Source organism: Drosophila biarmipes, chromosome 3L (assembly GCF_025231255.1).
Source record: "Drosophila biarmipes strain raj3 chromosome 3L, RU_DBia_V1.1, whole genome shotgun sequence".
NCBI classification, from domain to species: Eukaryota; Metazoa; Arthropoda; class Insecta; order Diptera; family Drosophilidae; genus Drosophila; species Drosophila biarmipes.
Window position 1 is genome coordinate 24,318,421 of NC_066613.1, and position 221,380 is coordinate 24,539,800.

The 221,380-nt window shown below is 41.8% G+C and overlaps 17 protein-coding genes and 1 long non-coding RNA gene across 41 annotated transcripts; 7 read left to right on the top strand and 11 right to left on the bottom strand.

Moving 5' to 3' along the window:
- Window positions 1-21,565: 21,565 nt before the first annotated feature.
- Window positions 21,566-47,571, top strand: LOC108035597 (G-protein coupled receptor dmsr-1). Its single transcript, XM_017111273.3, has 5 exons — window positions 21,566-21,788; window positions 22,277-22,567; window positions 40,038-40,263; window positions 44,427-45,532; window positions 45,845-47,571. The coding sequence occupies exons 3-5, from the start codon at window positions 40,196-40,198 to the stop codon at window positions 46,108-46,110; spliced, it is 1,440 nt and encodes a 479-aa protein (XP_016966762.1). The 5' UTR covers window positions 21,566-21,788; window positions 22,277-22,567; window positions 40,038-40,195; the 3' UTR covers window positions 46,111-47,571.
- An 18,252-nt stretch (window positions 47,572-65,823) lies between these two features.
- On the top strand, window positions 65,824-67,922 carry LOC108034639 (P protein). Its single transcript, XM_017109577.2, has one exon. The coding sequence runs from the start codon at window positions 65,824-65,826 to the stop codon at window positions 67,873-67,875; it is 2,052 nt and encodes a 683-aa protein (XP_016965066.1). The 3' UTR covers window positions 67,876-67,922.
- Window positions 67,923-74,526: 6,604 nt separating this feature from the next.
- Window positions 74,527-78,838, bottom strand: LOC108035343 (E3 ubiquitin-protein ligase MARCHF6). Its single transcript, XM_017110928.3, has 3 exons — window positions 76,935-78,838; window positions 75,452-76,876; window positions 74,527-75,143 (listed from the first exon to the last, which is right to left on the bottom strand). Exons 1-2 carry the CDS (start codon window positions 78,534-78,536, stop codon window positions 75,461-75,463), a joined length of 3,018 nt encoding a protein of 1,005 aa, XP_016966417.1. The 5' UTR covers window positions 78,537-78,838; the 3' UTR covers window positions 74,527-75,143; window positions 75,452-75,460.
- Window positions 78,839-79,219: 381 nt separating this feature from the next.
- On the top strand, window positions 79,220-79,913 carry LOC108034522 (thioredoxin, mitochondrial). Its single transcript, XM_017109446.3, has 2 exons — window positions 79,220-79,502; window positions 79,565-79,913. Exons 1-2 carry the CDS (start codon window positions 79,321-79,323, stop codon window positions 79,809-79,811), a joined length of 429 nt encoding a protein of 142 aa, XP_016964935.1. The 5' UTR covers window positions 79,220-79,320; the 3' UTR covers window positions 79,812-79,913.
- Window positions 79,856-80,542, bottom strand: LOC108034521 (39S ribosomal protein L23, mitochondrial). The gene is made up of 2 exons (XM_017109445.3): window positions 80,159-80,542; window positions 79,856-80,096 (listed from the first exon to the last, which is right to left on the bottom strand). Exons 1-2 carry the CDS (start codon window positions 80,450-80,452, stop codon window positions 79,938-79,940), a joined length of 453 nt encoding a protein of 150 aa, XP_016964934.1. The 5' UTR covers window positions 80,453-80,542; the 3' UTR covers window positions 79,856-79,937.
- Window positions 80,543-80,773: 231 nt separating this feature from the next.
- Window positions 80,774-83,531, top strand: LOC108035455 (nucleolar MIF4G domain-containing protein 1 homolog). The gene is made up of 2 exons (XM_017111094.3): window positions 80,774-81,716; window positions 81,780-83,531. Exons 1-2 carry the CDS (start codon window positions 80,846-80,848, stop codon window positions 83,462-83,464), a joined length of 2,556 nt encoding a protein of 851 aa, XP_016966583.1. The 5' UTR covers window positions 80,774-80,845; the 3' UTR covers window positions 83,465-83,531.
- Window positions 83,532-83,632: 101 nt separating this feature from the next.
- On the bottom strand, window positions 83,633-84,708 carry LOC108035456 (uncharacterized protein C7orf50 homolog). The gene is made up of 2 exons (XM_017111095.2): window positions 84,421-84,708; window positions 83,633-84,365 (listed from the first exon to the last, which is right to left on the bottom strand). Exons 1-2 carry the CDS (start codon window positions 84,575-84,577, stop codon window positions 83,695-83,697), a joined length of 828 nt encoding a protein of 275 aa, XP_016966584.1. The 5' UTR covers window positions 84,578-84,708; the 3' UTR covers window positions 83,633-83,694.
- Window positions 84,709-86,037: 1,329 nt separating this feature from the next.
- Window positions 86,038-87,683, bottom strand: LOC108034470 (uncharacterized). Its single transcript, XM_050885773.1, has 4 exons — window positions 86,823-87,683; window positions 86,612-86,757; window positions 86,135-86,549; window positions 86,038-86,052 (listed from the first exon to the last, which is right to left on the bottom strand). Exons 1-4 carry the CDS (start codon window positions 87,681-87,683, stop codon window positions 86,038-86,040), a joined length of 1,437 nt encoding a protein of 478 aa, XP_050741730.1.
- Window positions 87,684-88,312: 629 nt separating this feature from the next.
- Window positions 88,313-90,863, bottom strand: LOC108034471 (cytokine receptor-like). Its single transcript, XM_017109355.1, has 2 exons — window positions 89,788-90,863; window positions 88,313-89,228 (listed from the first exon to the last, which is right to left on the bottom strand). Exons 1-2 carry the CDS (start codon window positions 90,861-90,863, stop codon window positions 88,313-88,315), a joined length of 1,992 nt encoding a protein of 663 aa, XP_016964844.1.
- Window positions 90,864-91,738: 875 nt separating this feature from the next.
- On the top strand, window positions 91,739-214,699 carry LOC108034501 (supervillin). Of its 18 annotated transcripts, none has more exons than XM_044095258.2 (19): window positions 91,739-92,346; window positions 117,082-121,168; window positions 153,595-155,272; window positions 158,715-159,070; window positions 161,775-162,275; window positions 162,766-163,217; window positions 163,274-163,373; window positions 163,788-165,399; window positions 170,428-171,035; window positions 172,234-172,347; window positions 176,185-176,650; window positions 198,314-198,587; window positions 199,193-199,348; window positions 210,291-210,432; window positions 210,492-211,005; window positions 211,287-211,444; window positions 211,505-213,523; window positions 213,586-213,833; window positions 213,895-214,699. In XM_044095258.2, exons 2-19 carry the CDS (start codon window positions 117,253-117,255, stop codon window positions 214,132-214,134), a joined length of 13,554 nt encoding a protein of 4,517 aa, XP_043951193.1. In that variant the 5' UTR covers window positions 91,739-92,346; window positions 117,082-117,252; the 3' UTR covers window positions 214,135-214,699. The 18 variants fall into 18 exon arrangements, with proteins under 18 accessions (XP_043951193.1, XP_016964900.1, XP_016964895.1 ...); XM_044095257.2 differs by lacking the exon at window positions 91,739-92,346 and adding an exon at window positions 101,503-102,335; XM_044095259.2 differs by lacking the exon at window positions 91,739-92,346 and adding an exon at window positions 114,993-115,069.
- Window positions 103,000-103,439, top strand: LOC108034508 (uncharacterized). The gene has a single exon (XM_017109429.3). It carries the CDS (start codon window positions 103,113-103,115, stop codon window positions 103,380-103,382), a length of 270 nt encoding a protein of 89 aa, XP_016964918.1. The 5' UTR covers window positions 103,000-103,112; the 3' UTR covers window positions 103,383-103,439.
- On the bottom strand, window positions 103,374-103,996 carry LOC108034382 (uncharacterized). Its single transcript, XM_017109266.3, has 2 exons — window positions 103,660-103,996; window positions 103,374-103,603 (listed from the first exon to the last, which is right to left on the bottom strand). Exons 1-2 carry the CDS (start codon window positions 103,936-103,938, stop codon window positions 103,496-103,498), a joined length of 387 nt encoding a protein of 128 aa, XP_016964755.1. The 5' UTR covers window positions 103,939-103,996; the 3' UTR covers window positions 103,374-103,495.
- Window positions 103,778-104,718, bottom strand: LOC108034507 (uncharacterized). The gene is made up of 3 exons (XM_017109427.3): window positions 104,214-104,718; window positions 104,011-104,162; window positions 103,778-103,926 (listed from the first exon to the last, which is right to left on the bottom strand). The coding sequence occupies exons 1-2, from the start codon at window positions 104,634-104,636 to the stop codon at window positions 104,016-104,018; spliced, it is 570 nt and encodes a 189-aa protein (XP_016964916.1). The 5' UTR covers window positions 104,637-104,718; the 3' UTR covers window positions 103,778-103,926; window positions 104,011-104,015.
- On the bottom strand, window positions 131,067-132,002 carry LOC127010835 (uncharacterized). Its single transcript, XR_007763653.1, has 2 exons — window positions 131,785-132,002; window positions 131,067-131,667 (listed from the first exon to the last, which is right to left on the bottom strand). It is a non-coding gene; the product is annotated as an uncharacterized LOC127010835 (long non-coding RNA).
- Window positions 186,978-188,294, bottom strand: LOC108034506 (uncharacterized). Its single transcript, XM_017109426.3, has 2 exons — window positions 187,807-188,294; window positions 186,978-187,599 (listed from the first exon to the last, which is right to left on the bottom strand). Exons 1-2 carry the CDS (start codon window positions 188,236-188,238, stop codon window positions 187,255-187,257), a joined length of 777 nt encoding a protein of 258 aa, XP_016964915.1. The 5' UTR covers window positions 188,239-188,294; the 3' UTR covers window positions 186,978-187,254.
- Window positions 188,946-191,644, bottom strand: LOC108034504 (probable cytochrome P450 4d20). The gene is made up of 5 exons (XM_017109421.3): window positions 191,172-191,644; window positions 190,522-190,908; window positions 190,129-190,198; window positions 189,871-190,067; window positions 188,946-189,807 (listed from the first exon to the last, which is right to left on the bottom strand). The coding sequence occupies exons 1-5, from the start codon at window positions 191,332-191,334 to the stop codon at window positions 189,098-189,100; spliced, it is 1,527 nt and encodes a 508-aa protein (XP_016964910.1). The 5' UTR covers window positions 191,335-191,644; the 3' UTR covers window positions 188,946-189,097.
- LOC108034505 (uncharacterized) lies at window positions 203,282-207,532 on the top strand. 2 transcript variants are annotated; one of them, XM_017109424.3, is made up of 2 exons: window positions 203,282-203,496; window positions 205,834-207,532. In XM_017109424.3, the coding sequence occupies exon 2, from the start codon at window positions 205,973-205,975 to the stop codon at window positions 206,921-206,923; it is 951 nt and encodes a 316-aa protein (XP_016964913.1). In that variant the 5' UTR covers window positions 203,282-203,496; window positions 205,834-205,972; the 3' UTR covers window positions 206,924-207,532. The 2 variants fall into 2 exon arrangements, with proteins under 2 accessions (XP_016964913.1, XP_016964911.1); XM_017109422.3 differs by lacking the exon at window positions 203,282-203,496 and adding an exon at window positions 204,593-205,237.
- Window positions 214,700-216,567: 1,868 nt separating the features above from the next.
- LOC108035398 (purine nucleoside phosphorylase) lies at window positions 216,568-220,695 on the bottom strand. Of its 6 annotated transcripts, XM_017111017.3 has the most exons (5): window positions 220,276-220,695; window positions 219,745-219,873; window positions 218,254-218,325; window positions 216,885-217,656; window positions 216,568-216,818 (listed from the first exon to the last, which is right to left on the bottom strand). In XM_017111017.3, the coding sequence occupies exons 1-5, from the start codon at window positions 220,386-220,388 to the stop codon at window positions 216,732-216,734; spliced, it is 1,173 nt and encodes a 390-aa protein (XP_016966506.1). In that variant the 5' UTR covers window positions 220,389-220,695; the 3' UTR covers window positions 216,568-216,731. The 6 variants fall into 6 exon arrangements, with proteins under 6 accessions (XP_016966506.1, XP_016966507.1, XP_016966502.1 ...); XM_017111018.3 differs by lacking the exon at window positions 218,254-218,325; XM_017111013.3 differs by lacking the exon at window positions 219,745-219,873 and having other exon boundaries at window positions 220,276-220,694.
- Between the last annotated feature and the right edge of the window lie 685 nt (window positions 220,696-221,380).

Genomic DNA, 221,380 nt, shown 5'->3' on the forward strand with positions numbered 1-221,380 from the left:
AGCAGTCTAAATTATTCAGCGAAAGTCGGATAAGCCGGCAGCTACAGACTACAGCAGCGGCAACAGCACAGCAACAGCAACACTGATTTATGCTGATGTTTTCGTATGGTTAGGCATTTGCATTTTTGGCCTATGGAAATGGCGAAATACTCGTATTTATTTGCCAAATCAGAGCCAGCGGAGCCAGACGAGTGCACGTGCCATTGGTAATTGATTGATTGTAAGCAAACACAAGGCAACAGCTGACAAGATAAGCAAACAGCAGTCAGCTCACATAATCCGAGAATTGTAACATTTTCAAATTTATCTCTCGCCCACTTTTTCTACGCCATTTAAGTTCAACGCCTAGGCGCTTTAAAGGTTCAACAATTGCTTTAGGCCATGTCAAGCTTGAAGAAACCCTGGCAAATTGGTTTACAATTTTCTAAATATCTGGCAAGCATACAGAATTAATAGCATAATTTCTTGGAAATACTGTCTCGAAAACTTTCGCTAGACTTTAAGGAGCTATTGACCCCAAAAACAAAAGAAGGACATAGTTTCGCCCCAAAATTGATCCGACTTAATTGCTTTTCAATAACAAAAATACAAAGGAGTGTGCCGACGATCCGTTAAAAGCACGCAATGTCGAGCCAAGGCGTCGTAAAAAATGGAAACAACTGCGCGGGCCCAAATCTCATTAAACACACAACCAACCGGCGAACGGAAGCAAGGATAACGTACGGTACACTGCAACAAATGGATTGTTGCGTGTTATTTGTCATTTTGGATTGCGAACGGATGCCGCTGGCCCAGTTAAGGGGGCGGCCCGGGGGCGTGACCACCGACCGTTCGACAACAATTGTTCCGGAGTATGCGAAAATGGGAAAAACTTTCCTTGTTTATGGTTGAATACATTTTCGGCCTGTTTTTTCCCTTTTTGGCTTTTGTTGTTGTCCCACCAATTGGCTGAAGGTGTCTACAGGTAAGAAAAGCGATAAAGGAAGCTGGGAAAACTTGTAGGGGGAAACTGGGAAAGTACCTGTCGACGGGGGGCTTTTCAGGATATTTAAAGGTGTGCTGGAACTTTGGGCTGCCAATAGAGCAGTATTTATTGAGGAAATATACAAAAAGAAAATACATCCCTTAATTATTTACAATTTACCATGCCATATTTTTTCATTCAGATTTTAACATAAATTTAAATTTAAATTTAATTCTAAACAAGAGATTTGTTATCATATATTAAATGTCTGGTAAGTATGCAGCACTATGGTAAAGTATATATTTCTTAGCCTGAGGCACAGTCCACGTTTAATTATATTTAACATATATTTAAGATACTTATTGTATTATCCAGGATATAAAATTCTCTGCACATTTTCCCCCTGTGTTTCCTCTTTGTTTTGCAATTTGCCAAACTCATTAAAATATCGTTGCACTGAATGTTGTCACTCATACGTCCCGTGTGCTCTGAAAATATTTCCCCAGCCGTGTCGTCTGCGCCCGTGTGGGTGTGTATCTGTGTGTGGTTCTAGAACGTGTGTGTCTGTGTGCGAGGGTATCTGTGGGTGGGTGCACCGTTAACTGAGTTGTTGCTCCATTTCGTACGACATTTTTGCGGTGACGACGGCGGCGTTGCAATTGTTTGCCTCCTTGAACCAGTTTGCCATCGGAACAACAGAAAATAAAAGCTGAGGAGCGACCCAGTTGTGTCAAACATTTTGTGATGCGCCTCCGCCCAGCGCACACAGCACGCAATTTAAAGTCATGTGGGAAAGCCCCAGGAAAAGCCCCCGAAAATTACTGCCTGCCTGGCCTAAAGTTTATTTTCTGCAACGGCGAAGGAGGGCGTGGAGAATAACTTGTCCACGTGCCGCTCTGGAAAACATCTACGCCAAATAACAGATACTTTGCTTGCCAAATAAATTTACATCTTTAAACTATTTTGTATAATTTAGGCAAGGAACATTTTGTGTCCGCCCCCGCAATGTTTGAATTTCGAGTGGCGAACAGTTCGAGAAACACTTTTACTAAACGGACAAGGCTCCCCTTGCCCAGCGGCCATCCCTCAGAACCTCCTGTTCTTACACTGAAAGAATTATAATGGGCATATTTAACACAATAATAAAAAAATGCACACTTCAAAAGTTTTATCAGTTGCTTTTTAATTTATGATAAAAATGGTTGAATATATTTAAATTCAATATACACCTAAAATATGCTTTACTCTCTTAAGAATTTTTATAGTAAATAATTAAGAATATGGCCAATTCAAATGTAAAGCATAGGCAATAAGAAGGGGCATTCATTTTATATATATTTTAATTGATATATTTCCTTGCCTAATTTTTCCCTGTGTTCTTTTGCCGTATATTTACATGCAAATGGAGACGACAGTAGGCCAAAGAAAAGCAGCTGGCAACGAGATCCTCTGCTGGCTGTCGTCGACTGACATTTTAATAGAATTAACTGTTCGGTGAACGAGAGCCGGAGCGCCTTATTGTTTTAGATGACTGTCATTAGATTTGATGGCTCAACTGAATGCTGTACAAAACTGGAGCATGACACGTCCAGGATTTTTGTGGCTTAAAGGCTTGCCGCCAGACCAGGAGATACAGCTGCAAGGAAAAAAGAGCCACAGCGTGGTCGGCTGCCATAATATTTCACCAGTGAAATTCAGCAAACTGACATTCTATTTATGCCGGGCATTTAATTTTATTTATGTGACGCCAGCCCCGAACTGCAGCCGGACATTTGGGGGCGTGGCAGCCGGGTGTCCAGGAACAAAGGTAAGGATATCTGTTATGACATCCCAGCGCAGTTGACACGCTGACAGCTAACACATTAGAGGGCGCAAACTTTTTGAACGCACTGTAATGGACTGCTGACAGCTGGGATACGAAGGTCTGTTTAAAATATGACTGTGAAGATATTAATTCGTGTTTCACACCTCATTTTTATGGAAATTTTACAAGCAATATATCTTTAATCAAATACTGCTTGGAAGAATATTAGCAACATGCCAGAGCAAATAAATTATTCCAAGATCCCAGGCAAGCAATTCAAATGGAGCACATGTTTATATTATGCGCATACTGAGAATTACATGCATTGCGCTTAATCGGAATTAGAGGGCGAAACAAGCAATTGAAAAGGTGCGCTATTTCTTTACGAATTTTAGGTACTCTAAATCTTTATTTATCATATAATAATGTTAAAATAATTATTTTAAAAAATCTTATCTTTAGAAAATATACAAGTTTATACTTCTTAAAGCCACACAGATTTACCTATTTAAACAAAATATTTTTAATTGAGAAAAATGTTAAAATGTTCTATTGTTACTTGTAAAAATATAGCCCAAAAACACATGAAATTGGCTTGCAATCCGCGCAATGTCCTTAAAGTACGCCCCAGTTTCTTGGCAAAATCCAAGAGCCTCAATATTTAATAATGTTAATATAGAATCGCGCAATGTTGCATAAACAGCTCATAACCGCAGCGCCAACACCAAAAACACTTGGGAAATATGCGCGCTCCCATGTCGTAAGCAGGCGAAAGGCCTTGCCGCAAACCGCCGACCCACTGGAAACCACCCACCACTCATATCCATACCCACATCCTCATCGGCCGACCAAGTCATATGAGCTACAAAATGCGAGTGTTTATATGCGCCTCGTGCTTCGGTTTACCCCTCCAGATTTCCTCTTTGCGAAGCGGAAAAATCGACGCAAACCCTCCGAAATAAGGGAAACGTAAAATACGAGTGTGTAAATATTATTTTTTAAATTGATAGCAATTGAATGAGCAATAACGTAATAGGGAGTAAATGGTGATAAGGGCGAGGTTTGCTCATTGATAAGGGCTTTGTTTTTCAATCGGATGCCGAAAAACATTAGGAAAATGAAGGGAACCTTCGCTGAATTTAAATAATGAAAATACCCCTTAAGCCTTTCGAATTATAATTTTAATTAAGCAATTCAAATTGTCCGGACAACAACTCTTTCTCGTGAACTGTCGCAAGGGTTCACTAACCTAATTGTCAGATGACAAAGCTAAAGCCGGATATCTAAGATGACTTTCTTTCGCTTTCTTTGTGCCCAATCGCGTACTTGATGGCCCTGAAATTGATGCGAATTAGTTCTGTTGGCCCTTGAAAATGCGAATTTATATATACATTATTTCTTTCTCGGTTTTTTCTCCGCTCGCCCTTGACACTTGTGCCGCAGTTTTAATGGTCCGTTGCCTTTGTGACAAATGGTGCGAAAGTTTCGTTTTGGCTTTGCCCAGGCCCTTTTCATTTGACTCGGGATTTAATTAAATTAAAAACTCAATCCGTCTGGGGCGTGGGCAGTTGTCAGGTTATTAGTTGCCATGCTCAATGGTCTTGAGTGCCAAATGGAGGGTTGGCGTTCAACTGTCATGAAGAAATCATTGAACCCCCGGACCAAAGATCCCTGGGACACCCTTTTGGACCCCGGACTTAAGCTTTGATTACAGCAATTGATTGGGCAATTAGCTGAAATCAAATTGGTCCGTGAATCATATGCGGTAATCCCTTCTACCTGCTGAATCTTTAAGCGGCTTAAGTCTTAAGTCGGTTTCTGGTTGAGTGTAGGCTCTCCTGCTTAAGTGCAGATTAATCAGAGTTAATGGCCTTCAGTCGGGCAAATATTTAATACGAAGCACAAACAACAGCAGTTAATAGGAAACAATGCGCGGGGAGAAGGAAAACCCACGGAATTTCCCTGCCGAGCAGACGGCATTGCGTAATGAATGCGAGCGAACACAAAAGGCAACTTTTATTCATACGGCATTAATATTCATGCCTGCGTATATACCATATACAATGTATATTGCATGTATGTACGAATGAACCCATGTATACATACCCATATTCAGCCATGGTATGTAGACATTCAAGCAGAAAATTACAATTTTTATCTGGTAACTTTTCTCTTATTGTTTTCCCAAAAGAAAAGAAAGAACTTTGGGTTGAATTCAAGTAAAAGCAATTAGACGTACAGATGAGTATCTATAGTAAAAGAAAACATTAATAGAACAATTAACAGAATATCATGATTAATACTACTTAATCAGTTAAGTAAATCAATCTATTCAAATTTAAGCAAATATTTTGTTAATTCAATATCGCCAGTTATCTCTTTTTTTTCATACATATAAATTCATTTCGCTGTTTTCAGTTCATTTACCATTGTGGGCGGAAGTTCCTTTCTCTTCACTGACCTTTCCGCATTGCAAACCGGGAACTTAATCGCAAATTAATTTCAATTAATTGAGCCTTGGCATATGGAAATATTTGCAAGTCCTCCACCTCATTTCGCCACATCATAATCCGCTCAACTACGCGGCTTATGCAAATGTGTGGCCTGTCAGCCATTCCCAGCCATTCAGCCCATATAAAAATAGGTTACCCAACTTTAATTACGGAGTGTCGGCTACAAATTGATTCGAACGTTGCACTCGCAACCTTTATCCCCATTCGAGGCTAACAATTCAAAAAGGATTTACGCGAGATGTTTGCATTTTAAATTGCCGGCCATTGCATAGCAATCACGAAGTTCCCAGTTCCATCTGCTTTTCTTCGTAATTCCCACGGTGCAGGTACTGGCGGAAAAAAATGTATAGTATATGGGTGGGATACCGAAAAACTTTTTTATTTTCCGAGGCCGGGTACACATATGTGACCTGGGCACGCCACACCATCGCAGAGATCTATGGCGAGAGTTGCGAATGCCCAGTAGTTCCTCGTGTGCGGGTGGGTGGAGATTTCTAATGTAATGCACGGATACACGCACACACTCATCAGCAGGGATTGCATGGTGGAAATAGTTGCGAAATCGTCGTCGCACCACCGCACCACAGCACCACCAAGCCACCCACAACCACAGACAGACACATGCCAGAGGGGCGGACCACAAATGTAGGTGCACCGAAAGAAACACTATGCTGACTCTTGGTGTTAAAAACTTATAATAAAAAAAATTAAAATAATATTTTAATTTTCTTATATAAATATTTGATATCTTTTTTTCTTATTTAAGCTTTGACAAATATAATACCAACTAGCGATAGATATTTTAAAATTTCTTTTGGTATACTAGACAGAAGATTAGTGAAATAAATCAAGCAGTCTTTCATGTTTGAGGTATTAAGTTAAGCACTAAAGTAAAGGAAAATAAAATATTTTTATTATTATGGGTTTTAATGATAGAACATTTTAAAAAACTAAAGATTTTAGTTGTAAAATTTTTTTACAATATAAAAAAGTAATCTTTAATGTCTAAGAAAAATAAAAATGTCCTTTTCTTTTAATAATTTTTACATTTTAGAGATAAAACTAGGGCGTAAAAGTAATTTCTTTTTATATATACATTTTATATTAGAAATATAAATAAGTGACTACTATTTTATTTTATATAAGAATGTGTTTTAAAAAACCCTTTTCACTGGTACTGTTATTAGATTTCATTTAACTTATAGTAGGTATTAGTTAAGTAATATTTTTTATTAGTGCACACACACCCATGCCTGAGCGCCTCCGGCGGAAATGAAAGTTTTCGCCGCTGCGGTCAGGTGCGACAAATACGGAGAAAAGGTCAGCGGGGCCGCAAACTTCTGGGCGAACACATCGACGCAATCGGAAACCAAGGCCCGGCAGGTCACGAATGGGCCGCAATCGAATCTGAATGGCTGCGTGACCCTGGGGCTACGCACCCCAAGGCTAGAGTTGAAGTCCTGACGGAGGTTCAGGGGTCCCAAAAAAAAGGGTGTAAAAAAGGAAGCGGCAATATGAACATGATGAATTGGGGCAGATAAGCAGATTTTTAGGCCATTTTCTTAAAGCTCACTTGTTGAAGCATTCCAATTTTACGCCGGCCTCAAAGTATGCAGGGCAATTTGCATTTTCGCCAACGATCTTGTTATACACAAGTACTTTAGGGATATGGCCCTAAAAGAAGATACTCCCTCGGCCGCAACCTGTAAACAAAACGATTATAAAAAGCCAAGGCCAAAAAAGGAAACACAAAACAATTTTCGAGACACACGCATTATGCACGTGATATAAAATTCAGTATATTTACGCTGGAATCCGGGGATCGAATAAAATCTTAATGAGCTTGTAGCAACGTAAGCAATCAGCGGGCGTAGGGCTGGGAAAATATTTACATGAGCACATTTTTCAATCAGCTTGCGAAAAGGTGCTTCGAAACTCGAACATCCTTGTCAGCAAAAGTGCCCTTTGTTCGTTAATGGATTTCCTGGTTCGGCACTTAACTACGTATTTTGTGGACCGCTCAAGGTCTTATAGTATCTTTCCTAAACGAAACTACGCAGAAGGCTAAACTTTATTGTTTATTATGTGCGTTTTATGGCAGGCTTTGTTTGTTTGGTTTTCCATTGCGCATTAGGAAGTTTATTAATCATAACTTTCGGTACGGCGACTTTATGACCATAAATTCTCGAAATTTGGAATTCGGTTGAACCGAAAACAATACAACTTTTGGTGAAGTGAGGGTACGGTAGAAGTTTGGACAATCTTGCAAAGTGCTGGGGGCTGACAGAAACGGCGTTTCAAGTGGGTAATTCTAGCTTTAGAAGAACTTTAATACAATCTAAAAAATAAACCTAAGCTTTCAGCTTTATTAAGAATCTCAAAGAAGCGAGACGTGTTTTTATACGAATTTTGCATCCACCCTCGCAATTCTCCGGTAAATATTTTAAAAACAAGTCTGTGACTTCGGGCTAAGACTTTAATTTATACGTTTAATTAACCATCGAGTGATTTAGGTGGGGATTTCCCCATCAACTTGATATGCTCTTCATTTGTCAGTTTTTGGAAGCCTCACTTACGCATTTTTTTTGCCATTAAAATCCCATTAAGTTTGAACCTCTGACAGCGGTTTGACCGGTCAGGGGTCATTCAACACAATGCAACATACAGTAATTTTATTGAAAAAAATATTTTATTTTATTGAAAACAAATATTGGTTTTTATAATGTTAAATATGGTATATACTACTACTTTAAAATTATTACTATGGTATATAAACTACAAATTATTGCAAATAGTTTTTTTTTTAAATATGTGCAACATCTTTATAATTTGAAACCTTTATTTTTCCATGACTAACTAAGCTTATATTTTTATTATCATTATCAAAATATAAAACCCCATTTTTGTAATATCTTGTAACACGGTGTTATCGCAACCAGTTGAGCGTAAATTGTTTTACATTACGCATACGTGACGTGTGACGTCTGTGGACGAAGAGGCGACAGCTAAGGCCCCCACACAAGGGCACTAATTGGCCAAATATCCTGGGCAACCGACGGATTGCAAACCACTCCAGTTTGCCTGGGGTGTTTTACAATTTGTAGAGATGTAAGCTGGAAAATTGAGGGCATTAAACAAAATGTACCAGACATAATTGGACTTGAGCTTGGCTTGATGTCTGTACCCAAGAGCTAGCATCATTATGCAAATTGCAGTCAATGAATGCAACTAATATGGGTTGAAGCGCACAGAATCCCAGCCTGATTAGATATAATGTTATTTATAGTAAATTGCATGGAATGTTGTTCCATTGCAGCCCCCTCTGTTCGGTAAAATAGTTAACGAGGTAAATTTCTAGTGATGAACGCACACGCCAGTTCTGATATCAACTGTTGTGACGATAATGTATTATTCAGTTTTTCAAATAAATACACTTTCCGAAGTTTTCATTATTGAATCACAGAATCATTAAATTATTGAATCGAACAGAATCAAATAGAATCGAATCGTTTGGGACAAACAAAATATGTCCTTAACTCTTAAAAGTTCCTCAAAATCTATTTTTCGGTATTACTTGTATAGGGGCCATCGGATTTAAAAAAACTATATGTGCTTCGTCGGTTCTTTTCAATAAAAACATTTTTCTTTGTGTTTAGTAGTAGTTGCGTTCGCACACACGGTGCACTTCGTCACTACTTGGACTGCCGTCCAGTTATTCTGGCCGTGCTGAAAATGTCAGGAATTAGCATAATTAGCACAGCTGGGCAGGCAATATCTCGCATTGGGGTTCCTCTTTGGCCAGTTGGTGTGTTTGTCTAGGCCAGGAAATAGTAATTAGTCAAATTTCTGTGGACCCTGGCCACACGCATAATGGGTTAAAATATTTTCAGTGAAAATATTTCTTGCTTTGATAGTGCCAAATCATTTACGTTCGTCCAAACGGCCCTGTAAAATTCCTGAAATAAAACTAGCCTTTGTTTTTATAATCTCCTTAAAAGCAACTTAAATGTGTATCTCAATTCATGGGATTCATTGAATGCCAGGAAGGTTGCCGCTTTGATGATTTTCGTTATTTTTGTAGGCCACCCAAAGCCTAAGCCTGGCTGCCTAAAGATAAAGAATGTGCGTGGCCACAAAAGAATTTGGTCCACCCATGACGGACAGATTCATAAAGTTGACAGTTGGATGCTCATTAATTTTGTCCTCTGTGATTACCTTTTCGCTTTTAATGAGCCCTCGCAAAGCTGCATATCATCTCGCCGCTTTGTCAAATATAACGATTTATATTAAGGCCGCACACAAAAAAATATAAAATGATATTTTAATGCAAATACAGTTGGTCAGGGGGCTTAGCGGAGGGATTTAAATCGGGCCAAAGCAGTAAGCCCTGTGCACAAGTTACAAGGACATTCGCCATGCTATTCAATGGCGCGCTTGATTGTCCTTTTGCCAGGGTCCTTCTTGCATTACCATTACCACGGATGACACGAGGATAACCTGGAGTTCTGGGCTCTCGAACCTGGAATCCGACAGCATTTGCATATATTTGCCCTGCTTTGTTGGCCAAGTCTTTGAACTCTTCTAGAGAGTAGTTTGTTAAGCCCGCTTGTTTTTTCCACCACCCTTTCGTTTTTCTGAGTTCGATTTGATTGCATTTCAATTTAAATGCGAATCCGGAGAGCTTTCCGTATGCAGGCAAAAGGCGGGGGCAGTGCCAACCTTCCAGCATCCATCAGAGTATCTGCATCCAAATCTCCGGCGGTGGGTAAGGCCCGGTTTCCTGCTCTAACAGCTCTGCGGTGGGTCCTTTGAAGGCGTCAAGGAATGTAAGGTGGGTGCTATTTTGGCACTGGAAGAAAATAGCACCAGGTTTGTGGCACTCGCAACAACATATGCAAAGATAAATTAAGAAAATTGAACCTTCAGTACTGCAGACATTCGTTTATGTAGACGTGTCGCATCTTACCAAGCACTTTACTCGTTCTGGGAATCTAGCTGACACATGTATAAATGTTTATCGTCAGATTTCTATTATATTTAGACTATGGATTTCTCTATGTGCACGCATCTTTCAACCTTATGGTGTGTTGGTTTTTGCGTTGCGGTAGATCGAGCATAACTTGCTAATGCCTCGAGGAGTGTAGGTCTGAATTGACCCTTGATGCTTCGATGCTTTTAGGATTGATGCTGATTTCTGGTGTCAGCTGTCATCTTTCCCCTGGAAATCACAGAGGGAAATGTTAAATTCGATCAATTTCCTATGGCTGTGCAAAATTCTTGTGATAACATCCACGCGCAATTAAGGTAAAATGAGATAGCTGCAAGATGTTTTTCGCTTGGCCCTCGGGCGAAACTGCTTTGGAAACTTTTAAATCACTTAATGGTCGGGCCAAACTTTGCCCACGCACAGGAGTCCACCGTTTGTGGCCACAGGCGTATTTAGCCTTTGATTTTATTAGGGTTCGCCCAGCGAAAAGTTTCCCCTTTTTGTCAATGTTATTGTGAGCAGCCCATTGTTGGGCTTCTGTAATTAGTTTGAAGTCCTCTTTATGAGGCTTTAATTCCCGATGGCCCATTGAATGCACATTAAAGCTGTTTTCCTTGTACATGGGCGGGGGATGTTTTCCCCCTGCTGCATGACCATGAATAAATTGCCACTCCGATTCCATCTAAGCCAGGCAAAGTGCAGAGCTCGATGGAATCCGGCTCCTCTGCCTGTTCCCACAAATATGACACGTCTAAGGCATTTGTCAAGATGCGATTTAGCTCCCCCGATTCACAAGAAATCTAAAACAACTGAGCTGGGAAAATGGCTGGGCAACACTGCGTATGATTACTTTTAATTATGGAAATGTCACGGGACGGTGTTATGAGCAAGATGAAAGCTGCTCATAAAGGTTTATCAATTATTGGAAGTGCTTTTGATCAAAGCAGGTGAGATTCACATAACGTGTTATTTTATATAAAATCAATGGGAATTAGGGGTAGTTTTTGGTAAGTCTCTCGTCAAAAGTTATTAGCCTAAGTTTTAGTATTCTTTAAGGAACAATGTTTTAGCATACATTTTCTACAGATAGCACTAGTCCCAAGCTACATGTCCATAAATAATTTATACTTGCTTGAAGAGATATAAATGAATCTTAAATCCAATGTTACCAAAGAAAACTAAACTGACTTAAAATTGAATTTCAGGAAGGAAAACATAAAAGCAAGTTCCTCCTAAACCTCCATCAGCAAATCGTTGACCTTTCGCTAAGCTTTCCTGGAACTTCAAAGGATGTGCTCTGTGATTGGCTTGACAAACTTGTTGGGAAGCAGAGCAAAACCAACTTCCAACTAGCTATTGATTTTTTCCGCCACGGTCAAAAGGATAGGAGGCATAAATATAATCCAACGAAAATACATAAAGCTCATCGAAGGGCTTTGCGCATCCGCTTCCGCATATATTAAAGGGCATTAAATATTTAGAGATGAAATGGAGTGGGAAAGCCATATGGCCGACACTAAACGCGGCCAGAGGGATCCACTCGGAGTTCGTCTGGCCAGTGACAAATGTTATGAGTCCCCAATTACCTTCCACATTAATAAGTTAACGCGTTAACGCATTCCGTTGCGCAATGGAATCTGCCCAGTCGGCAGAAATTGTATATGAAACGTGAGAGTAAGGGGCCTTAATGCCAAATTAAAATGTTTACGTGACTTCATTACATATTTGCTGTTTTTGCTCCAGGCCCCCGAGCACAGCCCCAAAAGTAGCTCCATTCCCCCATTCTTCGTATTCCACCGACATTTGCTGAGGGATTCAGTTTTCGTGGGCCTGTGTGTTTATTTGCTCGGCATTTGCCACTCGACTTGACTTGTTGAGTTAATTACTTCGCTGGAATGGCTTGCAGCTGCCATCGGAATGAATGAGTGGCAATAAAAGATGAATAAATTAGTCATCAATCGGTTGTCTGGCATTAAATTTGGTTATTGATTTCTGCATTTGGAGTGCCCAACCACAAACCATAACCGAAACCAAGCCGAACGTAGCCACATCAGTTGCACAGCTTAATCGAGTTAATGGACCAACTGCACATGGAATTTCACAAACTCCCATTAAGCCTGATATTTGCATGTTCGATTGAGCGCATTTTGCGTACTTCGGTGTTTGCCCATAATTACATACGTATATGCAGCTGCCTAAGCCGCAGAAAATCGTTTGACTTAGTTAATTAAAATCTCGAGCCGTGTTGCGTGTGTCTTTGGCAAACATTAATCATACGCCGTGTGTGTCGCTGACAGGGAATAACAAAAGGCAGGTAAGTAATTTCAGTTCTGCCGAACTTAAGGTTGAGGAAAGCTCCCACCGTGTTTAGGGATACATCAAACAACTCGTGTATAATCGGTACGCTTTCTCGGGAGGACATGGAATCAAAGCCAGATTTACTCATTAATAAACATTAGTCGAAGATGTTTTTGCTGGAGCATTCCCCAGGCGCGTTAAGCTCATTAATTTTGAGGCTAACAAAACCCCCGCAAAAAAGACTCGGAAATTCTGTCAACATAAGCCTTTCCTTTTTCCGCAGCAAACAACGTGCCTTTCCTAGGGCTTTCGATCCTATAAAATATTTAAAGTCAGCCACGGGGAAAAATAAAGTAGAAAAAATACTAATATAATATGTTTTAGGGGGCTGGTGCCTCAAAATGATGTTGAAATGTTGCGCACGCCATAAAAAGGGATCAGCACTGGAGTCGTTCATGGCTCTCTGGGCAGTCGGCCAAGTCAATTGGCTTATGATTTATGCCGCCCATTAAGCCAAAAGCGGCTCATTGGGCCCGCTTCTGCGGTTCTGGCCCACTTCTCGACCCACTACTCGACCCGTGACTGACGAGGGACCAAAGTATGGGTCCCACCCAAACTTTTGACTTCAAAATGGGTCCAGGGGAATCTTTGTTCCGCTGCCAAAATGAACGCTTAGGGCCCAGGCTCAGGCTCGTGGCCGTTGGCTCTTAATACCCACTTTATGACATAATCAGCAAAATGTAATATCGAATGCAAATAAATTAAGGTCACATCTGCTCAGCACACTTCCATTTTATTATTGTGTTCTGGTATATTTTTATCTACATAGTAGAGTGTGAAGGATATGACAAATTTTATATTTCTATTTAAATAAATTATAGGAATTTTTTATTTTTTTCTACTACTACTACTACACACTTCTAGTGTGTAGTTTTATTTATGGTTTTATTTTATGGTCTGGCGCAATTGGCCAAATAATTGATATAAAGCAAAAATACTCATGCTTTCCCCTGGGCTGTGGATTTTTCCTTTGTTCACTTTCCATTTCTAGGGAACTTCAGAAAAATTTCTTTCCCATTGCCCTCATAAAATTACTTTCTTCTCATACATATTGAATTACCGGAAGTTGAACTTTTCATTTGTTCACTTTACTTTCGCTGAATTTGTTGTTTGCATTGTATTATTATTTTAATGGCAAAGGAAACGAAGCAATAATAAAAAGCTCATCCTGCAAAGAATGCCCCTTGGCCAGGCGAATTAGGAAAATAAACCGAAAAACTTTTTTGGGTTATACCCAAAAATGTGCAATAAAAGGCGGTGAAAGTTTTCCTAAAAAATCCCGGAAGTGTGCTTTAGTTTTGGTGGCCCATGACTCCAAGACAGCAGCAGGCCAATTAACCTTCCCTCGAGTTCTGCGGCTAAGAGAATAATTAACGTTTTGCAGCCACCGCAGACAGCCGAAGGAGGAGCCCAGGACTCAGGTGTGGATTCCCACGCCAGAAGACTCTCCCGGTGACATGGCGAAAATGATAATGGTAATTAAGCACAGGTGGTAAGGCCAAGAAAACGCCCAGGACAAAGGACCCAGCCAGTTGAGAACGATGTGACTTTAAGGGCCCAAGATCGATAAGAAGACTGGAAATTAATTTCCATTTATGGCGTTTTATGTGTGCCGGATGCTGCTAGACAACTTCTCCCCCTCTAGATTTCCCGAGCTCTTCACACTTGGCACAACTTCCGAGATCCCCGGGCGCTTTCATCAAAAGATATTGCCTGTCCCAGTTGGAAGATTGCTCATTGTTTACAGCTTGCCAAGATGTTGAGAGCATTTTCGAAAATTTAATTTCGATTGTTGACCCAAGGGGGCGGCCACCAGAATGCCAAGCAGGATGCTGTATTCTGGATTCTGTACTAAACTAAATTCGAGTTCTGCTACAAATTAAATGCCCCAAATTTCTATGCCCACTCACATCCAAGGCACGTGCCAGCCTTTTGTGTCGTGACTATCAAGCAAACTTTTCATAACCAACACAAGGACGAAAAGTTTAAACACTTTTGAAATTTAAGAGAGCATTGTTATTCAGTTAAGTTGAACATAATAGTAGTCTCCGTTTTTGGCTTTCGTCGAAAGAGACTAAATGCTAGGCAAATATTGTTTAACAGAGTTTATTTTGTATATTATATCCTTTCAAATATTGAACAGGCAAAATGTATATTATTGAAAGATTATGCCATAATTTTAGTTTTTGTCTTAGAAATAAACAATATATTTATGTTTAAACAAGTTTTAATCACCACCCCTGATGGCAGAATCTTATTATTTATATCTAACTTATTTATACAACCTTTTACTTAAAGCTCCTAAGCAATGTATTATTTATTAAGCAATTTCCCATTGTTTCCCCCACGACACCTTCCCAGAGCGCATTTTAAATGGCAAGTATATCTGCCCACTCTTGTAGATACTAATTCGATTTATGTTTAGAATTTTTATGAGTGTCGCAGTTAGCTGAAATTGAAATGAATGTTGTTCTTTGTTTTTTTAGCCTGGCATTTGCATGTGGCTCTGGTGGGTGCTACATTCTGCTGACTTCAGGGCTTATTTATACAGTTTATTTATAATTCAGTGCACAGAACGGATTCCGTGCTGTTGTCACACGAGTCGCAAAACTCGTGGCTTTTTTAAAATGCAAGTAAGCCATGAATCAGCTGCCTCAAGTGTCAGAAATTACATTAATTCCGATTAGAGAATATGAGCGACAAGTTCTGCAAATAAAGCGGATTTACATATTTTTCCAAATGCATATATATTTTTCTTCTAATTGAGTTATGAGCTTAAAACTCTTGCCTTAATAATTTACAAGCAGTTAGCAAACTAATGAATCTAGAAGGTCCTCCTTCTCTGCGGAAAACTTTCGCCGAAACGAATTCAGCTGGCAGTGTAATTAATTTTGCATGAGCAAGCAGCTAACTTGCATTTGGGACTAATTTGTAACTTTTATCCAACACTTTTATCATTTGATTTAGCAAATGAATTACTGAATTACTCATACGCGTACAACCAGCTGCAGGGCTGAAGGGCCCTGATTAAATTATAAGAGGGCGGGCTCTTTAATTATGCAGCTGTTGCTTTTAATTAATACGCGCCTAGACGTCAAGACTAGGGCTAAGAAAAATTACCGGACACGCAGAGGGTGGAAAATTGAACGAAAACACTTGGCCCGGCCAGAACTTAGAGCTCTTGAAAAATGGGAACTGGCTTTTCCGTCGCGTCGCCATTACGCAGATTTCTCCAAGGTACCAGGCACAAGCACCTGCATCAAAAAAGGCCAGGGAAATGAAACGAAAACTGACCGCAGCCAAATTTCTGCGGGTGTTCGCTAAAGTGCACTGAAAAGCTATACTGTTTGATACTGAAAAGTCTAAAAGTGTGCTGTAAAAGATAAATATTATTTTTTTACAAAGCTTCTGGTATGAAAATTATTTCTGCATACTTTTATACACCCTTATAAGTGATGGAAAAGAACAAATTTGTAAGTACGTCTAAAAGTATGCAACAAAAATGTATTTAATTTTCGTCTGGTGAAACGATATGGTACTGCATACTTTTCTACATATTTCTGAATAATTTGGTAGCCAAACCTTTGCATATCCCTTTTTTAAGAGTATTGAGACTTATAAAGTAAAATTTTTAAAGAAATATTTAAACAGCCCCTTACATTTTTTCTCAAGGTGCCGCCGCACCTGACCGGTTTGCCAATTATCTGAGGAGTGTATGTTCCCTGCAGTTGCTGTTAACATTTATCACCAGCAAACCCCTTTCAGAAGCTGTAAAACTAGGAATTTATACACTCTCAACCTGCTGACATTTTCAAATGTATGTTGTTTACTTGACGCCTACGTGACGCCTTTCGATTTCAATGAACGCATGCCATCCAGATTGATTTCCACAGACGACGACCCACAGTCATTGACACGCACAATGGCCGAGTTGAAGGAACTCCCTCCGAACTGACCGCAAATTCGGCCCGGCTCCCGTTTGAATTAATCAACCGAACAATTCGGGTTTATTGTTATTACGTCCGTGACCCGATTTACGCATCCGCCACAAGTCGTGCAGGGGCGTTTCTTTTCTCTAAAATGAACTCGAGTCGAGAGGAAAAAACTAACTTACTCAACTTGCAAATGACACAACATTTCACTTAGGAGCGGAACATGACAAACGAAGCAGCTGCCGGAAAACGAAAATGAGGATGAGGTCCTTTAATGAGCTTTTGTTCGAGGGCAGTGCGGAGCAGGAAAAGCCCCCGAGCTGGTTACACCAAATGAACAGCAGCCTCGGGCGCTGCATTTGGGGTTTTTTAAGCCAAGAGATACACTCAAGGCGGAAAATTTGTTCAAGGACGTCAGAACCTATTTCACGGTCAGTGCTGGCAAAGATTACGTGCGAAAAGTAGCTAAAAAGAAAAAAAGTTTCTACGCATATACTAAATTTGTCTTAATTTTTTACTTCCTAATGTATTAAATTCCACAGAATACTATAAATTCATAAAAAAATAAAAATAAATGCACTTCAAGGCTTAACTTCATAAACAATGTTTTATAACTATTCTTAATACAAAAAATTAATCATAAAAGAAGCAATTATAAAATTTTTAAATAATTTTTAAAGTATTGAATAAATAATGCTTTATTTTAATAGTGGAGTAGGTCGACTGTAAAATGGGAAAATGATGTTGTATTTATAAATTACATTTTTTTTTCTCCATAATATGTTTATTTCTTTTCTTGAGTGATGTTTTTTTCATTATTCGCTATTTTATTTTGGCTGCCAAATAGCCAGTTGGATAGCCCTGCTAAGTGTATTAACTGAGACTCATTTCGTTCAGTTTCTTCTCCTCTTAAAGTTTCTGCCTTAGTGGCCACGGACTTCGCACAATTTGTTGACACAACCCGGCCACTAAAACGGAGTACTCCCGCCCAGCTGCGCGGCCACGCCCCTGGCCACCGCCCCTCCAGTAGGCGCCACTTCCGTTTCCGCTGCCATCAAGTTGCGGTCTCGCGCATAAATTAGTTCCCTGCGCTCATCTAATAAATTTAAATCCTCAGCCGTATTAAAGCAAATTCGGCAACGTGGGTCAGCACGTTGCTACCATCAACTGGGGTATTTACTGGTGGATTTTGTTTCCTTATTCTTTATGTTGTTTATACAATTTTCGCTTTTTGTGCCCGCCGAGTTTATATTTGCCTTTTATGTTTGCCTTTTCAGCATTTTTAATTCCGAAAAACGTGGTAACTCATTCCTGTGGCTTGCCTGCCTGTGACAACTTGTACATTGGAGATTTTCCATAACTTTATGTGCCAACACGCCTCTGTTTTCCCGGCTTTTCCGGGTACTTTTCCTATATTTGAATTAGCAAGTAAAAAGTATCCTTGTGGCCGTAAACGCCAACGCATCGAATGAAATGCAAATCGAAATCGCCACGACTTACTGCTGCCTGTTATTGTAAATTATTTTGGCTTCGCCTGTCGGATATGGATATTGTCAGGGGGTGGCAATTCTGTTTTATACGCTTTATATCGCTTTTTGTTTACAGCTGGGAATTCTGTCCTTTTTTTGTAGTTACAGGAGAGTTTGAAAAATCGGGGGGTCCAGGGAATAAGCTGAATAAACCAGTGAAATGATAATATTGCAAAGTGAAAAGTTATTCGCCCTTTCCATCGGTAGAATCGCCACGCTGCCCTCCTGGGATGTATTGACTTTCATTGCCAATTCCTGTTTGAAATCGGGGCAAAACATTGGCTGACACATTTCGAAACGTCGATTTTTTTTGCTGAAGGGAAAATGTTTAGTATTCAGCTGACGGTTTGTTTGTAAACAACAGTGCACTTTTCCCCCTTTCGTGGCAAAATGACAACTTGTTTAAAGCAAACATTATATAAATGGACTGATAAATCCGCAACGTCATTTCGAATTTAGATATTTATTCCAAGATTAAATAAATAGTTTAAAGGGGTTGTCACGATTTTATTACACATCTATTATTGTAATTAAATAGGTAAAAAATAAATAAAGGATGAAAAAATGTTCGTAATATTTATTGATTATTTATATTCTACTAATTCCCTGCGTACTTTAATGTTAAGCACAATAATAAATGCACAAAAAGCTTCTGTTTTAGGCCAAGTTGATTGGCATACACATATGTGCGTACAAAATAAATTGTGGCAAAATACACACCCGTTTAGAGCCACCGAAACGAAACAGCTAAATAAATATGAGTCGGAAAAATGAAATAGAACAACACGGCAAATCAATGCACTCTCAAATAAAACTGATCTGAATAAATAAACAAAGCAAATACAATAAAATGTACGGCTTTAAAAATATAACAAATATTTTTTCCACAATATCACTGTTTGAATCTGTGTATCGTTACTTGATAATCATACCCAAAATTAAATTACTACGAAAAATCCCTTCCATTTTTGTTTGTTTAAATCTAGTCTTTTTGCACTCCCCTTTTTAGTTCGCTGACTTTCTATACTCTTGCATACGATTTCGCTTCGCTAGCCAAAAACACTTGTTTTTTACATCGCGGTATTTGTTCCATTATTTATGGCTGCAGATATTCGCGAAATATGCGGCGATAAATTGTTTTATTTAATTGAAAAACATGCCAGGCGATGGAAGTTTTATTCGCGTTTCGAAGAACCCAATAAATAGAAGAACTATTTTATGGAAATTCGGGTAGCTTTTAATTGGTTGAATTGATATAGTTATAGTTTTGATACTACATAGAATTTTCAATTCAAAAAACCACATTTCGCACGGCTCGCCTATTCAATATAATTAAAGCAAAAGTCGACAAATCTAATCGGAATATTAATATTTCACAGTAATTCATTGCTTCCTCAGCAGCTGCATCTTTCCGTGGAAAATCATCTTTTTCTTCACGATTTGCATTTGACCCAGCTTGCTCACTAATTATGCAGTTTTCTGCCGTTTCCACCCACTTCCTGCAGCTGGGAAAACTTTTTGCCTTTATTGGGTATCTAGAGCGGCACCCGAAAATAAGACGAAAAACGTTGGCACATTGTGATATATATTTTCTGGAGGCATTCCCTCCGATGCGGAAACACTAACGAGGAAAGTCTGCCAGCACAATTTAGCCCAAAACGACTGGATTTCTACAGCTGTGTTCATAAAAATGTAATGAACGAGTTCTGAGGAAATATAAAAGAATGAAAAGGAATTATTTTGGTAAAAAGAATTCCAGCGAAGTAATTTCAAATGGTTATATGGTACCTACTATTATTTTAAAGGCTGCTGAATATGTGTTTTTCCGGCGAACCTTTGTGCCTGCATCGCATTTCGGAGCTCCTAATTGTCGGAGGCGTATAGAGGCGTACCCTCCGCCAGCATTATAAATTCAATTTGGCCAAAATCAACAGCAGTGCAAGGCCAAGAAGGACAAAAAAGGGACTGCCTGTGGGGCGACAGACAACGTCTTAAAGGATTAAACAAGTAAAAGCAAAAGTGATTGTCATGCGCCTGGAACATGGCAGGCGACACTTTCTGCTCTCTCTCCCCCGCCCCCTTGGGCACTTTCTTTTGCCCCATTTGCATAAAGGGAACCGGCCATAAATTCAACACACAGACGGTTGGAAAGCGTCTGAGCCGCCACTAAAATCTACGGGTGTTTGCCTGACAAATGGCCAGCTATTTGGGGCTAGGTAAAAGGCTACAATCCTAGCCCACAGATTGGCAGCTGTTCTTGGGTTTAGTTTAACCAGAAGAGACTTTATTTGTGCCACTCTTAATTTAGGCAACACTAATTTCGGGACTTAGAATACTTGTCATGGCAATGGGCAGCATCTAATAGTATAAAACCCAATCTAGGCGACCATACAACAAAATGTTACGTTTTCTTGTAGTTGATAAAAAAGTAATATCATGATGAAACAAAAAAACTCTCTGATCAGTTCTCTACCACTACACAATACACAAAAGGATTAAGGGTAATTTCCATCTATATATAGGAATACTTTTAATAAAATTCATATTTAGAATGATCAATGAAAGTTTTTCTAATCTCTAAACTAGTTTATCATCTTTGACTTAGACCATAATTTAAATGTAAATGCCAGACACATATATAATGAACTTCTTAGGCTTATAAATTACCCTGGGTCAGAGATTATCACATGCTTCTCATGTCTTATATTTTGCATTGCCCAAGCTTCAGAAAATAATTTACTGTGGGTATGATTTATTAGTCAAAACTATAGGACGACACTTATGCCATTATGCCTTAATGCATAAATTAGTATATCCCTTTCAGCCTAGATAATGCTAGACACCCAGCCGCAACTCTTCCAGTCGCTGTTCATAAATAAAAGTTTGTCCAACCTACGAACTACTCGCACCTTTAACTCAAACGATGATTTACAACTCCCTAGTACTCGACAGTATTACGCATACGCCACGTAAACACGGGGCATAAATTAGCCGAAGCCATTACCATTACTACCAGTGCTCCTGGGCCCCGTGTCCTTCTGCTACTTTTTCGAATCCTTCAGGGCTGCCAAAAGCGCCATCTGTTGTCACAATTTGGCCTGACCTTAACCTCGCCTTAGGGAGCAGAAGAAAAGGAGAGCCGAAAAGGAAACTCCGAAGTGGAAGTCAAAAGGAAATGGCACCAAAACATAAACAACAGCTGACGGGCTGCACGGAACAGCTGTTTCCGGTGGGCGCAGGCGCAGCAGAGAAGTGTCTAAGAGAACCACTTCCGGTCTAAGAGAGTCCCTTTGCAGAATTCGTTTGCGTTTGCTTGGCCACTTTGACTTTGCCCCCTGTCTTTGCGAGTGGACTGCGAGGACACAGTCCACAGGAAGCGGTTGGCAACGCAGCAGTAACTGCCAGTTAACCGACCCGAAACTGCGGATTCTGGCGCGCCATTCGCGCACAGTCTTCATCGCCTCTCGGTGGCGTTCGCATCGTCGTCGCCTCGGTCCCTCCATAGGAAGAACATATCCCCAGCCGAACCGAAACCAAACTGTCTGAAACCAAACTGAACTCAACTGAACCGTTCTGCTGACTTCCCGTGCACTCGTGTCAGTTGCGTTTTGCGTTCCGTGCGGTGCGGCTGCGTTACTAGCTGATTTCTAGTGATTTATCTGAGTTACAACAGTTCAAATTATTTTAAAACCAATTAAAAAGTAATACAGTATTTAATTGAAGTCACTCATAGTGTCTATAAAAACATTTTCTAAATATACCTTACTAAAGTGAATACTTCCTAAAAGAAATTAAGCTGACTCTGTTGAATAAACGCGTTTGAAAATATTTTTAAAACTGAAAAATTGTTGTGGTTAACATATTTTTAAAAATACCTTTCGAACATTTTTTAATGTTTTCATTAATGGAAAGAAAAACAAATGAAATGTATTTATTATAAACGTAATGTTATAAAGTAAAACATAATAAATATTTTTTAAAAAATAAATATTGAAATAGTTTCATAAGCAATTAAGAGTTTTAAAATATTTATTTTACCTATTTTAACAGAAATACATTAACGAACATGTTGTTAAACGGATTAGATTAATTGCTTATTGCTCTAGTCAATAAATGTAGACTTTAAAAATTGAATGATGATGATGTGATAAAATGATTAATAAATATTATTTTACTCTTTAATCGATAGCAAACTCGTTCAGAATTGCATTACCTATGAACTCGCAAATTCCCTTAAACAAATAATTAAGAATAAAGCTTTAAAAATAAACCACAGTAATGTGTGAGACAGTTAAAATAAGCAACACCAATAATACCACAAAATCCATCAAAATGTAAATGAAACCAGCGTCGTGTATCACAACACTGAAGAGATTTGGCCGATAATAATGCATTAAGTAAAAGCAAATATTTGCCGAACAGCTGTTGAATAATTTGCATAAATCAACGTTGGAACAACACTTTGGGCTCTAGTTCTGCAGTAAGTGTCAACCCGTTGAATTATTTGTGCGACAATAAATTACCCAACCTACGTGCGCAGTGCTATAAATATCACAATCTACTGGGGACTCTCGAGTGCTTTTTATTTGTAAATAATTAAATGGGAAACTGGGATTGGGACTGCTTGTTCCCAGAAACAAAATCTGATCGAGTGGGGCTCTCATACATTTTTTGGAAAACTTAAAGCTACTCCTGGGAGGTTTCTACTCGACTCAAGGGCTCTTTGACATGAGAGTAATTGAACTCTTATCTTACAATTGCAGTAAAGTTGAAGCGTAAATTTCAGATATTTTCAGCGAATTTATCCGGCTTAATGCCAGTCTAGTCAATTGGGCAACGAGATTATTTCCTTCTGTGCTCTTTTTCTCCACTTTTCAGTGGAAAAATTAATGGAGTGTTGAGGCATTTCTCTGCTCAACACTTGCTCTTCAAGTGGAAGTTCTGATTTCCGACAAGAGGAGGCTGCCAAAAGTTGAAGTCCTTCAGCTCCCACACAGCCCTCATAGGGAACCCTCAAGGATTTTCTTTGGCCATCCCTTTGGCAGTCCATTGTGCCCTTCGCTGGCTGGCGGTACAAGTCCAAGTGAGTTCTCTATCGACGAAAGATAAAGAAAGCCAACAGAGGCGCACAAAAAGTGACTTTGTCCTGGTCCTGAAACAATGCAAACAATCACAGAATGGCACTAGGCAAATACAAGAGCTGACCGCTTGCACGTGACATCGGAAAACATAAAAGAAAATTTGAAAACGAAGGCAAAAAAGTGGCAATAATAGAAAAACAAAGCCTTCGGCAAACAAACTTCAATAAGCAAAAAACATGTTTGCTTTTGTTAAGTACAAGTGCTTTTGTTATTTTAGCTCTGAAATAGAATCTTCCATTGTTTTCCAATGCCAATTAAAATGGTGACCTCATTACTTAGTTATTTCCGTTAGCGTTAAAAACTTGTTTCCTAGATCCAACGCAAAAATCCCAGATTAAAATAGTAGTTGGATATTTTCATGGCATTAAGTAGATCAACAAAAATATTCCCGTAACTCATACAAAACATTTTTTATTTGCCTTACAAAAAAAAAACGAGCTTTCCCCTGCCATTTTATTTTTTCTGTAAATCTGTGGGCATTTTCGAATGCCAAAAAAAGCTTTTCCGCAAAGTAAACACAATACGATTTTCCTGGAATAGATTTGCCTAGCTAAAAATGTAGAGTGCTTATTTTTTTATCAGAAGCACGAGATTTTCAGAGCCCCCAAAACCCACAGAAAAACTAATCAAAAACGACAAACAAAGTCAGCTGTCAATTTGCTGAAACAACAAATAAATAAAATTTAATTAAAGGTTCTCCATGACTCTCAATATGTTAGACTTTGCTGATGACTTTGACGAGGAATTTCAGCAAAGTTTCGCCCTGGGCTTACATTCACTTCCTGCCGCCGCAATGGTATCAGATTTTAATCAAAAATCAGTTAAAACTTTGACAACTTGGTGGAAACTGCCTCGTCAAACTTGATAAGACACTTTGCTACTTTTTTCGGCCGTAATTTCCTCTATAAATTATAAATTATATCCGGCTCACCAGTGCTGTTTCACCCCAGAGAGACGGAAAATTGTCTGATTTGCATAACGCGGCGTATGCGTAATAATGATCCAAATCAAGTCTGACGATTTGCCTTATTGACTGTATATTACTTTATTTGCGCAGTCAAATTTTGTACAGATTTTCCTCGGCTTTTCCTATTGAATTTCATCTATTTTCGTGTGTGTAGGTGCTGTTGTTTTCGCCTTTGTTTTACGCACGCACAAATATTTCCTTTTCGGCTTTCATTTTTTTTGCGTGTTTGAGTTCGTAATTTGAGTTGATTTGTGATAAGGGGGCTGCTGATTTCGATTGTTTTCCCACCTCCCACATTTATATATGTATATTTTTTTCGTTGGGGCTTTTCTCCCTTTTTTTCCGAAAGTTGACCTGCCTTGACATCATTGTGGGCGCCTAGTTGTAGGCTATGCTTATTTTTTATGCTCGTTCGCTGTGATTGGATGGGGTGGGGGTGGTACTCCCGTAATGGGTGGTTATGGGTTGTGCCTGGCATCAGATTTGTATGAAAATGATATGCCAAAAATACCAAAACAAATCCCCCTCACGTAATGCCAATTACATTAAAATTACTTTCAGTCCTGCCAACGGGCCAAAAACGTTTAAGATGGCTGAGGCAATTGAAACATTAAATTCAGTGCATGTTTCCATTAAAAGCAAATATATTCAGACTTCCTAAAGGGATATTACATTTTGGATTTTCCATATAAAATGGTGGCCAACTTTAGGGGCTAAAATGGATTCATTGTTGAACTGTTACGCTCATACAATTTGTATACTTTCATTACAAATATTTACAAAAACATACTAAAATCATTTCAAAAACTTTTTTTTAAGTATATGAATGACAGAGAAAGTCCCGAAAAAGTAACACATTTAGTTGTGAAGCGTCTACTTGGAAAACAGAGCCATGGCAACAGTAGAAAGCATTAAGAAAACTTCAACTGCAAGGGGTACTTTTCCACCCACGCAATTGCCTCGAGCCACGTTCATTTTATATCCATAAAAAGAAAACACAGTCATAGAAAAGTTGACTACTGTTTCGGACTTTTCAACCGACAATTTATTAACAACACACAAAAAGAGTAGAAAGTTTTTGGCCAGACAACAAAAATTGTGACAAAAATTTTGGTGGCGAACACTTGAGGCGCTTTACAACATCACCAACTCGACGGAACACAAACAGAAAGCGAAATATTCGCGATTAAAGTTGGCATCATAAATTCAAAAAGCCAACAAAAAATAACGAAAGGACGACTCTTGCATAATTTATGAGTGCTCAAGCAAAGCGAAGCTGCAAAAATCACGGCAAAATGCAAACAAATTCGCGCAGAAAGCAAAAAATGGCCTAAAAAGATGAGAAAAGTGTGATTATGATTTGCAACATTTTGCTAAAGCTCCGCTTTTCGTTGGCACAAGCTGCCCCTAATTGTTAAATGTTGTAAATGCTGAGCCAAAATGTTTTCGATGTGACAGTCTTAAATAAGTGTTTAAAGTGCGGATATGTCAGGGTATTCGAGATTGTTATTTTACAAACTTATTGAAAAAATTAAAAAACTTAAAAAATTAAAAAGTTAAACAGAAATTAATGGTATAAAAAGAGTTTTTGTGGTATCTAAAAGTATGCATTAAATAAATATGAAAATATTGCATACTGGTAAACACCCTTATATGGGTTAAATTAAAATGTTGTACGTACATCTAACTTCAAACTAAAAACTAAACCATATCCAGATAACCTCCTAAACTTTATTCATAGCTGTCTTAATGAATGCAAGAGAAATAAATGAAATAATGTAATCTCTGGCCATGCTCAGTCCTGAAAATGAAGAAAAAGGACACCTTAATGAAGCTGCGCCACCAGGATCCGCAACATTTGGCAACAGCAAGAGCCATTAAAGGACGGGAATGTGTCCAATGAATTTAACAGTATGCCGAAATCATTTCGACCTGGTTCTCATCACAGTTTCATGAGAGTCCGGCCAGAAGGTCCCGGCCGAGGGGCTCTAAGTGCTGCCATTAGTTGCCGTTGCTGCTGATTATAGGATATTCCCCGACATCCAGAACGACATCAAGAGGCGCCGTAATAGTCGCCTTTATGACAGAATAAACCGCTGCCTGGCAGTCGGCCAAAACGCCAAAGGGTTTCCTCTCCTCGATTTCCACGAATCCGCAGCCGGAGGCGCAAATAACAGCTTTTGGATAGCAATAGCATAAATGTCACCACCGCCGCAGTGACCCAACACGTAAAACGAGGCTACGGAATCCATTTAAATTACGTTTCCATGTGCAGGGGCATTCTAACTACCTTCTTGCCAGGCACAGGCCCAGGCACGTAATAGACAGCATTCTGAACCTGCAAACGCCTCTCTCATTTATTTATTGCCAAGCAATTGCAGCAATCAAATCGAAAGCAATAAGACTATGCTATGCAGAGAACGAAAAATCAGATATAGGAATTCTTGGGCTTGGAATGTTTCGCGATGGAAGAAATACCCCTTAAATGTTACTAAGAAACAATTTCCAAAGTGGGCTTTAAAAATATGTTTGTTTTAATTAGTAGTAAAATTGCTTAAAAATAATACACAGTTCACTGAAATTATAAGGGGGATTTAGCAAACATTTTTAAAGCCCTTCATTTAAAATCGTCCAAAAGTATGCAGTGAAAAATAACGTGAAATATTTTTTGCATACTTTTGCACACCCTTACAAAGGTTATTGTTTTAATTAAGAAATAAATACATTGGGAACTAGTTGGTACTGTTTTATACCATATAGTACCATATAAACGCGTTTAAAGAAAAATCACTCTTAAATCACTTACCATTGTGTTATTCCTGCACACTTGTTTTCCCAGTATACCTGGCAAAGTTTTCCGGACAGAAGGGGCTGGCTGGCTTCATCGGTTGTGTGCGTGTGCCATTTGGCTTCTGGCTTCTGGCTTCGTGTCAGCCAAGTCAAGCAAACAAATCATGGTTACAGCCCCGATCTGGGGCCTCTGAAGTGGCGGCGGTCTTACAATTGCGCGAAAACGCATCGCCAACTGCCAGACACTTTGGCATAATTGGGTCATAAACTAGTCCAAGGATCCCGATCCGATCCATCGATGACGGCTGATGACCTTTTCGAGTGCGTGCTTCATTCCGATAAAGTGCAATCGGTTCGGTTGCCGGCGCATAATTAAGGCAATGTGCACGATATTCGCATGTCAAAGGAATCCCAAGCACGCTTATCGCAAAGGATAAATTAGTAAACAGGCAATTGAACATGGGCCTAGCGTAGTTCCTCTAATTGAACTCAATGTATTCAAGAAAATGTTGTACAAAAATAAAATAGAATACATAAACAATTTATCAAATCACACAAAACCAATTAATGAATTTTTCAACCCATTTATTAAGCTAAAATTAGCAAATATAAAGTACACAAATTCAAATAAAAACCTAATTTTTTTTAAGGACAGATTTACCTAACCCAAATGCATACTTATAAAACTAACTTACTCCTAATCAAGAATCGCTTTGACCTCGTCTTCATTACACTTTCCCAATCACATTAATCTGCTTTAATGATTGTTTTACCATTTTCTGCAAAACAAACTTGGACTTGGCTCAAAGTTAATTGGCTTATCCACTCCTTCGATACACGTTTTAATGGGCTATCGTTCGCTATAATTAGCAAACGAAATGAATCAATTTATGCGAGCTCTCACTTTTGTGTAGCTACAACTTGGCTTTGGTAAATATTTACTCGTTTTTCTTTTGCCAAGAATTATGAAAGTTTGTCACGTTTATCGGCAGCAGTAAAATTGCGATTAGTATAAATACGAAGTAAGGCAATATTTACTTTGTCGATTGAATGATAGGCCAGCGGGGGCAGCCATACATATAAAGGGTGGCAAATAGTAGGGAACCCAAATAAAGTACACAATTTAAGCCCCTCCAGCTGAATGACATTTTCTTCGACCAATTTCCATAAACTACATTAAAACTTACAAGCGAATTTCTCAGCTTTGTCAACAAATCTCCTAAGTGCGAAAACATGTTTGTCTTTAAGCCTTTCGAACTTGCAGTCCCTGGCAATTTGTACAAGTTAATGGACACCCTGTGCCACTCACATCACTCACATAATTCAATTAGTCCTCTTCGTCCTTAATTACAACTGCAAGAGCCGGGGGCAAAGGGCAAGGAATCCTGGCCAGCGTGTGGCCACCGTCACCGCCACCGCCACGCCCATTTCGAGTTCATTGTAATTTTCTGTGGTAAAATGCGTAAAATAATTAAAACAACATAAATAATGTTATTATCAACAAACGCTGGGGAAGATAGATGTTGGTTGGGGGGTTGAGGGCAAGGTTCCCAGAAAGAGCGGGAAATTCGACCACCCATTGTCCTTGCCTGCGTGCTAAGTAGATTTCAAATTATTCCATTAGTGTTGATGACATTTGGCGCAAGTCCTGCCGGTCCTGCGAGTCCTGCGAGCCCTGATGATGATATGTGAAGAGAAGTGCTAATGCCTTGCCGTCCGTCTGTCTGGCGAAATTAGATGGGCAACTTAATTAGGCAAAAGTCCAGTTCGCAAGTTCCACGTTTTCACGATTCCTCCCCTCGCCGTCCTTGGAATCCTTGAGTCCCTGAATACCCGGGAAATACCATTCAATTTGTCACCCACTTTATCGCCCGGCGACGACATTCGATCCGATTTCCAGCTGAGTCAGACAAATAATCGCCCGAAACTAGATTTCATCGGGGGCTCAACTAAAAATTAAATGCAAATTGCATGCACGAACGCACCAGACTATGTGATTTATGCGTCCATATAATGCCAACGAAAACAGCTCTGCAAATGGATACCCATCAATCAGAAACAAGGACTTAGGCTTAGGTGCCAGAGGATGCGATGAGATGGGGCCAATTTTCACGTGGAATGGGAGATTAATGACACAGGATTCTGCCACTGACAGTGTCATCATGGCGGGTATTTATGTACTATAGTCCATGGCTTAATAAAACAGCATTTGTAACACAAATCTCTTTTATTTCTGTGCGGCCAGACCGGGGGCCAGGGTAATATTTTTGCCTTCACTCTCGCCTTGACTTTCCCTCCCTTTATGGTTACATTTTGTCATAATTTGCTTTTTCGCCTGACAGCACAGATAAAAAGCTTTTGCCAGCAATTGATTAAAGCTGCCAAAAAAAAAAGCCGTAATGTTTTAAAGTGGGTGGATAAATAAAGGTCCCTGCCATGGATAATAAATTAACTATGGCCGACACGTAGGCGCATAAACTTCGAACTGCTTTTCACATTTCCACGCCCGCCTAGAGAGGGCCCCAAATTTTGTCAAGTGGTCAGCAGAAAAGCCCCAAACCCTCTGGAGGGTTCATGCAAAATTAACATTCTAAAACCCCCACGAAGAGGTACACTGAGATAAACCAATGTGGCTAAATATGTGTAGAAAAGTACGAACTATAAATACACATTTGAGGTATCTGAAAGTAGGCAACAATACATTCTAAAACAATAAAGGACCATGTCCAGTTCTCGCTGCATACTTTTAGACATCTTTGTTGGATTTGTATTTATAGTTTACAAATTTCCATACATTCTTATAAAATTCTGCATTATTATATATTTTTTATTTCTTTTAAGCCTCTTTCTATTTGCTTTTAAATATGGCAAATTCTTCAGCCAACAATGTTGTTGGTCTTATAAATATATAAATTTATTTTTCCCTGTACCAAAAGAAAGTAGACCCACTCACGCACTTGACCTTGCTGGCATTCATTCAGCGAATGACGAGGACCAAGGAGCAGGAGCAGGAGCAGGAGCAGGCGGCTCAGCTATTTACAGCTGACTTGGCAGTATTTCTTTTTATTCCTGTGCAGCCGCAGGCAGCTGCAGGCTTTTAATTTTTTACAGCTGCTATTTAAAAAAAAAACCGGTGGGAAAATATGAGCCGAAAAAGGGCAACCAATCCAAAGTCCTCGTCTGGCTGCGCCATTATTCATATTTTGACAGCCAGCCCTTGGACGGGGCCCACGCGGCGTATGCGTTTTATTTGCTTTCATGATGAACTTTCTGCATATTTTACGTAGGCCAAATATTTTCCCGGTGCCTACTTTCGTCCCCTTACCGCGGAATAGCCTCTGAAAACGAGCAGCTAATGCGCGTGAAAATACTTGGCAGCCGGTCCCTGAGTTGTTAGCTTGATCTTTTTGTTTGGCGTAAAGAGTGAAACGTGGATTGTGGGTTTGTTGATTCAGGCCAGAAGGGAATCGCAAATAATACAAGTAGGCGACCCTGCATTTCGGTCATATTTTATGGGTTACGGATAGCCAAGAAGGCAAGGCAACATTCCTCAATATTGACACCCCTTTATTTCCTGGATCAAGTAAGACCTTTAGTGAGCTTCTGTGATGGCTTAAGTTTTAATTCACATTCTTAGCTTTCCTATGCAAATGGGAAATTAATTCATATAAAATAATGTTTTGAGTTATAATATACTTTTCTGTTTATAAGTTTGACACTTTCCCTAACTAAAGACTGGAATATTTTAAACATCACACCATTAAACTTAAAAACGTCAGGCGCCTACAATTAAAACTTTTGAGCACTCGTTCTTTTATTAAATTTGTCAAAAAGTTGAAACTTTCACTGGCGTATTATAAAATCTGTCAAGATTGGGCCGAGGCAAGGCAAATATAAATCTTGACTCGGCTTTTAAATACTTTATTTCGTACTCAACTTTGTTGGCTTACCTTCTCAAACGTCGTTTCCCAGGCCATGAAAACCTTGAGTGATTTCAATTGAAACGTCGAAAACTCATAGAAAAGAATTTTCTTATTTAGATTTGTTTTTTGACCCTTGGCCTGAACTCTCTGTCTACTCGCAACCACTCAACTGTCAAGCCAGCCCCCAGGCAGCTGACACACAAGAGTTGCCCCATAGAAAGCGGTTCAATCTTAAAGTTTAACCGAAAAAGTGTAGTTGAGACAAACAACCGCAAACATCTGCGTGGGTGGAAACATTTGCATACCGAAAATGAGGACATGTGTTTGTGCCTGGAATTGATAAGGCCTGCGGCCGAACAAGGACCCACAACTTTTGTTGTCCTGCCAAAGGACTTGCTGTTGCATAATTTAGGGTGCCATCGTCGGCATGAACAATGGCGCGGAAGCGAACTCAACTAACATTGATTTAAGCAGAACTGTCATAAATTTGAATATAAATAAATACAATGGTGTCGGGTCCCATAAATAAGGATGACAAACACCTCGGACGTCTCAGGTGTGTTTAAGTCAGTCGAAATGCAATCGTAGGCCGCAAAATGTTTATTAAATGAGTCGTTTAGGGTTAATTTACCACAATTTATGTGCGATGTAGGTTCAAAAATGGGGCACATAAATAAGGTTTTTTGGGTTACCTTTTTTACTTAACCATTCACTGATAACCCGTTTTCATTTACATATTTGGAGGCACCAGTTATGTTAAATGAATTAACCTCAATGCCTTTACTTATTCCCATTTAAGTTCGGCCCTCGAGTTAAGTTGTCCCCGGGCTTTTCCTTCCTTTTATTACCTTTGGTCATGAAACATTGGCCAGATCCGACTATGAGTTATGATTATAGATAGGAAGAGACCCTTGGCTAATGCCACTTTAAGTGTGGCCTTCATCTTGTATCGGCCTCGGACTTGGCCCTAATTTTATTTGCTTTGGTCATGGCAATTACATTGCTGGACATATTCCATTTCGTGTTGTCTATTTTTGTGTGTTGGCCAAATGAAATTAACACAGCATCAACTGGGACCGAGAAAATCGAGGCAGAACGAGCGCTAGTCGGGGAAAACACACATGAAAATGAGATGCCATTAGGGGGGGCGGGAAAAGTGGGCGAGGCACGGGCGCGGGCGCGGGCGCAGCAGGCGGTGAAATATCAATGGCAGAACAGCGGGAGATGCTGGTAGAAGCCCGTTTTCCATGCCTGCTACTTATGCGTGCAGCCCACACGCACACAGCGCCCCTGGGGTACACGCACAGATACAGGGCAGAAAATGCGTACACTTTGAAAATTAGGAGCTAAGATATGAATCAGACATTGAGTAAAATAAAAGTGGCTGTAATTTTAAAATTTATATTTAAAAGTGCCTTAAAGTATGCAATGATTTGTTGAACATTCTGAGTTCAATGGATTTATTACTGCCTCCTTTTAGACACTTAAGGCTTAAGAGTTTCAGAGTAGCTTATGCATTTAACTGAGTCGTTCCAAGCATTACATTGAAATATTTTTTGCCTAATATTATTTCGATATAATTTATAGTCAGTGCAATCTTTAAGTACGTTGGAAAATTTGTTTAAAGCCTTCTCCCAGTGCTACCATCTACATACACAGACCATATATATGCGGACTCCTTCGTTCGCTGGGCCGTCAGAGCTTCGCGCTGCTCATTCATATCCATTGTGGGGGAGAAAATGCAATCAAATTACTTTGATGTTTCCATTAATGTCGTTTACTTTAACGCTGAGCAACAGTAGTAGAGCGGCGGTAGAACCACAACTGAGCTGGAATGATAATGTCGGAATCATCTGTTTTGCAGTTTGCTCCTTGGAATGCCTCATTTGATGTCTCTGTTTGCTCGCCGCCGCTCCCAGAATCCCAGTTTCTCAGTTTCCCAGTTACCCAGCTTGCCAGTTGTTGTTGCAAATCTGAGCACAATGTCCTGCCTGGCATTTTTATTGAGCCCGATGAACGTCCCAAAGGACCCAGAGGCCCCAAGGCTCTCGACAAGCAATTCATTTGAGTTATTATCTCGGTATCAATGGCTGCTGCTCAGCAGGTTCCTTTCAGCAGGAGGTTGGAGGCGTCCTTTAAGTAGATTTTTAATGTTCAGTATGTGTGCTCAGATCCCTTGAATTTGCTTGGAAAAATATCCCTGCTGCAGTGCTGTGCAAAGTGTCATTTCCGCTTCGGCTTTCTGACACTTCCCGTCGCCATTATCTGCACTTCGCGCCCAGGCAAAACCATTTTTATTTTACAATCTGCAGTGTTTGCCGAGCAAGAGAAAACGCATTTCCTGTTTCCAAAAGCTTTGTCACAAAATGCAAACCATTTCGGTCAGAGGAAGTGCAAGATGTTGGCTAAATGGGCTAAGAACTTCCCCCAGTTAAGTGATTTTTTGATAACCAAATCCAGGGTAAATGAAAGCAAACAGCAACTAGGTAGGATTTTTTTTCAATTATTCTGTCAACTCGCCATTTGCCTGAACAAATTTACACTTCTCGAGATCAAATTTTTAATTACTCTTTGCCATTCGCTATTTACATAATTTCATTTCACGTTCACACCTTCGCCCTGACCTTGTCTCGGTCTTTCAATGGGTGGTTAAGGGTGGTGGATGGGTGGTTCCCCGTGCACTGACAGACCGACCTTGCCAAGGTTCCGTTGCGCCCCAATGCCTCGCTTTAATGATAGACGACGACCTCTCCAGAACTGTGGCTCTTCAGGCTACCCAGTCAAGCAATGCCATTCAACAAAATGGCTAAGCAAATAGGGCGGGCGGGCCGAAAGGGGGCGCGGCCAGAGACCAACCAGCCTTGCACTTGACAAGCTGGCCAATTGTTATTGTTCGAGCAACAGCTGCTTATTATGGTACAGGGAAGGTCAAATTAATGGTACTTTGAAAAATTCCTCGCAGATACCTCTCTCCTTGGTCTATGTTCTTATCTATTTAGAGCTAAAAAATGCGTTTAAGAGAAGCCTCATAAAATTATCAGCTAGGAAAATACTAAATTATGGTTTTTAAATAAAAAATTTATAATTTCGCATATTTAAAAATTAATAAATCTCTTTCATCTTACAATATTATGTGTGAACGCCCTTGAATATTTACCTTTTTACTTAAGCGATTGGAAGGCATTAGATAATGGTTTCCTTACAACCAAATCCTAATTTCGCAGATTTTATAAATGTTTTAAAATATTTTAAAAAATATTTTAATAAAATATTTTAAAATACCTTAACTATTTAAAACAAGCATTTCTTAAAAAAGGAAGTAGTTACACCTAAAAATAAATACAAAATAAAATAATAGAAAGGAGCCTCCCAAGTATTACGTAACTGAAATAATAAAAAGCCCTAATAAACAAATAAAATAAATATAACATTGTTACTGCTATAATTTACCCCGCAATTGTGTCTCACATTATCAGCGAATAAAACCAAGTTCAAGGCAGGTAATTCTTACCGCGTGGAACACGTGGTTCACGCTTGATTTGAGTTTATTGAAATGTGTGTATACTTTGTTAATAACTTGGCTGGAAGAACTCTGAAATAGATAGGCAATTACCAAACCCAATAGGTGCCCAAATTGCTGACAATCAAAGTCCATTCTCTTAGTTCACTCTCGGCTTCTTGCCACTCAATTAAGGGGAGCATTGTTTCAAGTTGCCAAAGTGAAACTACTTGCACTACCTACCATACACACCCCGAAACTATTTGCACATGTGCAAAAGTTTGTGGCAACCAATTGCTGGTCTGCCAGCCAACACGTTTCAGTTTGGCCCCAAAAATATGCATCAGATTCAGTTTTATCTCTTTGGGGTTCGTTTGCTCAAAATGTTGGCCAACAGACTGAAAGCCAAGCCGTAAGCTCGGCCGAACATTAGAGGGTGAGTGCGATATGAACTCATGTGTAATTGCATTGATAAGCTTACTTTTGTTTGTTAGTTTGCTGGCCGGAATGTTTGGATGGCCAAAACAATGGAATTAATTACACGTACCTGGCTTAAAACCCATACTCGGCTAAATCCAAGCTAAGCAGCTTAGCCCTCTAGTCGGCTTATCATTTAATGTACCAAATATGACGAGTATTGTCTATTTATGCAGCTTCAACCACAGCTACATGGGCTGCCTACTCGGGCTTATGTCGCATTTATAGAACAATTGATTCGCCGTAGACAGAATTCAATTTCGTCTGCGAATTTCCCTGCTTTGCATACTTAAAACTCTTTGAGACCGAAATTAGCCCGGAGCTTACCCATGCCCCAAATCAGAATCTCCCATTTTTACCGCACACACCCATCGCCTCTTGTCGTTTCTGGGGAATTACTCACTCAGACATGGGGCTACATGACGTATGCTTGATACACAACAAATTCCAGTCAACAGGCGACAGAGCTGAAATAAAGCAAAAATACAGTCGAATTTTTGCTGTGTGGCAGCAGAAGCAGCAGCAGCAGCACTTCCATGGAATTTTGCTTTTCGCAAAAGGCGGAGGCGTCGGCGGAGGCGAGCAATTTGGCAAACGAACAATGACAACTGGATGACATTTGAATTATGCCTGCGCAGCGTGTGTGTATTACAAGGTCGCGGTTTCTGCGGCCACCTGTGCGTATGGGCAACGTGCCGAAATTATGGCAACGAGAGTTTCGCATGTCGTCTAATTACATCGACAAAAACTGATTTTCTCTCATTTTAGCGAACAACTTTCTCGAGAACAAGTGGTAAAAGTAAAACAAGGGAGGGCAACAAGAGATAGAAGGCCAGGAGATACAAAACTTTGACAGGATATTTGTAGGGAAGTCAGACTGACTGACATCCTGACACAAATATTTACAGATTGTAACTGTATTTATGTTGGTGGAGAGCCGTGGGGAACCACCACCACCACCATCACCATTCCACTCCCTGGGCTAGACATTCTGTTTTTTCTGCCGGCTGTCATGACTGGCAACTTGTGTCCATGTGAGCCCCGAAGTGGCATCACCATCAAGTCATCGTCGTGACAAACGGCTCAGCAGCCCTCCAGCGGTTGGCTTACGAAGTTGGCCGGGGAATCCCCCATCCAGAGACCCCGTGTGCCCCCGAAACATCCGGCAAAAGTGCAAATTGAAAGAGTCTCAAGCGGGGAGGCGGCGCTCTCATAATGCTTAGCCCTGCAGCTGCAAAAAATAAAACGCAGTATTTAGCAATTTAAAAAAAAAAAAAAGTGGAAAGATACGCAAAACGTTGTAACTTGCAATAAATTTTCCATTTCAAAATAATTTGTTGCATACTTTTAGACACTTGTTTTGAAAAATACCGTTTTCAAATTAAATTAAAATAGTAAAAGAAAAAATGTTGGTACTTTGCAATGATTACATCGCATGTTCCACTTTAACTTACTTTGTTGCATACTTGTAGACACTTTTAAAAGTGAGAAATTAGTGTGTGAATAAGTAAAGTGAGTTATAAAAGCCATTAATATTCTTTAAATGTGGAAGAAAAAGGTATGAACACAAAATTATTGTATTTTGTAATGATTACTTTAATTAATCCATTTCACTATACTTTGTTGCATACTTTTAGACATTCTTAAAAGTGTTTTTAAAAGTTCAGTGCTTTTTGATACACGCTCATGCATAAAATAATTAATGGGATAGCTTTTGTCCCACTGTTTACTATCTCATGGTAAAATATGCCTAGCATTTCCACACTTTCTCACCGCGCGACCTTGGCTATTATCCTTTCCGCGACGCACTCGAGATCCTGTTGATGCCACACACACTGCATACGCTCAAAAGCTGCGAGCACTAATGGCATACTATAATTCTAATCTTTTTGTTTTCCTCTTGCATCTCTCAAGTTTGCTCGAGAGTTATCCCTCATTAAATTCCCGGTCAGCAGCTTTAAGGTTTACTTTGCCAAATTGTTGGAGGGTAAGCATTCCTTCCACTTGGCTGCCGAAAGCACTTATCTTAAATTTGATCAACTCAAGAAACAACTCCAGCTGTCCATCTTCACATGGCCGGCGGGGCAGGGGGCAAGGGGCAAGGGAATTGACTTCTGGTTATTTCCCCCCTCGATATTTTGCACTTCCTGTTTTCTCTTTTTGGCTAACCATTTAGAAAACAATTTAAAATAATGCCACTGCAGAAACGCAAAGCAAACAAGCGGCGAATAACAAGTTTGCTTACGTGAAGAAAAAGAAAATGCAAATAGAAGAGCGTAGAACAAACAGCAGGCGATGGAAAAGTAAACAGGGTAGCAAAACAAGCAATCAATAATCAATATGGAGTAAATATTATTTTGAAGAGCGGTAAATAGCGAAACTCGATGCTGGCTTCAATCGAAGAGAAGATTTTCCCCAGCTTGAATTTCATTTCGCTGCTGATTGTTGGCCATTTTCCGGATCCCCTGCCATTTTCAGCACGGGTATCTGTGTATGTTGACTTCTCCGGGTATTCCCGATATATATCTGCTGTCCGCCGCTGCGATTTCTATGGCGGCACGAGTCCGTGCAACATGGGCGTGACATAACTGGTTCATCAGTCGAGGGGCTGCCCCATGCCCACGGGTCCATGGACCAAGGACCATCGAACATCCACATGCTCACACACAATCCCCTTGGCATGCGGAAATCAGTTTTGATTTCAATTTCTCTTTCACTTTCACCTTTTACATTTGCCCACATGACGGCCTTATTTACGCTCTCATTGTTGTTGGCCTGTTGCTTAGTGGACCATGGCCAAAATGAAAATGTTATTCAGGCCTGCCATTAGATTGCTTTTGATGAGCGAAATAAATAGTTATTTATTTACACGCGAAAAAAATCTTTGTAAATAAGTAATGGCAGTAAAATACTAGTTAGTAATCATTCTTATTCTAAAAAATGATATTCTCAGGTTTAATCTAAGAAATATAGACTGTCTTTGAAAAATATATCCGAAATGTAACTTAAAAAAATTAAATTATAAATCATAAATTTGTATACGATTCTTATTAGCTTGTAAAATGAATTGCTCGACTTAAGGGCCGTTTTTCTCTCTGGTAAAGAGCCCTTAAGGACTCCTGACCATCTCTCCGATTCCATTTCTTTCCCGCTCCATGCAATCAGTTAAGCTGTCAGACTTTGTCTGTGCCAACCGCAAATGGCAATGGCATATTTTTCTTGGCTATTGTTTGCAAAAATTATAGCATACATCTGCGGGCGCCCGGCAGCTGTCATTCATTAATCATTTCATTTGTCACCTCACCAGGACACACAGAACCACATGCACATCGACCTCCGCTCGTGATGAACGGAGCAATCATCCGGATTCCGGTCGCATATAGCCACTATATATTTGCAATTAATACAAAATTATTTCCGCTGGGCGAGAACAGCAGCAGCAGTTTGTATCGAATAAACCAAGGGGATTGCGTGGCATATTCTTGCACAACGGCGTTCATCAAGCGGCAATTAATTTATATAATCGAATTATGGACCGGCACGATTTTAATTAATATTTCTTGGCCATTTGTATTGTGTCATAATAATGGGGAGCAACAATTACATCAGTCAAATGGAGCGAATCATCAATCAATTAATTCCAGCGCCATTTGATGTGGCCAAAGTATTATTTAAGAAGCGCGTCTTAATAAATTCAATTTTTGCCACTTGAGCACTTAATTTGCCAGGCCAAGTTAGCACTTGGTTCATTTACAAGCAGCCGAAAAAAGTGTGCAGGAATATAATAGAAGGAGCTGGGAAATTTGCAAATCAAATTACTAAGCTTCCTACACATTAGCTGCTCGTTCTCCGTAAATTTCCACCGCTTTGCCACCGCATTTCACCGAGTATCTGGCGTCTATGCATGTTTAAGCACTGTGCTAGCTTTGCGGTTTCTGTGCCTCATGGTACGTGTTAATTGCAGCCAGACTCCCCAGGCCCACCCCCTGACCCAACGCTTTTCCAGCGCTTTCCCAATGCTTTTCCGCTGCCAACTGCAGCTGCCTAACAAATGCAATTAAAATCTTGGCGCAAAGAAATTGTTGCAGCAAGCACGCAGAGATACCATTTGGGGAGGCAGCTTCTGGGGGGAAAGGAGAAAGCGGGGGGCGACAGATAACATATTGCCCACGTCCGAGAGAAATGTGTGTGGACAAAGCGAACTACAAAAAAATAGAGGAGGATCCCTCAAAAAAGAGTAAATGGCATTTATCTCTGGCCACGCTCCAGCCATACAAATCTAATTTAGACCGCACGATGGCTCCAGATATTTTATATTCCCCACTCAGATGCGGCCTGCCTTGATCTCGTCCAGCTGCCTTGATGAGCCTGGCCCTTGGCTGAATTCATTTATTTATGGCCTGCTTCGGGTCAGATGGTCTGGGCCTCTGTGGACCCAAATTAAGTCATAAAACTATAGAAAGTTTTTATTGTGCAGTCGAAATTAGATAAAATAAACAAAACAAAAAATGAAAATGCATTTATTTATGTCAAATAAGGTAACGAAAAGCAAGAGCTCATAAATTTTATATTTATACATTTTTATTTTAAGTCTGTTGTTTAATAGAAATTCCAGATTAAAAAAAAACATTAAAATATAATTCTAATTTATAACTAAAATTATTTGTAATATGCCTAAGTACAATATATATTATTATATATGGTGATTCCAACCTATTTAACCATTATATTTTTGATTATGGTATTGTATTTTTATTTCTTCGTAGTTCGATAAGAATTTTATATTTTTTAGGGAAACAAACTAGTCCAAAGCCCATCCTCCTAAACAATCCCTGCCCCAAGTGCACTTTCTCCCGCTGCTAATTAAGTTGCAAGGCAGCTTTCTCAGCAGGCGTTGCACGAAGTGGATGGGATGAAAATCCCCCGATTTGCCGACACTATGCGGAGTGAATATATATATTTTGCCGGCTACTCGCTAATCGGCTTAGGGAAGGCACTCGGGGACCAGTGCAGTGCATCATGCAATATTTAATCACATTAGTTGATGGGGTAACGGGCCGTGTACGCAACAATTTACAACTAGCATTAATTATACGTCATGTTGGACAATAGACCCGCTAACTTTTCCTCCAACTCTCCCCCCATATTCGCAGGAGCTGCCCGATGATAATTAATTATTAATGCAGGCAAGGATGTGTACGGCTGTCCTTGGCAGCGAAAGCAAATCCAGCAAATGCAACAGCAGTGAGTGACAGGCGGCAATCACAAAAGACCTGCAGCAGCAGCAACAGCAGTTGCAACAACATACGCCATGGCCAGTGGCAACAATGAAACTGCGCCGCTCTACTGCGGCAGCGGCATGGATAATTTCCACACAAGGTAAGCGATTTTCCCGACTTTCCCCAATGTCACGGGCAAGGCCAAAGGGGCTTTTCCGTCCAGACATGGGGCGACAACAAATATCGAGACCAAGGGGGCAAAAACATCGCCATTAGCCTCGGGTGCCAGGGAATCGTTCAGAAATCGATTATCGCCCCCATTTTTCGGCGGAGGGGTAGCTTCAATTTTGATTTGCCATACAATTTTCTCGGGCGATTAAACGAAGCGGCAGAGGCTCAGGCAGAGGCAAAAAAATAACAGAAAAACAGATTTGTCAACAGCAAGGTCAACAATTGATGGCTGAAATCAATTTAATTGACCATTTCCAATAGGCCATCCCAGTGCCCATCTGCTGCACCCATAAAAAAGAGAATCCAAACTGCGGGTGTTTATACATTCGTTGCATGCCAAAAGGTCGTAAAACCTCAAGATGATGATTAAAAGCGGTCCTAAAAAATTGATGGCGGCGCAGGAAATTCAATTCCTGTCCTTTTAGCCGAGTCACCATCGTTCAAGTTTCATAAATGCAAGCGATAATAAATAGTTAAGCCAATTGGCCAATAAATCTATTAATATCGTGTATTTACCCCGATTGGGCTTCGATTAAGGTGACGTTGCGGAATTTTGTAGAGGAAAACCATTGAGAAGTGTAAGCTTTTTTTCTAGAGGTTCCTAAGAAAAATAAAGTACATTTTAGGCCAGAATTATTATTTTGTTTCAATATTAATTATTATATATATATATTATATTAATTATTATTATTTAATTACTATTTTTAATCTCAGTAAGCTCAAATTTTGCTAATTGATGGGCCATAAATATATTTCCTAGCTTATTATTCATAAATTAAGAATATTACCCAATTGCCACATAAATCATTGGTGATCATTTATTTGCCGTGTGATTAAGCTGCGCTCTGTGTGAACTGCGAATTATTCATGCTACGGTTGCAAAACCATGCCACCAGTGGGCCGCCATCTAGACCAGGGCTTTTAGTTTTAATTAGAGCCAGTCTGGGCAGTGTTAATGGCCACAAAGTGGCTGGCCACAGCATCCCGGCGATGGCGCATTCGCTTTAATTAAAGGTGGAAGAAGCTGGAGTTTGAAAGATGACTGTATGGCAATTAGATGTGTAGCCAGAACACTTGGCCATTTACTTTTGTGTCAAAGACGTGCCAAATTGCCGGCGAAGGCGACACTTGACGCTGTCACGCCCCAGACAGACAGAAACCGCCCCAGAGCCACCTAAGAACCACCCACTCAGTCGTCTCCAGGCGCCACTCAAGCGGCAATGGAACACCAAAAGACCAGAGAAGCAAAAAAAAACCAAAAACGCACAATTCAAACGCCAATGTGTCACACACTGCCTCAACCCTTCCCCGGGCGGCAACGTGACGTATACGCAATATAAATGGCAAAGCGAAAAAGGCCCAGCAAAATACAAAAAAGAAACGCTATGGAAAAACCGCAACAAAACACGCACAAAACAAGCAATTAACATAAATAATAAAGAACGCACAAAGGCGGCTCTTGGTTGCCGAAGAGAAAAGCCAGTCCCTAAAAATGAAAAACCCTATAAACCGAAGACCCAAAAAATGTGTAAAATTGCTTTTCGTAAAATATTTAATTTTCCAAATGCGTTGTCGCTTTTTGCGGCCGTGTATTCCCCAAACAAATAAAGCAAATAAGCACATACATCGTCTGACGTTTCATGTTTAAAGGCATCTCATTCTGATGGACAGGATATACAGAAAGTATAAACGCGCAGGTGAGGTGTGTCTACGTGCCCCGAAAACAGCGAAATTGAAACGCTTTCCGAGTGCCGGCGACACTTCTTGCAGCACACAACCCTCGTCTTTGTGGGCCAACTCCTGGGGAATTTACAACTCCATTCATCAAACTCACAAAAACTTTTGGCTGCAACACATTCTTGGGTCCGATGTCGCAGGATTTTACCTTGGTCCAAAATCCAGACTCCCAAACCTTCGCTGAGTCTAATTTATGGCCTTTGATAATCCATGTTGATGAATGGCGGCAGCGACAACGACGTCGACGACATGAATGAAGTCCTGGAATTGTTTTCGGGCCAGGACACCATCGGCAGGAGCGGGGAACTGGCTCAAAGTTATTGGCCCAGAAATCGAGCATAGTCAGCTGTCGAAATGAACCCCAAAAAGCAAGCAAACTAGGCAATAAAAACTGTTGTACACCGGAAAAATGCATGTCATTATGAGATCCTTGCTAAGCAGGCAAGCTACTAATTTATTGTGTGTTATTAAACAGAGAAAAAAAAACCAACTAAAAACATTTATAAATTAATTTTATTAATGAAACTTATAGATCGAATTAAAATTTATTTCGAAGCAGCCACACAAATTACGAGGGTCCTAAAATCACCTCTCATCAGTTTGTGTGCTTAAAAGTATGCAGTAAAAAAGCACATTTATCTATAGCCCAATTAATGTTTTATGTATTTATTGTTGCCTACTTTTAATCACTTTTATAATTACAAGGTAAATGTATACCTCCCATTTCTTTTAATTAGTCATTTAAAGTATCTCGATTTTCTTCCTCTGTAAGACAGTTCAAATATAATTAATTTTTCTTTAACTTTTCTGGGTCTCATTTCCATACTATACCCCTGCATACCTTCAAATACTTAAGATATTGGCTTAACCTTATCATTAATCAAAATCAGTGAATTATTCGCCTCTGTAAGCCGGTTCAGCATAAGCTTGTCAATGAAATCCCTACGAAGGACGTAACTACAGAATTGAAGGTTTACGCCAAGTTGGGCATAGTTTTTCTTCTCTAGTTACCAAAAAGAAAAGAGACATTTTCCAACTCCCCTCTGCAGTTGATTGCATGGCCGGTGCAAAAAGTTTTTCCTGCTGGTTTGGGATAGAAATTTCGTTGGCAAACAAATTAATATGAACTGGCAAGCAAGCAAGCATTTTCCGGCAGAAAAGCTCTCATCTGTGTGGAGATTGGAATGGAAATTTCGCTCTGGATTGCATAAGACCACCTGCAGTTTAAGGTAACACGACTAAAAAGTTGCCCACAAATTTGGCTTAGATTCTTCAATAAAACTGTCATTCGTTTGGCTGTGGCAATCTCCCCCTTTGTTTCGAGTGAATGGGGAATTTCGCACGAAAGCAATAAACAATTTAACTAAAGTCCTGACACCGACAGGCGAAGCCCAGGACACACACGTGTCACTCCAGTTTGGAGAGAGCTGGGAGTTTATTAAACATTTTTTCCTGCCAGTCAGCCGCAGGGTGTGCATTTGCATCCTGCAGGCGTTAAAGTGTCATGTTTGTGGGCCTCTCCTCGCATTTCCCCCGTATACATTTTATGCTAAGTCTAATTTGTTGGCTGCAACTTGCATAAATATGGGTGTGGAGAGAAAAGTCAGGGTAAAAATGCCTAAAGGCAAAGAGCTGTGCCAAATTCCCTAAAACTTTGGCTAGAAATTTGAATCCTTCCCCTGGGTTTCCCTTTTCCCACGTTCTTTTTCCGTTGGTTTTTGGCCTCAAAGCGCTCGACGAAAACTAAACAAAAGCTGGTAAAATGTTTATCCCACAAGGGGCGGCGTGGGCGTGGCTGGCTTAAGCCCGAGGACCTAGTGAGTTTATTGCCTTGACTGCTGCAAATGCCTCGGCCTGCCTAGTCAACGGAAATGGCTTTTGGATGGGTTTATTGCCTGCCTGGCCAAGAGAGAGCAAAGTAACAAATTGGTTAAGGCTAACTAGAGCATAATAACCGAAACATAATTTGGCAAACGCCTTCCACTCACTCACTGTTTCTCGATTTGTGTCTTTACTTAAGCTTGGGATACAAGTAGCTTTGCTTATTTGTAACTTACATTTCTTCCACAAATGTTGGGAAATTGTTTGGAAAAGCAATAAATCCTTTGCTGATTTTCTAATTTTCAAAAATTAAAATCTACAATAGGAATCGAATTTTAAAAATGTTTAAAAAGTGCTTAAAAGCATGCTATAAAAATATCATAGACTTAAATCCACAAGCTGTAGCATACTTTTAGGCAATTTTATTCTTGAATTAAAAACCATACCGATTTCTCGGGCACCCTCGAGTATTGTTTCACTAATTTGTGGTTTTTTTTACTTTACTAATCCAATTTCCACCTCTATTTTTCTTAGCTACAAAAACATGCACGGCTATGTTTCGCTGGTGGTCTGTATCCTGGGCACCATAGCAAATACCCTGAATATTATTGTGCTAACGCGACGCGAGATGCGTTCCCCCACGAATGCCATTCTCACGGGTCTGGCCGTGGCCGATCTGGCAGTTATGCTGGAATATATACCCTACACCATACACGACTACATCCTAACGGACAGTTTGCCGCGGGAGGAGAAGCTCAGCTACAGTTGGGCCTGCTTCATCAAGTTCCATTCGATTTTTGCCCAGGTCCTGCACACCATATCTATATGGCTAACCGTAACCCTGGCCGTTTGGCGTTATATAGCTGTGGGTTATCCGCAGAAGAATCGCGTTTGGTGCGGCATGAGAACCACTATAATTACCATAACCACAGCCTATGTGGTGTGTGTTTTGGTGATATCCCCTTCACTTTATTTGATCACGGCCATTACGGAGTACGTTGATCAGTTGGACATGAATGGCAAGGTGATAAACTCGATTCCCATGACCCAGTATGTAATTGACTACCGCATTGAAATAATGAGTTCTAAGGCGGCTGCCCTGAATGCCACGCCCCCTAGCAGTGCACCGCCGAACGAAACTGTGTGGTTGAATGTGAGTTCCTTGATAACATCGACAACCACTTCGGCACCACCCACTCCATCGCCAGTGGTGCGAAATGTGACGGTTTATCGCTTGTATCACAGTGATTTGGCGTTGCACAATGCCTCGCTGCAAAATGCTACTTTTCTTATTTACGGTGTGGTGATTAAACTGATCCCGTGCATAGCACTGACCATACTATCGATTCGGCTGATCCTGGCACTATTGGAGGCCAAGCGGCGGAGAAAGAAGCTGACCAGCAAGCCCGTAGCCCCGGCTGCCAGTAATGGTGCCAAATCGGTGATCAATGGTAAAGCCGCCGATAGACCGAGAAAAAATAGTAAAACCCTGGAGAAGGAAAAGCAGACGGATCGCACTACTCGCATGTTGCTGGCGGTGCTGCTGCTCTTCCTGATCACCGAATTTCCACAGGGGATCATGGGCCTGCTGAATGCCGTACTCGGAGATGTCTTCTACCTGCAGTGCTACCTGAGGCTGAGTAAGTTCGGAATATAAAAAAAATCTGATAGATATTTTAAAATATTTTTTTCTAAAAAAGGCATTTTACCTTATAGTACCTTGTAAAAATACTTGAAAAATTTAATTTAGTGCCTAAAAGAATGCAGTAATTTTGTTTCTATGTAATCTATAATGTAACTATATTGTTGCATACTTTTTGACACCTAAACAATATTTTAATAGGTCTTCAAAATGCGAACGGTTTGTGTTTTGCGTTTTTGTTTAATCACCTTTAACATGACCCTTTTCTGACTAATTCAAACCTTTTGTCCAAATTCTGCCCTCTTGTCAGGTGACCTAATGGACATTCTGGCCCTGATCAACTCCAGCATCAACTTCATTCTGTACTGCTCGATGAGCAAACAATTTCGGACTACGTTCACGCTGCTATTTCGTCCCAAATTCCTGGACAAATGGATGCCGGTGGCGCAGGACGAGATGGCAGCAGCTCGGGCCGAGCGCTCGGCGGTGGCACCTGTCCTGGAAAAAGGACGACAGCAGAGCCAGGTGGTGACGGCCGCCACGTCCACCAATATCACGCAGGTGACGAATCTGTAGCACAGGCGGAGGAGTCGTGGTCGCCGCACTCAGCTCAGCCGCCTGCTGAGTGTCCTGAAACGCAGCAGAGGGGAGTCATCCGGCGGAAGGGGCGGAGGGCCTGTGGCCGGAAACGGGGCAGTGGAGCCCGAGGCGGATCCCTTGGCCCTGCAGTTCCAGGCCATTGTTGTGGTCGTGGACAAAGTGAGCGGGGCCACGGATCACCAGCTGTACCCAGCTGAACCATCTCGAATTGTGACGTAGTGTTACCCACATGATATATACCATACGCTTAGTTATCCTTGTAAAAAGTAAACTAGTTGTGTAAGAGCCCCAGCTAAGCTCGAGTTATTTGCATACTTTGGTGAGAAATCGTAAAAGCCGCATAGTAATAGCAATAAAACGCTAGCTCATCGCTCATACGCACCATTGGATTCGGCTATATTCCCTCTTCACACTCAAGTGGAAGCTGTAAAAACACCGTCATGAATTCGCAAATAAAACTTACAGCTGGGATCAAAATATTAGAATTTTCACCCTGATTTACCAGCTAGTTACATTTATTTACAAACATAAATATAAATGATAACTTTCACAGTTTCCAAAAATGTAACTTAAAATGTTTAATTCTGCGATGAGAACATTTTTTTATTTATGCACAACTATCTCTATTTGTAGTATTTTGAACACAGCTGTACAGCTTTTCTACATAAATCAAATCAAAAATGCTAAGCTCTTGCATCTTTTTCATTTTGATCCCATGCGTTTTCATGTTGATTTCATTCGCATAAAGTATGCAATAAACGTGCTCACTCAAAACTACGAATTTTTGGCATCGATTTAAGGAGTATATATTTGCAAGATGTTGTAAATACATAAAATATAGGCACACATTTATGTCCGTTTGTTTATTAATGGCAAATTAGACTTAATTGTACGCAAGAATGTCTTAGAAATATTTTTATAGACTTAGTTGAAACGATTTTGATGCAACCATTGGACAAATAAGAGGCAGTTGCAGTGAGGTGCGTTAGGTAAATGAAATATTTTGTAAATTCTTTGATACGAAATCGGATTTTGGGCTGTGAATGAAATTATGATTTTCCTTAAACTCATTTGGGAATACGCTCACGCTTCATGGGTTTTTTTCTGAATTTATTGGAAATAATTTAAAGGCAGTCACTGCATCTGACCGAATAATCCAATGAAACAATGCATAAATATTTGCAAACTTTTTCCTCTCTTGGGAAAATTGAAATTGAAATCGCTTAAGCCCCTCGACAAATGACAAATGGCCAGCGAACGCATAAATTATGATGATTGAAGTATTTGCAATTGAGCCCCGACAAATATTTTCAATCTCGTTAATAATGAACACATAAATCAACCACACACACCTTAAATATAAGTACATGTGAATACACAAAAATAAATGTAATTATTTGTTGCTTTTACAACGATTAAATTAAATTAGCTACTAAATCGAAACCAAGTACTCTAAATACTATATGTTTAATAATAAAGTTGCCACTTTGCTTACTGAAAGTAAGCGGAAAATATAGATTAATTGTTGTTGGTTATACCCATTTAAATTGACGGATAAGTGTGATTTAAACTACTCAATTAACAATTGAGAGCCACAAAAAAGGTTTATTAAAGCGTAATAAGGTTTTTATATAGCTAAAGAAAAAAGGTTTAAATCGAATTAAAAAGCTCACTGATTGGTATTTAAATTTAAGCAGAAGGCTAAAAACACATAATAAAATTGAATTAAATCCACCAAACTTGTTTCATTACAGCCGAAACATCATTTTCGAACAATTTATGCAAGTTTTTCAATTATTTTTAATATAGGCCAATAAAATGACCGAATAAACTTCTCTTTGAAACATATTTTAGCCAAGTTTAATTTGCATTAGCCAGAAAATACGGCGGACCGCAGGGAAAAGTTCACACAAATATATAAAAGGAAAAGGGAATCCAAAACAATAAGCATGAGAAATGGGCCACAAAACTTTATGGCCCAAACGAGCAAGGGAAAAAAGTGGCTGGAGTTGAGCAAAAGATGAGAAATGTTGGCTGCCAACTTTTTCCCTAGTTCCGAGTAGTTGTGAAAAATAAAAGATTACTTCAGATTGCACTGGCGCTGATAAGCCATTGAAATGGTTGTCTAAAGGACAAGTTAGTTGCGGTCAAGACTCGAGACTTGTAATATTTTATTTGGCTTAAAGTTGGCGGACAGAGTTTCCAGCGTTGGAAAATTCCCTGTAACTTTTTTCTACAAAATTAAGAGGCAGCAAGTTGAATGGATTTTGGCCGAGGATAATCATCTTTTCACGCCCCTCATTATCTGTAAGTATCGCAACCCTGGCTGATTTCCGACCTTTTGCTTATTGAATTATTAAACCATTTAAAGGTGGTTCTCCCCTCTTTTAATCTGCTAATTAACTCAATTGACGCCTACCTGGGCTTAGCTTTGCCAATTATAGGCCTACCCCTTTGGGTTTTCCTTTTTGGGTCGGCCAATAAGTTTACAATTTTGTAATTAATGCCCCATTCTGACAGCTTCAATTGGCTACGCTTTTATTACATCCACTGCTTATTTGGCCGTGCTCAATTAAATATGAATTCGCCAACTCGGTCCTTTGAATACCAGGCCATAAAATGCAGCAGTGCGGGACCAGCTTGCGGCACTCATAAACACATTTTATCGAAGGCAGTTAGCCGAAAAAGAGGAAAAAAATGGTCCAAACTTTGGCCATTATTGGAACGTGCTGCGACTCGGAAAAGAACGGCCTACGATTGCAGGCATAGAACCATGCAACATACACAGAAAGAAAAAATAAAAAAAATAAAAAAATAGCTTAATTGTTTGTATTATATATATATATATAGTTTGTATATATATATTTATTTTTTGAATATTTCCAATTATTATTGCTTGATTCTAAATATTGAAAATATTTTCAAACCTTTGTTTCAAAACATGTTGAGTATTTTTTTTCCTTTTCCCTCAGCTTACAAACCTCTTTTGGGGAAAAGGCCTTTAACAAAAGTCCCAGCTGCCAACACAATGGCTTTAATAGCCCCTAAATTTTGACTTACCTCCCCATATAGACAAATTACATATTAATTTAATAATGGTTGTTTCCATACATGTCAACCTGTTGAGTTGACAACTTGTGGACCTGATGCTGGTGCTTCAAACTTTCCATATGAAACATTGATTGAAAAACTTTGTTCAGAGCGAACGGCTCCTCAAAGGGATGCAGACCTTGAAGTCCCAGCCAGCTTTGCTGCACTTGGGTGTTGGGTGTTGAAAGGAATTCCAGCTAGTTGCCCAACGGGCAATACACAATGCCATGGCAGCGAACGGAGAGCTCTGCTCCTTTTTTGGGAAAGTGGCATATGCAATCTTCAGTTTCCACTCGCCATTCTCCACTTAAATGTTGGCCAAAAGGGAGCAGGCCTGCTCCGCCCCCCCGGGCAAAACAACCCGACCCAGACTCCTCATCCCGGGTCCATTTGCATAATGGATTTGACTACAATTAGCTGGCAGCTGGCAGCCACTCCTGCCGCTGACATGACTTCAAGCTGGCCCAGCATCGGGTCCCACACCGGTCTCATTCGCAGCTGAGTTGGCTGAATAGCAATTAAAGCTAAAAATCAGAATGTTTTAGTTAAAATTTTAAAAATCAATTAGGCAAAAAATTTTAACTTACAACACAAAAACGAGAAAGAATTGTTCTTTTCGTTTAATTTTTATTAATATAATCATTCAACAATTATTCTTTGATACTTAAACCCATTCATAAGGATGTCCCACATTAGTATGCTATAGAAAATAACGTTAAATTTGTTGACTACTTTTAGACACAAGTCAATATAAGTAATACACTATTCACACTGCATAGATTAATATTTCCTTGAAACCAATTAAATGCGTTAAGTTGTCGTTAATGGAAATTTATTATCATAAAATATAAATTGTGATTCAATCCGCATTCTTAAATTAATTACGAGCAATATCGGGCTTATGTAACCGATGGCTGGCAGCACTGAGCCACGCAGCCATGAACTTGATCATCCGAGCCCAAGGGGCTGACAGCAGCAGTCGTCCTGCAACATTGCATCACTGCAACATCCCGGCAGCCGGATTCAGTTCACTCGAAATCCAAAATGGGAGATGGGTAGTGTGCAATGCGAAATGCGAGTGAAACCAAACCAAAGCAACCAACCAACCAACCAGACTTAACCGCGTCTTCTGTGCAAGTCTCTCCAAGGCCTTTAACCCTTTCGAGGGGCTCCGGCTGGTACTCCGCATTAATACCTGGCATCGTTGCCCCTAATTGCAGGCCCTTTAAGATACTTTTCGCAGCCAGGGGAGCGTGCCACTTAGCCGACGATGGGGAATGTGGATTGTGTACTTTCAGCAGTCACTGTTGCCAGTTTCGACGGCTTTTTTATTTTTTTTTCCTGCCCCTTTTGCAGCTGCAGCTACTGCGCATCTAATGAGGCTCATTAACGTAATTACGTGATGTTGGCAATAACTGGCAAAAATCCTACCCTCTTGATTACAACGATGACGAGGGATTCTGTGTGCTCACACACTCCATTGCCTGCCACATGTACGTTTAATCTCTCTGAAGCCGAAAGCAGTTTGTTTATTAATATCTGCCGAGCGAAATTGAAATGCGAAGTTATCCAAACGAATGGCCACAGATTAGCAACTAATTAATGATCTTGCTTCTGGGAATCATTGGTTATACTCACAAGTATGCGTGGGGAGAAATATTGGCCTTATTAGAGCTTACATTTTTATTTAAAAATTTAAACGAGAACTTTAACTTTTATTTGTACTTTAATTTTTACTGGATTTTTCTGAACAATCAGTAGACTTTAAGGCAAAGACTATCTTATTTAGGTAATCATTCATTCTTTCAGAATAAAGTAAAAGTAAACATCTAATTAATCAATACAACAAATAAAATATTATTTTTTTTATTATTCGTTTTATTAAGTGCGAATTTATAGAACTTTAATTATAAAGGCTCATATATTTTAGCTATGGAAAATCACTGCCAATATTTTTAGGGCCCTGCCAACTTTTAACTACCACGCAATCACTCAACCGAAAGTGATTTGTCAAATGCACTTTGCAGTGAGTCCCCAGCCCAAACTCTAAGGTACTTATCAGACTCACCTATGATTTGCAGACCCGTGCTGAGCCGATTTAATGGGGGAATCGGAGCCACAGCAATTAATCTAATGGCAGACGTAGACCTGAGCCTAATGCATGCCTAAATAATTCAGGTGGAAATCACCTTAATGTTCTAGTCTGCCGGCCATTTCGCAGAAAATTGAAAATAACATACTTGGGGATATTCAATCTTTGTCAAATTATTGCAACGGGACAGCAGCTGTCCTAAAACCCTGTCTGGCCGAAACTCAGCTTACATATAATTGCTTTTTCCGACCAGCCAACAATTTTTCACAGAAAATGAAAATGACATGACTAGCTGAGTTTTTCTTGTAACTGTCAATTGTCAGAAACAGTAGTTGGTGGGATTTCCTTTCGGTCAGCGGATTTGTGTCTTGAGATTTAACGCCACGCTCAAGCGCCTTAAAATCCCCCTTGATGCATTCGTTTTAAAATATTCCTTTGAAGTACATTCGATACTTGGAAATTCACTGAAACTGACTTCTAAATAACTACCTAGTAAATTCTTTATATAAAATGAAAAAAGCAAAACACTTCCGGGTGGAAACATAACAGATACAATAGTATATGATGATCATTTGTTAAGATACACTTTTGTTTAATAATACCGAAATGACGAAAGATATACAAAATTGTTTTTACAGGTGATGAAGAAACATAAGATAGGAGCTCTTCATCAGTACTGTCACTTTTTGTAAAAACCAGAATTGAAGTAGAACTAGCCTCATTCTAGACGATGTTTACAGCTTAAACTTGGTTTGGCGGGATAACAACTATATATAATTTTATATAAGCTTTACATACGAATTTTTAGACACAAAACATTTTTTTCAAGAAAATTTCACCTTTCAATTATTTCTCCCTCCTCTTTTTCAATTAATTTACCCCAACTAATTCGCATAGAAACTCAAGTGTGCCACTCAGCTTACCTAAATGCCATTTCATTACCTGTGTTTATCCACCGAGAACAAAATGAAACATGAGCGTGGAAAAAATGCCTGGCTGGCCGTTTGAAATTTATGGCGGCCTCTAGGAAACGGCTTCCCGAAGTGGCCAAAAAATGTTTGATGTAAATAATTAACAAGCCCTGAGAGAGTTGGAGGGCGAGGGAATTTCTGCCCCATAGAGTTCCCTAGCGAAATGGCCTAATGTTCCCCAGCCTTATGGACCATGGAGCTCCAAGAAGTGGGCAAAAAAACAGGCTAGGAATTAACGCTGGTAATTGAGCGAAATTGCCACAAATAAAATGGCCAAGAATTCCCCAGCCTTTTTGTTGGCTTAAACTAACGTCGGAAGTGCGCACACATAAATTAGTCAGAACGTTGCCGGGTTGCCAAACAAAAAATTGAAAGAGCCCTGCAGAATGCTTGACTTTTTTCTGGCAATAAAGGTTCAAGTTCTGGTGGATTTTGAATAATATATAAATTATAACAAGCACTTGAAAGTTTATTAATATTTAACTAATGAAATTCGCCAACAATTAGCTGACGCCCTGCGTAACTCAATGAATAATTGATCAACTGATTTACGCCTTGGAAATGTTAATATTTAAGGCCTCTTTCAAATTCTGCAGAACATCGAAGAGCTGAATTTCTTGGCAACCAATTGCCGGAACCACTTCAGCAGTTTTAACTCGGCAACAATCCCCAGGTTGCCATACCAATAACCAACTTTTGGCACATCAAAGCAATTGCCGTAAACCACATTTAAAATAATTGCTCTTCTACTCTTTGAACCGATCACAAATGTACTGTCTATTGACTTATTTAGTTTAATTTGGCATGATATTTGATATATACGAAGAAGCATGACCCCGTAACCATAGCTAAAAATATTCAAAGTCGTAACGAGGAATGAAAATATGTGGGTGTGCGTGTGTCTGGAAAAAAGGGGAAAATGCAAAATTGTCAAAGAAATAAATTCGTATAAAGAGAGAGTGGAGAACATCTGGGATTTCAAATTTGATATGATTGGATTATTTGCTCTCTTACCAGCTTATTGTTTCCTTCCAGACATTTTATAGTTTTTGTCTGACTATTTTTGAATGCCAATGCAATTCTCTGAAAGACGATAAAGCTTTGCAATGCACTTGCACAATGTATGGCAAAAGGAAATCCGTAATTCCGTTTCACCATTTTCCCGTTTGACATCCAGCCATCTATGCATCTTCCGCGTGGAGCCAATCGACAAAGCGGCAAAATCAGCTTGCCACTACTCAAGAGCACTTGTGTTGCTGTCACAATTTGCATAAATCGAGCAACAAGCTGCACCTGGGAAATTCAACAAACAGGCAACAGCTAAAAGCCAACAACAAAGCCATCCAGCCAGCGTCATTTTTAACACCTGTCAAGAAGCCGAACAACTCATTCAGGCCAACACACATGATGGTAAATGCTTGCAGAGCAAGAAAAATAGATATAACTATATTAGTAATATCATAATGTTTAATTATTGCGTTTAAATGCATTAAAAAGTCCTTAAAACTGGGATATTATGTATTTGAAACCCATAAGTCTGATGAAGATAATGAGTTTTTGTTATTGCATACTTTTAAACACTTTAATAGGTGCGTAAAAGTATGCAACACTTTTTAAAGGGTCTGATAGAAAACATTGTTATATTTGTATTGCATTCTTTTAAACACCTTTGTAAATACAAATCCATCCCAAGAAAACATCTTTTATAAAGTTAAACTAAAATAGCCTTGCTATTCTAATATTTATTTCCTCAGTGCACACTCGTTATAGTTATATAGAGATGGGTATGTTGGTGGTGTGAAAATTTGTTCTACATTTTGCGACTCAACCATCTGACGGCTTCTCAACTTTAAGTGCTCGAACATAGAAAACATATTCAAGCTGAAAAAAAGGAGCAACAACTATGGCGTCTGCTAGCAAAGTTTGTTCTGCAGCAGAATATTCTTCAAACTTTTTGCTTACTCCCGCCGCTGGCAAAAAAAAGGCATCAAATACGAAAATAACCTTAATTAATCTGTTCGGGTCGTAGACAAAATAAAAGTTAAGAAAACAATGGACCAGTATTCCTTTTTGGCTTCTGCCATTGACTGGCGAGTTGAGGAAAAACTTTCAATTTTCTCTGGACTTCGACGAATTTTTAAAATTAATTGTGCAAGGTGCAGCGGGGCGTATGTGTAACAATTAACTGACTTAATTAAAGCGATGCTGTCATGACAACAGCCAGTCATTATGGAAAAAAAAGTGGAAGCTTCAAAGTTTTCACTTAACTCCTAAGTTCTATTAGAGAGATTTTCCAGCCAAGGACACTTGGTAGCGTGCGCTGCATATTAAGCATACGCCGCGTACGACGCGGGCAATTTGCCAAAATATGCATACGTATAAAAAAAAAAGAGCACACATAAAGGGAGGTAAGTGTAACGCGACACATTGATTATTATTGTTGGAGGAAACCTATTTTTGTTACTCTTTCTTTAAACATTTTAAAAAAATGTAATTATAATTTTTATAACGGGTAATATCAAACAAAATAAAGCAGTGTTTTATTTTTTTTTCAAAAACTAGGCATTCTTATTAAACATCTGCAATAACTTATTAACTGATTAATGGTTTTGCTTTATTTGTTCAATTGGTTACATTCACTCCCGCAAAAATTGCAGTGTGACCATGCTGAATGAAGAAAAGGCAAAATTAGGTGCTTATACGAAAAAAAATCCATTCTTAAATTTTAACAGGGCATTTGATGCTTTGCTTTCTTTTAAGCATATTTTTTTCATATTTTCGGCTTGCCGCAATGACATTGGTATCCTTCGGATAATAGTAGCCCAAAATATATTCCGAAATGCTGAAATGAAATCTGTGCTGTGGTCTAGTAGAGCACGAGAGGCTATAGCCTACGCCATATGCCCACCCACCACATATACTCCACCACAATTTGTCCCCGCTCGTTGACATTTCAATCGCCTTAAGTTGTCATGGATTTCGCTACCCGCTTTCCCTTTTATCTGCTTGTTTTAAGCGGCTGCAGCGGGGGCTTAAACGGTATGCATAGATTTAAAGTGGCCAGCAGAGAGTTGGCGGCTTTTGGCCTTTTATTGCATAAGCCGCGTAGCATGTTGGCATGACCTCGATCATGTCAGACTTGATGGGATATGGGCTCTGGTGACCGATAAGGGATTTTCGCAGAAAAACCCAAATTTGCATAACAACTTCCGCCATTTTTGTGTTCGTTTATTTGCTGCCCGCCCAATTTTGTCATTAGTTGGTTTCTGTGTTTGTACACCTGTTAAGCTCGTTGATTGCCGTGTTATAAATGGGTTTTCCTGTGGATGTTTTGTTGCCACAAAAACACATCATCATAGATTTAATAGTTGCAAACACTCACGCACGTAATTTGTTAGCTTTTATCTAAGTTGCTTAATTTGTTTTCATATTTCAGTGAAAATATTTTAGATTTAATTCAAAGGTCAGCATGTCTCTATTTGTAATCTGGCCAATGTTAGCTGAGCACCAAAGTAAAAGCCCTTTTGACTCGAATTGCACAACTTTTTTCTGTCAGATGAATTAAGTAGCTCTCTATTTGTATTTTCAGAAAGGTGAGTTAATTTATTTTTATCAAGCATTCCCATAATAAAACACACCGAAATGTCCTAACAGCAGTGCACAGAAATATCCCAAAAAGCTTTAAACAAATCATCGTAGATAATGAATTCCATAATTCTGAATAAATTGTTCGATTCCTATTTTCTTTCGTCGTCCGCCGGGGCAATTCGGCGAAATAAGACTTTGGGGCGCCATAAATAATGATTGCATTGGACTCGGACTGCAAACAGGTATAAACAAACCACAACAAGCCAGCGAACCTATTAGCATAAACCACTTGCCAGATAATCGCACCTTAAGCTGACTCACAACGAAATGCAATAACATAAAAAAGGACAGAAGGAGCAAATGAAAACAATTCCGAGTCCTTGAACTTGGTCGCCGTGTTGGGAATTTCGTTTACTGCCAATTGCTTGACAGTGATGAAAGGAGTACTTTCTTATTTATAGGTACAAGATACTTGAAAAAAAAAAGAAACAATCTGATTGCTATTTAATGAATTGGGTCTAGGATATTTAAAGGTATGTGAAAGTATGCAATATTGTATTTTTATTCTATAAAACGCGGGATTCTATTCTATTCCATTTTTAATTTTAAAACATTTTTAAAGATTTTTTTTAAACTTAAAATAGTGTCTAAAAGTATGCAATAAATCATTTTTGTAGACATATTTCTGGGTTGAAAACTCCTCTTTTTAGGTTTTCTAAAGCACAAGAACCATAGACCATGGATTTCTTTATTAAAAATCTAAAACAATGAATTCCAAATATAGGTACCCTTGTCCCTTAACTTAGATACTTCCCATCACTGCTGTTTTGCCTGCAGATGGTGCACGGTGGATGTGGCAATAAAAGTTGCCCACCGCTTGGTCGTGAGATTTACTGCTGACTAAAGGACACGCAAAGCCAGTGTTTGCATGTCCACTCCAGCGATTTGCTGCAGTTTGTTCGAATACCTTCCGCTTTTCCACCTGCCGTTTTCCGCGATTTTCCTGCTGGACCAGCAGGAAAGAAAAAAATAACGAACTAGAAGTGCAACTTTGGCCGAAAGTTGAGACAAGAAAAGGAAAATTAAAAACGTTCCGTTTGCAGGGACGTCCTTCGGACCAAGCCAATGTGTCAGATGTCATCGGGGTGGTCTTAATTAAACTCGATTCCAGGGCTCACCTGCTGGCCAAAAATCTCTAACGTTGGCAATTAGTTGGGCCAAACTAACCCTAAAGATTTCGGAGAAATTGCAGCGCCCACGCTGCGTATACTTAATATAAATTAACTGTCAGTGAAAGCGACTGCATCAGCTGCAGAGCAAAGTGATTATAATTAAAACTTCGAGTACGGGCCAGCTAATTAGTAGAAACTTGGCCGAAAAACATGCATTCTATTAACTGCAGCCCGGGAAAAGCAGAAGCAAGGGAGACTGCAAAAATTGAAAACCGAAAACTTTTCATCCCCAGACGGGACAAAGTATCTGAAAAGTTGGCTGCCGCCAGCGTGTGCCTAAAATCAATTGAGAATTAATTAAGCGGCAGACATAAAACTTTGATGCTGGCGGCATTTTTCAACAATTATGGCAAAAGGTGAACGGAGATGAAAGTCCCTCAACTTTCCCTCAGTGCATGTAGGCGAGTAGGTATTTCTGTAATTCGATTATTCCGAACGAACACGAATTCAAGTGTCGCCTTACATGGTACTCACAAATTAATTATCTCAATATTGTATTACACTTAATACTGGGCAAATCCCTGTCGAAGTCATTGCCTGGAGCTCCATTGGTTTTGTTCGTTTATATGCCAGGGCTGCTACGGCTGCTTGTGTTTAAAGGACCATTAATTTGCATAAAATTCCCATAAAATGCACTCGATGAATAAGAAACTGTTGAGCAGAGACTCAGTCGCAGGATTACGGGGATAGCGCAAAAGTCCCTCAATTGAATCATCATTAAGCATTCGGTCTCTTGCACGAAAATCCCAGAAATTTACATTCCCATTCTGCCAAATGGCTGACAACTATGCACAAAATTATTCTCGTCCGTTTGGTCAACCAAATAAATTCAAAAGTCTGCTGGCTTGTGCCTCTTCTGGTTTTCTGGCAATTTACTATGCACCAAGTGTGTAAATATCTTTAAAATTTTCAATTAAATTTCGTTTGCTCAAAACACGTTTTCCTGTGATAATTGGATAAACTGCATGACACGTCGAGAACAAAGAAATGTGAATATAAAACTGAGAGAAGGTAAAAAGTAAATAACATTATATTAGAGATGGCCAAACCTTTTCCAAAATAATTAGGTTTGGTATTAAAACGTATAAGTTTTATTAACCTTAATTAAGGAAAGATTCTATATTAACTAACACTAAAAGGTTTAAGTGTCTAAAAGTAAGCAACAAAATATTTTAAGGTTCTATAAATTCTTTCATTAAACCAATGTTCTTTACATACTTTTTCAAAAGCTGTGTAGCTGTATTTTTATCCACCTACGATTTTATAAAAATATCTTTTGCAATCAATGATGCCATCGTTGTATTGGCCAACTCTATCCGACATTCCCTTGGCTTTCTGACTTCAAAAATATCCCATACTTTTCCCTCGACCATTTTTACCCCGATTTCTCTACCAGCTGATTTATGATACCTTTGCCTGGCGAATGGCAATTAACTTTTTACCCACTACATCCGATAATCCCCGGCCAGTTAATTGCCAGCACGAGACCTTTTGCCCCTGACTCTCAGTTCGAGGCCCCGCCCTTATCATTATTCACCGGGGTGCATTGAAAGTTGAACGCTCTGATAAGAAATAATAAAAACACACGCTGTTTACCAATTAATTGTAAAATATGCTAATTGGCACTGCCGGCCAACTTCATGTTGATTTTTCGCGTTAAGACTCAAGACCCGCAGCGGCTTATCAGTATTTGCACAGGATCTGCTCAAGGAGTTGGCCATTAAAATCCAAATGAAATACTTTGATTCGCCTCGGTCAGTGGTCATAAATTTAATGACTTGCCCTTCGGACTGAGATTGCCTTATTTATGGCCCGCAATCTCAATCTGGGGCTGCTTAATTAGATTATTTGCGTCGCCCCCAAAAGGTTTTTTGGGCCGAGTTTATCTGGGCCAGCGTTTTATGACACATCTAATGAACACAACACAGCCGCCCCCACAAATCCAATTGATCGATGTTGGCCATCGACCAAAAACCGCAATCATTGCGCTTAAAACGAATCAATTAGAGTCCTCTGACCCGCCATCATTGATTCGGGTGGGTTATGAAGCCATCCAACCTTACAGCCATCACCACCCACCACAATATGCTGATGGGTGACGACGAGAGTTATGGCCTGCGGAAATCATTTCATTGGGCAGGGGTTACACAAAATTCGGCACTAAGCTCGTAATCTCAATTTCTATGGCGTGCTTCTGGGGTCCTTACAGCTGATTAAATGTGTATATTCACAAGAAGCAGTCCTGTGTATGTACATTATGTATAGAAGTGTGAAATCACTAAAATCATCAGAATAAAGTACCCTCTTCCAAATTAATTTAATGTTGACAGATTATAACATTTTTTAAATTTATTTTATTATAAAATATTTTATTCGAACATGACTAAAAGTATGCAACAATATATTTTACTATATGAGAGCCTGCTATGCTTTTTAAATGCATACTTTTAAGCACCTTTATAATTAAAAAGAAAACAAAAATTTGTTTTGGTGGTCAACCTATACAATTTGCTTTATAGTAACAAAAACCGCAAGGCAGTTACTTTCATTTTATCCTAGAAACATAATATCTTTACACACCGCCATAAAATGTGACATCATAAGTGGCCGTTAACCAATATTTATATTTATCCTGCCCCTTTGTGCCCATTTTGATGTAGATATTTTTCTAGGCCAAACATTTCATCAGCATTTTTGTTTCACTTGTTTGACATGACAACAGTTTAATGTCATCGATCAATTTAAGTGGGTTTCGGCAGCAAAAGACAGGAAAATTTGCCATTAATTAGCCAAAGTTTGGAAGACATCCCTTTCGACGAGCCCGAAAAAACTCTAGAAATAACAAACGGCACAAAAAACGAAACAAAAACAAATGAGACAGGCGGCTAGACAAGAAACGTGGGTTGTCTCTAATGATGATGATGGGCCTAAAAAACAAACTAAGCCAGGCAAAGGGCAAAAAAACTGTCGCCAATTTATATTTGCCACTGAAAGGACTCGGGAAAAGGGTCACTTAAAACCCCTTAAGTGGGAAATTAAATTTGTAGAACAATAAACAGAAGTATTTTTCCAGAGCAGTATAAAATTCATCAGCAGTTAAATATTAAATTATATTTGCAAATCCAGTTTGTTATGCTTGCATGTAATTAAAGAACACCCAATTTGCGTATTATCAACTATAAAAATCAATAAGCTAATTATGTAATTATGTAATTACATCGTTTTATTGTACGACTATTATTATTGCATAATCTATTTAGCCGTGTAATTTTTCCCTTGAATTTCTAGTACGCAGAATATTTAATAATTCGATTTTTATGCGAGATAAGTTCACTAAATAACAAAAATTCATTTGTTAATCAGCAGTGCAAGATCAGCTTTTCAACTAACAAATTTGGTTTGATTATTATTAATCAATAGAAACATTTTGAATTTATATTTTTAGTTGCAGGACACCAATTAGGAAAGTAAATATAAACAACAAAGTCAAGAACAAATCCAGCAAAAGCTGCCCTTAATGTGAATCATGCTGTAATATGTAGTACGTGGTTAAATATTTGTATCATTTCTTTTTTACCGCCGAGTTAATCAGGCAACGTGCTTTTAACGAGCCCTTTGTTGTGCTGATCGCATGACGTAGGGCATTAAATTTAAATATTTTAATAAACAAATAAAGGCGAATCGAATTATGGTTGGCAGGATAAATGGCATCGGCGGAAAAGTGTGCAAAATCAACTGCCACTGTATTTTATGTGCATTTCAAGGGCAGTTACATCCATCAAACTCACAAATACCCTTCTTATATATTAACTTTACTATTTTTTTAACAATATAATAAGGTTAAATTGGGTGCAACCGGTTGGGAAATCCATTTTATTATGAACCATTTTATGGCCCAAAAATAAATAGTTCTAAAAATAAAAATTAATACTCATGAAAGGATAATTGGAAGCGTAAGCTTAATGAACATTTTGGAAAACGAAGCCCCTTAAATTCCGTATAAAATGTAAGTACAACATTCAAAGCGTTACCAAAGTAATATTACCTCTTGTGGGTAGGTTAAACGCCAGTTTGATGGCCATTTCTGGACAAGACGGCTCACGATAACCGTTTAATTGCGTATTAAAAGGGCCCAAATTGAGCCCGTGTCTATATGTAACTGGCAAATGCAATTACTCCAGAATGCCCGGCGGTTGTTGCAAAATTTAATTACAAACGTAAATGTTGAAATATGTGTGCTTCCAGCTAGCAGCGACATCATTAACTTTTCACAGGACCAGCAGACGGGGCGCCTTCCTTCACCGTCCGCACCCAGTGCGAATGGAAATTTCACCGCAGGCGTAGATATATACATACATGTATTCGAGTGCAGAATGCCATGTGTCCACACGTAGGTGGCCTACGGAAAAGGCTCAAGCAGATCAACGGATGAGGAGCGGGAAAATGGCAAGTGTACACCGGAATCGCCCCCCTTTTCATCCTCAGCCAGCACTGAATGCGACGTATTATTTTTCAATTAAAGGACAGCCAAAGTTTCTTGGTCTATTCCGGCTCTCTTGTCTGCATTTTAAATATCAATTATGCAAATGGCCGGCCTCATTTTCATAATCCACAATAAAGGAGCAAAAAATATCATTACATATATAGAAAAGTATATAATGGCCGCAACTACATAATAACAATTTGCATTTATGAGCACTTGTTGAAGAGTTCGTTCGGTCTGCTTTTGTTTTACCATTGTTCTGGCCGGGCTGACGTCAGGATAACACCGAGTTGGTATAATCTGCCTGCCGGAGGACTTGTCCCTGGGATTAACATCTTTATAATGCAGGCAGAAAAGTTACGCCGCCCAACTTTTGCTCACACAGAATCGTTTTGCATGCGCTCATAAATCAGTCAGCGAGTTGAAGAGTTTTACACATTTTCAGCTAGGGCCATATGTTATGGCCCTGAGTACGCCAATTTTGTATTGAATTTTTAACAATTTATTGCAGCGATATATCAATCTGAACTTTGCCAATATTCGGTGTTCAAATCATCTAGGGAATATAGGTAGATTTTTCTACACTTTTTGGAAATCAAATGACTTCACAGGCCAACGAGTTCAGCTTCTTTATCTTGTTTTTCGCCTGAATTGGCAAACTTTTCATTAGCTAATGCCAACGGTTGGCAATTAGTCGAGGGAGTCGGCACTGAATAATAATCCCCACCAATTTCACCCACTAATTCCAGACAATTTGAGCCGCGTGCCACGCCCCTGGAACTGGCGCGAAACGAGAAAGTGAAATCAAGTAAATTATTGTTTTTGATCCGAGTCGGCGGCACCCACGTCGAAGCTCTGGGCGCCGGCAATTCCCACAATAAATTCAAATAAGCCCACTTACGCCACCGAAACCATAACCATTCGTTCATCCACATCTGCACCTTGGATCCCTGGATCCCTGGATCATTGGGAACTTGGGAGCTTGGGAACTTGGGACCTTGGGTCTTTGGGTCCTCGGGTCCTGGCATTCCTTTGGCCCACTGAGCCGTCGACTTCAAAGGCGTTTAACAGCAGCTGCTACTGCTGCCGCTGCATCGGAGGTATTTAGTAATGAGCTCCTGGAAGGGAGCCTAAGCCATTCTTAGGACCCTACCCACCGCAGTTGAGTTGATACTTTGGCCACCTTTGGCGGCGAAGCCGCCCACGGAATCACATAATGGGTGGCTCAAGGAAATTTCCGTCGGTAAAAGCCGGAATACCCTAAGAAAGCTGAAGGTCATAGCGAGATCTTTAATTACACTATACCAAGTTTGGTATCTTGAGAAAATAGATAACTAAGGAAAACTATGAAAATTAAATTAGAATATCTGCCTTATAATTGATATAATTTACTGAATAGCTATTTTATGGTTTCTATAAAACTTTTTAAGCATAACAAATATAAGTTATTTGCAAACCCTGAATTTTAATATTTTTAGTTAGTAGTTTAGTCCATATAAATTGATCTCTCCTCTCAAAGCTAAGTATCAACTCATAGATATATCTCTTTGGACTAGACTTTAAAAATATATAACATGTATAACCTATATATCCATGAATCAAGGCTGAACAAAATCCCTGAGGACTAATACACATTACGTTTTCAAACACAAACCTCAGTTTTAAATAGCCAATAACAGATTTTAATAAATTTTAAAGCATTGGGCAAATAAAATACCATCTGTTAGGGCATTTGGTGCGTTTTGCCCTACATGCTTATACACATTATATTCGCAATGTGTACTACATGCACAGACATAATGTGGGCGTGACCCGTGCGAAATTCGAACGACAGGGCAACTGTCAAAGTGTCGACCCGACTGTCGTCCTGTTTTTTGTGTTTTGGGTTTTGGGTGGTTTTCGGCTCTTCAGTTCTCGTATTCATTTCGGGTCTGCTTTGCCAGCTGTCGACATTTGCCTGAAACTCTGGGGTGACAACATTTGTGCGATGCTTAGGGTCAGAATATTTGGCAACCGGCCTGACACTCTGCACCCACACCACCCCGTAGTTGACTAATTAGGCAACGACATCGGATGGTGCAGGAAAAACATAAACCTTAGACATCAATTTCCAACAACTAGGCTAGTAATTGCCCAAACCCATAAAGTGCTGACATAAAGTTGAGTTAGTGCACAGGGAATAAAAGCAAGGCCCGAAAACTCTTAAATTGGGAGAAAGAAATTACTGAAACATCAGTTAAAATAGAAAGTCACTGGCTAAAAGTATGCCACAATATTGCCTAGGCTGGAATATCTATGGTTTTTTTTTTTTTTTTTTTTTTAATTAACATCTTTATTTAATATAATCCAGGAACAGATCTAATTAAAGCCTTTAACCTAAATGTTTTCTTAAGTAAATAATCTCTTAATTATAAATTATAATTAGTTTTCAACTTGGTATATAGGAGTAGATCAAATTACGACTAGTTTCAAGTAAATAATATATTCATATTAGTCTCTTAGGAGCAGCCCAAAATGTCTTCTTTTGAGCCTGCGAATTGGGATAGCCCCCTGTAATCTCCGGGCTAGACGATTACGGTGGGTATATCTATGGTACTATTACGAATACAACACATTAAAGCATACTATTAGGCCCATTTTATTTTTCTTGCATACTTTTAGACACATAGTGATTTGGGTGCACTGCAAAAAGTTGTATATATTTTTTACCTAAAGTATAAATTTATTTCTTAAAAGTAATTTTCGTGACAGTTTTAGATGATCAGTTATTTTGCCAGTGCTTGAAGTACTCACTCTGACTCCCCTCAAACTTCCAGACCCAATTCAGTCATATAAATTAATGTGCTGTGTTACGGTATGTGAAAATCCTATTTAATTACCTAGGCAACCAACACCTGCATGGGTCGGTGACCATTTTCATTACGCTGCCTGCCATTCGAAGCGGATCTCAGACAGTCTGTATTGCACTTCATTTCCAATTAACCACGCTGCCATTTAAAGTTGATGTCACCCCACTTGTAGGAATTAAAAAAATGAAAATAACGAATGAATGGAATGGGGAAATTGTTGCAGATAGCTGGGGGAATCTGGTATCTGGTATAGTATGAGATGGGGAATGGATAATTTCACACATCTGTGGCACGTGCAGTGGCCAGACTGAAAGAGCTGATTTAGATTTATGTGGATGGCGACAAATTGCGGGGAAAACTGAAGTGGATTATAAGAGCCGCCGGCGAGCATGAGGGGAAAAATCGGAGGATTACCCAGCTTGAAAGAAAGAAAAGTTTAAGCTGAAATTGCTACGAATATTCAAGATTTTATTTCGCCCACCTTCTGAGAATATTCTACACATTTTCAGAACTTTCTCTCGCTTGACTAAGCCCCTTGAATGACAGCCATTGTTTGGCCAGCAAAGTTGCTCTCTAAACAGCAACAGCAGCGGCAGGAATAACAACTATTTTTTCTAAATTTGTCATGCATCAAATATTGTTTTGTCCATTTCCATAGAGAAATCCCCTGCTTCGGTTCTATGTCGGATTTTCCATTCCCCTTCGCCATTTTGTGGCGTTATTAAAAAGTTTGCAATGCAGCGTTTTCTGCTTTTCACCGCACACCCTCCACATATCATGGCTACATTTTTGATGGTCAGCAGGGAAATGGCTTTCACCTACTTTGGCCTACTTACACTGAACTCAAGTTGATTTTCCTTTTTTTTTTTTGTAAATTTTCCAACTTTATCTGCAGTACCCACATGCCGTCTGGATGGGAATGTAGCAAAAAAAGGTTTGAGTTCTCTTATTAAGTTAGCCAGACCACATATCATAAGCAAGTTGAGCGGTCAACAGATGTTGCCACAATTTTGCCCTGGCAAAAGCAAAAATGTGCAGAAAATGGTAATGGAAAAACCCAGAAAAATCTCTACTTCTTTGGCTCGGCTCGGATCTAATGAAATTAAGCCATTTTAAAAAGGTATTTCAGTAGGTTAATTTTCTGTGGTCTCCAGCAATGGAACTAGCCACTTGTAGTTGGGTTTTTAATGGAAAATGTATACCTTTGGCAGCCAGAAAAAAGTAAGTAAGTAAGGCCTTGGTATTATAGAAATTAATGAATATTTTCTCTGACCTTTTTAGGAATAACTTAAAGATAAAACTAATGTTTGACTTAACCTTCAAGTGATGGACTTACTGTGATTTTCACACCGAATTCGATTAGGATTCGAATTTTTAATAGATGATGAATCCGTTGGCTTACTCTCGCAAGAGGTACAGAAGATCAGAGCCCAAGACCAAAGCGGGTTACGTCTTTTTAATCGTCAAAATATCCGTCCTGGTGGCGCTCTGGAGCGGCTTCACATTCGTGCTGCTGAAGTACAAGTCGGAGGAGGACACCAATTTGATGGTGACCGTGATGCCCAATAAGACGGTCTACAAGGATGTGAACATACATCATGAATCCGTTGAGGTAACGCTGCGGGGCGCCATAAACCCATACCTCACGAATCATGTTGGCAACTGGTCCAACTGCTCGAGCGTTGCAGTGCGTCTGGAGTGGCGTGATCTGGAGAGGAACCAAAGCTATATGCGCTCATCCAAGTGGATAGTGTACATGTCGAACCATAGCAGGAAGATCCACCAGGTGGACAAGCTCTTTCGGCTTTCCCTTGCGGGATGGTATACGCAAGATAGGCTGGCCGAGGATAATGGAAGTTTGTCGTACGAATGGGCCTATGCCAAGACGGTTATTTCCGTGGAGAGCATAAGCCAGAAGCCAGTGGGTCTGCACATGGTGGTGAACACTTCCCCCCTGAAGACGCACTTCAGCATTCTGTATGCCGCCATCCTGATTATCGCACTGTACATAATGTTCATCTGGGAATTGGGGGACCGGACCTTGTGCACCCTGGTGATAACCTGTGCTGCTCTGGCCACGCTAACAATGGTGGCCAACAAACCCTCCCTGGAGTTTATCATCTCTGCGGTGGATTTCGAGTCACTAATGCTTCTTCTGGGCAATATGATCATGACGTCCCTTATGTCGGAGACTGGATTCTTTGACTACCTGGCCTTGGTGGCCTATCGGATCTCCAAGGGTCATCCCTGGCTGTTGATTGCCCTCTTGGTCATGGTGGTAGCCGTGTGCTCCGCCTTCATAGACAACTCCACGGTTGTGCTGCTCTTCAGCCCCTCTGTGGTTCGATTGTGCGAAGCCATGGCGCTGAGTACCACTATGGTTCTGATCATCGTGGCCATGTATGCGAATATCGGAGGATCCGTAACCCCAGTGGGTGGACCTCCCAATGTTATCATATCCACCAATAATGAGGTGGAGGCCTCTGGCCTAACCTTTGTTCGGTTTTCGTTACGCATGCTACCGCCTGCCTTGATTTGCATGGTGGTGACCTTTGTCCTGATCTACTCTACCATGGGCAAAAAAATCTTCATCCTGGACCAGCGTCAGCTCGACTTGGCCCAGAAGAGGCGGGAGGAGATGAGACCCACCTTTGATGTCCAACTAAGGATTGCCGAGCTGAGGAGGAGACAACCCAGGAGAGTTTGGCTCTACCCGGCTGCCAACTACTTCGAGACCCTGGCCACTTTGGAGGCGAGTAATAGGATACGCAAGAAGATGCTACTGGTGCAATCGCTGCTGGCCCTGGGCTTTGCCGCCTCGTGCTTCATCCTGAAATCCGTGCCCTGGGCCATTCCCGGCGCCTCCCTCGGCTGGATATCCATGCTGGCCGCCTTCCTGCTGCTCATTCTGGCCGACAAGAAGGATCTGGGCGAGATTCTGGCCCGAGTGAAGTGGGGCGTCATGCTATTCCTGGCCTCACTCTTCGTCCTCACCGACGTGCTGCACAAACTGGGCCTTATCCACTGGGTGGGCCAGCGAACCATGAAGGTGATAAGAAGAGTGGACGAATCCCACCAGACGTTGGTGGCCATGCTCCTGATCCTCTGGCTATCGGCCCTGCTCTCCGCCGTCATCGACAATGCCGCGGTGGCCACCATAATTGTGAGGCTCTGCATCGACTTGACCTACGATCATCACATGGATGTGCAGCTGCTCCCCATCGCCTGGGCCACCATTTTGGGCACCAGCTACGGGGCCAACGGCACCCTCTTGGGGTCGTGCTCCAACGAGTTCGCCACGGCGGTCGCCAGGGACCATGGCTACGAGATCAGCTTCCGAAAGTTCTTCGTAGTGGGATTCCCCATCATGCTCGTCACCATTGTCATCTGCTCGGTTTACCTGGTGACTGCTCACTTCGTATTTAACTGGCACTAGAGGCCTTACACAAGCTAAAAACAAAAATTGGGAGAGGGAACTATAAGAACTAGTTTTGTTACTTAGCAGATACTGTGTTGTAAATTTTATTAAATTTTTATTTAAATGCTATAAAAATATGCTCTTTGTTATGAATTTTTGATGATTTTTAAGGTTTTTGATTTTTGTAGACATAGTAAAACTTTATTTAAATTTAATTAAGAACCATTTCAGAATACCACAGAATCGCTTTTACTAAAACCAACTATTAAATTTCAGCAATATGTTTGCGGTTTGTTCATATTCTCTACCGAGAGTTTATGGTTTATTGGCAAATTTGTGGGCTTCAAACAGTTGACTGGGCAAATATTTGCTGAAACCATTGAAATGGCCGCTTAGTATACAACGCCAATTTCTGTCATGGCTGGCAAATGCAAATGAGTTTTATTGTTGCCTAGTCAGAGGTCCCAACCAAGTTTTTGGCACCGACAAAACGAGTGCATATGGAAAGCACATATCTGAACTGGGAAAAATATAATACTAAACATTTTAAATATTTTAAAATTTTTTTTAAAAGACTTTTTAAATTGCTTAATATTTTTGTTATTAAAAAATGTGTTACAGTATAGATTTTGAATCTTTATTTATTGTTGTTTGTTTTGAGAACTTTTTTATAATTAATAAAATTTGTTTATTAGAGAAATTTTTCCGAAACTTATAAATTAAGGAAAGATACTAATCCTAATATTTTTTCTATATATATTTAAATTGGTTTTAAATGATATTAATACAGTTAATATTATCCTACTAATTTCATTATTCGTTTTATATTAGTTTGAATTGGTTTTCAAGGCAAAATAATAAAAGTGTAGAATTCTTTATATCGATAAGTGAAAAATTGACTTTTCTAATATATTTTTCTCAGTGTATAAGCGCGTACCGATGCACTTGCACGCACATATGGGCGTATGTATATTAAAACGCATTTTCGCCGGCGTCTTTTGTTTACCAAATTGAATTTTTCATTACCGCCTGACCAAGTGTTGTTGTTGGGCTGTTGGCGCTGCCCTGTGCTGCACTTGGCGGGGCTGGTCTTTTGGCCGCCCTCCACCAAGGACCCCTCCGGCCCATCCTAACACTGGGAGAGCACACACGCTTTCGGTTTATAATTGGATTTTGATTCGTTTTGCATAAAAAGTATGCTTACACCCAGACGCCAGACTATTCGGTGAAAACGCGCTATATGTGTTCGAATTTTATGGCTTCCACAGAGGCGTCGCTTTGTCCAGGGCTAAAAGCGAGAAGAGAAAAAGTGCGTGACCCAGTCGCCACAATATCGAAAAAAAAAACATCTGGAGCCCCCTTGGAGCCCAGTCTGCTCGTTTTCCCTTTTTTCCCGATTGGCAAATAATTCGACTGCATTTTTACTGGCCGCATATAGTATGGCTTTAGTATTTATTGCATGTCCACACAAAAAATCCGTACGTGTATGGTATTTGTCAATTTACATATTGAATTTACAGGCGATGCTTATGCAGCTTCATTTGATTGGCACAAATAAGTCAAGTTGCGAAAGTCGAGAAAATGGGCATATGAAACATCAGTTTCTGGCCATGCCAAGCAGCTGTTGTTCGGTTGACTTAGTTTACTTTATTGGGTCATCAATTGGGATTTATCGGGATCAGCAGTTTAATATTTGAGTCAGGGGAAAGCAGAGAGGCTGGCAAAATGTGTGATTTGTTGTTGATGCAGATATCAGGATAGGCAGCTTAAATAAATTCATTTAAATGGATATTTCTATTTATTTTAATTTTATTACTTATATAATACTAGGCTTAGTTGGGGTTAAACCCCAATAAGATAAAGTGTTTATTTTTAATGCAGGAAGAATGTCCTTCCCAAAGGGACGAGAGATGCTTTACCCTTCGCTGTTAAACCAGCTAAATTATGGTCAACTAAAAAAATGAGTTTACAAGGTTCCGGAACAAGTGGCTCGTAAGCCGGGTTAATCTCTCCATCGTGTTGCCACTTACCACTTACCCAGGCCTGACCAGTCCATAAATCTACCCCATCCCCTGAGGTGGTCACCGTCCAGGGCGCACACCTTCCCAAAGTTCCATTGTAGGCGAAACCCCAGCCGGGGCATATTTAATCTTTTTTAGACCAAGTCGAGATCGGGCCCCGACATGCGTGCTTTATTGGCCATAATCCCGAGGAGGAGCAGCAGTCGGACCACGCGGCACTTAGCACTCCTTAAGTTTTACAACTTCACGCTCAATCAGACGCTGCCAACGGCTGCAGGCCATAAAAAGTAACGCCCGAACTTGAAACATTAACCCCAGACAAAGTCAAGTGCGGAAGGATTTTTTTATGTATCTTAAAGGTAGCGTAAAAATTTGGGTTGGGTTCTCTCGTGTTTTTTTTTTTGGTCTATTGTTGTGGTTGTGGTTCTACAGCCAGAAAGTAAATAAATACTCCCGGGCATTGGGCTGGCCCAGATCCCCTTTGTTTATCTCTGAAGCAGCCGAACACCTTTCCTCTTGAAAATTTAGGCATATTAACGATGGCAGAAGTTATGCTATAATTTAGGAAATTATTTTGTGTGCATAAAAAGCTCCCCAACTCCAAAGGCAATAAAATTAATGTATTTAAGTCAGATTCAGGAAAATACATTCCATTTATTATGACTTTGTTTATTGCTCTAAAGTTCTTCCGTTTTTTTTTTAACTCTTTTCCTTGTGGTATAAAGTTTAATTGATTTTTTATTGCCTAAAAAATTTCCTTATCAGTTCAGATTAAAGAACTTCAACACATCCATATAAAACTAAACATTATAATGGAAAATTGTATTATGAAACTATTAACATAATACAAACTTAGCAGTTAATATATACTTAAAAAGAAAAAGTTGACCTGTCAGGGAATTCAGCGAGTGACCTATCAAACTTTCTATTTTTCTGTTTTTGTTTTCGTCCTTCGGTGGTTAACTATTTTCGGTTTTTTAGGACTGACCCCTCTCGTGTTTCCCAGGGCAATGCTTTCACACAAATTATTTTATTTTGCGTCGGCAGATATAATAAATTATGGCAACGGAAATCAAAAGGCCACTTCAGTGACCGAGTGTGGCAACCAGAACAGACATATTTTGCTACCCATTCTATTATCCAATACCCGGATATATAGTTGCCATGGCCGGGGCAGAGGTTTTCCACAGGGGGGTTACGTTACCGGGATGATGGCCATAATAAAGCATAACGAGCTTCGAGGGGGTGGTTGGGTTGTCTCGAGATTGTTGCAACCGTAACAAAAACAGCAGCAACTTGGCCCGGTTGTTTGCTTTGTTTTATGGCTAATTTTAGACAATTTATGAAGTGTTGGTTATGCTTGATAAGAGCCTCAAGCGGAAGCAACAGCAGCAGCAACAACAGCCAAAACAATAACAATAACAAACTGCGGAACAATTCATGCAAATGAGCTCCGCTTAAAGTCCTCGCCTGGGCACATTACGCATACGCCCCGTAATGCGCGACAAATGATAAAGCCGCGTAAGCCGCTCGCAGAGTTTCTATATATATACACGGCTGTATCTTCCTGCCCTTCAAGGGGTATAAAGTTATCACGGCAGACATATGAAGTTGTTAATTTTCAGCAGCAACAAAGCACAGCACACAGAGTTCAAGATGAAAAAGCGGGGAACATAAAGAATGTCTTTTCACAAGAGTTGTTGACAAGAGTGGCTGACATCTTCATCTGAATGTATTTACGTGGGGTTTCCCTAATGATCCCAGGCGGGAAGCAGGAAAATAAACTTGATAACTTGAGAGGGGTAATTAAAAATTATACGCGGAAATCCGGGTGCATATTGGGGTAAATCATAATGTCTTTTAAGGTGTCTAAAAGTATGCTATAATATATACACAAAATCATAAGAAATAAATAATGACATAAAAAATTCACTGAAACATAAGATTGTAACCACAGATATAATTAAGGTTTTGAATCACTTTTTAAGGTGCCTTAAAGTATGCAACAATTTATATACATCGACTAATTTAATTCGTTGCATTCTTTTGAGTGTCGAACAAAAAGAGGTTTTGAAAACTACCAAAATACATTGAGTTTTAAAACCTCTTTGAAAGTCTTCTTAAGGTATGCAGCATTTTATAAAAATATAAATTAATGCGATTTCAAAAAGATTATAGTTTGCCCTTTGACCTTCACAATTAAAAAATCAAAAGCTATGTAAGCCACATTTTTCATTGATTTGTAATTAAATAAATCCAAAACACAATATAAGTGGTAATTAAAAGGCTACTGCGGAAATCCAATTCTGGGAAAAGCGAGCAAATGAATGAAAATGAAAATCAGTAATGCAATTTCCAGCACAACCACATTTCAAATTAGCCACAGCTCGACATTTACTGTTTACATTATTAAAAGTAATCAAATATTATGCCCCCTTCGCAAAATGCTCCAAAATAGAGATGGACGTTGGCCGAAAGCGAGACGCTTTAATTATTCAAATGAAATTCTAAATTGATAGGCAGCAGTTGGCAAGTGTTGTGTGTTCTCGCCACTGGAGTGGCGAGAGTTTTGTTTGCCCAACCATTGGGCATTTTCAAAACTTTATTTGTCTGGCTGCTGGCATTTTGTGGCATTTGCTGTGGTCCTTTAGGAATTTGTGCCCCCAGAAATACCTCAAAAAAGCGACAAGCATTAATGTGGCAACAGCTTTAAGCTGGAAATCCGCTTACGTCGAAGGGTCTGGACCGAAGTCAACGAATGCCATCAACTTGTTATATATTTTTTATGGTCCTTTAATAGAGTCATAAAAGTGCATTGTTTTGATCGCCCTCAGACTGGAGAATGTTGTGAATTATGCGGTATTTTATTAATGGCCCACTGACACGATAAGCTGGAGATGGCTATTGATTTATGGAGGTAGGTCGACTATGTAAGCTGCATTCCCATTCTCCATGCCCATGCACTCGCATAGTTGGAAATCCAATTAAAAGTATTTCGCCAAACAGCTATTCGGCTTAATGAACTATTTCCTCCGAGTGGAAGTCAAGCAGCTTCAGATATCTCAAAGCATACACCGAAAGAATTTATCTAACTAATAACTAAATACTTTATTTATTTAAAATGTGACATAAATGGCATTAAAATTTTGCCAGGGTATATGTCTCCCAAAAATCCTGTTAAAACAAACTATAAAATACATATCAATTCTCGTATCTCGTATTTTTCTTATAAAATATTGAGATTAAAAAACACCAGAAGTATTTCCAGTGGAAATCCTTTTTCAGTGAATAAGTGTGTTTGATTTGTACATGGTCCTTTGAGAACTGGCCTCGAAACAAGTTATTCAAGACCAATCGATGCGGTAGCGGATTGAAATTAATTCCGTTTCACAGACTTAAATTCAGCATTTGGTTCATTGAACCGCAATGCAAACCTTTCGCTCTTCGAGGAGAAAGAAATCTCGGTGATGTATCCACTATCCCGATCCCGCCGTGGGTCACTCCAACACGCGCCAAAGTTTGGTCAACTTTATAAATGCCGCACCCGTGCCCCCCGTTTTATTCCCATTTGGTTTCTGCCCTCTACTTAAGCACGCGCTGGCAAGTAAAATGTTTCGGCAACTTTCAACTTTGACATAATGCAAATTATTTGATTTCATTTTATTATTTGTTTATCTCAGCGACTCGCCCATCTGCAAGTTTGGTAAGTGTTTAATTTGGTAAGGTCGTGATGGCGGCCAGTGGGAGGATGAGGACCTGCCATACATTTTAATAGCCACGGCACATAAGCCACTTTGCCGGGCGGCGTGGAATGGAGCAGTCGTGGTCATGTCAAACCACAAAACAATTTAAGTTACAAACATTGGAAACTTTTCTATTTGTCGCAGCAACAAATTCGCAACAGCCAAAAGTTTTTGTGGATGGAGTTGTCGGGGAGCGGCCAACTTTTGAGCTGTTTTTTTTTTTTTTTCCTTTTATTACGAATTTTTGGGGCAACATCCTGGATTCTCCACAACACTACCGGGCGACTGGCCATGCCCCATACGCCCCGTGGGCGAGACTCGTGTCTGTCAATTGCCGCTGGCACACAGGGCGTATGATTGACATCGCCCCTCGCAACGCACAGGCAAGAACGAATTCAATGATTAGCTCACTTGAGTGCACCGCTCATCCATTGACTTCCACTTATATTATGGTGCTTCATTTAATATGTTTGGACGTTGATTAATTGTCTGTTTATATTGTGTTGTGCTTTTCGACTTGGCACAACAGATGTCTTCGATAATTACATTGCAGTTGAGTTAACAATTTATCGCAATCTACTCTTATCTCAAATGGCGGATTCTTGAGATTTAATAACTAAAAACTCGAGGCCTTTAATAAAATAATTGTACAAATTATCTGGAAAAAAAATCATTTCAAAACTTTCGGATTTCCCTTTGAACTTAAATGTTACCTCAGGACGCGAATTCTTGAGATCTCAAGACGCAAATACTTGAGATTCGTTTTTTAAGATTTTGCGGCTTGGAATGCAGTAATTTGTAGTTAACATCTATGTCTATGAGCGAATTCTTGAGAGTTTGGGGCTTGAAATACAATAATTATCTAAAAATGTAAAATCCTCACACAGGAATTAAAAACTTTCACATTTTCCTTTGAAGTTTAAAGTTAAATTTATTAATTAATTTTAAATCAGTTATATTTATAATGTATACATATATAATTTTTACAGTTCGTAAAGCTAGCTCGAAAATGTTTTTTTTCTTTTCCACTATCCACAAATTTTCACCACTTTTACCATATTGGATTTGGATTATTTCAGGGTTTTTTAAAGTTTTTGCTCTGCTGGTAATTCTCAAAAAGTAGTTTCTGAATATGGCTCTAATACAAGGTATAAACGCTGCCCAAAGATTACACATATGGGTGAAATCGAGGACGTGGCGGGGGTTTTTTCTGTCTGTCTTAAAATATCATACAACTTATGAACTCTAAGCGGTTAAAAGATTAGGAATTTAACAACAATTGTAGCTAACATTTTAATGATATAACGAAAGTTAACTAAAAGTGTGGAAAAAGGGCCGAAGCTAGAACAAAATAGGTATATTTCACTCGAAAATTTTCAAATCCTCCGTTCTGGCAACAGGGCAGCAGAGACTAAACCGAGATATATTAGCAGCAGGAGCAGCTCCACAAGGGAAAAACACAAGTATTTCCAAACATCTTTTCGTGGCATCCTTCTCCTCCTTGTCGGGTTGAAATAAAAATCTTGAAAAAGAAATTTGAGATGCTTTCATTAAACGTTTTTAATTAACGTGCAAAGCAATAGCTCTGTGCAATATGTAGGTATACATTGCTTAATTAGCTTAAATGTTTTAAGCTATAAAACAAAAATGTTAATTAAATGAATTTCTACATAATTTATTATAAAAACTTTCAAGTTGATGATGTCTAAAAGAAAACTTGAATATGATCTTAGCATTAAAAAAATGAATGCTTGAAAACATGCATACGGTGAATATCCACCTAGTTCCACCAGCTGTCGTACATTTTATAGTCTAAACACAGTTTCGCACCTGATCTCGTTACAGAAGCTCAGCCAAGTCCTGCTCCTGGGCCAGCTGCTCCCGTTCCCGCTCCCGATCCCTCTCCTGGATCTCCTTTAACTCTCGAGCCCCCCGCTGCTGCTCCTCCTCCTCCTGCTGCTGCTGCTGTTGTTGCTGCTGCTTCTTGCGGTGCTCGTAGTTAACCAGCCGCTGACCCACCAGATACTTATCCACCTTGATGGAGAGGTACAGCTTCTTCAGCTGCTTAATCTGGAACAAAACGAAGCAGATGCTTCCCACCACAATGAAACTAACAGGGTAAACGAGTCGGGCGATGGCGTGCCGCGCATAAGCGTCGGCTATGAAAATCGGGAACATCATGTGGGCCATAACGTAGGGAGCGGCCAGAGCCAGGCCAAATGTAGTAACAACCGGCACCGCCAAGTCCCGCATCACAAACTTCAAATCGAAATCGCGCAATCCATCCATGTAGGCGCGCTCCAAGGCCCGTTTCAAGTGCCAATCCGGACCCATCAAAGTCAAGGCTATGGCTATCTTGCTGTACAGCACTCCGAGCGCCCAATCCTGCCACAGGAAGTGAATAGGTGTCTTGCGCAACGGAACGCGTAGGGGAATCACTACCACCAGTTCGAGTAGCAATCCAAATAGCAGTGGAACAAGCACGAATATTCCGAGCAGTGTTAGAACCGGTAGGGCATATTGTAACGCCACTCGTGCCCAGTGCTTTAGTTTGCTGACAATAGCCGCGCGTCCCTGAGGCAACAGGGTGACCACCACGGCCACTCCGCGGCAGACAATCAGGCACAGGTAGCCACCAATCTCAGCGGTGTATAGCTCGTGCGAGCGCAGCAATCGCTCGCTTTTCCTGGCTCCTTCCGCATCCAATGGCGCTAGGTTTCCAGCCACTTCTACTGCTCCTGCTGCAGCTGCCGCACCAGCTGCCTTCTCACCCGGCTGTCCAGTCCAGAGCATCATCAGTCGCCGTCCAATGTAGACGGGAACCGTGAGTGTCAACATGGCCGCACATACGATGGACAAACACATGAGCGATAGGAGGGCGCACAAACGCAAGGCGAACAGCGAGGGCTTGTCGTACGGCTGGAAACCCACGGGTGCATCGCGCTGCATGATGGCCTGATGGGCTGCAGCTAGATTCCGTGGGGCAGGCGCCGGTTCCACTGGCGGCGGCGGCGGAGGCGGCGGTGGTGGTGGCGCTGCAGCTCCCTCAGCCTCGCCCTCCTGGTTGTCATTCTCACCAGCGGCATTCTCCACACCATCTTCGCCAGCTGCGGGATTCTCTGGCTCGGGCTCTGGTGCTGGAAGTAGGTAGCTTCGAATTCCCAGCAACCAGGCCACCGCTGTGCACCAAATGCGTAGTAATCCCTTTAGCCAGATGCGTGTTTGGGTCTGCTCGAAGAAGCCCGGCAATACAATCTGTAAAGGGGACGTTTCAATAGCTTGAAATAATCAATAAAACGCAGCTAAAACTCACCTGCAGGAGCAGCAATTGCAGGCTAAGATCGTTGACCTCTGCATCGCCACTCAGCGCATAGGGCAAGAAGTTGGGCCAGGCGACCTGCAGAATTCGAATGGGCAGCCAAAGCATCAAAAACACTGCAAAGCCAAAGATCATGGCCGAGGCGACCAAACGACGTATGTGCCTCACAATCGGTACATGGATCATCTCCTGGATGGGACTGAAGTCCGGATCGTTGACATTGCGGAATATCCAGAGCACTCCCGGCCGAAGCACCTCCCGCAGCAGCGAGATGAAGGCGGCAAAGTAATAAACATAGACCATGCCAAACATCCAGTGGACAAATAGAGAGGTGCCCGGAGCAGCCTTGAAGCTGGCCTTGCGATCCTTCAAGCTGGCATCCAGCAGGGGCAACGAGCAGATGTCCAGCCACCAGCCGCAAATAAGCGGAAGTACTCCGATTTCCACCACTGAGAGTAACGATACCTTGACCACAATGTAGCACAATCCAATGAACCAGCAGACTCTTCGCAGCCGGAAAACTCTGGCGAAGAAGTGCAACACCACCAGGGTCAATCCGATGCAGCAGTAGCCGAACAAGGTGGTAATAAGGCCGTGAAAGTGCAGCAGTGGCTTCTCCGGCTGCAGCAGATCCATGGAGCTCAGTATAAAGTTACCCACACAGTAGGGACAGAAGGCGAAGGTGAAGATGAACATGGTGTTCAGCGAGATGATCCAAAAGACGTGCTCGAGGAAAACCAGAGAGCCATCGAGCCCAAGGAGGCGCTCCCAGGTGAGCTCCTCGGCAGCCCGATCCCATTCCATGGGATTCCAGTTCTGTTCGTCGGCATCGGCGTCCACGGCAGGAGCTGCGGCCGCTGGAGCTGCATCCTGAGCCTGGGCTGCCGCATCCTGCCCCTCGTTGTCCGCCGCGGCCGGCGCTTCATTATCCATGGGCACATCTTGCGGCGCATTATCGGCATTGTTGTTGTCATCCTGGGGCAGCAGAGGAGCCGCCTCTGCAGCAGGAGCTGGCGCCGGATTAGCAGCCGCTGCCGCCTGCAGAGGGGCATCCTCTCGCTCCAGCCAGTCGGGTCCGCCGCCATGGAGGATTTGCTCGCGCAGCCAGACCAATCCTATAAAAGATAGCAGCGTGCAGGTGACCACAAAGCAGCCGCGAAAAGCATCCGCTGCGAGGTTCTCCATGGAAAAGATGTCGAAGGGCAGCGTCAGAATCATGTCGAAAGAGCTGGCCCGGAACAGGTAGCGGTAGGTCCTGTAGGCGGATAAGGGGACCACGCCAAACCAGGCCATACCCACCAAGGAGTAGTGAAGCCAGCAGCGGGCGCCCTCCAAAACGGCGGACATCAGTCCGACCAGGACATCCTTCAGCGGCAGGACGCGCGGCATGTCCGGGGCGTAGATGGGCTGGAAGCTGAAGCGGTAGCCGCACAGCTCGCAGTACTCCTTGTGCGAGTAGCGCATCCATTGCATCAGACAGTCCTGGTGGATGTACTTGATGGAGCCCGTGCAGATGCACGGGTAGAAGAGCGGCCTATCCGGCTGTGCCTCGCAGCGGCACACGCGGCAGATGTCGCCCTGCGACAGGTCGTCCATCCCGATCTGATCCTTGTGTCCTTGGGCCTTCTTCAGTTCAACCGAAGAACAGAAGTTCCATCGGCCATTTGCGCAATTCGCTGGGCAGTTTCGCTAATTGGCCCGAGGTGGCTGGCCGTTCCAGCCGATTCTCCCCGCTTTGTGAACCACGCTTTTTAAAATACCTGATGTGTGCGGACCGTTAAGCGAGCCTAACACTTGAATTTTAACCGATAACTTTATTATTACGACAAAACAAAATATGCAGCTCACTTCACAAAAAAAGTGGCCAGGCGGAGTGTGTGCACACCTCGAAAATGGTGAAAATCGTAGCGACAGAGTTGCCACCTAGTTCGAAACAGCCAGGGAACGGAAACAGTCACGATTTAAATTTTTGGTTGCAATTATGAACTGAAATAACATTGTCAAAAAGCCCTAACACACGCTTTTGTAAGCAAATTCACGCTCACATAAAGAACCGCTAAAACAAAACCGACGGGGGAGGATTTCGCGTCTTTTTCTGAAAAAATAAGCTACAAAGGAAATTTAAATATCATTTCAATTCTACCATTTGGAATGTTTCAGAGTCCGTTTTATTAGAAAATGGGTTAAATATTATATATGAAAAAACTGATAAAAGTAACAGTTCCCAAAACAATGAGTACACACCTTTCGTGGAATACCGAAACTGGCGTGATCTGGCAACTCTGCAGGCGGTGTTGTTGTGATTCTCTTGTCATTATTTTGCAATCAATTCTCAAAGTATTTCGCAGTTTTGCACTCGAGAAAAAGGCAGAAATAGGCAATGCAGCGACAGATGATAAATATCCTGGGACAGACGACGCGCCGACTGGTCGGTGGTCAGCAAATGCGCGCGTTGTCAGTTTCCTCGCAGCGCCAGGAGATCTTCAAAGTCCAAAGCGCCGAGGATTTCGACAAGAAGGTGAAGAACAGCCAGCAGCCCGTGATTGTGGACTTCTTTGCTACGTAATTTGGTTTACAAATATTGTGGTTCTTCGCTCATAAATGCTTTCGTTTTAAACCAACAGATGGTGCAACCCCTGCAAGCTGCTGACCCCCAGAATCGAGAGCATTGTGGGCGAACAGGCGGGTTCCATCAAACTGGCCAAAGTGGATATAGATGAGCACAGCGAACTGGCTCTGGACTACGATGTGGCCGCCGTGCCCGTCCTGGTGGTGATGCAGAATGGCAAGGAGGTGCAGCGCATGGTGGGCCTCCAGGATGAGGACAAAATCCGCGCCTGGGTCGCCGCCGCCGTCAAGCAGGCCAAGTAGTATCTTAAGCCCCAAGATTACCAAAACAAAAAATGAAGCCAAGCTTTAAGTTAATTCGGACCTTCGAAATAAATGTTTATTTACCCAGTTGAAACAACAAAAGAGCTAGAACTACAAACTACAAAACTAAATGGAGAACCAGCCTGGAGTGCCGGGTCGCTTCTTGTTCCTGTCCAGAAACCTGCGGAAGCCTTCCTTCGATTCATCCAGCGACTTTTCCTCCTTCTCCTGCCTCTCGGCCTTTTCCGCAAAGAAATCGGGGAACACAAAGGCCTGCTCCCTGGGCTGGAAAGGGCGGACATTATAGGTAGTCATCCATTAAAATATGACTTTGTACAATCCCATACCAGTGTTACATAAGCCAGCTTCACGTCGTCTTTCTTGGTGATGTATCCGTAGGCCTGATCCTTCTTGGTCTCTCCCAGGGCGATGCGAGTGCGCACGTCCACCACTGGCAGTTTGTAGATCTTCTCTAGGTAGCTGCGCACATCGTATTTGGTCATTTCCATCGAAACCGAAAAGGTGACCACATTGGGCGGCTGCTCCTCCGCGGGGCGGACCAGCTTCATCCAGAAGTTGGGCAGGAACACGCGCAGCTGCGGGTTGCCGCGCTGGTAGATGGGATACCACCTCGTGGACATGGTGGCTCACGAATTCTTGTTTTTATTCAAGTTTTAAGAAATTAAATTAATTGTTGTGCGTTCACAGAATGCACTAAAAAACGACAGAGATTTGGGGTTGGAACAGGGGCGGAGCAAAGGGGGTCCGGTGTTGAGTAGCCACCGAGTAAGATTGTTAAGCAAAAATATAAATAATTTAAGTGAAATATAGAAAAATATAACGATTATATAATGCAAATAAATGATTATAAATTAGAATAATAATTTCATATTCAGCGCCCTTTGAAACATTTATGCTTACGCCCCTGTCAAACCACGTGGGTTGTCCAACACTTGTCGAGAACAGCTGATTGCCCAAACCACAACAATTTTTAAATGTGATCCGGCTGAAATCGACTAGGAAACCCGCTCGAAATGGTTAAAATCAGGAAGAAGGAGGCGAAGAAGAAGCCCTTGACCCGCAAGGAGCAGAGGAAGCAAAAGTCGGAGGTCAAAAAACAGAATAAGCGACTTTATCACGCCGGCAAGACTAACGGTTCTCAGCGCGTGGCCGCGGCGGCAGAGGCGTCGGCAGCGCAGTCGCTGCAGGGCAAAAACAAGAAGAAGAGAAGGAGCAAGAAAGTCATCCAAAATCCAGATGAAATTCCCAAGGAGCAACTTTTATCCGGGGAAATAGCCAGCGATGATGACGAGTCCATCGATTCGGACTTCAGTGATCCCGAGGTTGATGCCTTGTTGCCCAAAAAAGCCAAAGTAGAAGTCTTCGAGCCGCTCCAGGGGAAGAAGGCGAGGAAAGGAGGCGCCATCCAAAGGCAAGATGAGGAGGCGGCCCGGCGGAAGGAGCTGCGCCAGCAGAGGGAACTGGAGAGCAAGTCCAAGAAGCAGCGGCTGAAGCAACTCCGCCTGGAGAACGAGGAGGAGGACCGCGAGATCAACAAGCTGGAGAAGAAGCTGAAGCTCAACAAATCCAAGGACAAGAACCGCCTGGTCAGGAAGATGTTCAACGATGGCCTGGACTACCTGCTGGACTTCGTCCTGGATGACGAGGAGGAGAAGCTTAAGTGGGAGGAGAAGCAGGAGCGCAAGAAGCGGCTGAAGGAGCAGCAGGAAAAAGAGGAGGCGGGCATGTGGAGCGATGAGGAGGAGGATGAGGAACGAGATGAGCCCCACGATAACTTCCCCGACGATGACAGTGGGTCAGAGGAGAATGACGATGATGAAGACCTTAGCGGAGATGAGAAGCACAGCGAGGAGGAGTCTGAACAGGAGGAGGAGGCACCCAAAGGTGAGTTAATAATGATGGAACCCCTTTAGTATGTCACCAATTAATCCCTGCCAATCCTTTCAGTTAAGGAGGACATCTACGGACGCAAACGCGATGCCGAGGGCAACATCCTGCCCGATCCCGTGGAGCAGGAGGCCTCTGCCGCCGGCCAGAAGTACATACCGCCACATCAGCGAGCTCTGATGGCCGCCAGTGCGGGCTCCAGCGAAAAGCAGGCAGAAATTCTGGCCCGCCTTCTAAAGCAATGCAAAGGGCTGCTCAATCGTCTCTCCGAGGCGAATCTGCACAAGATTGCAGCTGGCATAGAGGCGCTCTACATGAAAAACTCCCGCTACAACATGAACGAGACCCTGACCAAGTTACTCCAGGAAGCCCTGCTGGGCTCCACGCGAACCAATGAGCGAATGGTGCAGGAACACATGGTGCTCTTGGCCTATCTGCATGCCCAAATAGGCAGCGAGATTGGAGCTCATTTTCTGCAGACCTTTGTAGAGCTTTTCGATGGCTATGTAAAGGATATCGCTAGCCTGGAGGTGGAGGACAAGCGGTTGAATAACCTAGTGCTAGTGCTCTGCTACATGTACCTCTTCAAGATTTACGAGCTGAGCCTGCTGATGGAGCTGATAGGCAAATTGGCCGATCAGCTTTGCGAGAAGAGTGTGGAGTGCCTCTTGCTGATCTTTCAGTCCATCGGTTTCCGCCTGCGCAAGGACGATCCATTGGCTTTCAAGAACATGATGCAAAGAGTTCAATCGCAGATTGCCACTGCTCCACTGGAGCTGAAAGAGAATCCTCGCCTGCGTTTCATGGTGGACATTCTGAATGCTGTCAAGAACAACAACATGCAAAAGCTGCCTCAATACGATCCTGAATTGGCGGAGAATCTTCGAAAGCGTCTGAAGGCCATGTTGAAAAATGATCGTTACGTTGTGACTTTGAACATAACACTGGAGGATCTTCTACGTGCCGATAAAGTGGGAAAATGGTGGATCGTGGGTTCTGCCTGGACTGGAAATCTCGACGAGATGGGTTCCGCCAAGCAAAAGCAGGATAAGAACTCAGCCAAGTCTGCAAATGGAGGCTTCGCCGATAAGTTACTGGAGCTGGCCAGAAAGCAGCAGATGAACACAGCTGAAAGGAGGAATATCTTCTGCATCATCATGAGTGCCGCTGATTATGTGGATGCCTTCGAGAAGATCCTCCACTTGGCTCTGAAGGATCAGCGGGCGGTGGCCTATGTGATCATCCATTGCGCCCTCAACGAAAAGCGGCCCAATCCCTACTACGCTCATTTGGCGCTCAAGTTCTGTCAGTTCAATAGAAAGTATCAGCTGGCATTCCAGTTTGCCAGTTGGGACCGGATCAATGATATCGAGAAGCTTTCCAGGCCACAGATTCGCAACCTGGCGAGTTTCCTTCAGCAAGTTATCCTAGCTGCTGGTTTGCAGCTCTCTGTGCTCAAAGTGGTCGACTTTATGCAGCTGGATAAACTCAGCTTTTACTTCATGAAAGAGGTGATGGTGAGGTTACTTTTGGCGCCAGATGAGCGGGAAGTCTATCAGACCTTCGAAAGAGTAGCCAAAAACACCAAGCTACAGCAGTTTAAGCAGAGCATTAGGCTCTTCCTGCAGCACTTCCTTTTGAAGGAGGATCAGCTGGAGAAGCTGAAGCTCAAGGAGGAGGAGCAACAGCTTCTGCAGCAACGCGTGGATCACCTGGACCAGCTGCTGGCCTATGTGGACTTGTAAAAATAAGTAGAGTTAGAAGGCGACCTTTCTAGCTTGTAAAATAAACGTATACCTTAGGATCCCAATATATTTTACACGTTTTATTCAACGTATATAAAACTATGTTGTCTTAAAATAAGTTTCCCGCTATATACCTAAAAATAATATATTTTTTTTATCAAAGACAACTTGTAAATAGAAAGGCGTCTCTTTATTATCTACGTTCAAACATTAACAACTATCATAAACAACTAGTCGAAGCTTTGGAGGAGATCGCGTGCCCGCTGGTAACGCGTGGACTCGATTAGTTGCTGCCGCTCAGCCTCATCCTCCAGCTTTTCGCCCTCCTTGTCCAGTTTTTGAATCACCTCCTCGGCCAGCTGGCTGATCTTTGAGCGCGCTGCGCCCTGGGAACTAGCCAAATACTCCAGTGCAATGGGCCACAGCTCCGCATCGAGTTTCTCCTCATCGAAGGCGGTCTGTTGGATGGAAATCTGCCGCAGTTTGTTGAATTTCCACTCCTGGCGGGATTCCTTCCATTTCATAAGGTATTCCTTGTTGATTTTGGCCTCCTTGTTGGAGTTCTGATTCCTCTGGGCCTCGAGGCGCTGCTGGTGCTTCTGTTTCTTCTTTTGGCGAACGGTGACCACCGCATTGGCATTTTCCGGACGAGCAGCCTCCCTAAGTTGCGCCTCCGTTGGCTGGGAATCCTCTTCGTCGTCGTCCGAGTTGGATTCCTGCTTGCTGCGCTTCTTCTTAACGGGTTTGTTTGCCTCCTGGGGTTGTTTTCTCTTAAGGGGTTTCTGTACGACATCGCCCTCATCTCCGCTGGGGGCCAACTGCTCCTCCGCGGGGTTTTTCTTGCTGCGTTTCTTGGTGGCCAAGGTTTCCTCTCCCTTTTGACGCCTCTTGGAAGGTTTATCTGAAAGTACTGGATGTGACATATATGGTAGATGTGGATATTAAGCCAAATTCACCTGTTACAGCTGCCTGTTGCTCCACCTGTGGCTCCAGAATCAGACTTTTGTTGGCCACCTCGTCGTCGCTGGCCGCATGTTCCGCATTCTCGGCCGCTTCGTGCTTGCGTTTCTTGCCCTGGCGCTTGGCCTTCTTCTCCAGCTCAGTGCGGGCCATTGCAGCAGCGTATTGATTGGGAATTAACTCAAAACACCGAGTTGTCAAAGAGAAAATTGAAAAAATCTTTTGAAAATCTCAGCAAAATGTGTTTGAGCGCTGCGGAGCTGCCACAGGGTCAACTGCACCGCGGTTTACCAACACTGCAAAGTACCCAGTCTGGCAACTCCACCAACATATGACTTGTCACAATCAATCCGGCAACGCCCACAAACATTGCCAAATTTTAGCTTTTGTTTAATAATAAATAAATAAGTAAATAAGCAAGCCATAATTAATATAAAGTGCATTTCGCTTGTGTAAGGCATCGCCTAGACCGCCATCTCTATTTTAAACGAAATTCCGACCGATTTTAAATGAAATATTTGCCATGCTAAGCTCGCGGCGCGTAAATAAAACTCGTGTGATAGTTGTAATTAATTAAAATAAAGTCATCAAGTAGTTAGCTGGGCTTCAAATAAGGTAAAGAAGAATAATAACTAATGAACAGGTAAGTTTTCTACGCAAATTATTCATTTCCATAATTTATCTGGCGGCAACAACAACAAATCCAACCGGCAAAACGCAACTGTTTACTTGCGCGCGTGTGTGTGTTTTTGACAGTGCGTGCGTGTCTGTGTGTCAGCGGCAAACATAAATCGTGTTTTCGGCTTTAAATCGACAAGGGAAAATGCAGCTTTATCTTTGAAATTACAAAAAGGATCGCAAATGGAAGGAGGAAAAGTCGGGAGTCCTGAAACAGCTGTTGTTTACTAGGAGGAATGGGAGGAAGGACTTTAAAATTCAGCTGTATTAGTATAGGTAAGTGTAAGCCGCCAAAACCATTTACCGTTACAAGCCAATGCAATTACACGTAGAACCGTTTTTATTTTCAAATTATATTACAGGGGCGGACTCAAATGGGGGTTTGGGGGCTACATTTCCAAAAGTTCCATTTCCAGGGGCGGATTCAGGTGGGCGGATTTTTGGTTTTTGCATTAAAATTAAAAAGGTCCATTATTATTATTTATTATTATTTTTTTTTATCTATATTTTTCGTTTTGTATATATAAATATTTCTAAAACAACATTTTTGAAAATATTTAATGTCAGCACCTAACAATGTGGACTATAATTAACGCCTGCTTTGTTCGCTGTCACATACGACATGGAAACAATATTCGGATCCTTCGTGGTCACATATAAATTATTGGAATACTCGACTTTTCCGCGTGTTGTCGCATACCCATTAATAAAGCGGCTTCTATTAAGCTCTTCTTCTGGAATATTTTTCACTGGCGTCAACTCAATACTAACTATACCCCTTGGGGAAACGCTTCCGGGAATGGTTATGGGCTCAGCAAAATGAACGAGCCCATAGGTAGTCTCAGTAGCATCAAATAGGCCAACTGGAAATACTATATTGATATCTCGCATTTTTTTCACTTTCCGATGTATAACAAACACAATTGGTAGAAGTACTAGAGCGACTGAGCCTAAAGAAAAGAAACTGATCTCAAGAGCAGAGTATTTCCTATCGGTCGCTCTCGAATAGTCCCACATGGGACCGTTCCACACCATGCCTCCGCTGGATCCGTCCTCGTAAAGGGCCACCACCGCCTTGTTCAAATCAGCGGCCTGTGTTTCGAACCGGAATTCCTGCTTAGATGCTGGCACAGGCTCTGATTGTAATGCCTTTCGATCGTCGCAAATAAAAGGACTGTTGGAGGAGACGGAGCACAAGATGACGATGTACTCGATTAGCTTATCCACATCCTTCGGTGGCTTCCAGATTAGGGTTTTGCGCTCAATATTGTACCACAGGTCCTGTGGTTGACGGAGCTCAGAGTTGGTCAGCACTGGGACTTCCATCTTCGAGCTGTTTTCCGATTGACCCACGGAGTTTTGGCTCCAAATCAAAACAGTGGCCGAAAGCGTGGGATCCCATTGATGGAAAACCGCGGAGGTATTCGTTTTGGATAGCGCCTTTTCACTGGAAATTATATATTTTCGAACATTTTTGAAACACAAATATGTTATATCTTTTATGCATACCCTGTTTCTGTTTCCACAATGTACCCTAAGTCCAGTTTGTTAAACTCCAATTCCTCCAACTCCGTCCAAAAAATGTGAAGATTCTTTTTGTCCGGATCGTAAAAAAAGCCGGGAATCAACTGCGGTGGTCGTTCCGGCGGAGAAGCCTCCGTATGGATGTTGAGTGCAAAATAATCCCTCGTCCATGGAGTATTTTCGCCTCTGTAGCGACGCCACGCGCGCAATTCGAAGGGTGGTTATTGTAGCGGGGTATACGGAAACAAATCTCATTCTCGTGATATTGTCTAATGGGCTCGAGCTCCTGCTGCACAATTCGTGGATCCCGCGGCACCAGCAGTAGTTTCCAGTCATGCTTCTCATAGAAACCATAGTGTAAATCTTCAATGCAGGTTAAGGTGCCTCTCCTTTTGGTGATGATCGACCAATTGTTCGGCCAAGGCGGCACTTTCATTTGGGTTCTACTGAGGTGAAATATTTGCTCCTGTACATCATTGTTACAGTTCAGTTGCAGGACAAAGGTGTGGTTTAAGTTCTCTGTGGTGGCACTCGAATATTTCGTGGAGCACTCAATCCGAGTCCCCACTGCCTGACACCGGTGATTGTTGGCATTGTCCAGGTTGAGAAAGTATTTATTGGACTCCCACAGTGCCCTAGAGCCCAACTGGCTGAAGCTGCACACCACCACCAATTCGTCGCCTTTGCTAATGCACTCAAAGTCCTTGACATTTAGCTTTGGTATCACTGCAATAACTATCCAGTTATTATGATCGTCCGTCCGGCATAAGAAGGAGTAGAATCCTCCCTCTTCCGGGGTGTTTAGGGTTCTGTGCATAATGGTAAAGTTGTTCACGGGCACTGTGTCCAACCTATCGCCTTTGTTTGAAAATAGGAAATTCTGCTGCGTTACGAAGGAGGCGTTGTAGGAACAGAACACATCGAAAGAATCTCCACCGTACACTGTTTCTGGCGCAACATACAACTTCACTTGGAGTTGGTTCATACCCGGTGTACCGCTTAAGCCACTTAAACTATTTGCCGCTGCAGCAGCAAAAAAGCACGTCAACCAAATCATGGCGCTAGAAACACAATGTGCTCACTAAATTTGATTTTTTTAAATTTCGAACCCTTATCTCTTAATTTGATTCAGCCACATAGGTCAATATTATCACATATTTTGGGTGGGAACAATTTGAAACATTTAGTGGAAATGGAAAACAACGACCTCGAGATACCCATTGATCAGTCCACATTAAGGAAACTTATCAGTAAGAGTTACCTATATATATTTATTTATAAATATTTTTATTTATTCTTGTATGAAAAGATTGTGAGAAAGAGTACTAAATGTTCTACTTATTAGATACGTTTAACTAAATGCAACACACCCGCTTATTTTAAGAACAAGGAATACTTTGAAAGTACTGTTTTCAGTGTTAGTACTCAGTACTGGGGCTCTGGAGTTCGCAGGGCATGATTTTGATTTCTGAATTTCTTATGTATGGTAATTTTGCCTGGATTCGCGCCTGACTTAGTATCAGTAAGCATCAGTATGTAGCTTAAACAAAATCTATTGTATTGAATTGTTTATTATAACTTTAAAAGAAAACTTTCATCGTTGTTTATGATCAAATTATTAATCTTAAATATATATATTTTATTGAAGAGTATTTTTCATAATATCTGGTCTATAAAGTATTTTGACTATTCATAACTAAGTCTTACAGTGCGTTCTCGAAGAGTGGTGTTGTCCACGGTGACATAAGACATAGAAACAACAATTGGTTTTTCCGTGGCTACATATGAACTAGGTGCAATATCTGGTTCTCTCGTGGGCACATACAAGCTGGATTCAATACTCGGCTCGTTCATTGTCACATACGAACTAGGTACTTTGAGGTCTTCCTCGGGAATGATTTTCATCATAGTAATTTTAGTATTAACTATACCTCTTGGAGGAACGCTTCCAGGTATGGTGATGGGAGCAGACGGTTGGGTCAACTCATTTTTCACCTCAGTACAATCGAACAGGCCAACGGGAAATACTATATCAATTTGACTCATTTTCTTAAGTTTCCGAAACAAGGCGGCTATTATAGGTAGAAATGCGACGGCGACTGAGCCGCCAATATAGAATATTTCTTCACTACCCGAGGATTTCGACTCGCCCGTTGTACTATCGGTGAAGCTGGGACCGTTCCACACCATGCCTCCGCTGGATCCGTCCTCGTAAAGGGCCACCACCGCCTTGTTCAAGTCAGCTGCCTGTGTTTTGAACTGAAATGTCTGCATAGATGCTGGCACAGGCTCTGACTGTATGGCCTTTTGATCCTCACAGATAAACGTTATGTTGGAGGATACGAAGCACCAGATCACAATATACGAAATAAGCTTATTCACATCCTTCGGCGGCTTCCAGGTCATGGTTTGGTTTTCTTTGTGGTACCACAGGTCCTGCGCTTGATGCAGCTCAAAGTTGGCCAGAACTGGAACAATTAGTTTCGAGCTATTCTCCGACTGACCCACAGAGTTTTTGCTCCAAACCAGCACAGTAGCCGGATGCGTGGGCTCCCATTTATCAAATATGGCGGAGCCTTCTCCTGTGTGCAGCGCCTTTTTACTGGAAGTCAAAGAGTGAGTTGATCTTAATAAACAATATCAAAGCTCCAAAGAAAACAATTAACAAAAAATGTACATTTTCTAAAACCAGAAGGAAATTATACATATATACTTGAACAGTCGAGAATATTCCCCTTTCTGCTTCTCCTCTATAAAGTTACTATAAAGAAGAGAGATCGCTATAAACGATGGTCTCGACTATCAGATACCCACTCAGGGGAGTGCGAGAGAGACGGAGATATGCAATCAAGAAAGAGACTGTTGCCAAGATTGCACACTACGCCACCTAGCGTTGAATTCTTATAACTTTAAAATGAATGGTAAGAAATGAATAATTTTAAGCAAGTAGATGGATATTAATAACTTACGCATGATTCAAAATCTTCTGGCTAGACAGACTTTAGGGTTGTGGGTGTGATGCACACGAATCCCTAGAATCGGCCAGCCTATTACTATATAGCTCTTATAGTTTACAAGTTCTGAACTTTTAAACGGACGAACAGACCGGTTTGGAAAGACAATATAAAATGTATATTGTAAATATTATAGTATATGCTTACCTGGTGTCCGTACGCACAATGTAGGTTAAGTCAGAGTCGCCAAACTCCAGACTGAACATATGGTGCCAGAAAACGTGGAGATATTTCGTATCTGTTTCGTAATAGAACACATCGCTCAGTAAGTACGGAGGTCTGCCAGGCCGATAAGTATCCGTGGTGAATTTGACGGCGTAAAAATCCCTGGTCCATGCGTTATTATTATTTTCGCTCGTGTAGCGACGCCACAGATGCACTACAAAGGTCTGGTTATAGTAGTGCGGCGTTTTGAAACATATCTCATCCATTCCCCTTAAAAGTCTTCTGTGAATTGGTCTGAGCTCTTTCTCCAAACCGACTCGTGGATTTTGCGGGAACAGCATCAGTTTCCACTCGTATCTATCATAGTATGCATAGGATCCAAAATCAACGCATGTTAAATGGCCTGGTTTTTGGCTGACTATGGGCGGGCTTATCGGCCAATGCGGCACTTTTATTTCGGCCCTATTGAAGCGAAATATCTGCCTTTGCAATGTGTATCCGAACCGCATTTCAAGTGTGAAGGTAAGGTTTGGCATCTCTGTGTCGGTTAAAAGGTACTGATTACTGCACTGAATTCGATTTCCCATCGATTGGCACTGATGATTTTCGCCACCATCTATGCTGAGATAGTATTTGATGGATTCCCAAAAGCCCCTAAATACCAACTGGCTAAAGATGCATTCCGCCACCAATATGTCGCCGCGACTAATGCACTCAAAGTCCTTGACATTAAGCTTTGGTCTCACTTCAATGGCCCTGGAAAGTTGGGTTCGGTCATTAACGCATATAAAAATCATAATTCCCCCTTCAGGCGGTGTTTTTGTCACTCTGTGCTTGATGGTGAAGTTATCGACGTGCACAGTATCCAACTTGTGGCGATCACTAGAAAGTAGAAAATGGTTCCCCTCTCCACGACACGGCTCGTAAGAACAGATCAGCTCAAAGGGATCTCCGCTTAACACCCGTTTGGGATTGGTGTACACATTTAAATCGCGATCGCAAAACGCACTCAAACCACTGGCTGCCGTAGCTATTAGAAAACACGTCCACCAAACCATGTCGCCAAAGAACTAATGTGCGCTAAGCAATCTCGTTTCAAATTCCATGTGCTTATTACTGAATTTGTTTCAGCTGCAGTATTCACTGATATCAAAATTTATTTTTTATTTTTAATAAAAGAAACGAGGCGAAAACATATACGGGCGCCTTGGGGAATAGATGTTATAGAACTCGCGTCGAGCTTGTGAAAAAAGACCAAAGTCCCGGGAGTATAATTATTAGTCCCAATCAGCGAATAACATCAAATGTTATGCCAAGTCGTATTTTGAACAATTATTGAATAAATTAAAATATACAAGTAAATATAAATGTTAATATTTTTAGAAAACAATAAATCTAATCCGATTTCTCTTGGAAATTGCCATTTTTAATTATTTATAAAAAATAAGAATCCAAATATTTTTTTTAAAACTTTGTTGACCTTCAGTTTAATCAGTGAAGTGATGAAGTCATAACGCATTTTTTTGTAAAAAGAAACTATAAAAATAATTATACAAGCTACTTCCTCATCCAAAATCCAAATTTCAACGAACCAAATAATCTGAAAATTTCCGATAAGTTTCGTTCCAAAACCCCACCAATTGAAATTTCACTTTCATCCGCTGAACGCCGGCGCGCCTTTCATACAAAAAAAATCGTTGTAAACAAAAATGCTCATTTGAAATGTTCACACAAAATTTCCTCATCAAGCCTTTGGCTCTTTGAGTACTTTTCCGGCGTGTGGCAAAAATAGCATTTTTCCGACTTTTTCCGAGTTTTCCGCCTATGCCCCAAGTGAGAGGAAAGCTCTCACTCAGGGGTCGTCTCAGAATTTGTTGGCCATTGGATTCCTCCGCTGGCCATTTAGTTCTGCTTTGGTTGTGTTCCCGTTCGCATCGTGCTTTCCCCTCGCGTTTTCCGGCTTTTCCGTCGCGATCTTTGGTGCTTTTCCACGCGTTTCCACCCAAATTCTAAGCAAATCACTTGGGGCTATGAATCGAAATAATCCCAAAGATATTTCGGCAAATTTTCGGTAGTGAAAGAACGCTTCGGGATTTGTGCGGAATATATCTTGGGTGCATATGTCACTATCTGATGGGTAGGGCGGCATCTTCACTGGCTAATTGGATTGTCCACAGCTACGACAACAACAACAAGTGCAGACAGCGGACCTGTCACAACAAATAGGAAAAAAAAGAAAATAAAGGCTAACGACTCCGGTTAACTTCGCCGGTAACACGCGTGTGTTTTTGTGTGCCTTGTCAGTAATCAATATAGTGGCGTTTGTTTTCGCGCGTTTTACTTTCTAACACACTTCGGTACCGCGGTTTTACCCCACGGATCCCTTTCCCAACTCAAGCCTGCGGTTTCTGTGACAACGTGAGCGGCCTCAACAAACCCGAAGAGGCCAGCCCCAAACGAAACTCAAGAAATATCACCCAACTCTCTGTTCTGGAATGATAAAGCTCGGCATATAAATGCTCGACAGTACGCGCTATAAGTGTAAGTTTCGATTGAAATAGGTTTATTCATATAAAAATTCTCAAAGGAAGGGATAAGGGGGTCTTGGAACGTTTACTTTTGGATAAAACTTACGGAGTCAACAACATTTTTTTAATAAACTTGTAGTTTCTTATAAAGCTAGATTGAATTACGAGTTTATATGGTTTAAATTGAAATCTTTAGGAAACGCTTCATGAATTTTCTCGCTGTGCAATTTCCTTATTTGTTTATAAACATTTCGGCACATCCGTTGGTGCGACCATTACATCAGCTGAGGTGGAGAGGTGTGGTCGCGGTCCACTTGTGTGCGTCCATCATGATTCAGTTTCGGATTCAAATCTGTATCTACTCTATGTGCTAGCAACTGTATCTATTTGGCAGCCGCATCTTCGGGAACGCTTTCCACCTCGCCTCCGCTGCCGTTTGTTTTTCCAATAGTTTTCCTCTAAAAATGGATCGGTTCGTCGGCAATTAAGGCCCCCCAAAAATAAGATATATGTATTTGAACTAAACTCATTCGTTGGTTTAATATGAATGAATCAATGCTCAGCATGGTTTCTCTTGAAAGTTCAGGTGGTATTATGGGACTTGGGAGGTAGTATATCATTCAAGAAGTTCTGGAATTGTCAAAAACTAATGATGTGTGTTTTGGTTTACAAACTAAAGTTGGGTGTTCTGTTTGTTTAAGTGTGTCTGCCATTGTTGACAGCTATATCAAATTATAGTTTTTTGAAAAGAGCCTTTGTTGGTTATTATTTTTTGCCATAATCTAATTCGGGTTTGAAATAAATAAAACCATTTCTTTAACATTCTATAAGAGATACTCATATTATTTCAACATCGTAGTGGTTTAACAAAGAGTATGCCTTAGATATTGTACACCTACCTTGCCCCTTAAATTTAGTATTTCTATTTTTGCCTTGCGGCACTCGGAAAATGTGTACTTTGAGCACAAATGTCAAATATCGCTTTTTAAGGGTCACCGGCTAAATATTTTCGCTCTTTGCATATTTATTTTTCAATGTTGCCCATTGCAACTTGGCAAGTTGGCCAAGAAACGACGTTGTCTTCTTTTTGGCTTTGTTTTCGAATAAAACAGCCCTTTGGCTCATCGGTGGTTGGTTGTCGGCTGGTTGAGTCATTCTCTGTAAGGGTTGAGTGCATTTTTATGCTCTTTACAGATAGTTGGGTCGTAAATTCTCCGGTCAGACTATGGGCAAACAAATTGCCGGCTTCCTTTGCAGCTTATAATTGGCTTTCTAATGGTTTCTTACTATAAGCTTTTTGATTTATTTCCCGAAATAGAGTGAGGCACAGAGATGAAAACACATTCATTAACTTTATTTTGGTTCTGCTTGATTCCAAAGTCAGATATTTATTCTGTTCTCTTTCCATTCGAATTGACGTCAAATTGTTTATGCAGCCCATGGGCCGTTTAGTTGATGGCCGGCTGTTTAATATAAATTCTGTATATGTGGGTATCTATATGTGCCACTGTTTGCCGACACTGTGATTTCTATGTAGGGAAATTAAGCGGCCTCTTGATTCCACATGCAAGTCAGGATTTGGCGACTCGAGGGCGTCACAGATTTGCGCGTTCAAGACGCGGCTGAAATATTAATGCAACGCCTGTCTTTTCGTCTGTTTTACGAATCGTTAAATACACATTATATAGCCATATTCCATTTTTTGTGGCTTAATGGCGTCGCGCCGACACGCGCACTTCCGTCACCCGAAATGTTTTCAGAGAAAATCCCACAGAAAACAATTGCCAAAATATGAACTGAAACAAATACAATTTGTTTTTCGGCCGACAGAGTAACGACATGGGGGAGCAAGTGTGGAAATAAATTGTGACAGATTGTTGGGGGTGGCTATATAATATCAGGGTCTCTTTACGATAAGTCGCGTACTTTTAGCTCGTTAAAATATGAAAAATTGTCTGGTCAAGACAGAAAAAACGTTGCAGTCCGGTATAATGAGAAGCATACAAAGATTAATGGAATATGTGGTATTTACATCGTAAATTATGATCTTGAGCGGGTGAATGATCTTTAAAAATCTTGTTGATACTTGTACTTTTTACTTAAGTGAACTGGGAGTAAAAATTAATTATTTAATTATTGTTGGTATACAATATATAAATATGTAATTTTTGGATAACGTTATCTTATTCCTATCTCTTAACTCAAAGCTTAAAGTATCTGTGGTATTTGAACATTTTCAGTGAGTTCTTTTAGTTTAAAAACTTTAATACCCTTCTATCAATTTAACTTGCTATAAACAAATGGTTGGATAAATAACATTTTCTATTTTCTTTCCCAACAGAAAACCCCACAAATTTTTAAAAATATTTTCCTATAGAATTTAAAAAATTGTCTTTAAATAAAGTGTGCAGAACGAATTCCTAGCCAGACATTAATTTACTAGACAGACCGACAGACATATATAGAATGGACAAACAACAAAAGGCAAGAATATTCTAAATGGGATACCCAAAATAATCCGCAGATCTGACGACATCAGTGGCGGTGCAAAAAGCCTTGAGGCAGTGTATTGCAAAAAATTAAAAAATAAAACACTTTTGGTTAGTCGATTGTGTTTCACGTGACCCTGAAAGAGTGAAATTGAGCATGGAACATGGTGAACTAGGTCAATACAAGGGGGCAATATGGGTTGACTTAATTTCGCGGACAACGAGGTCGGGAAGAGATGGGCCAACCCGCTGAGCATGGCAACCAAAACAGAACCCGAACCCTCCCCCACTAGCCAATAAACAATCCAATTAAAACAATTGCCAGGGACAACGAACGATATCTCAATACGTTTTGCATTGCGTGTGCTTGTTTGGGCCTTAATGGGTCGAATATACGCGTAGTATCTGATGGATAGTTTTCCAACTGCTACATAAGTTTCTTCGCCCTATCGCTTTTCTTTGCTCCATTGGAAAGAAAGTGAAAGTCCCTGTGCGTCGGGGCCAAGCAATTTCATATACATTTGTGTTCATTAATCTTTTCTTTTTTGGTTTTTTCAGTTCGCCGTTTTTTGTTTTTGCGATAATGCTTTGATTGTTTTGCTCCATGTGCGACTGCTAAGTTTTTGATTGATTTGGCTTGCCTGGTAAAAACCAGAAAAATAGTTGTTGTTTCTGCATTCTGCGGTCGCCCGCAAATTGATACAAATTAACATTCAGCATATCAAATTTGATTATAAAATGTTAATTTTGAAGCACTATTCGGGCTAAATTTAACACTAGCCCCATTTTGGATCATCAAATGATGAGAATATAATGCGTTAGACTTCAGGCAACTTAATGACTAAGCTTCGGGTCAGATGATGTTTGTTCTTCAGCTAATTATGATAAATGATATTGGCTGTTTGGTCAGCTCCACAGATAAAATCTTGATTTAAAATTGGCTCAGATAATGATTTTTAAAAGAGCAGAACTGCTAGGCTTTATGGCTTTTAAATCGGTTTACTATTTGTTCTGGTTCGCTTTCTATCCTAGTGATCCTAGTGACCTTCTTCTAAGAGATTCATTTGATATGAAAATTAACCAAATTCCATTGAAAACAAGTGATAGACATGTATCTCTTCCGTTAAAAATACCATACGTCTTGGAGGTTTCTCCCCCAATTTGCCAACTTATTAACTGGATCCCTCCGCTCCTCTCGAGATCCCAAAGACCTGGGCCTGCAATCAATCCGTCTGTCAGCATATGGGGACAAGATTGTTGCGGGCTCTGTGGGTTTTGGCATAATTACGGGCTTGCAATTGTCTGTAACCCAATTCGAGCCAGGCATTTCATTCAAGTTCAGATGGAAACACGTTTGCTGTTATTCGGTATTGCTGCGTGGGCTGGAAAATCGTTTCGCGCCTTGTTTTAGCGTTCCTTTACAGAAATACGGCAAAAAATCAAATCGAATTTGCATAGAGCTGCGAGAAGTCTGGAATAAAAAGATCGTTGTATATGCTGCGCCAGGCAGTTTGAATTGAAGAATGGTTATTATGATATTTGCATATAAGTTGGCAATTAATTGGCAACCACTGCGAATGGCACACCTTTCGTCAGACGCCAAGGATTGGCCATGGGCCATGGGATGCATGTCGCGGATTAGGGTCCGTCATAGGAATTAACATAAAATAGGCAACAAATTTCTCGAACTGCGTTCGAACCCAAAACGTGCCTCTCTGAGGCATTCTTTTCACTATTATATATATAGTTTTTTTCATTTTTTTCACAACTTTGTCTAAGCAAACAAGAAACCGTGGCACGTGAGCATTTTACAAATGAACCGACAACATAAAGAAAAACCAAAACCAGAAATAACAACATCATAGCGCACCTACAAATGCCAGATTTCATAAAAATACATGAGTAGAGCCCATAAAAAATTAAAATAAAAACCAAAAAGTAGCAGCTGCAAAGGTAGATGTCTGTGGTGGAGGAACATGGCATTTTCCTGCTTTAGATATTCAAACGTACTTTGCTATCTTTCTATACCGATGCGTACGTTCTTCGAAACATGCGTAAGGTTTAATGGAAATAACAAGGTAGGGCCCTATAGAGAGTAGGTGAATATGGATTGCTCTTTAGGTTGAATATCTGAATTTTCAGAGAATTTTAATTCTATTAGATTTAGATATAAAATAGAAAAATACTAAGGGCTACATAGCTACATTTACATTAAAGAAATTTCCTTAGTTCACTGTGATCAGGTATTATTTTTGCAGATAGAGTATATCGTTAGTATATCGTTAAGAACTTTGATTTAGTAACAATCAATAAGTTTTTATTGCGTTACTACTGTGCTAATCCAATGTATGAACCATCCTTCATAGAGTATCCATTTTTTCCCCCAGCCATAACCCATCATAATTTGAGATCTGGACGTGCTGTCGATGTGGGGCGGGAGTCAGTTCTCATTTAGATTGCATCTGGCATGACGAACGGACTTGAAGTCTGGGCCCCTATTTATAGGCGGATTGCGCATTGTCTTCTAGTTTCGCCGTCGAGGTGCTGATATAAAACGCCCGATTAAATTTATGCACACACCATGGAATGGCGATGCCAACACACTGGGCTGCACTTTTCACTTGTGATTTATGCCGCCGGGGCGTGGCAGCTCAATTGGCTTGGGTGCGGGTGCAGTTGCTCGAGCCCCAAATGCCCAATCCTCAAGAATTTCTTAATGGTCAGTTGGTTGGATTGTTGGCTGGTCGGCTGGTTGGGCGTCTTGTTACGTGACCAGCTGGAAAAAATGCCACAAAATGTTTTCTTTTTATTGCGAAAGCGTAAAATCGAAAGTGCCAAGTGGCAGATTGTCGCCGGTCGACTGCTGGCTCCTTGGATTGAAGCCATCTCCGCCACCTCCTCCTCCATTTTTCCCCATCTGACTGGCCAATTGCCGCATTGCATCATCTTTTACATCTCATATTTCGTATAGTCGTCTGGCCGGCTGTAAATACCAAATATAATTGTTTAACTGTCCATAAAAATGAAGCAACATAAAAGGAGACCCTTTGCGTCTGCCAACGAACGTCCATTGAACTTGGGGCTCCACAAACGCCTCAAAGAGATATCTTTGAGCTGCCTCCGACAAAATAATTTCACACCAATGTGGCAGAAAGTATCTGGCGGGTTGCTGGATGAAGCCCCCGACTACCTGACGGTGTCCCATCCATCAATCGGTGGAAAGATTGCGCCACAGGTCAGCAGGTGTTTGAGTTGTTTGGGGGTGGAACTCATAGGCGTAGAGCCAGATGATCTCGGGGTTTTGGTTTCCTTGAGAACTCCAGTTGAGACGTCAGCGAGGTGTGGGAAAATAGGGTGATTCGCAGCAAGGAAGCTGCATGGTTAGATCCGGGATAATTGGCGTGGGAATTTCCGTAAATATATGGTACTATTAAAGCCCAAGAAATGGTCAATATGAATGATATTCTCCTGAAATAACTCTCCACTCATCAAATACGATTGTTTAACTACCCAAGTAACCAAATTTGATGGTGAGTTCCCCAACCATTTTGCTAAAATGCCAGATAAATACGGTTCGAAACCGAAACTCTCTATTATATCGGCGGTTCCCCTTCGCCGCATTTCGCCACATTCCTGATCATTAACTGCATTTGGTTGGCCACACAATCTGTCGCCATAAACCGAACCGAATGGAAACCTCTATTGAGCAAACTTGATTTATGAGCGATTGCAATTGCAGATATTTCGCTATCGCCGCACTCTCACTCTCTTCTGGTCCACTTGGGAAATTGCATGTCAACGGAAATTGCTTAATCATTTCCACGCATATCATGTATGCTACTATAAAGCATACCTACCATGCCATATGACGAATTCCATCTGTCTGTCCTCTTCCTTTCTTGCAGGTAAGTTTCACCGATATCTCTGTTTTTTGGGCCAAAGGCAATCAAAGGAAATCATTGCGTAAGTCAATAAAAAAACGGTGTGGATTTGTTTACTTAGGACTTCCCCTTGGCGAGGACTTACATAATCCGGTTCCTCCGAGGAAGTGGTTTACACATAAAAAGGGAGCCATTAGCATGTGCAGTCTAAAAAAAAAAATAAAGTGAGGCCCATAATGGATTTTCCAATCAATGCAAGCACTGATTATGGTTACCAGTCGCGACCAATAAAATTATTGGCTCATTTGGTCAGGCGGCTAGCAAAATACGAGGGAAATAAACCGGAGAGGTACCCTCCACTCCTTGATTATCATGAGCATCGTATCTCCTTGGCTCAACCACCACTACCTGACCCCTTGTCGCGCCTAACGATCTTTAACCTGGCCAACAACGATCCCATCGCGGCCCAGACAGTCTGCCTCTTTTGTTGTTATTGATCGCTGTAAAACACAGCATTCAAACGTGCGTCGAGTACTTTGTATCTGTGTATCTTTGTATCTGGCGAATGCATTTCGTTGGGTCTCAAGTGTCTGGGCTTGTATCTTTTTTTGGTACTAATGTTTGCCCGGCTCATTTGCAAAATCTGCTGGGTAATCAGACACCGGCTAGGGATGTCAATTAGCTTTTGCTGCTGTTTTGCCAAGTGCGTGACCATTGAACCTGCATTTCCCATTTCCCTCCTGCTGCCGCTGCTTAAAGTGAAAGTGAAAAATGCCAGTCGTTCAATGAACTTGCTTGGGAACTTGGCAAAAATGAAAAGAAGTAAAGCTCTCCCGCCCCCAGAACTAATTGAAGATTTCATATATCAGATTTTATAGCCTTGGCCCTTCGCAATCTCAGTCCGCTCCTAGAGTAAAGCAGACAATTTATGATACAAATTAAATGCAAGGAAATTATGATGAATGCGAGGCAAAATTTATGCTGATGACATACCCAACAAAAGAGCGCCAATCCGCCCAGACTCCTACGGCTCCCTAAACTACTCCTCCTCCTTCTGCCGCTGCTGCTGCTTCTCCGGTTCCTGGAGGGCAGCTCCAATCAAGAGCCAGACGATCCACAGACAACAAATCGCCGAGTCGAGGAGTTTGCGGCCCAAGTCGTTTGTTGTGCATTTTTACACAGAGAGGAATACTAAGTACATATGGGGTGGTAATTGCAAAATAAAGATTTTGAAACGAACATACTGGTGTCAAAGAGTAAGCAATAAAAAAGAACCAATTTAAAATATATTTTGTTGCCTACTTTCCGACACCTTATACAATTTTTTCAAAATCCAGGGATTTTCCTTAACTTTTCCCTAATGAGTCTTTTCCCCAGTGTAGGCCAGGGTCTGGTCCTAAGATCCAGTGCCTCCCGCCCCTCCCTTTATAGCTTTTTGAGCAGCTGCCGAGGCGGGGAATCCAGCGACTTGGACTCCTTGTGGCCTGTGCAGCCTGCCTCTAGCCGAAAGTTGTTGCGTATTTAAAATGGAAATTGCAAGTTTTTCGCTTAACGTTCCCGATGTCTCCTTCCCTGTCTCTCTGACTCGCTCGTCGGCGCTTTTGTTTCACTTTCGTTTGCTGATTGCAGGTTTTTTGTGTTCAGCTTATTTTGATTTTATTTTCGCCGTCTTATGCGGTGCATTTATCACGGTGCCACACATTTGTGCCACAAGATGCCAGAAGATCGGGCAGGCATGGCCAAAGAAATTGGCCAAAAGCAGCCCCAAGTTTCGTTTTCCATTTCATTTTCATTTTCGCAAATTGAATGCGGTTTTTCAGGCTGATTTCAAGGGTGTGCAATTACTGACCGCGACACGCCCCCTTCCCCTCCATATTTGGGTGAAATTTCTTTGCAAGATGCCATCTTATCCATCCGCAGTTTTGTCATCTTTGCCTGGCTTGGCTGACAGGTTATGAAATATTTCGCAACTTTTGCTGCGAATAATTTCCTGTTTTCCTTTATTTCACTTACGCACTTCTCTCCTTCGACTGAGTTCGGTGGGTCTGTCGGCCGATCGGTATTAATTAATATGGTCTCTTTTTTTTCGCCTTACCAATTTTTTGCAGCTTTTATTTTTATGCCCGGCGAACCTGTTGCAATGCGTTCCACAAGCTGGGATTTGCGACTGGGTGTGGGGAGATAAATAGCTATGAGGTTTTGGGCTAGATTGGGTTGGGAAAAGCATCGTGAAAACTGGAAAAGGTTTTTTTGGAGAAGAAAAAAATATATTTTAAAATAAAGCACAAACTAAATTTATTTTAGTCTTTCAAAATAAATATAAGCGATATTATTACTTCTTAAGTTGAAGCTTTACAAATTGTATTACAATTTTTTTAGTTTGTTTTTTGCTTTCTTAAATCCATCTTATCACACGACCAACCCCAGAACTTACGCCACATGCCTATCATCCCTTAGCCTTTCACCCATTAAAAGCATTTAGCATTCATTAAGCCCAATTTCTGGCCTCATAGTGCTCGGAATAATCAACAAATTAACTAAATTCCTAGTGGGCGCCTCCAGCCCCCGGAATAATCCGAATGCCGAAGTTGTGACAGCAAGAAATGTCGAAGCGATTTCAAGAGCAGGCCCAAGAATCTTGTGTCCGTACATTCCAAAACGGTGCCCAACCTGTCCGATATTTCCCAACATGTTCGAAGCGAACCTCATAATGAGGTTGCATGGAATCCATGAGATACAATCCACAGCACACTTTGTGGCCGCAACCCAGCGGAATTTCAATTCAGTTCGCGCCTAACTCACAGACACGATGGTCATGCAAACGCGTTAACGAAAACTATATTAACATTAAAATAAATAAGAAAAAGAATTCACATAGTAAACACACTAAAATATGCACTAAGCAACGTACTATACCCAAAGCAACGACCTGTAAATAATTGTGTAAATAAACTAAAGCATAAACAAACATCGAGGAGAAACCGCGAAATACCAAAAGACCGCTCAAGTTCCCATACATTGAGCTGGCCAATTGTGTTTGAAAATATTTGTTTGATCGATTTCGTGTGTGAACAACACCTTGTGAAGGCATTTGTAAGACCCATTGCCATAGCGAGCAAAGTGTGTTAAACAGGAAAAAAACACCCTCTCAAAAGTTTATACATACGTGTATCTGCAACCCCCTCGATCGGGTTAACCCACCAACCTGCCACAAGAAAATAGGGTTCAATATATACACCACTTCCTTTTCAAGTTTCGGTTTTTACGCGCCCGCTGACTAATTGCCTTTTATATAGCCCGACTATATAAAACTGTACAATAGGACACGGCCAACTCTTATGATTTTGGAACGCCTCAGTTAATGCTGGGAATCGCTTCGCTCTCAAGTGAAGTTCTAGATACTCGCAGTGAAAACGTTTTTCAATTGATTTTCATTAAGTGAGAAAGCCCCGAGAACGCCTTCTTTTTCGGTTTCTAATTGAACCCATAAAAAGTGAACTGCATTCCAAGTAGAGCAAAACAGTAACCACTTCATCATCGCAGTATCTTCAAGATTCAGATGCTGCATAATTAGCATTCGTCTGTGTGCGGAGCAACGAAAAAAGTAGAAGCGGAAAATGTATCTCATACAGGTGAGGCCAAGCGCTACAATAGATCTCCCTCTCGTAATTAAGTGTTTGCTCTTACTTATCACATGCTGGCGGCACTGCACTCGCCGACTGAAAAAGATCTTCATTTAAGCGTTTTTTAATTGTCCGCCAGCTGAGATTTCTTTGCTCAAGAGTTCCCCCTCCGCTGCGAAAACTGTGTGTGCGTGCCTCTCTAGCGTATATAATTTGTTTAATTTGTAGCTAATTTATCTTTCCACTCGGCGGCGGGTAGATCGTATGACGAACGCATAGGGGTTCACTGGAGCAGGTGGCTCTCATTACTGCACTCTGAACTTGAAACGGTGTTACCATTTACAGCCGCTAATGGAATACGGTTAGGTATCCGGTGTTCGCTTCAGCAGAACGAAATGTTGGCTTTGGATTTCAATTACAATAATAATGCTAATATTTTGACATACCCAGGATCATTAATCATTTTTATATTTCTTTTAGTCCTTAGAAGCTAATTTTATGGGTTTAAATACCCTTTAACTAACAGAAATTTTAACTAAAATGTAGTTTTAAATTCCAGAAACTTTACAGTTTTTAAGGCATTTTATTAAAATAGATAATAGATAAATAAATGTTTTAAAAAACTGTTAGGCTCTTATGATACCCTCGTGATCAAATAGTAACCCTTGTTGAAACTGTCATTTTATTTTGTATCACAAGTGTTAAGGCATCGCATATTTTAATCAAAAATTCAAAAAGAATTCTCCGAAATACATAAAAATTAAATCTAGAATTATCACACCCAAAATGTCTGAAAATTCGCAACTTGCTAAATCCGAAGCCACCTTGTCTGTGCTGCACGCCATATCGCAGTTGGTGAATACTGGATTAAGCAAAGATTCCCTCAAAATCTGCATGGAACTGATCGACCAGGGTGTTTCTTCTCGTGCTTTAGCGGAAGCCATCAAGGCCATTAGGGACGGTGTTGGAAGCAAGGAAAGCGAGGAGGAGGACTCTCGATCCGAAAACGAGGAATCCGACCAATCGTCTCCCGTAACATGTAGAAAATTATTCTGATTCTGAAATTTATTTTATGTTTAAATTGTGTTTCTCAAATTAAAAGTTCAGCTTCCAGATGTTCTGCTTTTCTATTTTCTTTGGGACCGTCCAAAGGAAGTTCATCGCAGTTTCTAAGATGTTGAGTTCATCAATCGCAGTTTATTACGATTATTTCTGAAAACTGTATAGGTTCCAGCCAATATAATGAAAAGCTGCACCACTTTGGCTTGATAGTAAGTCTATGGGATAAATATTTTTAGATCAGAGGAATAAACAAGTAGGTGCTTCCACTTGCCTGTCTTATATAGATGGGCAATGGTACATGCGATCGATGTACGTGATAATCCATTCCTCTGAAAAGCCAATAGCCTGGCCACGCCCCCAGGCTGGCAAAGAGAAAGGGGGCGGCAGTACTGTAGGCATTCTCAAAGGCTTTGGAATGCACCAATAGACGTATCTCCTCGCCAAGATTATGCACTTGGGGTGGGCTGGCCACTTCCCTGGCTGCTTCCTCCTTTTTTGTTGTCTTCAGAATTTTATCCTTCAGATGGCCGTAAAAGTTCTGGATGCCCATTTTTGGAATTTATTTGAAAAAGAAATTTCAGAATAATTTTGTGTCAAGATAGAAAGATTTATCAAGGCTTACCGGGGCTAAGAGGTGTCTTCAATATCTTCTGCTGGCTTGTTATGGTCGACCGTTTCCAATTTAATTGGTATGCCGGCAGTTTGACCCATTGAAACCGTTAGTAAGCCAGTGGCTAAGATGGCCAACTGCATCAGTTTGGCCTGCTGATAGGTCTGAAAAAATAATAGTTTTTAAATGTAATATAAAAATCAAGATTTTCTCACCCTTTGAATGTAAAGACCAATCCTCTCTGTTTTCCGTTTCGATTGCCAATTGTAGCCGCGCCAAAGCCAAAATGCTGGCCAGGACAAAAAGCTGGCTTGCAAATAGGGCAACATATCCATTATCTTCTTGGAAAATCCCTTGGGAGCATTGCGTTCCACAAAGTCCACGAACTCCAGTTCGTAGTTTATAGGCTTGTAATGTTCTTTCTTGAACTTTTGCAACTTCAGATCGGGGGTGGGCAAGTCCGCAGAGGTTATGGCTTCCGAGGTATCGGTTGAAGAGTTGTCGTCTGGCTTCTCGGTTTCCTGACTCGAAACCTCCGATGTTATGGCCTCTCCAAGGTTGGGACTTTGTATAACCTCATCCTTTGTGCCCAGGGGATTATTAAACAGCTCGGAAATCTTCTGGCGCAGCGTGTCCATGCTGAAAAGCTGATTTTTTCCACTTAAAATTTGAATTTTCTTTTAGCTGCCAGAGTGAACAAGAAAAGATAACTCTGTTTTGGTTGAAAAGTTCATTGCATAAATTATCGCCTAACTCGTTGTTCGTTCATGCGGGCTTACATTTGCTTTGAAACTAATTTACCTTATTTAATTTTTCTATTTTTGTGTCTTTTTTTGTTTTGGGGGCCCACAGAAGCCGCTGAACCAGCTTTATTATGGTGCGACTGCGGGTGCCCAAGACTGGGGTTCTATCGTGTTGTATAGTAAGGTATGGTAGCCGAAGTGGGTCAGTTGGTGCAGCGGTTCATGCAATTATAAAGCGCATATCTACAGGTTGCATACCGCATAGATACCTCCACCTCGACTCGGACTTGGGTCCATTGTGCGGCGGTAGCTAACTGCTAACGGCTTGGACAGCAGGTGTCTCCTCAGTTCATTGTGTTTTTTTCGGCTGTGTTCTCTATGTTTTGTGTTGAAAATGTGGCTTACCTTCGACGAAAATTTTTGTGTGTGCCAGCAGCAGCTTCCTGCCACTATCTGGATTCTGTAAACTAGTTTTTCCCTCGCTCGACGGAGAACGCCTAATGATCAATGCATTTAATCAGGTAAATTACGAAAATACCAAAAGAAAAACTATTTAACGGTGGATAGTTTGGCCTTTACCGATATACCTCCATAGCTTCTCCTCCTGGGACAAAGACGCACCTAATGAAGTGAAAATCTCTGGTTCTATTGTGATAGTTCTTTGATTAGCCAGCGGAGTGTGTTTGAAATATTCTTTAGCCGTTCCCGATGGTTCATCAATCATGTGGAAAGTTGACATCTAACACTCTAACAGTTCTCTGCAGATCTGCAGAGGAATTGAGAAGTCTTGGAATTGATCCACTTGCCCACTTAGTTACCTGAGCGTATCAGTATTACCATTTTAAAGCCATTATTTCTCCCCGTTTCCAGCATCTTTTCCTCAGGCTACTCAGGCGTTCAGTTTGTATGGGAGGGGGCTTTCATTCAAGACGTTTTGAAACCACAAATTGCATTTGTAAGACTTCAGACGTACAGATCGATTCCCAAACTCTCCATCTCTCTACGTTCTATCTGCACATTTCTCTGGCAACCAGCCTACACACAAACATTCTTTTACCCTTTTAACTGTTCAAAGTCAAGCTCAATTAACCCAATTTCAATTTGGAAAATGATTTGCAAAAAGCCAAATAAATCGTTTTGAAAGTCTTGGGCCTGTTGTCAAAACACTCGAGCATAAATCACCACTACAATGAAATTTCTTTGGGCCAGAAAACGCCAACTCGCCAACTTTTGGGCCCACCTGCAATTAGTCTGCTCAGGTGGGTGTCCGTCCCCCTCTTTCACTCCCCGGATCGTGTGAAATTGCAATTTTAACTGCGGTCAATGTTAATACACCTTTCGGCCAGAAACCATTTACTGGTAAATGGTGAGTTGTATAATCAATTTGCGGCTATAAATGTCTGGCTTTTCTGTGAAAGGTCTGCTCGGGCGACAGGTGACGACACTTCAGGTGTCAAGTGCGCAAAATTCGTCTGAGACTGGTTGCCAAAAATGGGTTACATTTAATTACATTAACGAGACTTGCTTCAGTTTCGGGCATTGTGATATATGACTCATTAAAAAATGTATTGGGAAAATAAATCTCCGAGTTATAAGATCAATCAAGGCGAATGAAAGCGGCTCTACGAAGTTGATAGATTTCTTTTATAACTTGGGAGTAGATGAGAACTATAGGTTAAGTACTTAACATATGACTTTAATGGCATTCGACGTTAATTTTTCACATTTTCTTATAAAGTTTCCATACTTAAAAGCTTTTGAAGCGAAGACCATCTAAGAACTTTTCAAAATCCGTTTGCCTTGACTTTCCATCAAGCAGCAATCTTGATCTTTTTTCAACTGCATGTGCCCCTTATCCACTTTGAGCTACCGGCCTTGTCGGAGAAGCAATGAATTTTCAATCTTTTGGACCTGCCTGCAACGGCAAAAAGCCAATCCCCCATAGCGTGTCTCATCGTTCTTATTCTCTGCATTATTATAAAATGCCGCATCACTCCCCGCCAATCTCGACTAACCCATCTCCATCTCCATCTCGTCGGAAAGGGGCCCGCATACCAACAATCCAGGCATATTACTCAATTTTCAATGCTCAGATTTCGGACAGACAGCGAAAAACAAAGGGCAAAACGAAGATGCCACACCAGACTAAATAAACACAAACAATGCCCGCAGTTGACACTTTGACAAATGATATTGCGTCCAAGTCGATAAGAACTCGGAACCGAAAGCCCCATACATCAAAAACGATTTTTTCCAGAATTTTATGTTATTGAAAAGGGGGAAAAAATAATGAAATTCTAAAGTGAATGTGATGCTTGGCTATCGCTAAAACCCTGGATTGCCGTTACACTGGGTCAACAACTTGGGGAAGACGAGACGTGGGATCGTCTAAACTGATATTGATATGGATTTGCTCTAGATTTACACATGAACGAGTTGATGATCCTCAAATAACGTCTGTGGTTTTGGATTCAAATTGGGTTGGGTTGGGATTGGTTCGGCTCGGTTCGGTGGGTAATAAGAGTCACTGGCCATTTGATCTTGGCCAGCTTAAGTCCCCGGCTAAGCCTTGTGGAATTCTGTTTGTGTTTTGGGCGAGGCTTCCATCCTCTTTTCAGATTCCTTTCCTCTCTTCTCTGGGGTGTGGACCATACAATTCCGCATTCCCCTGACATGAAATATGTATCAATTTAATTACCCCGAAGTCCTGAACACGCAATTAAAGTTCGGGGGAACCCTTTTTGGAACCATCCCCGAAATGCCTTTGTATCTCTTTTCGAAACAAACATTTTTATGAGGTTGCAGCAAACAATGAGGCGGCACACCTACAACTACCTGAAACTGGAGAACAGGATTCTGTAATTCCTTGAAATGGCCAAAGGCTGAAGAATAGAGAAAACATAAATACCCTACGCATTTGATTCCTACCTGTTTCTTTCTCCGCGGGCCTTTCTTCTGGATTTTCTGTGCATGATTTATCTTCGACACACGCATTTCATGGCCTATCAATTGGAAAAAGAGGGGATACCTTTGAATTTGAATATTTTACGAGCCCTCAAGTTCATTGCCTTCGAGGCGTGGTTCTTAATGCAATCAAAAGCCATTTGTTAGGTGTTTTTCGGAGGCGTAAGAGTCTTTTATTTCGGAGTTTTCCATAGCATTTCATTTGAACGAACGTAGCGAATCAGGCGTATATATTTCCCGCCTAGAATCGTTTTTAAAAGCGGAACTCACGCTCCAATGTAATTCGATAGACCTGCGAGGAAAACTTGTTTCGTATTTGTATTTTTTCCATGACGACTGAGGCCACGAGTCGCGGCAGGCATTAGTTTGATTGTTGTGCCTTTATCTATATTTAATTTAATCGATGCAAACGCTCGAGAGTCATGAACATGGCTTACTGCTGCCCCATGACCTTCAAATGTCTGCAAAGAAATGCGTTAAAAAAGTTTAGCTTAATGACCATAATGTTATGTTCGATTGAACCACTGTATCAGCGCTTTTTGTGTATTATTAAGCGAAATTATTGGCTGGCCATATAATTGCCGCACGTGTTTCAGCTGGAAAATAAAAAGAAATCACAAATACGCTTCATATGCTGATGTTGATGTGCATGTCCAGGTACCCATGACACATGTCAGGAGGAGATTGGGGGGCTGAGGGCAGTCCCCTGCGCCTGACATTGATGAAATGGGCTTTTATGGCCATGTTTTTGGTGAGGGAGAGTTGTGTAATTGTTGTCTCACGTTGAATGGCATGCCGAATAGAGCTATGATTTGTTTTCTTTGTTGCTGGGATAAAAGCGAATAAAGGGGAAAACTTGTACTCCTTTAAGATTTCAACATATATGAAAAACCTGGCCAATATGCCTGTTCTTAGGCGGGTTCCAATTTGTTTTTATTATTCCGAGTTGCCGTGTGCACGTCGCCTGAGCAAATAAAATATATTACGTGATCGTCGCGGTCGACAGCTAAATCTTTGGCATTAAGTGGAAAAATAATCTCGTAAAAAGTAGATGGAAAATATAATGGAAAATTACTAGAAAAAGCAATGTGTGGTCCAGTGAAGCGATGAAGAGGGGAAGGAAAAAGCAGAGTGATATCTTAAGATCTAGATCAGGATGGGTTGCACAGAAAAACATGGGCGTAAATTTTATTTTATTTTTCCCCCCTTCAATTGCAGACTTGCCTGTGCACTCGATTGTTTTTTCAGTATTTTGAAACCATTTTTACTGTGCTATTTGCATTGAATGCACTTTTATGTGGCTCACCACGAACAGTTTGTTATGATAAATAAAAATTCATTTCGAAATTCAATTGAAACCCGATGAAGCAATCGCTGGGTGCAATTACATAAAGAAAACAATTTTCCAATTTTGATTTCTTCTCGGTTTTCTGTTACTCTTTTTCACCCATTTCTGTATCCAGTAATTACCAAATCCAATTAAGTTCAATAGCAACAATTCGGCTGGGAAGGAGAGGACAAAACAAACTAAATCAGATGGGGTTCGCTTTTTAATTACTCGGTTTAGCCCCTAGTTTATTGCTCTTTATCGCAGTCCCCTTTGGCCAGTTGACCATTTGGTCGTTTAATTGAAGCCCCTTAAGGGCAAGTTCGATGATATATCTTTAGAGCCGTCTTCCATTCGATGATGTCGGCTACTTTTTATTGTCAAACACCAAACACAAACAACGCAAATCGATGACACTCTTTGGAACTGTGGGTCTTTAAATAGGTTTAAGCCTGGGCAAAAAATAAAAAAAAGAAATAAAAATCGATAGTGCGTAAGAGCTGAGTGTTTGTGTTGACCGCTGCCTGTCTTTCATAAAGAAGAATGTCAAGAGGCCACAATAATTGCAACTAATCCGCAATGAAGGCTCGAACCTTGGGCCACAAAATCTAGACCACCTGCCAGATGTGCCTCCATGTAAGCCAAGTATCCATGCATCCAGGTATCCACGTTCACAGTTTGTTTGGCCCGATGCATTGACTGTGAAGATTGAAAAGTTTACCATGTAATTTGGCCATTTCTGGGGTAAACCGAACCGTAATCATTCAGTCCATTCAATTGCGGCCTGTGTTGCCAAGCGGAAATGTAAAATGCCCGCTTCCGGCTATTTTTACCCGCTCAAAGGATGTTTAAAACTGCTCGGCGCGATATGTGAAATTAATTTTAATGCCCATCGCGCTCTCGCATGCAAATTGTCGGCTTCCTTTTTTACCAGTCAGTAGTCTCTTGTCTAGCCGAGGTCTAAAAACATATGCCAAACTTGGCCTTGCCCTCGGGCCTCGTAAATAACAAGAACTATTTGATTCGGCACACATAGAAAAGAAATTCAGGTTGCCACATCTGATTCAAAAGTGATTCATTCGCCAAAGATTCGCATTTTTCATTCGCAAATCTCCTCTCATATATACGAATTTTGCCGGTATTAACTAAATATATTCCTATGCGGTCTTTCCACATATATTTATAATATGTTCACATCTCGATTTTCCGCCAAAGAAATTTTCTCTAGCTTTTAACTTCACTGTCTGTCAGAAAAGTAAAGAAAATTGAAAAAGAAACACACTCTGAAATTCGAAAAGAAATTTTTTGAAAATTATCACCGAGTAAAAATTTAAAAATTGGGGCGGAAAACTGTCGATACTTAAATAAGGTGCTGAAATAAAGTGCTGAGACAGTAAATGGGTGCGGGAAAAAGTGATCAGTCACGTATTTGAATTTTAAACAAAATAAATTCAAAAAAGTACTAGATATGCTTTATAAATATCTCTTCTGAATTAAAGCATCTTTTATTCAGTTTTTCCTGATTGGTTGGTTCTCAACCAAGCAATTTACGTCATTAGTTCATCAACTTTGAATGTAAAATATTCATTACCCAAAACCTATTCAATCTTCCTCTAACACACCTCCAAAACAAACTCAAAGATGCCAACTAAAATACGAGCCAACATCTCGTTTGGCTGCCGCTCAATTTCTGTGTGTACGCATTATAAACAAAATGATGATGTGAATATTATTTTTTTGGGGCCATGGCAAAAGCCATTTCGAGTATTTTCAACCCAAGAAATATTACGGAAATAGCTGGATAGCGCAAGAAGATGCACGTTTCTTTCGTGTTGTTAATGTTGTACAACCATATAGTGTATTATTTTTCGAACAAGTGCCTTAAGCAATTCATAATTAATTCCGGCATACGCCCCGTTTGACATTGAAGTTGGTAGGGGAATTCTCTTTCCCCTCGATAGCCCCGATTTTGTGTTTTTTTTTCAGATGGCTGGGTCAAGGTCTTGGGACTGAAAGTATTCGAGATCCGAGACGTGTTAATGGCTTGTTAATCTCACAACGCAGCACAAAAAACAAGTTGAACCGCATTAAACGACTTGAAAGCGTGCAAAAAATGCATTTTCTGCCTCGTCTTTACAGTAAAAATGTTCCGCTTTGTGAACTGTAACAAAGATCGCGCTCTGTGTTTGTTTAAAAGTCTTTCCCAGTCTTTGATGGAGTTTTTCCCTGCTGGCCCTAAACGGTCATAAAAATTATACGACTTCATTCGCGGCCCACGCGAAACTAAACAAACTTTTGAAATTACTTTTCAAAGACTTTGTTCTGCGACCTGAGATGAGACAGAAGGAAATCGTCTCAGAGTTCTTTCAACAAACACACGAATCTGTCAAGGCGTTAAGTGAACAGCCAACTCGGGGAAAATAAATTTATTTGGAATTTGAGATGCTAATTGAACCCGCAAGTCCAACAAAAATTTATATATATTCAATATTTACTTTTTTCAAAATTATTATGTGAATTTGTTATGTTTTTTAATCTGTACAATAAGCCTTAATAAATCACAGTATTTTAATTGTTAAAAAACATAAAAATTCGAACTAAATTTAAAGTGCGGTTATTGACTAAAATTACTTTTTAAACCTCCAATAAAATGTATTTATTCTGGAAGAGTCAGCTTTTAACACATGAAATATTTTTTTTTATTGAATTGGGGCCCTATACTCCATTCATAATCCAAAATCTTCGGTTTAAGCATCGATTGAGCCATCACAGACGAACCAACCTGTTGCTCCGATTAACATTTCATTCATCCAAAATAAAATCCCAAACCCCAAATCCCACGACTCCATATCGAATAACATAAGCTTACGCAAAAGGCCTTCAACAGTTTCGCGTAATTATGCAGATTTTGTGTTTTCCTATCGACTCAAACTTAGCTAAACGCTACAAATTAGCCAGCTTTCCAACTCAATCTCTGATCTCTGATCGCCCCCTCCAAAAACGGGGGGCTTTATAATCTGACAAATAATTTTCATAAATTTAAATTCATACTTACCACCTGCTTGTTACGCTTTGCATTTCCCAACGAGCATTTCGGGGCAATTAAAAATCGATTTACATGTGTGTGTGGATCAAACGCTGATTTCTTTGGCTCACACTCGAATTGGGGTGAAAATTAATGACTCCCAGTGAAAGTCGGTTTTGTATAACAAACAGCCCAGCAAGGCAAAGTGTAAACCAATAGGCAAAGGCCCAAGATCTCATGTCAAACGCGGCTTTTCTGGGAAAAGTTCAACGCCCCGCCATTTGAAAACGAAAGCGACGAGTTGTTTGTTGTCTTATTATGTTTTCTGTTTTTTTTTTCTTTTTCGTTTAATTATGCAAAATATATTTCCATGCGTCGGCTACGCAGAATTTTTATTTTCTTATGAAATTACAGCCACCACAAAATGGCAGCAAAACTACAAACACTTTTTATGCCTGCGGCTGCTTTCAAAAATTGTTTCTCGTTTTCATGGTCTGTTAAAGTTGGGCGCTGAGCAGCGAATATTTTTTAGCAAAAAACTCTGCTGAATTTATGGAATGAAGAAATTTTGAAAAACATTTTGTTGGCCGAGTGGAAAATTGCGTTGGGGAAAATTAGAAGAAAATATTTGAAAGCAATTAGCCAGGAAAAGGCAATTAAAATAAATTAAAGTATTAGGATTTTTAGTTAAATTTTCAAAATTATAACACTTTTTATAGTAATATAATAAAATTATTTTTGAAAAAAATAAAAACGTTCTAAAATTCTTAAATAACCCCTCCGAAAACAGCCTTATCAGCATAACAAATTCTCCCATTTTTCGGCTCTGGCCGACGTGAAAAATGAACAAAATATGCATCATTTGAAATGCGAGGAAGGCTGAAAAGCGCTGCTAGCTGAGCGTACTTCCTGGTTCAATATGATATCCCAAAGATACTCCCTTCTGCGATTCCCTCACGCAAGGCGGCGCACTCGAAACAATGGGAATCCAGAAACATCAACAATATCACGCACTAGTCATTAGCTCGTCGGGATAAACAAACATATCTGCTTGCAGTCAAGAAATGCAACACGTGCTGTGCATAAATAATAATAATAAAATCGAGGGGTCGCCACCGAACAGGGAGTTTGAAACAGAGTTTTTCCAGCTGAGCTGGTCAGTTCTAATGCGGAGTGCTATTGACCCCACGCCTCCGGGCAGAGAAATTAGTATAGATTATGCATGCTTGAGAGCCGAACCGCAGAAAGACAGAGACATTCGTTTGTTCGGGGCCATCCCGAATGAATTAGAAGTGGTGCCAAGTGGAGCCCAACCACTTGTTTCTGTCAGCCTCAAAACTTCAGTTCCACACAGAAATTTCTTAATTTCAGCTTGGCATTTGGGTTTGCGGCTCTTTTTTTGCATAACGTGTGCGATAAGGTTGGGGGATTTTCTGCTGCTCTGGCACAGATAATTCAACTTCTTTTGATGGCTCGGAGATACTTTCGCAAGCGGATGTGGCAGATACTTAAAACGGTGTGCAGACTACACTGCCGAGTGTTATAAATACCCTCTACAAATCCCTTGATATGTACAGCAATTGCTGCATAAATCTTGCCCGCTTTGAAGTCGTCCCCGCCAGCAAAAATATCAAATTGAAGTCCATTAAACATGTAATAAAAATTCGTGTTTCAGTTCATTAACTTCGCGTTGCACAGCTGCGAAAAGGAATTAGCGAAGCCGATTTGAATACATTTTTATTGAAGTGGGCGGGAGAGCATCCAAGGTTATCCGAGTTTACCCAGGTAGGCCTCTACTCCCCGTTCTCGAGAAGTGTGACCCATATTGCCCCATTCCTCAGGCGCCTGATCTTTCTTAACGATAGATATATAGTATATATTTAGCAAATGCTCCTCTATAATTAGATGGAACTCACTTCACCCACTTTCGAGTGCACTTTAGTTTCGCCGCCGGGCAGATCTTCCGCATAGCTCGTGGTTTTGTGTTCGATTTTCCAAGCTGTCTGAACAGTTTCTTCTACCTTGGACCAGGGATAATTGCATTAGCCACCGTTTATATACAGGCCGAGTGAATCATTCGGACATGTTTATGTGACACAAGTGGAGCATCTTCGATCAGTGTTATAGAGCGGCTATTTTCGGGGAACATTCATAACCAGAAGTTGCTCCCATATCCCCTCTACCTTCCCGAAATTAATGAGCTTGTTAATCGGGCGACAGAACAGAAAATAAAATGTGACATGCACTCGAATAAAAATATCTTACAATAGGCATCTTAAAATAGGCACAGTTAAATCTTAATTTAATATTTCTGTAAAATATAAAAACCCTTTAAAATAATAATAATTATTATTTTAGTGAACTTTATGCAAATATGATATGCTTATTAGATACAATCCCACAAATTTCTAGGGCGACAGCACCATTTTGAGATCCATTTATTTCTGAGTGCAAGTTTGTATTTTTCCGCTTCAGCTTTTGGGGGATGAGTGTACGAACCGCCTTCACCTGAAGAGTTTTCCCTGCCCACTTAATTGAATTGTGTATTTTCGGCCTTAATTAAAAGGCCTAAAGGCTGGGCAGAAGTTCATTGACTGCCCGGCTGGATTCGTAATACACTTTTAATGATCATGATCTACGGAGGAACGTAGAAAAATCAATTTAGTTTCCATTTGCTGTTTACTTAATGGCGTTTTTGCCTAGGGACTAGGGACTAACTAAAGGGATTTCCTATAAAGCAACGCCTCTTTTTCGCCCCTCAACCATGTAAAAAACACTCTTGGGAATTCCATTCGCAGGTTCTCTTAAGTTCTGTATCTGCTCTTACCGCCCATTTGGGGAGCTTCTTTGGGAGCTTTTTTAGTCGCCTTCGAATCGATCTTCACGGAAAGTTTTTCCTTAGCCATAATCAGTCTAGAAAGCGTGCGTGCTCGCTACGGATCGGCTCGGAACGGATTGTATTTTATAAAGATACCTCGATCTATACCGCGCGAATTTTGTATTTTCCTCCCAGTTTGTACTTTTGATGCCTGTTTTATTTTTAAGTTTTCTCAAATGTTTCTCGTTTTGCCCGTTTGATTTTTTTCCCGTTTTTTTTTTGGGGATTTGCCATTTGAGTTTGGGGAATCTCTCGTTCGGTTTCGCAGCTGGAGTTGCGTGTGCTTATTTATAGTTTCCCCAGAGATACAATCGCACGTTTGATATGTGTTCCTATTGTTGTTTGGTCGGCTTGCGCCATTGCGTATGAGTGATTTGTGCTGGCCATCTTACTCGGGCATATATGATTTTCTGTTTTACTGGCACATTGCCCGACATTACGCAGCTGTTTAGGAGACCGTAAATTCCCCAGTAAAAATTCTCATGTAATTTACATAAATATAGTCTAAATCAGAACTTATAATGAGTCTCGAAAAACCGATTGTGAATCACGTTGAGGAACTGACTGAAAAGTTCTTTGGGAAAGTCTTGCATAAATTTCCATGAGTAAATCACTGTTGACAAGTGAGGAGAATGGTGACCACAAGATGGGACATGTGTTCTGGGAAGTTTTTCAAAATTCAGTGGAAAAAGTTCTTAACATTTTTTACGAGTCTTTGAATTGTTATGAAAGACAAATGGGAAAGATTTGTAAATTTTGTTTGGTGCTGTTATACCATTTCTTACTTTCAAGAGTTCTGCAAATGAGACCATAGATAAGGTGGATATTTTGATCCATTTTGACAAGATCTTGTAAGAGATCTTTCATTGTACCATAACTTCCAGATGGAGGGGCATATAATAGTGCTAATAACCCAGTATGTTCCATGACAATTTGAAGTGATCCTCGTCTTGGCTTACAGATGCCAACCATATCGAATATCATTCCACACGAGCATAATCTCTTTATGCTTTTTTTCATTCTCATGCTCTTTGTTTACCACTTGGAGGGGAAACAAGTGCAGCCCTTTGGGATATTTTTTACCCCAATATCATTTTGCCGTCATCCTTAGCTATTTCGAATGGCGTCAGCAACGGAAATGAGGCGTCCAGATCCCACACACCGCCTGGTGCCCCAAAATCAGCCCAATTGCAGAGCTTTCTGTATAAACAAATATCATATATGCGCCCTCCCCAACGAATTTCACACGCAATTTGGTTTATTTTCGTTTAATATCCTCAAAAAAAAAGAAACAAATCGAAAACCGGAATGGAAATTGTATGGAGAGGGCTGTAAAATAAATTAAATTAATTAGTTTCAGCATTTGTTTGCGGGGCCTTTCAATTGGCAAATGGGATTTTTAGATAAGATTAAATGGCTTCTTGGGTCTATGAGTAAAAAGCTTTGATGGATCATGAGTGAATTGGCTGAATTGTTACCAAGAACTTAACAATATATTATGCATTATGCATGAACAAACTGATAAGACCTTTATCTAGATACCATTTTTTCCTCCCCGGTTTACTAAGTACTCTGCTAAATGTCTAATTTGCTATGATAATAGGCAGCTTCCGCTCTGAATTCACTAAAAAAGTACGAAGTACCGCGTGGGACAGTATGCAAATGTTTTAGCCTAAAAAGAAAAGAATACAAATTCTTCTTGACACGTTGAACAGAGTACAGTGAGAAAAAGATCCGTTGCTTTACAAATTTTTGAAAGCGCGTTTTCATAACGTACTGATATTTTACACTATGTTGCCACTATTAGATAAAATCTCTTCTACGGGATATGATCTGAGGAATATTTTTTAAGAGACCAACGACCCTGAGCAAGATGGAGTTATTTTTCTAGTTGTCATGTAAATGCAAGCGACGTGAGGTCGTAAAAAAAGCTCAAACCTTTTAGATAGCCGCGAAGATCGTTAAATGCTTGACTGGGTTCGCTTATCTTGAGGTCTTTGGGCCAAGTTAACACAAGTTTGCACCACGTAATCTTATCAGCCTCTCGTTTCCGCGACTTGCGGGCAAATAAAACATAAATTTATCTTGATTGCGTTTGGACGAAAAATAAACTAAATACCCATTGCTTTTCTCGATTTATTTACAGACTGTTCAGACCACTTGGCGGCCACAATTGCCGCTGCCCAGGGAGCTTCAACTGACCAATGACCGGAACAGCGCCGACGACCAGGATTCGAAGGTGATCACAACCACCACGACCACAGCGGACATCCATCACCACCACCACCAGGAGGAGGAGGAGGACGAGGAGCAGGACATGGATCGGCTGAGGGGCAATCAGAGCATCGGAGGATCCTCGCAACAGCTTTCTGGCAAACAGAAGTGGTCATTCGGGAGGCTTTTCCGGAAGAAGAAGGAGGCTGAGAGTGCCTCCTCCAGCGAGGAGGATCGCAAGGCGGGTTTTGTGCCCGCCCAGCGGCAATCAGCCGGCAAGCCAAAGGGGAAGCATGGCAAGGGATCGCGAGGTAGCAGCAAATTCGATCACATCGTGGTGAGTCCGCGGCAAGAGCAGGCTCCACCACATCCTCCACAACCGCAAATCGACAACGAGTTCTTCCTGCCCCTGGAGAGTATACAACCCGAACCCTATTACCAAAATCAACCGGGCTACTACCAGCGATCTAGTAACTCCCTGGACAGGAGATTACTCCTGCAGCAGCCCCAGGGAAATGGTTACCAGCCGCATAAATCCCGCTCGGCGCAGCGGGGTCCCAAGCCGCCAGGAGCTCACTCCAGCGAAGAGGAGCTGATCTCGCTGAACTCCTCCACGTTCTCCAAGTACCGCAGCGATGAGAGCATCCACTTGGGCTCCGCTGCCGGACAAAGTCGACGCAGTCGAGCGGCTCGCAACGAGCGGTACTACAAGCGATTGTCCCGTGATGGCGAACCAAGTCATGGCGGAGCACCAGTGGTGAGCCACCACCAGCAGCAGCAGCGGTACAAAACCCAGCCACTGCCTTTGTCCATCTACCAGCCAACGAATGGCTCCAGTGGCTACGTCCAGTGGCAGCCGCAGCCGCAGAAGAACCTCCAGAATGCGATGCAGAGCGATGGAAAGCGGAGCATCAGCTACGACAGTCACATACATCTGCAGAACTTGAATGGCAGGATGCAGAGTAAACCTTTGCCACCACCACCGCCTCCCAGGGATCCGCTGAGGAGGGTGCACGTGGGCGGAGGCACTGGGCAGATTGGCTCCAGTTCCGGAGACCTGCGTCCCGTGTCGTACGCCTTCGATCACAACAGTCGTTGTGCCTCCGACGATCGCATTTGGCAGCCACCTCACTACCAGTCGGTGCACTCGCTCAACTCCCAGCCCAGTTCGTCGATAGTCAGTGCCCCTGTGAGTCAACAGCAGCCGCATCACAGGAGGTTCATAACCCGCTCCGAGAGGAATGCCCAACCCGGCAAGCAATCTCTGCCGAATGGCATTGATTTCCACTATGTGGCAGATGCAACACCGCGCTCCAGAAAGCCCATACACATGATGGATGCAGGCAGGATGGACAACACAGGAGTGCCGGCTTCCAGTGGAATATTGCGAACCTCGAAGAGTGGACTACCCACGCCGAATCCCCCTCCTCAGCAGCCTTTGGCCAAGCCGCGTTCCTTCTCCAGCTCGCGGCTAAGTGAATTAAGAACCTATCCCATGCCCATGTACTCCGAGGTGCAGAAACCCAAAAGAAATGCGACACCGGCGAATCCCTCACCCAATCAGGATAACATAGTTTGCGGCAGTCTGCACATTAAACCCACTCCGGAGCGCGGTAACCAAAACTATGTGGAGATTCGCCATCGGGATGTGCACAAGACCAACTCCATGCCGCATCACTATCAGAACAGGCGATCTGGCGAGGATTTGCCCAACAAGTACGAGGAGTATGTGGCGGAGAAGAGGGAGCAGCATCAACAGGCACCTCCGCCAGTTTATCCGGAACGCAAAATGAGCTCGACGCCAGCAGTGGCACCAGCAGCACTTCCTGTTTACTTCCCCCGCAAAAAGCCGGCCAACTTGGAGGAGGCCATCAACGAACTGGAGGCCATTTACAAGTCTCTTGGACTCACTGAACCAGCGGAGCCCAAACCGGAACCCAAGCTGGATGTGGTGTCCAAAATGCGGGTGCCCACGCCCAGTGACTTCGAAAAGTTTGCCTTGGCCCATGCCGATGACTACGAGGATGAGGATTCGCCAACCGGAGAACCAGATCCGGTCAGAGATGATGTGGCCTTCAGGAACCTACAGTTGGCCAATCTGCAGCATCGCTCCTCGGAGAAGCAGCCGCCATTTGGCATCCCAGTCGGACCCATTGTGCCTGCTCCGCAGTCAGATTATCTTCACGTGGAGCCAGTGAGAGTGAAGAAGAAGACGGGCTCTCCAGACATCATTAAGGATGATCTGGCTGTGCGTTCCTTGAGGAAGGATCCTCCCGGTCCCAAATCCAGTTTCGTTTACCCCATGCAAAAGAAGCAACGGGCCATCCGAACCCAATCGGCCAACATATACAATCTCATCCAAAGAGATGCTGCGAAACCTTCTGGCGGAGATCTCAAGAGCTACATGGAGCTGACTCGCAATCTTGAGAGAGCTGGCAGCATGTCCAATTTGCCAGGTGAAGGTGGCAGTGATACCAAAGATGTACCCGCCACACTCGATCTGCTCCGTAAGCTGAAGGCCCAGGATGAAGAACTGGATTTGGGTCGGAAGCATCATCCGATACCCTTCAGGCATCCCAGTCAGGGAGGAGCTATTGCCCAATTGCCGGAGCGTTTGTCCAAGGAGGAGAAAACCCCACCTGTACCGGCTCCCCGAAAGAGTTTGTCCCCTGAGCCCATGTTGGACGATGCACTCAACAAGATTGCCCAGGATGCGCAGGCCAGTAGCATTAAGCTGAGTCAAGAACTGCATGAGCTCCGGAAGGAGGCTCTGATCACAGCCGCCAGGCCCAAGTTGAGTGCCGAGCAACAGAGAATGGAGGATGAACTGCAGCAGATCGAAGCTGTGTCCGAGGCAGCCAAGCGCTGTGGCCAGATGCTGCTGGAAACCCTGCCCGATGCGGGGCAAGAGAATCAGGAATCGCAGGACAAACCCCTAAGGAAGCTACACAAAGAGGGCAAGCTCATCCGGGCCATCGACGAGGTTTCCGAGGCGGCAAATGCCGTGTGCGAGAAGATCCTCAAGGACATTGTGACCACAGAACCACCTGTGGTGGTACAGGAAGCTCTACAGGTCACCCAAACCACAAAGACTGGAGCCGGTGGCGAACAGCTGGTGATGCCGCATCTCATCAAGAAGCTGGATCCCATACAATCCGACAAGATCGAGCATATTGCCCGGCGCTGCATGCGGCAGTTGAGCGAATTGGCCAACAATCCGGACTACGACAACCTGGCCACCTGTAATATGAGCAACAACAGCACCATCAATGCAACGGGTGGTGCAGCCGCTGATGCCACTCTCGTTTGTCCCGTTCCAGAGAATCTCGGCAAGAGCCAGCCGACGACGACGCTCGAGGAGATTGACAAGATCATGCAGGAGTGCGAGCGTCAGGCGAAGAGCAGCAGCTCGAACACGACCACCACCACCGATGATCAGCGCACCACCGCCCCCAGCATGACGAGTGGGAGTGGCAGCGGCAGCGGGAACTTCCCACCCAATGTGAGCACCACCGCCAGTTCGTTCAGTTCGAGCAGCGACTGTCTGGCCAAGTCGACGAGTCCCTCGCGCGCCAGCCGTCCGCTCTCCTCGAGCATCACCTCCTTCAATCCGTACTCCTCCAGCGACTACATCAAGTCGCAGAGCAGCGATTACCATGCACCCAGCACCGATCCGATCAAGACATTTAGCACCACCTCTTACGAGGGCCAGTCCACACCGCAGAGCACCACCATTAGCACCACCAATACGATGAGCACCAGTCAGAGCAATACGATCAGTAGCACCACCAATCCGAGTGCGGAGGAGTCCAAGCCAACCGTCTCCTCGGGTTCGCCACCACCGCTCCAGTTGACGCCGGTGGGTGAGCGGCGGGGCAGGAACCGGGAGAGGGGAGTCTCCTGCTCCTCCACATCCTCACCATCGCAGTACAACTCCAGCGAGGAGCTGGCCGCCATTTTTGGCATCGAGGAGCAACCGAAACAGCAGCACCGCAGCCGGCTGACACATAATGCCACAGGTAACGGAGATGATCCCGCCACCGCCACTGAGGCCCCGAGTTCGCCTGATTCCGAAACCGCCAACGCCAATGCCACTGCCAATACTACTAATCCCGCCCAGCTCGATCCAGCTAAAAGCGCTACTAATCCCGTTTTGAATGTTCAAGTTGATGTTACTACTAGCACCCCGACCACAGCCTCAACCACCCATCCATCCTCTAACGATAATGCTAGCACTTGTAGTAGCCATAGTTATAAGCTAGAGACGATTCCGGAGCAGGACCACGAGGAGGTGGAGTCCACGCCGAAGCTGTCGCCCAACTTTAATCGGATCTATGCCAGTAAAATTCGCATTGTAATGGATCGTGACGAGGAAGGGGCGGGGAATGCATCCCTAACCCAATTCGATTCCTTGAGCTCCCTGGAGGAGACTTCCTCCAATCCGGACTCGGGGAATGTAAGTCTCACGGACTATCCCCTGGCTAATCATGCGAATGCCTCACTGGAACTGCAGACCACCTACAATAGTCGCTTTCAGGTCAGGGAGCACTACGTATCCGAGGTTTCCATCAGTGCTTCGGAGTCCACGGATGACGAGCAAACGGATACGGAGTGTTTGGGAGGTGGTGATCCCATGGGGGCCGACGAATTTCCACCTTTGCCCACAGAGGAAGAGTTGGAAGAGAGTCTTAGGGAGGAAATAGAACTTAACGAAAGCATTAATGCGGCTAGGGAGGGTAGCGAAGACTTGGCGAAAGAAGAATTAGTATCTGTAATTGAAGAACTAAAACTCAACGAAACTGTCAGTCTGAGCGAAGAGGTTTACAATCTGACCACCGAGACCCTGCAAAGAATCACTCCAGATGAGGTAGACGGTCTAAGATTCGCTGTTATCGATGTAAGCGATGGCTTACTCAACGAATCTTCCCTTGACGAAAAGCACTTTAAACTGGACGAATCGGAAATAATTGATAGAATGCTTGAGGCTTCGTTCGATGAGTTAGATGAATTGGAGCTTGAGGAAACTGAACTGGACGAAAACCGACTTGACGAAGACACTCCTAACGAAACCTATAACGAGCTAGATAGCATAGATCTTGACGCTACAGAGCTTAACGCAACAGGACTAAACGAAATTTCGTACGATCAGTTGGAGGAGCTGGAACTCGACGAAAGCGACTCGGTGATGCCGTTCACACGCCGCAAGAGCATCGTTTACGAGACGCCCCAACTCAACCTGAGCATTTCCGAGCTGAAAGTGAACTTCGAAACCCAAGTGGAGCCAGAAATGAAATCAGAACCACTCAACGAAGCCATTAAATCGATGGATGATGCAGATACTGGGGAAGAGCAGGCGGGCAGTGAAGCAAAGGCGGACGGAGCGGAGGGCAGTGTAACTGAGACGCAGGCACGTCAACGTCGCCAAGGACTTCCGGCGAATGCGGATCATAATGATGATGAACGCCCGACCACCAGCTGCAAGGCTCTTTCCGTTTTCGGCGAGGTGCGAACTGTGGCACCACTTGCGCCACAGGCGGCTGCCGGTGCAAATGCAGCTGGAGCTGGAGCGGTTGGTGGTGCAACCCGGGGCAGTTGGACTGCACTCGAGCACGTATTTGTCGCCTGCACCGTGGGCCTGATTACGCCGAACGACTTGCTCACTCTGTGCCTGATCGTAATTGGTGTGATTATCATTATTGCAATTGCGCTCACCTGAGTGCCCCGTTTATGGGGCCTGATTGTTGTTGCTGTTATATTGTTTGTTGTATAATTATGGAGAAACTGGAGAGAAAGAAAATTATGATTTACTATTTTTTTACATATGAATTAGCCACCAAGTGCACTTACAATTTCCACTTACAGTAATTAGTCATAGGTCGAGAGATATATCTGTATGTACATTTACTTTTAATTTAGCTTTTATTTCCAAGAACCAAAAGTATTCTCAACTTCTATGCTAAGTGCAATTTATGTTATACGAAACGAAACCTATGTTTATTATATTTTTTTGGAACCCACTGTGCAATTGCAAACGAAAATTATACCATTCATCTGTGCTCTCTAACCGTGGCAGGAAAGCAAACAAAAATGAGTTCTTTAACACAGCTCCCTCGTTTTCCTTCTTAATTAATTGTTAATTTGACTGCAACTTGTGCCAATGATTTTTATACGTTTACTTAATTATGCTCTATTAATTAATCAATTAAAAACTTAATCCACACTATGTACTCCCTCGAAATATTTGTTAAGCACATCATCGAGATAATCGAAAATTCGAAATTACCAACGAACTAAAGAAATTTACATTTACCTTCTACATCTACTAATGATAAAATATTTTCCAACATCTCTTTGTATATTTTCAGCTCAAAATTTAATAGTTTAAGTTTGACAGCGAACCATTTTCTTGTGTAGCATTCATTATTTCGCTATAATTTACATGTTTATATAATTTACCAGACAAATGGAAGCAGAAGCCATGAAGCAAATAAACTTTATATAAATAAAATGTTATTTAAAAAACAAACGCCGATTTTTATAAGTTTTCGTTTCCTTCTCTGCGTTCTTAATGCTTTTCATTTATTTATATTTGTGTGTAGTTTGGCTTAAAATCCCATAACCATTTAGTATTCCGCGATTGACTAACATATTTGGTAATAAAAAATCAAAATTATTGAATTGAAAATATTTATTATATAAATGTTGTTGTTGCCGCCGCATATATTATGGATTATTGCTATGTGTTGTTGGATATTTATTGGCATTACTTCATTTACAAATATTATATATTTTCTATATTTACACGGTCAAATTTATTTTATAAGTAATACTGGAAAACGGCAGCCGGGTTGATATGGAACATGCCATATGTCAATGATAAGCTAATTTCGTATGGTTTGTGTCTCTGCTAGCTGTCTTTGCATGTGCGGAATGCATTTTCACAAATATAGATGGCGCCCGAAAGGAATGTAAAAGTTTATAGTTTCTTTTTATAGTAAAGCCAAGACTCAAACCAGATTTAAAAATTCTCAGCATTTAAAGCTTACAGAATTTGGAATTTAACAAAAATTAAGAAAAAATGGTTTGGTGTTAAAAGATTGGGGAAAAATAAGCATGGAGGAGGTGGAACATATGGCGCCTTTACTAAAAAATAAAGTTTCTTACAAAAATTAAATATATAGATCATGTATAGGAGCAATATAAATTTTTGGGATTTCATTTCATATTTAACTATTTTTTAAATACTGGTTTTATTCAAGATTAAAATAACTAAATATGCATACATAGGTAACTTGGAAACTTTATTTTTTATTTTAATAAAGGAAGCGAAATTTCGGTAACGCCAAAGTAAGAAATGTAGCATTTTCAAAAGCATGCCTATCCTCTTTCAAACAAACTTTTAGTGAGCATTGCAAAGCAAAATGTCTGACATTCAAATAGAATCCCCGACCAGACAGAGTTAAATAAAAGTTTTTAAGTGGGAAAGGTGGAAACCGAAAAACTTGCCCACCTCAAACCTGGTAGAGGATATAAAAACAAATGAAAAAGTTAAACATTTTGGGAAAAAGATGTATGGGGATGCTGTTTACAATTCGTCTGTCTCGTGGGTTCACCGACTGACGGGCCTTCACCTCCTAAATCAAGCAGCGCTCGCCAGGTGTTTGTTTTTCTTTTGAAAATAGAAAAAGTAAGAGCTTTAAGCCAAAAGTCTTCTTACGGCAAAAGGAACAACAAAAAGGGAAAGTCGTGGCCTCATAATGAAACCGATTCAAGGAGCTCTTGAACTTTTCTTGTGGCTCCTCCTTCTCGGTTCACGATGATGTTGTGGCATAAAAAGGACATTCAACTGCAGGACTTGAGTTTGCCATGCCATCTTATTGTTTTATACGGCTTGTCTTCTACTTTTTTCATAATTATGTTTGGCCCTTTTTGCCTAATGAGGGGTAATTTTAGCTAAGAAAAAAGGAAACCCTTGGGGGTTTTCTTATCAAATCCCCTGCCATCGATTCGTTTGTCGTTGTGGGATTTGAGCCCCAAGATTTATGTCGTCAATCTCTGTGGATTTTTCGTGTAATTGAAAATTGCCCAACGGAAGTGTTTACCCGTCGACTTTAGGTAGAAAAGAAAAACAATAGGGTTCCGAGCCAAGGAACTTTTTCCACAAAGAGTTCATTTACCTTGGACGCCGAGCAATGCTCTCGTTACACAAACTCTCGCACACACAATCACTGGCACACCAGGCTAAATAGCAATAAAAATGTCACCCGGCTCTAATTTGTTTTTTGTCTACGCCGGGACTCGGATGGCAGACCCCCTGCCACTCGCCCATCCTGCTCCAAGGACCTCAAAATGTGGTTAGGTAAAGGACGAAGGCCCCTACAGCCGGAGAGCCATAAATAAACCAACCACATATATGTGTCCTGGCGTGGAGTTCCTTTTCTGCATGTTCGCCTCCTTCTTCTATCACTGAAATAATCATAACTCACTTAACCCCATTAAATGTGCCCTGGGAAGCCCAGCGGGCGTATGAGCGATATTCACTTGAATAAACCCCCCTTGGCTTGGGGGCGTGACCAAGTGGGCGTTGGAATGGAGGCGGCAAACGCTTCATTGACAACCTTTTGTGCGGCGGCCTGTGTGCGATAATTACTATCAGGCAAGACAGGCGTTCCCCTTTTCAGCGTTACTCATACGCCGCATGGTACACCGCAAAATTCGTAATCATGTGTGTAGAAATGCACAGAGAGAAATCTGGAAGTAGAGATGTTAACATATTTATAATTTATCAATTTATCAAACCATTTTTATAAATCAGAGGAAGGGAATCAAGGGTCGCATCAGATACGGGCTCTTTAAAAATAATACTTTTCTATAAGTTTCATTTAAATTTAAATTAGAAAAATAATCTTTTCTGGAACTAGAATAAAAATAATTTTTTCTTATTTATTTTAAAAACATTAAAACACGTAATAAAATTCTATAAAAAATCTGGTAGAAACTAGAACAGTATAAAATATTATATCAAAACATGAAATATAGAACCCTTTAAATATAGCTGAGCAATCCTAAAAACTCATTTCCAATTATTTATGATTTTTAAACTCTACGAATTTATTACTTCTGTTTTAATGGAGAACCACCACATTGATGGCCCGTTTTGGTGACACATTTTCCGCAGTGATTGAATATTTTTTGGTCTCGATTGCCAGCCGACTCGAGGCGTGCGGTCAAGTGTGGGCTGCGTTTGTTTTGTCGCTACTGTTGCGCAGCTTGTTGTGGTTGCATTTCGAGGCTCCCCCCTCGGCCGCTTTCCCCGCTCTCCACCACCCACGGCCACCCACCTTTCCCCTTCAATCTGATCGAATGGGGGCACGCCACAAATTTTACAGTCGAGAACTTCGACAAACATAATTTTGAGCTCGGGGGAAGCGGCGTGGGCTACTCTTTTTGGGGTAGGCAACTTGTTCAATTTTGTGTGTGGCCCGTTGTAGTAGTTGCTTTTTTGTGTGTGACGGGGGGTGGGAGTTTAGGGGTAGTGAGAGGTCCTTGCCACTGCGCAGGTACAAACAAAATATGGCAATTCCGAGAGGATTGGCCACGGCGAATTGAGAGGACGAGTGAGATAGTTTGGAAATTCTAAGAGAAATTTTCGAAACATCATTGCCAGGTTTGAAAGTATTAATTTAGAATTCTTAATGAGATAAAAAAATTAAAAATGTTTAAATAAAATAGTTGCTTTGAAACGATGTTAAAATAAAATAAAATAATGGAATCAGTTGAAAAATAATATTAAAATTGTTTGATAGGTAAAAAAAAGAAGTAAATATATTTAGGTAAACTTTCTATTCATTCCAAATTACAAAATCAGTAAGGATTTAAAATCATTATAAACTGTTACGAAAAGTATGCTACAATTTATATTTAATCAAAATGCGGTAATAATATTCGTTCAGAAATACGACCTATTTTTTCAATGCATACTTTCAGACGCCTCATCAAGATTATGGTGAATTTCATTGTTATTGTTTTTAAATAAATAAAAATAAGCCTTAAGTAATTAAATAAGGTTTACTTTAGCTTTAGATTATTTTAGATTTTTAGTCGATTACAATATTTTTTCCAGTATTGTTGAAGAGAGTGTATAGCACAAACCTCTCTTTGCGACCTCCCAATTCGCCGCTTATAAAAACCGGCTAAAAAAGTCAGCTGTTCGGTCGCTCAGGACTTGGGATGTGGTCGTTGTTATTGCAGTTACTGCCGCTGCCTCTTTGTTACTACTAAAAGGTGGCGAAAAACGACAAACGCACCGAAAACCAGTCTCTTAAGGCCTTCTGGCCAGGCCATCATCTCATCGGACCCCAGTTCGCGCTCAGTTCTCCAACGATTCGGAAGTGGCGGCGGATGCGAGTACTTTTAGTGTCCTTCGAGTCGTGGACTTTACGTAAATCTAGAGGGAAACCTCTCTGGAAAAAATTCACGTTAAAGTTATTAGTCCAAGATATTCAAAGAAAAACCAGATAAAACACCATCAGAAGACTCGAAAGAAAGGCTAAACAAGGTGCGTTCTGTGAAAGTTTTCCACTTTGTTGGGTGCTGAAAATGTTCGAAAGAGTGTGTGAAAAATGCACGTGTCCGCCGGAGGGGTAAAAACCCTCTGGAAAACCCATTCTGGGCAGCAACAGTTAAGCGGAATTTTCCGGAACTTTTAAAGTTGTGGATTTCCCTTATTTCCGCTTTGATTGGTCGCCTTGCCGGGGATTATTTTGTGCAATTCATTTCACTTAATGCGTAATTCATGTCTCTTACATGGTCATGACCACGCCCCACCGCCGCCCCCGTAACACGCCTTTGTCCTGTTTTGGATCCGTCTGACATTTGTTGGCCAATTTCCATTGCTGCCGTCGCCGCTGCCGCTGCCGCCTTTGTTGGTGCGTTGAACCCGCTTGACTTTTCCCTTTTTCCCCCATCTGCCCCACGCTATTTTCAACGCATTTTGGTGGCCCAAGTTCACTGTTGTTACTGCCTTTTTCTGTAGTTTTTTGTTCGTTTTTTCTTTTTCTTTTTGCCAAGAGTGCAGAAGTTTCCTTTCGACTCATCAGCATCTTGTTGCAGCCTTCTGGCTTATTTTCATTTGCATTTCTATGTTCGGTCGCGGGGATTTCCTTTCCATTTCGACGGTTCCCCCGAGTCATTGTGTGGCTAAGGACTTTTATATACCTATTTTTTTATTTTCGTCTTGGTTGGTGCTAGCCATGATGATGGTTTAATGGGGCTGTACAGAACGGAAAAGCTGAAAAATATTAAATAGAAAATCGGAATAATAAAAAATTTTTCATATATTTTGTTTGTTATTGAACTTATGATCTTATCATTCTTAAACATTTGTACAGAAAATAATAAATTATTAAAAGGGATCTTTGGATAAATCATATTAAATGTAAAATTGTTGTAATCTAATGTTTTGCATGAAATAAGGTAAAATGGAAGAGGATAAAATATTTGTATACTTTTATCAAAAGATAACAAACTTTGGTCTAAAATCCTATACAATTTAATTTTCTTTGTCTGCAAAACACACAATGCAAGAGTAAAGTACTTCAAAGACTTTAACGTAAGAAAGGCATCGAAAAAATTCAAGGAAATGAAGAAAAACTGATTGACAATTTGAGCAGGGAGAACTTTAAGCTGATTGGTTCCGTCTTAGGGGATTCTGCCGTATAATTGTTGGTCTTTCCGTTCGCTTTCATTCAGGAGTTTCTCCTCTGTGGTCTTTCAATTGGCTTCCTCTGTCATTTGCCACCTACAGATACATTTTACTTTTACCGTTGGCCTGCTCTTGGTATCCTTCAGATACGTGAGTGATTCAACATAATTATGTTTCATCATCGGTTGGCAGATGTGGCTATAAACCGTATTATAACGGTTATTTGTGCACGTATGCACGAAGCAACAGTTAAAGCCAAAAAGTATTTCAACATTCATTTGGATCTGCCTGGAAATTGCCAACGGATTGTTTCGCTGCTTTCAGCATTCGCGCAGCATCATTAAGTTCAGCCAAAGTGGGTGAGATAGAAAGATACAAAGATAGGAATATTTCAGCACAAAGAATGAATAATGTGGATCCATAACATAATGCATAGATAAGATGCGGTATGAGAAGTTGCAATTTAATTAAAATAACAAGTAGAATTCATTGGTTTATTATAGTTATTAATAAATTTTATACAGTGTTTTTTTTTATAAATATCGTTGACATTTATAAAACATTAATTTATTTCCCATCAGCATAGCACGCATTTGCCTGTTATAATTTAAAAAACATTTAAGAAAACAAAAAAATATGTTTTTATGAATACTTCTCGTTCGGCGATTCCTGTTCGATTCGAATTCAACACACCTGACACACTCTACCCCCCCTTTACACGCGCATCTAGGCAGGAATTTTGTGTCTTGGTAGTACTGAGCCCGTGGCCAATTAGTTGGCATTAAAGGTCGAAGAAGGCGGAGTGAATTCCTGGTCTGCAGAGGTAAGCTCACAAAGTGTCCTTCATTTGAAGTGGGTCCTGTGTGTTTTGGTCCTACGAAAAGGGTATAAAATCTACATAATTCACATTTTTGGGCGCGTCATTTGGAAAAGTTTTCTCTTGCCCAAAAAATGACACTGAAAAGTTGCCAGGTCGCTTGGCTAATTTGCATTTTTTGTCAAGTGTTATTAACTTAAGAGGGATTGATGTGTTCATGCTGGGTAGTAGTTCAGGAGATTTAAGCGCAGGGTCATTAGTTTTAAAATGAAGATCTAACTTTTGGGTGCTTTGTTTTAAGTACGGATGGGTCTGCATTGATAAAAGTAATTAAATTTTGAGGTAAGGAATATTTATATGGTTAGGTCGTTTTTGCTCCGGTAAGATATTTTAATGAGGTCAACCCCAGTTCTTGTTATCGTGTTGTCCGTAAAACGTTACTCAATCACTTTAAGCCCTTTAAAGCCTAATTGGATTAACCTCATTCCAGTTTTTTGAGAATTTAATAACAGCATTTTAAAGACTTCTGCCGAGACGGATGACTCTCCTTCCACAACTACCCGTTCCCCTTCGATCTGAACCTGGTTGAAACATGATACGGCCTTCCGTTTAGCATAAAGCCGGGGTGATCATTCATCAGGCGCCAGTAATCCAAGTCCTCGCATCCTTAGCTCAGATTTTTATGGACGATGTCCGACGATGTCACGTGACTTTTTCGGCCACAGCCGAGGGCAATAAAAGCGGTCTTTAATTAAAAGTCCGTAGCGAAAATAAGTCATAAAAAGCAAACCGGGGAGCAAACAGGCATAAACCATAGGGAGCAAACAAAGAGCTAAAACGCTGACAAATAGCAATTGAAATGTTTGCGAATAAAAACTAAAATAAAAACCCAGGAAAGGCAAATAAAAAAGTTACAAGGGAACCGGCTCGAAACACTCACTCAAGTTGTGTGTGTTTTTTTCTTCTCACTCAAAGGCAGACGGACACCCACAAGCCATGGAAAAACTAGCTTCCACTTTTACCACCGCCTGGAAATAACTTTTCAGTTTGAGTTGCCGACTGTCTGGCAAATTAATTAGTTAATTATGCTTTGTCGCTATTTTGTTGCTATTTCTTGTGTTTTGAGGCACGTGCCACAAGACTCGCGACGTGACTTCATCAGTTTCGCAACACCAGGCCAATTTATCTGTTGAAATATGTACCATTTTTGTTTGCCGCCGCCTATTAACATGCTATGATTTATGATTAATTCCCCGAAATATAAATTAAATTCTTCCCGCTTTTCCATCTCTTTACAGGTGAGTCACGACGAGCTTTGAGTAGCTCGACCTTCGCCCCCCGGCCTGTCTTAAATTTATTTCCCTCCGTTTTCGGGTAAGTTGGGGCTTTACTGCGATTTAACTTTTTATGGGCGGTATGAAAACAGAACCGTTTATTGAAAATCCATTGGCGCTGCAGGTCGTATAGACGTTTACGACTTGAAAATAAAACGTAGCTTTAAGGGAAAATGCTTGCCATATAAACAAGGTGGGACCTGAAGTGTTTTCCGCTATTCCGCTGAGCAAAGTGGGGAATTTGCAATGGGTTTTAGACTATTTTTTACGACGTCGGTAAAAGTTTTCAAAAATATTGTTTACAATTTGCGGCTGGCTGAGATAGTCTCTATTCAATTTCGAAGTATCTGCACTGTATTATGTGGATTTCAAGTCCCACGTTCTTGTGGATTTTCTGTTCCCTGCCATTGCAATAGATGCCTCATTATCTAAACAACTTTGATTGAAGTATTTGGAATATTTTTCCTTGCCTCCATTTATTTGCATCTGGTTGGGGATACCTGGCCCGCCTTGCCTCGTCCAATTCCGAGTGCAATCTCATCTTCAAGTTTTTCTTCTGCAACCATTAAACTTGGCCCCTCATCAGCAGTCATCGAGACAACTCCCATCCCCATTTCCCCCCTCGATTTCCAATCCCATGCGAATCGCAATTCGAAGTGCCGCCTGCGCAAAATATAAAAAATAAATAGTACAAAAAACACGATGGTAAATAAAAGCAAGTGGAGTACTATTTGCAGGTAGTATCCAGAAAATTCTGTGTGCAGTTTGGCTCTTACTTACTGTGTCCCTGTGTTCCTACGCAATAAATATTTTCGTATTCGCCGGCAGATATGTGAAGTGTTTCTGTGTTTATACATATTTAACCACTTTTATGGACAGTCGGAGAATAGTTGGTGGAAATGTTTTCAGTGGCAGTTTGCCTAATGGCATTGAACTTGCTCTGTTCGGGTTTCGTTTCGCTTTGGACTGCATTGGATTGGTCCAGTGCCAGAGATCCATTGGACTGGTTGGGTGACGAGCGAGAGATTCTATAGCCACGATGGCCATTTGGAGCAGACGCGTTGCGAAACGGTTCATTAAGCAATTTTCCATGGCATTTCCGCGCTTTCCGAGCTTTTCATCATTATTACGGCCGAGATCATGATCAATTCTTGACCATTGCATTGCATTTCTTATAACGGCACCTGCATTGCCAACTTTCCTTACCTGTAAATGCATAGGTGTTCATTGGCCATCAGCTGCCCCACTCACTCCCCGGTCGCTGTCATTAAGGTCCAGCTGCTGTGATCACCGGCAATTATTGGAAATCAGTGCGAATGGGTGGGCAAAATAGAGTGATCACTGGAGAATTGGAGGTTCCAGGGGGCTTTAATTACTCGGTATCTTAGAGGACATGCTGCTACGATTCACTGAACTTTAATAGCTAACTACGTTGGAACTTTGCCAATATAAAGTTTCTGAATCCCAAAAAACTAGTCTAAAAGATTAGAGATTTTGTAATTGCTAGACTAAATTATATTTTTAGACAACCATCTATTTAAATTTTCAGAGTTCTCATTAGCACATAAAACAAAACTTATGAAATATGACCTCAAATTAATGTAACAATTAAATTGTTTAATTCTCCTTAGCATTTTATTAGCTTTTTTAAATAGACCTGGCCACCTGACGTACATAAAACATAGTTCAAGCACTTCTACTAATTATTTCTGTAAACTGAAGGCCAGGGTAGTTACAAATATAAAACGTTTCTGCTCTAGAACTACAAGCAAACTATGATTTTAAAGATCATATCTTTTATGGCAGACCCAGTGCTAGGTTAATTATTCTGGTACTTAAAAATTAAAAAATACTATTTGGCATTGACTTGTTGATATAGCTCCATCGGGCAGCTGGCTCTCCTTCTCTCTTTCGACAATGACAGACCTGAGCGCCCTTTCCCTTTCCAGCAACATTGCCGTAACTGTTGTTGCTGCTCCTTTGATTTTGCTCTTGCACTGCAAACACCCACACAACTACACTCGCCTCGTACCACTACTCACGGATGCACTGGAAGAAATGTAAATACATTTCGAACCTAAGAGATACAAAATAAAAACCCAACTTTTGATCAGTTGAATATTTTATTAAATTGTTTTTGTTACAACAGATTATTAGAAAGAATAAAATTGAATACTTTTAACATTTGTGATATTGAAAAAAAATTCTAAGTTTGCACTATATATATTTAGATACCAGTCTTCTGAGTAATGGAATATAATTATCCTAATTCTAATAAAATAATTACATTTAATTTTTAAAACTTATCGAATTTTAAGAATAATATAGTGCTTTAAAATCAATAAAAAATAATAAAAAATCATTTTTAAAATTTCCTATTTACCAATACATTATTTTGAAGATTTTTTTATAATTAAAAAATTATTTTTTAACTAAATATATTGTCCCAATACTTTGTTTAACGACCATTAGTTTCGGTGTACTCGTACAATTGCTATCGGTAGACACGATCGGTCGATCGTTGTCGTTGTTGCTATTGTTGTCGTTGTCGTTGTCGCTGTGGTTGTCGTTGTCGTTGTTGGTGTTGCTGTTGCTGTTGCTCGACGGCAGCAACTCTTGGCGCAGCGGCAACTTCCAACTCGAAGCTGGCTTTAGTCTTTTGTTTGCCCTGCTCGCCGCTGGATCGTCGGCTCTCGTGGGTCGCAATTGCAGTTGAAGAGTTCTGTTTCTGTCTCGGTTTCGGTTCTGATCAGAGTTTCCGCTCCAGCCGCGTGTCGTTGTTTTGTGTGTGCTGTTGCTGTTGCTGCGGCAAACAAGTTTAGCAATGCGTTTCAAATCTGCACCGATTGTTTCGTTTATTGTCATGCTCGATTTACCCGCTTAGAGTTGCGGCAGTACAGGAAAATAAAAATAAAGTAAGACACAACGAAAGGCGAAAAAATGTTGATATGAAAACTGCATGTGGTGAAATATTGGTAACAAAAAATAAAAACAGATTGCCAAACAAAACCTAATACTTATAATATTTTTTCGACCTAATGGTGCAGCAAAAAGTATATAAGTATAAGGAGTATCGAGATCCTAAGGAGATCGCCTGCTTTTAGGTAAATATTAATACATCTGGCAGCTAACAAATAATTGTCATAATTTATGTTAAATGAAAATTGCAACTTCAAGTCTTAACCGCAAATATAAATAATTAAAAAACTCAGCAACTATTTGCTAAGATAATTATCCAACTGCTAATTCTTTGGTTAGTATATTTTTGGCAGTTAAAAACTTTAATCTTTTGTTTTTAAAAATTGTCAAGGTATTTCAAAACCCTCATTAACTGTTTGAGAAATGTTTTTTAAATTGTAAAGTGTCGTATTTAATTTTTTTAAGTGCTTACATCTCGGTGGAAAGTTAAAAAGGGAATCCGAAAAATAGAATGTGACAGATTGGGATCTTGGCCTCTCCCTTCCACATTAAGCTGTAAGAACGGTAAATGTAAAGCTCTAATTTCGGCTTATTTTGGTTTTTTTTCGGATCTACACTTGACCGACAAAGAGGGAGCGAGAGGGCACTAAGCCTCTGACCTCCTCTGCCACTCGCTCTCCCTTGTTATTTTTAGCTGGCGGCTTATCAAAAGTCGTCTTTATTTTTAGCTAAAGCTGCTTTAAATATAAATGGACACATTCTTCATGTGCGTTTTATTGCGCGAATTTGTATTAATTTAATTCACTCACTGCTCGCCGAGCGTAAGAATCGTGTTTTTTCCATCTGAACTCTCAGTATAACACACAGCCATGTTCAAAACAATAGTTCTCCTTTGCTAGATTTAAAAAAGAATTTTTTTTTTAAATTTTTTTGAATATATATATCAGTAAAATATATTTGCGGCTTACTAGTTTTTGAAGGGAGATTAAATAAATATAATAAATCAGGATAGAACGTTTGTTTTGTAAATTTTTTTAAATTTTATCCAAAAAATTATTATTTTGTACTATGACATAAAAACATTTTAAAAAGCATGCCTATGAATTTTTTTTTAATCATAAACACAAATTACCTTAAAACAATAACAATTGTTTTCTAAATATTAAAAAAAAGGTAATGGTAATTTATTAAGGTGAACTATTATTACTATTTTACTAAAAATATGTGTAGGTGGAAAGTGGAGGGGAGTAGACTAAAGGGGTTAAAGAGGTAGATGGAATCAGTGGCGTTAGCTAAAACTTTTCAAGGGGTTTACATTTTTTAGAATATTTTTCTTATAAATACATTTGATTTGTCTGTCTTCTTATTTTGACCAAAAAATGTTAAGCCCATCTCGTTTTGGTTACGACACCCCTGACCAGAAATGTATCTCGTTAGTAAAACTTGTCAGGGGGTGGGGGGTTTTGAAGCCCCCGTCTATCCTCGCCCCTGGATGGAGTCACCTGCAGTTCGCTTGTTGTTGTTTCGTTCTTGTTGGGGCACTTTTGTTGTTGGTTTTGGGGCATTGAGGCGTGCGTTTTGTTTGCACGCCCTTTTGTTGTTGTTTTCTTGTTGTTCGTACTACTATTGTTACTATTTTGTTTTTTGTTAATGTTGTTGCCATGGCAAAACCCAACTTTCAACTGCATTTAACCGACTGCAATTAAATTTCGAAAGTTTTTTGTTTGGTTTTTAAGGGTTTTATTTTGACTCTTCTGATTAAAATCGGTTAGGTTATTTAGAATCTAAAAATGTTTGCTGAAATTCAAATCAAACTAAACACTGAAATATATTATTCTTTCCCTTCAAAAATCAATACAATACAAAATAATGGTCAATTCAATTTTCCAGCCATTGACCATTAAAATTGGATTATTTACCGAGAAATATTTTCCATTATCTAAAGCCCACATAATGCTCAGCTTTTATTTTTCAGCATTCAGTTGTAGTTTTGGCCATTTCCGCCAACCTTTATCTTTTCCATTTTCACAGAATTCATACAACTTCTTTTCGAAGGTTACTGTGAATTGTTTGCATTACACAAGGCCCAATTGCAAATCAAATTTTCCGCAACGATTTTCCGAAAAATGCCGCTCATTATTTGCCATCGTTAGAATTTATTCGTTCCATTACGAAACTCAAGGAATTTGTTGCACTTTATGCCGTTGGTGGTGGTTGGCTGTTGGCGGTTGCCTTTTTGGCGGACTTTCAACTGCAATACTGCAATTTGTGTGGCCCCTGAGCGCGTTAATTGTTCATCGGGCTTTGGCTAAAATGCAGCACAAAATGCAGTTTTGTGCAGCCATCAGCGAAATGCCATTAAATTTTACTACCGCCGTGGTTGGGATGTATCTTTCTATCTGTGCGTTTGTATGTATCTGTATCTGGTTTTCGGAAACGCAGCGCTGCTCTGCTTAATTATTCCAAGCCACAAGTCAATAATTAACCGTAATACATTTAATTTTCCTCTATTACAGTACTGCTTCTAGGCCCTCATCCTTTCACTTCGTGTGTGGGGGCGTTGCTGAAATTAGAAAATGTGGTTCCGCTTGTTGATGGTTAGTATTCGCGATTCAATTTTCCTTTGACAATATTCAACCTCTTTTCATTGTATAGAAATTTAATTATTTGGTCATTCGAGGGGAAAGAAAATGATATAGTTCGTGTTGAAAATAATCTAGAAATCTAAGATTGTTATTACGAATAGTAAACGAGTAGCCTTTACCATATTTTATAAAATTGGACTATACGATCCCCATTAGGTTCCCCTCGTCAGCAGTAACTTTTTCAAACCTTTTCCTAGACCTAATTAAAATGTAAGTAATAGCTCTTGGCATATGTGGGTGCACTTGTGGATGGTAAGGGTCTCTCCTTGGGTTTCCCCCCAACAATATGCGACCTTTTACTTTCATTTCTGGCCATGGCCAAAACCGAAAGTTTCTCTGGTAACAATTGCAGCGCCCCAAAGGTCACCCGACTTGCGCTCCCCCACAGAAATGTTTTCTTCTTCACTTCCAGAGTTGGTTGGGGTTATCTTTCTCTCCAAGAATAACCTTCAAGTCTGGCTCACCCACCCAACCAGCCACCCACCCACTTTATCTTGGCTATTCCATTGCCAAGACAACGCGATGGTGGCCTTCTTTCGCGATTATGCCCCCGGTTTTATGACAAACAAAAATTTATTCGTTTTTATTCCTTTGCTTACGCTTAATAAATCTCATTCTTGTGATTTTTTTCTGCTCCGCTTAATTGCGGAATTTTCCTGTCGTCATCAACAGCCAACGAAAGTTGGAAATGTAGGTAATTTATGTGTGTGCCGTCAACATGGCGTATGAGTAATGGCCAAGGATCAACAAAATGTAGGCACAGATTGACAAACTGTCAGTCGAATGGGAAATGCCAAAAGTCAGGGAGTAGTTCACTTTCATTGATTAATTTCAATAGCATTAAAATTTAAGGGCAATTTAGAAAGCGTGCTTCTCCTAACAGCACTTTGGCGTATTAATGCGATCGATAAATCCGTAAATAGCATTTACAAAACGCGCGACTTTTCAACGTCAGCAAATGGAGATTCATTCCCTTCAACTACCAACCCCCACCAAATGCTATGTAAAACTGTCGCCTCAGTGAGAGTGTCTTCCTTCCGCTGGAATTTCCTTTCCCCTCGTTTACTTCCTGTGAGCTGTCAGCTCAATTGACTGACGAAAGCCCCACCACCCATCCTTCGCCCAGTGAGAACCACCCACCACTCGCCGATTGTAACAAATGTCAGCCTGCGTCAGTGGAATCCCCTTCATTGGCCTTCCACTCAGGAAAAATATAATGCTATATGCATATTAATTGACTTGTATTACCGATGACCATCTTAAAAAATAGTTCGAAATGAATCAATGCTCGATTTCTGGCACAAAATCATAATATTAATAATAACAGTTTAGATAATATACAAAAACCATGTTAAACACCAACTTGATTAGTTATTTATTCTTGAATAGTCTTACATTCTATGTTTATAAAAATAATTATTTATCGACGATTATTTCGATATGTTATCGACTTTTTTTTTTTGCTAAAAAATGTCAAAAGTTCTTGACTTTAAACAAAAGAAAAGTACTATAAGCCCACATAAGTGGAGATAAATTCCGAACATTTTTAGTAACTATATTGACTCCACATCTATATTTCGTTTAGTACAAACCCCTTTTTGGTTATTAGTTTTCTTTTTTTTATTCTTTTGTGCAATAGTATATTAGTGGACCATTTGCTCTCCATGTACTGTCCTTCGAGCTGTTGTTGTTTAGACTCTGTCTGTCAATAATACACAGAGCAGAGCTCAAGCCCTTACATCTATTAAGTAAACAAACAAAACAAATATGGGAGAGATAAATGTGCCATAAGCACTTGGGGCCTAAGACTATAACAGGGGCCTATGGAGAAGGACATAAGGCCACGACAGGATCAGATCGGCTGTCAGGTGACAGGACTCAACGAATTTCCGTTGACAGCCATTTTTGGCTAGCGTTTTTGGGTGCACTCAGCCATGTTCCGTGCCACAACAACAGCTGACGACAATGAGCCTTTGTCAATGTGGCATCGCAAGATACGATTTGGAAAGATACTTTTCAGCTCGGCTTGCTCTTTGTGGCCTCATCTTTTGTCCCGGTGTGTGAGGGATACAATTTTTGACAGCTCCCTCGTCTCTCGTTCTTATTGCAAAATGGGAAAGCAAAAGGGGTGGGGTGCTGTGGTGTGGTGTGTGGTGTGGTATTGAGTTCCAAGGGTTGGTAATGAACTTTTCTTTGACAGCCGAATGAATGAGGTTCGAAGAACGGAATGGGATTACAAATTGATGGAAGTTGATGCTGGGTGACGAGCAAGCCCTCAAATTGGTGTAAAATGAAGTGACAATGGTGCTTAAAAGCATGTGCTATAACCGCATTTGGATTACACAACTCTCGGTGCTAAAAGCGCCATAAACTTGCATCCAAAGAATACTATTATTCCGCCTTTAAAGCTCTCCGGCTCTCGGGCACTTAGCAATAATTGAATTCCATACTTGCACTTCCTCCTGCTTGCATATTTTTACTGCCCTTCCGAAACTATTTGGCACACTGAGCCTCTGGGCCGCCCACTTCTGCCTCCCCAAAAGCCCCCAAAAACCACCCCCTATAAGTGCATTACAAGCATAACTTCCATATTGCATTTTCCATTCCCTCCGTCGGAACTTTGGCACAGTTGGCAAACTTTCAAGTCAATATGCGACATTGGACATCAAAAAGAGCCCACGCAAACAAATGATGATGATGGTAATTGTGTTTATTAGAGAGGCAACCAGTACGTATCAGAAGTAGAATTTGATTCATGATAAATAATGATATTTGCTTTGAAACGCCAATGTCCGTTCTGGACAAGAAATATTCGGAATACCTTGTAAATAAACACAAAAGTATGCAAAATATTTTGAAAAATAATGCTAGACGCATTTGTTGCACACTTTTCCGTTTTTTTTTTTAAATGTTTTTAAAAGGTAGTGATTATTTGTCTTACTGTTTCATTTATTTATATAAATGCATTCTCATCCATTATAAATGACCATCTCCTAACGGCCTAGAAATAAAGTGAAGAGCATCAAAGAGCTAAGATTGCAATATAAAAAGTGTAAAAGCTTGACTTACATTTTCCTCTTTTTCTTTGATCAAAAGTTCACCTATTTACCCACATTTCCCCCCCTCATTATCAAAGAGTTTTTCCTAGATTAAACTTAATGGCTGTGTAAATTAAGCTAACATCAATAATCATTAGCTTTCTCTCTTGTTTTCTTTGGGTGTTCATGAAAACTCAATCGGATTACTTATTCATATTTCCTATATCTTGACGGAGCGGATATCTTTTTCGCTGTCTATTCGGATTTGATTATTATGTCACGCCTTGTTAATTAATTTTTCAGACAATCTCTTTCACGTCTTGGTAGCTACATCTTCATTTTGGATTGCATTCAAATTTCCGCTCACAATTATTCAAGCATAATGAAATGAAGTTGCATTTTATATTTGCATATTTTTTTCTCCCCGTCTGTTTTTCAGATTTGTGTTTTTTAACGCTTCGTAATTGGAAAAATTTGCATATAAATTTTAGTTTATTGATCAATCAATTATGCCTGTGTCCGCTTATGGAAAAGTGTTCATTTCGCACTGTTTCTAATTGACAATCTTGAATGGTTTTTATGAGTGACTTAAATTTATGCACGTTCGTGGGAAAATGTTGGAGAAAATATTAAGCTGGAAACTGGTTCATCATCCACACAAACGCTACGAACTTGGCCCAAGGGAATCGGACTCTCCGCGATGACATCATTGGCGGTCGGCTTCATCACAAGTCAATTATCGTGTTATTTAGCGGCACTCTAATTCAATTCGCAAACAATCAAATTTGATTTTCGCATTTCTGTGATCATTTTCCCAGGCGCAGCGGCAATTGCAACAGATTTGCTTGCATTCATGATTCATTTTCCGAACGCTTTGCTATCTGCTCGTGATTTGCACTCAATTTGCAACTCATTCACTTTTTTTCGGAGCCGATGAAATTAGCAACATTGTGTTTGCAATTAAATCGCTGTAGTACTCTGAACTTGTGGCCCTTAACATGAGACCACAATGAAAGCGGTAATTTCTAAATGAGTTTTGGTTTTTTGATATATAATATATAATAGATATAAGACTGCAGCCTAAAATGTAAAAAATCTGAACTAAGCCATTACAATTCCTCGTTTTACTTTCCTAATTCTATAATCCACATAAAATTGGATTTAAAAATATATTTTCCTATTATTTCGCCTTTTTTAAGGCCATTTTCTAAGTGCATTAGAGCGCCTAGTCATCAGAAAATGCACTACTGTCACCTTCAAGGGCCACGTAATTTGCAACGTGCATTGACGCTAAAATTTCAATTGAAAGCGACAAAAGACAGCTCACACTTGAGGGAAAATGCCTAGAAAAGCGAAAAATAAGAATGAAAAAATGTATATAACGAAACTGGTGATGGTAATATAAACAAAATAAAGAAATAAATGCGAATACACTCGAGTGGACACCGTGCATATATGTGTAAGGGCAAACTTGACCCTAATACTCCGAACGTTGCAAAAAATAAATATTGTGAGCCAACAAAGCGCCTTGTTAGATAAGACTTTTAGTGTTTTCCGCTAAGGTGGGCACACCAATTTCATGGATAAATAAACCGAACCAATAATGACATCATTACTTGTTTGGCCCCAGTCACTTTATCGGACTTTCCGTGTCAAGTGGTCCGCCGTGGAAGAGATTCTTTCATGGCAAAATGTGTATAAACAACTTAATTCATAATTAAAATGTCGCCTAAAACTTTACCTTTAATGGTCCCCAGACACTTATATGCTAATTTCCTGCATTCTCAATGATTTATTATTTATTCAACACTTTGGCTTATGCAAAATCCATTTACAACCGCCCACAAAATAGTTTAATCCCTAGACTTGCGAAAAAAAAGTATTAAATGCCGAATCGAAAAAGTACCACAATTTATTTCCGGCTCCCACAACAAAAAACTGTTTGCTCGCCTAACTCCGCAGTTGTTCGAATAAATTTGAAATGCTTCAGGGAAAAAGTTATGGTTCTTTTTGCCCGGTTTTTACTGTCAGCGGTTAAGCGTCAGAAATGTTCGTCAGTGCATCAACGGATAACCACATGGCATCAACGTCATCATCAGCATCATCTGTTGGCTGGAGCTATCAGCCAAGTGATTCCTTATCAACAAGTACAACAGAGGATTGTTTGCATATACAAAGGGGAATTCAAGGTAGCATTCATCATGACTTCCAGCTAGGTGTTCATTAACAAATACTAAGTAAGTGAGTTAATAAGTGTTAGGAAGCTAAGCTCGGATAAATATTTCCTCTAAGTCTAGGAATAAGTGACTTAAGAAATAGATAGTTAAATAATATATAAAAATATTAAATACTAAGTTCAGTAAGTGTTTCCACGTCATTGTTTCTTCTTCCATTATTTTTCTGATGATTAAAATAACATCTACTTTCCTGCCTTCCTTATTCTTATAAAAAGCAATTATCAAGCAGTAAAAGTTGCGAAGGAAGCTCAAATTAACACTAAGCTGCAATTTGCAATTTGCCATTTCCCTCGCGGACTTTCCCTCGATATCCTGTTGTGTCTGTTCTAGAAAGCTTCTGCTCGTGCCATGCGCCGCGAATTAAATATAATTTAATTGTGATTAAATGGCGCTGCGCAATTATGCTTTAACATTGTTGATCAAGTTATGTCTTTACCAAGTCGCCTCCCCAGTCTCGGGTTTTCTCTCGTATTTCCCTCATTTTTACTCGTATTTTTTTTCTTTCGCTGTGGCTAATTTACTTTTCCAGTCGCCTGTCATGGCAACTGCATTTGGTGTGTCTGGCTTGTCGCTTTGTGTCGGCTTAAGTGCACTTCTTTTCCGTCTCTATATCACATGTACTATACATTATATACACGGAATCTCATTGCTCATTCTTGTGCTGCTTTAATTGTCTTTGCTAATTGCGCCAAAGTGCGAACAAGGCAGGCATTTGCAATGACAGCCGAGAAATCGCAGCCTGTCCCATCTGAATGATGGCCAAGATATTTTCCCGATGGCCAACGAGTGCCATTTGACGTGTAGATTACTTGTCCCGCGGCCATTTCCAATATTGCACTGCATCCAGCCTTGGCGGCGTGAAAAACGTTATCAGAATGGCCCACCTGCGACCTTTCCATTTGGATCCACTGCGCCCACTCGCTTTAAAAAAAAACAGACTCCTCCAGGGGTTCTTTGGGATCTTTTTCTGGTACTACATGGAGAGAAAAACACACTGCTATAAAAGCTAAAATAAATGTATAGACTAACCTAAGGTTTATGAAAAATTTAAAACGCGAATTCTTGAGATCCTTGCTTTAACAATGAGAGACAGTATCTTTTGAATAAATTCCACCTTTTATGAACCTCTATGTCGTATAACAAGCTTTTTTTTGCAGCTGCATCCTGTCGTTGGCTTTATCATGACGCCTTTTAAACTGGTTAAATGGGCATGGCAAGTAATGACATGGTTTTCCATGCAGCCGCCCACCCCCTTCATGAGTAAAAGTAGGTTGCTGCGGTCAGGTGGCATCAGGTGTGCTAGCAGCTAATCCACTTTCATTGCTAAATAATGCGTTCTGTGGCTGCACCACTAAATGTTTTTCACATTTTCCCCCCATTTTCCTACTCCTGCACTTGCCAGTGCCTGTCAAACTGCCAGTGGAAAGGGCGAAGCCAATGATGGATGAAAAGGTCGATAAACCAAAAAGCAAACACTTTTATGGTTTGTTTGGTCTACTCTTCACTTGGCTTGTGTCCGGACTTCTTGGTGTTTATGTCAGTCAGGGGATGTATGAGCAAATAGCTGGTGAAAATGTAATATAACTTAATATGTGGGAATTTTCTTGGAAATAACTTGATCCTAGACTTGTACTTTGAGGATACTATGGATACTATATTTAAACTTTATATATAAATTACGTTTTTTCTCAGTACATGCATCCCACTCAGATTTGTCAGTTGACATCACTTGAGTTATAGAGCGAACCCTGTGTGATGCATTATTCAATTATGCGAGTGCGTTTCGCAGGCGCATCAATCATACGACACGTATGCTGCATATTAATAAAGCCCAATTATTGGCATAAATCATGCGTCATGGGAGGCGAAAAATCTCGACTGTCGCCCGCATCACATCTCTGGCGGACTCAACTCAACTCAGCTGAACTCGGTGGCGGGTGGAGTAATCGCAGAATTAATAATTAATTAATTAACTGGCCGCGTGCATGTACATTTTCCTACTCTAATGGACAGTTTTTCGCCCCCCTTTTCTCTGCTCATGTTTACATCATAAATGTTCAACAACAGTGCGAGATAACGAGACAACAAAAGCAAATACTGGCAAAAAGGAAAACAACTTGCCGCATTTGGCCATGACTGGGGTGATGCGAGTTCAATACAGACGGTTCTTGGCAAATAAATAGTGAAAAGAATATATTAAGACTGAAAGAAAATGAACAAAAAAATTAGGGGAAAATAATAAAATCTAGAAAGTTTGAAGAGTTATTTAATTATAAAAGTATATATTGATGAATGCTTTGTTTTCTAATAATTATTTAGATCTAACCTTGAACCTTCGTTTAAGAAAAAAATCTTTCATAGCAGTATACATTTTGGATTTTTCTTGTAATAATTCATGTTTTTATTCTGTTTATTTTTTGTTTTTTTAGGTTAAACATTTTCTTTGCACAGAGATAAAATGAAAAGTATTTTTACATTTTTTTGTAATCCTTAATGGAAAAATTCCAAAATTAATTAGGTACTATTATTTCTACCTCAGCTGTAGGAAAAATGGTAAACACAATTCGTAGCGGGTGTAATGAACAAGTAAAAAAGAACCCGGAGTGCAAACTCATTACGGAAATGAACGGGCAAGAATAGTACGAGTGGGCAGACAAACGAGCCAGCACAATCGGAGATCTCAGCACACGGCATCAGAACATAATGCCTTCGCTTAATAAATCAAGATGCAGCCGATGCTAGGTGGCGCTTACTGGTTTCAATTTGTCACGGGGCTTAAGTGGCAGGAAGTTTTCGCAGCATTTCTCCGCTCTTTTGTCATAAGAACATGTGTGAAAGAAGCACACATAAATTGACACCCACAGCGGAAGTTTTTGTTTTGCCTGGCGAAAAAGCAAAGCTCAATTAGTTGGCGGGGCACTGATGTGATATCTCCCCTACGGGCTGGACGATTGAGTGTGTATGAGGTCACGTCACTCCGCGTTGACCCCAGAGCCACGTGCCTGAACTGCCAGATTGCGCATACGCCTAGTTTCGCCTTGGCTCGCCCATCAAAATTGATATAATAATCGTGGAAATCCTACGCTTCGAGAGAGAAAGAGGGGAGGCGAGAGCGAAGTTGCCCTCGCTTACATGCAAATGTATCGGGGTACAAGGGAGGTCAAAGTTCAAGCACAAACCGCTTGACATTTACCATGCGAAACACACACAGGCACACAAAGGCCCCCGCTACCAAAAAAAAAAAAAATGAAAAAAGTAAAAACACTGGCATAAATACTGCAAAACGTCCGTGTTACACAGGTTGAAAAGCGAGCTTGCCAAAAGTAAAAGTTTTCTAAGCGTTACGGGCACTCGGAGAAAAGGCGTGTTGAATAATTTTACTTGTTTATATTAAGAACGATTTTTCGATCTAACACAAAATAACATTTTGTTTAATTTATTGAGCCATAAAAAAAAAAAATAGAAATAATTCTGTGGTGTTTGACAATCTTTCTACTTTTGTGAAGGTTGATTTTTGACAAAAAAAAATGCATAAAAATTAAATTGTATTTTAAAAAGCCAATGTAATATTTTTTGAAATCACGGAGTAGTACACAAAATAAAATCCAATATTTTCGGTGGCCTTTTAGTGGTGGTAATGGAGCCTGTGGCGCTTTTGGAATATTAAGCATACGCCCGGTTGTCCACAAACAGGTTGCCACAATTCCAGTTGGCAGCTGAACCAACGCATCCTCCAAGCTGCGCCACGCCAATTATGGCACGCACTCATTAGTGTCCGCTGAGCCACGCCCCCCGCCCCTGCCCAAGTTGGATTTACCGTTGGCCAACCTCATAAACCAGATAATGCCACTGCCGCAATTCTGTTTCTGGCTCTGGCTGTGGCTCTTCTGCCGTTTAATGAGCTTTGTTTCTAGCTGCAGCTATTTCACCCATCATGTGGAGCACACGACGCTGCCGTCCGCCCCGATCCCTTGCTGCTTTTCCTGCTTCTGGCCAACAAGTCCCCGGGCTGCACCGATGCTTGAATTGGATTGCTGGTGTGGCATGGTGACATGCCCCGCCATCTGCAGTCGGTCCCGTTGCAATGCCACCGAGAGCCACGGTGGCACGTGGATGGTTTTAGATCTTTTGAACATCTCTTGTAGGGAAAATAACCAGAAAATAAATCCTTTTAGAGTTTTTGTATATTGTTTTTATTTTAAGTTTAGTGTTGTTATTGGTATCTGGCTTTTTTTTTTAGCTTTTCACTTCACTTTCTTTTAATTTCATATACATTTACAAATATTTATTGAAATAGATATATTATATATTATTACTACTAATGTTTTTGTGCTTTTTTATGTTATAATAATTGGAAAAAATAATATTTAATTAGAAATCAAAAAATAGCAAAAAACCATTCTTCTTAAAATTTTTAGAAACGTTTTTCCACCTCTTTGCACAACTGTGCCGCATTTATCCAACTGACCCATCGATCTGCTGCTCTTCTCCTTTTTTCCTCACTCAACACTTGCATTCAAGCAGCTGAGTTTTTCCAGATTTTCCCCCCTCCCCATATTCCCCTCCTATCCATTTCCATGCCATCTCCGGCATCTTGGCTTTTCACGCCTTGTGGCAGTGTTACCGTTGCAGCACGTTTTTCGTTTTGTTTTGGCTATTTTGTTTTGATTTCGCTTCTTCCACTCGCGTAGCTCTTCGATACACAGATACTCTGTGAAAAAAATAAATAAAAATACACGCATACACGCAGACACACACAAAGTCGGCGGGGCACACAGATACTCACCAACACTTGCTCGCTTTTTGTTTTAATTCTTTTGCTTCGCCGAGTAGAAGATAAAGAATGAAAACGCAGCGCACACAGGCGGCAGGCAGCTCCGAGTTCTAGATACTTTTGTCTAGCGCTCGCCGCTCAGTCGCAAAATCGTTTAGCGCCGAGACGGACGGCCAAGCCGTTGGGAAATTATACAAACGAAAAATACGACAAAAAAATATTACGAGAAAATCGCTGAAACAACACCATGCGAAGACGACACGTCGAGTGTCTCTTGTTGTAACGTTGACGCGAGTGAAAAGCGCTTTTCTATTTTCGCCTCAAGTGCAGCCTCCTCGCTGCTGAAAACCCAAAAAAAAAAGTAGAAAAAAGTCCCCAGCATCGTTTCGCTTTTACACAAAATAAACACTTGACGCGTGTGTCTTACTTTCTAAAATAAAATAAGAAAATCCGCAAGAAGATATTTAAGATCTAAGAGAGAAGCCAGACGACCGCGTTTTGGGGCGGGCCAATTTTAGCCAAGCCGATAAAATGCTGGCCCTCAAGGAGTGTCTCATACGGGAGGGGGTTCTCAATCTGGACAGTCCTGAAAAATACCGGCCATACCATCTACACGGTAGCAGGAGCAGCGGCACTATGGATATTCCCCGATATCGCAGTTAGTATCTACACATTCCCGACATTGCTAAATCGCAGTTGATAGCGGGTATCTGTCAGATATGCCGTACTTTTTTGAGATAGACTTGCAGGTGACCGTGAATGGATACCCTATTTTTTGGGTTATAAAAGAAACTATTTTAAGCTAAATAAAAGTGAAATAATTAAGTAAATATTTGGTGAAACTATTTTTGGGACCGTAAGTCATTTCCTAATCTCAAAAATCGCATTTGTAAGATGTGTAGTGCGCTGGCGAGATATTTTTGCTCTTTTCAATGAGTAAATACTCGTAAATAGGGAAATATAGGGATTTAGTGTCGAGTGAATCATTCTCTAATCCAGCTTAATACAAGCCCCTCAAACTATAATATTTATACTGAAAAAAATAAGGTACAACACATTTTTGTATAAATTTATAAATGAATAGCCAAAGTAATCTCATTTTATTCCCAAAAAATAAAATTCTATATGAGGGAAATATAAAATTTGTTCCAACAATTCGCTTAAATTACATACTTTAATCATTTTATTCAAGAACAATAATATTATTATTGTATTTACATCTAAAAAACTTAAGTAAGCAGTTTGAAATTTTTATTTACAAAATCTAGAAGTGAATAAGATTACTTTGGAACCTTTAATGTTAGTCATAGCTTTTTATGATAGCTTGCACATTTTTTCAATTTATAACAATTTTTATCTCAGTACTCTGTTTGTTGTGCCAGCTTGTAGACTCTGCCCCGAAAGAATCAGTTTTCATTCCAATTTGATATTTTTAAACGCTGGCGTCGCTCAGTTGAACAGTTGCCCAGCTATCTGCGTTGTTTTCAGTATAAATGCACCTTTTTTCCACTGGATTATTGTTTAATAACTGTTAACGATTTGTATTGCCATTGTTTGCCATCAAAATGTTGCTGGAGTATTGTCTTTCGTTACCCTTTTTAACTGCCCCAACCCATTGATTGTCTAAAAAATAGCTTTTTTCCTCCAAAGTTTTTGATAAAGCGCGACAAGTTAACCGAACCCGGACCCAGAAAGATTGTGTCATTTGTCTATGGTTTGTGCGGTGTTCCTTTGTTTAACCCCATGATTGTTGGTGTTTATAGACCGGGCCTGCTTTTATTTCGACTCGATTGTTTTTACATATTTTTCTCCCTCTAAGTCTTGATGTATGGCCATTTTATTTGATTGTAAAGGGCTTAAGTGCTAAGGAGGGGGATCCAATCCGATTCCTCAACCTGCCTATAAAGTTGTTCCAATCAGAGGTCATTTGTGTATACGACCTGTTATCCAATGATGCGAACAGAACGAACGAGAAAGATACTTTGGCCAAGCCGATTAATGCTGATGGCTATCAATAAAGTAATTTACTTTTGGGGAATTAATTTGTATATGGGGTGATTTGCTTTAAACGATTTACCATGACAGATAAACTGGAAGATTTATTACAGTATTGTAAATTGATGAGTAACTTAAAGTTTGAATTGCTAGCTACTAAAGGCAGTTCAGTTAGGATCATAAAATGATCTAAAATAGGTTTTTGATAAAACTAACTTATCAAGCGTTTTATTTACAGAGTGAGACATACCAGGCATGACTTTGTTAAAACTCTGTCACGTATTAAAGCATTTTTTCAAGTTAAAGTCAATTTCGCCAGCTCATGAAATACTTAAAGTTTCGATTACCAAGTTGAGGAAATATTAAAGTCCCCAAGACATATAAAGACATTATTGGAGGAATTCTCTGGCTTAATACCCACTTCCCGCACATCCCACGCTCAAGAACTTTACTTAACCCAATTTCCTGCGCGGCTCCCACACACTTATCGACATCCATCATCGGCTTGCCAGGCGTTCTTTTAACTGCTTTTGATTGCCAAACAAGAAATTACACAATTTGATGCTGCACTCGTCAAGAGTTGCCCAAGATTCTTCCCCAAAGAAGCCCATCAAAAGACCCGGGTCCGCTTTATGACCGATGTCGATAAGAGGTTCTCTGGCTGCTGATAATTAAATGTGTGTTTATTGCATAAAAAGTACGGCAAGTCGAGGGGCCAGTCGATGTAATCGTGGGCAGTTTGCCCTTGCATTTAAAAATAATCCCAAACGACGTTGCAACATTTTGCTGCCTGTGCTGCTGCTCTGTGGCAAACAGCAAACTGTAAACAACGAGACGGCAGGCAGCCACTTCTGTAAAATGCACTTTTTTCCTCAATATTGATTCAACTTCTGCCTTTTTTCGTCCCTCGCTGCCTTTTTTTGCTGCTGCAGCCACACACGTATTTATAGGCATTGGATGGCTTTTCTGAGTACATTTACAAAAAAATTGGATTTTACTTAACATCTCTGTAGCATTTAGACAAGCAGAGCGTTAATGGTATTGAACATTAGGTTTTACTAAAAGCTTTCTTAAAGAGAAAAGCAAAGTTTTTATAAATTTAGGGCCGAAACTTCTAAGTTTTTCCCCTAATATAATACAAATTTTATTGGATCGTTGAATCACATAAATTTAAAGGGTTTTCAAAGCATTTAGGATGATGCTCGAAAGCATGCTACAATAGAATTTTTTGTTATATGAAGGCTGAGAAAGATAGTTCTCCGGCTAAAGTATATATATTTTAGTGACCTCTTAACTTAGTAAAATGAGAATTAAAGACAATGTTTTTTTTTTTTTTTTTTTTTTTTTTTTTTTTTTTTAATTAACATCTTTATTTAATATAATCCAGGAACAGATCTAATTAAAGCCTTTAACCTAAATGTTTTCTTAAGTAAATAATCTCTTAATTATAAATTATAATTAGTTTTCAACTTGGTATATAGGAGTAGATCAAATTACGACTAGTTTCAAGTAAATAATATATTCATATTAGTCTCTTAGGAGCAGCCCAAAATGTCTTCTTTTGAGCCTGCGAATTGGGATAGCCCCCTGTAATCTCCGGGCTAGACGATTACGGTGGGCAGTTAGACGGTCGTTGCACCTGCTTGAGAAGAACGATATTTGGTCTTCAACAAGACTCAGGTTTAGGTCATTGTGAAGCGTTTGGCCGCTAACGAACCACTCACAGCCAGTGATTTGTCTTAATGTTTTGTTCTGGACGGTTTGGAAACGTTTTCGGTGGGACGCAGCCGCCACCAAAGACAATGTTGAAAACGCAAAAATATCTACAAAACTCCTAAAAACAGTTCCTTAAAGTATGCTATAAAAAATTGTATATATATTTCTTAAGGTAGCTGGTTCTTATCAAATTAGGAAATTTTACAAGAAAAGGTAGTTAATTGTACCTTAAGAAGTCATAATTTTTCAAGCCTGATTTCTTTTAGTGCACGTTTTTTCTGGTCTGCCTGGGATTGCCTTGACAATATGATATTTTTGCAGCAAGTTTAAGCCGTGCCCCTGCCCTCTCCCCTCCCCTCAAACCTATCCCCTTACCCCTTATTAATTATGCAACCTGGGACTGCGGCACAAGACGCAAGAAGACAAGAGCCAATCGATCAATCAGTTGGCTGAGTTGGCTGCCACACACAGAAGCGTTTGGTAATTCAACGCAACGAAGCCGCAAAAATGTTGACAGCAGTTTTGTTATTGCTTCTGTTGGTTATTTTTTTTTTTGTTTTTACTTGTAATTGTTATTGTCCCTGGAAGCGTTTTAGTTACACAAAACTCCCAGCTGTCTTTACGAGCCAGCAATAATTAGTTAAAGTTTCTTGAGCCTGCAAGAAATCTTTTTGCCAAAGCTGTTTGCAAATCGGTTTTCTCGCATATAACCCATAAGGCAACGTGCCAACGGCTTGGTTTATTTATTTTTCTGGTTTGGATTTGGATTTTGGCATGCAACCCATTCATATATGTTGGAGAATCCCACGCTGGCAACTTGCCTTGCAAGATTTTTATTTTCAATTCGTTTATGGCCAGATTTAGCCATTGCGTAAATGCATTCGGAAATATAATGTTTTCTGGGGAACATTCTGAACCGTTTTCCATAAGCGAAACCTTATAAAGCCTGTGTACGTTCAACTCTCGGCCATTGTCATCCGGAATGCAATTTTTGGTCTTGTTATTTTTAAACATATCGTTTCGTATCTGGCCTGTTTGGCAAAACAAAAACCAAAGTGTATATTTGCTTTCGATTATTTCTGTTTTTTCCGGCAAGGAAATTGGGTAGCGATAAGCAAGTCTTTTGTTTACCTTTGAGTTCAATATGCTTTTATACGCAATCTTTGTTTTGCAGCCAGGGGAAAAAGTTCTTAATTTTCCCATAAACATAATATTTGTTTATGTCAAATAGCAAGCAATATATTTCTCAGATTGTAACAAATACTTCCGATTCAGTGAACAGTATGTGCCTCTTGACATTTGCGATTCTTAGAAAACAGCAAAACACGTGCACACCTTCTCCCAATAGATTTCGTTGCCTTCATTCGGTTTGCTATACAATTGCCAATTATAATGTATTCTTTGCACTTGACTTGGCCCAGAAAAGTTTCTCAGGTGATTAAAAATCGAGGCGGCTAAAAATCCCATGCGATTTGTTTGAAAAGAATTGAGCTAGGAATTTATTTCAGCGAAAAAAAGAAACAAAATACATTTCAATCAATTAAGAGAACCCAAAAAAAAGAACAAAATGCTAAGGCAGACAGAGGTTGGCGGGATATGGCGCTTGGCAACATATTGCCATAGCTCTTTTTTAATTGAGCGTGGGATGTGACCAGAAGCAGGGGCAACAGGGGGTTAAACAAGCCCTTAACCGCTGACTGGAATTAGTGGGGGTCCATTGGGACACTCGTCTGCTTTTTCGCTGTTAGTTGAATTACAAATATTTTTGTGCAATTTTAAATTTCTAAAAAAAATATTGAAGTAGGTTCTTCATTCCATCAATGATGCCCTTTGATTTTATAAAGGTATCCAAAATAAACAAAGTGTGCACTTTCAATTGATGTAATTTTAATCAGTCCGTAATTGATTTTTATGTATCATAGAAAATTAACGTTTACTTAATTGCAAGCCATCTTTTTTCTACCACAAACCTAGTTTTTTTTTGCCTTTATTCTGATCTACAAATTGACTTTTGCTTTGTGGCTGTTTGCTCTCATCGTCTGATAAGATATGCGGCTGCGGCTTTATTTTTATTTGCCCTCTCGGGATGTGCTAACTGTTTCAATATTTGAATTTCACTGGGCATTCGTAATTGCTGCACAAATAGGTATATCCCAAAGATCACTCCCCACTCTCTCTTATTTGCCTGTTAATTGTATTTGGATAATTTTTGCTTCGTTTTTTGACTGCCTGTCATAATAAATTAGATACAAAAAAATTCGCTGAGCTCTTACATTTGTTCAACATTTGGCCAAAGAGTCTCGTATTTTATTTGTGCACATTCGTGAAATTCCATTTGGGCTCTTGGCATTTAAAATGTGCGCAGCAGCTGTCAAATAAATTGTTTATATCATAAAATAATAAGTTGCATTACTTTCTGTAACAAAATTCGGTTATTTTAGCATTTGAGACGTTTCCCCCGAAAATACAAGATTAATTAGGCCCTCGAGTTTCCTTATTTTTGCCGCACAGAGAGCATAACTAATCGCTTATGCCTTGGCAGTTGTCAAATGAGATTTGCATTCACATTTACAGTCACTGCCAAAAGTACGAAGCCCACAAAAACTGCACTCATTGCCAGAGCAGATGCTTGGCTATAAAAAGCAGGCAACCCTCACCTCACCTTGACATGGTTGTAGGTGTTTAATGGGCGGGATGGGGCTGGTGGTGGGGCGGTCCAAGATGAGGGGGCGTTTTGGGTGGCTGTAGAGCATGCAATATATTAATCCGAGTGCTCAGGTGCAATTTAATTGCTGCCAAGATTTGCTTTTTTACGCGCCAAGTGCGGTGCGGGAAAGTGAATTAGGAAAGCAAACACACGGGTGGAACTAGGGGGAATTGTGCACTCGGCAAAATAAAATGTGAGATTTTTAAGAAAGTTAAGATATTTCTTGCGCTTCTAAAAATGCAATGAAAAGTAAGGAACACTATATTTTTGATTCAAATATTCCCATTTTACTGCATACTTTTAGGCACTATTATAAGAGAATTCAAAAAGACAGTTATTTAAGATTGTTTAATAGTAACTTTAAATAAACTTTTGACCAAATCATTTTTTGTTTATAATACATAAACATCAAATACTCTTATTTTTGATTAGTGTAATACTCCCTAGTTGGGGGACATCTTGCCGCAGTAAGCTGAAACGCCATTAGGGGAAACGAGTTAACATTACTTTTCATTAAGCCCACTCTGATTCATGGTTCTTTTTCACCTCTCGTTTGCAGAAACCATTGCGGCCTCAAGTGACTTATCCACAGCACCTGCCACTGCCAAAACTAGCTGCCAGCCACCTGAGCCACAGAAACCGAAGCAACCGCGACAGCAGCAGACCGCCAAGGACTCGGAGGATTCCAGTTCGCAGAAGTCCATCAGTGCCCCGGCCACCCAGTCGTACCGTGGTCAGCATCCGCACTTCCATCACCACACCACGCCCGCCTACTACACGGATCTCCAGCTGAGGATCCATACGCCGAACGCATCGGATGTGGGGGCGCTGAACGAGAACTATCGCAGTGTCTACAGTACTCCCAGTACCCAGCTGGTGGAGCAGCGCTCGTTTCCCAGAAGCTCCACGGCCAACAAGGATCCCCCGCTGCCCATCAGTAAACCGGCCAGGGGAACGTTTTTTCGTGGCGACTCTGCGTCCAGCGACAGCCACACAAGACTGCGGCGCAGCCAGCTGAGAACCGGCAGCGAGCCGGGACGCTTCTACAGATACTCTCAGGGATCTGCGAGCCCTACCAAAGGTGAAACATCAGGTGGTGAGCCACCCCTCGTCGACAGTCACTCCCCCAACATCACATCCACCAATAGCACCACCACCACCAACATCAGTAGTTGTAACCCCGTAGAGCAGGCTAGTCCACCAACACCACCACCACCCAGTAGCGTAGCTAATCCCAGCGGATCTGGATCCGGGCGCACCAGCCGGCACAAGCAGCGTTTCCACAGTCGATCCCGGCGAGCGGTGCGCGTGCGCAGTGAATCGCGTCCAATTAGCGCCCTCTACGACATAATATGCAAGGAGAAGAACCTGGACAACAGCAGCAGCAGCAGCAGCAACGAGCAGGAGAGGGGTCAGGATCGGGATCAGCTGAAGAAGTCGACGACTGATCAGGAGAAGCCAACAGCCGACAAGCTGGCGACCTTTTGGCCCCTGCACCATCACTACCTCAATCCCCCGATGAGCAGCGGCAACTCGGGCGGCACTGGCGGCAATCCCAAGCAGCAGCAACCGGAGAAGCAACTTCACCAGCAAGTACACCTTGTCCAAGGAGCAGCCAAGGATTTGCCGGCGGGCTGCAGCAGCAGCAGCAGCGATGATGATGAGGGATCGCTGCGGGCACTGCACTCCACTCGCAAGGTCACCAACCTGCCCAGTGCCAAGGCCACGTCGCTGCCACCGGAAGAGGGGAATCCGGAGGAGATTGCCTTGTCCCGGACCTCCTCCAACCGACTGAATCTGCGATTGGCCAGGAGTCTAGAGCCCTCGGTCCGTAATATCCACACAGCCGCGTCCCAGGATGTCCAGAGCTATGATGCTGGGGAGCCAGTGAATACGGAGCGCTTGTTTGTGGAGCCCCCCAAGATACCACTGTCTGCCATCAGGAACACCCTCTACGACCATGATCTGGAGATTGAAGACTGCGACAGCACCACCGAACTGGATCGGGGGGATGTCTGCGATACCCTGGAACGCTGGAGCCAGGAGCTCGGTTCGGGAGAGCAGCTAATGAACGGGGCCAATGGGCACCATCAATCGGATCCCGAGGCAGACCACCACGACCTCGACCACCAACCCGATCATCTCGAACACGATCAGCAGCATGCACATCAATCATTGCCAGTAGAACCCAAGTCTCATCATCATCATCAGCACCACCAGGCCACCAATGCGCGCAGGTAAGCTGGACCCCCATCCCCGCCTGGAATCCGAATCCACCTCCCCGAGTCTGTAACTTCACCAGCCCCTAAATGTATCTAACTATCTTTTTCGGGAGCAATTACACGCATAATTAGTTCCTTTTTTGCCAGTCGTTAGCCAAGTATAGGTGGTCCTGATTACATTGCCAGGTGTTGGGGGTACAACTGTCCCTCTCCCCCAGAGGGGAGAGCTGCTTAATCACGCTTCGATGAACAGCGGTGGTTAAATAAATAGGAATGTAAATAGGAACTCACTGCAGATTTAATAATTTATTTAACCAGCTGAAAAAAATAGTAGTTTTAAAAATAGTATTAAAAACAATTAATGAATGTAGAACACTCATGTCAACCCTAGAGTTAGGGTTGCCATCAAGGTATGAAATGCATTTAACCATAAGGTAAAGTTCTGTTTTGTTCCTATCATAAAAGGATTAATTTTGATTTAGCAATTTTTGATGGTAATATTTTCTGACTGCATATAAACGAGTATTCTTGAATATTTTATTTTCCTTCCTATTCACTTAGCCATCACTGTGATTGTGTGTGCTGTGATTGGAATAACTCGGGGTCATCAAGCTGATTACCGTTGAGGGTGAAAGCGTTTTGTTCTCGGAAGTTGCGGCTGATTAACCAGCAAGCATAATGCGATTTTGGTTGTGTATATAATTGTATGGACAATATTAAAGCTGCCACTTGCTGCCAAGTTGAACTCTCTCCATTTCTATGGGCCTAATCCGTTTTAAGGCTCTTCGGAACATAATCCTTGGCTCACAATCCAAACCAATTGCTTGTATTGTGGGCCACCTTTTTCGTGTCGAGCCCCATATGCCATATGCTATATGCTGTGTGCTATATGCTATCTTCACCCATATTGTTCGACTTCGTGTTATACAATGCAACTTGGCGGCTCTCTTTAAGCCGGGCCCCCAAACAAATCGGGGTTCACAGAGGCAGGGGGCTTGTTAACAAACGAAATCCATGTATTGTTCGCTTATTATTTTTTTCTTCGTCTTCTGTCGAGTGTTACGTGGTCCATTGTTTTGGGGTTGGGATTGGGAATGGTCTTCGGTGTTCGGTTTTTGGGATCGTATCGCAGCGGCGACATCTTCGACAATCGCATCAGTGCGTGGAGTGCAATTCGCAGCGGCCGCAGGTCTCTGGTTCCATCAATTATAATGTGATATATCAAAGCGAGTAGTGACCCCCCAACCTCAAAGAGGCTACCTCCTCCTACCCCCAAAATCGAATCCGGCGTAGAAAGCACCTGTTTTACAGCCAAACCCGAAACTAGCGACAAGTTTTTCCAATAGGCTTTCGCTACAAAAATGCCTCATAAAAAAAGCCGCGTAGCATAAAAGAAATGAAGAGTGGTGGAGTGGACAAAAAAAAACACAAGAGCCGAAGAGACAATTTTCTAAAAATGCATTCAATGTAGAATCTCGACGAGGAAAAATTTGAATGCACCGGCAATTAAGTGGGGAATTTATCTGGGGCCTCGTTTTTGGCCGTTTCGTGGTGTCAACACCGTCATCCGATCACCTGCTGCGTCTGCTTGGGTATCCATTTAATGGCCAGTTAGCCTGGCCCAGATCGTCAGTGGTCTAGTCCTGGTTTCGCTTTCATCGCAGCTGTGCTTAATCACCAAGACCCAAAAAACAAGAAGGAGACGCCAAAAACAGCATCCACCAAACTGGTTATTATCACTTTTCCTTTTTCCCTCGAGTTTTTCCAACGGGTTGGAAAGTTCTCGGGCAACCATCCAGTAGCAGATACGTCATATGTGTCTCTGGCAATTTATACAATTTATGGAAATTTCCATTTGACGGACGGGCAAAGTCAAGAATCAAGAATATAAAACTCAGAGCTGGGCAGCTGACGATCGTAATGATGATCATGGCAGAGGTTTGAGATTGAAGGCCAGGGGAATACCCTTGAAGATGTGCTTCCAAGAAGTCCAACCCAAAGGTTGATTGCTGAAATTACAGTAACGAAATCTAGAAAACAATTAAATTCAACCCAATTGTATTTTCTGTGAATTTCAATTTTTTATTTCCCTGAAGTTATTATTAACTTATATATTTTTTCATAAAAAATATCTCCGTTTGAAGCCAATCATACAATCCCCTTACAATAATATTTAATCTGTTGAAAATCTGTCTAGCCTTTGAATGCCAAATGGATCTCCTTAACTCTTAAATTCTGCGTCTATGTACAAATATGCCATTTCCCTTTCAATTATTTTGGGTTTTACTCATCCAAAAATATTTTCCCAGTGCCAGACATACTATTTCCGTTCGGGTTAATCCCTTAACCTACTTTCTGGTGACTAGAATATCACTCCCTCGGGTTGTTTTGCCATGTTGACCATCGATATGATCATGCCCTACCTCTCTACAAGGACGGACTGAAAGATATTGTGTCTACGTGTCTGCATGGCTGCCAGGCACGAGACATCATAAAGTACACAAAGCGAAAAGAAGTGACATTGATGCGTCGCGACATTTAAATGTGCAGAGCCTGTCTACCTGAGAAAAAAGAAAAGAAAACAAGTAACCCCATGGATAGACAAACCGACGGACCAAATGGACAGCTAGACAAAGTCTTGCGCTTGATTGAATGTCTGTGATCTGCGGCAAGCTGCAAAATTCTTCACTCGCTCGCTAAACAGATCTAGACAAGCAGATATATATAGATATTACTGTGCAAAAGATGCATTGTCAGCGATGAGGAAGTGTATATCATTTACATGGACGGCACAGACTCTGAGATACTTGGCTTGAGATACTTTTAGCTACCTGCGCATAGTGCCTTTTGCGCATGCGTGCAATAGTCACACCAATCCGTAACAATAACAGACTTGTTACGCTTTGTTCTTTGACGGTCGGAGCAGAGATAATGCCGCAGTTTGTACCCGTGTATATAAACATATATCTTGTATCTGACAAATGCCGCTGCTACCTGGCGCAAATGTGCGAATTTTGCAGCGCTCTCTTTTGAGTGATTTCGGAGTGGAGTGACTTTGTTGCTGTTTCGCTGTGTATCTGCAAGATACCAAGCGGCAAAACCCAAAAAAAAGCAAAAACAAATAACCGACAAAACCGAAAAAAGCGGCTCCGTGGGTTTCCACAGTGTTGGCTGGGCGAGCCGGCGGCAGTTGCCGAGCGTGTTTGCTGCCGTCTAGCCGTGCCGCATTTAGCGGAACTCCACTCTCGAATTGTATCTCTGTATCTCTGTATCTTTGTATCTCGCAGCCGTTTGGATATCTCGTTTCGCAGCCACGGCTATTTTGTTTTGGTGTTCTGATCATACACATTTCTGCTCCAGCCGCGTCGCGTGTTCATTTCCGTGTAACTAAATTAATTTAGAAAACCATTTGTGCGAAGTGAAATATAATTGAGTAATCCGAAACACGCCTTCGCAGATTCATAACGCGCACCACGCGCTCCGCCAGTCGCCAGAGTTCCGCCGGACACTCGCCGCCTCCGCCGCTGCACCGCAGCGACGACTCCTCCAGCAGTTCACCCTCGCCCACCCGCAGAAGGAATAAACCAGGCGGTGCTCCCACTTCCGGCACTCCCGCCACTGCTGCCACCGATCCACCATCCTCGTCAGCGAACGGGAACAGCTCCGCCTATGAGACGGCAGCCACCACTGTGATGACCCATGACCAGCAGCAGCGACATCCTCCAGTTGAAGTTCCTAAGGCTCTAGCCATCGAGCCCCAGCAGCCAGAAGCCATCCTCCTGGAATCCTGCCACTCTGCATCTGCCAACCCAGGTGAGTCCTTCCGTACTTAATCCGTATCTGTGTTTCTGTCCTTGTTGCTTGTGTGACGTCTCTGTGTTGCCTGTTTGTGCGTTCTGAGTTTGAGTTTGTCCTTGAGCGTTTTGTAATGTCCTAGCCAGCCTGCCTACTGATCCTTCGCTTGCCAAACTGCAGCTTACCCCTCACAGCTATTTATAAAAACCTATCTTTACCCTTGGGAACTTTTCGAAAATACCATTTTCATGCAGTCCTTTTGAATTTCATTGTATGGGAATAGAAACCCTTTACCCAATTTACAAATCTCATTACACAATACGTACTTGGAGTATTAATATCAAGTTACCGATTTCTATTTATTTAACCCAAGATCAATGGAAAATCCGATATATCGTTCATCTTGGTTATGTGCTATATCAACACCGCTTAGTTTATAATTATATGAGCCTTTATTTCCTGTCCAATTAAAATTTAGAGAGGCAAAGTTCAATTACACCGTTCAGTAGATCATTAAATTATCCCACGCTTTGGGTCGATGCCATTATAAAACTATTATAAACCTTTCAGCATATTAGGAAAAATACAACCCGTACAACGATGAAATACATCATCGCTTCCTAAAGAACCATTTAATTTTTTTACTAATGATGATTAGTTTGTCCTGAAAATCCTTTACTGATCATTATTGATCTTTAAATATGTTTTCCAATTATTTTCCCCTTTCTGCCAGCCATTCACGAGTGTTTCCCCTGATCATTTTCTGATCTCACTCTTGTATTTACCTTCGCTTTTCCCTCCACTTTGCGAACATTACAAATTCATTAATTCTGGGTCCAAACTTTCCCAACCAAAGTTCGGTAATTAGCCCGCCCCATGCCGATTTTTAGCCCTGAACCGTGGGCCTGTCAACGTTTTCTGCAAATTAGACGCGAAATAAAACCAAACTCCATCATCGGAAGAGGCGAGTCGCCGCGTTTCTTTGTTTCTTTTGCACACTTAAAAGCAATTTAAACTAAATTAGATTTTTGTCGGCTTGCCAATCAAGCGAAAACGTTTTCTAGGCACAAATGTTAATTTGGCTCATGAGAGACCTTCGGCCAAAACATTTAAATCAAATTGCAATTGAGCAACGCGATTCAAAAGTCGAATCAATTTCAAAATGTTTTGACTGGCGAGGTTTCTCGGATGTCAGAAAAGTCTAAGCAGGCCGAATTATATAAGATAATTTGCGCAATTTTAATTCGCATAATGTTTCTCCTATTTTTTTTTTTTGCAAAACTCCCTTGTGTATAAATGAATAAAATTGTTTGTCATTTAATAAAATCGATGCCGATGCCCAGACTTCACGCAACTTAGGCAAATGAAAGATGCCATAAAATTGCTAATAGATCCCAACCAAAACCCGGGTTGTGCCCAATTTTTTTTATATTTTGTTTATCAATGAATGGATCGGGTCGGGTTTATTATCAATGGCTGGGGACAAGGGTTTCATACAAAATTTTGACAGTCCCCTCTGTATAACTCTCGCATAGCGGTTTTTCGGAGCTCTTGAGAAAGTCTGCCCGAAGATCGTTGACATAGATCTGCATATCATATGGTTATGGGAAGTTTCCGTTTAATCGGAAAGATTTGGTAAGCATTTGTGGCCACACAGAACGTGCAGCTGCCAAAAAGCCAATAAACAACTATGATGATCGATCAAGCATATCGATTTCGTTTCAATTGTTTTTCGCTCTCTGTTTTTCCACTGCGCGTATTGATTTCAATATTTACCAATTTGGCAATTTTTCGACTCACTTTATGTGAAATTAATTTGATTTCTGTGCGCCGTCTAGAGAGGGCCAACGATCGCAGCGGAAAGTTGGGATCGTTCACTGATCTTTGACAGACGGCCAGCAGAAGGCAATGAACGGGCGGTTCCCGGAGATGCTGGCAGATGATTTGCCGAAAAATGTTTTATTTTTCGCCCATTTCTTTCGGCCCGTCTTCTGAGTGGATTATGAAATCGTTTGGAATTTACATAAGCCTCAACTTGAGGGGGCAACCGCAAGGTTGAGATGGATTACAATGCTTCAAGTTGTTTTGTTGGGAAAAAATATTTTAGAAATCCAAAAAAGTTCTTTTTGGGATTTTATTATTATTAAAAATTTCTTTTCCAATTTAGATAATATTTTATTTACGATATTTTATTTGATTAATTTCGAATTCGCTATTGAATATCAACTACAAGTTCCCACACTTACCCCTCCAGGGAGTCATAAATCCCAGTTTATTTGTGGGCCAAATCTAATCGTTGGTCGATAATCTAATCGCTGGCTCTGTCAGTTTAATGTCCAATAATGTTGACAAAGTTAATACATCATCGTTAAATAGAGACCTAATGACCTGTGAGATCGGGGCTCGAAAACTTTCGTTTCGGGCTTAATGCTTTTCTTTTGTCACTAAACGACTTTCGCAACTATTTCGTGTTTGTCACCGCACCAATCAATCTTTGCCAGCTAGCCATTAGATTGGAGCAGAGTTTTTCTCCCATAGACCCCCATATTTGCATTATGCAATCCAAAAACCATTCACGCACACACCAAAAACAACAGCAACAGCAACATCAACAGCAGCAACCACAAACAAGCAGCAATCATAAGCTTTAATGTCTTACTAAAACAACAAACTCCACGCACTTTACCCTCTTAAAAAATACAACAAAATACGAAAACAACAGCCAGCCAAAGTCGAGGAAAAGCTGGCAAATGCAGTATTAATTGCACCTACAGCCACAGCAGCAACAACAATTGCAACGCGAGGCAACGCAACAGCAACAGCAACCACTGCAGCAGCAGCATCAGCAACAACAGCACTTGCAACAACAATACTAAGCAGCAACACGCCACGCCCATGCCGCCCCTAGCTAATGCCAACAAAGCGCCGTTAATTGTGCTTAAGACAGCCACATCTGCAGCAGCAGCAGCAGCAACGTCCATTGCAGCAGCAACATCCAGCGGCACGGCAGCAACATCTGCTGCTGGTTCGCCCATTAAGCGTCGCAAGAATCCCCTGTCGCCGCTGCGCCTTGGCAGCCAGTGCCAGTCCACCATTGCTCCTCCGCAGGCCGTTGCCAGTCCGCTCCTCAGCGGCGGCAGCTGCTCCTCCTCGACCACCTCGCCCCAATCCTCGCCAGCGGTTCGCACCACCAAGGCGAGTCGCCTCCGCGCTGCGGCGCTTGGTGAGTCTCTCCCTCCTCTCCCTGCCTCTCATCTTTAACCCTGAATCGGTGGAGGTCATCAGGTTTTCCATCTCTCCAAGTCCATAACCCCGTTGTCTAACCCAAGTAGTTTGTTTTTTTTTGTGCATTTATGTTGACTAGCAATACACAAAGAAAAAGATTCCCGAAAAACTTTGATTTTAAAGTGTGCAAAAAATCGGAAAAAAATATTTTCTTTGATCCTTTAAATCGACTTTCGTCATTTTTTTTTACACTTTTCTAAATTTTTAAAATTTGTTTTTTAATAATTATTCGTTTAATATTCGTTTCATATTGAGTTGAAAGCAAGTATTTTATTTCAAGTAACTAAAATCTTACACTAAAAGAACATACGCTCAAACTCTTAAAAATTCTTAAAGTATGAATACAGTTTTTTCTCTGTGTAAACACGACCGCATTTCATCATCCTCAATTTCGTGTGCGTTTTCGTTTTTTCTAAACCATCCCGCAGATAAAAAGAAGGAAGAGGAGCAGCGCCAGCGTTACAGTTCGCCCGTATCCCCAAGAATCCCCTCGAGCAACGGAGGAGCTGCAACCCATCGGCGTCTCAGCAGCTCGGAGCTGTCGCCCAAGTCGCCAGGTGCTAGTGGATTCCACTCGGAGCCAGCTGCTTCAGCCAGCTCGGGGAAGATCTCGGCCAGGTCTGCCTCCCAGCCCGTGGACACCCCACCCACCCAAAGACGTCAACCCCTGGTGGCCGTGGGTTCCGGCGTCTCCATGAAGCAGAGCCTGAGCGAACTTCACTTCACGGGCGGAGCAGTTAGTCCGCCCAAGGCCACGACGGAATGCACACTCAGGATGCGACCACGTAGCTCCACAATGAGCACCGAGAACACGGAGAACGGGCGACGTGACCACTTGGCTAATTTGCAGTTGAGTCCGGTGGAAAAGCACAAGAGAACGGTGAGGGAAACTTCTTGTTTAATTAAATAAAAACTAATTATAATTATAATCCCCAGCCCGAGGTTTCGCCACGTCGTTTGGGAGATCGCGACAAGTCGGCCAAACGGAAATCGAATCTCAATCGTTCGTTGACCGAGGAAGCCACCAAGGATGGCGGTAAGTTGGCATCAACTGGATGCAGTGCAGCAAGCAGCGAACCCAAGGGGCAGATGATCAGCATGGCACCAAATTGGGAGTGCCTTCAAGCTTGAATGGCTTTCCAACGGGGCCGCAGCAAAGATAACCACGAAGATGACAGACCTCACTCAGAATCATTCGATCTTCAAGCGCCATGTGGCTGCCAACGTTTCAGGCTCATTCGAATTTTAAATACCATTATCAACACTTTCATTTAAATCACTACGTGCTGTGTCACGAAAGCTTTTCCATTGAGAAAACTTGTGTAAAATATGTTAAAATCCAAGCTGTACCAAGTCCCCATTTAATGTTATGCATGTATTATGTCCTGGCTGCTTTTAAAGTTAACCATTTACTAAGAACCAAATACTAATTTCTGATCTTCTCTTGCAGATGAGGTTGCCGCTTCAACACGCCGACGCCGGCGTCGCGAACTGGGCATGGCTCGTCCTCTGGTTCCTGGCGGTGATGAAGCCTTGAGGGATCTGCTGCAAACGCCGCAGAAAAGTTCCTGCAGCGAGTCCACCAACTCGATTTCAGAGCCCTACCGTCAGTTTATACCAGCCGTACGTCATCCGGAGGTTCCAGTGCGCACCATGACCGCTGTACTGCCCGCACCACGACCTTTGCATGCCCCTGTGGCCAGGAGTGTCACACAGAAGTTTAACGAAAGGACCAAAACCGACCTGGCCGAGATCAAGAAGATTGCCGAGCAATCGGAGGTGCAGCAGCAGCCACAGCCTTCGGTGGACGAGAACCAGAAAATGTCGGCCATAGTGCGGAGGAAGAGCACGGATGAGGGTGGAGCAGCTGCTGGGGGATTACCCAACCAGAATTCACCACCTGCCCCCAATCAAATTGTATCCATACTAAAGAAGAAGGAGCACGGTCTGGGCGATTGCAATTCCAGTGCCTCGAGCAATCCTTCGCCAGTGACCTTCTCGTCGAGCGTCATGGATAATCCGCTGGCAGGAGCTGCCCGATGCAAACGGCAGGGAATACTCAAAAAGAGATCGAGCCTGGACGAATCCCGCTACTACTCGCGATCGCACTCACCCGATGAGCGGAGCATTCTTATCAAGTCAGCCAGGAGGAATTCGCTGGAGGAAGCGGGCACTGGATTGAGTCCAGCTCAGGCCCATGGAATCCTCAAGCAGAGCAGCTACGACAGCAGCAAGAGTGATGGCTGCCCCTCGGCCACGGAGAGCCAGCCGCATAGCATCCTGAAGAAAAAGGACTCGCTATCCACACCCTCGGATGGCGGTTGCCACAAGCACGTCTCCATTTCACAGGCTGTGACCTTGGCTGCGGCTGAACTGGCCGCCCATGATGGCATCTCCTTCGAGGATGGTGAAGAGCACGACATACGACCCATCCTAAAGCAGGAGAGCACCTCCAGCGAGGAGGCAGTGCGTCCGCCGAAGCCCATACTCAAGAAGAAGTCCTTTGGCGAGGCGGATGAACACGAGATACGTCCCATACTGAAGAGCTCTCGCAAGAGCAGTCGCGAGGAGTTCGATTTGAGTGGCTTGGAGAGCGAGGTCAACGATTCCCTGTCCTCCATCCTCAAGACAGACTCGCCCTCGAAGCGTCGATCGCTGGGTTCCGCATCTCAAGATTTGGAGGAGTCCAACACGTCTCCGAGCCTGTTGAAGAGGCGTACCCGCTCGCTGGAGCGTCGCGATGTCCAGCCCGGGATGGATTTGGCAGCTGCACTGGATGCTATTGCCACCTCGCAGGCCGCGCCCAGCACACCAGTGGATTTCGTGACCACACCATCGAGTATTTCGGTGGCGGAGAGGATCAAGCGCATGGAGATGCTCTCCACGCCCACTTCCCGTGCGGCGGGCGGGGCCAACAGCAGCTGGGAGTCGCCGTTGCAGGCATCGTCATCGGAGCAGGGGGGTCCAGCCACGCCAAGGGTACTCAAGCCCAGTGTCCTGCGCAGGGATTTGCAGAGGGAGCGCTACAAAACGCAGCCCGTGACCAACGAGGAGATGAGCTTGTAAGTACACAATAATGAGAATATACTGTATAAAGTTGCAAAAAATGTCAGGGTCCTTAAAAAAATTTCAATTTAGATAAATTCGGAAATCATATAAACCTATTTTAAAAATATTATGAAGATTTTTAGACTAACTCTCTAAATCCCAAAGAGATGTGAACAAAACATAACAACCACATTAGCGAAAGTACAAAACTCACAAATATCCTTTCCAGGGCAATATTTTCCAAAAATGTAAATTCTTACTGCCACATTCTCCCTCGCAAATTGCGCATACGTCGTGTGGCCTGTCAAGCTGTCAACTGATTCTGTTGCAGCGGACGCCAGTTTACGCTTCGATGGTCCCAAGAATTCCAGCCCCCGAATCCGTATCCGAATCGGTATCCGTATCTCTGTTTGCGTGGAGCAATATTTGTCTATACACTCGCGCATTCATTGCTATTTTTGGTCCGCCGAGCACATTTCTGGCTGGCACTTGGCCGAGCCTATAAATATTTATACCATCATGGTGCCCACAACACCCGTCGCCAGACTCACTGTCAACTGGAAAATGCTTCAGTTGTTAGACCATTCATTTGGCATAGCCAAAGCCATTGCCGACATAATAATCCAGTCATGATCGGCTTAATTAACTTCACTGTGGACATAGTTCGCCAAGCACGTAGCCATAAATTAGCCACTAGCCGATTCCGATGAAAATTTCATCACACATTTTGCCACGGGGATATTTTGGCAATATATTTTAATTGCTTTCCTTTGCTCCGCCATGCGAATCAGTCAACAAATTCTGTTTCCCAAAAATCCAAACAAAATCCTCCATGTCTGCTGACCTCAATTCGATTCGCTGTCATAAAATTCACTTTTCCCGCCCGACTCTTATTTTTTATTTTATTGGCCCGACTTGGTGTCACTTAAGCGGCTTATTGCTTGCCTAATTACCTGCGCAACTATTGAGGCCAACAAGAACACGAGAGTGCGCGAAATACAACTAAAGGTTAGTAATGGTCGGGCGATTATGGAAGGTCGATTAGTTATACCAGTTTGGGGGAGGGGCATCCAGAGATATGTGTCGCAAAACGTCTTATTCATATGCCAAAAACCCAGACATATTGTATTTGTTTATTTCCTTTCATAATATTATCAATTTTCAATATTATTCCTGTGACTTCTACTCTAAATTTTATTTATACAAAGTTATCAATTCCCCAAATAATTATTTTAATCCTTTTCTTTTTAACTTTCACTTTTATTGATTTTCTTTTTTATAAGTTTTAATTCTTTACATTTTTTTTTCATCTATCTGATTTTTAAAAACTAGAGAAAATAAAAGTATTAGCTCCTCACTGCCAGGAAATAGTAAAGAACCCCATTCCTGGTTTGACTATCCACCTTTTATGAACCGCAACCAAATCGACTGCCATCAAGTACTATCTTTCCATCGTTCCCAAACAATTAGTTGTTAAATGAGCTTGTTGGCCACAAATTCCCTCACCTGGGATGGGTAATTTCTGCGAATTGCGGATTGGCCAATGTCGGGCTCGTAAACCTAGTTTCTTCGCTAAAAGCATTTTAGAATTTCGACTAGAAGATGGAGGAGCAGCACCTCTTCCACTTGCAACGCCGCAAAGTTGCCAGTTCTTAACTGTGTTTTTATGTCAGCATTTTATGTGTGTGCCTGGTTGCCGGTGAGTGTTTTGCTGTTGTTATTATGGTGGGTCTTGTTTTTTGGGCGGCTTTGTTCCACTCTGGCACTCCCTTCCCTCGGAACAATGACAAAAAAGTCAACCAACAATAACAATATAAGCCAGGTTGTTCTGTAAGGCTTTTGTTTTTTTCAACACTCTCGCTGACTGTCACATTTGCATTCAGCGAACGGCATTGTCAATATCTTTTGCACTCTTGCCGACGCTTTGTGCCGTGAAATTTATGCTGTCCATACGTTCCGTTCTCGTAGTTATATTCGCGTTCAGTTGCATTCGGTAGGCTGCAGCAGGCGAACGCGTTCAGATACAGATACTTTCGTATCTTGTATCCACTGCCGTGTCATAACCTCTGCTCGAGGAGGATTTCCCAGTTCCATGTTGTTGCTGCAGCGACGTCAGAGCGAAAAAATGTTCGAGGCGTATATCAGAAAACGGTAAAAATCGAACTTAAAATCTGTGAAAGCAAAAAACGACCTAAAAAATCGAACCATCACCGCCGACATTGAGATAGTATAAAAACGCTCGCCGACATGTGTTGTGGGCCTGGCCGATTAAATCGATACACCTCATATATGTCCAATTCGAAGTTATGCTGTATCTTTCCTAATCTCCCGATAAGATAACCAAAAAAAAAACTAGTAACAGTTAGTCAACCACTAAGCGACTTTGCCTTTCATGTTTGGCTAAAAGAAGAATCGCCTAATAGCCCAATCGTAAATATGTCAGAATACGAACTTTGTTGAGAAATCTTTGCAGGTCTCCTACGGGAGAAGTAATTATTTTATGTGCCCATTGAGAAATATCTGCGGAGGGTATGCGTTCTATAAATAAATCATCCATGTCACACCTCAGACGGTCCATTCATAAATTCGAACTAAAAATAAAATACAAATTTGAAAGAGAAAGAAAATTTAAGAAATAATTATATAGTTAAATAAATAGTTATTATTTAAAGGCATTACATGTTACACTTTAAAAAGCAAAAATCATGTTAGAAAAATTTGTTGACAGCTTTTCCGCCTGCTCTTTGCCCTCTCCGAATTTCTCTTTCACAAAACCGAAGAGCCGAAGAAAATCCACCGCAAGGGAAAAGCCAACGAAGACATTTCCCAGCCAGACGGCGGAAAAGAAGGAAAATACCATACCGAAATAAATACAATAAAAAAAAGGCAAGAAAACCCAGCTGAAAATAATTTGAATTTGCCGACAGCGACGTCGACCGCGGCAGAGCACCGCCGAACCACCGAACCACCGCACCACCACCACCGCACCACCCAATTTTTCTCTGCCGACGTTCTCTGCTCTTCTGCTCGGCGTTTTGTTTGTACAATTTTTGCGCTCAGTTGCTCGCGATCGCTTTTTCAATTTTCACGTATCCGCCAGCAGCGCCGCTGAAATATTAAGTATATTTTACGTAAAAAACGGAAAACCCCACAGAATTATCTGAAAAATATAGTTATGTTCCCCTTGAAAAGAGTAAATAGTGAATAGTGTGGAGAAGAAATCGAAACTAACTGATAAATTTATCAACTAAATCGCTGCGCGGTTCGGTTCGGTACGGTCGTTCGGTCTTGGTCTTATCAGGTGCAGAACCAGATAGTATATACTCCCTATATGTGCGCCTAGTGGAAGAAAAACCACGTTCCCTTCGGAATTTCTGGCCCAGTTGCCGGCAGACGGGCTCACAAACCGCGTGTGAATTGGAAAAGGTAGTTAACAAAGTTAGTTTTGGGAAAAGCCCTGGGCAAACCCAGTGAAAAATACGCGGCATGAATATGTGAAAATCATTTTCGGCCAGCTCTTTAAAAATACACATTTCGTAATGTGCTAAAAATAAATTCCATGAAACGCTGCACTTCCAATTTTCGAGTGCTGCAAATTGTGCCAAATTTGCGTAAATATCTAAATTATATATGGTTAAAAAGCAATGCCAATGTCTGCATTAATTTGTGGTTTAAATGCGTGTTTTTTGGCTGTGAAATATTCCGCTAAAAGGCTTTTGTGCGGTTTGTGTACCCACTAAGTTTGGCAAAATCGAGAGCTGTTTTTTATATTTTTATATACATAGCGCTGCTCCTCTTTTATTAGATCACTCGAAATCTACAGTCATAAACTTTTTTTAATTCTCGGCAACTGTTGCCGCTAATCATCGTGTTTTTCGTGTGTTTTTGACATATATATTTCAAATGTAAAGCGAGGAATTCTCACGGACTCGTTTCCCCCTTTCTCCTCTCAACCCAAATCCAATTAGCTTAGTTGTTGCATTTAAATTTGTGTATATTTTTAGTTTTTTCCTTCTTATTTTTGTTATTTTCCGCTTCCTCTTTTTAACATTCGATGTGCGCCAGGCATGGAAAATGGGCCTGATAAACAAAACAAATATTGGAAAAACTCAAGAGTCGAACAAGTTGTAGGTGAGACTCTATATATAGAAGGGGAACATTTCAAGAGGGTGATAAACTTGCAAGTTTATGCAGTTGAATCCGTGTGGAAGGAATGCAAACCCATCTACTTGAGTATATATTTTCCATTTCTTTTTTGTTTTCTTATCATCAATTCAATTACCTTTCACTGCTAGCGTTTTATTGCCAAAGCATTTTGGCTAATTCTTTGGGCCCTCGTCGAGCTGGTAAACTTTTACCTTCACTCCCCCGGAGGCTCCAAGCGAATCAACAAAAGCACCAGCCGCCAGCGCCAAAGTTTCACCACCAAGACATAATTAAGTTGGCCAAAATTGCCTATAATTATGTCCGAGTATTGTTGTCAAAAGGGGGAGAATGATAGAGATGTGGCTTCACAAAGAGATTCACAGTGTATTTAGGCCCGTTGTTATGTAAATTTCTGCACAGGGGAAATCAAAAGTTTCTTAGTCCAATGTCATATCGGGGGGATTTCGAAACGAAACACTAGTGACCGACTTATCTATGTTTTTACAAACAGAAAATAAATCTTTTATTATTAAAATAAAACTATTATAATAAACCAATAAAACCAATATTGTATTACAAAATATGCCATGGTCATGGGTGTTGTGACAAAGTTAATGAGGTTTATATGCATTGTTAATCACGGCAATTATTGCTTTTGTTGAAATACCATCAAAAATCACACATTAGATGGCAAATAGTTCAACACACAGATTTGTAACATTGAACTTAAACAAATAAATTATTGCAAAATATAACATAGTCACAGGTATTGTGATAAACCTACTGCTTATTGCCTTCTATTTTTCTTTAAATACCACAAAAATAACACAAACTTTATGACCAATTAACGTGCTGTTTATTGATTTGTATTAATAACATTTTATTATTCTTTGCAGCTTTAAAGCCAACTCCGTGCCCTTTGACATCTCGGCCACGTCGGCCTTCAAGCCCACTAAACCACTGGACATTCGCTTGACGCACGCGCCGCAGCCCCCGCTGATTTCCCCGATCACAGGACAGCCACTCAGCCACGTGCCCGCACCCCTGCTGCTATCCTCGTCGACGAATTCGGGAGCGGGAACCTCCTTCCGGCTGGCCCGCAGCTCCACCCAGCCGCTGCAGTCGCCCCGCGTTGTCCACCTGGCCAGTGGCGGCGGATCATCATCGCAATCACCGCAATCACCGCAATCCTCGCTGTTGGCACGCCAGCATTCGGTCAACGATAGCAGCGTCAATCTCAGCGAGCAGCTAACCCTGTCCATCGGCACGGACAGTGAGCACATCTTCGAGATGTCCGCCCTGGAGGAGGATTCGGCCATTCAGTCGCTGAGCGATGAGACAGCCGCTTCCGCTTCTGCAAACTCCACCTCCACCGCCACCAACAACACCGCAACCACCACCACCACAACACCGCCGAGTGGCTTAACGCGGAGCAACAGCGTCCGAGCCCGGGCTAATATGTTCCAGCAACTGCAGGAGCAGTCGCGCAATCAGCGGGCAACGGGTTAGTAGTAGATGGTACTAGTAAGGTCGGGATCCCATTCACCCACCACCCATTATCGTCGCCATTCGCTGGCTGTGCAGAAATTAGCATGAAGCAATAAAGCAGACGAGCAGATGAGCAGAGACCGCTAAGTTCAACCGGTGGCACTGCGAACCTGGTTGGCCCATGTGGCAAACCGAGCGTAACAAGAAGGCCAAGACCACAGTGGCCAGAATGGGAGCAGATTGGAGCTAGAGTTGGGCTAGGGCCGCCATGGTTTCCTATGGAAACGGCAGCGGTTCCGAAGTGCTGAGTGAGGTATATCTTTAGGAAGCCAAATGTTTGATCAGAAGATGAGTTGATGGATGGTTAGGGACTGTTCTCAACACTATTTCTGGGTACTCTAATGGAGACCTAGATTGTTATAAGAAAAGTATCCCATCATATGTTTTAGAATTAGAAAAGCTAAGGCTACTTAAATGGAGGTTTAGCCTTCTTCCTTCGTGTAAAGAGTGTGTAAAAATATCTCTTAAAATATAAACCTTCAAGTTATAAGCAATATACTGCCCATATTTTAGAAACAAACCTAAGCACATATTTAGTTAGGTCTTATTTTAGGCTCTATTATATTGACATTTAAATAATGAAGATATTTTATAGACAGCCATAACTCCTAAGCGAACACTTGAATATTTGTTTAGTGGCCATCAAGATTCCCTGTAAAACCCACCCACACCTAGGCGATTTTAATTAGTTAAATCTGCTGACCAGTGTGTGTCGCCTTTCCCGAGTGTTTGCCAGACTTTGCCATTAGCTTTGGTGTTGCTGCAAGCAGGCCTCTCATGGTTGTTGGCCAAGTTAATAAGCTGTAAAATGTATGTCACTTGCCTCACACTCACCCGCACTCTGGAAAGTCGCGGTCGCCGGCAATCGGCAACTAATTGAGGCTTGCGTGTTGGGCAACATTTGCGACCAGGTGAATGGGGAAGGGTAACCGGGGCAGGTCACTCGAGATTAGGCTTTCGTTATCGAAACCGTAACGAAATCATGTAATATTAGAAAGACTACCTGGGAGAACCATGCCAAACTAGTGTCTTTGTTTTAGGAAAAACACATAGGAAAATACTTTTATTTAAACCGAACATGAGGAACCAAAAACTCACGAAGCCCCCTTTTCGCAGACGCACTGGAGTAAACATTTTAAAATTATCCATTTCAGGAGGCTCCCGTCAATCTCCACCAGCTTCGGCGGAAGTTTCTTCGACTGCAGCCGACAACTCCATGCAAAGTGATGAGCTGTCCACGCCAAATGCAACGATAGATGCGGAGTTCGGTAAGTTACCACACATATTGTATGGGTTCTCAAGAGGGGAGGGTGCTACCTGGAGCAGTGACGAATATTCAAATGTATTCCCACCTATCTAGTTTTCCACTCTCCCCCTACTTTTACCATTTTACGTTTTCGTTTGATTTGCACGATTTGCTCATTTGGAATGATAAAATATTTATAATTCATATAAAAATACTTATTGTTGTTGCTTACTGTGTCTGTGTTTTCCTTAAATTTACATATATACTTTTTATTGACTCGCCTGAGACTAATTTATAATTAACTGGAACAAATTTGCAATGGCCGATGGAAATCAGCGCCGAATTCGGAATGCAAAAAAAAATGCAGCCACGCCAAATTGCGCAATGAAAGAAATGGGAAAACTGCAAAAACAAAATCATACACTAATTTGGTTTTCCAAGCATGTGCGTTCATCGGTTTTTCATTTATGACTTTTTCATTATGTACGCCAGTTTGAGTTTTCTAACAAACGAATTAACTCCTCGTTATTGTTGTTGCCGTTGCTGTTTTTTTTTTGTTTGACTTGTTTTATTGATATTGTTGTTGCCGCATGAGAAAACTAATAACAATTTATTGCCCACAACTGTATGTTTATGTAATTTAAGACGCGCGTGATTTATTTTTCCATATTTATTTATTTGCCATACTTCCATCGAGGTCTTTAGAGCAGTTAATTAAGCGTTCATAATTTTATGGTCTTTATGTACAACATTTTTAACGCCCACTCGATATGAATTTTCTTCCTCGAAAGCGAGCCATAACAACTCCTGACACACTTGGAAAATGGGTGAAGCTAATGGTAACCTGCTTTTTGTCAGCTATCAGTATTTTTATGGCCGAAAGATGGGAGGTTTCTTTGTGGTTTCGACCGAAAAAAGGCTGTAAAATTTATTACCGATAAGGCGCAATGACGTTGACCTTGGTAGAAGGCAGTTAAATATTAAAAAGGCAGTAGAAAGTTTTAAATATTCAAAGAAAGACATATTTGCCAAAGCTACCTAGTTAAATGTCATAAAATAAATCTAAAATAACTCTTTTTTGTTTAACTTAACAAAGTTGAATGTCGAGTAAACACATCTTTTCCACATTTTTAAATCATGCTTACAAAATTTTCCATAATTTCTTTGCGACTTGTTTATCAGTCAAACCCAAGCCCACACACAAAAAGTCACTCAAACACTTACAAAGAAAGTTCATATCAATTGAAAGCGTTGTGGAAGAACCAATATCGAAAGTTACAAATGAAAATGAAAATCGAGATAAATATATACACAGATGTAGTGGACAAAGCGAGCGCAAAAAAGTGGCAAATTATAGAAATTGCTTTATAAACGGCAGACGAACTTTCTATGATTCAGTTACGCGGGGGGGCAGAAATCATCTTTTGTGATGGTCGTCGGTCGGTTTGTTTAGTGCTTGATAAAGGCAGCTGGAAATGATAGCGTAGAGCGGGAAGTATGTACTATTATCGCGGCATTCGAGTGTGGGCAGCGGATATAACCGAATGCGCAGTTCGTCATTGACTCTTGTAAGTCGTCACATCTCAAAGAAACCACAAGCAACCAGCAAACCAGCAGCAGCAGCAGCAATAAATATTTAAATTTAACTATAAATTCCAAGAGGGCAGACTGAGCAAATGCAATGCGTAAGTGGCGCAAAAACCACAAGGATTAAGTGTAGCAAAAACTAATCTTTAAAACCCAACCCCGTATCTGCATGTATAGAACCCTCATCTCTGTCGCTGGCCGAGCGTCTGGCCTTCTTCAGCAATCTCTGCGAGAGCGGCGGCGGCGGAGGAGGTGGCAGTGCCAGTGGAAGGTACCGCAGTCGCACCAGCAGCTACTCAAGGAGTCCGCCCATCGAACGCACCACGCCGAGGAGCAGCACCACCGCCAGCAGCGCCAGTGTGACGCCCACGCCCATGGACTACTCGCCGATTCCCCACGAAAAGGAGCCATCTAGTCTGACGCTGGAGAGCATCATCGAGCCCGAGCAGGAGGAGATGAGGGAGCAGGTGGAACAGCTCCAGAAGGAGGAGGTTAAACTGAGGAAGAAGGAGCCGCCCGTCTTGAGGGAATCGCCCCTGCACAATGGCTTCCACGTCTTGACCAGGTCCGCCACCGATCCTCCGGCATCCACCTCGCCCCTGCGCGTAAATGTGCGCACCATTGGAAAGCTCATCCTGCCCGACACCTTCCGCGGAGATCGCAACAACAACAACAACAGCAGCAGCAATAAAAGTGGCAGCACCAGCTGGAACTCCTGCATGGTCAAGCTGCAGAGCCTGGATCCCGTCAACCTCACTGTCCAGTTGCGCACCATTGGCAAGGTGAAGTCGCCGTTCATCGAGAAGCAGCAGGAGAAACTGAACCCGGAGAAGCTATCGAATGGTACCAGCGACAGTGGCTCGGACTCGGGCAAGGAGAACTGTGCCTCCAACCAGCAGGAAAATCAGCAGCCACCGCAGCAGCAGCATCAGCAACAGCAGGATGAGGATCGAGCTCCGCCCAGGGTGTCCGAGATGCGGAGGAAGATCACCAGACTGGTGCAACAGCAGCAGACGCAACCACAGCCCGTCAATCGGCGCCACACCACCGAGATCACCACCGTGACCATACGATCTCCCAATGTGGACGATAGGTTCGCCAAGTATTTCGGGGTTAAGGAGAGCTATAGTAGCACCACCACCCTGCTGAAAACACAATCGCTGCCGCCAACGACCAACCAGGTAGAGGCCACCAACGCCCATGTGCGAGTGCCAACCACCAGCGTGGTCTCCAAGCGCCGAGAGCTGCTCAAAAGGACGCGCCCCCTATCCATGGATCACTATACCAGTGGCTGCACCAGTCCCACAGCCATGCCAAGTCCGAAGAGAGCACATTCCCCGGTCAATCGGCGAAAGGCCACCATTTCCAGCATCGAAGATATTGAGGTCACCCCCGATGAACTCCGAGCCGCTGGCAAGGACTTCAAGCTGTTGTACGGCGAGTTATTGGGCTGAAAAATTGTCTATTTTGGCCAAGCATTCAAAATTTCCCAATTTTTCGTATATCCCCCCAAAAGCCCTACCTTCATTTCCGAACCCAAAAATTACGCTCTCTTCGCGTGGGTCCTGCGCTCAGTGTGATAGATGCGCCCGATCCCATTCCAATCCCCAAACTATTCACTTTGTAGTAGTCTCGTAGTAATCCATCCCAATAAAGATACAAAAAACAAAAAGAACGAAACGAAAATTCCACAGATATGTCAAACGAAAACGAAAAGAAAAAAATCTATAAATGTTAGGCACTGTATTTAAACCAAGAGACAGTTTTATCCCCAACGGCTCGTATATTATATGTCTGGCCAGCGAAAACCTTCCAGTTGACCTATATCCTATATATTATTATGCGCAACTGCTTTTGTGCTTATTTATACATAAATCACTACTTTTTATTTACATTTAAAAACGAATTGTACCTTAAACGGAATTATATTATGATGAGTATGTATTACATTTATTATTATTATTGTAATATTTAATTAATGGAAGTTGTTAAACCAAGAAAATAAATCCAAGAAATGTGCTAAAGAATGGGTGGTGCATGACGGTAAGGGAAAAGTTCTAATACGGCGTAAGTACAACGTGATTAAGCATGTTTGCGGCTTTGAGCTCTTCTCTATGCTTCTCACACTTTGCTAGTAAGCATTGGCCGAGCATGTTATGTATGATTTTTGCCTGCCTTTTTAATGGATTGATTTGCCGCATATTTTATACACAAACTATATTTTTGGCCACTTGAATGTATATTAATGGTAATCACCTATTTTATGTTATAGGAAAAACCACCGGGGAACCTCTTAAGAGCATTCTTAAGATGGGGAAACCCATGCTAGGCATGGGACGCGGCCTAATGCCCGTGGATCTCAATGCTGAGCTGAAGAATCGTTTGAAACGCTCCACTCATGCCACAGTTTCCAATCTCCGCAAATCTGCCACCACGGCAGATGCCACTAGAGGCACTAGTGATGAGGTGGACAATCCGCAACGGAATTTAGCCCAGATCCTGAGGAATGTGTCCAAGGAGAACTCCACGCCAAAGCACGACGATGCCGTGAGTCTGGTGAGGAATCTCTCCACCCTGGGACAACCTCGATCGGTGGCCAGTGAAGATGCAGCCGGGAATTGTGCCTCGGCTTCGGAGGGCGAGAGTTCGGGGGGTCGCGAGATCGAGGCCATTATCAAGAACAGTGCTGTGGCCAGACGTCGCCGGCAGCAGCAGCAGCAGCAACATCAGCCAGATGGGTGAGTCCTGGTCCTGGTCCTCCACGTCCAGCATCCGAGTCCTGTGCTCCGTGTGTTAGTGCACTAATCCCTAGCTACTAACCACCCAATCCTCGAGAGATTCGTTAGTGTGCAACGATCCCCATGGACACCCAGCATCATGGTTTTATACTCGTATATACATAACGTTTAGACAGCGCCATACATGCATCAAGTGTGTGTGCTTCTCAAGACTGGTTCCCAAAAGTAAAACTAAATATTTACAATTAATGCAAAGTTGAGATGAAATTTACATTAGTTACAAGTTCACGCCGTTTTGTATCGAACATTTGTAAATGTCTCCGCATTCTCCACACATCTTGTGTTCGTTTGACGAGAAGACTTTTGCTTTTGACTAAACCCATTTCCGCACTCGAACGAAAAGATTCCTAATCAGAGTGCAACCCGTGGCCAGAAGCTACTACTGTCCACTTGGCCAGAGGCCACAGCAACAGTCGCAGTCGCAGCAGCAACACCAGCAGCAGCAACCAAAGTTGCTGGCACAGCAGCAACATGTTCACATATTGCCGGTGCAGCAGCAACAGCCACAGCCAATGCAACCGAAACCCTTTTACAAGCTTCTTCGACCGATACATTTTGTAAAAAATTAGTAACTAAGTTCAAATCTGCATTGCTTACTACTGTTTGTGCAAAAACTAATTAACTGATATACACACAAAAAAAAAACTATATATTTTATCGACACTTGTTTAAACGATATATTATGCCACAGTATATTTTTACGTGAGGCCAAAGAGCAGATGGAAAACTGAGAAACGGGAAAATAAAAAGAAACATTAATAAAGTTGACGGAAATCCTATTTAACTGTAGTTTTGTTTGGCCACTAACTGTTATTCTCTACTAACTGATTGTTTAATAACAGCATGGAACTAAGTATTTGAAACCCCACATTTCTCCGCTGAAAATTAAATTAAATTTGGCGCCAAGACTTTTTGATTTCGTGGTGAGTTTTACAGTGATGCCACCTAGTCAAACATCAAGTGTATGTGTAAAAATTGAGTTCTATTTTTATTTTAAAAATACCATCTTTAAGCATTCAAAATTTAACTACGAACTTAACTTTGCTAAAATCAAATAGATGTAGTTGGAATCTAGTGCGTATAAACTGCATTTAATCTTGGAACACTTTTTGGTACAATTACTATATATAAGCTACCTAGCATTCCGGCTTAAAGAAATAATAATCCAATTTTTTTTGTTACTTTTTGCTTTATTTCAAAATTGCTTACAAATTAAAAACGTACATTGCATACGTTGTTTTCTTACGTCAAACACAAAAATTCCGATTAAATCTAAGCGCGAGCATATCGATGTTTTCCCACCTCTAGCAGACAGCGCGGATTTCTAACAGCGCTGTTAAGCTGCAGTGACACTTACGTTGCTTACGTTTACCCACGTTTGCTTACGTTTGCTACAAAAATACTGAAAAAGCCGAGGGTTAAATCGGTGTTTTTCCACCTCTTCGGGTTAATTTAAAAAGCGCAGCTATAAAGGCAACCCCCATTTGTTGTCGGTTTAGTTTAAAAAAAGTCGCCAGCTGTTCGGTCGGTCGCGCGTGTGCTTCGCGCGGCGTTTTTGTTTACAAAACATATCAACAGTAGTTGCAGACTTTAGTGCGGCACCAAAACACTGGAACTTGCGTTCTGCTAATAATATACATAATATACAACGATTTTGTGGGGTTTTAAGTGCGACAACGGGTTTTTGCACCTTGTTTACCTTTTACAATAGCGCGCGCATTTGTGCCGGTTGCTCATAACTCATCGTTTATGCTAATTTAGCGCTCCGAAGACACTCGTCATCGCCCAAGACAATAAGAAGATCTTAAAGCAATTGCTGGCAATTGAAAGTGCAAGTGCAGATTGCGACGGAACAGCGGCACTTACAGCTACGAGCGTCTCCTAAAGGTTGGTACAAACAGAGGTTCCATTGAAAACCAGATGCAAGTTCCTGTAGTTTTGGGTTGGCCGAGGGTTCCATCTGCCTGGTGCGGCCTCTCCTGGTCTTACCTGCAGCCAAGCAGCCGAAAAAACTGTAAAATGGTTGTTTTGTTCCATTCAAACAATTTGCTGATTCACCGAAACCTCTGCAGACTTTTTGTGCACTGTAAAAAATTGGGTGTTTGAAAAATCTTACAAAAATCTAGTGTTTCTAAATGGTACCAATCAGCTTTACAATCATCTTAAAAATGCCAAAGTATCTGATTAACTCATTAAATGAATGATAACCCTCTAGTAACTAACAATTATATATATCACTATTATTAATTATTAGCAAAAACCCGCAGATAAGGATTTTACATATTCCTAATGACACAATTTTTAGCTTTATTTTTAATGGTTTCTGACTAAAATAAATGTTCTTATCAGTTTTGGGATTCCCTCTAGAGATTTCATTAATATTTGCTTCACGTTTAATGTTCAGAATTGATAGCAGTATTATAAAAAAAAAAATTGGAGAATTTGAAAATTGAATAAGTATATTTCTGGATCAAGATTTTTAATATTTTTAAAGACAGTATTATATTCAAGTTTTTTTTTTTTTTAAAGAAACGCTTTAAGAATCCTTAAATATTTCTCAAACAATAAATAAAAGATTGAAATTAAATAACAATTTTGTTTATTTTTTTACCATCCTTAAGATAGATTTTGAAAATCCAACTTATTTGTATTTAAAGTTTCTGAAAAGTATTTATCGAAGTGTATAACCCGACTCGCAGATTATTGTTGAAATGTTTTTTGCCTCTATTTGCCATACTTCTCGTCCAGACATTGTAGTTGTTTTCCTGTTTGCCTGCACTTGGAATCCAAATCCCAAACCTATTGTATTTCACTCCGTCGGTCTGTACGAGAAAAGTTTGCAGCCGAATCTTTTTTCCAGTTTTCGAGAGTCCGACTCGCTTGGGCAATTTTAGCCAAATTTTGTTGATTTAGTCGATTTTAATTATCAAGTGTTTGATGTCTATTGTCTGTGGGTTCAAGGTCCCCGATTCGGGCCAGCATTTGCATAAGTATTCAAAAAGCATGCACGTTCAAAAATAAAATCAATCAAAATGAAAAGCGTTTAACCTCCGGCTATGTATTTTTTATCTTTGTTTATTCAAACATTTCTCGATTTTATTGCATAATTCGGGTTCGGGGTGAACTCCCCCTCCAAACAGGTAGTCCAAAAATCACAGCTAATGAATAATCAAATGCGGAGCGAATCAAATGTTTGGCTTGCTTGGAGAATGCCTTTCGTTTTCGATGAATTTGCATAATTTGAGTTTGGTTTTTTATTTTTTCTTTCGCTTTTGGCCCGTGGCGAATCTCTTTTGGCGGTGCCATTTGATGGGGGAGAAATGAAAAGGAAATTAGTTTGCAATTTGTATTATTTGCCAGGCCTTGGCTGGTGATTTTAATGGGCAGCGTGTCTGCCCAGAGCCAATTAACTAATAGTTAGTCGGCAGGGAAAATAAGGCAGTCAATGCTTCCAGAGAAACTGATTGGTCTCATATTTCAGCAGCTTTGACTATTCAACTTGGAAGTACTGGCGATTACCTGAACACGATCCAAGAAACTTATACCTATTAGATTTCACATTGCTTTAACAGCAACTTATTTGTTTACTAAGGGAGTTCGTAGAATATTTGTATATATTAAACCATATCACTGTTTACCATAAACTGAAGTAAAGAAAGTCAGGCTGTCAAATATTTCCTAGAGCAACATAGATAAGAAGTTGCTTCTTCGTTTTTTATCTCTTTATTGGTTATCCATAGCTATATTTACTTAGAAAATAGTTGTCTATAGAGTTTACCTTGATAAGAAGTTGCTTCTCCGCTTTCCGTTTTGATGGCAAACTGCTCATTTGTAAACAAAACAAGCGATTGGCCATAAATAGACACTCGAGAGCTGCTTATCGCTTCGGATTTTATGATAGTCAAGTGGCACTCGGGGTTAATTTCCCTCGGCCAGCCACATGGGAAAGTGTTGGATGTGCATTACCCCAAATCCGAATGCACAGGCACCCATAAACTAAGGGAGAGGGAGACGGCAGCTGACCGGGGGATAGAGATAGCAATGCCCGATCACGTCGGCGTAGGAAAAACGTGAGTCCAAACGCTAATGAGCCAAAGCAAATAAACGAAGCGGATTGAAACAAAGTTCTGCGGGAAAAACTAAGGGGCCTCGCCCTGAACTCACAAAAAAATATGGTATAGTATAGGGAAAACAAGAAGAATTGGGTACCACAAAAAACATCAACAAGAAAGCTTTAAAGATCTCTTAATACTTATAATATCTATAAACTCCTGAAAAAGATATTGTTTAGTACAGTGAACACAAGAAGAAAACCATATGCTTTTGGTTTTGGAAATAATATATATGCTCCAAAGAAGCTTCATGTTCTCAAGATTTTTTAATATTCATAATATATTTGAACTCACAAAAAGTTGAACAGTATAATCAGGCGAAAAGGGGTTGGATTTTGGAACAAAAATCATAATTTATAAGTATTCGCCAATCTCTAAAGACCACGCTTTTGTTTTTATTAATGAATAAAAAGAAAAGAATGTGGTGGACCTGATAAGAAAGCACCAACGATCGTTGGGAAACACTTTTATATTAAACGAAATGTTTGTTTCCAAGGAAATGACCTGTGTATTTATAGAAACCGATGCCCGAAACCCATTTGTCTGAGTGCATGTGGCGGCTCGGTTTGGCTTTGGATCGGCTGGCATTAATTGAAAAATGCCGCCACCGCCATCGCCACCGCCATCGCCGCGTGATCGAATGATGCATTATCAAACGGAAAGCTTTGTGGCTGATCCGATCCCATGGCTATGTGCCATATGCCCCGTAACCCATTCCCAACCCAGAGCCCCGTCCCCAGTGAAGTGGAGAAACATTTCCATTTAGGGGCATGTTATTTGATGCTGCGCTGCGTGCTGGGAAATGCATTTCCAGATTACACAAGCATTAAACTCACATAATTCCGAGGCACTGATCCATTAATTATGTTTTCGCTTCGGTTTGTTCTGGTCCCGCCGCGCGGCTATAAATATTGTTTTTATTGGAGAAAATATGGCGGATAAAGTGGTTCGGTGGGAAGTCTGGCGAGGTTTTATGAGTCCAGGTCCTGCAAGTGATGCCCGAGCCAATCACGCTTGCCTTCCCAAAGTTGTCTAAAATGTTACACAATCTTTGGGAGCTAGTACATTGACTCCTTTTCGGTTTATATGTTTGCTTAGCTGCCTCTCTGTCTGCCTTTTTGGTTACGGTTTGCACAGCTGCTGCCTTGTATCTGTATCTCTATATCTGTATCTTTTGTATCGCAAAATGTATCTGCTGCTGGCCGCTGCTGTTACTGTCAGTTTCAAATGCTCCGCTTCCTCAATTTGTCTGGGCAAGTGTTTTTTTTTTTTTTTTTTGGGCCAAATTGGCCCGTGGCGTTGATTGTCCAACTATCGTTTAATTGGACTTACTGGGGAGATAAGCCCTTGATCGGGAGCATTATGAAATACAGCTCCCACACTCGCAGCTCATTAAATATCTCATCAATGCCCCCACAGTTTTTATGGCTTATGGGCTCCCCCTCTACACATATGGAGCCGCCGAAAAACTTGAAGTTTTCGCAGTTGGAATCGAATTACTTGAAAATACAAGACATAAACAAAAACGCGAACTAGAAAAACCATTGGCAGGAAATGATGAAATTCGAAAATTGACTAGCTGACTTAATTTGACTTTAATGAGAACTAATTGCCAGCTGTTGGAGGCGATAGATATGCTTTCAAAAGCTGTGGATCTTAACAGTTTCTGGAGGAGGATTGGGAATAGGAATACTATTAACATTTAATTACGCTGATTAATGGCTTTTTAATGTTTATAGCTTTTGATATTTGATGTTGGGATCAACATTTTATTACTCATCTGGGGGCTTAAAAAATCAATACTGAACAGCAAGTCATAGCTAGAAAATCGCGGAGGTAACTATCAGTTCTAGTCGGTTGCTACATGTTTTATGAGTCATTTTTGGCCAACGCATCCGCATCCTTTTATGCTTGGACGCCACTGGCTTTAGCCATAAATCCAGACGGTTTTTATGGCCAGAAGCGGAAACGTGAGTCGCCGTTTTTGTGGCCGCCTATCAGGGGGCAGGAGCCGCAATAGATGCACTTAAACTGTCACTTCACCAGCGCCAGACAGAGTTTTTCTGTTTGTCTGACATTGACTTTGACACTCGCGAGTCAACAGACCAAACAGAGAACCCCCCGACAGGATAATATGCAAATCCCCGTGGCTCTTTAATTTTGTACTATTTGCATGCCAAGTTTGTCTGCACCGTCTGCCTGGCAAATAAAACTCATCAGGCCAGTTGACAACTCATTAGCTGGGGCATTCATGGAGGCCCTTTTTTCGGAGGGCCAGAAGATCTCGGTTTAACCACCTCCTCCGCGTCCTCGTGCAATGAACTCGTTTCGGACAAAGTTCTGGCCTGCGACTTGGACTCGCATTCGCTACTTTTGTTGTCTGACAAGCGCTCATAAATCTGCAGCTGCAGCTGGTACTCATACTTGGAGAAATATTCCTAAATATTGGTTTTAATAAAAAAAGGGATTTAGCTATCCATAGAATATATATCTCCAGATACATAAACTAATAAAATCCGCAGCGAGCGAAATTATATAGAACATAAGATATATTGTTGATTAAACACCAGTTAATGGGCCGGGATTTTCTCCGAGTGCAGCTTCCAGGGAATGCAAAGTGGAGATGCCTCCTACCCACTGCCCCCGATCTCCTGCTCCCAGCTGCAGACTCCATCTTCCAGCAGCTGAGAGCGACTCTTTGTGCCGGGCCTGCTGGCTTGGCTCCTTTGTCTGTCTGCCCTGTCATAGATATCATCATTGGGCATTTATTATTTCAGTCCTCGTGCGGCTGTGCATCTTCGTGGGCCTGGTTATTCAATTTCCTTTGCCCGGACAGCTTCCTTGGCATATACCAAGTATTCAGGCTAACATTTCCCTGCCGTTCTGCCACTTGCTATCGCATAGTATCGATTTCTGGGCGACAGAGTGACAAACAATGAGCTGTTTTCCTTTGATATATTGAATTGCTTTGTTTGGCCCTGGCTGTCAGTGCATTGCCATTTCCATCTCCATCTGGAGCTGCAGCTCCCAGCCAACTTGCATCCAACTAGCATCCAACTCCCAGACCCCCAATCATCCCATCTTGGCTGTCGACTGTCGCTTGTCAGTCAATCAATTAGACACCTGTTGCGCGGTGCTTAGGCTTCTACGCGAAAAGCTGACATTAACTGGCGGACTTCCATAAATCAAACCACATCAAAATGTCGATTTAGTGGGCTTAATAAAAGTCAATAACGGATTTATTTTTAAAGATTTATTGAGGAGTGCTTAGTAGCTAAGTTTTCAAACAAATTTAAGATTTCCAAGGAGGTAATTAAGGATTGGTTAAAGAATAATTATTGAAAATTAGAAACTCAATTTAAAATAATATTTTTAGAGATTTATTGAAGAGTTTTTAACTTAGGATAGAATTTTTGGAATGTTTCAGCTAAGTTTTTTGACTTTTGGGAGTTATTAACTCTTCATTTGGCAGCTCTCACCACTTGTTTTCTTCAGTGATCAGATTAGATTTTTATTGACTTAACGATGATGGATCGTAAACGTGTTTCAATGGCAGGTAATCTCCTAAATGACGCACTCTCTCCTTTAACCGAAAGGAAGCTCCAAGCACTTCCTTCCCCAGTTTCCTGCGATCTGAGACGCCCAGTTTGCAGCTTCCCTCGGCCATCGTCATCAGCATCCTCTTGCCATATACTGTTAATCGATTATTAATGACTTTGGCGCAATTAAGTAACAAACAAAGCAAAAATCGCTTCATCGGGCAGCAGCAACATGCCATTACCCATTAACAGGCGGCACCACAAACTTGGCCAAGAAGCAGGAGGCAGGCCGGAATGGGGATGGGGATGGGGATCGGGAGAAGGGGGCGTGGCGGGTCTCCTCTGTGTTCACTGACAGTAAAAGTTGCAACTTGCAACTTGCAACAGCCCAAGGCAGCAAGTGCAGCAGCCTGCGCCGGGCTGCAAGTCAGAAATCTTAAGAAAATCAACATGCAAAACCAACAACAACATACGCCTTAAAATGTGAAAATGCGAATGACCCGAATACACCGACACATAGATACGCACACACATACTTGCACACCCATACAGCTGCGCTGAAATTGATAGCGTACACGGCGCATGCGCAACACGCCAAAAGCCTTAAAAGGCAAAAGCACCAACAACTTCGATGACGACGGGCGACGATTTCCTTTTCTGCGCTTTCAGTGGTTGGTTTTTTATATTTTCAGCTCCAGGCAAACTAGTTTTACGTACAGTTGGTTAAATACCCTGTAAATGCATGGTTGCATAAGGTATGTCTATTAAATGAGCTTGTAAAAAGGGCTTGACTTTCAGGATGTATAAAATATATATATCACAATACCCAAGGGACTTTCATATGTTCTTCAAAATATGAAAAGAAAAATCTTTAATTAGAACAAGACCCTTTTAAAAATAGAAAATCATTTTCCTATTTTGAGTAAAATTTAAACCGTTTATTTATCATTCAAAACGCTGAAAAGTGAATATTATATCTCTTTTTTTCTCACCGAAATAGGAAAAAAAGCATATTGATTAAAATGAATTAAAATAAAAAATACTTTTGCAGGATATCATTAATTCGGTGCCTCAATTACCGACCGCCACATTTTTTCTTGGCCTTTGTTTTTGGCGACAACGATGCCGCCATCGCACTTGCAACTTTTGCCTTAATTGGCCAGGCTGTCAGCCTGCTTCGTTTTGGCATAAGCAATTTTCATTTATTTATGCAAAACATTTGCAAATATTTATTGAGCATTTTTCACTGGCCGCACTCGCGCACGTTGCATTAACACATTTCCCCCGATTTTTCTGTCTCCCCAATGCCCCAATGAAAATGAAAAGTTCACGTTTTCGGCCGAGGAAAACTCGTTTCGATTGGTTATGCATAACGTTGACAAGCCTCAGATTTTGTTTATTTACTTGGTTCACTTTTTTTCGCCACGCTTGAGTGGGCTAGACCCAGAGTCTCAGTCGAGGCTCAATGAAGCGCGTAAATTGTGCCGTCAATGTGGGTTAGGAATGGAGTTCTGCAGCTCACACGAGTAGGTGATTAATTCCTCGCATTTCAACATCAGCCGTATCAGATGAAAGCCAGTGCCGGCAATTTCTAGAGTTGAGTAATGGCCGGGTGTTTTGGCCAAATCAATTATGCGGTTTTTATGCAGTGCAAAAATGAATTAACTTAAAATGGGGGATGACAAATTAAAGAAAAAACTCGCCTTGGCATTCACGGCTTATTAATTACAATCTTTATCACCAGCATAATCAACACTCCCCTTCACATTTCCTATGTTTTTCACCTGCAATTTCAGAGTCCACGTCGTAAACACCCAACTACAAGTTGCATTTTAATTAGTTTTGCAGCAGGTATAGGCTAGAAGTGGCCACTCCCCTTCAAGCCTGCAATAAAACGCATCCAGATTGACGTAATCGCATTCCGGGAATTGCACATAAGTGGCATACTGCTCAGACTCGTACTCCCCGGTTCTGGTCGGTCCATAAAAACGACCAGCGTCGAATGCCACGCCAATTGTGCTAATAAATGAGCCACTTGCTCTGCGGCCAACAGGTGTTTCTTCTATGGCCGTGTCTTTGTTTTCCCTCGAATCTCGTTCTTTTTTCTTCAGTCCCCAGAAGGCGGGGGCATTCACAGAGAAAAGCCCACTTGGCCATCGACTTAAAAGGGAAAGAAGCAACGAAAAATGAGGGAAAAAACCAAAACCCGAATGCCATAAAAGCCAAACGTGTTCTTTTGATTGGTAAAAAAAGGGGCAGGGGCTTGGGGATTGGCACCCATGAGCGGCCAGCTTCAATGGCCTATGGCCATTCTCCAGTTTGGCCGGGTCTGGGCTCTTCCACTTTGATTTTCATTGCCATAAATGGCATAATCATTTCTGGCTTTGTCTATCCATTCCTCAGCATCTCCAGATCTTGTTGAATTATATCGCAGTTCGCTCATTATTGGCTTAAATAATTTCTTTATACGGTGTCATTAATCAAAAGTGTTTCCGTCTTGAGGTGTCGAAAACGGAAGAGCCTCGAGCTAGATTTGAAAACATCTTTCTCTTCGAACTCATCAATCATGGCCCTAGGTTATGGTCATTTAAGAAAGAGCGAGAGATGTTTCACTAGTTTCCATTCAATATGCAATGTATTTTCCTCTTTAAAGGTTACAACTCTTAAACCCTTTTAACACTTTTTCCTGTCTAAATATTTTGCTAATTCCTCCTTATTTTGCCTTGCGAAATACAATCCTTCAACCCCTTTTTGCAGGGTTAATTTATTTGCCAGAGGGTTGAATTTCGAGTTCTGCTGGTGTTTACCCAGGGACTGTGTGTTTTTGCCTAGGGACTGCCCTTTCTTTAATTACGTAGCTTATTCTTGAGAAAGTTGTACACTTTGGAGGGCATTAGTTTAGCAAATTCAAAAGCTGCTTGAACTGATCGTCCAGGTTTAAAGGGGTCTCGGTGGTGGTCGGTGGCTCGGTGGGTGCCTCCGTGGTCGTGGTGGTGGTGGTGGTCGTCGTGGAGGTCGTGGTCGTGGGCTGGGGCATGGGCTTCGGCTTGGCCCGGCCGTCCAGGCAGGCCTGCAGGTGGTTGTAGTTCCTGGCGGTGGACTCCACGTAATGGCGCTCCGCCTTGCGGCAGCACTGGTCGTACTGCAGCTCCACCACGCGGTAGCGCTCCTCCAACAAACTGGCCGACTCGGAGGCGTTGCCCGAGATGCTGTACGTGGAGACGGTGTTGTTGGAGCCCTGGAACAAATAGTATTATAAAGACCATTTTAAAGCATTTCTGAAATATTATAAGTATTTTGTATGATCTATCTTTTGAATTATGAAAAAAATCTCCCACCGAGAAGCTATGTATTTGAATAAATTATATAAGATTCCAGAGAGCTGGAACTTATGAAAGTTCCACGGCAAGATCGCCCTAATCCAAATATCGTAGCTTCAACTCACCACACGCGCATGACAGTTGAAGGACTCGAGGGTGCCGTTGATCCCATTGCACACCCTGAGCTCCTGGCAGACCCTCTCGGAGGAGAGGTGGATGGTCTTGCGAGTGGCCAGGAAGTCGGTATCGATGCCCTTCCTCGAGTCGGCCGACGCCTTGGCGCAACCGGTGAAGTTGGTGCTGTACAGTTCCGCAATGAGGTTGGACTCGCCGATGTAGCCGCCGAAGCAGGCCACCGAGGCGAAGGGATCGCGATGCGTGACCCGCGAGGTGAGGAACAGCCGGGTGAGGCCGTCCTGGGTGGGCAGACCCACGTAGGGAGGCAGCGGCCTGCTGATACCCTCCACGGGGGACAGGGCCACCAAACCGATCACTGCCAGAAGGGCTAACACTTGCACAGACGACATTGCAGATACTCCAGGCCCGTTAAGGTACATCAGAGGCGGAGACAGAGGCTCTTTTGACGCACTGCCTCCGGCGGAGGTGTCTTTTATATGTGCTACCCTATGCGGCTGACAGCGGAGATGATAAGCCTGTTATGTGATTTCCTTTCGCGATGCTCTTATCTGTTTTGCAAAACTTTTCTATTGCCTTGGCGCATTATCTTTTGGCCAACGATAAACCATAGATAAGCAGCAGACTCCTCTAAGCTTGATTGAATTGGGATCACCGAATATTTACGGCTTCCGCGAAATGCATTCCTTTTTCATTTACAACTATGACGTGTGTTTCATATTCTATATGAGGCTCGAAGGGTTGTCAAAATCTCGTGGGACAGCTTCCACGGTGTGAATGCCTCCTAAGTAGCTGGTTAATATTGGCCCAAGGTAAATACAGTATTTTACGTTGATAAACTCGGGATTCTTTATGGTGCGCCACGCTCGTCCGCTGGGCAAATACCTCTTGTTTGGGGGCCTAATTTTATAATCACCGCAAATATTGGGACACTGTTCGTGGCTAAGCCGTGTGAGTCGCATTGCGTTTGGGGGTTGTAATGAAGGGTGAATGAGTAAGCGGTCTATTTAGCAGTTTTTCACCCCTTTAGTAACTAAGTTTTAATTTATTGTACCCAGTAGTTGGGTTAGTCGTTAAATAAATAAATAAATAACATAAAAGCCCCGGAACCCAGCAAACTAAACATGGGTTATTAGTGATTTGCAATTGTAGTGTTTATTTGAATAATCAACAGGTTCTTAAGTACTTCACAACTAGGCAATAAAGTCCTAAGTACTATATATCACGAATATCCCAGCTACCTCTAACCCAAACCCTAAAAGGCTGCATGAGCGATAAGTACTATGACTTTCTGGGCCTCAGGCCCACATTGATGCCCGAAGCTGAGCGCAGGATAAAGTTCATCATGGGCTTGAGCTCCTCTCCCAGGGGCAGCAGCTCGTAGCATCGCAGGACCTTGCTGATGAGGGCTTTCATTTCCAGAACGGCAAACTTCTGGCCTATGCAGTTCTTGGGCCCAGCACTGAAGGGCACATAGGCGAAGGTCTCGTGGCTGTCGCCTTGGCCATCCAAGAACCGTTCTGGCCTGAAACTCAGGGGATCCGGAAAGTAGTCCGGATCTCGATGGGCGAAGTATAGAACTAGGTAAATGCTTGTGTTGGGCGGAATGATCTTGTCTCCAATCCTCAGCTCCTTGTGGGTGTGTCTGCCAACCGCAGGAACTGGGGGATAGAGCCGCATGGTCTCCTTGATGACGCAGTCCAGGTACTTGAGGTCCTGCAGCTGGGATTGCGTCACTGGGGCGTGCGGATCGTCGCCCAGGACCTGCTGCAGCTCCTCGAAGATGCGTTGCTGGACCTTGGGGTGCCTGGCGATGGCATATAGGGCGTGGGAAACACCACTGCTGGTGGTGTCATCGCCCTCGAACATGAAGGTATCCACCTCCTCGCGTATGTCGGCATCCGTTAGGGGCTGATTGTTGATGCTCGACTGGAGCAGGATGTCCAGCAGAGCCATCTGAGATTTCCGGCCGGTCTCTTCATCGCCCAGACCTGCAAGGGATTAGGTAAGAGTCAGTGGGGATTTACGGCTTCCTGGTGACTCAGTGCACCCACTCAGCGGTCGGTAGGTGCCGTCGGCCTTAGCCCGCTCCACAGTCGCTCGCCGCTCGCGGATGACCTTGTCGGTGAAGTCGTGCATGACGCGTATATCGCTCAGGAGGCGGCGGTGCAGCAAGGGGGCCGCCAGGGGGAACAGCCAGTCGTAGCGCTGCGAGAACTTGAACATGCGATCCGGTTGGATATAGACCACACTGGGGAAAGGGGAGCGAAAGTGTTAGGACGGTGCTTATAATAACAACGATAGAAGCCCACCTCTTTAGCGCCTTTATGTAGGGAAAATCGGGGTCGTTCTGGGCATTCACCTGGACTCCCATGGCGGCCTCTGCAAAGAGGTTCAGTAAATCAGTAAATCAATAGTCAGCATAATTTAATAACCACTGGCTACACATGGCCACCAGAACTCGATTGGTACACAAAGTATCTATTACGTTTTGAATATACTCGTAATAACAGGGGAAAACCCATTATCTTTTTAAGGTAGCAAGCACGTTTATAAATAAATGTCTCAAATAAATTAAAATTAGTAAGATAAACAAGGGTAATTCCTAGAATTCTTTTGTTGAGAAATATTTAGGGCCAGCTGCGAATCTTCTTAACTTTAATTGCCTCGTAATATATCTCAACTAAGCTAGGCGCTCGACCAACCTGTTATCACATCAAGAGCCGCCAGGGAAACGTACTTAAGCATGTCCACCGCTGTTTTACCATCGGCACACTTTCTCAGGTTCTCCACCATGAGCCCACTATTCCGATCCATTATCTCCACATAGTGTTCGAGGACTTTGAAGTGAAAGGCGTGGGTGAAAATCTTCCTCCTAGCATGCCACTTTTTACCCGTGCTAACAAGTAGACCGTCGTTTAGGAAGGGTCGCAGGTACTGGTAGAGCTGACCCTTCTCCAGGAGGGTGGTACTGGATAGGATGGTCTCGAAGTACTTGAAGTCCGTTGTGTAGATCAGGGATTCACCCAGGATCCAGTAGCGAAACGTCTTGCCAAATCTCTGGAACTGTTCGCCCACCCAGGGGACAATGTCTGCAAGAGATATTTTTGTCATCCGATGTGAGACTATCATCATATAAAATAATTAAGTTAAGATTTATGTTATGATCGACATAATATGATGCTATTTTTTAATATTCAGTGTTCTGAGATAACAAGGTTATTAAGATAAGGTTCATATTCGTTGTTTAAATGCCGAAGATTTTACATATGTAAGATTACCAATTATGGATTCAACTCATTTTATAATCTTTAATACTGGTAATAGCTGTACAATAAGATACTATAAGACTCACTCTCCGCTCCCAAGTGCAGGGCCTGGAGACCGCAGCCCAGGATGGGGATCGAAATGGGTCCTGTGATCTTTGACTTTTCGAAGGCGGCCACTCGCTGCCTCTTGCGTCCAAAGTCCCAGGTCAGGAGCAAGATCAGTGCGCCAGCGATCAGGGTCAGCCACATTTTGCACTGCAGCTGTGTTGGAGTGCGACCTTTCGGCGGCGATTACAACCAGGGATCAGAGTTGGAGGGTTTTCGCTTTAGTCGGTTTCACTTTTTGCGTTGTTGACACCGCCGCCTTTGTAGATCAACTGTTTGGGACGAGCGATGATAACCGGCCGCTTGACCAGCCAAGCGAAATTGCGGATTTCAAAACTATATATTGTCCGTAGAATGGAACTCTCTGGCTCTCAGTTAATCCTCTCCGGGGAACTGGTTTTGGTTGAAACATATGAGTTGTATTTTGATTATGAGCCCGAGTGTTGCAACTCGGGGCGTGCGGTTCGCATTCAAAGCGAAATATGGCGAGCTTTTCGTTCTGCCAGATAGTCGAAGCGACCATGCCGAGCGAGCAAGTGCTGATATTGAATGTGTTAGCTACATGTAAATACAGTGAACGATCGCTGGAGGTAAAATAATAATCATTGTTTGGGCTTAGGGTCTGCCAGGATCTGAGCCTTTTCATTTTAAATACAAGTGTGTCATTTAACCTAGGTAATTATTAAATAATTAGAAAAAGACTGAGCACTTAAAAACGTATTACAAAAAGTGTTTTCTATCTCGTTTGCCTACTGTATATGCACATTAAGGTTGCCTTATTAAAATGCGGGTCTGTTTTTGAATACGTTTAGTTGTGCTTCGTAAACCAGCAGTAATTAAGAAGCTTTTAGATTAAAAGCAATTACTTGCAAATAGCACATGTAATTTGTAGAAGTGTATCAACCCACCAATCGAGTTATAGACTCACTTTGTTGCAATGTCTAGCAATTAAGAGGTAAATTTATGCGCCAGACCAACCCCGCGAAAATGGCAAATTCGCGACTCCGATTGAGGGGACATGGAGGGCACCTAGGAACGGTAGCATCTTCCAGTGAGCAGAACAAGACACTTGTCAGGCCACCACTCCAAGCCCTCCAGTTCCTGCCCCTCCAGAAAAAACAGCTGTGACAATCGGAGCGAGGCTACAAGACACGAGACCAGACCTCGAGACTACACTGGGAAAAATACAGCAACTTTGAAAAATAATAAAAAAAAAGTACAGAAGGAGACTATAAAGTAGATTTAAAATATTCAAATTGGGAATTCGTAATATACATCTACTTAACACGGAATTGAAGATATTTATCCCTTGAGGTTGATTTGGAAAATGGCTTTTGAGCAATTAACAAAACATTTATTTATTTTTTATTTAATAAGGCCCAAAATTATTTTATTAATTTATTTTATGAGAAAATTGTTTTATATATGTTTATGTTATGAACATGTTCATATTAAATCCAAATGTTTGCCTTCTACAATTATTTTTTATATTTTTATCTATGCCTTGACTTTTGCAAGTATAGAAACTCACATAGGACAATTATACTTTCATGTTTGTGATATTTTCTGAGTGTACTGGCTGGGTCCCCAGCCGTTGTTCCCGGTTAACTCGTTGAACTTGGCGGCCGAGTTCATTGGAGTTGAAGTAGAAGACCCCGGATGAGGGTACGGGTGTGGGCACAAGAGATGGGCATGGGCGGGGACAGCACACCGGAGACAGTCGTAGCAAGTACATTCACTTGGCGGTCAATTAAGGCACTCGGATGACATCCGCACTTGTTCCGCCGTCATGGCTGTCGTGGGCCTGGCCAGCCACCAAAACAAGTTATCAAAACGTCGAAACCCCGAAAGAAGTTGCCTTTCCACGACGATGACGCTGTTCCTCTGACGCCAGCAGAACGGTAAATGGGAGCGTCACATCGTTAATGTATATATATCTTCTCCATAGAAGATACCAGATATAAGCAGAAAGAAAAGCAAACGCCGGTAAAACAGTCGGCCAAATTGTAGACCAGCTAAAAAGCGTTGACTCACGTTATTCCCAGGGAAACTGAAGCAGAAAGCGGAAGAATTTCATGCTGGAGTAATAGAGGTAATTATGCGGGTCCAGGAGTTGGGGCGAAAATATAGGAAAACTCAATCAATAAGTGCACGCCCAGCCCCCAGAGGAGGGGGAAAACCGTGACAGGCACGTAGTGCCACAACCCCATGGAACATGGAGAAGGTTTACCCCGCCCTACATGGGACAGCTTGTGTATCTGCATCCGAGCCTGGCAGATCTTAGCCGGCTTTCAAGTGGGGATTCGACTCAACTCCTTTGTTTGGCCTGCCCAAAAAACGCATGTTTCCTGCTTCCGCTGCAGTCAAAACACGGAGTCACTCAACTGCCATTTACCTATGGCTCCCAAACTCCCAAAAGAAACCACCCAATCCTCCCCTGATCCAACACCCCATCCATAACTCTGGCCATTGACATCGCACAAAGAGCGCTGGGCTTTGTTTTGACGCATTTTCGGTGTTGCCCCGGCAACCGGCAAACCGAAGAGCCGAAAGAATAGCATGTCTGGGGATCCCGCGGTGGGATGGGTTCTGGATGGTCTGGGGGTGTTGGGGTGCTGGCGCGGGGCTACTCACTGGAGGGTTGCTTCCGTCGACAGCACGTGTCTGGGATACTGCGCCTGCTCGTGGAAAAACAAAAGTCAGCTGACTGCAGGAGTCCATCGACAAAGTTGCAGACGCAAATGTTGCTGGGCTTAGGTTTAACCCTAGAAGGCTATGGGGCTAAAAACAGTTGTCTAACTAACCAGAAACCGAAAAGTATCTGCTAGTAAAATTATTCTGACTACTTGCCAATTATTTAAATTTATATTTAAATTTATATTACTTTCTTGAAAGTAATTTAGTCATAACCAAATTGACATATTACCTTAAACAGCTAGCTCTGAAATAAATATTATAAGCAAAGCAAACTATTTTTGCTGAGTTTTTGGGTTAGCCATTGCCGAATTTCGATTTCACAAAGTCGCAAGCAAAAAGTCGCGACACCTTGAACTTGAGGTGAAATTTTCGCTTTTAACCCAGAGCAAAAATTAAGCAAGATTTTCTGCTGAACAAAAGCCTCGAGAGTTGGTAACTGAATGTTTATTTTTAAGCCGCGCGCGGGGTCGGCCTAATGAAATGTCGAATGGCCAGGCAAAAGAGCAAAGCAGTCGGGCAAAAAGCGAATGAGCTGTAAGCCCATGTTGACGTTGTAATTTTGCATCATTACCGCCGCCTTCGACTGCTCTCCTCCGACTTCAAAAGCGGGTAAACTGCGGCGTGGGAAAGTCGGCCCGAAGCGAACCTGAACCTGGCCAACTCTGGGATCTCGGATCTCGGAGATCTCTGAGATCTCTGCGATCTCCGCTCATTGTCCGGATCTCCATTACCTTCCATTGCTCTCATCAACTGGGTTTTTGGCTTGACGCCTTCGTGGGTAATTGTCACTCTTTGGGCTGCCAAAATCGCTGCTCTTGGGACTTTTGCGAATCACATTCGCTTTCTGCCATAACTCATTGCATAAGTCAATTTCTGCTTACCTGGTGATTTATATGACGCGATTCATTGCTGACAATTCACCTGAGCTTCAGGTGGCGGCACTAACAAAAAAGAAAGGTTTTAAAATTGCTTAGGATAATAAGAATCTTAAAAAGAGCTGATCAAAAGTTTAAAGTATCTAGGGTATTTTTGGACTAGAGTTATTTTTACAATTCGTTTACAGAATTGAAGCTCAACTTCTTGAGCTCTTAAAATATGTATTTATATTTTATTTGTAATGAAATATTTTTCCCAGTGCCGCCACTCGATCCGGCTTGATGGCTTCGCCTGATATAATATTTGCGGTTTGCCATCCAGCCTGCTGCTTCTGTTGGAAATATATCATGTTTTAGTATTATTAGCTGCGAGATATTATTATTTTTACTTATTTAGCCTCAACGGCGACTGTAACCTTGTTGAAAACCGCTCAAACCGTTGTCAATGCCGTTGATTTATTATAGCTTTTATAGCGTATACATCTTAAAGACATCTCACAGCGTGCACTTGACACCGAGACAATGACGGAGACCCTCTAGAAACGGAGATTTTTGCTCTGCAGCCAGAGTTCTTCGCATAATTTATAAGGGTATTTTCAGGTATTTCTGCATAAATTTTCAACACCTCGAGTGAATCTGTGGCCTTACAACTCCATTAGAGCCGCGAGCACTAGATGCTGTCGTGTGAGGGCCTCATAAAGCCAAGGCTTGATGGCGTGCAATTATTCATGCCGCGCCAAATAGTTTATAAAACAATTCATTTTGTTATATCATTAAGTCGCCATAAAGCAGCTGCCGCATTGCCAAAACGATCGCGTGATCACTCTCAGTCTCGGTTCGCATTCACTTTTGGCTAAAAGAAAATTTTAATTACCCCACTGGGTAATTCAATTACAAAACGCCAGTGAGTTGCTGGCTGGATGATCAACGATCCTGGGGATGGCTTCTAATTATATGCAGAAAATATATATTTTCCGCGGAAACTGAGAGCTCTGGGCTGCCAGTCCCGAGGAATGTAAGTGGTTTTCAGCTGGACTGTTATATTTCTGGGTGTGTCTTGGCCGCGGGACCGCACCCAGTAGTTTGGCACTCAAACTAATTGCTTGCTAAACGCTTTCCAAAGGGCAATTACTGCATTAAAACTATAGCTATCGGCGGGGGGACTGGGGAGTGGGTAACCGGAGAAGTTCAAGCCCGGGAGAACCATTCGCGTGTCTGCCCTCTGACCTGCGACTCCTGGTCAACGATAATCCCCCCTCACTCCAGCGCGTCTGCGATTTTTGCCATTATTCCATTAACCAAGCTTTTACTTTGATTTCACGTCTCAGCAGTTGTGGCTAAACTTTGCACTTTGGCAATAGCATTTTCCATGTGGTTATGCATGGTAATTGAATTCGAGTTTGAGTTTCAATTGGAGTTGCGATTTCAGAGATGCAAAGATAAAGCGAAAATTGTGTTAAAATTATTGAGTGTTTGGAGAGATTACCATATGTAACAAAAACTACTATACTTTTGAATCCATTATAAATCATTTTATAAGTTATAGTAAAAGGATTTTTTATCATTTCCTTGAGTATATTATTTATAATTCGAATTAACTAAATTATTTTTTTTTATTTGCCTACCATTTTGATTTATTGAAACATTCGTGGATCGCTATGGTTTATACATTCCTCTGTGTATTCTAATACTTTTCCTATTTTTAAAGAGGCTATTCATATTCACATTCACGCTCAAGGTGCTAAAACCCATCCTATTTAGTTGTCAAGCTACTCTGGAACAGATTTAAACGCGATCAGTGGACAAGGTAGTTGAGGTCCGAAAACCCAGCACCTTGTCAGCGCTGGCCTGTCAAAAATGTTTTCCAAATTAATATGCAATTTAGCTGTCAGCAGTTTGGCTGTTTGTTTACCTGCCGTCGCTCGGTCGGGCGGCAGGTGATGAGCTTCGTCGGGATTGAGACTCAGATGGGTGTTCGGTGTACCTAAGTGTCTTGGGACCCAGTCTGGGCTGCCTGCTCATTCGTCTTTGTTCGCTCTTCGCGTGCAGTCCGCTTTTCATTCGCTTTTCCAGTGCCTCTTGCTCTGCAAAAATACGAAAAACAAAAACCACGTGCTGTGATTTCCCAAATGTGAGTGCTCTTCTCCATTGCCAAATCCAAACAAGTTCTTAGCGGTTCTTAAATGCCGCCTGTCGTTCCGCATTACCAGTGACATATATAAATGCCGGGCCCATTTCGCTGGATTTGGGGTTTCCACCGGACTCTTGACTCACGCTGCGAGATATATCTCAAGGCGCTCAGAGTCCAGCAATCGAAATGTACCGAAACATGTCCGGTGACTAATAAGTGTCTGGCCAGAAGTTATGAAAAATCTCCGAGTCGTTCTTAACGGTGCCTCTCAAAAGATACAAAAAAAACGACAGCGAATTTACAACATACAGATACAGATAGAATCTTGTTCTGCTGAGACAAAGACCGCTTTTGATCAATGGAAGTGCTGAATGGAATGTGCGGGGAAATAACGTTATGCAATAGATCAGAAGATTTGAGTTGAACTCTGTGCCATTTTCATTAAGCTGCGGTTGATCATGGCATGTATAGACACTTGGAGTTGACTAGAGTATCCATCGAAACCTTTTTTTTTCAACAATACTGAAACAAAATGTATGAAAATGGTAATGTGTTTAGGGTAGAATTTAAAAAAATATTAGAAATTATTTTCATTTGTTAAACAATTTAAGACATAGATAAATCATGTTGCAATGAATTGTTGAAACCAAGAATAAATATACTCTTAGGTATTCCAATAAATTATTTCAGCCTGACTTAATAGCCAGTCATTATTCAAGGGAGTTGAGTATATAACAATCCAAGAATGTATGATAAATGCAGTAATATTTTCCCCAACTATATTTACCCTCCAACATGCTTTGCCATGTCGGTTGGTACTTGGAAACTCTATAGTTTGGAGGATAATCCCCCGAGCCGAGCAATCAACTTGTCTCATTAACCGCCCGCGGTTTGTTAACGTCAGCCATCTGACGGCCAATAAAAATGAGGCCCAGCCATAACAATAACCAATCCGGCGACCATTTGCAGAAGAAAATTCCATTGCCATCTATAAGGAAAATCGCTGCCCAGCGCCTAATAAATGGCCATGGATGTACCCCTATTAAAGGAGAAAGTTGGCTGTGCTTTCGGTCTGCCTGCAGAGGAGAGCAAAAAAAGCGCTCAACAGAAATAAAAGGCCGACTGTCGATCGCTTCCTGTGCATTCTATTCGAAGGGGGACGTACGAATAAGGCAGCTCGGCTCGCTCATTAGTGGCCAGGAAAATGCCATGTCACGAGTTTGCCATTAAGATGGGGGAAAATGGGAACGGATTGCTGGAGTCCATTGAGGAAAACGCACGTTTTCAGTAAATACCGAATGCAGTCGTATCTGCACTCGAAGCTCTTTATCGCGTATCTCATGGATACGCACCTTAATTGCCACACTTTATGCACACTTTTAACGGGCGCTTTCGTTTGTTTCTGCTTCCCCTGTTGCAGTAATCTCGTTGCGAAAAGCAAGAGTCACTCGGGCATCGCAGCACCCGTCGGCCTTGGCCCCCAGCTACCACCCCTTCCCCTCGGCGGCGGCTTCGTGAAGTTGCGTCATGTAGCCAAGGAGGAGGAGACCAGCAGCAGCAGCCCATCCTCCGCCAAGGAATCGCCAGATAAGCACAAGGACCCCAGTCAGGAGCAGGAAGAGGCTTCGGGAGACTCAGCCCATCCGACCGCTTTGCCACAGTTTCTTCAAGGCGTCCAACGATCGTCAACCGAGGTGAGTGGGCTATGCATCTTAATATAAAAAACTGTCAGCATTAACTCTAAGATACAAAGCCTCAATTACGTCCAATCTTAAAATGTCTTACCATTCTCTTCGAATAAAAAATAGTTGTGTTGTATGTGGGTTAGGTTTAATAGGATATCCAAGTATAACTTGAAAAATATGTTTATTTCACTAATAAACTAATTGAAAATTAGAAAAAAGTGTGAAATACTGAAACGAAAAATATAAAATCTTAAGATCTGAGCTTACAAGTACCTTATTTTTTTAAACAATCAAATATTGATAATATTTTAATTAAAGAAATCATATTATTAAAAATTATATTCTGGATATCTGATAAATCGTTTGCTATGCTTATTAAGGTAAAAATGTTTGATAGACAGAATGAATAGAAAGGTGAATGTGTTTAATTTTCTAATAATTAAAATTACTTTAAAAAGAGGTCCTTTGTATAATATTCATGTTCCAAATCGAATCAGTTCTCTTGAGCAATTGCAATGCAGAACCCCCTTAACTTTATCTGACCCAGTGTCAATTAGGCCGATCCACGTGTGAGCTGATCCCAACCAATCACTGTCCATTATCCATTTATGCAGGTCATGGGCCCCGATCAGCGGTCCATGGTGATCGCGAAGACCGGCTCCATCGCGGAGCGTCTGGCGGCGCTGCACAAGAGTGGCGAGGACGACTGGAAGAAGCGCATCTCGAAGCGCGACGAAGTCGACGATGTGCACCGCGAAAACTTCGTAAACGTGAGTACCCAGCACTTGTATCTTGCCTCTTGTCCGGAGTACGGGGTGGGGTATCTATGGTATATGTGTGGTATCTGGTAGATAGGTTAAGCTGCAACGCATGCCGGCGGTCTGCCGTGGACCGCAACGAATCCGATCTCAATCTCGAACTCGCTCTCGATCGCAATTGCGTGAAAATGGTTTCCTTATTGCTAATCGTTTTGTTTATTAACGTTGTTGCACTTTTCTCTGCAATTTCTGCAATGTGCCCGTTGCTCGTGCACTGCCAACTGAGCGTTAAACCTGACGGCAATGACATAATAATGCGAAAAGCGCAAGTGATACCGATCGCGGAGGGATGCGGGTGCTATCTGTATCTGATGTGTGTGACTTACATCCCACTCGGGGGGAGTGACGTGACGTAATTGGAGTGAGTTCCGCGATAAGGTGTGTGCTGTTTGGACTAGCGTGTATTTTTATTGTGAATAATCCGAATGGCTCATAATGTAAAGGAAGGCCGTTCTTGGCCTACTAAGACCGCATTCGTGTAAATCGGTTCATATCGGTTTATTGGTTGATAAAATCCTACAAGGAATACTCGACTCGAGCACTACCCACCCATACATTTTATAAGTCTTTTACAAAGTAAATGAAAGCGTATGGTTAATCAATAATTTTAGTTCAAGTAACAAAGTGATAGGTAGTGATGTTTACATAAAAGGAAGATTTAATTATTTGGTTTTACCTGCCTAAATATTGGCTCGCATTTTTTCTCTAATGTCTAGTTGTATCTCTTCAGAAAATCTAATTTATTTGTTCTTTATTTACTTGACAAATTGTTCTGAGTATATATATGGTATCCTTTCTTATTTATTTCCAAATAATCACCAAAACCCATTGGCACTTTAATTATTTTCCAGTTTCTTAATTTACTTGTCAAATATGCATTACGTATACGACTCGTATACTACATGAAATTTACGCAGCAAATGCATACTTTCAGGTACAGCGCCACCTAGTGAGTGCGCCAAACGATGGTCTTTGCAAAAAATGCTGCATACTTTCCGGCAGCAGATGCGCCAAGTTTGAAATGCGCAAATGAAAACGAACTTTTTCACAAGTTTTTTATTTGGGGAAGTGCAAGTTTGGCAAGTTTTTGTTTTCACTAACCCATTCAAGAGTTTCGCCTGCCTTTGGCCTATTATTTATGGGCATGGGCACTTTGCGGCTCGCATTAGACGGGCCTTAAAATGCGATTCCGTTCGGACTGTCAATTAGCCGATCCATTCAAAATTGCCGCTTGCTTTTGGCGAGACATGAAGTTTAGTGAACTCTCTCTATTAAACGGTTACTTGTGGTCCATAATTATGCGGGTAGTCTTCGCCCGCCCTCTTCGCGCCTGTCCCTCAAAAGTAATCCCCCAAGTAATCACACTTAATTACTGGGACTCCGCCTCCTTATATGGGCTTATATGGGGAACCTACTCGTCTGTTGGGCGAGAGAAATTGTGAGGAAATCGTGTCGGAGCGATCTTCTGACCCACACACCAAACAAAATGCATATTATATTCCCCACTCTCAGGCCAAATGAGTTTTCAAGTGCTGTCGCGTTTGTTATTGTTACTGTTGCTACAGCTGTTACTGTTTCGGTTTTGGTTCCTATTTTCTTGGATGTTCGGTGCACTGGAAAAAATAGTTGCAACATTCTAGCACTCTAATTTTTAAAATCTTTGTAATTTTAAAATATTTTGTTTTGTTTTGATCAAAATGAGATCTTATTGCGTGCAAAAAGTATCTTAAAGAACATCATATACTATTAGGAATGAAATTTTACTGTGTACGAGATGATAAAACACTGGGACAAGGTCAACGAGCAGAGAAAATTTTAAGACAAGATACATCATCTGGGAGGGAGTGCCCGCTTCCCCTACTATCCACCACCCAAGTTCTACCCCCATTTTCCGCCACACGACACTTGACGACCATTATAGTACAATTTATAAATAATTAAGATGAATTTCTGTTTTCTCTGCTCTGATGGACGCGAGAGACTCGTATTCATGCGCTGTTTGGCAGACATCCCAGGTGGCGTATGCGCAATTAGCCTGCCCAACTCTTTGACGCAGTCCCAGAGCGTGTGTCAAAGCAGAAAGAAATCTGCCGCAATTTAGCACAATTTATCAGGCCACGATCGCAGAAAGCCAACGAGCGCAGCAAATGAAAATGCGCATAATAATGAAGGGCACAGCATCCAGAATCCAGAATCCAGTATCCAGTATCCAGGAGTTTCAGTTCCAACAGGGCAGCTGAAAATATATAGACAGACTAGGGTTTTCTCCTGCCCCTGCCTTCACAGTTTCGAGGCGGCTGCCAACTTCCATTTTGCCATAATTTTCTAAACTTGCCTTGTGGGCTGTGGCAAGAGCCAACATCTGAAAAAGCAACACAAAATGCAGCAAGACACTGGGAAAAAACATTAATCTTAAATACTAATACATTTCAAGGATTTTCAGTGCCTTAAAATAATACTTAAAAAGAGTTCTAAACTTAAAACTATCTTCTAGAAATGTTTAGAAAATATAAATCTTTCTTAAAATATAATTCTTTGCTTTAAGAACTCATATAATCTTAAATCGATTTTTGAATTATTATCTCTCCTTATACTAATTGTATATATTTTTATGATAGTTCTTCTGTCAGATTTTTCCTTAATGGAGCAACAATTACAAAAAGAGTAAATAAAGATGGAAAAAGGAGGCTGGCGAAGGTTGCTTTCGGACTGCTTCTAACTGGCAGAAGTTGTTGCTTTTAGGGGCTATGTTCGTTTGTCTCGGGTCCAAAGCATTTGATCTCTGTCTAGATCTTGAACGTGCTCATCTTCCAGCTGCAGGCCTCGCCTCATGCTGTTGTAAATTGTTTTGTAAATTTGATATACTTGCAGTTTTTGTGGCTCTCCTCTGTCTACTTCATTATCATTGTTGCTGCTGGTTCGCTGTGGCATGGATGTTGCTGGCGTGGCTTGGATGTTGCTGCCGTGCTGTCGATGTTGCTGCTGTGCTTGTTCATTAGTCCATGCCCTCTCAGCAGTGACAACAAGAGCAGAAAATGAAAATAAAAAGGCAGAAAAACAGCAGTAGCCCGGGCTGTTCATAAACTTCTAAAATCAACTGCTGCCCTCTGTTTCCTCCGTTTGTATCTGTATTTATATCTGTATCTGTATCTGGCCGATGTATCTACAAGCTGCAGGAATGCCTGCTTATTGCTGATTACTTTTATTGCTTCTGTGTGTGATTCATTACTTTTCGAGATAAGGTGGCTTGTCGCCTGGTTTCATTGCTCTTGTTCTGGTTCCTCTACCTTTTTCTTAGTTTCTTGCTATTGAATTGAATTTTTAGACAATTACCTCATTGTCTTTCATGCTGTTGAACTTGCATTGGTTTATTTTTAGTCCAACTGAATGCAAGATTTCGCGTTAGGCCTTCTTGGCTGCCAGAGAAGAGTCTGCTGGTGATTCATCAGAATGGGCAGATGTGGACCCAGCCCAAAAATTCCGCTGTCCCTTTTTATGTGCTCACATTCCAGGCACGAAAGAGTACATACGATTTTTGGGTTTGAAGATGATCAGTTTTGGATTTGGGTTGAAAAGACTTTTTAATTTACTGTTAAGAAAGTGTCTTAAGGTCAAGTTACAAAAGGATTACTATCTTGATTTGTTAAAACTTGAATGGCAATTTTTTTCATAATCGCCTAAGTTCCTCCCGTTTTCTGGTATGCCCACAATGATCTTGATTATTACGCTTAGTTTAATTTAAAGGGCCTCCTTAGCTGACGTCTTTGCAGCTCTGTCTTCGTCATCGGAGCTTCCTCTCCGTCGTTCGAAAGACCCGGCTTTTGGAGGAATCCGATACGATCCGCAGTCCCCGACTTCGTCAGCTTGTAAATTTACGATGCAGTATGAATCGCGACTTGGAGGCGAGCGGTTCGCACTTCGCAGCGGCAGTTCGACTTTGATTTTCAAAGCTCTCCATCCGATTCGCCTGACTTTGTTACTCTTTTTTTCATTTTTTTATTAGTATGCATTATTACCCGCTGCCGGTTTCAATTGACATTAAAATTGATAAGCGGCAAACTAAAAATAAGGCTAGAGGCCCGTTGCGAGTTGCATAAAAAGTAATGCGAAGTGGTTTCCTGAGTTGCATAAACTTGGACTGTCGAATGCAGCAGGAAGCGAACGGCGGTGTTTTTATTTATTATTTTAGTTTACCTACCTGCCATTCGCCCGGCTGACTGAACAGAAAAAGTGAAATATGAAATTATGAAAAACGAAATATAAATACCAAAGTGTTTCAAGGCTGGCTATTCCACTTGTGTGTGCACATATAATAATAAAAATAAATAAAAAGCTATACCCACCCACCTGCAAAAAGAAACTTTCTCAAAGTGCGACTGTCAAAATAAAATCTTTGAAATGAAATCTTCGAAGTGACCGCAATCTGCTGGCCATTACAAATCGTGTAGAAACAGAACCAAAAACCCACGCAAGTGGTTCACACATAAGCATTTCACTTTGCTCAGTACAAAGTGTGTTCTGAAATCTTAAAGGCGCATCTGTTTTCACATCTACATGCGCTGCACATGTCTATATTAGATGGGAAAATTTTACAGAAAGATGACACAAATTTCTAAGGGGCGCAAAATCAACAATTAGCAATTAAATCCCATAAATCACAAAGGGGCACCTCAGTTGTTGTTGTTGCTGCTGCTGTTGATCGTGCTGTTCTATATTTGGTTTATTTACCTACGTGAGCTGTTTGCATATGTCGGGGCCTCTGATAAACCAGGCAAATAGTACCCCAGATGATACGCAGACCTCGGTGGAAATGTGGAAACCCCTGCAAATATTTACTTCACTTTTGCCAGAGATAAATAATATAATGCGAGCATGAGCTCTAGTTTGCAAAAGGAAAATTTAAGCTTGCCTCTTGGAGTACTATATAATAAACTACTGGACTGGACCCGATTAAATTCAGTTTCCATTGAACAATGAAATTATGATCCGTAATGAGAAATGATTTTATCTCGATTATTAGTAAACCATGGGAGAATCATTGAAGATTTATTGTTCATAATGAAATTATTTATTAATTTAATGCTATTTGAATAATACGATCACGGGAAATTGTGGTTTTATTATAGTAAGCAACGCATTTCTTTCAATTTTAAGGTAAAACCCTTAAACCTTGAGTCAAAAAAGATACAATTCAACTATCTTTTTATCTATTAGAACTCTAAAATTGGTATCCAATAAGAAACCCTGCAAGGGTTAAGATGATTTTGCACTGCGCTGAAAGAACTTCTTTGAAATGAAAGTTGCCCATCTGCTGGCTCCCTCGCACCCGCACGTTCTTATCAGACACAACAAAGTGCTTGACCCAAGAGACCCAACCAGAGCAACAACAACAAGAGCGCAGCAGCATCAGCCGATTGCCAAACAGAATTCTGCGCAAGTGCAGCAGGCGGCTGCCCAGAAGAGCGAGCGAGCCAGCAAACCCAACGAAGGAGAGGGCTCCGCGATTCCAACAAGAGAGAGAGGCGAAGCGACGCGCGCAGCCTTCGTTGGGTTTTTGGGGAGCACTGTCGTCGAGTTTCGCGTCGGCATCTACGTCGAGTTTAAAACGAGGAGCCGAGGAGAAAAGAACGACCGCGAGGCGCAACGGAATACAAAAAGCGCCGAAGAAACGCAAGAATCCAATCCGCAACCGCTCACGGAAAATAAAACAAACTGCAACAAATATCGGATGTCGCGCCGAGATAAAAATACGCACTAATGATATATTGGCAAAATAAATATAAATATTAATGCGGGCTGCAGCGCAAGGTGCAAAGCGCAGAGGACACCACTTCGAGGAAGGTGTGTGGGTGCGGTGGGGATTCTAATCCTTAAAAAATATGAATAAATGTGAAACTTGAATTTTGAGCTGCAATGCTTTGGTTCTTAAATCTGTATATTCAAAAATGTTTAAATAACTGAACTACGAACTTATAAAAATCACTTTCTAAATAATTTTTAAATAAGTTAAATTATGAATAAGAAAGAAAAAGCATTGGAAACTCAAATCAAGCTTCAGTAAACATTTTAAAAAGTGATCTTATCCAAAAACATAAAAGTGCTAATAAAGACAGTTCTTCAAAAACTATTAAATAAAATAATATAAAATAATATAAATAAATATGATAATTATATCATATAAACTGAAAAAAATTAAAAATAAATTGTAAAACTCTTACAAAAATCATATAATAAAGTTAATAAATTAAAAAAAACCTTTATAATAAAAACGGAAACTAAGAAAACGAACAAAGAAAACACCGCAGTCACGGAAGACATTGCTAAATAAATAAGAGCCCGCAGTAAATATTTTGCAATGTGTTCCGTTCTGCCGCAAAGTGAACGCCAGCCATAAAAACAAATAAAGTATTCCATTATTTAACCAATCCCCTTTGTAGAGTGATGTGATGTCATAATAAAACTTTGCCCTTATCGACATTGCAAAAACGATATCAGCGGAAAAGCGAGGTAAAAGTTAATCAATACCCGCCAACGAATCGAAAATCAAATTGCCATTTGTGATAACCACGAGCGAGCATGACGGAGTACACGGATTACCTGGAAGCCGCCTGGGAGTATGCGGAGTGGCTGCCCTACCTGCTGGTCACCTACGTGGTGGTCACCCTGCTGCCCAAGTCGCTGGTGCGGATGAAGCGCTTCGCGGATGCGGATTACGAGGCGAACAGGAACAAGTACCATCGCTGCTACGGCCCGGAGCTGTGCTGCCATGTCCTGGCCCAGGATCAGGCGGCCGCCAAGGCGAAGCAGAAGGCCAGGAAACCGGTGACCCGGGTCTATCCCAAGCGCCAGCAGGTGGCGCCCAAGGCGGAGCTACCCCCTCCGAGTCCAGCGCCCGTGAAGCGCAGCAATGTGACCAAGATTGCCAGGATGTTCGAGACGGGCACCACGCGCCAGGTGAACCGGGTGGCACCGGTGACCCTGCCCGAGATCAGGATGTTCGGCGCCAGCGATGAGTCCCGGGAGTCCACGCCCTGCGCCTCGCGCAAGACCAGCATTGCCAGCCAGCTCTCTGCCCAGCTGCAGCACATTGAGCAGACGATGCATCTGTGGCAGGAACTGGAGGAGGAGCCCTCGAAGAAGTCCTCCGCCGCGCACAGCGACTGGGAGCCCATGGCAGTGCCCGTTCCCAGACGCACCCGTGGCACCTCGGCCACGCCCTCGACAGCCTCGCCCCTGTCCAGTTCCCCGGAGCCGGAGCACTCCAGCTCGCCGGTGCGCCTGAGGAAGCCTCCCTCCCTGTGCCTGCAGACCAGCATGGAGGACATCTTCCAGGTGATCGCCCGGAGTGCCGAGGAGCCGGCGGACTGCCCCGATTGCCACTGTCTCTCGCCGGTGACCAGCATCGATGACATACTCTCGGAGCGGAGGTTCTCCCGGCCCCTGTCCGCCTACTCCATCACCGATCTGCTGGCCGAGGAGCAGGCCTCCTGTGTGGAGGAGACCACCTACATCAACGAAACCAGATGAGCATCATCTGGGGGTAGAAGCGCCATTCTATAGTGCCATCCATCCTCCCGCAGGGTCAGATGGAATCCTCTCTGGAGCCTTGCCACGCCTCAAGTTTCCTATAGAAGCCTTCCCCTCCCGCGCTTTGTTTGTTTAATCGATGAAACTTAAGCAAATCAAAGTAGCAACTCGGCAATCGAAGCCTGTACTTAGTATAAACCCTTGTATAAACGTTTTGTACTGTCTGAAAACCCAAAACTGTAATTGCGAATTACTAAATCTCAATGTAAGAGAACAGTACTGCTAAACTAATGTCGCTGATTGTACGTATTAACTTATGCATAAACATGAATTTCTATGGTAGTATTACTTATCGTTAAATGTACTATATGTTATGAATAAAAACTGTATCAAATGCAGCTCGCACCTAATAATATTCGTAGTAAAGAGAAAATGCACAGCTGCTAGAAGCATTTCGAAAGCGAATTTTAAATAAACGTATATTGTATCTACTATTTGCACTTTTACCTCGACACAGCTGCTGGCTAATTTATCTGGCAGATTGGCAAGTCCTCAGCCAGCGGAGCGAACACACAATTTGTCAAATAAATTGAGGCAAATCAAAATGTTGAGGCGAGGATCATTAATTATAAATTGGGAGATGGGAAAGGTTTTGACCACAAAATGATTGTGATGTGAGGTAATTTCGTTGCTGCGGCTTTTGATTGATTGAAGGCACTGAAGCGGATTTATAACATCCAGGGGATGTTGTATCTCGAAGATAGCCCACGGTGAAAGGTCTCTCTGGGGAGTGGAAGATGAGATCTGAGTGCCCTGGACCATTGAACCTTGCTCGCTGCAACAAGTGGCCACTGCAATAACTACAATAAGAAAGCATAATAAATCCGCAGCTGGCGACCTTATCAAGCCCATTCGGCGCTTCTCTTGAGGCCGCACCCATGGAAGCACAGATAAAGCAGTTCCGGGGAAAATTTCCACTTTATTTATCCACCATTGAGCTGCGAAATTAGCCAGATGCCCACGCATTCCGCACTTGATCTTGAACCCCAGCGAAATAACCAATAATGGCAGCCTTAACCTGGCCTAATTGGATTCGATTCGCTTTGGTTCGGTTTAGTCTCACCGGTTGCCAAATTTCCACCCAAAAATGAAAAATACATGTTCATATGCTAATTTTAACATTTTCTGTAGTTTCAAAATTCGAATATATGTGCCGGCCAAAAGCAAATGTCAATAGAGCGACGCAAAAAGGCAAATAACACAGGCAGGCAGCCCAACAAAAGCCAATAAAATATTGTAAATTGCCATTTATTGGCTGGGATTCTGTGGCGTCACACCTCTGGGCTGATGTGGTTATGACACTTTTTCGGCTCTCCTCCAGCGGAAGAATTCTACCTCACATCATCGGTTAATCAATTGGCTGTCGCTCTTTGTTTGCCTTGTTCATTAGCCGCCTGCTTTTACCCAGTTTTGATGTGTGATGTGTGTTTTATCAATTTATTTATGGGATTCGGATGACTCACGCCGAGAGGCTCGTGTTCATTGATAGGTGACTTTATGACACACGCTGAAATTCAAGAGAAATACGAAGAGAGTTGCAGGGTCCTCAAGGTGGGCTACTAGTGCTCGAGTGCGGTGCTCTAAATTATCATAATCAAAGCCAGTAGGGAATTACCCATATTATGAATGATTTAAGAAAGGGTTTCTGAAATGGGGTCGAAGTCGGGCGAACATTCCTAAACATTTCATAATCATATCAAACATAAACAAAAATTCCTTTACATTGCATTACCACATCAAACATAATTTTAACGACATCAAACAAGATAAGCTGATTATGAACTTCACCCCAAGACACTGTTTGGGTCAGATAAGATGGGTTCGTAATATAGTATCTCCTTATCGATATTCCAGTCGCGCCATAACTTATGCTGATGCCCATGTAAACACATGAATTAAGGTTTTGCCTTGCACTGACAGTTTATAAACTACAGGAATGTAAACAAATCGAAATAAACACTTATTCCCATATCGGTAGCTATTCTTATCTTTCCGCGAAACTGAGAGAGAAACACCTTGAGAAAAAATGCATATATAATGGGATAAGAAGATTGTTGACTTAAATCTACTGGGTTAAACAGGGAGAGATTGAGATAAACACAGAAAGCAACGCAAATATTCCAACTGCATTAAAATATTATTTTGGATTTAATTATTGTATCTTAAAGATAGCCTACGGAAGAAAGGCATTCAAATATCATTTAAGATTCATTTAATATTTTCGTAAATTATCAAAAAAGACTAAACATATTTTTTTAACGATCCTAAACTGTTATGCCTAAAATTCTTTTAATAGATATATATTTATGAATATTTTTTTATTCACATTTAATTATTAAGTAATAAAATTGCTCGTCCGTTGTTCATTAAAATCTAAAATGTTACATTTTGTCTAAAGTTTTTTAAGTAGATCTCTTTTGTAAAAATTCTTCAGCATTTTTTGGTTAATTTGCTTTTATTATTTGAATTCCGCTTATTGTAATTTGAAGTTTTTAAGGTTAATTTTATTATTTTCTCATTATCCTTTAAAATGGATAACTAGCTTACATTTTTTACGTTTAAAGAGAGTATAGGGTTTAAATTTGGGATTCAGGGACTCCTACTTTTAACTGAACTCCAACTATTTCTTCGACTTGGCTAGAAGAGCTCTAGTTCCTCCGCCTTGACAGGTTAATTTAGCCTGCTATTTCGCAGTGCAGCCCTATCTAATCGCATGGCTCGCACTGTCTCCCGCATGGGCTCTCCAGCTGGCGGGTCTAGAGCTCTAGAGCTTCGCCGAAGGTGCGCAATTAGCCAGGCGGCGATTGGCAGTCGCCGGATTGGCATTGTGCGGGCTGGCAGCAGAGCGAACCCCACTCGAGGCGAGTTCCTACGTCTGCTCACTTGCTCATCCATCGCGGGTCACTAATGGAGCGTACCTGGCTTTAGAGACCTTCGGATTTATAGGTGTGCCACAGGGAAATGCGTCGCAGCAGCTGGAAAATCAGTATTCGCTAATAATAAACAAACAAGCTGTTAAATCGCCGGCATGGAAAAAGTAAAACTGGTAAAAGCAAGCTCTTTCCCTTCCCCTCCTTTCCTCAGCTCAAAACTGTTGACAAACAGAAGCGCTGCGGTGAGGTGACTCATCTGAATTGGGAACAACCCGGCCGATAAGGCCGTGAGATGGCTGACCATATATTCGGGGCCATTAAAATATTGTTAATTTCTTTATAAACGCGCTCATACTTGGGGCTTAGAGCGTGGGCGGTCTTAAGTTTTTGGAAAGTGAACGTAATCACGATCTCGTCTAACTCTTGTGTTTCAGGAATCGCTATCTCTGGCCCACTCGCTGTCGGACAAGCCACTGCCCCCATCACCCTTGATACCCACCAGCTTGGAGGGCGGCAAGGTCTCGGATCGCTTGAGCAAACTCAAGTGCAACTCGGAGAACTGGAAGCAGCGCATCGGTGAGTAATGTGTCCCAGTAATCCATGAGCTCTCGTAACTAGTATTATTCATTGCGCAGAACAAACCGATGCCAAGAAGTTCACAGTCGCCGGCCGACTGCAAAAGAAGGCCCAGTCCCCCGTGGAGCTTCAGTTCGAGCGCTCCGCCAATGATGCGGCCAAGAAGTGCCCCATGCTGGAGGTGCGCAGCGCCAACCAGCCGCAGCTGGGTCTGGCCAAGAGCCCCTCCATGATGGTCACCTCCAGTGCGAACAGAACCAGCAGCACCACCAACAAGCCTACCCTCCGCAGCCTGAGTGTGAATCCCGAGGAGGAGGTGCCCAACTTGAGTCGCTCCAACAGCAGCAGCTCGGAATCGGACGGCGATCGCAGCTCCCCGCAGAATGCCAAGCAGAACAAGGAGCTGGCCAACAATAAGAGTGCCGCCGCTCCCACCAATGTGGGCGCCAGGATTCAGGTGCCCCGCCTGGACGACCAGGAGACCTTCGAGAACTTCTTCGCCTCGAAGCCGAAGAAGGAGGAGAACGTGGAGCTGGAGATCAGCGCCTTCGATGACATCAAGCCCACAGAGCGGTGAGTTCATTTTCCAGAAAAAAGATTATTTAAAATGCCGGTTAACTTCAGGTTAAGCAATAAAATAGCTTCACTATTAGGAAATTTACTGACTACTTTCAATTTTTAAATGTTTTTCTACTAAAAGTAATAGTAGTATAAAAGTAGCATTAGTAGTATTAAAAGTTATAACATTTAATAAGAAATATTCTAAACCACAATAAAATAGTAGTAAGTAGCATACATAAGTAGCCAAATACAATGAATTGAAAATTCTAAACAAAATTTACCCTTTAACACAGTTTGGTGAGCAAGCGCCACGTGCAGGGTCCCAAGGGACGACGCGCCGCACGCAATCCTCTCAAGAGTTTGGCCGCTCGTGAGGACATTAGTTCGGAGTACACGGAAATGAGGACTGGCATAGCTGAGCGGGAACTGCGACGCCTCAAGCTGGAGTCATGTGAGTTAGACCATCCCTGCGTTAAATTAAAGACCCAACTAAAATTAATTTTTTCCACAGATGGCCATAATGCCAATCTGGCTGCCGAGGCCATTGCCGGCCTGGCCTCCATTGAGGACTTCAAGTCGGTGGCCCTGCGCTCCTCGTCGATTCCCCTGCAGCAGATGTGGCTGCCCCACAAGCCGGTGATGCTGCTCCATGTCAAGGGACGCACCCATGTGCAAACCCGATTGGTGGATCCCGTGCACACCTCCCTGAATCGCGGTGATTGCTTCATCCTGGTCGCCGGATCACAGCTATTCCGCTACGTTGGATCCTTTGCCAACGTCATTGAGATCTCGCGCAGCAAGAAGATTTGCGCTGCCATTGTGGAGAACAAGGATCTGGGATGCACTGCCACCCAGGAGGTCATTCTCACAGATGGCAAGTACTTGAAGGAGCGGCAGTGGCGTCAGTTTTGGCAGCTTTTGGGCAAGAAGGAGGATGACTCATCGGAGATAGCCGAGTGCGGTCATGCGGACGAAGATGATGTGTTCGAGAGCAGTCTGATTGAGACCAACAAGATTTACGAGTACCAGGATGAGGCTCTCATTCCGATGGATAAGTTCTGGGGCTGCATCCCTAAAGTGGACATGTTGGACACCCGAAAGGTCTTGGTCTTCGACTTTGGCAGCGAGCTGTATGTGTGGAATGGCAAGAACGCCCCTTCGGATGCCAAGCGTGCTGCCATGAGATTGGCTCAGGAACACTTTGGTGCTGAGGATTCGGCGGACTATGCCGAATGCTATTTGAACCCGCTGAACTACGTTTCCATTGTGGGTCGCCGTGAGAACGCCAAGTATGCCAAGAGGACGGCGCAACGGCCTGAGTGGTGTGTTCTCGGCAAGATCACCCAGAACATGGAGACGGTGCTGTTCAAGGAGAAGTTCAGCGACTGGCCAGAGCTGGAGCGCGAGGATCTTGAAAAGGACTACCTGTCGAATGGGGTCCATGTGGTGCGCGCCCTGAACGGAACCGCCTTGCACAAGGGAGAACCCTACCAGGAGCCGAATCTGGTGCTGGAGCAGGCCAATCTGGGTCGCGGCAATTTCTACTATGACACCGATACCATGCGGCACTTTGATGTGATCACCAAGTCCACGGACAAGTGGCAGATCCACGAGTTTAACTTCGATTCGGCCAATAACCGCGAGGACTACGGTCACTTCTACTCGGCGGAGAGCTACATAGTGCGCTGGATCTACCAAATTTCGGTAACGGTTCGCGAACTCAGTGGCAAGGTATCGAACAGGAGCACGGTGGGTCGCGACAGGTGCGTATACTTCACCTGGCAGGGCCAGGACTCCAGTGCCAACGAGAAGGGTGCAGCTGCCCTGCTCACCGTGGAGTTGGACAAGGAGAAGGGCGCCCAGATGCGAGTTTCCCAGGGCGATGAGTGCACAGCCTTTGTGCGCCTGTTCCGACAGATGTGGCAGCATCGTGGCCGCAAGGAGCAGTGTCTGGAGAGGCGTAACCAGTGGAGACTCTACCAGCTGCAGGGTAACGTCAGCGAGGAAACCCTCCTCAAGGAAGTCGACTGCAAGTCCAGTCAGCTGCGTTCCCGCAGCTCCATGCTGTTGATCCATGGCAGTCAAGGAGATGTAATTGTCTGGCACGGAGCGAAGAGTGCTCCTCACACTCGCACTGTGGCCTTGGAGGCTGCCCGGGAACTGATCAAGGTGGTGCCCAAGGATCTCTTCAGCAGCGAAACTGCCAGCCTAATGGAAATGGAGGAGGGTTCCGAGGACGAGGAGTGCAAGAAGGCCTTGGGATTAAAGGAGCCAAGGGATGACTACGACAGCCTGCTGAAGGCCACCAAGTCGTTTGATTATCAAGTAAGGATCTTCAACTTCTCCAGCACTCAAGGGGTCTTCAAGGCCGTGGAACTGAGCGACCCCCTGCGCTGTCAGGACCTGCACAGTCCGTATCCCTTCAGTCAGGCTCAGCTGTACAATGCCAGGCAGCCGACGATCTTTTTGCTGGACGATGGCGACGAGCTGTGGCTCTGGATGGGATGGTGGCCCCTAGAGGACGTGAAGAGTAAGTACTCTAAAGATCGAGATGGAATAGGTATGAGAAATATTTGTTTATCTTATTTATAGTTACCACCGATGAGCGTAGCAGTCCCACCAACGACAACCGGGCTGGAGTAAATCGCTGGATCTCAGAGCGACGCGCTGCCCTCGAGACAGCCGTCGACTATTGGCGTGCCAAGCACGGCGAGAACGACAAGGAGCCCTTCCATGGCATCAAGGGTCAGGTGGTGTGGGCAGGCCTGGAGCCACTGGCCTTCAAGGCACTCTTTCCCGACTGGACGGAGCGTCCGGATGTGAGGGAGATCAACGAAGATGTGCGTGGCTGCAACCCATAAAAAGTACATCCTTATTATATAATTTTTTATTTCCCTGCAGGATGGACGAACTGATGCTTCCGTAACCATCGGCACAATGCTGGCACAAATGACACAGACCGAGTATCCGCTGGAGGTCCTTAAAGCACGTCCCCTGCCCGAGGGAGTGGAGCCCACGCGGCTGGAGGTCTACCTGAATGCAGAGGACTTCCGGACGGCACTGGGCTGCAGCCGGGCGGAATTCGAGCAGCTGCCCATCTGGAAACAGACCAAGCTGAAGAAGGAGCGTGGGCTGTTCTAGGAGAGAGGCACAATGCAAACTTATAGACTTGAACACAATCACAAAACACAAACCAATCACTTTTCTAAGCACTTTTTGTAGGCGGCGATGCTTTTGCAGCGGACACAGACAGATCTGAACTATCGTATTCTATAGGCCTATATAGTATAGCATATACACACGTGCGCATATCCCCATGTACTCTCTATTTTACACATATTACATAGCCTTTAAATATGTAACGACTATTATACAAGTGCACGATGCCAGGCAATAAATTTCAACTCGCTTCATTCGATAGCTTTTCGGAGTTTGAAGTTCTTCGATTTTACCTGTACATAATATTAAGTTGAGTTGTTTACCACTATTTTATTTGATATTTCATCGATTTAACAAAATTGCATTTGTTCAATCTCTGCAAGCACCAAAAAAAAAAACAACGAGTCCTATCGATTTATCATTGTTTTCAATTCGAAATCATTTTGTTAGCTTTATTTTCCTAATTTTATAACTATGTATTTGTGTTTTTTATTATGTTTAAAACTATTGCGTATATTTAATTTGTATTAAATAACATTTTATTGTATTTGATTTTGTATTACTTACTTTGGGATACAAATGGGGGTGGGATTTCGCTGCCACAACCATTTATTTTTGCGATATTCAGTTTTTCATAAGGGGTAACATCATCATTTTTTGCAAAAAAGGGCCAAAAATTAAGTTTTCCAGATTTGAATGCCAATCGATCTGGAATTTCATTACGAGTTCAGCAAGGTATGGCATTCCATGTTTTGAGCCTTACTTTTGTTGTTTCGGCCAAAAAACTACATCTTTTTGGGCCCAAAAGTGTATTTTCGGTTTTAAGCAAAAATCTGCGTTTTTCGTTGCGTTTTTTCGCTGTAACTTGGCCAAAACTGGACTCACGTCAAAAAGACGAACCTCTACGGACAGCTAGCAAGCTAAGTAATCGATACCCATCACTTGCCGGGTGATTAGGAGAAATTAAAATTTTCACAAATTTTCAGTTTTTCATAAGGGGTAACATCATCATTTTTTGCAAAAAAGGGCCAAAAATTAAGTTTTCCAGATTTGAATGCCAATCGATCGGGAATTTCATTACGAGTTCAGCAAGGTATGGCATTCCATGTTTTGAGCCTTACTTTTGTTGTTTCGGCCAAAAAACTACATCTTTTTGGGCCCAAAAGTGTATTTTCGGTTTTAAGCAAAAATCTCCGTTTTTCGTTGCGTTTTTTCGCTGTAACTTGGCCAAAACTGGTCTCACATCTAAAAGACGCACTGATATAGAGAGCTAACAAGCTAAGTAATGGATACCCACCACTTTCCGGGTGATTAGGAGAAATTAAAATTTTCACAAATTTTCAGTTTTTCATAAGGGGTAACATCATCATTTTTTGTAAAAAAGGGCCAAAAATTAAGTTTTCCAGATTTGAATGCCAATCGATCGGGAATTTCATTACGAGTTCAGCAAGGTATGGCATTCCATGTTTTGAGCCTTACTTTTGTTGTTTCGGCCAAAAAACTACATCTTTTTGGGCCCAAAAGTGTATTTTCGGTTTTAAGCAAAAATCTCCGTTTTTCGTTTCGTTTTTTCGCTGTAACTTGGTCAAAACTGGTCCCACATCAAAATGACGCACCTCTACGGAAAGCTAACAAGCTAAGTAATCGATACCCACCACTTTCCGGGTGATTAGGAGAAATTAAAATTTTCACAAATTTTCAGTTTTTCATAAGGGGTAACATCATCATTTTTTGCGAAAATCGGCCAAAAATTAAGTTTTCCAGATTTAAATGCCAATCGATCGGGAATTTCATTACGAGTTCAGCAAGGTATGGCATTCCATGTTTTGAGCCTTACTTTTGTTGTTTCGGCCAAAAAACTACATCTTTTTGGGCCCAAAAGTGTATTTTCGGTTTTAAGCAAAAATCTCCGTTTTTCGTTTCGTTTTTTCGCTGTAACTTGGTCAAAACTGGTCCCACATCAAAATGACGCACCTCTACGGAAAGCTAACAAGCTAAGTAATCGATACCCACCACTTTCCGGGTGATTAGGAGAAATTAAAATTTTCACAAATTTTCAGTTTTTCATAAGGGGTAACATCATCATTTTTTGCGAAAATCGGCCAAAAATTAAGTTTTCCAGATTTAAATGCCAATCGATCGGGAATTTCATTACGAGTTCAGCAAGGTATGGCACTCCGTAATTGGAGGTTTACTTTTGCTGTTTTTTAAAATTTTGTTAAGATATTTGACTTTTCTGTGCCATATGTTGAGCATCACTGATGGTTAATCATTGTTAACATTTCTTTTCCATCCCAAAAAGTATGCTAACTTTTTGGTAAAATATAATGCTGTTTCGGCCCAAAAGTATGCTACTAAAGTGCAGGATTTTTCGAACATTGAAATTAAATTCAAACCCGATTTTAGAGCAAAGAGTTGAGTGAGATATTTCTAGTTTATTTTACATAATTTAGTTAAACTACTCCCTAGGCTTATACTGTAACTTTTGGGACAATCCGTGTCATGTGAGTCTTAGAGGCGAGTCTAGTGAATTTACTAATGTTAAATTTAGAATCCAACGCTATTTCCTCGGTCGCTGCCTAAGCGGATGACATGTGGATTTCCCGGACCAGTCGGGCCACCAGCTCGCAGCAGGCCTTCTGCCGGTTCTTGGCCACAGCCATGACCTGGAGAAGGAGTACACCAATGAGTTTTTTACTCCAATAAAGATACGAATAAGAGGGGAAACCTACCTCCTCGTGGTTGGCCTCCTCATCCTTCTTATCGCTGTACTCGGTGGCGCACTTATTCGTGATCAGGCTGAAGGCGAACACCTTCATGTCGCAGTGCCGGGCGGTGATGACCTCGTGGACGGTGGACATGCCCACCGCATCCACGCCCATCATGCGCAGTGCCTTCAGTTCGGCGATGGTCTCGTAGTTGGGACCGCCCAGGCAGGAGTATACGCCCACATGGATGTTCGACTCGATGCCCATGGCCTTGCCGATCTCGATGGCCTTGTTGATCAGCTCCTTGTTGTACGAGTTAACCAAGGCGGGGAATCGGGGTCCGAAGCGCGGGTCATTGGGTCCCTGGAGCGGGGAGTTGCCGGCGAAGCCCAGCATGTTGACATGGTCGTGCATCAGCATGATGTCGCCCACCGCGAATCGCGGATTGATGCCGCCCGCCGCATTCGTGGCGAACAGGTACTCCACCCCGCACAGCTTCATCACGCGCACCGGCATCGAGCACTTGGCCAGCGGGTAGCCCTCGTAGAAGTGGAACCTTCCCTGCATCGCCATCACGGTGGCGCCCTCGAGGGTGCCGACCACCAGTCGTCCGGCATGGCCCTCCACTGTGGACACCGGGAAGTTGGGGATCTTCTCGTACTCGAAGATCTTCGGGTCCTGGATGATGTCGGCCAGCGAGCCGAGCCCAGAGCCGCAAATGATCCCGATCTTGGGGCGCATGCCGGAGCCCTTGGTAATGAAGTCGGCGATCTCCTCGATGACCTCATAGGGATACCTACAGGAATTCGGATCAGGAATTAGATATGTCTCTCGTTTATAATGTTTTAGACAAAAATATTGTTCTACAATGGAAATAATAAACGAGTGGACTGATATCTGATATCACAGTCTGATTGTCAAGACGGTAAACGATGTACTGAAAAAATGGAGCTCCCAGGGGAACACAATAAGACACAGGTACCAATTGATGAAATTCCCATAGGGAACATAAATAGATATAGAAACCAATCAAAATTTTATCAGAACAAATAAGTTAAATGATAATAAAACAATAGGATAACAAGGCGAAAAACAAGTGTGAGCAGTGAAACCTCTGCGGTATGAGACGACTCTTCTTCGAGATAGATTTAATGAATATATATGGAATATAACACTGTTTAAAATGGGAATAAAGGACACATTAAAAACAAAAATATAAAAAAGATTCACAGAGACAGAAGTCAAATTTTAGAACAAGGAAGTCTTCGAAGAACTGATCAGCCTTCGTTGAGATCCTCATTGGATTATTTTCACTGCCAATCACATAGATTATGGATTATGGAAACAATTAGGTATTTGGTAAACTCGATGAAGATTGAATTGGTCTACAAACGTGTCTTCGTTGAGGACCCGCAAGGCCCTTAACTCTTCGGGCGTTAGCTCGCATTGGATTTTTCCATTTCCGCTGCAATTGGGGGAAAAAAGTGTTTTGCTAAGTAGGTTACCAAAAGTTTTACGATAAACAGATATGAAGCTGAAATAAATGTCAACAAAACACCGAGATAAGGACCCCCTCGTATCATACGGTTCAAGAATGTGGCAAAAGTGCCGCGGCCATTTATCTCGCTTGCTATTAACGAGCTGGTTGAAACCGGCAATTAAGTTCTATTGTGGCCATAAAGAATCCAGGTGGTTCGAGGCTGAACTGCTCGAACTTGTTACCACAACTGAACTCATGACCCCCCACGTGCTTGTTTTCGGATCAGTTCGTAATAGTTGATAAGCCTCGGACGACGTTGATGATGCCGTGTATTATCAATATTACACGGGACAAGACAATAACAAGCCTCTATAGAGAAAACATAAAGTGCGTCATTAAGACGGGAGCCCATAATCACGCATAACTTACACTAATTGGGAGCATTTACCATAATCCCAATCCCTTCAACGAATTGATTATTCGGTAGCCAGTAATTTATGGAAATTCGATCTGAACACGCGACGCGGCATTTTCGCCGCTTCATCAATATTCAGCACTCCGGCGCTGTTTCCATCGAATCAGAAAACAAGTTTCGAAACTAATCAAAGCGGCAACACGTTTTAGTTGCGTTCTTTATCGAACCAATTGCCAATTACCCGTATCTGCGGTGGAGATAACGAGCCGAAGGCCTATGTCAAGATCAGGGAACACACCCGCTCGGCGCAGCCAATCAACGGTGGACGATTCCCCCCAGCTAACTGGGCCAATAAACACTTACAATCTTGGCTTGTAATCAGCAAAAAGTTTGGTACACAACAAAAAATAGAATAAAGATCGTTAAATGTGACTGAACAAATTTATACTGTATAGTTTAAAGGGAAAAACATGAATATCTTTAAAATATAGGTTCGAAAACAGAGCTATTTACTTCCTAGTATATTATTTTCTGTCTACTAAACGGGAACGAACCCCAGCCAGGCCGAACCACTCCATATAATCGTATGCAGATTAAAGATCATTCTAATGACTTGCGAGAGTCGAATGACGAAAATTGATAAGCCTGGAATACTGGAATGCCTTAATTTAAATTCAAGAGATCTAAGTTGAGCTCGGTTCCTGATAGCGGAAAGATCAAGGACAGGGTCTAGCTCTATAAATTGAATTTCGACTTGGGCTGGCTTGCGACAGTAAACAGAGAACGCAACTTACAGCTGACTGTCGGGGGTGACAATGGTGTGCAGCCGCCTGGAAGGATCGTTGATGGCGCTTTTGGTGCCGGCCTTGCCCCTGGGATTCGAGCAGCAGTCGGTGTTGCACATTTTGAAAGTCAGGAAATATAGTTTTTTGGGTACCGAACGAGTAAAACGAACTGACAGAAGGGGCAGGGGCTGTGTATCAACTTACAGCAGGCTCTGTGGAGTGGGTATGATCTTTTCGCCGTTCAGACTGCCCGCCTTGGCGCCCTTCTTGTCCGTACAGGTGTTGCCTCGATTGGAGCCCCCCGGTCCGGAGCAACAGTCGCGGGAGCACATTCTGCGGATTGGCGAGAGTTCTTGGGCCCCAAATGGCACACTAGGCAGCGAATTTTATATCGAAACTTGGCTTTCCTCTAGGCCCGAGTGTGTTTTCTAAGTGACTGAACGACGCCTGTCGTTGGGAGAAGCTACTGGCAAGGCCTACTGGCTGGCCAAGGCCATATCGATTTGGCCCCCTACTAAAAGCGGGTCAGAGCAGGCGAAGGAAGGAGAGAGGCGTGCAGAGGGACAGCTGGCGCAGTGGGGTTAAGGCGAGACCATAAAGCATTATTGAAAGCCAAGCACTCTCTATTGGAAGTTTCAATTAAAGCAGATTGTACTTAACGAGCCCCTGGCGTGAGGCGCTCCCATTTAATAGAGCCCCTTTATAGGTCCTTAACTGCCAACTCCCCGCACTTACGTGGGATTCTCCTGGGCTGTGTAGTCCGCCGCCTTGTGGCCGTTGCTGTGTCCATTGCTGCTTCCGTTGGTCTTGGCTGTGCCATTGCCATTGGCCACCTCGTAACCCGTCATTGTTGAAGTCGCCGTGGAGCTGGAGATGCGCTTCTGCCCAATCGAAATACACTGCAATTATATAATCGCCGGAGCCTCGCTTCTTCTGGTTATGCAAATGCAACTTTCTCGCGAACTTTTATGAAATATGCCAAACTAGACTGTGGCAGCGAATCAAAACTAATTTAGAAATCTGCACTGGAATTTCCTTTGTAGTCTCGTTACGTTTCACAAATGTTGTTTCATAGGACCGTATGGGGTGCTATGTGAGGTGTTTCTTCTGAGCGTTTGCTGCCCGCTCGACCGCTGATTGTAAAATGAACGCCGCCGACTGATGGACGAGGGTTTTTAAACTGGAGGCCCGACGCAGCAGTCGCCGCTCTGCTTCAGGAAAAGATTCTGATTCGGAATCTCGGGGATCCAGATCGACGAACTGCTCTGCCGAGCCTCTGCCGGCGCTGCTTGTTCAGCACTCAATTCAAAATCGTTTAGCGCGTATGGTGTCGCACATTGTTGTGCTGCCGGAATCGTTGCTCCTAACTAATTGAATTGAGCGAATTTAAATGTATTTCAAACAAACTGTGTGCCGGAGAGCAGAACAACTCTTTAGTTACACGTTCGATGGGGCCTATTACCAAGAACCATAAATGATTCCGCAAATGTTCGCTGATAAGCTGTTTGTGGACTTTTTATATGGGCATGTTTGCACTGGAGAACTCTCAGTGCGCTAGTCAACTTTAAAGATCATACGGGTTATCTTTACAAAATAAGGTTTATAAGATGGGAAAGTAAAATATACTAAAAATAATACTAATATTTTCAACATATTACAATGGAACTCTTATAATGTTTATATTTCCTATAACAAGAAATCCCTATCAGCTTTGTTTAAATCGCTGGCCAAACAATATTATAATCAGTGGCGCTATTTTTAAATATTTTTCAAAACATCCCACTTGCCGAGAATTTTCTATAATTCGTTCGCCAACCTCTGACCAGGATTATCAGTCGAC

Excerpts from the sequence above, each read along its gene's own strand:
- LOC108035597 (XM_017111273.3), top strand. The coding sequence starts at position 40,196 with ATGGCCAGTGGCAACAATGAAACTGCGCCGCTCTACTGCGGCAGCGGC. Across the intron at positions 40,264-44,426 it reads ATGGATAATTTCCACACAAG|CTACAAAAACATGCACGGCT; the intron begins GTAAGCGATTTT and ends TATTTTTCTTAG. Across the intron at positions 45,533-45,844 it reads GCAGTGCTACCTGAGGCTGA|GTGACCTAATGGACATTCTG; the intron begins GTAAGTTCGGAA and ends CCCTCTTGTCAG.
- LOC108034639 (XM_017109577.2), top strand. The coding sequence starts at position 65,824 with ATGAATCCGTTGGCTTACTCTCGCAAGAGGTACAGAAGATCAGAGCCC.
- LOC108035343 (XM_017110928.3), bottom strand. The coding sequence starts at position 78,536 with ATGGACGACCTGTCGCAGGGCGACATCTGCCGCGTGTGCCGCTGCGAG. Across the intron at positions 76,877-76,934 it reads TGCAATTGCTGCTCCTGCAG|ATTGTATTGCCGGGCTTCTT; the intron begins GTGAGTTTTAGC and ends TCCCCTTTACAG.
- LOC108034522 (XM_017109446.3), top strand. The coding sequence starts at position 79,321 with ATGCAGCGACAGATGATAAATATCCTGGGACAGACGACGCGCCGACTG. Across the intron at positions 79,503-79,564 it reads ATTGTGGACTTCTTTGCTAC|ATGGTGCAACCCCTGCAAGC; the intron begins GTAATTTGGTTT and ends TTAAACCAACAG.
- LOC108034521 (XM_017109445.3), bottom strand. The coding sequence starts at position 80,452 with ATGTCCACGAGGTGGTATCCCATCTACCAGCGCGGCAACCCGCAGCTG. Across the intron at positions 80,097-80,158 it reads AGCTGGCTTATGTAACACTG|CCCAGGGAGCAGGCCTTTGT; the intron begins GTATGGGATTGT and ends CGCCCTTTCCAG.
- LOC108035455 (XM_017111094.3), top strand. The coding sequence starts at position 80,846 with ATGGTTAAAATCAGGAAGAAGGAGGCGAAGAAGAAGCCCTTGACCCGC. Across the intron at positions 81,717-81,779 it reads GGAGGAGGAGGCACCCAAAG|TTAAGGAGGACATCTACGGA; the intron begins GTGAGTTAATAA and ends CAATCCTTTCAG.
- LOC108035456 (XM_017111095.2), bottom strand. The coding sequence starts at position 84,577 with ATGGCCCGCACTGAGCTGGAGAAGAAGGCCAAGCGCCAGGGCAAGAAA. Across the intron at positions 84,366-84,420 it reads GCAACAGGCAGCTGTAACAG|ATAAACCTTCCAAGAGGCGT; the intron begins GTGAATTTGGCT and ends CAGTACTTTCAG.
- LOC108034470 (XM_050885773.1), bottom strand. The coding sequence starts at position 87,683 with ATGATTTGGTTGACGTGCTTTTTTGCTGCTGCAGCGGCAAATAGTTTA. Across the intron at positions 86,758-86,822 it reads CTTCGAATTGCGCGCGTGGC|GCTTCTCCGCCGGAACGACC; the intron begins GTCGCTACAGAG and ends ATCCATACGGAG. Across the intron at positions 86,550-86,611 it reads ATTGTGGAAACAGAAACAGG|TGAAAAGGCGCTATCCAAAA; the intron begins GTATGCATAAAA and ends TATAATTTCCAG.
- LOC108034471 (XM_017109355.1), bottom strand. The coding sequence starts at position 90,863 with ATGGTTTGGTGGACGTGTTTTCTAATAGCTACGGCAGCCAGTGGTTTG. Across the intron at positions 89,229-89,787 it reads ATTGTGCGTACGGACACCAG|TAAAAAGGCGCTGCACACAG; the intron begins GTAAGCATATAC and ends TTTGACTTCCAG.
- LOC108034501 (XM_044095257.2), top strand. Across the intron at positions 121,169-153,594 it reads GCTGACACATAATGCCACAG|AAACCATTGCGGCCTCAAGT; the intron begins GTAACGGAGATG and ends TCTCGTTTGCAG. Across the intron at positions 163,374-163,787 it reads GGAAGCCACCAAGGATGGCG|ATGAGGTTGCCGCTTCAACA; the intron begins GTAAGTTGGCAT and ends CTTCTCTTGCAG.
- LOC108034508 (XM_017109429.3), top strand. The coding sequence starts at position 103,113 with ATGTCTGAAAATTCGCAACTTGCTAAATCCGAAGCCACCTTGTCTGTG.
- LOC108034382 (XM_017109266.3), bottom strand. The coding sequence starts at position 103,938 with ATGGGCATCCAGAACTTTTACGGCCATCTGAAGGATAAAATTCTGAAG. Across the intron at positions 103,604-103,659 it reads TGCCCATCTATATAAGACAG|ACTTACTATCAAGCCAAAGT; the intron begins GCAAGTGGAAGC and ends TTTATCCCATAG.
- LOC108034507 (XM_017109427.3), bottom strand. The coding sequence starts at position 104,636 with ATGGACACGCTGCGCCAGAAGATTTCCGAGCTGTTTAATAATCCCCTG. Across the intron at positions 104,163-104,213 it reads TTGGTCTTTACATTCAAAGG|ACCTATCAGCAGGCCAAACT; the intron begins GTGAGAAAATCT and ends TTATTTTTTCAG.
- LOC108034506 (XM_017109426.3), bottom strand. The coding sequence starts at position 188,238 with ATGTACCTTAACGGGCCTGGAGTATCTGCAATGTCGTCTGTGCAAGTG. Across the intron at positions 187,600-187,806 it reads TCAACTGTCATGCGCGTGTG|GGCTCCAACAACACCGTCTC; the intron begins GTGAGTTGAAGC and ends TATTTGTTCCAG.
- LOC108034504 (XM_017109421.3), bottom strand. The coding sequence starts at position 191,334 with ATGTGGCTGACCCTGATCGCTGGCGCACTGATCTTGCTCCTGACCTGG. Across the intron at positions 190,909-191,171 it reads CCTGCACTTGGGAGCGGAGA|ACATTGTCCCCTGGGTGGGC; the intron begins GTGAGTCTTATA and ends TATCTCTTGCAG. Across the intron at positions 190,199-190,521 it reads GGCTCTTGATGTGATAACAG|AGGCCGCCATGGGAGTCCAG; the intron begins GTTGGTCGAGCG and ends ACCTCTTTGCAG.
- LOC108034505 (XM_017109424.3), top strand. The coding sequence starts at position 205,973 with ATGACGGAGTACACGGATTACCTGGAAGCCGCCTGGGAGTATGCGGAG.
- LOC108035398 (XM_017111017.3), bottom strand. The coding sequence starts at position 220,388 with ATGACGGGTTACGAGGTGGCCAATGGCAATGGCACAGCCAAGACCAAC. Across the intron at positions 219,874-220,275 it reads ACAGCCCAGGAGAATCCCAC|AATGTGCTCCCGCGACTGTT; the intron begins GTAAGTGCGGGG and ends GCCAATCCGCAG. Across the intron at positions 216,819-216,884 it reads AGGAGGCCAACCACGAGGAG|GTCATGGCTGTGGCCAAGAA; the intron begins GTAGGTTTCCCC and ends CTCCTTCTCCAG.